Source organism: Lissotriton vulgaris, chromosome 4_1 (assembly GCF_964263255.1).
Source record: "Lissotriton vulgaris chromosome 4_1, aLisVul1.2, whole genome shotgun sequence".
NCBI classification, from domain to species: domain Eukaryota; kingdom Metazoa; phylum Chordata; class Amphibia; order Caudata; family Salamandridae; genus Lissotriton; species Lissotriton vulgaris.
The window spans coordinates 2,069,737,510-2,070,025,867 of NC_141691.1; the positions used below are offsets into that span (position 1 = coordinate 2,069,737,510).

The 288,358-nt window shown below is 46.3% G+C and overlaps 1 protein-coding gene across 1 annotated transcript; it reads left to right on the top strand.

Annotated features, from left to right (window-relative positions):
- The first annotated feature begins 93,687 nt into the window (after window positions 1-93,687).
- On the top strand, window positions 93,688-241,841 carry LOC147725028 (uncharacterized). The gene is made up of 4 exons (XM_086966494.1): window positions 93,688-94,853; window positions 153,131-153,139; window positions 234,862-234,960; window positions 235,020-241,841. The coding sequence occupies exons 1-4, from the start codon at window positions 93,776-93,778 to the stop codon at window positions 236,537-236,539; spliced, it is 2,706 nt and encodes a 901-aa protein (XP_086822620.1). The 5' UTR covers window positions 93,688-93,775; the 3' UTR covers window positions 236,540-241,841.
- The last annotated feature ends 46,517 nt before the right edge of the window (window positions 241,842-288,358 follow it).

Consider the following 288,358-nt stretch of genomic DNA (forward strand, 5'->3'; position numbering starts at 1 on the left):
TTAGCTTTACATCTCGGACATATCGTCACTCAATATTACATTGTTGACATTTGGTTATCATTACTAAATACAAAGAATGGCTAAAAAGAATCTAGCGGCGGGGGGTAACTCTATAGAAAATTATATGATTCAAGTCGTCTCAAAGATTAACAATAAGAGGCGCGAATCTCTAGGTCTTAGCCTGTCCCCTAACTTATCTCCCCTAAGTCCATCACTTGACTCACCCTGGATTGATATACCCTCCCAGGCTGAGGGAAGTGCAGTTCTAGACTCTGATACCATAGAAAATGGTATCTCAAACCAGAGTACTCATACTATACAGGAGCAAGATATAGCTCGGGTCAATGACTCGGAACCCCAGTTAGTTGACACTGAACAAGATGAAATTGTGCAGGAAAGTGAGCAGTCAAATCATGAAAATGACCCCCCAGTTCAAGACCAAGCGCCACGCGCTATTAGAAAATGCAGAAAAACTCAATCACATCGTGGTGGAGCTCATTTAGGGAGGAAGAAGGCTGCGTCACCCGTGAGAAGTAGGGATAAAAGCAGGGGGAAAGTTGAAGAATCTGAGAAGCATAATATGGACGAGGAGCTATTATCTAGGTTAGCTGATTTAATTGACACTAAACTGAAAATCTTAATCAAACCAGTAGTGACCAAACTGGACAAGCTAACAGCAGATATAAAGAAATTAGGCGTAGATCAAAAAAAGTTAGTTGATGCTGTGTCTCATATATCAGACACAGTCACTAGCCTGGTTTTACCCGTAAAAGAGGTTTTTGGTCCTCCATCTGACGGAGGTACTACCTCAAATATCACCCACACAAATTTACAGGATCAAACCTCAACTACTGTGTCACATCATCCACTGCCAGGAGATACACTACCCCCAAATCCGCCTATAATACCTGCTCCTAGTACAGAAGAAGTTTCTGTTCAGTTTCTGGAAGATGCGGCTCCATTAGTGCTGGTCTTGGCTAACGTTCCCCCATTAGCCCCAGATCAATCAGAATCCCCCCCGGCAATAACAAGTAAGGCCCTGCACTGGTTATCAGGCAACATGCAGCTGGCCCCGTGGGGGAAACAACAGCTAGCTGGAGATATTAAGTCGGCTAGAAGGGTCCCATGGATAGGCCAAAACCCCCAAAAATTCAGAGGTGATTGCATTATCATAAATTTTGCCAATTCTGCAGTTCTTCCAAACATCCTGCCTAACATTTTGCCACCGCAGCGCAGAAGAGGTACTATTATCCCTCTCACCTTGGAATTTTTTGGTAAGAAACAGCGGAGCATGACTTACCCTAAGCCTTCTCATACCTTCACCAGGCCTATATGGCCAGAATCAACAAATGGCTGGGGATTTACTGTACCAAATAATAACTGGGGCTATAGTCAGGATAGAAGGGATTGCCCAACACGGCCACCCCCTCCAGTTCAACATTACCCTACTCACTTTAACAATCACTTTAACATCCCCACCTCCAATAGGTATGGTATCTTCTCAGATGAGGGGGGGCTGGATGGGGTGGAATGACTACCTGTCACACATCCTAACCCCCCCACAAATGACCGAATCTCCGAAGATACAGACTTAGGCGACATTCCTCAAGTGTTAGAACCACAAGGTGGTAAGGTTGGGGGTCCAGGTGTTGTGAACCAAACTGTCATACCAGGTTTACCTATTGTTATAAACCCAGCCTCTCGTTTAGATTGTACTTCGGCTAACCCTGGGGTAGACCGGGTGCGCTGTTGTGCAGGCTTAACATCTATCACTCAAATTGTACGTGAAAATGTGGCCACAATACAACATAAACCAATCAAATACAAGGAGGGTTTACTATCTTGGAATATAGCAGGATTGCAGGATAAACTGTCTAATAAAGACTGGTTATCCTTTGTCAAAGATTATCCCGTTATATGCCTCCAAGAAACCTGGGTAGTGGGGAAAAATATACATATTGACGGTTATCAGAGTTTTATAATCTCAGCAGTTCCCTCATCTAGTGGTAGAGCCAAAGGGGGCTTGGTAATTTTTGTTAACCTGTTGCTTATATGTATTAAAACTGAACTTTACTCTGGCAATAACAATATTCAGGTTGTCAAACTTAAGAGGGGTAGTACTAGCGTTGTTTTGTTCAACTTCTATAATGCAGTGAGTCAGACCGGAGATTGCAACATTGAGTCGTTGCTTGAATTCCTAAGGGCCAAAGACGATTCCCTACCCCGCCTTAAGATAATAGCGGGTGATTTCAACACACATTTATGTGGGAACCCTAGCCTGAGCCCTGTTGGTCAATTGGGCTGTAACAATCTGGAAGGAATTCACTTTGATCACTCACGGAGGGGTTCACGCTCAAATACATTTACATACATTTACAAATGACTTAATGAATGAATGTAACCTCTTTACTGCTATGTCATTAGCCGAGGAACAAACTGTATTTTCCACCCCTACCTTTAAAGGTCATGCAACAGGTTCATTTATAGATCATATTTTATTATCAGCAGAACTTGTTAATATTGTTGGGGATTTTTCGATCATTTTAAGCATTTACAGTGACCATAATCCTATATGTATTACTATGGGTGTGAATTTATTTGAAAAACTTAACCCCCGAGAGGATTGTGGAGTTACTAAATGTATTAATGGTAAGCGACGCTTAAAATGGTCAATGGTGGACTGTAAACAATTTTATTCCTCTATTAACAATGTATGCCAATATGATTTGACAATATGCACATCTTCTGCCTCGGCACCATTACAAATTTTGAAGTCCTTCAATGAGATAGCTAAAAAGGTGGAGTCATTTTTAACGTTACCTGCTAAGAGGTCAGTTAACCCACCCAATAATCCGAAATGGTTTGACAATACCTGTTCGAAGGCCAGTCGTGAGCTTAAGAAAGCCCTAAAAATAAAACCAAGAGATCCATCGACCATCAGGGTCTTGCGGGCTGAGTATAAGAAGTCTCTTACCATTCGTAAACGTGCTGTAAAGAATAGCGTATGGGAGTCCCTGCTAGATCCAGAGACATTAAAAAACAGCTCAAAGTTCTGGGAGATCATTAATAAGCCCTTATTTGATCACCCCAGTATTTCTAGTATGGGCACCAATATTCCAGAAGAAGAGTGGATTAACCACTTCAGCTCCATTTTCAAAGGCAACGGTCCGCAGGTACAATGCAGCTTAAAAGATAGTAAAGAAAAATCCTTGTTCTTTACAATTGATGAGGTTATAAAGGGCATAGAAGGCCTTTCGAACAACAAGGCCCCAGGACCTGATGGTCTTCCCCCCGATCTTTTCAAATCATGTATAACACTCTGGGCACCAGTCCTCACAGCTGTACTTAATGCTGCTGTGTTACGTGGATGCCCAAAATCTTGGGGGGTATCTACGATTGTGCCTATTTTTAAGAAAGGAGACCGTAGTAGCCCTGCTTGCTATCGACCAATATCTCTAATAAACTCCGTGGTGAAAGTGGTGGGAGGAGTAATATTGAACAGATTGGTCAGATGGTCAGAAGATAACAACATAATATCTTCAATCCAGTATGGATTCAGGCCCGGACACTCCACAATTTCACAATGTTTAAACCTATACCTCATTATTGCAAAGTATACTAAGGCTCGAAGTGGAACGATCCATATGGCGTTCATGGATCTTTCCTCGGCTTTCGATTGCGTGAGTCGGGGGAAGCTCTGGGACGCCATGCGAAAAATGGGTGTGGATCCGAACCTAGTCGATTTGCTAGATGACATGCACTCTGACACCAATGCAAATGTTAGATACACCCAAGATTTAAATGTGACCAAAGACTTTGGGGTGCATCGTGGTGTCCGTCAAGGCTGCATTCTGGCACCGTTCCTTTTTAATTTATACATCAATGATTTGGAAGAGCACTGTTAGACCTGGCACCTTGGCGTGAGTCTCCCTTCCACTTTTTGCTGATGTGCCTCCGATGTTTTGCTGGTTTTCCGATACTCAGGGCACTGCGCCACGGCTGATCCGTGCCGCAGTGCAAGTGCTCCCTACTGTAAACTGTACATATGATTGGTATCCCTAATTGGTGCATTGGATCTACTGTTAGACCTTAGTAAAGCGCACAAGAGAGTGCCGGGGCGGGTAGATGCCAATACTGCTGGTGGGCTTGCAGCGCTGGTTGCGCCACCCACCGAAGCAGCCGTAAAAGATGTGTCTGGGAACTGCGACCGCAGAACCCGCGTGCGGTCTCGTACCGTCACGTTAGCTGGGCAAGTGTCCCCACTTGCCAGCACCGACCCTTCCCTTGACTACATATTAGTCACCCCTATGGTAGGCCTGCGGGCAGGGTGCATTGTAGGTGTAAGGTAGGACAGGCCCTGATGTGCGTGGCATGTCCTAGTAGTGACTTACAACGAAGACCGTAGTTCACTACTGAAGGCTACCTGCTCCATTAGGCCAGACTGGGCTGCGAGGATTATTATATCCTATAATCCCCGCAGGCTCAAGGAGCATGGTAGTGAGTCATGTTTAGTATGCCTGGACTCAGGATGAGGAGATATTTCTTGTAGTCAAGTTTATTTCAGTATCCTGGGTTTGCAAATGCTACTTTTAGAAAGTTAGCATTTGCTGGCCTAACCATTTCAGTTGCCTCTGCCAGTATGTGTATCCGACTGTCTGGGATGTGTGAGTGACAGGGCTGGAGGGATGACCGGTGGTGAATGCGCAGATTACACCTTAGTGGGAGGTAGGAGTGCCTCTTGACTCGAACTGTCACTGTGCTCGGCCACCACAATGCTGGCTCCACCCTCCTGGGGAGCGGCGGATGACTCTGCCGGCACCTGGCCCAGGAAGGGCGAAGCCCCATCAACAAGGTACTCTGGCCACCCCTGTCCAGACAATGCTGGCTCCACCTCCTGTGGGGCGTCTGATGCGCCTGCCCCTCACACTGAAGGCAGAAGCCGGAGTACACCCGCCGGGGTACTCCAGAACTGGGAATGGATATGCCAAGGCCCCCCTGGCCTGCGAGAACAAAAGAATTGGCCTATAAAAGATGGAGCCCTGCTCCTTGCAAATTAGATCCAGTTTGGGCCACAGAACGACTCTGCCCTACGAGAAGGACCGCGAGAAGACAAGGAAGGGTGCTGACTCTTGCCTGTGTCTGGTGCCTTGCTGCTGAAGGAGAGGACGACAAACAGACTACGAAAAGACTTTTGTGCTACTTGTGCCAAACTCTGCGAAAAGATCTCCAAGGGCGTGGAACTGAACTCGCCCCCTGACCAGCGTCCCAGGACCAGTGGACGCTCACCCCCCCCTTGGAAGAAAGCGACTGCGGGTGCTGATCATCGCCGCAGCACCGACAACGAGGAAGCTCCTCTAAGGCAACTAACCCCCTCCCGACCACCGTGACTGGGGCCCGAAGCAACAACGGAAGCACAGTAAGGACCAGCCGCCGCTGGCCCGAACATCGTGACCACAGCTGCACTGGGAGCCCAAGAACAAAGCAACGGAGGACCCGTCTGGTCCGAGCTAACGAGGCGACTGCCTAGCGAGCCGTCCCTCACTTGCAAGGACAGACCAGTGCCCTACGAGAATCCACAAGGTCGGTAGCCTGCCCGACAGCCCAGCTGTGAGCCCACAGCTGCATCGACATTTGGCTGGGTACGTCCTGCACTTGGGGACCGTACTGCCACTTGTCACCGCCACACAGCCGCCGTCTCCAAGGTCGGAGCCGGCAACAAAGAAAGGACCGTGCCGCCACAGAGCACCGCTGCCCCGGACGACCAGTGACCTGCTCGGCCGAAGAGCCGCAACGATCAGCGACACCGGGAAGGCAACGCGACGTGGGACAGATCCCCTGGAAGCCGCTGGCTCCACAAAGAACTTTGTTTAACACCGGCCTACGGGCCTCCCAAGAACTACGATAAGAACTGTGGTTACTTCAAGCTAATAATCTGCAACCGTATCCGTAAAGTTATTGACTGTACTTCCTAAGCCTGCGTAAAACTTTATATAAAGAGATATATTTTTTACAAGAATACAGTCTGGTCTCGTTGTGTGGTGGGTTGGTTGTAAAGGTGTACTGTTGCAAGTGTTTAACCCTATGTGCCCCAAAGATTAGCCTAAGACTGCTTAAGCCACACTACCTAGAGGGTAAGCAGAGGTTGTCTGGAAGGTAACCCTCAGCCCTGACGAGGAAGAGAGAGTCCCTGCTTGTCGCTAGTGCCTGCACTGCGCCGACTAGAGCCTCCCCCTTCCTACATTGGACGCAGCGGTGAGGATTTTCGAATTTACACTTGCGATAGTTATACCTGAGCTTCTGACCGCTACACAAGGATTACGGTACAGTTACTAAACCACCGACTTTGCTTTGTGAAAAAAGATTCCGAGTGCAGAAACCATGCCGGGCACGAAGAGCCTGGATGGAGCGGAGTCCACGACCTCCGAGGTGTTGGAGGTAGAGTGGGACCCCACCAAAGTGGATAAATATTCCAGGGACGAGCTGAAATTCTTTTGCAAGAAACTCAAAGTTCCGCACGCTGGCTGCAAAAACAAAACGCAGCTCTCCAAGGCCCTGAAAGCCTGGATAGAGTCCCGAAAGACCCCGGAAGAGCAAGACGTCCTCGCCGAGCAGAACGCAACGGAGGAGCAGAATGCGCTTGGGGATCTGATCGATCTCGAGCGACAACACAGCGAGCACAGCTTTGGAAAAGGCCTGTCGCCAGAGGAGCTGGCGGACAGGATGGAAACCCGGAATCACGAAAGAAAGTTGGCAGAAATGAAAATCCAGCTGTAGCTGGAAACAAAACGAATGGCGCTGGAAGAACGAAAGCACCAGATGAATTATGAGATCAAAATGAGGGAGATGAGTCTCAAAGAGAAAGGCTTGGATCATCCTCCCTCTGGTGGCAGCACATCGCCAGTGCAGGTAGAGTCAAGAGTGCATATCCCGAAGGACGTAGTCAAGGAGTTCTTTAAGGGGGATGACATAGGACAATGGTTTAGGGCATATGAGGTAGCCATGTCCTCCCACCGGGTCCCTGAGAAGGATTGGGGAGCGGGGTTGTGGGGAAGGTTCCTTAGCGAAGGGAGAGATACCTTGCTAGATTTGCCCGTTGAGAATCAGAGGTCTTATGCCCACATGAAAGAAGCTTTATTGAACAGGTACGGGCTTACCCCTGAAATGTATAGACAGAAGTTTAGGGGATGTACTAAGCGGCCTGGGAATACGTATGTGGAGTATGTGACTTACTTTTACAGAGCACTGGATGGTTGGGTGAAAGGTAACAAAGTGAATGATTTTCAAGGTCTCTTTGATTTAATTGCATGGGAGCACTTGTCTGATCACTGTTTTCCTGAGTTACGCCAACATCTGATCGATAGCAAGCTGTCCAACCCGAGGAAGCTTGCCAAGAGTGGGCAGGGTCCCCAGCAGAAGAGTGGGGGGGACAAGGGGGGAAAACAGAAAGGGTTCCAAAAAGGCCCCCAAAGTAGTTCCCAAGGGAATCCGCAGCAGGGTTCTCAGCCTCCCCCACCCCCGAAGCAGAATGGGGCCCCGACAGGTAAACCTGTTCCAAAGGGGCCCTTCAATTGTTTCAAATGTGGCGAGCCTGGGCACATAGCGAGTGACCCCAAGTGTCGCCTATTTGGAAAACCCGCACCCACTGGTGCTCCGCCCCGACAAGTGACTAGCGTTCACCTGGGAGAAGAAATGATGGTCCCGGGGGGTGGAGATCCCGTTCACATGACCCTGGTCTCGTTAGGAGACAGCGAGATGATCCCTACGAACTACCTGCCCTCTAACACTAAGAAATATGGGCAGGTGGTGATCATCAATGGTAAGGAAGCCGAGGCTCTTAGAGACACAGGAGCCAGTGTGACTGCAGTGAGGCAGCACCTGGTGTCTCAAGAGCAGGTTGTACCCCATGCCTACTGTAGGGTTATCAATGCTGATAATTCCGAGAGCCAGTGTCCGATGGCTCAAGTTCCCTTCGAGTGGGGGGGGGTCTCTGGTACTCTGCAGGTCTGTGTAAGAAAAACCATGCCTGTTGACTGTTTGCTAGGGAACGACTTGGAACACTCCCCTTGGGAAAAGGTGGAGAAAACGACTCACCTGCGGATGGTGGGTCTGCCTGACTGGGCGTGCGTGACCACCCGGTCGATGGCAGCCAGTAAGGGTGATCGAGAGGTCCTGGGGCCTGAGGGAGAGGCCCAGGAACCGGCCTTAGGGAGAAGGCGCAGGGGGCGCGGGAAACCGGCCCCGGAAGTTCCTACGGTCCAGGAGGAAGCAGACCTTGAGGGGGATGCCCTGGAGCCTACGGGGGAACAGATCGCCGAACTGGGGGACCTGCCTGAGCTGACCCATTGGCAGCAAGAAGGAGGACCCTCCAGGGAGGAATTCTGCAGGGAGCAGAAAGAATGCCCTTCTCTCGCTGGTATGCGGCAGCAGGCTGCAGACCAGGCCAACGGTGTTCAGGCCAAAACACATTACGTGTACTGGGAGAACGACCTCCTGTATTCGGAGCCTAAGGCTGCTGAACCTGGGTCAGCCCGTGTGCTGGTGGTACCCCAGAAGTTCAGAGCCTTCCTACTGGGTCTGGCTCATGATGTGCCTTTAGCGGGACATTTGGGGATGGACAAGACCTATGACAGGCTTGTCACCCACTTTTTCTGGCCCCAAATGCATAAGAGTTCCGATACTCATTGCAGAACCTGTCCGACTTGCCAGGCAAGTGGGAAGACGGGAGGGAAGAACAAGGCTCCCCTCCAACCCTTCCCTGTGGTCGGTACGCCATTCCAGCGAGTGGGTATTGACATTGTTGGGCCTCTGGACCCCAAGACAGCCATGGGCAACAGGTTCATCCTGGTCTTGGTGGATCATGCCACCCGGTACCCTGAAGCCATACCTCTGAGGACAGTGACGGCTCCCGTGGTGGGGCGTGCACTGATGGGAATTTTCTCACGAGTAGGATTCCCTCTAGAGGTAGTGAGCGACAGGGGGACCAACTTCATATCGAAATATATGAAGTCCCTTTGGCAAGAGTGTGGCGTAACGTACAAGTTCACCACGCCTTACCACCCCCAAGGTAACGGGTTGGTTGAAAGATTCAACCGAACCCTCAAGGGCATGATCATGGGCCTGGAAGGTCCGATGAGGCGTAAGTGGGACGTCCTCTTACCATGCCTACTGGTTGCATATCGCGAGGTGCCACAGAAGTCCCTAGGGTTCAGTCCCTTTGAACTGCTGTACGGCCACCCCGTGAGAGGACCACTGAGTTTGGTAAAGGAAGGCTGGGAGCAATCTCCCAGGAAACCTCCCCAGAATGTATATAGCTACATGCTGGCCTTCAGAAACCAAACCAGGCGCTTCAGACAACTTGCCGAGGCAAATCTGGAAGCGAGCCAGGAGGAAATGAAGCGGTGGTACGATCAGAATGCCACTCTGGTCGAGCTTCAGCCTGGACAGGAGGTGTATGTCTTAGCCCCGGTGGAGCCCTGTGCCCTTCAAGATAAGTGGACAGGACCATTCGAGGTTGTGGAGCGGAAGAGCCCCGTGACATACTTGGTGGACATGAAGACGCCCAGGAACCCTTTGCGGGTCCTACATGTCAACCGCCTCAAGCCCCACTTACGAAGGTCCGAAGTGGGCATGTTGTTGGCAACCGATGACGGGATGGAGGAGGAGTCAGAGCCTCTACCGGACCTCTTGGTGGCCTGTGAGAAGGATGGGTCAGTGGATGGAGTTAACCTCTCACCCTCCCTGACCGCCGAACAACAGGAGGATTGCCGCCAGTTGCTGGGGCAGTTTCCAGACCTGTTTTCCCTGGTTCCGAGTGTCACAGATTGGTGCGTCCATGATGTGGACACTGGAGACAGCTTGCCGGTGAAGCATAAGGCTTACCGGGTGACTGACAGGGTACGGGCCTGCATCAAGGAGGAGGTCTCCAAGATGCTTGCCCTCGGGGTGGTTGAGTCTTCCAGCAGTCCTTGGTCCAGCCCCGTGGTCTTGGTTCCGAAGGCTGCTGCGCCGGGAGCCACACCCGAACTCCGGTTCTGTGTGGACTACAGAGGACTCAATTCAGTCACGAAGACTGACGCGCACCCCATCCCCAGAGCTGACGAGCTCATTGATCGGCTAGGGGCTGCCCGGTTTCTCAGCACGTTTGATTTAACGTCTGGGTACTGGCAGATCGCCTTGACCGATGGGGCAAAGGAGAGGTCGGCATTCTCTACACCAGATGGGCATTTCCAGTTCCGGGTTATGCCATTTGGAATGAAGAATGCCCCTGCCACCTTTCAGAGATTGGTCAACCAGGTGTTGGCTGGACTGGACGAGTTCAGTGCCGCCTACCTGGATGACATCGCGGTGTTCAGCGGCACCTGGCCCGAACACCTGCGACACCTCTGGGAAGTGTTGATGGCCCTGCGCAGAGCAGGCCTCACAATCAAGGCAAGCAAGTGCCAGATTGGGCAGGGTTCAGTGGTGTACTTGGGACACCAAGTTGGGAGTGGCAAGGTAGCCCCCTTGCAGCCCAAAATCGAAACCATCCTGGCTTGGGAACCCCCCAAGACCCAGACTGCAGTGAGAGCCTTCCTGGGGCTCACTGGGTATTACAGGAGGTTTGTCAAGGGCTATGGCACGATCGTGACCCCCTTGACAGAGCTGACTTCGAAAAAGCAGCCCAGGAATGTGATTTGGACTGACACCTGTCAGAAAGCTTTCGACACCCTGAAGACTGCCATGTGCACGGCGCCCGTGCTCCTGGCCCCTGATTTCTCCAAAGAGTTCATTGTGCAAACAGACGCTTCAGAGCATGGTGTAGGGGCTGTTCTTTCACAGATGACTGAGGAGGGCTTTGACCAACCCGTAGCCTTCATAAGTCGGAGGTTACTTCCACGGGAAAGTAGGTGGAGTGCAATAGAGCGTGAAGCATTTGCTGTGGTCTGGGCGCTGAAGAAGCTAAGACCCTACTTGTTTGGGTCTCACTTCCGAGTTCAGACGGACCACAGGCCCCTCAGATGGTTGATGCAAATGAGGGGTGAGAACCCGAAACTGTTGAGGTGGTCCATTTCTCTACAGAGTATGGACTTTACGGTGGAACACCGCCCTGGCACCGATCACGCCAACGCTGACGGTCTGTCCAGATTTTTCCGCCTTAGTGATGTGGAACTCCCTGGGGAAGGGTAGTTCCCCCCACATTTCAGCTGGAGGGGACACATGTTAGACCTGGCACCTTGGCGTGAGTCTCCCTTCCACTTTTTGCTGATGTGCCTCCGATGTTTTGCTGGTTTTCCGATACTCAGGGCACTGCGCCACGGCTGATCCGTGCCGCAGTGCAAGTGCTCCCTACTGTAAACTGTACATATGATTGGTATCCCTAATTGGTGCATTGGATCTACTGTTAGACCTTAGTAAAGCGCACAAGAGAGTGCCGGGGCGGGTAGATGCCAATACTGCTGGTGGGCTTGCAGCGCTGGTTGCGCCACCCACCGAAGCAGCCGTAAAAGATGTGTCTGGGAACTGCGACCGCAGAACCCGCGTGCGGTCTCGTACCGTCACGTTAGCTGGGCAAGTGTCCCCACTTGCCAGCACCGACCCTTCCCTTGACTACATATTAGTCACCCCTATGGTAGGCCTGCGGGCAGGGTGCATTGTAGGTGTAAGGTAGGACAGGCCCTGATGTGCGTGGCATGTCCTAGTAGTGACTTACAACGAAGACCGTAGTTCACTACTGAAGGCTACCTGCTCCATTAGGCCAGACTGGGCTGCGAGGATTATTATATCCTATAATCCCCGCAGGCTCAAGGAGCATGGTAGTGAGTCATGTTTAGTATGCCTGGACTCAGGATGAGGAGATATTTCTTGTAGTCAAGTTTATTTCAGTATCCTGGGTTTGCAAATGCTACTTTTAGAAAGTTAGCATTTGCTGGCCTAACCATTTCAGTTGCCTCTGCCAGTATGTGTATCCGACTGTCTGGGATGTGTGAGTGACAGGGCTGGAGGGATGACCGGTGGTGAATGCGCAGATTACACCTTAGTGGGAGGTAGGAGTGCCTCTTGACTCGAACTGTCACTGTGCTCGGCCACCACAATGCTGGCTCCACCCTCCTGGGGAGCGGCGGATGACTCTGCCGGCACCTGGCCCAGGAAGGGCGAAGCCCCATCAACAAGGTACTCTGGCCACCCCTGTCCAGACAATGCTGGCTCCACCTCCTGTGGGGCGTCTGATGCGCCTGCCCCTCACACTGAAGGCAGAAGCCGGAGTACACCCGCCGGGGTACTCCAGAACTGGGAATGGATATGCCAAGGCCCCCCTGGCCTGCGAGAACAAAAGAATTGGCCTATAAAAGATGGAGCCCTGCTCCTTGCAAATTAGATCCAGTTTGGGCCACAGAACGACTCTGCCCTACGAGAAGGACCGCGAGAAGACAAGGAAGGGTGCTGACTCTTGCCTGTGTCTGGTGCCTTGCTGCTGAAGGAGAGGACGACAAACAGACTACGAAAAGACTTTTGTGCTACTTGTGCCAAACTCTGCGAAAAGATCTCCAAGGGCGTGGAACTGAACTCGCCCCCTGACCAGCGTCCCAGGACCAGTGGACGCTCACCCCCCCCTTGGAAGAAAGCGACTGCGGGTGCTGATCATCGCCGCAGCACCGACAACGAGGAAGCTCCTCTAAGGCAACTAACCCCCTCCCGACCACCGTGACTGGGGCCCGAAGCAACAACGGAAGCACAGTAAGGACCAGCCGCCGCTGGCCCGAACATCGTGACCACAGCTGCACTGGGAGCCCAAGAACAAAGCAACGGAGGACCCGTCTGGTCCGAGCTAACGAGGCGACTGCCTAGCGAGCCGTCCCTCACTTGCAAGGACAGACCAGTGCCCTACGAGAATCCACAAGGTCGGTAGCCTGCCCGACAGCCCAGCTGTGAGCCCACAGCTGCATCGACATTTGGCTGGGTACGTCCTGCACTTGGGGACCGTACTGCCACTTGTCACCGCCACACAGCCGCCGTCTCCAAGGTCGGAGCCGGCAACAAAGAAAGGACCGTGCCGCCACAGAGCACCGCTGCCCCGGACGACCAGTGACCTGCTCGGCCGAAGAGCCGCAACGATCAGCGACACCGGGAAGGCAACGCGACGTGGGACAGATCCCCTGGAAGCCGCTGGCTCCACAAAGAACTTTGTTTAACACCGGCCTACGGGCCTCCCAAGAACTACGATAAGAACTGTGGTTACTTCAAGCTAATAATCTGCAACCGTATCCGTAAAGTTATTGACTGTACTTCCTAAGCCTGCGTAAAACTTTATATAAAGAGATATATTTTTTACAAGAATACAGTCTGGTCTCGTTGTGTGGTGGGTTGGTTGTAAAGGTGTACTGTTGCAAGTGTTTAACCCTATGTGCCCCAAAGATTAGCCTAAGACTGCTTAAGCCACACTACCTAGAGGGTAAGCAGAGGTTGTCTGGAAGGTAACCCTCAGCCCTGACGAGGAAGAGAGAGTCCCTGCTTGTCGCTAGTGCCTGCACTGCGCCGACTAGAGCCTCCCCCTTCCTACAAGCACCTTTTAAGCACTAACACGGACTACCCGTATATTGGCCGTAGGGGGCTGCCAGTCCTCTTATATGCGGACGACACAGTTCTCCTATCAAGAACAGCAAATGGACTTCAAACCTTACTAGATTCCTTCCATTCTTTTATGACCTCAAGAGAGTTAAGTATTAATAACTCTAAATCTTACATAATGAAGGTCGGACAGGGAAATAAAAAAGTAAATCGCTTAAATGTAAATGGAGTATGTATCCCCACTACACATACATTTTCCTATCTCGGGGTCCTTTTTGACAGTCAATTAAACTGGGGACCCGTGATTGTAAAAAAGAAGGGTGAGGTCACTAGGGTAAACGCGGCAATAATGGACTTTTCTAGGAAAGTGGGCAATAGCCCGGTTGCCGCCCTACTCCAACTTTACAATGCCAAAAGTGTTTCCACAGCGTGTTATGGCAGCGAAATTTGGGGTTATGTCCCTTTGGAACCCCTACAGACTGTCGAAAATAATTTTTTGAAACAAGTACTAAGGCTCCCTAGGGGTACGGCTAATTTCTCTGTGCATGAGGAATTGGGGGTCTCCTTCGTAAGTGACAAGATTGCTGTTAATCCCATGTTATGCTGGATGAACTGTTGGTTAAACGATAACATCCCACTCACCCAGCTTATTTTAAGAGAAACTCTCACATGGGATAACAGGATGAAGGTTCCCTGGTTAAAGTACCTCTATAAGTGTTTTGCCGATCTAGGTCGCCCTGAACTTTTTTTATCCCCTGATTCGATCATTAAACAGGACGTTTTAAAGGTCAAGAAAGCTTTTATTGATTTTAGAATCCAAGATAGGGAATCACGTGAACTAAAAAAAGAAAGTGTTCGTGCTCATGTATTAGTAAAAAGCACTTTGCTCATGGAACCCTATCTATCCTGGCAACTGTCCAGTTATGACCGTTTTTTATTGATCAGGTTCAGGTTTAACTTGTTTCATTTTTTGTTGGCTGTACCAAGGGGAGCTCATCGTGGACAAGTGTTGCCGGCTTGCGGCTGCGACGATAAGTCTCCGCAAGACTTGGCACACTTTCTTTTTTTCTGTCCCTTTTATGCTGTTCCAAGGAATCTTTATTTAAAACCCTGTCTGAAAAAACTAAATTTTGTTCAATTTCGCCCTGCACTGCACTTTCTTCAGCTGCTAAACTGTGAACATACTCTGTATATATGCAGCTTTTTAAAATTGGCAGTAAAATTTAGAAATAGTATGGAAGGTTAATAATATTAATATATGAATTGTTATTACCTCTTTTTTATAATGGACTCCGCAATATTCTTTGAAGGCTTGTTGTATATTTGCTGTCTTTTCGCTTATATTATAACTGTATTTTACTTCTATTGTATAAATATGTTCTTTTTTAACTGTAGTGTAAATGCTTTTATGGTTGTCAATTCGTACAACCGAATAAAGTTTATTGAACTTGAACTTGAACTACTCAACAAACCGGGAAAGTATAACGTTCTTAGATCTGGACATACAGGCACAACATGGACGCCTGTCTACAAAAACTCACTTCAAGCCCATTGCAAGAAATTCATTGTTAAGGTATGAAAGTTTTCATCCCAGACCTTTACGTGCAAATCTTCCGTATGGTCAGTATTTAAGACTACGACGAAATTGTAGTGAAATCAATGAATACAAAATACAATCCGAAGCCCTCACACAAAAACTGTCAGATAGAGGTTACCCTAAGAGAATCACCCAGAGGGCACAAAAACGCGCTAGAAATCAAAATCGAGAAGCTCTACTGGAACCGACAGCTAATCATGACACGGCCATTCCGTTAACCTGTGTAACAACTTATAACTCCATCTCGACAAAAGTTGCCAAAATCATCCAGACCAACTGGAGGATATTGACATCAGGAAAGCTACAGTGGGAAAAACCCTTATTCTCTTACAAGAGATCGCAAAATCTACGTGACAGTCTGGTAAATACACGCCCCAGGCAAAATATCTCCAGAGATAATACAGTTCTGAACTCCTGGGGTTTGCCGAACGTCACTGGTCATTTCGCTTGTGGAAACTGGAGCGTGTGCCATTTGACAAAGACAACGAAGAACTTGACTCTTGAACCGGGAAAAACTTGGCAGATCCGGAAACACACAAATTGCAACTCAATTAATGTTATCTATATCATCAAATGTCCATGTGGTTTAAGATACATTGGCATGACCACCAGGAAGGTGAAGACCAGGATCTGCGTGCATAGAAGCAATATCCGGTGCAAGCGCAGTACCACAAAATTAACTGACCATTTCCTTACATTAGGTCACACCCCTAACGATATGACATGGGTAGTCATAGAACAGCTAGAGAACAATAGACATAACCTATCTAATGCTCTCTTTGAGAAAGAACAACGTTGGGTATACAGACTCAAGACCCACATCACTGGCCTTAATGATAATGTCCCGTGGAGCTCCTTACAAAGATCATAACCTGGCTCCATATACATTCACCTACATATACCGCATAACTGTCCCTGTGAACCTTATTTTGGTATTTTTCTGCATTTCCTATTTAATTATTTTTCTGGCAACCTAAAAAACTTCCAATACCCCCAGATTAAATAACTGATCTTGATCGTCCTTTACATGCTTATTGGAGCGTGTTTGCCTATATGGACCCAGTTTTCCCCACAGTTTAATAGTCTGCATTTAATACGCTTTTTTGAGCGTCTACTTTCAGTGTTTGACAAGCACTTTTGTTGGCCCCAAGCGTGTTGACTAATGTACTCAACACAGTTTTACAGCGCTCTACGCATGCGCAGTCTATACCACTCCTTTTGAGCCACCACGTTCTCAACTTAGCAGTCTAGTTGTCCAAAACACGTGGTACACGCAAACCCGATGACACGCCTATGCGTCCTCGCGGTGGTTTCATTATTAACACACACCCGAGACCCATCGGTGTCCGGATCCCGTGCCATGAGTCAGGTTTTTTTTCCTTGCTAGAGGTGACAAACGTGAGTAACCCTTTGCCCTCCACGGTTTATAAAAACCTCGGTACCCCCGCATACCGCCCAAACGATCAAACAATTGTCTGATTTATTTATTTACAGGGTCCTCTAGCGTTTTCTTATGTGCCAGGATCCATGTAATGAGACACTCGTAACCAGACAGTGAGCGTCTCTTTTCTTTGTTAAGTGTTGTATGTCCCGTCCGTCTTTGCACATGAGTTATGGATTCTCGTATATATTTCACATACTTTTAACATTTGATTAAACCCCTTTACTTCACAGAATGTGCCATAGAAATAGTCCTAGGCACTACATGAACGAGGAATGTTTACCACTAATTTTAAAAATCACACCATGGCACATTGTAGCCACGCACGGTTATTTGCAGCTTTACCATGCATGCCCCATCCCCTATAGACATGCATGTTGTATGACAAAAGCAGGTATCACCATCTGGATTCTGTTCGCTTAAGACAAGCACTGTAATGTGACACTCGTAACCAGACAGTGAGCGTCTCGTTTCTTTGTTAAGTGTTGTATGTTGTATGTAACACAAGCACTATATAAGCACTTCTGATTGTAATGATATGATATACTTGGTACAATATTGTTTCCTTTTCAGATGCGTTACGTGCAGGATCTGTGAGTATGCTGATCCACCACATACACAGCACGCTTTAGGGTGCGCGCTGATATAACCACACATCACAGTGGCCAGCCTAACATTTTTTGGCTACACGCACTATTGGTCCTGAAGAAAGCCTCACGAGTAGCGTAGAAGGCTGAAACTAGTAGACCTACACACAATTTTTAGAGAGATATAGAGGTGAATAGCTACCTCCACTATATCCAATTGTTGTTTTTACCCGTGCCATGGGACCCTTCTATTAAAACGTTTTTAAAAAGGGTATTTCCTATAGGTACTTTTAACATATATTTCACTACACATAACACTGTCACTATTCACAAGAAATCCCGCTCCGCTGTAGTCAGGCGTTGCAGCACAGCTGGATCGCACTTGGTGATCCAGCTGGGCCCCGATGATGAAGCATGCCACCTAAAAGGTAGGTGGGTGAGGAGTTTCTTAACATAAACACTCTGTTGTTATCAACGTCCAGGTGACAGGGGACCATCCCTGACCTGTACCTGCTTGAGGCCTTGTCCTTGTTGTTTTATTATATATGTCCTGGGAAAAGGACAAGTACTTCGGTCTATTCCTCGCTCTCCTATTGTTGCTTTGAAACATCAGAGAATCCATACTGGTGAGAAACCCTATCAGTGTACAGAATTCAGGAAAAGCTCTACTGTGCAAAGAAATTTGCTGTCGCATCAGCGAATCCATACTGGTGAGAAACCCCATCATTGCATAGAATGCGGGAAAAGATTTACTGTGCAAAGCCATTTGATGAGGCATCAGAGATTCCACACCGGTGAGAAACCCTATCAGTGTACAGAATGTAGGAAAAGCTTTACTTTGAAGGACAAACTGTAGAAACATCAGAGAATCCACACTGGTGAGAAACCCCATGAGGGTACAGAACATGAAAAAAGCTTTTCTGAGAAAAGCCATTTGTTGATACATCAAAGAATACTGGTCAGAAACCCTATCATTGCACAGAATGTGGGAAAAGCTTTACTGTGCAAAGCCTATTGATGAAGCAGCAGAGAATCCGCACTGGTGAGAAACCCTATCAGTCCACAGAATATGGGAAAACTTTACTTTGAGGAGTACACTGTTGAATTTTCAGATAATCCATACTGGTGACAAACCCTGTCAGTGTACAGGATGCGGGAAAAGCTTTACTGTGCAATGCAATTTTCTGAAGCATCAGAGAATCCACTCTGGTGAGAAATCCTATCAGTCTACAGAATGCAGGAAAAACTTTACTGTCAAGGGTACGCTGTTGATTCATCAGGGAATCCTCATTGGTGAGAAACCCGCATTGGTGTACTGAATGTGGGAGAGGCTTCACTAGGAAGAAAGCTATCTTAAGACACCCAAGGGTCTTGTTCGCGCTATAGAAAACTGTTTATAAATAAATAAATAAATAACACTGGTGAAAATCTGTATCCATGCTCAGAATGTGGGGAAAACTTCACTGATAAAAAATAACTATCAGGGAATCCACACCGATGAGAAACCTTTTCATTGTTCGGAAGCTCGGAAAAGCTTCACTCAGAAGCCTGTCATTAAGCAAATTTATGGTGGCAAACACAAGAAAAGCTTCACAAAAATGCAGATATTGTAAAATAATCAGAGACTCCGTTCATTGTAGAAAACTCATAGCCTAGAGTGTGGAAGACTGGTGAAACAAGGGAACTTGAAATATATCAGCGTCGGGGAGATAGAACGGATACAAAAGTGAATCCAGAAGACAAATTCAAAATACAATAAGAGTCCTCTCTTTCACCTTATTTTGTTCTAATATTTGACAATTTCTTCATTGACGACTTGCCCTGCACAGGGGTACGTGATTGGTAAATATAATTGTGTACGTAATTGTTGAAAGTATAAAGGTAAAGATCCTCATCGCATTAGTGTCAGACAAAGAACATTTTTTTAAGTCGGTATTACCCCCATTCACTCACTTTCTAACATTCCTTCGCCATGACAACTGTTTGCCCTTTTAAAAAAATGCTACTTGTATCATGAATTTATATGCACACATGTAGACACACCAGTGAAAATAAATGTGTAATAATATGTCATTTGGAACTACAAAGCAAGATTCAAACATTTCTTACTGTGACAAAATTCCATGTTATAAACTCAATGCAAAGTTACTGACTTGAGAATAATTTATAACTAATCACGGCATATGAAGATCCGTAACATGTGATATACTGCTTATTATCCTTGATGTTTTTTTAAGGACTTATTTTTATTTCATAAGTTGGTAAAATGCTATACTGTTTGGTTATCTGTAGTAAAACAACAAATGCAATAATTAATTATGTAGATAAGTGTGAGACAGACTCTTTTTGTAGGCTCCCCAGTTTACTTATTGCCCTACTATTTTATTTATTTTTATTTTTAAAGTTTTCTACAGCCCGAACCAGACCCAAGGTAGGGTAACAGCGCTTTACAAAGTGAGCATGGAACGAAAAGCACATTTGTTACCAACAAAACAGATAAAAAACAACGCAAATAAGTAACAACAAGGACATATTAAAGTTTGGGGGATACAGGCAGAGTAGAGAACAGCTCTGCGATAGGGAGTCAAATCAAGCTTGAGCAAGTCTTATCTCCGAGATATCAAAGGAAGAAGAGTATAGATGAGTTAGAAGTTGAAGCTGGCGTGGTGCTTGTGCGGATTTTAAGGGAGGAATTTGCTCATCAGGAATTATTTTGCATCCTTTTTGAAGAGGGGCGTTGAGGCAATTTTTCTGATGAATGGCAGAAGCCAGTTCCAAATTCTTGGCGCCGCTCCCGAAAATGCTCTGTTGTAGGTTTTAGTCTTGTTGAACCTTGCGGGTTTCAGGAGTAGGTTATCTGTGCTCCTGGAATATCTGTTTCCTCCAGATAGAGTACGTTTTTGGGCTAGGAACTGCGGGGTATTGTGGTGTAACCCCTTGTGAGTAATGCAAGCAATATTTAAGTGAATAAGAGCTTCATAGGGTAGCCAGTTCAGTGTCTTCAGGTGTGGCGATATGTGGTCGAATTTCCTTGATCCTGTAATGAGTCTAGTTGTGGTGTTGAGACAAGCTTGTAGAGGTGCGGTAGAGATTTTGGGAAGCCCAGAGAGGGTGGAGCATCCGTACTCCAGCCTTGAGATGACTAAGGCCTATTAGTCATCATTTATTTTATAAATGACCATTTTTAGAAAGTGCTACCTTTGTTGCCCAAAACGTTCAAGTAACCGCCTTTGGTTGCACACAATTGCTGTCCTTGAGACAGCTTGCTGTCCTCCTGGAGAGAGTCAAGAACAACTCTCAGGAAGAGGAACAGCCTAGTGGAAGAGGTGTGATCTTCTGGCAGGACGGCCAGCGGGGATGTGAGCGTAGCAGGCGAGCTTTAACCGGGAAGCCACTGTTGCGTGTTTCTTGCATGGCCCATTGTCGCTTTCCCTATGTTAGCCTAAATGTGCACGTGTAGGCCGCTTTTATTTTGCACGTTACTACATAACACACTTGCCTTTTTGCCACATTGTATTTTCACACAGAACCTGCACATGTTTTCGTATTTTATTTTTTTCCTGGGATTTAGTCTGTGCACACTAGACAAGGTCAAACAACAATGTCCCTTGTTATTCTCTCCGGTCAGTCAGTAGCACTTAGACATAACAAGAGAATGCAGGTGCTGTTTGTGAGCACACATATCTTGTCATATAAAAACAAACTCTGAGTGAAGGTCCTGAAGCAAGAGTGCTGCGTCAGATGAGATGCAGAACATCCACCTATGTATGCTACGATACAGGGTCCGCCACTAATCACAGAGAGCTATAATATATAATTAAGCTACAGTAGAAAGGGGTGAGGGGTTAGGCTAAGCTGTCTTTTAACATTACGGGTTTTTATTGTATACGGTTTGTTAAAATGCTAATTATATTTTTGGTATGCATTTGTTGTTTAATTGTTGCACACATACTTCATCTTAGAGCACAATAACGTAAATAAATATTATAATCTTCCTTTGTGTCTCTTATTTATCTTATTGTTGACAAGTACGAGTGAGCGAGTGAAAGGGTGTGTTCTGTTAATGCGATCCTGAGTAGGTCGAGAGTGTTGTGTTCTGGAATGCCAACTCACGTGTTTCTCTGTTTCTTCCACAGTTGAAGGGCAATTGGTAGTCACATTAGGAAGGGGTTGCTCTTTTGTCCAGACTTGCAAGCTGGTTTCTCGGGCACAGAGAGAAAAGGTGTTATCAAACAGTTTTTTCAAGGGGAGTGTAGCCCCCAGGTAGCCACACGTCTGGGATGGGCTAAAGATCTCCACACACAGAGAGACCAGTCCAGCCATGTTGAGAGTCATCAGAATTGTGTACTATGGGATATCTAAATGCCACATGTAAGAAATAGTTTTTTTATGTTGAGTCGGGTGTTAACTGTTCTCAAGCAACAACCGCAATCTGTGTCAGATGAACCCACAAAAGGCCACCAGATTTATCTGAGCTTAATCCTCTGGTAACGTTGAACAAAAAATGTCAGGCTTAACTTAGATGCACTGTGTTGGGTATTTATGCAGCACACAACCAGTTCTCAAGTGGCAACACAACGCAAGAAAAATCCCACACAATAAATAGAATAGCATTTGAGGGCGCTAGAGGGGGCGCAACCAAGATGGCTGCACCAGAGTGAGGCTCTGACAGCCCGTGATATTATATCCGACATAATCCTGCTCCCACATAGCCGAGAATCGTATGAATTCCCAGAAAAGTGCACCGGAATGTGACGGACTGACTTGCGATGGCTGAAAGCTGTGGAGCCCCAATAGTCACCAAATACCCAACGCTTCTTATGTAGCCGCTGTGACGGTGCGGCTGCCCGACCTTTGGTCCGACCTGCTCATCTTGTTGGATTGGGTGGCAGAGGTGCTGCGAGAAGCCCAAACTGTGCGGTGCCGGCAGAAAGGCACGGCACATGCGGTGCGCAGGCAGCGGCCCAGCACTCTCTTTGGGACACGAGGCCTTGCCCATCGCTGGAAGACAGGCCTAGTTGCGGCCTAGCTGAGGAGGCGGTGGGGGACCTGCGCAGCCCCAGGAAGCAGACTCTCTGAAAAGCGGTGTAGTCGGCGCTGGGGTCTATTTACCACTTACAGGATTGCACTGGGCTCTCCCCAGTAGTGATGGTGGGATTCTGATCGGAACCCACTGCCATTTCGAGGACTGCTGAGGAAATTTATAGACAGCAGCCCAAATTGATAGCGCAGGCCCAAAGCCTCGGAGAGGACAGCACTCGAGCACCGCCTCACATTCCAGGTTTGGCGGGCCTTGCGGAAGCTTGCAGTTCTCCTGTTTTTGGTGCACTGACTCGACCTGCTCACTGCTGCATCTGTGGGCAGAGCACTCATGATGCTGTGGGGTGGACTGCCGCGCCGGGGGCCTCGCACTGAAACGTCCGCGACACCTCTGACCACTGGCAGACAGCTCGGGGAGAGGAGAATAGCTCGAATCCCTCTATTCCCCCTTGAGCACCTTACGTCCGGAATAACCCTGCGACAGGGCCACCTGGGCCCCATCAAGGCATACTGAGGATCTCACTGCAGACAGCGGGTGTGCTGTGGTTGCATGCAATGGGGAAAACAAACCCCAGGCAGCAGAAATTGACCTGCGAGGCTCGCAGAATGCCCAGGCACCAAAGTGATCCTGAACATTCCCTTCCAGAACAACACACCCACGGCATGCCTTCAGCGGAGGATCATATGAAAGCACTACTAGTACTATGAAGCACAGCCTGGTCTCTGTAGCGGCCAAAATGGACACTATGTGTAACAGGTTAGACAAGATGTCGCAAAAGCTTGAAAAACATGACGCACGGATAGAAGAAATATAGCACAGAATCTTGGATCTAGAAGATGTAATGACCACTTCCGGGAAGCAGGTAGTGCAAATGGACAAACTACGTAAGATCATAGCGGCGAAGAACGAAGACCTCGAAGCACGCTCTCGACGCTACAACATCTGTGTCTTGGCTGTCCCCGAGAGTACCAAAACGGGCAAGACGAAAGAGTATATGGAGAAAATCTACATGCCCTTTTTGGTCCAGATGCCTTCTCGAACTTACTGGTGGTTGAGAGGGCGCATTGCTCACTGGGCCCCAGACCCTCCACCCCAGGGCACCCGCTAGGCCTATTATCGCAAGACTCTTGAACTACAGAGACCGAGACGTAGCTCTGAGGCTAGCGAGAGCGCAATCACCTATGATGGATACTCGGTGGCCTTCTACCCGGACTTTACTGTTGCCGTACAGGAGGCCAGGAAGAAGTTTCCACTGGTAAAGCAGAAGCTTATGCAAGCACAGATAGACTAGCCCATGCTACACTCTGTACGTTTTGAGAATCACTCACCAAGGGAAACAGTACTTCTGTACCAACCCGCAGCAAGTGGAGGACTACCTGCGGAAACTGAAGAAACAACAATCTACTCCCGCTGCTGGCGATCAGGTGACTGGCGCGTCCTCACAGATGTCGGACAAGACTGACTGCTTCTGATGTGAAGTGTATTTTGAGCAGCGAATCCAGGAGACAAGGAACTGGGATGCAGTTTTCACTGAACTGTTCAAGAACACCAGTTAAACTATAACACATGGCCCGGTATTCATGCCTGTATCGGATGAGTACTACGTCCCTGAGAACGAACTGGTGAGTATGTTATGCCAAATCTCGGGCACCCCTCCCTCTCATGGACTACACGCCACGGGGAGGGACAGCGGGGGGGTCGCGTACTATAGCATCATCCCCACAGGGTGAGCCCCGAATCTACATTGTTCTTATTAATGGACATTAATTTCACAAATGTTTTGTTGGGTGGGATGGGAGGGATCACTTGTTCATGACAGGTCTGGGATGACAATGTGGGGGGTGGGCACAGGAAAGGTGCAACTTTGGTTTTTTGACGGCGCAACACACAGCTGAGATAGCACTCAGGAGCCTTTCACAAGACACATTTATTGATACGACGCATGACGCACCCACACCGATATGCTACGTAAACGCCAGGGGTCGAGGCCCGCTCCCTGGCCAAAGCAGCAGAAACATGACTGCCCCATCGGATGAAAATGGGTTTGCGAATACAACGACACACTACTAGATTTTCCCACCCCAGACAACTGCACTCATGATGACACAATACTAAGTCTTAATAGACCGACTCAATATGCCTTGACGTCCTGGACAGATGACCGACCCTGAAGCTGCCTCCACAATCCGCCTCCTGACTTGAAATGTCCGTGGGCTCTGGGACCCGCGCAAACGAAGACAAATCCTGGCATATCTTGACAGACATAAGATCCAGGTCGCAATGCTCCAGGAGACCCATCTCGACCCCCAACGACCGCAGAAGTTTGTGACTAGATGGGCGGGACATAGCTGCTTTGCATCCTACTCGATTTACTCATGGGGTGCGGCCATATTGGTTCACAGAGCTGCTCCATACATACCGGCTGGAAGTCTTACAGACCCACAGGGCCGGCATGCACTTATTCAGATCACTCCCCAGTGCTCCTAAATATATTACCACCGCTGACACACACTCCTTACATAAATTGGTGCATCAACCCTGCTGTGCTGCTAGATACAGCATTCTGAGCTGAACTGGATCAAGAGATACAAGAATTTTTCGAGCGAAATTTTGACTCAATGGACCCTGTGGGGACGGTGTGGGAGGCATTTAAGGCTACTGTCAGGGGGCTCTGCATTGCTAAAGGGGGGGGAAGTGCTCAATGCCTTGCGGCAAACGCTCACTCACTTAGAAAAAGAACTTAAACACATAGAGGAAGACATAGCTCAGTCGCTTTCCCCTCAGGCATATATCACACTCAGGGAAAAAACATCAGAATATCATGAAAAGGCAGATAGAAAATGCCAATTCCAAGGGAAATATTTCAAAGCTCGACGATATGGAGAGGGGGATTGACAGGGTAAGGCACTGGCTAAGCAAATCCGTGCCCCTAGATTATTGACATATGCACTGGATCTCCAGACTGTGAGAAAGTTAGAAACACCACAGAGACACTAAGCACATTTTACTCCTTTTATACTACCCTGTATTCCTCGAAGCTATAGCAGGAATTGTCTCTATTGCAATATCTCGAACCAGTGGCCCTCTGGTGGCTGGGTGACTCACAGAGGAAATTCTTGGCGGCAGGTTTCGAATTGGATGAAATTTGGGCAGCTATAATGCAGCTCTGCTTTGGGAAGGCCCCTGGACTGGATGGTCTGCCCCCTGATTTCTACAAAGCATATATAGAGCATCTGGCCCCTTCCTTAAAGTATACGGAGAGGCCTTCGAAATAGGAGAGCTACCGCCCACAATGAGAAAAGCTACCATTATTTCTTTACTTAAGCCTGGTAACTCGGCTGACTGGTGCGATACCTATAGTCCTCTCTCCATGAGTTACTGTAATGCAAAAATACTAGCTAAAATTATAGCCAACTGGCTGATCCTGCTCATGACGGCGCTGGTACCGCTGGATCAGACAGGATATGTCCTGGGACGTGCCACTTCCCACAATTGCGAACTTTGTTTGTGGCCAGGTCAGATATGGACCCAGACCTCAATTGCCATGTGTTTAGACGCCACCAAGGCATTTGGCTCCGTGGAATGGGACTATCTGTTTGGAATACTGCAGCAGATGGGAATTCCGAAGGACTTTATAGCTTGGATAAGCTTGCTTTACACACACCCGCGATCAAAGGCCATAGCGAAAGGAGCCAGCTCACCCTGGTTTGACATCATGAGAGGCACACGCCAGGGGGGTCCGCTGTCACCCCTCTTGTTTGCTCTTGCGGTGGAGCCTTTGGCGGCCAGGCTTAGACAGTTACATAGAGAATGGGCCCTAGAGTCTCCTACATGGCATGTGTTACTCTCGCTTTACGTGGACGACATCACCCTGTATGTTCGGAAACCCCAGATCAGTCTCAATCCAATTCTGTGGGTGTTTGTCGTGTCTGGAGATTTGTCAGGTATTAAAATAAATTGCTGAAAATCTCAACTGTTTCCGCTAACGGACGCTGTGCGCCCTTACCCCCTCGACTATCCCATTGAATGGTGCTCTAGTGAAGTATAACCGCTGTCAGAGATAGCTCAGAGCTCCTGCAAGCTAAATATGGTAGGGTAATCGCCCACCTTACTGAGTCAATGGGGAGATGGATAGCATTGCCCTTGTCAATGGCAGTAAGGATCTCTTTAATGAAGATGGTGATCCTACCAAAACTGCTGTACCTTTTTTTTAATCTCCCCTATTCACCGGGGCCAGCCTTTTTTAAGACCCTCAAAACTCAGATGATACGTCTTGCTTGTGGTGGAATGCAGCCCAGATTGAAATGGGACATATTGACAATTCCTTATACGCAGGGGGCTTCATGGGCCCCAACATTGAGCTATACTATTTAAGTGCACAGGCACACCATGCAACGTATTGGTTTCATCCGCCCCTCTTTATGCCACACTTAGCGATAGAACAATACTGCACACAGCCCACACTGATGTCTGGATTCATTGCTAAGCTGCCACGAAAGAGTGATGTGTACTCCACCACTGTGAAGTGCACGGTGGAGGCGTGGGAGAAAATTGTGCGCCGACTGAACATGGAACTGCTTTACTCCCCACTGCTCCCAGTGGCTGGACATCCGGCTCTATTTATAGACAGGGGGACCCGAATAACCCAAAGGCATCTGGGAATAAAGCAACTTAAACGAAAGCAATGCCTATTGTAAAAGTTTTTTTTTAAATATAACTTAATTATAGAAAAGACACCACTAATTGTCCTTTCCTAACCTAAAATCATGGTCATAAAGAAATAAATCTCAATTGAATCAAAAGCACTATTCCTATATCAGCTAGTGCTACATTAATCACTCTTAGAAGAAATATTAAAGCTGTTTATTATTTCTTTAAGCTTATTTCTTTTTAGTAACACTTATTTTTGCCAAAACATATATACACAAACACAAATATACACAATTTATACAATACAAACAAACGACATTTCAAAAGTAACCAATTTGCTGGTCTGAATAGCCCACAACTATTTCAATAGAAGGACGTTGACTTATAATTAGGTAACAACATTCCCTATATCCGGTCATCAACAAAAAATATATAAGAGCTTCAAAAGGTCAATTCCTTTCTCCCTCCAAATTATATCGAGCTCCTTATTCATATAATGTCATATATTGTATCTCAATTTTCTTATGTTGATGCTTTTATATATGCAGTCGACGCGTTTCAGCCTTTTTCTTAGTTCAGGCCTCTTCAGGACTTTGGGGCAATTCAACCAATTAATTCCTTAGGTCAACATCTCTTGTAAAGAAATCCAAACATTGAGGACTCTTTACAGCTCACGAAGCGTTTGTGGGGGAAATCTACTTCGGCCCACCATGTATCCACCTCCCGCTTCTAAGGGGTCACTGTTTCCCGTTTCATAAAGGGCAGATACAGCGTTGCCTTAAATAAAACACTCTTTCAATGTAGAGAGGGACCAAATCACCAACTGCTCCTGCAACCACGGAAATGCCGGCTCTGGCGGTCACCCGGTAGCCACGGTGTCACCAGCTCCTTAACAGGCTGAACATAGTGATCTGGGGCGATCTGTATCTCACCTCACAATTCGTACCAAAGACAAGTTTATCCACAACAAAGAACCTGGCCTGATGGACTTTTATTTATATGTCCGACTAAGGCAGACTGTTAAAGCTGTGATCCCCAACTACCCGGCTGAACCCTCTACATTGAAACCACTTCGCAACCTACTCCAGACTTATAGCCCCACCTACATTGTTTCTCTTATATACTATAATACACTGACAGAGAAGCATGAGTACACATGGACAGCCAAGGCGCAATGGGAGCAGGAGATAGGAAAATCCCTGTATGATAAAACATGGCACTACTGCTGTGAGCAGACAAGCAAGATATCAGTGAGTAGCCTGCTACAAATTATTCACTATAAATATCTCCAGTGGCTCCACTACACCCGGTAAAACCTTTTAAATTCAAGCTGCAAGACAGTGGTGCCTGTGAACAGTGTGGGAAAAAGGGGAAAGGCTGGGTCCTGTCCCTGACCGGCTGGACCACTCTTAGTGAACAAACAAAACAGGTGCCGGACTGTATCAATTGGAAAAGACAAATACACACCTAGTATAATGAATTGCTAGGCTGACAAACCATTTGTGTTTAGTCACTTGTATTTTTATAAAAAAAAAAAAAAAAAAAAAGTTATGGAAAAATGCTTTGGCATCAAAGAATTCACACCGCATTTACAGAGGTTCACAAATACATTGAAGAAACCATAAACAATACATTACATCAAAACATAAACATATGACAATTATGATGAGTCAAGACAACAGTATAATGCCTCAAAAAATTCTCTTTGTTGAGGCACCAATCCTAAATGCAAAATAAACAAGTGGACCGCTGTGATGACAAACTAGCCTACTTGTTTTTACCACCACTAGATACACATAAATTGGTTTGTCAAATGGTGCAGAAATAGGAAATCACAAAACTCTGTAACAATGTAGAATTGTGTGTTAATTTTATTCCTATTATGCCCTGATGATTCAGTATCCAATTTATGTGTATCTAGTGGTGGTAAAAACAAGTAGGCTAGTTTTTTGAGGCATTATACTGTTGTCTTGACTCATCATAATTGTCATATGTTTATGTTTTGATGTAATGTATTGTTTATGGTTTCTTCAATGTATTTGTGAACCTCTGTAAATGCGGTGTGAATTCTTTGATGCCAAAGCATTTTTCCATAACTTTTTTTTTTTTTTTTTTTTTTTATAAAAATACAAGTGACTAAACACAAATGGTTTGTCAGCCTAGCAATTCATTATACTAGGTGTGTATTTGTCTTTTCCAATTGTGAACAGTGTGGGCAGGAGAAGGCAGGATTCCTACATCTGGCGTGGGAGTGCAGTGCAATATGAATGTTCTGGGTGGAGGTACTAGGGGCACTGGGGCAAATGGATGACACAACGATTGCACATTCATCACTGGTGGCCCTTTTAGGGTACACAGCAGATATGCTTCCGACCTGCTGTAGACTCATTGCATTAGGGCTCCTACTAGCCAAGAGATGGGTGGCGTGCAGGTGGGGTAGAGGACACGCTCTTAAATTTAAAGATTGGTTTAAAGATCTCCTCATGTGGCAGGAACATACACCAATCTATGCAGACCCACTGCCCATTACCTCTAGGCAGAGGGACATCTGGGACCCATTGCGCGCATATTAACTCGCACACCCCGAGGCGACTGGTGACTGGTGACTGGTCCACCCTCCCCGCCCCCCACCCCCCCACTGACCAGGTGAGCTGAACTGGCCGATCCTGCGCCCGCACTCCTGTCTACAGATTTGCGCAACTCCCCCTTTGAGTACAGAACACCTCCACAAAGTTTGCATCTGGGCTACGGGGGACTGCGGATATGGCAATGGCAATGTTTGACTAATGCGTGACTACCACGTTTTATCTATCCCGATCTACGAGACTGACAATGTACTGGAGTAATTAATGTGAGTAATGGGGGGAAATGTCATGGTCGCTTTCCTTTTTTTTTTCTTGCATATTACTATCACTGACAATCCTGGGAACTGAGCTCGCTGTGTGTACTTAAGAAATGTTAATAAAAATAATAAAATAGAATAACATTTAATAAATAAAATTACTCAAACCCAAATTAAATTCAAGCAATAGAACCTGAGTTATACATTGTTAAAGTTTAAGGTGCAAAATAGCGCCAAAAAGAATTAAGTGCCACAACTGGTGTCTAGCTGCACCAGACCAGAGCGATGGAGCACGCTTTGGCTACATGGAGTGGATTGGGCCGGTCTCGGCTTACCTTCAGATTTGGAAGAAATTTAAAGAAAAAGTGTCTGAGACAGTAAAGTTCAGCGGGGCAAAGCAGCTGGTGTACTCCGAGGTTCCTTTCCCCACATTGTCGCCTGGGAGCAGCTTGACGAAGTCGTGGTGAAGATTTCTATGTTCTGACTTTGTCTATTTTTCAGAAGTCAAAAATCTCTAGATTGGTGGAAAATGCTGAAAGTCCCATGTTTAAGGGTGAGGCTGGTACAGCACCTTTAGCACCACTTCCTAGGATCCAGGACTGGGTGGAGACCACTTATGGGTCAGGTCTCACTTCACACAGGGTTCAGGTGCAGGTTGAAGGTTGTTGTTGGTTGTTGTGTCCCTGTAGCTCAGAACAGGAGGCCAACCAACTAGTTCTTGAAGTCTTTCTGGTCGTCTCATGTTCAAAAAGAAATGCAGTGAACTGAATAGTGGTTCTGAGACTCCTATATTTATACCTGGTTCCAGTATTTGAAGTGGGACAAGCTAGTAGGTCTTTCTGAAAATTGTCTCGCATTCACCTGCTCAGGCTCCAAGAGGTCTAGGGGGACAAAAGGCTGGCGTCAAGTTCTTTGCGAGTGTACTGGAGAAGCCCTTCGAAATGTAAGTGGGACAGGGAACAGCTCCACTCATCTTATCCTGCCTACACCTAGACCCCCTTTGTTTCACTGTGAGAGGAATACCAAAATGCTGCTTTATTGACAGTCACGTGACCCAGAACACAGGCTGCAGGCACCAAATGGCTATGACATGAAAATGCCAACTTTCTAAAAGTTGTATTTTCAGAATTGTGACTTTAAATCTGACTTTACTATTAACTGCATGAGTGCTGCAGCTTTTCCCGCTGTGCGCTGAAAATTTAAAAAAACCACTTTACATGACAAAGCCAGCTCATCATAAGCACAGCGCAGGTTACACCCATGACGAGCTGGCTTTGTCATGAGCACTGAAGAGGTTAAAGAGGATTTTAAATTACAATTCTTTAGGAACAAAACATGCCATGTCTACCTATTCCCAAATACAAGTTATCACTTATTTGATGTAGTAAGGTAGCCCAACAATGGGAGAGGTAGGCCTCGCAGTATTGAAGAAATAATTTAAAACATTTTCACTACCAGGGCATGTAAAGCGCTTAAGTACATGTTCCACATTTTAAATACAATGCACCCTGCCCTATGGTCTCTTTAGTACTTGCCTTAGGGATGAGATATATTTTCAAATGGAATGTTTAGGCTTAGCAAAAGCTTTATTTTGGCAAGCGAGTGCTGCAATGGTAGGCCTGAGACATGTTTTAGAGGGTTATGTAAGTGAGTGGCACAATAAGTGGCAGCATTTAATTTATAGGTCCTGGGTACATGTACCACTTTACTAGGGACGTATGAGTAAATTATTTGTGCCAATTGGTGCAAACCAGTTTTACCATGTTTTAATGTACAAGCACTTTAGCATTGGTTAGCAGCAAAAAAAGTGTACAGTGTCCTAAGTCCAACAAAAACTAATTTCAGGAAATTGAGCAGCCATAACATTTGGTGGAAGAGCACACCAAAGACTGTTCTAACATGTTTTCCGTGGCAGAAGCTGAGATAGCTACCGACCCTCCTGGTAGTTATCATCATTAAGGCAGAAGTACCTGAATAAACCATCAGCATTGAGGGGTCAGAACCAGGGCAGTGAAACACTGTAAAATCCATTCACTTTAAGTAGATGGACAACCTCAGTAGTTTCTGATTCTCACTCCTCATCTGCATGGGCCATCTAAGGGGCCTGTGGTCTGTCTGAACTCGGAAGCGAGTCCTAAACAGGTATGATCTCAGCTTCTTCAGTGCCCAGACCACAGCAAAGACTTCCCTCTCAGCAGCACTTTGCTTTCTAGAGAACAACTACCTACTTAGGAAGGCTTCAGGTTGGCCTAATCCCTCCTCATTTAGCTATGTGACCACAGCTCCTATGCCTTGTTCTGCAGCATCTGTCTGCACAGTGAATTCTTTGGAGAAGTCAGGAACATTGATTACAGGTGATGTACACATAGCCTCCTTGAGGACATCAAAGGCTTTGTGGCGGGCCTCAGTCCAGATCACCTTCTTGGGCTTCTTCCTAGAAGTCAGCTCAGTCTAGGGAGCAAGAGTGGTGCCAAAGCCCGTAATAAACCTCCTACAGTATCCAGTGAGACTGGGGAAGCCCGCACTTCAGTCTGAGTCTTAGGTTCCCGGGACAGTCTTAGTATTGTGTTTGGTGGGCTGCATTTTGCCACCGCTCCCCGGTGACCACAGATCCCTGCCCTATCTCGCACTTGCTGGCCTTGATAGTTAGGCCAGTCTGTTGCAGAGTCTGTTATTTACGGGCATGCTCTCCACAGTATCTATATCTGAGTGAACACCTGTGTAAGCCTAGGGGCGAGGGAGAACAGGTAGGCAAATTGCACCTGCCATTAAAGGGTTTCTGAGGGTCTTGAGGTCCACCATGTACCTCTTTTTTTCCTTCACCTCATATGGCCCTGATCAGCGGTCTTGGAGGGCCCTGGGATCAACTGGCTCCTTAACCCAAACATGTTTTCCAGGCGCTGAAACACCACCAGGGTGGCCTTCTGGTCTTTCCAGTGCTCCATTACCTCCTGTCTGGCTTCGGATTCTCAGAGGTTTTTTGTTTGCAGAAGCACCGCATCTGGTTTCTAAGAGCCAGCATGTAGCTAACTACAACTAAGTTGGGCTTCATATGAGCTTGCTTCCCCCCCATCTTCACTAGACTGAGGGGTCTCCTAGAAGGGTGGCCAAACAGGAGTTTAAAGGGACTGAACCCTGATCTTTTCTACTGCTCCTACCTCTAGGCGAAAAGAAGGCATGGCAGGAGGACATCCCACTTCCACCTCATTTGCTCTGGTAGGATCATAATCATGCCTTTAAGGGTCTTGTTGAACATCTTAACAAGCCCATTGTTCTGAGGGTGATAGGATGTGGAGGCTTATAATTCACTCCACAATCATCCCACATTGACTTCCTGTCTCAGAGGAAGCTGGGAGAAGTGTGTGATTGTTTGTGAGAGGTGGATAAAAGGGAATGGAGTTTAAATTTTTGCTGGTGCTGGGGAAGCTGTTTGTACACTTGTTTCCGCTGATCATTAAAGAGAATTTCCAGCTGATTGGTGTTGTGGACTCATTCTTAGTATATTTTTTTGCTACAGTTGACCTACTCAAAAGGAGTCCCCATTATTTATACCCATGCTTCTTGGCCTTCATCGATAACCTCTGAATACCTGAATTGGGTAGAAAAGCATACCCTTCCGAAACCTGAGTACTACAGAAAAGCATCTACTGCTTTTATACTTTGATCTGGCCTCCAGCTGAAGTATATTAGAAGCTGGGTGTTCAACCTGGACGCAAATAGGTCTACCTTCAGAGGACCCCAAACTTTCTGAATTATCCTAAATGCCAATTGATTCAATTTCCAGTGACTATAATGCTGGAAATCTTGTGAATTCCACAGCTGTCACTTTACCCTGACCTGATAAAAACTGTGCAAAAAGTCACCCATGTATCAGGGTGCAAAAAGTCACCCGTGCAATAAAACATGAAAATGAAAAATAAAGAGGAGAGGTCGGAGAAAAAGTACACAATAGTCTATTTTTAGGCTACCACCTTTAGATTTTGTATTTTTCAGCCCCTTCATATGGTCTATGTAACTATAATGGGTCAATGGAGGGTTTTGCGATTAGGCACCAATAACACAGATTTATGTTACTTACAGTACGAGGTGTGGTCCAGGAATGATATTAGGACTATTTCCACAGGTGGATCTATCTTGAATGTGAAGGGTATTACATGCGAGCAAGTTACATTATCTTTGCCAGCTTCCTTTGAGCATTATTGGCAACAATACCTTTCCTTTTCATTAAGCCGGTGGGCAGGAGCAAGGGAGTAGTGTGCCCTACGTATGCACATGCGCATTTGCTTCCTGCACCCGCACATGCGCATTAAGATGTAATCCTTGAGGATTTCCCGGAAATGGATACCGCCTTTCTCCTGACCCGACCCTTCGATTTAAATCTGCGTCTTGCCGCCATTAACTCTCTTTTGGCAGACGGTTGGACAGGGGTAGGTGTAGAAGAGGCAGCACCCGCATTCAATTGTAAGTACACTAACGATGCAGGTACAGGATGACTGTTAGCATTTTGCCCAGCATTATCGGTGCTTTGGTAATGTGCTTTTATATTCCTGCTTTGTGTCTATTGTTTCCACAGCACGACTATACGCGGGCGTCTATACTCTGACCATTAGAGGATCGCTATAAACTAGCTTTTGGTAAGCATGTTGATTTCAAACTACCAGTCCTGCATGTTGGCAACCTTACCAAATTAACTACGGCAGGATGTTTTTTCATGTGTTATACATTAGGCCACAGCTTTTACGTTAGGTCAAGGTTCTGCTTTATACTAATTTAGATGCCATTTTAGACTGGGGCCCTTGTGACCAGCTGTCCCTGACCTGTTTCTGACCTGTCTTGTGTGCTTGTTCATTCTTTTTGTGTAAACGATGTGCACACAGAAGTGGCACACTGTAAAGCATCAAGTTGTTACTGATGCTTACTTGTGGTTTACCATGTTTGTTCTCTTCCTAGGTATCACTCAGGAGCGGCTTCCATGTAGCAGCTGTAACCACAATGAGGGTATACAGCTTTCTGCCCCGCCCTGGCTGAGATAAGAGGGTTATATTTTTTATTTATACTCCTTGTATCACGTGCACCTCACTTTTTATTATGTTGGTCCTGAAGAAGCGCCAATGACCTACGGGCGACAGAGGCGCAAAACATGTTGGCCTTGATTATTGACACCCAGGTGAAGTAGGCCCATTGGGGTCAAACATTTTTAGCAGTCCTTCGGACTGCCAAGGGTTTACCATTAAATCTTGTCGCTGCTTGTTTACCCGTGAATTTTAAAACACTATCACATTTGCACGCACGTTTTTACCCTCCCCACACACCCTCATGCACCATCCGGCAATCCTTTAAAAAGATCTCCGATAAAGTGACCCTTCAGGGGACCCGTAGAGAATTGCAGCGCCGGCCCTACGTGGAGCAAACGCCTGATGATGAAGCATGACACCACTTGGGGAGTGTGAGGGCAGCAGAGGATGTAGAATGACTTTCCCTCTCATATTTGGGTCTCTTCTACCTAGGATTACTTTTTCTCCTACCTCTCCTCTTTATTTTTCATTTTCATGTTTTATTGCACAGGTGAATTTTTGCACCCTGATACATGGGTGACTTTTTGCACCCTAGTATAGGAACTTTGTCCTCCTGTTGATTATTATACTAGTATAAGGAGCATGGATACTGGACCTAAATTAGCTCCTTGTCCCCTCCCCCCTCCCCCTTATTTTTTGTTTAACTGATGAAAACTGTACCATCGCCAGGATTTTGTGCTTTCGACAATAATTCCGGAACTTTTTTGCCAATTCCGTCAGCTTCTTCGAACTGCTTCCCCCTCAGGCAAAATTTTAGCTGTTCATTATACAATTTATTTATCATTAAAGAATCACAAATTTGTCTACATAATCTGAAAAACACCAAAATGCAAACAGACCTACTTTCAAGTCCAAATAATTCATATGAGACAATTTCTCTCTTCATCCATTTACCCCCAGGTGTAAACTGTCTAATCTCGCACCACAACCAAGTTGAATCTCATCCAATTCTACAACTTACTCTGAGGACACAAAAAAATACAGCTCCCCCAGTCTATGCTTCGAAGTTGTGTAAGCACCAGCAAATTCCTCTCTTGCTTCTTTTGCCAAAGACAAATAATCGCTGTGCCAATCTCCCTTCCAAAGATGATTCCCTTTTAACCTTCGAAGACACCAGTAATGATGGGGACTGCCTGAATAGAAAGAGTTAGGAGACCCAAAACCTGAGCCAGCATTCTACAAAGAAATTGATCCAGATTTAACAATGATTTAATTTCTCTTTCTTGAAAGGAGGACTCAACAGTGCTGAAAACCCAGAATCTCCAACATTCTGCTTGGGACTATGATTGATTAGAACAGATTTATTAGAAATCCCAAACCCTGCAGCATATCTGCATATCCTCAAAAGATCTACCAATTCTCTCAAATCCGTAATTAAAAAGTCGTTCAGATACATAATCAAACACACACCTCTCTTGCTCAACCATGCTGCTAATGGTCTCATTACTTTTTTGGGAAACAGCAGGGGGCTGATGTCATGACAAAAGGTAAACAAAAGAATTAGTAAAGATGACATCCTGTCATGTTTCAAGACGAGTTAAGGAGCAGCAAGCGGTAGGAGAACAACCGTACCGCAACAAAGGACGAAACGGAACTACAACTCCCAATATCGGGCCCGGGAAGAACTGCAAATCCCGAGAGGCCGTGCGCGGCGCATGCGCAAACCCCTGAGGCGTATAAAGCTATGGCAGTGCCAAGAACAAACGTCTGAATATTATCGAGCTGTGCCGAAGGTTGGGGAGACGCCGTGAAGTAAGGAACAGCATTACTTTCTGCTTTTCCGAAGTAGCGTGCCGAGATTCAGGTTTACTATTGGGTCGAGCGGCAGCTTCTATTTGACCTGCCAGGTGCGTGCGCTCTCTGGGGACTTTGTTTGTTTGCTCTACCTGGGGTCATTCATTGCCTTGCCGGAGTCCCCGTGAAACCAGGCACGAGTCGAGCGGCTGCTCCTGCGCGTCTCATTGTCATGCTAAACATCTATGGGCGTGCATAATCAACTAAACATTAAAGGGGCCCAGTGAGGAGTAACAGCTCACAGTGTGGGTCCTTGGCTGTGTTCACCGAACCAGCACTGGTCAAAGGATAAAGGCAATATTGGGAGTCACCGTTATTAGTTCCACTCCACGAGTTGGAACAAGGTGCTATTGATGAATCTCTAACCAAGGCATAACTGTACCCCTCGTTGGTGAGTGCCGGGACCGTCATTCTTGTGGGGGACGGTAAGACGGCATAATTGTCGTTACTATTGTTTACGGATTATAAGGCTCGAGTGGCATTGTCGGCCACTACTTAGCACAGTGCCCTCCGTTGGGGAGTGTCAGGAACGGCACTCATGCGGAGGACGGTGTGAATGTACATGTGGGATATTGGGTGGTGAAAACCCGTTCTCATTATTGCTGGACGTTACAGCGTGATTCATGGACCGTGCTTGTTTATTCCATAAATCAGTATACATACATATGGTCTGTTGGTGCCTTATTTCTGTGGTATAGTTCTGTGGTCTTAGAGTTACGATCAGAATCCAATCCCGAGGGCAGCCAGAGATTACACATCCCATCTGAATTGGAGATAAATCTGACTTGCGTAATCCATATGAATCATAAAATACACATTCCTCAAATCCAGTTTCACTGATCTGTCTAATCCAGTTTCACTGATCTGTCTCTCTCCTGAAGGATATCTTTAAGTAGATGATTCTATCCATCTTCAAATGTTGATTCCACTAGCCAATTCAGATCTTTTAAATTCATCACTGGAGTCAATCCTTTGTCCTTCTATTCTAAGAGGAAAAGGAACCCTGAACTTTTTTTTACTCTTCCGGCATGTGTACAGCAGCAACTTTGTCCCAAATGTAAGCCACTTCTAACTCCACCGGAAATCTCTGACCTATCATGTATAGTGTACTGTCATGTCACTGATTTCCGACAAATTGAATAACCTAACTATTCACAGTTTGTAGCAGCTATGGGTCACCTATAATCAATCACCTATAATCAATTTCCAGTTGCCTGGAAACAGATTCAATCTTTCACCTGCCTTTTCTTGGGAAGATAAAGTGAGAATCATCTAATTCTTGCCCTTGGACATAGAATTGCTCTGCCTCTTCCTGATCGTCCTGTATTCGAGCTCAGTCATTGTGGGAAGAATCATGTATTCGAATGGAATTCATGAAACACCCTTCTTCCTCCAGAATTATACTGTAACCACTGGAAACCACAGTCGGAAGAATGTTTCCTTCCTTAGGCATTTCCAAAAACTCCACTTCCCCCAAAAACTCTCCTTAAGGAACTTGGAGCCTTTTCCAAAGCAGTGGGAGATCACACTCCGCAGCTCTTACAGATCACCTTGAGAAGAGCATATTTTTATCTTCCTGCAGTCGTGTAGAGCAGAGAGCGGAGCTGAGAACGGACAGCATGTCCCCTCTCATTGCACTAGTGGACTCTGTAATAGCTCTCTTTAAACATACTACTGAAAGCCTTTCTTGTTATCTCAGCCCCCCCCCTAAGACTTCTGTGTATGTTGCTCAATGTATTCACAAGTTTGGACTTCGCTGTCTTGTTTGCACATTGGACCTTGCTTTTACCAAGGCTTATTTAGAAAACATTGGACCTTGCTTTTACCAAGGCTTATTTAGAACACTCCTCCCTAGGCCATGTGTTACTTCAACTCATTAGCATAATAACTAAAGCTCTGCACACCTGCTTGTGAGAACCACACCCAGTTCTTCGAACCACACCCAGCTCTTCAAACCACACCCACACCTGTCTATAAAAGGCAGCCCCTGAGCCTCACCCAGTGCTTGTGTTCGTCTACCTCCCACTTACCTGAGAACAGATCCTTGGGCGCTGGTACTCCCGCTCTCTCGAGACCTTCATTGACTTCAACGGGCGCGGCTTCTGGCTCTTCCTTCTTCTGGTTTCCGGCTCCTTCTTGCCTCAGCCCCTCTTCTGTCCACTGCAATCGACCTGCAAAAGAGAAAGAGGTCAAGGTTAGACTGATCAGTATCCCTTTTCAGCTACAAGTAAGTGCAAAACCTTTTATTACCTGAAAGGACTTTATCGGCGATTTCTGGATTCATGTAAAGACAATTTGAAACAAGATATCTCCCACGAACTTTGTGGTTCAAAGCCTTTGTTACAAGAATACTTTGTGGAACTTTGTGAAATAAACATTGTTTTACATGGAACTTTTTTAAGAACCGAACAGAGGAAACCATTAACAGCAAGGCAAACAGTAAATCAAGGACTTGCACAAATTACCTGCTGTATTTTGATGTAAAAGTACAGTATTTGTTTTATAAAAAGTCTGGAAATGTGTGAAAAGTGAGTTTGCTATTAATAATTTAGGCTTTAGTTATATTAAGGTGAATGTTAGATGTTGGTAATTCTTATAATGATATTCGTTTGATTTTACAGAAGTTTTACAGTAATAGAAAGCACATCCCAGAACAGTAACACATTCCAAACTTGGAAGCTTGAGACCAGGATCCAAGAGGTACTTTTAGAAGAGAATTTCTAATAGGATTAAAGTTTAGTCAGGAACACATTTAGGGATAGGTTGCACTTATCTGTTCTATGTTGATGTTTCATTAGGCACCAGTTTCTACAGAAGTCAGAGAGGGCCGCAGATTTTAGAAGCTCTTTTACAGTGGAAACGCAAGAACGGTGTTGTCTCTCCTTTTTTATTTTATCCACTTCCCCCCTTCCCTTGAGCTTCTGGTTCTTAGTGCACTGTTTTAAAACTAGTGTGCTGGAACAAGCAGTTTCAGGGTGGGGTCGGACTGTCTTCAACCTCCATCAGAACTGAACAGAAACTCAGGTGAGGTGGGCTTTGACAGAAGCACAAGCCTTTAAAATATTCAGTTCTGTTGGACGATGAATGCCGGGGAAGAACCAGAGGGCATTGATACCACGGATATGGCGCAGGCCCTAAACGAGGACTTGGCCCATAATGAATCAGTGTCTGGCATCTTGCAACATATGCAAGAAGAAATAGAGAAATTAAAGTTGGAAAACACCTTTTTAAAACAGGATTTAAGCAGGTATAAACCTAGGGAATCTCAGTGTAACACAGCTTTTACGCCTTTGTTTAAAACCTCCTCAGAAACAGGGGCGCGAGCAAAACATGCAACTCCCCTCCCACCCCCCCCCCCCCCCCCCCCAGTTGAGGTTACTGTTAATGTTCCTAATGCTGTGCCTTTAGCAGCACCTGAACGTTTTCATGGAGATAGTAACAAATTCCATGTTTTTATCAATCAATGTCAATTACACTTCGTTTGTAAACCACAACAGTTCCCTACTGATGCTAGGAAAGTGGCATTCGTCTTGTCTTATTTGGGCGGGAACAGACTAATTTGCATACAGCCAGGTTCTGAAACTGGGATGGTGCAGTGAGCTAAAAAACGGTGTTGGATCTAGCCCTGATCTCTTGACTGGGTGAGAGCTTTCTGCTTAATTCAGAGACTCTGTCCCTCACCACCCCTTGTTGTAAATATTTTTGTCCACCCTAAGCGTGGAAGGGTATTCTCAGATGTGAGACCCTTGCTCATTGCACCATCAGGATTCAAGCAAACCGGGCCGAAGACGGCTGTAATGCCAGAAACCGGTCCCCGGGAGCTTGTTTCCTTCCCAGTGTAAGAATTGGCTTTTGTAGTTTGGTTTGCCCTGTTCCCATCATGCACTGGGACAGGAACAGACTAATTTGCATACAGCCAGGTTCTGAAACTGGGATGGTGCAGTGAGCTAAAAAACGGTGTTGGATCTAGCCCTGATCTCTTGACTGGGTGAGAGCTTTCTGCTTAATTCAGAGACTCTGTCCCTCACCACCCCTTGTTGTAAATATTTTTGTCCACCCTAAGCGTGGAAGGGTATTCTCAGATGTGAGACCCTTGCTCATTGCACCATCAGGATTCAAGCAAACCGGGCCGAAGACGGCTGTAATGCCAGAAACCGGTCCCCGGGAGCTTGTTTCCTTCCCAGTGTAAGAATTGGCTTTTGTAGTTTGGTTTGCCCTGTTCCCATCATGCACTGGGACAGGAACAGACTAATTTGCATACAGCCAGGTTCTGAAACTGGGATGGTGCAGTGAGCTAAAAAACGGTGTTGGATCTAGCCCTGATCTCTTGACTGGGTGAGAGCTTTCTGCTTAATTCAGAGACTCTGTCCCTCACCACCCCTTGTTGTAAATATTTTTGTCCACCCTAAGCGTGGAAGGGTATTCTCAGATGTGAGACCCTTGCTCATTGCACCATCAGGATTCAAGCAAACCGGGCCGAAGACGGCTGTAATGCCAGAAACCGGTCCCCGGGAGCTTGTTTCCTTCCCAGTGTAAGAATTGGCTTTTGTAGTTTGGTTTGCCCTGTTCCCATCATGCACTGGGACAGGAACAGACTAATTTGCATACAGCCAGGTTCTGAAACTGGGATGGTGCAGTGAGCTAAAAAACGGTGTTGGATCTAGCCCTGATCTCTTGACTGGGTGAGAGCTTTCTGCTTAATTCAGAGACTCTGTCCCTCACCACCCCTTGTTGTAAATATTTTTGTCCACCCTAAGCGTGGAAGGGTATTCTCAGATGTGAGACCCTTGCTCATTGCACCATCAGGATTCAAGCAAACCGGGCCGAAGACGGCTGTAATGCCAGAAACCGGTCCCCGGGAGCTTGTTTCCTTCCCAGTGTAAGAATTGGCTTTTGTAGTTTGGTTTGCCCTGTTCCCATCATGCACTGGGACAGGAACAGACTAATTTGCATACAGCCAGGTTCTGAAACTGGGATGGTGCAGTGAGCTAAAAAACGGTGTTGGATCTAGCCCTGATCTCTTGACTGGGTGAGAGCTTTCTGCTTAATTCAGAGACTCTGTCCCTCACCACCCCTTGTTGTAAATATTTTTGTCCACCCTAAGCGTGGAAGGGTATTCTCAGATGTGAGACCCTTGCTCATTGCACCATCAGGATTCAAGCAAACCGGGCCGAAGACGGCTGTAATGCCAGAAACCGGTCCCCGGGAGCTTGTTTCCTTCCCAGTGTAAGAATTGGCTTTTGTAGTTTGGTTTGCCCTGTTCCCATCATGCACTGGGACAGGAACAGACTAATTTGCATACAGCCAGGTTCTGAAACTGGGATGGTGCAGTGAGCTAAAAAACGGTGTTGGATCTAGCCCTGATCTCTTGACTGGGTGAGAGCTTTCTGCTTAATTCAGAGACTCTGTCCCTCACCACCCCTTGTTGTAAATATTTTTGTCCACCCTAAGCGTGGAAGGGTATTCTCAGATGTGAGACCCTTGCTCATTGCACCATCAGGATTCAAGCAAACCGGGCCGAAGACGGCTGTAATGCCAGAAACCGGTCCCCGGGAGCTTGTTTCCTTCCCAGTGTAAGAATTGGCTTTTGTAGTTTGGTTTGCCCTGTTCCCATCATGCACTGGGACAGGAACAGACTAATTTGCATACAGCCAGGTTCTGAAACTGGGATGGTGCAGTGAGCTAAAAAACGGTGTTGGATCTAGCCCTGATCTCTTGACTGGGTGAGAGCTTTCTGCTTAATTCAGAGACTCTGTCCCTCACCACCCCTTGTTGAAAATATTTTTGTCCACCCTAAGCGTGGAAGGGTATTCTCAGATGTGAGACCCTTGCTCATTGCACCATCAGGATTCAAGCAAACCGGGCCGAAGACGGCTGTAATGCCAGAAACCGGTCCCCGGGAGCTTGTTTCCTTCCCAGTGTAAGAATTGGCTTTTGTAGTTTGGTTTGCCCTGTTCCCATCATGCACTGGGACAGGAACAGACTAATTTGCATACAGCCAGGTTCTGAAACTGGGATGGTGCAGTGAGCTAAAAAACGGTGTTGGATCTAGCCCTGATCTCTTGACTGGGTGAGAGCTTTCTGCTTAATTCAGAGACTCTGTCCCTCACCACCCCTTGTTGTAAATATTTTTGTCCACCCTAAGCATGGAAGGGTATTCTCAGATGTGAGACCCTTGCTCATTGCACCATCAGGATTCAAGCAAACCGGGCCGAAGACGGCTGTAATGCCAGAAACCGGTCCCCGGGAGCTTGTTTCCTTCCCAGTGTAAGAATTGGCTTTTGTAGTTTGGTTTGCCCTGTTCCCATCATGCACTGGGACAGGAACAGACTAATTTGCATACAGCCAGGTTCTGAAACTGGGATGGTGCAGTGAGCTAAAAAACGGTGTTGGATCTAGCCCTGATCTCTTGACTGGGTGAGAGCTTTCTGCTTAATTCAGAGACTCTGTCCCTCACCACCCCTTGTTGTAAATATTATTTGGGCGGTACAGCAGCCAATTGGTCAATTCCTTTCGTGGATAGAGATGATCCCATCCTCCATAATTGGAATCAATTTAAACGTACTATGACCAGCCTTTTTGCAAAACACACTTTTATGCAGGCAAGCGATAATGAGCTTTTAAATCTTAAACAAGGTAACAATGATTTATTGACCTATCTCACTAGTTTTAATCGTTTACTCACCAAGACACCTTGGCCAGAAGAAAAAAGGTCTGAGAGACGAGTTAAAAGACGCGCTGGCTCATATCGGTATTTGCCAGAAGACTATTCTGACTTTGTAGATTTAATCGTGAAATTGGAACACAGACTAGGAAAAAGAAAGGGAGATAAATCCAAACTGGAATCGCGGTTAACTTTTATTAGACATGAGAAGAAAGACACAGATAATAAACTCCCTGAACCTGAGCATATGCAAATAGGGACACTCAAAGGTCCACTCACGTCAGAGGAAAAAGAAAGAAGGTGAAAACTTCAATTATGTTTATAGTGTGGCAAGGCAGGACAGTTTGCCAGAGAATGTCCAGTAAAACCTAAAACTTCACAAAAGGGTACTGTTTCCTCTATCTCGTCAACTGAGCCGGGAAACGTTAAGCTCGACAAGGGGGGAGGTTACTTGTTCGAGGAAACATCTTAATCAAACCTCTAATTCTGCAGCCTTCATGGTACCGCACATACCTAGACATTTCATAATTCAGATCTTTTTAATTGTTACTACCCAAGTTAGACACTCTCTCCCTGTCCTACTGGACTCAGGAGCAACAGGAAATTTTGTGGATAATAAGTTAGCTAACACATTAGGTCTTCCTATTTGCCTACAGCCTTGTCCAGAAGCAGTATGTGCAGTGGATGGGTCAGAATTGACCTCTGGATTAATCACAAAACAAACAAGTCCCCTTGTCATAGTCTGTCAAAACGGGCACACAGAGATGATTAGCTTTGATCTGATAAATACCCCTAATTTTGGCTTGATTCTCGGGGTACACTGGTTAACAACTCATAACCCAAAAATTGATAGGGTGAACAGAACAGTTACATTGGATTCCTCAATCTGTAGAACCAATTGCTATCAAGAGCAGGTACAGAACAGCTCAGTAATACACTGTTCTAGTGTTACACAAGACGAACCAAGTCTCCCTCCTGAATATTCTGACTTTAAAGACGTTTTTGATCCAGTGAAGGCTAGTGTGTTACCCCCACATCGGTCATATGACTGCCTTATAGATCTCATCCCAGGGGCCTCTTTACCTAATAATAGAGTATATGCTTTGACTGACGAAGAGACCAAATATTTAAGAACCTACCTAAACGACCTACTACAGTCTGGGTTCATCAGACATTCCACATCTCCGGTGTCATCTCCACTTTTTTTTATCCTGAAGCCGGATAAATCTCTGCCTGCGTGTATCGACTATAGAGGACTAAATAAGGCTACAATAAAAAATAAATATCCTCTTCCTCTAATACCTGTGTTGTTGGATCAATTAAGACATTCTACTGTATACACTAAACTAGATCTGCGGGGAGCTTACCACTTGGTCCGAATAAAAGAGGGGGATGAGTGGAAGACAGCTTTCAAGACAAAGTTTGGTCTATTTGAGTACACAGTAATGCCCTTTGGGTTGTGTAATGCCCCTGCGGCCTTTCAATTCTTTGTAAACGAGGTCCTACACGAATTCCTGTACGTTTGTGCCATAGTATACATAGACGACATCCTCATTTACTCTAAGAACCCGGAAGAACATACCCAACATGTCCGTACAGTATTATCAAAGTTAAAAGAAAATCATCTCTTTGCTAAATTAGAAAAATGTACTTTTAATGTCAGCAAAGTGGACTTTTTAGGATACTGCCTGTCACCTCAAGGAATAATTATGGATGAAAAGAAAATTAGTGCTATTACTGATTGGCCAGAACCATCATCTGTGAAGGATGTTCAGAAATTTCTGGGTTTTGCCAACTTTTATAGGCGGTTTATTTCTCATTTTGCAGACATTGCGGCCCCAATAACCGCCTTGTTGCGGAAAGGGCAACGATTTCTTTGGTCTGATGAGGTGGCTCACGCCTTTCAACTCCTGAAACAAAAGTTCACTTCAGCCCCAATTCTGAAACATCCTGATCCTGACTTGCCATTATTTGTGGAAGCGGATGCTTCACAAGTAGCTTTAGGAGGAGTTCTCTCTCAACGAGATGCAGTAGATAGCCAATTACATCCTATAGCCTTCTATTCCAAAAAGTTATTACCAGCTGAACAAAATTACACTGTGGCTGAAAGAGAACTATTAGCTATCAAAGTAGCCTTTTCTGAATGAAGGCACCATTTAATGGGAGCTAAGTACCCTGTTACCATCTTTTCTGACCATAAGAACCTACAGTTCCTTGGATCACTAAAAGCATTAACACCACATCAGATGCGCGGGTTAAATTATTTTAGTACATTTGACTTCGTTATAACCTATAGACCAGGTGCACAACAAATTCAATCTGATGTGTTATCTAGATACGGACATACCTCAGACATGAAACAAGACAAAATAGGAGAACCCATTATTCCTCCCCAAAAACGTTTGGCACCAGTATAACAAAAGGATTTCATCACAGATCTATATAATGCACACATGCAAATGGCACCTCAAGATTGGTTAAAGGATTCCCATAACTCAATACGAGGTATATTGTATCACGATAACATGCTGTTAGTGCCCACCACAGAATTACAAACACAGGTGATAATTTGGCATCACGCCTCACCGTTAGCAGGTCATCCTGGCTGGGTAAAAACCCTGGAAAATGTACAAAAACACTTTTGGTGGGACAATATGAGTAAGGACATTAAGCAATTTGTCACTACCTGTCCAGTTTGTGCAAGACATAAATCTTCTCATAAGGCCCCTGACGGTTTGTTAATAACAATACTATCACCCAAACAACCTTGGCACACTGTGAGTGTAGACTTTATTGTAGGTTTACCACCAGTAAAATCCTTCACAACAGTATTAGTGATAGTGGATTTTTTGGCTAAAATGGCACATTTTGTACCATTACGGAAATTGCCAACTGCGGCAGAATTTTCCGATATTTTTATAAGAGAAATTGTGCGTTTACAAGGTTTGCTAAGTAAAGTGCTGTCAGACCGTGGTAGCCAGTTTAACTCTAGATTTTGGAAAGAATTATGCGAAAAAACTGAAAATAGATGTGGCGTTATCCACTGCTTTCCATCCAGAAACAGATGGACAAACTGAACGACTGAACCAAACCTTACTTCAAACGCTACATTGTTTATTGGCTGATTATTCTAGTGAATGGTTGGAAGCTCTCCCTGTAGCGGAGTTTGTTTATAATAATACTGAGCATGCAGCTCTACTTTGCTCACCATTCTATTTAATGCAGGGGTATCATCCGAGAGCTATACCCATTTTATTAGAAGATTCCCTGTTGCCTACAGTAACAGATATACTAACGGAATTAAGTGACATACAAGACAAGGCCAGGAAACATTTATTAAAGTAAAAAGAAAGCATGAAAAGACAAGCAGACAAACACAGATCTGAGGCCCCAATGTATAAAATCAGTGACAAAGTATGGCTCTCCACAAAGAACCTAAATATAGAGGGATCCCGAAAGCTGCAACCACGTTTCATTGGACCTTTAGTATAACTGCCATAGTAAACCCGATAACAGTCAAATTGGACTTACCAAAAGAATACCTAGTACATGCTACATTCCATGTGTCCTTGCTTAAGCCGTACACCCCAAATACCCGACCCGAACCACCACCTCCACCCATACCAATTAAGGGAACTCTAGATTATGAAGTGAAAAGCATAAAAGACGCAAAAAGAATTCATGGACGTCTGTTTTATTTAGTAGAATTGAAAGGATATGACGAAACTGAGAATTCATGGAAACCAGCGTCCTATGTACATGCCCCACAGTTGATTAGACAGATTTATCTAAAAAAATCCAGGGAAGCCCCGTCCAGTAGGAGGGCCTTTGAGGGGGGCGACTGTTAGGGTTTGTGCACAGCAAAGAACATGTCCCCTCTCATTGCACTAGTGGTCTCTGTAATAGCTCTCTTTAAACATACTACTGAAAGCCTTTCTTGTTATCTCAGCCCCTCCCTAAGACTTCTGTGTATGTTGCTCAATGTATTCACAAGTTTGGATATTGCTGTCTTGTTTGCACATTGGACCTTGCTTTTACCCAGGCTTATTTAGAAAACATTGGACCTTGCTTTTACCAAGGCTTATTTAGAACACTCCTCCCTAGGCCATGTGTTACTTCAACTCATTAGCATAATAACTGAAGCTCTGCACACCTGCTTGTGAGAACCACACCCAGTTCTTCGAACCACACCCAGCCCTGTCTATAAAAGGCAGCCTCAAGCCTCACCCAGTGCTTGTGCTCGTCTACCTCCCACTTACCTGAGAACAGATCCTTCGGCGCTGGCACTCCTGCTCTCTCCAGACCTTCATTGACATCAACAGGCGCGGCTTCTGGCTCTTCCTTCTTCTGGTTTCCGGCTACTTCTTGCCTCAGCCCCTCTTCTGTCCACTGCAATCGACCTGCAAAAGAGAAAGAGGTCAAGGTTAGACTGATCAGTATCCCTTTTCAACTACCAGTAAGTGCAAAACCTTTTATTACCTGAAAGAACTTTATCGGCGATTTCTGGATTCATGTAAAGACAATTTGGAACAAGATATCTCCCAAGAACTTTGTGGTTCAAACCCTTTTTTACAAGAATACTTTGTGGAACTTTGTAATAAACATTGTTTTACATGGAACTTTTTAAAGAATCGAACAGAGGAAACCATTGACAGCAAGGAAAACAGTAAATCAAGGACTTGCACAAATTACCTGCTGCATTTTGATGTAAAAGTACAGTATTTGTTTTATAAAAAGCCTGGAAATGTGTGAAAAGTGAGTTTGCTATTAAGAATTTAGGCTTTAGTTATATTAAGGTGAATGTTAGACGTTGATAATTCTTATAATGATATTCGTTTGATTTTACAGAAGTTTTACAGTAATAGAAAGCACATCCCAGAACAGTAACACATTCCAAATCTGGAAGCTTGAGACCAGGATCCAAGAGGTACTTTTAGAAGAGAATTTCTAATAAGATTAAGGTTTAATCAGGAACAAATTTAGGAATAGGTTGCACTCATCTGTTGTTTGTTTATGTTTAATTAGGAACCAGTTTCTACAGAAGTCAGAGAGGCCCGCAGATTTTAGCAGCTCTTCTACAGTGGAAATGCAAGAACGATGTTGTCTCTCTTTTTTTTATTTTATCCACTTCCCCCCTTCCCTTGAGCTTCTGGTTCTTAGTGCACTGTTGTAATACTAGTGTGCTGGAACAAGCAGTTTCAGGGTGGGGTCGGACTGTCTGCAACCTCCATCAGAACTGAACAGAAACTCAGGTGAGCTGGGCTTTGACATCAGAGCCCTGAAAACAGCATAGTGCTGTGTGATCTATCAGCCGCCCGACTGACTGACCGACCGACTAGATCAGTAGCAGGGCAGCAGGGTAGGGCAACGGGGTTGGAGCGGAGCAGGAATAGGAACAACAGTGAGGATATCGGTGAGGTTATTGGCGATGGCAGTGGTAGCAGGCTGGTTGCAGGCTAGCTTTTGAGCCCGGGCTTGGGTGGGCCGGTTTTCAAACTTTATGGCCTCAAGCACCTCGGGGAGCCGGCTACTTCCTAGTCCCCCAGCCTCCTCTGCCTCCTCTTCTTCGCCTCTCACCCCCTCAGCCACCCCCTCTCCTGGCTCCCAGCTCCTATTAATCAGCAATCACCCAACCTACCATAGCGGTCCCGGGTAACACGGGCTCTGGGTGCATTTCTGGACACGCCACGATCTATCGGGAGGGCAAGCGTGGCTGCCTTTTAGCAGGCGGCCGCACCAAGTGAGAGCCCCTGGCTACCTGCAGAGTCAGCCTGTTAGACCAGGTCTGATCAGAGTCTGCAGTAGCCTTGAGAGCCCTGCTTGCCAAAAAACTGCTGGCCAAAACTCTATACAAGCACCTGCACTTGAAGCTGTTTCAATTACTCTCAACTATCTAAGTTACCCAAAAGTCTATGCTACCTGAAAGTCCCCAGCCTTCAGCTTTTAGCCTACAGCTTACAGTTTTTCGCAACGGTTCTTAAAAACTGACGAGAACTAAGAATCAAGTACTAAGAATCACTATTTAGAATTGTTCCACAACCTTGAGTCACTTCAGCTCACCATTACACCTAGGTTTGCCGCGTGCCGATGTTCCCTTTGAGCTCCAGCCTAGCTCCGGAGCACCTACTTTATTGGATGATTAGCGGCCAACAAGGGGTTAACAAGGGAAATTCGAGAGCACTGAGTGCACTCAGCCTACAATAATCTCAGTCACTTCAGTATCTGAGTTGCATCAACCAACCTGCACCAAACAAGGCCTTAGACAACATTCTCTGTATCACACTACAGAAGCCGCTAGTTTTTTTTGTTTGTTCTGTATCTAGGCAGGCCCCGTGGGCTTATCAGTGAGAACTCCCGGAACATCCAGTGCGGAGTATCATTTCATCAATCAAATAAAAAAACTTCTTAAGAAATTGTCTGTCGACGGCACTCCCACCCACAGTAAGAGTTTCTCAAGCTTTTCAAACATGAAATCGGGCGGGAGAGGAAAACACCATCAAAGTCCATAAAAAAGACTGCAAAGGTAAGTCATCTCCAATAGTCCGGAAACATCGACGACCTACTGATCGACCAGGGCTTAATAGCTCCCATAAACCTACCGATAAATCAACCCTCAATAAGGGACTACTTTAGGAACATAGGGCCACTGACTGCTCTGAAGAAAAACTTTAGTCCAAGGGCACTGACCCAGGCTTTTCCTTTAACAAAGCAGTGGCAACCCCGCCCAAAATTTGAATCCAGACTTCGATCCACACGGCAGTCAATGAAGGCGAAACCTGCCCGCAGCCATTCTCCACATCAACTATGGAACTGAGCAACTTGCACACTTCAGCAATCCCAGAAAGCAGTCGACCACCTCAAGTACTAGGACAGTCTTGTCCGGATCAACAGTTAGTTCAAACTGAGCATGCTTTAACCCAAGATCTTACCCTCAAAGATACTACCTTCTCAACAGTCCAGCCTGCACAGTTTCCAAGCTAGTCTTCTCCATCACCATCAAAACTCTCCATAGTATCTGACAAGCAAAAAATAAATACCAGTGTAATGACTCCCCAAGTTGTGTCTCATTACCATCCCCAACTTAAAAATCCAGAACCAAAAAGCCAATCAGAAATGGCCAATCCAGGTGTTAAGATGGGTAATCGAGAGGGGCCAGGAGACAATGTCATCCTTACTCCCCTAGATCTGTTGTTTTTTTCTAACGATCAACTAAAATCAGATGCCCATGAAACCTCACCAGCTGTTGATTAAAACGCTCTCTCGATTCAGACCCTTCAAACCTCGGCAGCCGCTTTAACTTACCACTCTGACAAAATGGACATGCAGGTGAACCTCTTGAACACGCTAGCGGTGTATACCGCCGGTATAGATCAGAAACTAGAGGCACTAAATCTGCTCATCACAAAAGCTCAATCTCAAGCCAAACTGGTTCAATCGTTATGCTGCTGCTCCCCCATCATCGATTCATTATCAACCATTCCACAATTCCTTTCCTCCGTGATAACAGAAATCAAGATCTACCACTGGCAGGGTCATCAGTCACACTAATTCCGTCCTGCAACAGAGAATCGAGGGCCCAACTGCCACGGAAGACCAGTCCCTACCATTCCCCCCGCATTTCACGGAGTTAGAAGACAGCAAAGCAACCCCCATTACTCCAGTCAAAGAACACAATAAACACAGGTTGTCCTAAAGGGAAAACAAAAGATTACAGAAGAGTCGGAATAAACATACACTAGAAACTAAAACACAAAACTCCAGAGGCTCGGCTGATAATATTCTAGATCAAGCACAAGAGCAGCAGCTTACTTCAGGCGCAACCTTGTACCTGAACCCTGCATCACAAGCCCTGATCCCCCAAAAAGATCCCTGGCAACAAAATACCTACCAAGAGGGAGGACCTCATGGATGTGTGTCGTTTTTAGAGCATCCAACGCAAGCAGAACTTGAACCTGGGATATTACCAACACCTCCCCTTGCACCAGTTATATCGCGATTGGGAATTGAAAATCCCTTGACGCAGCTCTTAGACACCATCCCCAATAGCCCATCAGTAGAGGAGTACAACCCTCACGCCTTGCAATGCATAGTCACCCAGCCTGTTCATCAAAACCTCTTAAAAAGTTCTAGTAGCCATCCGCAAGCATCTTCGAGCAGAAGATTTCCTGCCCAGTCACCAACCAACAACCAACACGAGCAGTCTTCATTATGCGCTGCCATATGCAAAATCACACAGGTTTCCATCGAAAACTCAACGAAAATAAAGTCTCCAACGGATGACCAAGCTCTAAAGCAGCCAAACACCAACGTAGGCACCACACTACTGCTAACTCAGGAGTACGTCTCAGGAGGTCCCCACGATATCTTAAATTGTGGAAACATATCAAGACTCTTCCCGGACTTGAGCACCGTGCAGTCTAACAACAAAATCGCCATCCAATGTATTCCATTATTAGGCACCCATGCGGGCGAAACAACCCAATTAATATTGACTACCTCAGCAATCTGAGAATTGGTTCAGTCAAAAGCAGGCCATTTTAAAAATTGGGACATAATAATATCATCATTTAGTGCCCCTTGTTATCCATGAACTTTGGAGACTAATCAGGACCAGGCCTGCAAGCCAGGCCCCATTTTCAGTATTAAAAACAGCAAGAAGCCGTTCTGCGAAAGCAATACAGAAGTACAAACTATGTCAGCAAAACTCGGCAACAGGAGATTCGTCCTGGCTCCCAGGGGCCCTAGCTAGAAGCCAGAATGATTGAAATATTTCCAATCTAGGCATATCAATATGTTCGTGGAATATCAACGGCCTAGGACACAAATTTCAATCAGCAGCTACTAGTGGCTTCCTAAAGGAGCACAACATCATTCTACTGCAGGAAACCTGGGCAATTGACAATATACCAATAGAAGGCTACCTAGAATGTGCATAGTTCGTAACACGACAGCCAAGTTCGGTAGGCCTAGCGGTGGTCTAGTTATTTACGTGTCAGCCAAACTACTCAGCATATTAAGCAGCTGAAATTTAAGGAAGATTGGCTCAGTGGAATATTAATGGGGAGCGGACAGACCGAAAGCCAGCTACTTCTTCTTAACGTTTACATATCCCCGCATACCTAAGAGAAAAATTTCAAATTGAATAGCCTGACCAATAACGTATGTAATTTGCTTAGCGAGTATGGCAGCATACCAAGCATAACCACAGGCGATTTCAACACAAAACTTTATAGTAATCTCATAGAGGATCCTGAGCCCACTCTGCAAATGGTTCCATCATACCTAGTCTCACAGTCAATTCCCATTGACAACAGACCATCTAAATTGGGGGAGTACACAGTTACCCAGCTCAGCAACATTGGTTATACCGTCCTGAATGGTCGTTTCCCCATGGATAAACCCCCAGCTTGGACACGATCTGATGGCCGAACCTTCTGCTTGGATTCTTCTCTAGGGAGCATAGAAATTCTCCCACTGATTGAGAATTACTACATTGCACCACAAGGTGATAGCGACCATCGGCCTCAAATAATAACAATACTTAAGAAAACTCTGCTCCACCAGGAGTTAGCCTACACCCATGGAGGCACCTACACAGAGAATTTAAAACTATTGAAATAGTCAGCCAACATGGCCCCATCTCTGATGGAAAAAAGCAGAGCACTGTTAAATCAACAATTAGACATTGATTCCACAGCTATTAGTAGCTGGGCAAATTTTACCAACCAATTGTTACATGCAGTCCCCGCAAAGAGGAAAACTGGGCAGCGGATATTTCAATCACACATTTCACCAGCAACAAAAAAACTAAAGTTTCACAGAAATCGAGCCGTTCGGCAATGAAGGAAGAGCCCAGTGAACAAAACAAAGTTCCTCAATTATAAGCACGCTCAAGCAGCCTTCAAGTTCGCCATACGCAGGGAAAAACGAGAAGCCTCCGATCAATTTTGGTTGAAGCTCTTCCATGAAAGCAGGAAATCAAATTCAAAGCAATTCTGGTCCCTGGTGAACAGGAGCCAGCGAGGCAGAAATGGCCATGGCAATGCAAACATCGGTGCAGACAAATGTATTTACTTCTTATCCTCTCACTTTAAGATCATCCATTACAAAGACAACTGCCCTACTTCGCCAAGCATAAATAATTCAATGACATTTTCACCGGAGGCCGCGAATCAAATATGGCCGCGGCCAAGCCCTTTATCCATAAGCACACTTGAAGAGCCCGTTCACATAAGTAGGAACAACACCAATTCTCTCACTGAATAGCTAACAGTGACACCTGAAGGAATAAAACAAAGGATCCTGCGCTCTATAAAGAAAGCAAGGGCTGATGGCGTGCCATGTCCAAACGATCTTCCCCAGGCACTGTTCAAAACAGAAGCCTAATTCTGGTAAGAGCATTTGACGCCCCTGTTTTTGGAATGTTGATCACACTAGGAAGTTCCCGACTCCTGGAGAGATGCAATCACCCATCCCATTTACATGAGTGGGAAGAGAAACAACCCCATTAACTACCAAATGATAGCACTCCTTGATGTGGAGTCCAAATACTATGCCAGTATTCTATTGGAAGATCTCTTCACCTGGGCCAACGAAACAAAACACCTCCCATTCAATCAAACAGGTTTCGTGGCTAAATCCGGAAAACAACCAACCTACTGACTTTATCTGTCCTAATAGAGAAAGCTACTGTCCAACAAACACAACGGCACTGTTGCTTTGTGGACATCAAAGCAGCCTTCGACCACGTTCCACGGGACATATTGTGGCAAATACTAAAAGGCTGGGGAGTTCCTCAATCCTTGCTACTAGCTATAGTTCAACTCCACTCCAAAACGTGGATAAAAATCAAGCTGTGTTTTAAGGCTCTCACGTTTCCAGGAAGATTGAGACCAGCAGTGGAGTAAAACAAGGTTGCGTGCTGGCCCCACTCCTTTTTAACCTGTTCATATCGGACCTTTCACCAATACTTGAAGCCGTCAATTGTCATCCCCCTCAACTAGATGGAGTACGAATCAGTAACCTCCTATATACCGACGACTTGATGCTGCTCAGCCACACGAAGGTGGGCTTACAGAGGTTACTTGATGAACTGCTCCCCTACACCGAAAACAACTTTTTAAAGCTAAATTTATCAAAAACAAAAACAATCACCTTTGGGAAACCCAAGAAGTTGCGTGGAGGGTGGCACTTCAACAACATAAAAATTGACTCAACACCTCACTATAAGTATCTGGAAATATTTTTAGACTCCAGAAGCTCATTTGCTAGGCAAAAAGAAGCATGTAGGACCAAAGCTCTGGCTTTTGAGGCTGCAGCAACAAAACTGTCAAAAAAACGATTAGGTCCCAGCTTTATCCCACTGCTAAAAGTGATAAAGGCAAAAACATCTAATTCCCTGACGTACAGCCAAGAGATCATGAAGGGAACCACAAACATTCTTCTAAATAAACTGACAACTAAAATCTTTAAACGTGCATTAAATCTTCTGAATTCAGCATCACCGGAACAGTCCGCCTGGAATATGTCCTCTGCTTAAAAAGCCCGGACTGGACTCGGAGGTTTTGGCTAATTATAGGCCTATTTCGCTTCTACCTGCCTTTGCCAAAATCCTTGAGAAGAACGTGCATAAGGTACTTGCCGACTATCTGGAGTCACATGATCTTCTGCACCCCACTCAATCTGGTTTCCGCACCAATCTAAGCACCGAAACAGCACTTTTGGAAGTTTCAGAGGTGATTAAGGAGGTGTTGGATTCGGGTGGCAAGGCGATGCTGTTGATGCTTGATCTGTCGGCGGCCTTCGACACCGTCCCCCATTTGGGTCTCCTCGCCAGACTTTATGAGATCGGTCTGAGGGGGGCGGTGCTCAGATGGTTTCGTTCTTTTCTGGCGGGCCGTCGACAAACGGTCTGGGCCTCTGCTAGCTCCGCTGAGATGTCGCCATTGGGAGTCGGAGTCCCGCAGGGCTCAGTGTTGAGCCTGACTCTATTTAACATCTTTATGACCCCTTTGGCGGCCCTGGCGGAGTCTTTCGGGGCCCAGATCGTTTCATACGCCGATGACACCCAGCTCCTCTTCACGTGCGAGAAAGGTGCGGATTTCGATGGAGAGAGTATCCAGGGTTGCCTTGGGGCTGTTTTTAATTGGTTTCAACGCAACAGCCTCAAGTGCAACTCGGATAAATCGGAGGTACTCTTCTTCGGTTGCAGTTCGGATCCAGATTGGCAGGAGTGGTGGCCAGAGAACATGTTTCCTCCTGCAGGCTCCTCTCAGGTGGCCAAGAACCTGGGGATTAAGATTGATAACGGCCTGACACTGCGCTCCCAGATAATCTGGCTCACTGGCACCTGCTTTGGTTTGCTCCGGATGCTGCGCAAGTTTCTTCCTTTACTATCGGAGGAGCACAGGAAGATAACGGTGCAGGCTATAATTGGCTCAAGAATTGATTACTCTAACATTCTTTATCTCAGCCTGCCAGAGTATCTGCTGCAACGGCTGCAGGTGGTCCAGAACTCGGCAGCACGGGCCATTTTTGGACTATCTGGCCGTGCTAGAGCCTCGGGCCTCCTGCAGTCACTTCATTGGCTTCCCGTCTGGAAGCGGATAATTTTCAAAGCTCTGACCTTGGCTCATTAAGCTCTTTATGCCTCAGGAGCAAAATATCTACAAAAAAGGCTAGCTTTTTACCATCCGGCTAGGTCCCTGAGGTCTGGGTCCCTGTTCCTGGCCACGGTCCCTCGCATAAAAAGGGCTCGCATTGGAGGCCGATCTTTTAGATTGCTCGCTCCGCAGCTCTGGAACACGCTGCCTGTGACTTTGCGCAGCACTCCAAATTTATTGGCGTTTTGGAAGGGTCTGAAAACCTGGCTGTTCTCTTCTTAGATGGCAGTCCTGTGGTTAGCCTGGTTTCTTTTTTCTCTTTCTGTTTTTTCTTGTTGTTATATTGTGATACAGGTGTGCATTCAAAGCGCCGGGACACTCATTGAGTAGCCGTGCGCTATACAAAAATAAATATAACAAATAACAAAATATGGCTTACTTGACCGCCATAGCGTAGAGGCTGGGGCGTTTATAAAGTTTTGCAATAGACTGCGTCAAGCCCGGGAAGACTCACTGGAGGCCAGACTCTGGCAAGAAATCCAGAAAAGTCATGCTAGCCATCAATATCGGCTCCACCTGGAGCATAGCTTACAATTACTTGGTACCCCCCCCCCCCCCGTCTGCATTAAAGCTAGCTATCAAGAAGAATGCCAGGTTGTGGTCCTTTCACTCAGACAGGGCAACACTGTCAAAAAGGAAACACGCCTGGGCAGTAATCACTAACTTTAACCCAGGAGTAGAATCGCTTCATCTATCAAGCACCACAGCACTTTACCTGAAACGAAAATTCCTGGCACTGAGGTTGGGTGAATGGCCTTTTTTGAAAAATCTTCCAGAATGGCGCCGGAAAGACAGCCACACCCAATGCAGGCTGTGTGGTTACCACACCGAGGGGTTGGAACACATAGTCTGCTCATGCCCAACAATGCTTACTTCTAGACACTTATTATTACGAGAATAATGGATAAGACTTGGAATTCGATCTTGCCGCCAAGCCATAAAAGCAGCCTTCAACACGGATAATGTAAAGCTGAATATCGGGTTAACAAAATTTGTAACTTAGGCATTAAGCCAGTTGGAAGTTATCAGGGCTGCCAACCCTGTCCCATTAGAGCCGAGGGAAACTTCATTATTGGACACACCAATGCCTTGGTGGCTACTAACAAATTGTTGATTCGTACCTGGTCCGCAACACTTATAACAGCAGTTAAGAAGCCAAGTGAGTTTTAACCAAAACATTACCCAACAATTTAAATGTTTTTATCAATTTTATGAATATGATGCACACTTTTATATCATAAGGTTTTTAATTTACCAACAATAAAGTTTTTTACACTGTGAACAATATGAAATATCTGCCAATTGTCTTCACCATACTGCCACCAAACAGAATGCTCCAGTAGTTCCCGCTTAGCAAGCTTGCCCAGTTCTGGGCTAATACGCATCGTAATGGCTTTACCCCTCTCAAAAATGAAATCCACATTAGCAGCTCTCGCTAAACATATAATTTGTTGGCTCCTTGTTGGCTCCTTCCGGGCAGATAATCTACCTGTACATCTTTACAATTCACCTCTTCAGTGTTATCCAAGATCTTAGCAAAAGGTCCTACCACTTCAGGAGCAGGGTCCTTGCACTGCTTTAGTGCTTTTATCATCTTTTCCTTGGATAGCTACTCAGTGTAAAGAAAACAATATTAAATCTGGATCTAGGCCTGAAATTACACAGACTTTATTTTCTCTAACTATCCTCGGACACTCTTCCTTCATAACATTCCTAACTTCTCTCTCCATGGGTTTCTCATCTAGAAGTCTATAAAATCACTAACTTGTGCCAAAGACCACCAGTCTGTGCTTCATGGATGACAAATATCAACACGAGTAAACATCAACTCAAACAAAGGGTTTTTAATTTCACATTATTCTCTTTATTTATAGTGGGATTTCACTCCAAGCTGTCTTACCAACCCTCTCCTTAAGAGAGATCCAAAACCTATTAATCTGCCTAGTTACAATTACCTTTATTCTCACTGTAACAAGAACTAGTGACAGCTCTGCCAAGGACCACGCATCAGGGGTTAGACCAATGCATTTTAGTGCCAGTACCCGCATCATGGCACTAAAATGCATTAGCCACGCATACTACAGCTCCCTGTTGCCTTCTGTATACTTAGTGTAAGTGTGTATTTACTTATTGTAATTACTTTAGCTGTTATTATATGTTTTAACAATTTTTTTATGGTATATCATCAGTTGTACTTACCTGTTAGCAGTGGCGTAACAATACTTGAGGGGGGCTCCCTGCAAAGTACATGCAGGGGACCCCTGACGCTCCTGATACAGTTTGGGGCTCTCAGTCCAGGGACCTGCCATTGCATGAGAAGGCCCCCAGAACATGGGGCAACCCCACACCGTTATGCCACTGCCTGTTAGTAGAATTTTGTTGTGGTGCATCTTCTAGTGTCCTCCTGTGTTCCGATTCTGGAATGAAAGCTGTCGGTGACAGCAGCTGCAAGTGCATTGCAGGACAGAGAAGATGCTGGTTGATGGTCTCTTTTTTCAGGCGTATTTGCTTAAATAAAACCCACATATGTCAACTTACCAACGGCACAGGAACTATTCATTTGATGGGGTGCTACCATTACTGCCTGTTCCATTCAATTATGTGCTCAGCCAGGCCAGTGTTTGTTGCTATGGTCACAGTGTCTAGGAGGCTAGCTCTCTGACAGTGCACTAAAATTAAGTATGCTATGTAAAGAGTCCAAGAATCTACACGAAGTGATCAGAGGTAAAGTTGATAATATTAATGCTCTATTTCGTGGTAGTGTGGGCGAGCTGTTTGGCTTATCCAGGGGTTATGCTTAGCATTTGTTGTCACACTCAATCAGCGAGTCACACACTCAAGAATACATCTCAATTGTGCTTAAAAGATAACCAATATCTGTATATAATATTTAAGAAGCAAAACTTCAAATTGAAAATATACTTTGTACACTTTTTTTGAATCGCATAAAGAGATGCAGTGCAGTTAAAAAATACAATATGGGGGCAGGGCAAAGAAGCGAATTCAGTGAGATGTGTTTAGCTGGGTCTACGTTCCATAGCGTCCTGCTAAAGCTGAAAATCCCGGCCACCGGTTCCGCTGACTAGCGCCGTGTGACCTGCTCGGCGACGGACAGACTGGAGGTGCCCCTGTGACCGGAGAGGCGACCCCGCTGATACCGGGGACTTCAGATCTTGTGAGGGCCACAGTTGCTGTGTTGGGGATCTCAGTGTTTGGACCGGAGGGGCCCGCATGGGGAGATCAACTTGCTGGGGAGCCCCCGATTCCTCTGTAATCAGAGTTGAGGTCTACAGACTCTGGAAGCCCCTGCGATGATGCATCCTGAGTTGGTGGTGCTGCGGTGCTGGACTTGATGACTGACTCCCGGAGCTCTGGCGCAGTAAGTAACTGCACAAGCCTGGGCCTGCCGGTGCTACCGCAGGGGGGAAAGGTGTGAGCGGAATATCCCCCCTCCCACACTTCAGTATCGGTGGCCAAAACACTGACTCTATTCTCCTTGGAGCCTCTCCCCTCTAAACCTTGGTTTGAGCGGGATACCCTATCTGCTGTCTGGCTGCAGGGTCATAGCTCAGTGATATGGCAGACTCTGAGGGCCTCACTTGGAAGGGGGTAGACCGGAGGGGGCTCTGCTGTCAGAGAGGGTTCCCCGCTGCTATCTGGGGCCCTGAGGCACATCGTGTGAGGTGGTGGAAGCGGGATCTCTCGATGTTGTTGGTCTCACAACAGTACGGGTACGGGTGATGAAACTTTGACCACGGTCATCAGCTCTAGTTGGGGACTGGGCCCCCTGCAGATCGGATATCTGATTGAGATCTCCCGGCGCACAGACACGTGAGCCCAACGGTGCGTGTTGGTGGTGAAGTACAGTTGCTAGGCCGACTCGCCGAGAGCCGCATCTTGAGACTGCCCCCAATAGAACTTATCTAGGGTGAACTTCGGGAGCTATGTGAAGCGATTGGCGGACTTCTGGTAGGTCCTGCCTGGTATCTACGGCCCTTCTAGATAAGATGGGAGCACTGTGGGAAGACGGCTGGAGCTGGGACTACTGCTGCACTCCCTTGTAATTGACCAGATTAACGGAAAAAAGACTCAAGGCAATACAGAGCGCCTAACATCACTGGGGATAGTGTGATTCCCCCTAAAGCAGGGCCTGTTCGTGGGCAGCTGGTCTAATGGTCGCATCCATACCCCTCCCCGTCATTCTTTTTGACCCCGCTTGGGTCTGAACCTAGTCACTTGATCTATACTTGTTCTTGTTACGTCACCCACCGTGATATCTTCAAATCCTGGAGGGCACAATATTTTGACTGCCTGGGACGCTGTCATAGAACACTAATTAGCCATGCCCCCTAAAAATAAAGCCAGCAAAGACTCAGACTCTACCTCGTCCCGAGACAACATGGTAACGTCCTTATGGTCCAAAACCAATCTACAACCGCAGGCTGCCGCTGTTTCTTTAGGTGCTGCACAAGAAAAGGCCTTATATAATACGCCGATCATGCGGGCCTTCATGACGTCATTCCTCCAGGAGATTAAAGATGAAATAGGATCTCTTAAGCAAGATTTCAAAGCTGGGCTACAGGATATCCAGCGGGAGGTCACCATGGACACCAGATTAGAGGACCATGAGAGCCTGTGGCGACGGATGGCGCAACTGGAGGACCAAAACATTAGCCTACAGCTTAAGCAGTAGGACCTCGAAAATTGAAGTACGCGGAACAATCTCCATATCAGAGGAGTCCCCCAGGGGCGGAAGGTAAGGATATCATGGCCTTCACAGCAGATCTTCTTCGGGTCATTAGAGAAAATGAAGAAGCATCCCCTCTGGTGCTTGATGGAGCCCATCGAGTCCCGGGCCCTACTTCATCCCGGAAATAGTTACACAGGTCCACTTTTTTGCCTAAAAAGAAGCCATCTTGAAAAAGATCCAGGGGATCAAAACCTTTTTTTACAGTGATCTTTCGGTCCAGATCTTTCAGGCCCTAGCTACGGAGGAGAAAAGACTTCAAACCAGTCACAGACATATTCTGTGACTGCAACATTAAGTATCAGTGGGGTCACCCCTTTGCCTTGATGTTCAACTGGGAAAGCAAGCAAGGCACTCTTCGTTCATTGAGAGAAGCAAAACAGCTCCTACAGCTCCCGCTGGACTCTGAGGGTGATGATACCCCTTCCTGCAGGGGCGCCCAGGAGGACCCTTGGGACCAGAATGGGCTACTCTCATGCCACCTAAGTACAAGCGATGCCGCCAGGAGCGGGAATCCTCACTGGCCAAACTGGGGATAATCAGTCACATCCGGTCATTAAGTGACTCCTTCCTGCAGTCTCAATCACCGGATCATAAAAAGTAACTCAGCCTTTGTGTATCCAATTTCTTATGCTTTTCACATCTAATTCTGCGATTGGGCATTAGGACAAACCAGTGTAAACTCTCTATACAAACGTCCTTGCTTCTCCTTTGTCCTGACAAGGGCTGATCCTCCTATGAGAAAACATATCTAGTCCCAAGTTCTCAATTGTTATGGGGGCAAGCTTTTGGAAACCGCTATTGCAAATTGTGGATCTGGCTTCTCTAGAGGCGGCCCGGTGGAGTATGATTTCTTCGTTCTTCTTGTATTACCACAGGCCGCTGGATGCGGGGACCCACAAACCTTCTCACGGCTGCCCCCCCCCCCTCTTTCAGGGCCCCTTTGGAGAGTGACTTCTTCAGAATGGCCTTTCCCATGGACTTTGGGCTGTTCTTGGTAGACTCTGACCTTGTTTGGCCCCGTTAGCCACCTACTGTTGAGTGATTTACCTTCCTTCCTTCTTTATCCCCATGTCCCTCTCGCCTAGATGCGCTGCTGCTGGGGGATGGGGCTTGGGTAGGTACAGCCTTGGATCTCTGGGTATCGCTGGGGGGTACTTTGCTTTCTCAACAGTTTCTGATGGGCTTACAGTCATTATGCTGTTATGAGGTCTTGGGGTGGGAGGATGTGCCCCCAAAATATTTGTTTAATGGTCTTGGCATGCAAATCATCTCCTTAGACTCACTATGACCACACTTTTAAATTTCTCTAAATCAATGTCAAGGGTCTCAACTCTCCCAATAAGAGACATCAAGTTTGGTGATACCTCCGGCAGGACCCTGATGTCATCTTTCTTCAAGAGACTCACTTGTGTTCCTCCAACACTCGCCTTATGTCCCACCCCAAGTATCCTACTCAATACTGGGCCTGCTCCTCTTCTAAAACTGGAGGGCTGGCCATATTACTTAAGGCTGGTCGAACTGGGATGTCTCCTAAAGCTACAAAAGATAAAGACAGGAGGTTTTTAGACATACAAATAGCTTTGAGTAGGCTACCCCTGAATCAAAATCAAGATGCATTCCTATGCACACACTTAAGCGATATCTTACATTCAGTCACATCGGCCATTATTCTTGGGTGGGACTTTAATCTGTAATGGAACCCGGACTGGGATCGCACTGCATAAGCGTATCAAAGCTCTGGTGCCATGTCCGCAGCTCTAAAAAATTTTATTACAGATTTAGGATTAGTTGACGCATGGAGACTTTTGCACCCTGACTTCAAAGATTTTTCATTCTTTTCCCACACACATCGATAATACTCTCGCATTGACTACTATTTTCTTTCTCCACCCCTACTGCACTCACTAGTTGTCGCTGAGATATCCGACATTTCTCTATCGGACCATGCCCACATCTCGATATCTTTACAACCTCCCAACCCTCAATCAGCTACTCAATCTAGATGGAGGTTACCTCTCTAGGTCCTCAGCGATCCTGTTGATGTGGCAGATATTCAAAAAGGGATTGAGGCTTTTTTTGCTACAAATGACCTCCCTCTCAGCTGACATCAAAACCTTAGAACGGCAGAATCATCAACAACCATCTCTCCACAATAAACGACTACTCGCTGAGCTGCAGGGTCAATTAAGCTTACACTGCACTAATAAGGCGGAACAACTTCTGCTCGCCCTTAACCTCATGCACGCTAGCAGTTTTCCCGCTGTGCGCTGAGTTTTTTAAAAACCTGCGTTACATGACGAGCTCAGCTCGTCATCAGCGTACGACAGGCGTACCTCATGACGAGCTTAGATCGTCATGAGCGTCTAAGGGGTTAAACATAAATTTTGCACAGGGGGACAAGGTTGGGGCATGCCTAGCATGACGCATCCGGACTCGAACTACGAGAGCACACATTGCCAAACTTAGACGCCCAGATAGTACATGGGCTATATTGAACACTGACAAGAGCTTAACCCTCTCAAATCTTTACAGGGAACTCTATGCGAATGCTACCCTTGTCTTTTGAGGCAATTAAGGACATTCTCAATTCTTGTCTTTGGAACTCAATCGGTTCCCAACACAGGAAGCTGAAGGAAAATGAAGAAATAGTAAAAGCCCTGAAACAGCTCCCAACAGGGAAGACGCCGGGTCTCAATGGACTTCCGGTAGCCTTCTATCGGGTTTTTTATCCGCAGCTTCAAGAACACCTGCTGCAGTTTTTTAATAGATTCACAGATATCTTGGGCCTTACTCCAACCATGTCTGAAGCAGAAATAGTTCTCGTTCCAAAGCCGGGAAAAGACCTTTCCCTGCCTACCTCGTATCGTTTCATCGCCCTTTTTTAATACAGATGCAAAGATCTTTACTAAGATCCTTGCCAACTGCCTGGAGCGTCACCTCTCTGGCCTTATAGATCCAGATCAGGTTGGGTTCATCTGCCACCGCCAAGGGGTGGACAACATCCGTCTGATCGCCCATCTTGTCGAGAAGGCACAGTATAAAGGTATACCTGCCTGCCTGGTGTGCCTTGATGCTGAGAAAGCCTTTGATCGGGTCAGTTGGCACTTTCTCAGGGCGGTCCTACGGAGGGTGTGGTTGGGCCCCATTATGGTTTCCAGGCTAATGGCTTCTTATACACAACCTACTACATGCATTCGCCTTAACGTCTCACTGCTCCCATCCCGATTTATCACGGCACAAGGCAAGAATGCCTGCTATTCCCTCTCTTGTTTACCTTACTAGTAGGACCTATGGGTATTGCAATCCATCACGAACCTGCAATCCTGGGCATTCCTTTAGCCCCTTCCATGCTCATGACGAGCTCAGCTCGTCATGGCATATACCTCTCAGGTGCTCATGACGAGCTGAGCTCGTCATGACCACACCCTTTTTCGTTGCTGTCCAGCCTAGATATAGAGGCGCTATTCGGGAAGAGTTGCACAGGTGGCGAGGCCTTCCTCTTGCATGATTAGGACGTATTCATACAATTAAAATGTCGCTTCTCCCAAATATATTATACTTATTCCAATCCCTTCTCACCCCTATACCGCAAACTGACATTTTGTTTCTTCAACAGGACTTTACCAATTTTATCTGGGGAAAATCCCATCCACGCGTCCCCAATAAGATTCCGATGCTACCATGGGACCGGAGCAGGCTTGCGTGTCCTAATCTCCTGGAGTTATTGGGCCTGTTACCTCCGCTATATATGTGAATGAGTAGTTCGTAAGATCGAAAGAAAATTTGCTTCCACATGGACCGGGTGGTTTCCTGCAGACCCTTGTGGGACCTAGCATGGCTCCCTCGCATTGCCCGTCCCTGTAGTGCATACATGGCCACCCCCACAAAAACAGTCCTAGAAATATGGGCTCAATTGGCGGTCTCTTGCTGTCTGACCTCATTCCCTTTCCCTAACACACCCATAGCCTGCAACCCCATGTTACCTCCTGCTCTGCAACTTCAAGCATTTAGTGTGTGGAATGACGGTGAATGTCATATAATTAATGACCTATTCCAGAACGATACATTTCTTACAAAGCATTTCACCTTACTGAAGGGGCTCCGATGCAAAATTATCAAATTCGCCATTGGCTACTCTCCCATGCCTCTAGCCAAGGCACAACTAGACAACTCACTGCCTTTGAGACCTTAGTTTGCAAATTTGAAGATTTCAAGGGCCTGATATCTCGCACTCACACCTTTTTACAGCATTTGCAACAGCCCTCACCCCACACATATCAAACACAATGGAATTTGGACTTAGGCGAAGAAATCTCCCCAGAGAGCTGGGATCGGCTATGGCATGACATTCAGAAAATATACCATAGCACTCCGCAACGGGAATCGACATATAAGCTCATGACACAATGGTACTTGATCCCGACCCGTATACATCAGATGGTACCAAATTTCCCCTCAACACGCTGGAGATGTCAGGGTGACAGAGGTAATTTTATCCATATTTGGTAATCTTGCCCTAGTCTAACAGTAATTTGGAAAGATATTCTCAGCCACATCAAGGATACGGTGGGATTCCCTATTCCTTCCTCTCCGCTTGTTACTCTATTAGGCATTAGACCCTTGACATTGACTGCTATGACATACATGGACTGGTGTTTGATATTAGAAATGTCAGGAGCTGCCCAGCAGTCCATAGCCTTATTTTGGAAGAACCTCCCCCCCCATGGCCACATGGTTTCTTCGTCTATGGCATATTTTAGCCCTTGAACTACTTTCCGCCCGTATCAATCACACTCGCACCTGGCAGTCACTAATACACTATTTTTCCAGGATAAAACATTCTCACTTGGTTCCCCCTTGACTACGAGCTTTACAACTATTTGACCATTCTCTTGAACCCTATTTTAGGGGTCGACATCCAGGATCTCCAGAGATGTCGGACTAGTAGAAGAAGCCTGTCCTCTCCCTCCCTTAAGAGCCCGCCCCAGCTTCAAGGCATATTCAACGCATCATCCCTTCCCTGATCTTCCATTCGGGAGCTTGTTTATCTCCTTATTTGTTAGGAGTTGGAGATATACCCCTGTTATTCTCCAGACCTGATTATAAGAACATTTATAGGAAACTACATGTGTACATTATTACATAAACCTAGCCAGACTTTAACCATCCAATGAACTCAAAGCTCTCATAACCACAGAAGAACTCAACTCAACTTTGGAAGAGATCAACAAACAAATAGACCGTCACACGAGTGAGATCAACGAACGCAAGTTACGCAAATTTCGGCGTGACACCTTAGATTATAAATTAGGGGAAGTGTACACCTGGGCGGAGGTTTACGCCCAACGCCGCAGGAATAAGCCATACACCCAAAACACCGACACTTCATCTTCAGACAGCGACTCCACCAACCGTCGCCCCAAAGGTCCACCAACCACACGGACGACCTCAACAGATCGGGCTGAACAACCTTCAATCCCTTCTACATCTCACACCGACACCACCATCAGCGTGCCTTTTTTAGACCCACGCCCAGACGGAATCGACGACCCAGACGGGGCAAAAGGACAAACAAAAGACAACGAAAAAACGCAGCAACCACCTCAGACCAAGCCAAAAACCAAGAGGAATCGTTAGTCATCAACATTTCTGATACCGCTCTTACCACACATGAAATCAAAACACTTCAGAAAGGCATGTCGTTCATACCCACCAATCACACCAACTTACTCGAACTTGAAGTCAGCACTTTCAAATTTACCAGGAAGTTACGTTTGAAATACTTCTTTGAAAAAGTCTTAGAACCTCCAGTGGAACCCAAACCTGACTTGTTGCGCGGACTACGCCCACCCAGCAGTTATTTACCTCCGAGCAGTCATAAAAGCATTGACACTTTTGAAACTCTAGTACGCCAAGACACCGCCAAGATCAACTTCAAAAAGAGATCCCAAAAAAACCTCACCAATAAAGATCAGGATATTTTAAAAAATCTTGCGAACAATAAAGCAATCAAATGCCTCAAAGCCGACAAAGGAGGCGCCCTCGTCATCCTAAACACTGATCTCTACAACCTGAGAGCCAGGGAACACGTTTTGGACACCAACACCTACATGCCACTTGAAGGCAACCCCACCAACGAATACAAAATGATCTTAAGCAACATTCTCAATAAAGCTATTGACAACGACATCATCGATGAGCGTACTAAACGTTACCTCACCACTGAACACCCCAGGAGCCCCTCCATCACAATGCTCCCAAAAATTCACAAAGATCTTATGAATCCGCCCTTCCGCCCTATAGTCTCCACCAGAGGATCTATCCACGAACCGATTGGTAAATTCATTGACCGTTACCTTCAACCCTCAGTCATCAACCTTGAGAGCTACATTAAAGACACCACTGACTTCATTAACAAGCTGAACACCGTCCAAATCAGCAGGGACGAACAAATCTTCTTGTGCACTGCTGACGTGAAGAGTTTGTACACCTCGATCCCACATGCCGGTGGTATTGAGGCTATTGAATCAGCATTATTGAAAACTGACTTGACTGAACCCATGAAACGCTTCATTCTGGAGCTCATGATTTTCACGCTATACCACAGCTATTTTTCCTTTGAAGAACGGTGGTATTTGCAACTGTCTGGGATGGCAATGGGCAATTGCGCCGCGCCGACGTACGCCAACATTTACATGGGCAACTTCGAGTTCAACCACATCCTAACCAACAGAAATTGGACAGACAACCTCAAACTTTACACTCGATACATTGATGACTTATTTTTCATTTGGAAAGACTCACGTGAACACCTGGAAACCGCATTAACTACCCTCAATTCCAAAGACGATCGCATTGAACTCACATGGAACATCTCCGATAAAGCCATAACATTCTTGGATGTACTCGTGAACATCACCCCCGATGGCATTGAAACCGACCTGTACCGAAAACCAACCGATCGCAACAACACGCTACTGTACAGTAGCTTTCATCAAGATTCACTCAAAAGACATCTTCCCTTCAGCCAAATGCTGAGAGTTACAAGAATAGTTTCCAACAACGACACAAGAAACTCCCAATTGCAATGTATGGAAAAACGATTCTCCAGTAGAGGGTACCCTCAAACTGTAATCAAGGAAGCAGTAGAAAGAGTTAACACCATTCCTCGCACTGAAGCTTTAACAAGCAAACAAAAAGATCCCAACCAAAGAATGGCACTGGTTTCCAGATATTCCACCTCCAGCAAAATCTACAAGAAAATTGTTCTAAAACACTGGCGAATTTTATCATTAGAACCAGACTTTGAAGATTTGTTCAGAGAACCTCCCATCTTCGCTTACAATAGACCGATGAACATAAGGGAAATATTGTCTAACCCCACCCCTACACCAAGAATACATACAGGAACCCGCCCATGTCATCATTGTGGCAATTGTAACAACGTCATCATTGGTAACACGATCAATCATCCCATGAGAGGATTCACCATTAACCTCCAAGTGGACGCTACATGCGACTCAACCAATTTGATTTATCTTCTAAAATGTCCATGCGGGAAAATATACGTGGGCAAAACCAGTCGAAAAATAAAAACTCGCTTGAATGAGCACAAATCGAACATCCGTACAAAAAACCCCAAATCGAATGTGGCAACACACTTCAATGAAGAACATCATAGTGTGGCTCAACTCAAATACCTTGTGCTTGAAGTTGTACATCGCAAAGAAGGTATAGACAATAACAAAATTCTCCTGCAAAGGGAAACGTCATGGATCTATAGACTTCAATCTTTGAAGCCCTTCGGGCTCAATGATCGCACCGAATTAAGCTGTTTTTTGTAAATATTCTGTTTTGACACTATGTTCCGTTGTCCTGCTGCTTTAACTCCTGTGTCATTTCAGTCATCTGAATAGTAAACACCCATTACAATATGGCTGCCCCACTCTAGTCACTGACCTCGTGTCCTTCACTTATTTCCACTACCCTCTCACTCCCCTCGGAACTCCGCAGTCCATCTTCTTTTTTAACCTTCACCTCACTCCCTCGGAACTCCGCAGTAACTCCGCGGAGTTCGCTAAGCTTGGTTCTACCCTTACACTACTTCCAGTAAGTACGCTTATTGCATGCTCCTTTTTCCTCACAGACGTCTTTCCGTTTAAAGACACCCTACAACTTCGTTTCTTTTTTACTTTGCAGCACCGATGCGAGCACCTTGTTAAGTCCTCGAAATGTAAGAATACTTTTGATTGTTTTGCATGTAGCGTCTCTTGACACTACCGCGTTAACTTTCCATAAATCTATCAGCACGCTCGCTCACCTCCGTAGGAACACATTATAATCACCCGTTTACCCCGCATGCTTCGTTCACTCCAACCCCCGATGCAACCCATATTCACCCGCTGGTATTTAAACATTCACCCTACCCTTCACCAAAACTCACATCCACTCCCAGCATGATTCTAAAATGCACGTTTTTATTCCTCATCACCAGCATGACCTTGACACACCGCTTTTCCGTTACCGTTGATTTGATTGCATTGTTTGTATCCTTTCACAGCGCTCCTTGACAAAGGACTATGCCAGTCCGAAATGCATCGGAGCTAACGTTAAATCATTGTTAACTTCATGATGAACACAGCGTGATGCAACGCTTGATCACAGAATCAATGAAAATATTCAAATATAAACTACGATGAAATCTCGAATCAATTTGTTTTGAACTTTTTTCATTTGAACTTCACATCAGAGTCAGGTTATCCTGAACGCTAACAAGTGTGCCTACAAGACAGGGATGCGCCCACGTACCCACGTAGCGCACTCAATTCGACTCGTAGCTTAACGCACCTGGACAGTTGCGTTACCTGTCAGAGCACCTTCAACCTTCTTCAACCTCAACTATTTTTCCAACTTTGTTCTCAAACCTTGGCTGTGCGCCTGTGCCTATCCTTTCAACTACATTCATTAAGGATGGACCCACATGTGTCTGTTGTATTGTTGTGCATCTCACTTTGGCCTTCTTAATGGGAGTAGGGTATCAAGATATCCTCTGCTAGGGACGCAACACATTACTCCCCTTCTCTTTCCAGTTTTTTCCCTCACTTTTAGATTTGGGTTTGTGTTCAAATGTATTGGATGTGTTATACAAGACTTTATAGATGTATTTCGCTATTTGTGATGGATCCTGGTCTTAACTTTTTGTTTTGTGACATGGCTGTATATCTCCTACCTGTTTGATTTTCCTTGTTTTCAATATATTCAATAAACAGATTTGAAAATAAATTAAAAAAATACAATATGTTTAATATCTTGGCACTTAGTAGTCTATACCGTTGAATAATTACCACTGCAGTCTGGACAGAAGACATTGTATCAATTGGAGTTCGGAAGACCGCCAACACAGTTACCACCGCAGTCGCTCGAAGGAGGCCAATGGAGTTCAAGGAAACCGGAGTACTGCCACATAAGGACTGTTGCGGTCAGAGGCAGGAGGTGCAGAGTTGAATAGTGGAGAACTGCCATGCGGGTGCCGGTGTGGTCATGAGGCGCAGGACTCCGCCAAGGAGTTTCAGGTGACAACGGTCACTTGGAGGTTGAAGCTTGAATTGATTGCAAGGGTGCAGGTTCCTTGGAGGCTCACTACTAAGGCACAGCAGGCAGTGGATACTTCACCTGGTTTGGATGTACCGGATATCGTGGGTTGGTCGTGGTCGACACCTGCAACAGTCAGGCCACAGGTGCGGTGCGGTGCAGTACAGTGCAGTACATCACTGAAGAGGTGGTCGTATCACCGATGCTGCTTAACGCCATCGAAGCCACTGGCAGGAGGGTACGTGCTCACAGGAGTGGGGCTGATTCCAGCATCAGTCACTTTGCTATGAGGATCCCTTACAAAATGCCTTTCACTTTCTCTGTTGACACCTTTCTGACTCCTTCCATAATGATGTGGCCCAGATATTGAACTTGTTTTTAACAGTACTGTAGTTTACCTAGAGACACTTTGTGTCCATTTTCTGCAAGGTGATTTAATAACGTAATGGTGTCATATCGACAGGCATCACATGATTCTAAAGCTAGCAATAAATAATCTAAAAAGACTCATAAGGGATCTGCAGGGACTCCAAATATTTCTTTAGAATTTGGTTGAGTAATTGTATACCATTGAGGAACACAACACCACATGATTATCTTCTGTTGGAAAACAAAGGCGAACAAGCATTTGCAATGCAATGGTCTCGGCATCATTAAAGGTAGAGCTATTGGCATTGCTCATGACATTTCTTTTTTTTCTTTAAATCATAAATAAATGGCATTGTCATTTACATTGCCAATACACAGCACTCTGCACTCAACAGCACACTTCACTCTGCACCTGCACTCACTGCTCTGCACACTCACTCTGCACTCACTACTCTGCACTCACTATTCTGCATTCTGCACACTCACTCTGCACTCACTACTCTGCACTCACTACTCTGTACTCACTATTCTGCATTCTGCACACTCACTCTGCACTCACTACTCTACACTCTGCACTCACTACTCTGCACTTTGCACTCACTACTCTGCACTCTACACTCACTACTCTGCACTCACTACTCTGCACTTTGCACACTCACTCTGCACTCACTACTCTGCACTCTGCACTCACTACTCTGCACTCACTACTCTGCACTCACTACTCTGCACTCACTACTCACTACTCTGCACTCACTACTCTGCACTCACTACTCTGCACTCACTACTCTGCACTCACTACTCACTACTCTGCACTCACTACTCTGCACTCACTACTCACTACTCTGCACTCACTACTCTGCACTCACTACTCACTACTCTGCACTCACTACTCTGCACTCACTACTCTGCACTCACTACTCTGCACTCACTACTCTGCTCTCACTACTCTGCACTCACTACTCTGCACTCACTACTCTGCACTCACTACTCACTACTCTGCACTCACTACTCTGCACTCACTACTCTGCACTCACTACTCTGCACTCACTACCCACTACTCTGCACTCACTACTCTGCACTCACTACTCTGCACTCACTACTCTGCACTCGCTACTTTGCACTCGCTACTTTGCACTCACTACTCTGCACTCACTACTCACTACTCTGCACTCACTACTCTGCACTCACTACTCTGCACTCACTACTCTGCACTCACTACTCACTACTCTGCACTCACTACTCACTACTCTGCACTCACTACTCTGCACTCACTACTCTGCACTCACTACTCTGCACTCACTACTCACTACTCTGCACTCACTACTCACTACTCTGCACTCACTACTCTGCACTCACTACTCACTACTCTGCACTCACTACTCTGCACTCACTACTCACTACTCTGCACTCACTACTCTGCACTCACTACTCACTACTCTGCACTCACTACTCTGCACTCACTACTCTGCACTCACTACTCTGCACTCACTACTCTCCACTCACTACTCACTACTCTGCACTCACTACTCACCACTCTGCACTTACTGCTTTTCACTCACTACTCTGCACTCACTACTCTGTACTCACTACTCACTACTCTGCACTCACTACTCTGCACTCACTACTCTGCACTCACTACTCACTACTGTGCACTCACTACTCTGCACTCACTACTCACTACTCTGCACTCACTACTCTGCACTCACTACTCTGCACTCACTACTCTGTACTCACTACTCTGCACTCACTACTCTGCACTCACTACTCACTACTCTGCACTCACTACTCTGCACTCACTACTCTGCACTCACTACTCTGCACTCACTACTCACTACTCTGCACTCACTACTCAGCACTCACTACTCTGCACTCACTACTCTGCACTCACTACTCTGCACTCACTACTCACTACTCTGCACTCACTACTCTGCACTCACTACTCACTACTCTGCACTCACTACTCACTACTCTGCACTCACTACTCACTACTCTGCACTCACTACTCTGCACTCACTACTCACTACTCTGCACTCACTACTCACTACTCTGCACTCACTACTCTGCACTCACTACTCTGCACTCACTACTCACTACTCTGCACTCACTACTCACTACTATGCACTCACTACTCACTACTCTGCACTCACTACTCACTACTCTGCACTCACTACTCTGCACTCACTACTCACTACTCTGCATTCACTACTCACTACTCTGCACTCACTACTCACTACTCACTACTCTGCACTCACTACTCTGCACTCACTACTCTGCACTCACTACTCACTACTCTGCACTCACTACTCTGCACTCACTACTCACTACTCTGCACTCACTACTCACTACTCTGCACTCACTACTCTGCACTCACTACTCTGCACTCACTACTCACTACTCTGCACTCACTACTCACTACTCTGCACTCACTACTTACTACTCTGCACTCACTACTCTGCACTCACTACTCTGCACTCACTACTCACTACTCTGCACTCACTACTCTGCACTCACTACTCTGCACTCTGCACTCACTACTCTGCACTCACTACTCTGCACTCACTACTCTGCACTTACTACTCTGCACTCACTACTCTACACTCACTACTCTGCACTCACTACTCTGCACTCACTACTCACTACTCTGCACTCACTACTCACTACTCTGCACTCACTACTCTGCACTCACTACTCTGCACTCACTACTCTTCACTCACTACTCACTACTCTGCACTCACTACTGAGAACTCACTACTCACTACTCTGCACTCACTACTCACTACTCTGCACTCACTACTCACCACTCACTACTCTGCACTCACTACTCTGCATTCTCCCTTCCGTAGTAGGATGACGAGACGGCGTTGACTTGTCTGGTCATCGAGAGGGATGAGTCCAGGATGAAGCCCAGGTTACGTGCGTGGTCCGTTGGCTTGGGGCTGGTGCCCAGGGCAGTGGGCCACCAGGAGTCGTCCCAGGCGGAGGGGGTTGATCCCAGGATGAGGACTTCCGTCTTGTCTGAGTTCAGTTTCAGGCGGCTGATTTTCCTCCATTTGGCAACATCTTTCATTCCTTCGTGTAGGGTGGTTCTGGCGGTGGCGGGGTCATTAGTGAGGGAGAGGATCAACTGGGTGTCGTCGGCGTAGGAGATGACATTAAGGTTGTGTTGGCGTGCGATGGTTGCGAGGGGGCTCCAGTATGTGATGTAAAGTGCTCTGACATCCTACAATGGTATGAAAGATGCTATAAAACAAAGGAAATACATGTGACAGAGGGGGTATTCCTTCAATATAAAATACAAAGGGCTACATGTGCGACCCATTTGTACATGTGCAAACGGGTTCGTGAACCCGTTTGCGCATGCAAAAACTTATTGGGCCATGTACATAGCCTATTACACGAGTCACAATATTTTTGCGACTTGCTAAATAGGTTCTGCAACTTGCTATTTGGAAGGGGCATTCCCTTCTAAATAGCGAGTCTCAAAACCATGTACAAATGTTTTGCGACTGCAATTGCGGTCGCAAAACACTCGCAATTATCACCTACTTCAAGTAGATAGTAATGCATTCGCAAATAGGAAGGGGTGCCCAGGCGACACATTCCCCTTTGCAAATGCATGCAAAAAATGTTTTTAAGGCCAGGCAGTGGTCTCAGGGACCACTGCCTGCCCTTAAAAAATGAAATGAAAACGTTCCATTTTTAATTTTTTAAAATGCATGGAAAACAGGCTGCGTTTTTTTAAACTGCTTTATTTAAAAGCAGTCACAGACATGGTGGTCTGCTGAGTCCAGCAGGCCACCATCCCTGGGAGGGCTGGCATTCCCAAACAGTGTAAAACACACTGTTGTACATTTCATTTAGCGACTCGCAATTTGCCACTCGCAATGGGTCGCCAATTGCGAGGCGCTAAAAATAAAATGGTCGTACATCTTGCCCCAAAATCCTTAGTACTTTGAGTATTTGATTTGTGTGCACGTGTGTTTTTTTTAAAATTGCTGCTTTAATATTTGAAATTTAACTCATACAAATTGCTTGAGGGTCCCCGGCTTCCAGTGGTGACTCAATGGGGGTCCTCAGGAGTCAGAAGTTTGGGAAACACTGGACTAGACTATAGAGTGTAGACGTGTGCACAGGTTTGTTTCTCAGTTGCAGCAGGCTTTCAGTCTGTATATTTGGGGGTTCTGGGTTAACCCCTTCCTGTTTGGCACCGTCAGCGATAAGAGAGAAGGTGATCAGCATTCACAAGAGGGAGGAGCCATGTGTAAACTACCCACATAAACCCTGCTTTTGTTTCATATCTACTTGTCAAAGGGAGGGGGTGCTTCAGAAGTCTACTTGCCATATAAAATTATCCATGTATTTCTTTTGGTGACATGCATTGATATGCCTAGTTATGGCATTATTCTTATTATAGCAGAACTTTGGTGATCGTCTCTCAGATTATGTTATGGTTTATATTATGTCTGGTTCAATTTCTAGCATGGTTGTCATTTTGCCTCCTTTTCACAAATAGAATACAACCGCAGGGGCGGAAAGTGGGCAGAAAGGGGTAGTTCCAGGTTTGACATGCCCTATGAGGCACCCACAAACCAACTTTTTTGAGGGTATTAGCCAGCTCCCACAGTAGAAAATACAGTAAACTTACCCATGGCAAGTGCATGAGTAAAACATTTTTTAGGGTGGGGAAAAAAAGAAAGTGAATTTGCAATTGCTCAGCAGTTGTTCACATGAAAAGTATACACTCAGGACCAGCCTTTGCTCAGAGCCCTGTGCAGGACCAAGTTTAAGGGCCCTTAATCGCCCATGTTTCATCCTAGTTGTAGGAGAGGATGTGGTGTTAATACCACGGCTGCTGACTTTGGAACTGGAGAACCAGGTATAAGCCCTGACGTATGCTCAACATCCTGTGATTCTGGGCAAAGCACTTATTCTACCCACTATTTATGAAGTGTGGGGCCACACTCCTTCCTACATGTACACCTGGGAGGCAGTTTACCAATCCATTTGTGTAAAAGCCTTACAATATCATAACTGTTGGTACACGCATGTGGTTGCATGTGCTGAGAAGTTGGTGTCTTTTTGAAGTATACTCGTATTGCTTCTCAAGGTGGTGCTTCACCACCATTTTTCTTTTCTCACTGTTTAGTTCAAACCCTCTTGGGCCCAGTTAAGCGTGCCTTGTAATGTTCCGATAAAGCCACTGTTTGGTGCAGTGTTGGAATTCTAAGTTTTTACATTTTGTTTTTCATGCAAGCACTAGAATCCTCTTGTTGTGCCCCATTTTCCGGTCCAAACCATAATCGCTGTTATTTATTTCTTCTGATAAATCACAAACCCTACGGTATTGTAATTTATTGCATGCAATAAATAACAGTATAATTATGACAAACTTTAACTGGGGTCATTGCCTTGAAGCAAGGATTTATTGTTTCATTATAGGCTCACTCTGGCTGAATTGTGCCATAGACAGAATAAAGATCTGGCTAAACTGATTCAGCTGTATGTTCAACTATGTTCCCTGATCCACCTAGCGATAACTTTCCACCTTACTATATCTTCTTTTTGTAGGATGTGTGTTTAAAACGTTTTTGGCAGATTTTCAGCTCGGCTGCATTGGCACAAACTCACTACATCTCCTTCATTGATCACAATTTGGAAACTAGCTGAAATCGCTGTTAGCATCAGCTGAAGCCATTTTGTTTGTGGCAGCAATTTTAGTTAGCCATGTGCTTCTCCCTCTTCACTTTTGCTTGCCTTTGTATTCTGCTTGAGTCGTCAGTTACAGTTAACTCCTTCAGCATTGAGCCAGAGCACTGCACATGCTCAGAAAGGCCTGTAGCTGCCAGAATGCACCTACTCTTAAGGCTATCTTAACTAAATGTCAGCAATATTGTGACTCCTCCCACTCTGTTGACTAAGCGATTCTTATGTATCCTTATATGCAACTGGCTATTTGTGTGCACACCTGTACTGCCTCTTTTTGAGTATCCATGCTTACTCAGCGGTAAATAGGGTATAAAAGGCCCTTAGTTTCTGTGCTCCTTGGACTGCCTCACACAGTGGCCTGAGGGTACCATATTGATGCAGTCTCCCTCATGTGAGGTTAATAAATATATTCTCTTTAATATTACAGCTTCCCTGCCAGTCTCTTCTTTGTTGGTTTAAGGACTGGTGCATCAGTGAGCCCGTAAAACGGCATTTTATTTTACAACAGGACTGTTGAGAAACTAGGACAGTGGGCTAATATATCATAAAAACATTTAGTACATGTGTAACATTCTGTTTTGTGCCCTGTTTTGCATCTTTTTCACATTTGATGGAACCTTTGTGGCTGCCATTGTTTGACGGACTCCCTTGTTCTTTCTTAGTGCCGTATCAATTATGAGCCTTAAAACTGGGGTTATATATCTGGCTCAGAAGATATTAGAATGCTCTGTTTTGTAGTGTTCAGTATTTTAACTGATCCACTTTACCTGCCTGTAAAATAAATAACCGTTGTTTTAGCAGGTTCAGCTCTGACAGGATTGAGTTCAAATGTGGTTACTATGCCAACCCGTAAAGGAGTATTAAACCTACTACAGCCGGCTGGAGTAAACCTTGATTGCATAAACCTATTATTCTTTGAGAGTTTAGTTAAAACAGATGTTGACTTGGATATTCAGTTGGAGGAAAATAGTATCCGAAGCCTGGGGGCTCCTGTGGTAAATGACAACTACCTACCCTAGTTCCAAAGAAAAGGTCTCTCAGTAATTGGCTCTTTTCCTGATTTCCCTGTTCCCTCTTTAGGTGCTTCCTGTCCCTTGAGAGATCTTTTGTTAACTTAAACATAGAGGGGGTTTAGAGCCCGCCCATTACTTACTGTTGGTTGACTTCGTTGTCACTCATTTCCTCACTTCTCATTGGTCAGCGCGTGCCAGTTTGACATTCTGACTTCGTCTGTTTCTCTTCCATGAAGCATTGAACACGTACTGATTAATTTCTTTATTGAGTGCCCATCCGCAGCTCGTTCTGTGATTGAGACACTTTGGCACTGTAGGCATGGACCTATTAGGGCCATACTGAAACACTCTGTTATTTTTCATATTCAATCTTTTCTTCACCGTTGCTTTTCTGACGTCCAGGGTGATATACTGCAGCCACTGACTTATTTAATGTTTAAAATAATTTTCTCTTCAACGTGCAATTTTACTTTTTTCAGGTCAAGCTTTCAAGACCTTTTGTATATACTTTAGTATAAACTTATAGGTGTATGTACTTTGTGGGCTCTGGAGAGCAGCCCTAGGACTTGTCTGCTTCCACTTAGGGACTTTTTTTCCTGTTCAACTGCCTCTATTTAACTGTTTTGATAGAAAACGACCAGTAGAGGTCAGTAAAATACCAGAATTGTGTTCTATTTGTTCAACTGCCTCTATTTAAGTGTCTTGATAGGAAACGGCCAGCAGAGGTCAGTAAAATATCAGAATTGCTTTCTGCTCTGGGACTTAAAAAAAAAAAATTCTGACAACTGCCAAGATTTAACTTTCTTGATAGAAAACGACCAGCAGAGGTCAATAAAATACCAGAATCACTTTAGCATTCTCTAGATTCCAGTCCATAAAAATTGTCTTCCATGAGCACCCGTATTTTCAGTGATATGACCACCGAAGGCCCTGATTTTGTATTAAAAACAGAGTTTTGGACAATACCATTTCCTGTTGAAAGTCAATATTTCTCTCCATGTGTTCCCATACCTGGCTTGTCACGCAGTTAGGTGCTTACTTTCCCTCCATGTTAAAGAACAGTAGATGTAGCTAAATACATATAAGGTTCAAAGGCTAGACCGATTGCATTGCAAATTATTATTAGTTGATCTTTTTTTCTTTCTGAAGCTCATGTTCTCTCTCTGTTTTTTTTCTTACTTTCAATGCAGAGAGACCAGCCGAAACCGCATTAGCTCAAGGCCCTGCACAGAGAGAGTGGCTCTTCAATGAACACACATTAAAGCACTTATGAGAGGTAAAATGTTTTTTTCTCATTAATTAAAATGTTAGTGTGTGCATGTGTCTGTGTTCGAGCATGAGTGACCATGCAAATATGTGCACGCGTGGGCCTTCCAAAGTGGGTGCGCGAGCTGGCCTTCTTTCAAGTGCAAAATCCTTTCCCTGACCTTTATAATGAGCTATTTGGAATTGGAGCAAATAAAATGAGAACAGGAATGGAATTGTATCTGTGGTTACGTAGCTTATTGTGCAAATAGCGCTGCTGACGTCACCTAATTCACAACGTACCTCAGCTCCAAAGGTCTTTATCAATGACGGTGTGGTGATTGGGGACCCAGGCGCATCGCAGGGAGAGTCACTGTGCGAGGCGATAACGGTCATTCATTTGAAATAAAGTGAACCCACTCCCCCCGGAGTCGTCCGGTTACTGCATCTACTCCATTCTTTTGAACCAAGAACACGTAGTCCCGTCCCAGGGGGAAGGTAAGGGACGGGGCTCTCACCACAACCGAAGATTTCCATGGTCTGGGTAAAATTAGTTGAACTTCTCCACAAAGGGAGGTCTACCGCAGAAGCCTGTGCGCTCTGAGTCTGCTGTCTGGCCACTCTAACTCAAACCTAACCAATCCTGCACACTACCCAATCCTGTTTTCAGCATGAGAGAAGTGCCAGGATTGGCTGGAGAAGGCCGACCTAGAGTTCCTTTTGTGACTGGTGGCCTGTGGCTGCAATACCATGGCTGTTATTCAGTTGCTGGATTGTTGTGGGCAGAAGAGTGTATGTCGGACTGGCCATTGCAAGACAGCCGACCAATCTGACTTGCGGACTCCGCACTTTTCTTGTCATCCCGCTGCTGTCAAGCAGGAATCACCCAGGCTCCGCAACTCAAACTAGACGGTAGCAAGCACATCCTAGAAATGGTAACAAGAGTGATACCATTTTAATAATGCATTTGTTGTTCATTCACTGCTATACACCCATCAGATGGGGAGATGCTCCTCCGCCCTATAGGAGGAGCCTCTGCTGAGTGACAATGGTGTGTAGTTTAAGTCTGACATGGCTGAGGACTACTTGCAAAGGAATGGGTTACACCAGTGTGTCATTCAGCAAGTAACAGTACTGTTGAGAGGTTCAACAGAGTTGGCAAAGTTACAAATCAATTTCCAGAAATGAAGAGTAACGACTGGGTAGTTGAATATAAAGAAAATTATTTGAGATTATTGGTCCCCTTCTTCTGTTACTGGATATAGTCCTTTTCAATTAATGAGGAAACCGTATACTAAGGACAGCATGGGTTAGGTGAGTGAGTCTGTAATGGTGGAATGGTCTGCAGAGGAAGTAAGGAATAGCATGAGTGAGTCTAGAGAGGTGGAAAGGTCTGCAGAGGAAGGGAGGAATAGCATAATGAAGGCATTACAAGTGTATAAGGATTATTACAATGGCAAACATGCTTGTACTGATGCGGCTTTGTCTGAAGGGGAATGGTCTCTGTTAAGACAGGCCGCGTTCCAAACGGTCAGAGTTCTTTCTCTGAACCATTAAAGGTGGTAGAGTGTTTGAGAAATTCAGTACACATAAGTGACAGTAGGGTATGTCATATTCAGTACGTTTAACTGATGATAGGGTGTGGCATATTCCGTAAGCTGGAGTGATAGTAGGGTGTAGCATATTTAGTACACTTAAGTGATGATAGGGTGTGGCATATTCAGTATGCTGAAGTGATGGTACGGTGTGGCATATTCAGTACGCTTAAGTGATGGTAGGGTGTGGCATATTCAGTACGCTTAAGTGATGTGGCATGTTCAGTACGCTTAAGTGATGGTAGGGTGTGGCATATTCAGTACGCTTAAGTGATGTGGCATGTTCAGTATGCTTAAGTGATGGTAGGGTGTGGCATATTCATATCACTTTGGGAAACACTGATATAGATGATCCCCATCTCTAATAGTGTAGACAATGTACAATGCAGTAGACTGGTGTGCTTCCAAAAGGAAGGTGTCATGGCTGTCTTGATTCAATCATCTAAGTCTATCATATTTTGAGTTGTTAAATTTGTGTCTCTCTAACTACTAGCAGAGAGAATCCTTCAGGAAAATATCTTACATAAGGATCATTGCTGTCTTTAGTGACCTCCCTGAGCCTCCCAAAGGAACGCTGCTCCTCAGACGCACGCTCGCCAGACTTATCCAAACAAACTACCCACTCGAGTGGCACAAGTGCCAGCCACCACCCTCTAGAGCCTGTCCTGACACACACAAACCTTGTTACCAGAGTCATCTTTCTGAATGTGTCCAGGCCAATAGATGCAGGAACTCTGTACTTCTCAACACTTCTCAGACCTAAAGTTGAATCTCCTATTTATGTTATGTTATGTTATGTTATGTTATGTTATATTTAATTTCTATAGCGCACGGCTACTCCAACGGAGTGTCCCGGCGCTTTATATTGGCAGCTCATAAAAAGAAAACATAACAGATGAAGACATTCAGAAACAGCAAGATAACATAACTAGAGGGTAAAAAGCCAAGTTTTTAGGCCTTTCCTAAAAGACAGCAGATTAGAGGTGCTGCGTAAGGCCAGTGGCAGAGTGTTCCACAGCTGGGGCGCCCTCAGTCTAAAGGAGCGTCCCCAATACGTACCTTCCTAACTCGGGGGACCACCGCAAGAGACAGAGATTCAGAACGCAGAGCTCTGGTAGGGCGATAAAAAACAAGCCTGCGTTGGAGATATTTTGCTCCCGAACCGAAGAGCGCTTTATGGGCCAGGGTCAGCGCCTTAAAAACTATCCGCTTCCGGATAGGCAGCCAATGGAGCGACTGTAGAAGGCTGGACACTCTGGCTCGCCTGCGGAGGCCAAAAATGGCACGCGCCGCAGAATTCTGCACGACCTGTAAACGCTGCACAAGATAATCTGGGAGACCCAGATAGAGAACGTTGGCATAGTCCAGTCTGGAGCCAATCAGAGCTTGCACCGTGATCTTCCTATGCTCTTCAGTGAGCAGAGGGAGAAACTTCCGGAGCATCTTAAGAATGCCGAAACATGTGCCCATGAGGCTGAGGATCTGCGATCTCATCGTCAGACTGTTATCGATCTTGACTCCCAGGTTTTTTGCCACCTGGGATGCCTGAGCTGGAGAAAACATATCAGTCGGCCACCATGCCTGCCAATCAGGGTCCATGGTACAGCCAAAGAACAGCACCTCCGACTTGTCAGTTACATTTAAGGCTGTTCTGCTGAAACCAGTTGAAAACCGCCCGAGACAATCCCGAATGCTCTCTCCATCGAAGTGCTCACCTTTCCTACACGTGAAGAGAAGCTGGGTGTCATCGGCGTAGGAAACGATCTGGGCCCCAAAAGACTCCGCCAGTGCCGCCAGAGGGGTCATAAAGATGTTAAAAAGAGTCGGGCTCAACACAGAACCCTGCGGAACTCCGACTCCCAGTGGCGGCATCTCAGCGGAGCTAGGGGGGACCCAGACTGTTTGTCGACGGCCGGCTAAGAAAGATGTAAACCGGCTGAACACCGCCCCCCTCAGACCGATGTTATAAAGTCTGGCGAGGAGCTCCTCATGGGGGACGGTGTCAAAGGCCGCCGACAGATCAAGCATGACAAGCATGGCTTTACCTCCAGAGTCCAGAACCTCCTTGATGGCCTCAGACACTTCTAAAATCGCCGTCTCTGTACTTAAATAGGGCCAGAAGCCGGATTGAGAGGAGTGCAGCAGATCGTTAGTCTCCAGAAAAACAGAGAGCACGCTGTGTACGTGCTTTTCCGTAATTTTTGCCAACGCTGGAAGGAGCGATATAGGCCTATAATTGGCCAACACCTCAGTGTCTAAGCCCGGCTTTTTGAGGAGGGGGATCACCATGGCCCGCTTCCAAGCCAGTGGGACCATCCCCTCTCTCAAAGAGCGGTTCAAAAGTGGATTTACCAGTGGGTTTACCATATCCGCCATCCTCACCAAAAATTTGGCCAGGCAGGGGTCTAGCGGTGACCCTGATTTAATGTTGGCCAGAAGTGCCAATGATGTGGAAGAAGAGATAGGCGGAAAGATAGACAGGGCAGAATCCGGGGTGGGCGATGGATCTGACCCAACCCCACTGCTGGGATGAACTTCAGCTGACCTCCCAGGAAAGGAGTCCTGGATCAGTTTAATCTTGTCTGTAAAAAACTGTGCAAGATCACAGGCCAATGACCCAGAGGGAGCGGTTTGAGGGAGATTAGTCCAGAGAGATGCGACCAGTCTTCGCTGTGCCTTCTGAAGCCTAATTAAAAGTACGTACTCTTTAAACGTTCACCTCTATCGACCCCTTTTTCTTTCTTCCACGTAAGAATAAGTGATCTGCTCCAGGAGGTGGTGGCAGAGATGTGCTGAAAGACTTGCAATGTTGAACTTCTGTTGCCAAACATCAATAGCAAATTATTGTGAGACTGGTAAAAGCCATTTCAGTGGTCAAGGCTTGCTCATTATAGGCAACAAGAATATACCAGATTTCATGTTGCCCTCTATTGTTTTTGCTTTCGGAAATTAGTGTCTTTAGTAGCATCAAAATGTCATCACTTATTGGTATCTTGATCAGACTGTTGCCACAAGAAGTGTATGTCACTATAAATCATGGGTAAGAGTATTAAAGGTGACATGAATGCATAGGGAATTTTTACAGAAAAATGCATGTGCGGTTCCTCTTTGGGGAATACAGCTGGACCACTAGAGTTGAGCCCAGTCTTGTTTATTGTAAATCTGCTTTAAATGTTCATGCAGGCCATAAACAAATGTTTTTCTTAAAAAGCATTTCCCACTTCAATCCAATTAAATATGTGACTTTTATGAAGTGGGAATGTAGCAACAGGCAGCGTATAAGAGAGAGCTTTACAAAGAGGGTGCAAAACGGGCAGTGGCATGACACACTGGGCATGGGATATGTAAGAGGATTAACAGGGGCCAATTAGAGGATCAAGAGAATGGGATACCAGCAAAGTAAGAGGTCCTATTTAATGCTGTGGACTCAACTAGGGTAGCAGAACAGGCATAGCAGAACAGGAAATGTGATTAGGGTTGTGTTTCCAAATGAGGTCGCACACTGCTCGTCCCATCAGTGTGTGACCCCGGAGCATGTAGTCGGTATCAGCGGGTGCGCTTCTACCCGAGTCTTGAGTTTTCAAGGTGTTCACTGGTGTGCTTGCCATCCCTGGACACGTGTTTCGAGGTCATTACCTCTCATCAGCAGGGATTAGGCGGGTGCAAGGGGTTGCTGCTTGCGCTGCCGTAAATGTTCATAGGTCCAGATACCTCTTGTGGCGCGCAGGTGCGTTGTCTCGAGGTCGTCACCTCCACCGGCTCAAGGGAGCCTGTATAAATAGTCTTTCCAAATGAGGTCGCACACTGCTTGTCCTATTAGCGTGTGACCTCATTTGGAAAGACTATTTATACAGGCTCCCTTGAGCCCGTGGAGGTGACGACCTCGAGACAAAGCACCTGCGCGCCACAAGAGGTATACCACAACCAAAATCCTAGCTAGAATTTAAATACTCTTTAGCAGAGCCCTCAATAGTAAAAAAAGAGAGTACGCTCCTGAAAAATCACTCTTGAGTTTTACAGGATTCATGAAAAATGCTTGAGCCCCTTTGGCTTGAAACAACGGAATAAGCTAGCATAACTGCCAGCGGTTCTCTACGATATAATGGCAGGAATCTGGCCTTACAAAAAACTCAAAGTCCTTCCCCGCTCTTTTCTTATCTGGTCGGGCTAGGTGAAAAACATCTTCCCTAGCCAAAGAGCTATTGAAAGAGATTAAAAAAGCTCTTGGGTTGTCAGCCATTTGGCCTACTTTCATACGAATATTAAATGGAAATCAATGTGCTCGTTCAATCTCTCTGTCCCAGTCCCATCTAGTAAGTCGGGAAACACATTTGTAAACAAATCAACTATACATTTGCGAGGATCCTGTCCTTCGGAATCCGTAATACTCTGAGATTTGTTCTTCGCTCACGATTTTCCATATCTGCCAGTTTCCATTGCATCTGCTCTTTAATAGTACGTAAAGATTCAGTCAAAGCTATCTGAGCCACAAATTCATCTTCTAAATTAGAAATATACACTTCTGCTTCGTTAAATCTTGAAGTAAAGTCCGCACAGGGTTTGGCGACACGTCGAACCGAATTTTGTAGCTTCCGGCACAAATTCGGGACTCTCTGGCTTTCAACACTTGTTTCCTCCCAGTGAGACATAATTGCTTGATTGATAGATTAAAGACAAAGAGATATCTTCAAGAGGGTGAGTTTTTTGCGATTGTAGAGCACTTTATTGGTCCTTTTCAGCCTCAACATTACCAGCCTTATGATCTAGTCTCTTAAGAACAATATGGGGGCTGCCTTCCATGAACTCACCGGAGTCTTCCAGACAGATGCTAGTCTGATCGCTGTCATCAACCCCATTCACCTATGTAGAAAAATTTGCCGACAGGTCTTCACATGATGAAATGTACTGTTCAGATAAAGAAAAGGAACTCAAGATTCCGCATCTTGTGCTTGTATTTGTATATCTCCATCTGCATTCACAATCCCCCCCATTGCCCAATTCTCTACTCTCCATTACCATACTAGAGTTTGGAGTGACAGCAGCAGTAGCAGTGCATTCAGAAGCATCCAGCATCTGGGTTCCACCAGAAACACAAGAAGGGACATTTAAGCCCACATCATCTCGTCTAATATTTTTTTTTTTAATTTGTTTTTATTGCAGAATTAGAAACCACAGAATACAATGGCTCAACCAGTCCACTCATAATGTCCCCCCGTTCAATCAATAAGACGTATACCATACACAGGCATTCAGCCCGCATCCCGGAGTCCGGGCGGCATAGTACCTTAAATAACAGGAAGGCATCACGGTGTGTGTCCCTTAGGGACCATGGTCGAAAGAGCGTTTTTCGTATCTGCATTTTACCCCCCCACCCACAACAAATAACAGCGTCAGCCATCCCACATGTGCAGGTCAATGCTATAAGCCGCTTCCAGTCCCGCCCCGCGCTCTGTGGGGCCTACCACACCTGACCCGCTCCCCTCTGTCACCTCCCGCTCATCGCCTACGCCCCACTGGCCCTTCTCGGTTCAGATACACCATCGCGGTCAACCAACCCCCTGGCTTCCGGCCCCCCCCGTCAACTCTCACTAAACAACCCCCCAATGTCCCCTCCCCGGCAACTGCTAATGGTGTGTGTCCTGTACATAAGTGTAGTATGGATCCCCGCTACAGTGTCAATGACATCTCCGAGTTAGAATGCCTCGCGGTGTCCACAGGTCCCATCCACTCAATTCTCGTCTTCCACTAACGAGTCACGCAAGGCTTGCACCACCAATTCCCACGCACGCGCTGCATCCAAGGCCTTCTCATCACCAAGCTTGACAGCCTGCTTCATCCTGAGCACACTCTCACAATCAGACCACCGCAACAATTCATTCTTCCACCTCCTCACTGACGGCCCGCCCCTGGACTTCCAATGCCATGAGATCTCTCTTTGTGCCAGTATCAAACCCAGGTCAATAAATTTGCTTGTCACCTTAGTGTGTTTGGTGTGCGGGAACCAGAGCAACAGACAAGACGCCATGTCGAAGTCTACTTCCCTGTCGGTCACATCGTTTAGGAGGTCCCCCGCCTCTGCCCAATAGGCCTCCAAATGTGAACAACCCCAAAACAAATGATCCATGTCCGCCTCCGGAGACGAACATCTCGGGCACCGTGCGTCCTGCACCTGGAAGTACCGCCGTATTTTTTCCGGGGTCAGATAGGCCCTATGTAGCACAAAGAAATGCACTTGTTGGAAACGCGCATTCCTTGTGCCTTTCCATGTGCGCCGTAAAATATGGCTCCAGACCGTGTCCGGAATAGGCCTGCCCACACTCTCTTCCCATTTAACTTTGAGCCCCTCGAGCGATTCCAGTCCCTCGTGCAACATCCTGTTATGGAGGCAGGTCACAGCCTTAAAGGTGCCCGCTGCCATCACCACGTATTGGCACGCCATTGTGGTGTCTGGTTAATTAATTAATTAATTATGTGCTTATATAGCGATGGAATCACTCCCGAAGGGGTACCTCCGCGCTTCGACCGCTGCAAAACCCTTCCTGGCTTCCCTGAGAGATGGTCCCTTAATAGGTATCTCCAGGGTGAGACCAGGCATCCCCGGCGGTCTGGTGGGGCCGTTAGTGAAGATGAGGCAAGCTAGTGCCCAGAGTTGCCGAGTGTGATCGCTGATCAGAGTGGGCACCGAGGCGAGAGAATTATCGAGTCCGCTGACCCTGGCCCAGAAACCTGCCGCGTCGGGAATCGAACCCTGGTCCCGGGCCGTCCTCTGCTCTCGGGTCTGCCGCCTCTAACCAGTGAGCCACACTACTAGATGCGGTTCAATGAGCCCACCCTTCCAGTGCTTCTGTATAGCCGCTACCACCGCCGCATGCAGGAGAAAGCCCCCATCAGACAGCCCGAACTGTTCCTGAAGGACTCCGAAGGGCACCAAAGTCCCACCGACATATAGGTCTCCCACCACCTGAAGTCCCGCCTCCTCCAATTCCAACAAAGGGGACCAATCGCCCCCGTGTGGAAGGGCCGTCAGCATGCCAATCGGTATTTCCGGCGCGTAAGGCCGAGTCGCCCTCGCCCTCCTAAGACTCCTCTGCCAGCACAGCCTGAGCGTCCGTTCCTCCATCGTGAGGCCCCGCAGCTCCATCCTCTGCTGCATAACGATATAGGACAGCACATGGCGCTGTATCCCCAACTCCCGGTCACACTCCGGTCCCCATAACACCCGGGCCACATGTTGCGTGAGAACCTGGAGTTGCGCCGCCAAGTAATACAGTTCAAAATCAGGAACAGCCATCCCCCCCTCAGTCTTGGGGCGTAGCAACTTGCTCAGAGCCACTCTACGGCGGCCATGCCCCCACAGAAAACCAATTATCATCGTCCTCAGGTCCTTAAAGATCCTCTGAGGAATCCAAATGGGAAGCGTCCGGAAGTAGTACAGGAGTCGGGGGAGCGCCACCATTTTCAAAAGAGCAATTCTTCCCAGAACCGTCAGCGGGAGGGTCGACCAAAAGGACATGCTGCCCCTCAGCGCCCGCACGCACCGACCAATATTGCCTTCTAATAGGTCCGTGGACACATGGTAGATGCGGACTCCTAGATAAGTGAGACAAGATGGCTCCCAGACCACCCCCAAGTCACGAGCAGGGCAGGGCGACTCCGCTCTCAGCGGGAACACACAGGTCTTCGCCCAGTTAACCTTAAGGCCCGACAACCGGCCAAACTCCGACAACAGGTCCATCCTTCCTTCCAGGGCCCGCTCCGTATCGTCTAAATACAGCAGCAGGTCATCCGCATATAGCGAGATGTGATGTAGCCGCCCACCACTATGTATCCCCGCGTATCTATCACCCGACCTAGCATGGACCGCCAAGGGTTCCATCGCCAGAGCGAACAGGAGGGGGGAAAGGGAGCACCCCTGTCTCGTGCCCCTACCCACCGGGTACGCCGCAGACACCAAACCACCCAAACGCACCCGCGCCGTCGCTGAGGAGTACAAGACCTTCGTCCACCGGCGGAACCCATCGCCTATGCCAAACCTCTCCAGCACTCCATCCAGAAAGACCCACTCCAAACTATCGAACGCCTTCTCTATGTCCACTGATAAGACCGCTTGGGTCCCATCCTCGTCCAGAACGGCGTCCAATATCCCAACCAGGCGACGGATATTCAATGCCGTGCTCCTCGTGGGGATAAACCCTGCCTGATCCCTGTGTACCAGGCCCGTCATGTGTGGAGCCAGCCTGGCGGCCAGAATCTGGCTCAGGATTTTGTAGTCCACCGTCAGCATGGACAACGGGCGATAGGACCTCACATCCGTGGCGTCCCTGCCAGGCTTTAGGAGCGGCACAATCAAGGCCTCCCTCATGGACCCAGGCAAACCCCCTAACTCATAAGCCTCCGTGTACACCACCAGCAGTCTGGGCGCCAGGCAGTCCACAAACTGCTGGTAGAATTCGATCGGTAGCCCATCCACCCCGGGCGTTTTATTCCGAGCCATATTTTTTATGGCCGCCCGTATTTCAGTGAGCGTAATCGGACCGCCCAACTCTTTTGCGTCCTCCTCATCAAGGACCGGAAGCTGCCTCGCCTCTAGGTACTCCGTAACTTCCTGGGCCTCCACTCCCAACTGGCTCTGGTATAATTCCTCGTAATACACACGAAAGCACTCCAACACCGCTGCCTGAGAGTATACCGTCACCCCCAGTGCGTTGTTAATGCTAAGGACCGGGCAGCCCCTAAGTTCAGGGTTAGCGAGTCTGGCCAAGAGCGTGCCCACCTTATCCCGTTCAGCATGCGCCCTGATGGCGTATTGCCTGTAGTCGTAACATCGCAATCGCTCCGTTTCGGTGGCGACCACCTCCTTCGCCTCCAACAACCGAGCCTGCAAGTCCGGCCTGGACGGCCTGCGCCGTTCCAAGTCCCTCAGAGTGTCCTCCGCTTTCGCAAGTGCATTCAACACAGTCGTACGAGCATTTGAAAACCGACCCAGGCATACCCCTCTCACCACCACTTTCATCGCATCCCATTCAGTGGACCTACACGTGGCCGTACCCTCGTTCTCGCTAAAGTAATTATCGATGCCCTGCTGGACAGCCTCTCTAAACACTGAGTCCTCCAACGTGTCAGGTCGGAGCCGCCATGTTGGAATCGCCGAGCGCTCCCGTTGCCACTGGATATGTACCAATAGGGGATTATGGTCCGAAATGGTTCTAGCCAAGTATTCCGTGTGTGAGATCAATGGGGCCAGGGATCCGCCACAGAGCACTGAATCTATCCTCACATGTAGCGCATGGAGAGCCGAGTAAAAGGAATAGTCCCTGGTGTCCCTGTGTTCCCCCCACACATCCAGCAACCCCCACCTGTCCTGCCAATCCTTCCTATGCATGGCCAACTTACGTACCGGGGAATCAACAAGGGGGGGGTGAGACCTATCCAAGACCATATCCGTAATCGAGTTAAAATCCCCCCCAAGTACCACTGGGCCCGCTAGAAAAGAGGCCAAGGACCCAGAAAGGCTATCGAAGAATCGGGCCTGATCAGTATTTGGCACATACACACAACAGAGAACCACATCCCTACCATACAACCGCCCCTCTACCGCCACAAACCTGCCATCAGGGTCCACCACTTGGTTCAGCACCTGGAACGGTATCCCCGCCCTTACCCAGATCAACACCCCCCTGGCATAAGCTGAATAAGTGGTGCCGAACACCTGGCCCCGCCATCTTTTCTGCAACGCAGCACATTCCTTTTTTGTCAGATGGGTCTCTTGTAGCATAGCAATTTGGACCCCCCTGTGCACCAGATATGCGTGCAACTTGTGGCGCTTGACCATGGTTCGTAGGCCCCGGACATTCCACGTTAGGCATTATCATCTCGTCTCATATGCTGTTCCTTATCTTTCTGTTTTTCCAGTATATAGTCACTCGGAGAAGGGTTTAATGAGGGGGTAACAGCCTGCGAAAGTTCCATATTCTGCTCCCCTACTCCGTCTGTACCATCCAATCCCTCTGACTGAGTATGGCCGAGCTTTTTACCTTTTTTTTTGTCTTTACCAGCTGAGAAAATTGCCGTAATAGTTTTAGTCATTCTAACGTCCGTTTTAGCCCCCACAACGTTTGTGTCAATTTTTGTACCTTTAACAGAGTTACCTGGCGTCTTGCTGCCCGCACCAGTGTTTCCTTCAGCTTGTGACTCTTCCAGCACCTGCCGTCTCCCTCGCGCTCCTTTCGGCGGCATCACCATCAACCGCCCGAGTTTCCCTCAAGTATCACCAAGCCGTCTCTAAGTAAAGTCAATCACCCTGCAGCGGAGTCCGCACACAGTACACACCCAGCGGCTTCGGCAGAGCCTACCCAACCCAGCCGCAAGCGCTGCAGAAGCAATCAGCTTTCAACACCACATGAGGGAAACTATCTGTGAATTTCCCGGCGTTATGCCGAATCAGTATGAGTATGCTCCTCAAATATTGACAGCTTCACAAGTACTCTAGGGCAGTGGTTCCCCAAACTTTTGACTCCTGAGGACCCCCATTGAGTCACCACTGGAAGCCGGGGACCCCCAAGCAATTTGTATGAGTTAAATTTCAAATATTAAAACAGTAATTTGAAAAAAACAGGTGCACAAAACAAATACTCAAAGTACTAAGGATTTTGGGGCCAGATGTACGACCATTTCATTTAGCGCCTCGCAATTGGCGACCTATTGCGAGTGGCAAATTGCGAGTTGCTTAATGAAATGTGTTTACCACTGTTTGGGATTCCCAATGGGGTCGCAAATTGCGAGGCTCATTAATCATAATGAGCCTCTCGCAATTTGCGGGTCCATTGGAAATGCCAGCCCTCCCAGGGATGATAGCCTGCTGGGCTCAGCAGACCACCATGTCTGGGGCTGCTTTTAAACAAAGCAGTTTTTTTTTTTTAAATGCAGCCCGTTTTCCACGCATTAAAAAAAATTGAAAATGAAACGTTTTCATTTCATTTTTTAAGTGCAGGCAGTGGTCAATGTTTTGCGACTGCAATTGCGGTCGCAAAACATTTGTACATGGTTTTGAGACTTGCTATTTGGAAGGGAATGCCCCTTCAAAATAGCAAGTTGCAAAACCTATTTAGCGAGTCACAAACAAATTGCGACTCGCGAAATAGGCTATGTACATGGCCCAATAGGTTTTTGCATTCGCAAACGGGTTCGCGAACCTGTTTGCGCATATAAACACGGGTCGTACATCTGGCCATTAGTATTTTATATTGAAGGAATAGCCCCTTTGTCACATGTATTTAATTTGTTTTATAGAATCTCTCATACCATTGTAGGATGTCAGAGCACTTTACATCACACACATATAGAGACAATGAATCATACATGTAAATCAGTGTATAAAAAATGTTACATAAGGTAAAGGGGACTACAAGGTGCAGTATTCATATGTCATTCATACTGGTAAGTATTTTTAAAGAGTGCTTGGTCTGGGAAAGCACAAACTCCAGATTCAGAACATAACACAATGGCTAGCACTGACTTTAACATTACAAATATATTTCCACCCAAATAAATCTCTTTAGCAGCATCAGGATAATGAATGACTGGGAAAAACCATAAGTTACTAACTGGTACCATGCAGTTTGCAAGCAGCTCTTTCATGACAGTTTATAGATCCCTCTGCTAGATTACGATTGTCACTTATGAAGTGCACAGTAACATAAGAATCTCTGTGACAAAAGCAGTAACGACGGGCCTACACACATAAAATACCGCTTTTTAAAATGCATGTCACACGTTCTTTGCAGTAGGCACATTAACCGTCTCTGCTACATTAGTTAAGTCCAAGCAGCCACTGAACAAAACTCTCTTCTCTCCCCAGCAGGTACATTAATCACTGGCATTATCTTGACACTTTTGTTGTTGCTCGAAAGCTGCTAATTATACAATAAAGTTTTTGCTGTGCTTTTAAAACTGCTGCCTACGGACCCCCTGGGAATGTGTCACGGACCCATGGGGGTCCGCGGACCCCAGTTTGGAAAACACTGCTATAGGGTATTAGTTCAGCTGCATATTTAACTCCTATTTCCCCCACAATAGCGTTTTACGAGCTCCGGCGTCAGGAGCGGCCGGCTTACACGTCCACCCTCGCGGTCGCCATCTTGCCTCTACAGAATCCAGCCCAGAAAGTGTTCTTTACGTTTATGCTCTAACTGTGACATTAAACCTTAACAGCTCGAGTGAAGATCCCTTGCTTTTCTCCTCCCTCCTTCTATGCCTTTCTCTTCAAAATCACATCCTCCTCATCCAGTTTCTCTGTCTTTTATAGTCCCTTTGATGTCATTCCCATCCTCACAGATTTGTTTCTCATTCACAGAATTGAACAACCTGATGGAGACGTGAGGAACGCCAGCACCAGATGATCAACCGTATCAGTGTATAGAGTCTGAGAAAACCCTTGGCTGGAGGTTGTAGGTTGGACCTCGATACACACCCTATGATATATATATATGTTCAGGGAAGAAACACAGATCTGGTGTGTGAAAAAGCTCATGCAGAGCACATCTTTATGGACAGTTTTAAAGGATGCACACCAGAGATCATCTCTTTGAGTATACTGAGTGAGAAAACCTTGGGTTCACTCAGCACTTCCAAAATTGTAATTCTAATGCGAAATTAGAGCAGTTAATCTGAATATCCTGAGGATAGGTCACACCAGTGCAAGGAGTGTGAGAAAAGCGTGACCCCAGAACATTTCTGTTGAAGAATGCTTTTTGGGGAAAAAATCACACTGTAAATGGAATGTGGGTAAACCTGCACTGAAGGTTCTTCGCTGCGCAGGCATCAAATAGTTCCTTCTAAGGATAGGTCATTCCAGTGTACGGAATGTGGGAAGAGCTCCAAAGAAGCTGTTGAGAGACCAGAGAGTCCATACAGGTGGTTAGCGCTTTAATTGTCTAGAATGTGGGATTAGCTACACCTAGAATGACACACTTGTAAAGCAACACAATATCTGTGCTTACGAGAAACCTTTTCAGTATAACGAATGTGAGAAAAACTTTGCAGAGAAAAAAATCACTGTTGTCATGTAGCTCATACTGATTAGAAACCATGTTACTGTACAGAAAGTGGGAAAAGATTCACTGATAAGGGCACACTGGTGAAGCATAAGATAATAAATACTGGTGAGGAACCCTATCAGTGTACCAAATGTGAGAAAATCTTCACTTGGATTAGCATACAGTACATTCATCAGAGTACCATACTGGTTAGAAACCATTAGCACTGTACAAAATTTAGGAAATGCTTCAGTGAGAACAGCACACTGATGATGAAGCATCAGACTTTCCATTCCGCTGATAAACCCTATCAGTGTACAGAATGAGAAAAATGCTTTGCTGCAAAGAATAAACTGTTGGTACATCAGATACTTCATTATGGGGAGAAACCCTATCAGTGTACAGAATGTCAGAAAAGCTTCATTAAGACTTACAGTTTGCTGAAACGCCAAATATTCCATTCTGCAGAGAACCACCTCCACTGCACAGAATTTGGAATAAGGTTCACTCTAAAGGTTACGCTGTTAAGGCATCCGAGAATCCATACTGGTAAGGAACACTTTCATTGCACAGAATGCAGGAAAACCTTTGCTATGAAAAGCAATTTGTTGAAACATCACAGAATCTACACTGGGGAGAAACCCTATCAGTGTACAGAATGCGGAAAAAGCTTTATGCAGAAGGATGCGCTGTTGAGGCATCAGAGAATCCATATCAGTGTAAAGAATGTGGGAAAAACTTTACTGAGACGAGAACATTGTTGAGGCATGAGAGAATCCATTCTGGTGAGACGCCCTATCACTGTACTGAATGCGGGAAAAGCTTTACTCAGAAGGGTACGCTGTTGAGGCATCAAAGAATCCATACTGGTGAGAAACCCTATCAGTGTACAGAATGCGAGAAAGGCTTTAGTGTGAAAAGCAATTTGTTGACTCATCAGAGAATCCATACTGGTGAAAAACCCTATCAGTGTACAGATTGCGAGAAAAGCTTTACTGAGAAAAGCACATTGTTGACGCATTGGCGAATCCACAATGGGGAGAAACCCTATCAGTGTACAGAATGCGAGAAAAGCTTTACTCATAATAGTACGCTGTTCACCCATCAGAGAGTTCATACTGGTGAGAAACCCTATCTTTGCACAGAATGCGGGAAAAGCTTTTCTATGAAAAGCACTTTGTTAAAACATCAGATAATCCACACTGGTGAAAAACCCTATCCGTGTACAGAATGCTGGAAAAGCTTTACTGAGAAGAGCACATTGTTGACGCATCAGAGAATCCACAATGGGGAGAAACCCTATCAGTGTACAGAATGCTATAAAAGCTTTACTCATAATAGTACGCTGTTCACCCATCAGAGAATCCATACTGGTGAGAAACCCTATCATTGCACAGAATGCGAGAAAAGCTTTTCTGTGAAAAGCACTTTGTTGAAACATCAGAGAACCCACACTGGTGAAAAACCCTATCTGTGTACAGAATGCGGGAAAAACTTTACTGTGAAAGCTACACTGTTGAAGCATCAGAGAATCCATACTGGTGAGAAACCGCATTGGTGTGCTGAATGTGGGAGGGGCTTCACTAGGAAGAAAGCTCTCTTAAGACATCAAATAACCCACACTAGTGAGACACTGTATCCATGTACAGAATGTAGGGAAATCGTTACTGATAAGAAATCACTGTCAGAGAATCCATACTAATGAGAGAAACCTTTTCTTTGTTCTGAATCTAGAAAAAACTTCACTCAGATATCCTCAATAAAGGCAATTCATTGTGGCATACATGAGAAAAGCTTTACAAGAATGCAGATATTGTAAAATAATCTTAGAATCATTTCATTGTAGAAAACTCATAGCTGAGAATGTGGAATACTAGTGAAGCAAGGTGACTTGAAATATATTAGCATTTGGGAGATAGAATGGATACAAGAGCGAATCCAGAAGTCAGACCCAATATACAATAAGAGTCCTCTCTTTTATTTTCGTATTCTATTATTTGACAATTTCTTCATATTATAAATATTGTCTTTCCCTGCACTGGTGTACGAGACTGGTAAATATAAATGTGTGCGGAATTGTCGAAAGTATAATGGTAAAGATAATCATTGCCATGGTGTCAGATCAAGAGCTTTTTTAAAGTCTGTTTTACCTCCTTCACTCACTTTCAAAGATTCCCTCGCAATGTCAATTGTTTGTCCCATCGCAATGACAGCTGTTCTTTTAAAAAAATACTACTTGTATCATAAATTTATATGCACACATGTAGACACTCACCTGTGAAAATAAATGTGCAATAAAACCTTATTTGCAACAACAAAGCAAGATTTAAAAATGTCTTATTGTAACTAAATTGCATGTTATATCCTCAATGCAATGTGACTGACTTGTGACAAATTCTCATGAAGAAACATCATGGCGTATGGAGATCCGTAACATGTAATAAGCTGTTTATTAGCATTGTTTTTTTAAAGATTTATTTTTATTTTATGAGTACGTGAAATGCTCTAATGAAAACCCCAAGAGCAATGCTTAATTATGTAGTTAAGTGTGAGAGAGACTCTTTTTACAGGCTCCCTGTATACTTTTTGCCCTACTGTTGCTGTGCTGTGTAATGGCTCTGTAGTGCCTGTAGACCCTGAATTCTAGGCCTCAGTGCATGTACTCTGTCCCTTAAAAGTGTATGTTTGATTGGCTTATCTCCAATTGGTAAAAGTTTACTAATAAATTGGTCCCTAATGTGTGTAAGGTGTAACATCTCTCCCACACATGCCAATTCAGACTGGCAGAGCAGCTTTAAATCTGCTAACTCGACTGTGCCATTTCCATTTGTGACAAAGCCTAAACCTTAATACTTGTAAGCCACACCTAAGGTAGGTCTAACAAGCCTCAAAGAAAGGGAGCATTATAGTAAAGAGAAGGATATCCGTTATGTTTTACATCTCTTGACAGCAAAATCCCTACATTGTTGTTTTCACTGTATTAAGACTAGTAGCCCCATTGGTTAGTGTGGAGTTACACACTCGCAACTCAGTATTGGTTACTTCCAAATGGAGCTACTAAAGATGAAGCTTTAAAGTTTCAAAAGAATCATTGCATTAAATCAAGCTAGATTCCCACGTTGAGTTTAATGTAACTATATTTTATAAATGGCAATTTTTAGAAAGTTGTCACGTAGTTGCCCAAAAACATTTCAGTAACCGTCTTTGGTTACACACAACTGTTGTCCTTGAGACAGCCTGCTCCCCCCTGGGAAGATGTCAGAACAACTCTCAGGAAGAGGAGAAAATAACCTGCCCAGGGTTAGAGGTGTTATCTTCTGGCAGGATGGCCAGTAGGGGTTTGAGCCGAGAAGACGAGCTTGAAAGGGAAAACCACTGTTGTGTGTTTCCTGCAGTGCCCATTGTCGTTGTAACTATGTTAGCCTAACTGTAAACATTAAGTGGCCATTTAATTTTGCACACGTTGCTTCATACCCTGTTTGCCTTTGTGCCACATTGCCTTTTCGCACAGAAACTGTACGTTTTCGTATTTTATTATTTTCCTGTGATTTAGTCTGAACACACAAAAAATGGTCAAACAACAATGCCCCTTGTTATTTTCTCTCGTTAGTCAATAACATTTAGGCATAACAAGAGAATGCAGCTTCTCTTTGTGAGTACACATATCTTGTCATATAACTGTGGTCAGCGGTTCTGAAAAAACACACACTGAATCAAGGTCCCAAAGCAAGAGTGCTGCCTCAGCGGAGATGTAAAACATCCACCTATGTATGCTAAGGTACGGGATCTGCCACAAATCCCAGCGATCTACAATATATAATCATATAGCTTCAGTAGAAAGGGGGGTTATTCGGCTAAGCTGTCTTATAACATGACAGGGCCTTTTATGGTATATGGTTTGTTAACCATGCTAAGGATATTTTTGGTATGCATTTGTTGTCTGATTGTGGTGCACGTACTACATCTTAGAGCACAATAGTTTTAATTATATATTTTACAAACTTTCTTTGTGTCTCTGGTTTATCTGATTGTTGACAAGTATGAGTGACAGAGCAAAAGGGTGGGTCCTGTCATGGCAATCCCTGAGAGGGTCGAGAGTGTTGTTCTTGGGTGCCAACTCACTTATTTCTCTGGAAAGGGTAGGGGAGCAAGTAAGGCACTGTAGATAGTCGGACTCCGGCTCATAGATACTGAGGTACTTGGGCTCAGGTTCACAGATACTGAGGTGGTATGGTTTCTCAGTACCTAAATGCTGATGTTCTGTGGTTCGAAGCATAGTTCTGTTCCTCAGCGGAATCCATGCAACATGGCGCTGCCAAAGTTTTGGTCCGGTACTTATTTGCTGGAACTTTGAGTCGTGCTTATCCACAATACTCACACACCTTTTACCGGAGCAATCCGTGGTGTTAGGGATTAATCCTCCGGTTTTTAGGGATCAACTAGTTATGTTGGTTTTTCAAGCTTGACTATTAAAAGGTTACAACCCAGTTTGTGTTACATTTGGAATCTATTTTAACTAATGGCGTACCTACTGCTATTACAAACAAGTGCTGACCAGCAGTCTATGCACATTTAACACTACATGGAATCCCTAATGTGGGAGTTCCTATAATCTTTTTAGAATTGTAATATTTTTTATTTTTATCTAATGTTAGGTACATAAATGAAATATGAAGAAGAAAAACTTGATTAACTGTACCCCTCGCCCACCCACCCCCTTTTGAAGAGTCCACCCCAACAACCCCCTTCCCTACTCCCTTTCCCCCTCCCTCTTCCAACCCCCTCCCTCCCAGCTCTGGCCCTTTCTCATGAAAATCACCCTTGCAATCTATTAATGTTCCACCTGCATTGGTGTCCTAAGTCTTAGTATTCGAAAATACTCGGGGCATGTGAGGTCCTTAAATTCAGTTGAGAGCATCTCTATGAATGGCTTCCAAAGTTCAGAAAAAGAAGTCCCCATGTTAGCCAAAGAGTAGGATATCCGCTCCATGCCCATGATATGCCATATGCGATGCAGCCAGCCCATATGGGTTGGAAGTCTATCTCTACCCCACAATGCAAACATATTGTGTAGAGCTGCACCTAGTTCAAGGCCTATCTGTCTGCCTTTCCGAGATTTTAGCAGAAACCTAAGATCATTAGGTAGGCCCAACACAACATAGCTCGGTAAGCGGGGAAGTTGTATGTCAAAGCACTTATCTATATCATTCATGACCTGCATCCAATATTCAGATAATTTTGGGCAGTCCCACAGGATATGTGTCAAGATTTCCTGAGCCCCACACCCGCCAACATAAGGGTTCTGTGCAGGGTTTCCACAATGTAATCTGCTTGGTGTGAGGTGCCAATAGGTAGTTATTTTTGTGGCTGTTTCGACACCTGCTACATTTCTAGCTGTGTGACTAGTTCTATAGTATATGTTTTCTCACTCGCGCAATGTGAGTTCTTCACCTACTTCAGTTTCCTATCGCCTCTGGCTAGGAAATTTGATAGATGAGGGAGGGGGCATTAAGTGGTTATATCGTTCTGTGATAGCGCGAGAAATGGATGACTTGGACTCTAATGCTTATTGTAAGGTAAGTATGATACCAGGAGGGGGCTCTAACGGTAAGGTCTGGAAAATAAATTGAATTTGGAGTAAGATTGTCATCTTGATCGTCGTTATTCGGCCCAGCCAGAATAGGGTATATGATTTCTAATGGCAAAAAAAGGTTCCTATTTTCTTGAGCAGGGTTTTGTAATTCAGTGATACCATTTGTTGCTGGGAAGTGCCCTATTGTATCTCCAGGTAGGAAATTGTGTCTGGTGCCCTTTGGATAGGGTTTGCTGCTTGTAGGTATGCTAGGTTGGATGCTCTAAGGCATAGCCTAAGAGCCTGGGATTTCTGGATATTAATTTTAAACCATGCAGCTTGAGAAAATTCCTCCAACTCAGCCAAAAAGGCCGGGAGTGATACCTCCGGGACTTCCCGAGACCTCCACAGACGCTATGACATCATCTGCCTGTCTCCCCCAAACATACCCCAGTAATCTGAGCATTATCACGTACAAATTGAGCCTTATGCTAAACATAGCGGGTGAAAAGGATAGGGGAATGAGGACACCCTGTCTAGTACCTCTTTGTATTGGGAAGGGAGAGGAGGTATATCCATTCACTCTAACTGAAGCTATAGGGTTGGTATAGCCACTAAAGACCCATCAAATGAATCTGTTGGGGATCCCAAAATGTCCCGGGGTTGCTTTTAGATAGGGCCAATGGACCCTATCGAACACTTTCTCAGCTTCGATCGATAGTAGCATACGCTCTGTCTCAAAACTCTGTGCTTTATCCGTTATATGGAGTAATCTCTTAGTGTTACCAGCGCATTGGCAGCCGGGGATGAATCCCACCTGTTCTTGATCTATTAGGCCAGGAAGGAGGGGGGGCAGTCTGGCGGCCAGCACACTTGTTAATAATTTAAGATTTACATTAAGCTGGGAGATCGGCCTATAAGAGGCACAGTGTCTCTTATGCTTAGCAGGCTTGGGAATCAACACCACTGATAGCATGGTTTGGGGAATCTGCGATGCAGACCTGACAGCATTGTACACCCTGGGGAGATTTGGGGCCAGTATATGGCAAAAGGATTTATGAAAAAGGGCTGTAAACCCATCTGGCCCTTGGGATTTTAGCGTTTTCTGTTTGGAGATTGTGGCAATTACCTCTGCTAATTGTAAGGGGGATTCAATATTATCCGCTTGGTCTGGTGTTAGTTTCGCCGCTGCTTTCCCTTGCAAATACTTAGCTGGTGCCACTGTAGGGAGATCCTGTGCCTCATAAAGCCCTTTGTAATATTGGCAAAATTTCTCTGCAATCTGATGATCGGACTCCTGTACCTCCCCAGTCGATGCATATATTGCAGCTACTCCCACAGCTTGTCTCTGCATCCGGAGTCTATTAGCTAGCAGTCTCTCACAAATTGTTGTTACCTTGCCAGGCATAGCGCTGACTCCCCGGTCCACCGCAGCTACTGATTGAGTGGAGGGAGGAAGAGCGCTCCTACTTCCTGCTTGTCCCTCGGCGGGCGGCCATCTTTTGAGGGTGACGCTCTAGTCTTCCCTCCCTCCCTGACTATTTAGGGCTCTAAACACTTGCGCTCATGCAGATTGATTACTAGCACGTCAGCACTTGGGTGTGGATCGTTTTGCACTGTGTTAAGGGCATTTTTAAAACTGTGTGTTTTTAACCTGTGTGCTTTTAAAACTGTAAAGTGTGTCATATAAATTGTTGTTACCTTGCCAGGCATAGCGCTGACTCCCCGGTCCACCGCAGCTACTTTATGCTGATTGAGTGGAGGGAGGAAGAGCGCTCCTACTTCCTGCTTGTCCCTCGGCGGGCGGCCATCTTTTGAGGGTGACGCTCTAGTCTTCCCTCACCTCCCAATCTACATATACCCTGCCTCCTCGTGCAGCGGTGACGCGCAGCGGGAGCGCCATCGATGCGCCTAAGAGGCGCCAAAGAGAAGCCAGTCTGCACCAGTCCGCGTCCAGATGCCTCCAGCATAGCAATAGGCTATCTCGGATACCATGGTAGGAATACGTCTTACCTATAGCTCTGCCAGTCTTCAAAGGTTAAGTCCCCCCATAAACCCTCTGTGCCTCCATTCGTTTTTTCCCACGAACACAGTGTCTCACTGTAAATCATGTGCCTGGAGCCCATCTCCTACCTATACTGTAAAGCCTCAATCTTCTCACAAATGGAAAACGTTTCTCCTTAATTGTCGTTCACTTTCGAAACATCACACCGAACTTTCCATGTTGATTGAAGAGCTGAATCCAGAGGTTCTCTTCTTGACAGAGACCTGGCTTCAGTTGGAAAGCGATCCAACCATAATATGGGCGGCTCCCCAGGGCTACACTTTCAAACGACTGGACCGCCAGTCAGGGAGAGGTGGTGGTCTGGCCATAGTCTATAGAGACACGTACAAATGCCACACCTCCTCTTCCACTATACCAGGCTGTGAGATTCTACATTTTATTCTAGAATTTTCCCCCACCATTACGTTTGTTGGCATGTTAGCCTATCGCCCTCCTGGTGCCCTTAATAATTTCATCCTTAATCTGATAGATTCTGTCGCCAATGTTTTACTTGCGTCGGCAAATTTGACCCTATTGGGGGATTTTAATATACATTTGGATGATCCCTGTGATATTCAAGCTATGAACCTTCGATCTAACCTTCAGGCCATCGATTTGCACCAAAAGGGCTTTCTTGCAACACACAACAAGGGTCACCTTTTATAACAAATTTACAGCAATTTGGATAAATTAACAACCGAGACCCCCATCCCTTTATCTTGGACCGACCATTTCTTAATACCTTTTTCCTGGTCCAAAAGTCCCCCTCTCATTTTCGACAATTCTAGCAAACATAAAGGGAGGAAATGGTCTTCACTCTCGCTCCCTGAGTGGGAAAGGGCCCTAACGTACCACCTACCTAAAAAATCTACTAATCCCAACATTGCCTCGATGAATTTTGATAACTGGATCTGCAACACTCTTGATCAAGTCCTTCCTACAATTCCCCTGAAATCTATAGCAAGATCTAAAGTAGCTCCATGGTACACCCCTGCCCTTAGAACCATGAAAATAACCTGCCGTAAATTAGAAAGAGCGTGGAGGCAGAATCGCTCTCAGCAGAGGAAGGCTGAATATAGAGCTGCTTTGAAGCTCTATAAAAATGAAATAAAAATTGCTCAGTCTCTTTTCTATGAATCAAAAATCAATTTGGCCGCAAATGTTCCCAAGGAAGTTTTTAAAATAGCCAAGTCCTTAATTTCTCCCCCTCCCGAGCGTCCATCATTAGACGGTGCTCAGACCCGCTGCAATGATCTAGCTATGTTCTTTTTCCAGAAAATTCAGGCCATCTACTCTGCATTCAGCATTGGTAGCAATATTCTAGAGTCCACCTTCCCTACCGTTGCCAATCATTCTTGTCAGCTTGACAAACTTCCACTCCTTGACCTCTCCACATTAGATAGGTTGATCCCGAAAATCACCTCGGGATCCCCTAGTGATCAAGCTCCTCCTCGGATTCTTACTAAGGTCATGAATATCATCCGTCCAGTGATCCTGGATGTTCTTAATGCTTCTATCACTTCCAATACAGTCCCTCCTCCCTGGAAATATGCGAGGGTCAGAGCCCTATTGAAAAAGCCCACACTTGATCAGAATAACTGGGCCAACTATCGTCCCATCTCCCTGCTCCCCTGGATGAGCAAACTGATGGAGAGGCACGTTAATAACATCTTAGTGGACTACCTAGAAACCAATAGTCTGCTTCGTGCCTCTCAGACAGGGTTCCGTCCCCAGCACGGAACTGAAACCGCACTTCTGGCGGTGACTGAAGAGGCCAGAGCCGTGCTGGACCGGGGAGGGAAGGCTGCCATTATACTACTCGACCTCAGCGCCGCATTCGACACGGTTAACCATGCCATATTATTACATCGTTTGAGTGGCTTGGGCATGTCGGGTGCGGCCCTGGAATGGCTCGCTTCCTTCCGGGATGGCAGGTTCTTTCAGGTGTTCGAGGGTGAGATAGTTTCTCCTAAGCACTCACTTAGTTGTGGGGTGCCTCAGGGTTCTTCCCTGAGTCCCACCCTTTTTAACGCCTACATGGAACCCCTAGAAGGGATAGTTCGTCCCTTTGGTGTGCGTATTGTGACCTACGCAGACGATACCCAACTGGTGGTCTCTCTTGACCAACCCGAGGGGTCGTCTTCCACCTTAGGTCCCTGCCTAGAGGCTATTGCCGGATGGATGCAATCTTCCTGTCTTAAATTAAACGGGGAGAAAACATACATTATGCTGTTGGGCAATTCCTCTCCATCTGCCCTTGCATCCATCTGGCCTCCATGTTTAGGCCTGCCCCCCCCTCCCAAATCGCAGATTAAGAGCCTGGGGATCTGGCTAGACAAGGCGCTTGATCTCTCAGCCCAAGCTACAAAAACTGCTTCCACTTGCATTGGACTGATGAAAATGCTCCGTAAGGTGCTCCCTCTACTCCCATTCCAGGCCAGGAGAATCATGGTCCAGGCCCTGGTTCTCTCTCGCCTGGATTATGGGAACGCACTTTATTTAGGAGCCCCGGTAGCAGTTATCCGTAGGCTCCAGGTTATACAAAACTGTGCTGCACGGCTCTTATATAACATCCCCCGCCGGCAGTCAGCGAGGAAAGCTCTGAATGAGCTTCACTGGCTCCCGGTAGCGGCTAGAGAGCAGTTTAAGGCCATGTGCATAGTTCACAAATCATTTCATCGCACTGGCCCGGCAATTCTGTATCCTGTGGTTATGCCGTATGCACCGCCCAGAGCTTTACGCTCTGGCTCCCTTCAGCTTGTAACCACAACAAAAATCATTAAGGCTCGCTGGGGTGGTCGCTCTTTTTCCCACACTGCTGCCAAATTTTGGAACTCCTTGCCCTCCGAGAAAACAATAATCTCATGTCCTTTAGAAAGGCCTTAAAAACGCACTTGTTTGCACAAACGTGCTGACCTACCCGGTGCCCGCTGTAAAATAATCAGTCTAAAGCGCTGCGAGGCCCCCGGGTAGTTACGCGCTATATAAGTGCAATTTTCATTTCATTTCCTGTCTCCCCGAGTGTAGAAGTCTGGCGCAGCCTCAGCGAGGCATACTTCGCTTGATCTAAGTCTAGTGCTGCCAACTAGACAGGTGCGGCCTTCAGCTGGCGCCAAACCCTCGGGCCCCTGTCCGTTGGTGGATGCACTCTTATTCTTGTACCTGCACTGTCAGGCGGTCTCTCCTATCCCTCTGCTTTTTTTTGTCTTGGGCTGCAATTGCTATAAATTCTCCCCTGACCATCCCCTGTAGGGCATTCCATAGGGTTGCGATTGAGGTTTTGGAGGTGTCATTCACTGTTAGGTAATCCCTTATTAATATTTGTGCGATCACCTCGGGTGCTGTAAAAATGTGTCTCTCCGGCACCAAGTGCGTGAAGGAGGCTAGTGGTTGGCAAGAGGATGTCCACCGATACTGCTGAGTGATCGATCAGTCAGAGTGTGAGGATGAATATCCACCTGCGTGACTTGTGCTCTGATAGAGTGAGTGCCCAGCAAGTAATGTATTCTGGCGTATGTTTTATGGGAGTGCGAGTAGAATGTATACTCCCGGACTGTGGGGTGAGCATCCTACCAGATATCCAGCAAGCCTGCACTTTGTAACCATTGGTGTCCTTCTTTAGAAAGCGATCTGGATTGTCCCTGTCTTTGAGCCGACCTGTCCTAGGGTGTTGTTGAATGTCAAGTTCAAGTCTCCCTATAACTAAGAGTTTATCAGTAGATATGCACACCTCTGCTACTGCTGAATGAATTAAGTGTTCCTGTTTATCATTGGGGGCATAATTTGAATCAATGGTTATGGAGTGAGGTCCCACTTGGAAGGAGTATGCCACTGAACGACCCTTGAATTTGGGTATCTTGGAAACCCGGTTTTCCCTTAAGTGAGGCTGAGAAGAAGATGGCCACTCCCGCAGATTTGGTGAAGAGAGAGGAGAATATTTGCTGGGGAATGCTCTTGAGCACAGTCTATGTGTGTCCCCTGAGAGGAAATGAGTCTCCTGCAGGAGACGGATATGAGCACCAGAATTTTCTCGATAGCAAAGTATGGCCTGACTTTTTACCGGGTTGTTGATCCCTTTAATATTTACGGTGAGAAAAGTGTGCTAAATCTATATCCGTTTTAAATGTTGCCTAGAAAGTGCGCTAAGTGTGATGAACTGAGTGACTGTGCTAATGGAGTAGATCTTAAGTTGCGTGAATGTGGAAACCCCATACATCGGTGCAGATGGCTGGGAGTCGGGCACGGGAGAGAAAAACTCCCAAAAAACACAAACAAAAACCTCAAACATATAACAGTGTACTTAAAAATGTATTATAGTCCTGGGAGGTCAAACCCAGGGGAAAGGGGTGGAAGCAGCTCGGACCGCCCGTCTCTCCCGGACCCACTCTCCGATTAAATCCAGTATCATGGGAACACGGGAGCCAGTCTCATCATGGGTGCATTGTGTTACAGCATGTTTATCCACTCAAGCTGGATCAGAGGAGTCCTCCCCCAGTGACGCCAATACCACCTGTCTTTTTTTTTTGCAGTAGTCTCCAGGTCCGGCCTGAGTGGGCCCGACCAGGCCCCACTATCCTCCATTTGTTCCTTTCACGCCCTTTATTCTGATATGTCAGCCTCAGTGAACTCGCTGTTGGATCTTCTGATATGCTGAGGACTTGGTATGCCTCCTTAAGTGAGCGAATCTGGTGAACCTTCCCTTCCCCTCCCATAGGAAAATAAGGTGGAAAGGGTGACCCCATGAATATGGGATCCTGTTAGCTCGGAGGTGCACCGTGACAGGCCGAAAGGCTTTCCTCTTTACCAATGGGGAGGTCATTAAAAATCCTGAAAGAGGTTGATCTGAAACCCCTGGAACTGAATCGGATTGGAGTCTCTAGATTTCAGTAGTATCCACTCCTTCAGTGTAAAGTCATGAACATATGCTAAGATGTTTGCGTGGAAAGGTGGGGGTTGTCTCCTGGCCCCGACCTGATGCACCCGGTCCAGCTTGATCGCCGTTTCTTCCAGACCCTCCAGTACCGGTCTAAAGAGATTCTCCACATATGCACTGATGGACTGCCCTTCTGCTCCGTGCGACACCTTCTCAAGCGAATGTTGTTCCGTCATGAACGATTTTCAAGATCTTCGGTATGTGTCTGGAGGTCAAGGTGTTGTTCTCGTAAACGGATGACTTCTTGTAGTTGTTCCAGCTCTACTTGTGCCTTGCGATTCCAGCTTATCAACTCTGTCTCCCAGCGCATCAACGTCTTTCCTGACCCCTCCTAGTTCGTCAACCAAGTCTGCTTTCATTTACTTCAGGTCCTCCCAAAGTTTAGCGAAAAGAGTTTCTATGAAAGTCTGTGTGAGGGGCGCTTCTGCATCTCCCGATTCTGCTACCCTTTGTGTCTCTGCCGTACCCCCACTAGCCATCTTGAGAAGGAGATCTTTTACACAATGGTCCTTTTTCCCCTTAACCGTGGCCATCTTGTGGGTCATGCTCTGGCTCTGATTCCTCTCTGGAGAGAGGTCTGCTCCCCAGCGATTCAGACACTTTGCTTGGCCAATCTGTTATCTTCCGGCCCCGTCACGTGGACCCCAGCAGACTCAGGAGGGGGACCGCTAGAAAGGCGGTTTGGTCCCAACCCCCCATTCGATTGATACTCCTGTCATGCCCAAGGCCCTCCAGCACGAGCTGTGACCAACATAATGACCCCCCCTTCTTGATCAGGCCGATTTCTCCTGGCTCGGGTCCCACGTGACCTACTGATAATGCTATCCAGTCCTGTATGTCTCAGCCACCGATAGATGGTACCAGTCCTCCTTTGTCACCCCCGCTAGCCATGCCTGAGAATTAAGCCCCCAAAGTTGTTTCCAGGGGACCCTTTCATGTGCCTCCTCCTACCCTTCTCTGTGCCCAAACTATATGCAAATATTCGCAGCCCCCTCACCTTCAGGCAATTCTCTAGCTGTACTGACTGTTATGGGGGCTAGCACTATTGTAGGCCAGGCAGACACTCTCTGTAGTACTCTCTTCTGGACGTCTCTTTTTCTTGCTCAATTCATCATCCTATATTGGAATCTGACTCATGGGAGTGTGACCCCCAGGCCCTAGTTCGATTCTCCACACCCCTTCTGGTGCCGGCCCTTTATGAGCATCTGTGCTGTGCTTATGGGCCCTTTGCCCACCACCGCCTCGTTGTCTCCGTCTTCCGGCCGACCCAGATGCAATATGACCGGCGAGAGGCCTCTCTTTGGCCACAGGGGTGGGACGGGCCAGGGCAGGGACACAGCTTCAGCTGTAGACTTAAGCTGCACAGATCCACTGTCCCACTGTCCCTGCAGGTCCTGGGACCCGCTCTTCTACTACTCCCCCACAGCTCTCTACACTACGCCTCCTCTCTGTGGTAGACCTAGTTCAACAATCAGGTCTGCTCTCCGGCTGTGCACTCCTCGCTACGTTGCACCGATTCCGTGCCTTCGCTTCCAGTCCGTCCACTGGGAGCCCCAAGCCTCAGACCAGCTGGTAAGCTTATTTTCTGGCACCGGCTGCTCCGCGGCTTAAGTATAGAACAGTGGGCCCGGCTGGATGAACTGATGAGCAGGCACATCCGACTCAGTCGCCATCTAGGCCACGCCCCCCTTTTTTAGTAGAAGTGGACACTGCCTTCCGCTTTGAAGTTTGTTATTCTTGGGTCACATTTCTATGTGTGGATGCTAACTCAAGCGTTTTCTTGAATGCACTGTTCCACAGCCACCTCCTACGTAGAGACCTTATGCACTTGAAGTTCCTCTTCTGGTCTGGTCTTCTGACATGGTTTAATGGCTCCATTCACCATGTGCCTGGGTCAGTTTGAATGGGTTCTTTCAGCAATGAGGGGGGCTACTTGCCCAGCATTAACTGGGTATACACCATATGTTATGTTATGTTATGTTATGTTAACTCCATTTTTAAGCGCACAGCTGCCCCAGCTAAGGGGCATCACTATTTAGGTAGCCTAAATCTTGTGTAAACACATGGCTTGTAGAATGTTCTGGTCATCTTATATAGATGTCTAATCAATTTATTTTTTGTACATTATTAGCTGGTCCAGCTAGACTTGCCCTGCAAGCACAAGCTCAGTTTCCTGCAGTGCCTATTATTAGTCCTACAATTGTTATTTCAGTTATGGGCAAACGCGCGACTAATGGGGGACTATTTTGCCACAATTTATACTCTGTCACGACACTCCCTTAATGGCTGTTCTACCAACCTTTCTCAAAAAGATACTGAATGAACAAGGGCAGTGCCTGCCCTAGATTTGGGGATTAAACTAATGCGTAATATTTTCATGTAGATTCTGATATGATTCTAATGTTAAAGGTACAGCAGCAGCTCTGGCTATATGCCATTGACTCGTTCCTTTCAGGAATCCTCTGACCAGTAGTACTAGAGAGGAGGGAGATCTGACTACAAACACGAACAGTACGTGAAACTGAAAAATGATACACAACGCTGATCTGATGACAAGAAAAAGGAGGAGGACAGACTTCTCGATATAAAGCCATAATTCAGGAAAAGAAAGTACCAGATATCCCACAGACCGCTAGAACCCTCCTTCTGAACAGAAGTTAAGCAGTGACTCCATAGTAAGTCGGATCCTCCAGTAGTTTCTGGTAGCGAAAGCAACAGATAGATTTGTTACAGCTAAAACCGCTGATACACGTGTAACCCCTGCAGTCAGATTATATCACTTAGATGTTCAAATTGAAGGTGACATTAAAACCACCATTATAGCAATATTCTGTACCATTTGTACTCACATCTCCCCCAACGGAAGGTTGTAATTCTTCCTATTCTCACCTGGTCCCTGACCAAGTCAAACAAGCTCACAGATCCGAAATGGCCCATGCATTGGCAACCGCACTTTACCGTAATCATGTGGGTTGGGATCCGGGTTCTCCTTATGTTATTCCTATAAGGCCCACCGAACAGGTTGACCAGAATATCCTATTAAACAGGATGCTAAGGCACCCGTTAACCGCATGCGCGCTAGCGGAATTCCGCTAGCGCGCTGGGTTTTTCAAAATCGCACTTTGCGTGACGAGCTGGGCTCGTCATCAGTGTGCGAGCGGGCTACACCATGACGAGCCCAGCTCGTCATGAGTGTCGAAGGGGTTAAAGACATTCTCTCCCAATTAGAGTATTAGGGGTAATTGAACCCTGTGTTTCTCAGATGAATAATACTAATTTTCCTCTTTTAAAACAGGATCATTCCGATCGCGTTGTCTTAGATTATCGACATTTGAATAGCCATACATGCACATTCGCAGTGCAAAACACACACTGTAATGCACTCATTATTAATGTAGTCCGTAAAAATACAAAAGCACCTTAGAGATTTCCAATGTTTTTTTCAGTCACAATTTGGGTCCTGAAAGCAGAGACTGGTCCAGTTTTAGCACCCTGGGTTTTCAGATGTGCTATGCAGAACTTCTTATGGGCTATAAGAACAGCATGGGGGGTTTGCAGCACAAATTGTGTCCATCCTTCATGACATTGATGCTTACACTCTGTCTTATGTAGATGATATCTAATTGACAGATGATAAATTAAATCTCCACTTGGCAAGAGTAGATCTCATAATATTGCATCGCGTCTGGGGTCCCGCATCGCGTCTTTGGGCATTCGACGCCGGAGTTGTTGCTGCCCCAGGAGGGGCTGTATCCACAAGTGCCGTGCTGCCAAGACCTTCAGAGGGGGAAAATCATCTATGCCGCACGCCACACGGGACTCCAGCGCCCAGGAGTCCGTGCGCCCCACCAGCTGTGCTGCTGCCCGTCCACTCACCCTCGAGCTCCACATTACGGCTCGCGGAACCCGCTGGCGCGTGTCCCGCATCTCGTCTTTGGGCATTCGATGCCGGAGTTGTTGCTGCCCAAGGAGGGGTTGTATCCACAAGTGCCGTGCTGCCAAGACCTTCCGAGGGGGAAAATCATCTACGCCGCACAGGACTCAAGCGCCCAGGAGTCTGTGCGCCCCACCAGCTGTGCTGTGGCCCGCCCACTCACCCTCGAGCTCCACATTATGGCTCGCGGAACCCGCTGGCGCGGGTCCCGCATCGCGTCTTTGGGCATTCGACACCGGAGTTATTGCTGCCCCAGGAGGGACTGTATCCACAAGTGCTGTGCTGCCAAGACCTTCAGAGGGGGAAAATCATCCACGCCGCACGCCGCATGGGACTCCAGCGCCCAGGAGTCCGTGCGCCCCACCAGCTGTGCTGCGGCCCGCCCATTCACCCTCGAGCTCACGCCCTATAAACCATTATCACTCTCCGGTGCGCGGGACGCACGCGGGACGCGCCGGACGAAGCCCGGACAAAGGGCGGACAGTCTGGGACAGGCAGGGGCTGGGCTGGGCCACCCCTTCAAGCCGTTGTGGACCAGCAGAGGTTAAGTGAGGAAAGGTACTGTTATAAGTGGAAAGATCACCGGTTGTTGTAGAGCGGATCGATAAATTATCCTAGTAAGCTTGGTGTGGTATTAAGGGTGATGGGGAAGAGGAAGTCAACCGAAGGGGGTGCGGATCACCAGGCTAATGGGAAAAAAGGGAAAAAGGCCTAAATGCTGCACCCAATTGTGTACTGAGTAGTATTGAACTATTGGTTGAAGAATGTTCGGAAATTTTATCAGAGGCACCGAATGTAGCAAGTGAGAGCCCAATTGCCCCCGCAAGATAATGTAGTTCAGAAGCGGGGTAAAGTAGTAATTCTGGCAATCTTTCAAAAAAAAGCACAAAATGTGGTTGACATCCATGTATCTCCAAAAATATCGCAGGTGCCCAAGCCTATAGAATCCCCAGGTGGAGGAAATACGACCAAGGAGGGAGATGGCATGGTACATACAATAGAGGCTGATGACGGGGATGGGCAGGAGGTGGGAGATGGAGCGGGGATAATTTGTTCTAATAGATATGCTGCATTGGAAGGTGAATCAAGGGAGATAGGTGATGTCTTGGCACAGGGCCTAAGAAAGGATGACCAGAGATTAGAGAGCATACGAAGTTGTCAAAATTGCCCGAACTTTAAAGATATTTTTCTAGAGAAAATGGGCGGTCTGGAGGAGGAAATGGTTCAGATAAGAAAACTACTGAAGGACCTAATTAAGCAGAGGGGAAAACATGATCCAGGTAACTCCCAACTAGTGGCATCGTCCTTATTGACAAGTGGTCACAGTAATCATGCAGCTCCAAAAGGAGGCACCAAAACGATATTCCAAACAGGTCGGGCTCCTCAAAGGTCCCGAAAAGGGGTACGGCCCCTAATATAGGGGCCAAACAACTTAGCGCTGTGAAAGCAGCAGAGGGGAGGGTAGATAAAACATTAAATCCAACACAGAGTGATGGAGGGTTAGGGGAACGGGAAAGGGGTTGCCTTAGCTCTTATGCAGGCGCAGTAAAACAGATGGGACCACTGGCAAATTCCCAGCGGGGGAAAGAAAAGCTGCCCTGTGTCCCATTGGTGCTAAATACACCTACTAGTAACAGAGCACTGTACAAATGTCAAAATAAATAAATAAAGTCCAAAATGTGAGGGCAAACGTGTGGCCAAATAGGTCCTTTGTTCAACCAATATCTTATAGACCTGCTAACACCATTGTCTACTTGACGGGGGTTCCTCAGTTGAATCGCAATGTGTATGAGAGCAGGGACTCTATCTGTAATAAAGCGATTCACTGGTTACGCCATGAAAGAGGATGTAGGTCGATTATTAGGGAAGACCTGATGAAAGTGCAAAGACTATCTTTGGCTAACTCAATTACTGACTGTATCGAAATACATCTTAGGGATAAGACATTAGCAGAGAACTTGGTCACCCTGGAGTATAGATCAACCCCGCCTACACACTCGAACATACAAATTAGACAGCCGCCTTGGTGGTCAAAAGATAATGGTCAAAATGAGTCAGTTCTAAATATGGTGGATTGACTATGGAAAGACAACCAAATCCTTGAGCCGCTTGATACTATTCCAGCCCAAGGGTCAAAGAATACGAGTCCGCATATTGTAAGTCCTGGCCAGAGGGAGGGGGTAACCACAAGGGTAATATGCATCCCTGGAGGATTGAAGCACCAGCTAGCAACATGCATAACATCAAAAACAGTGTAGATAGGGGATCACTCCCTAATCCCAGTGCTAAAGGTTTAGCTCCAGCTCCCAATAATATTAATCTCCTCTCATGGAACATAGCAGGGCTACAAAAAAAGTTGGCCATCCCCGAATGGAATGACTTTATAGACAAATTTAATATCTGTATGTTCCAAGAGACGTGGAGCGTGACCCCAATTTATAAAAATGGGTATGCTACATACTTCATTCCGGCAACTACGGAGGGGAGAGGACGCCTTTCGGGTGGCCTACATGTATGGATCAGCGTGTCACTAAATTGGGCTGTTACCGTCCATAACCTACTCTCAGAGGATATATTATATTTATCGCTTAAAGCTTTGAGTGGAGGTAAAACATTAGAATTGTTTTGCGTATACGCAAGGGGTATCCAGGGTGGCAAATCTTCACCGACAATAGCGCTATTGGACTCAACATTAGCTGATATTTCGCCTAGGTCACAAGTGATAGTTGGGGGCGATTTTAATTGTACATATGAACCCCTAGCCGATGACGAGATATTAGGTCTTAGCGCAGATGATTGGAACCAGGCTATTCCTCCCTTAACCCTGGAACCTATTAAGAAATGGACGGTTAGAGCAATTCAAATGAACGCTCTAACGTTGGAACGCAATTTACGGGCACTGAATGGGAGGACTGCTTCTGACCCTAATGGGGCTATGACATTCAATAGAATAGGTAGACAATCCCGAATAGATTACATATTATTGAACACCCAATCATGGAATAATTTAGTTGATATGGAGGTCGTACAATCACAGGATAGTGATCACAACCCACTTTGTATGGAAATTAATTGGGGGCCCGAGAAGGGAATTAGGAGCGGACCACTGATGATCACTAAGGAAGTGACCCCTACAAATTGTAACCGGAAGCTGAAATGGAGTAGGGTAAAATGTGAAGAGGGTAAATTAAATAACGTTAAGGAGCTTTTTGTAGCAGGAACTACAGCCCTTTCACTCTGTGGGTTAGTCCAGCCTAATGCTTTAGATCTTACATTGACTGATTCGTATAAGACCATGATGGATACAATTAGCATGCTTTTCATCGTAGGGGATAGTAGGGGACAGATTAGATTTAAAAAAAAACCCCGAATGGCAATCCTTGGTATACGGTTGAGTGTAGGGAAAAAAGGAAACTAATCACAAAATCTATAAAAAGTAAAGACACTGCTGCAGTAAGATTAGCCAGGAAAGAGTACGGCAGAGCTATTAAAGTAGCTAACAGGGAATGGGAGGAGGAACATTGGCAGCAACTTAAGTTAGCTGCCAATGGAAAAGACTCAACTCTATTCTGGAATTTGATCAAGGAATTAGACAGGAGAGGGACAGCGCCAATAACTAATCACATCACTGAATTACAGTGGCACTCCCATTTTGTAAAATTGTATTGTGGAGAAGAAGATCTAGGACCAACAAAGAGGTTAGATAATGAACTGAATTTGGAGGCTATAAAGCAGATGGAAGTCTTCACCCTTCGGGAAGTGCAGGATGTAATCGCAAATTTAACACCAGGCAAGGCTGCCAGGCCGGATGGGTTGCCGGGCGATTTGCTTCTGCATGACCCGGATTTATGGACCAATTTCATAGTCCTTGTAATGAACCTAATTCTGTATGGAAACCCCGTCCCGGAATCATGGAGGGGTGCGGAGGTTGTTACCATATATAAGAAAGGGGATCGGGAGGATCCTGCCAACTACAGACCTATAAGACTGATCGATACAATCCAGAAGGTAGTTGGCAGGGTCATCGTGACAAGAATGGGGACATGGATCAATGACAATAATATCTTAACACACTTTCAGGCGGGATTTAGGCAGAATGTGGGCACGATGGACCAGGTTTTCAGGTTTTGTGCGGTGTACTGGAAGACTGTGTCCATCGCGAAGGGCAGTCTATACTTAGCCTTTATAGATCTAAAAACCGCATTTGATGTCATTCCCCGTGACAAGCTTTGGAAGGTTTTGTCGGATATAGCGCTTCCGTGTCACCTCTTGCAGATGGTTGTTAGACTCCATGAGGACAATTATGCCAGAATCCGTTGGGGGAGCCAGGGCCAGTTAACAGAGAGGGTGCCAGTTAGCAGAGGGGTTCGCCAGGGCTGTGTGATGGCCCAGACATTGTTCTCCCTCTTTATTAATGGGGTGGTAGACCATTTGAGGGAGGACCCTGCCGATGCCCCAGTCCTGGCCGGGGAAAAAACACCTACCTTACTCTTTGCTGACGACACCCTACGATGTCCAAAACCCCATCGGGTTTGCAGAAACTCCTTGACTGCTTTAGTTCATTTTGCAATGAACGAGGGCTAACTGTAAATACTGCAAAGACAAAACTGATGGTGTTATCCTCTTAAAAAAAGCCAGGAAGATTAACCTTACCCTAAACGGGGCAGTACTAGAGGTGGTGGAAGAGTTTGACTACCTGGGAGTCAGGTTGAGTAATAATATGAAATGGGACTCCCACGTAGCAAAAGTGCTTTTAAACCTAAAAAGGGTCTCAGGAATTATCCTGAGGAACCAACGGTTGTCCATCAGTAGGCCAATAGCTGCAACTCTTGCGGTCTATGAAGGAAAGGCACTGGCCCCTGCGGTCTATGGCTCAGAACTGTGGGGGTGCGGGAATGTAAGGGATTTGATAATGGCCGAGAATACGTTTGTGAGAGATTTGGTCTCACTTCCTCTATCAACCCCATTCAAACCCCTGTTTATCGACATGGGCAAGCGATCAATTGCAGACAAAGTACGCCACCGCCCTTTACTGTTTTGGGTGCGACTTAAGAAGGACACCTGAATTATCAAAATATGCCTTGGTACTGGATGAGCTGATTGCCCTGAATGTCTCAAATAAGATAAAATGGCTAAACAATCTGAGACAGTTGGGTGTGAGCTTAGGAATGGTTGAATTCTGGAACTCCCAGTCCCCGCCCAATAAACATATTCTTAAGAAAATATATTGCGAGTGGGTTGACACAGAGGAATTAAAAAGCACAAAGTGGGGGCAGTTGACGAACCAATTCCTTGAACATAAGCCAATGAGGAGGTTAGAGCCCTTTTTGGACTACATACAAATTCCAAGAGACAGATCCCTCTTCTTGAAGATGAGATATGGTATACTCCCCCTTAAAAAGTTCACAGAGGGTTTGAAAGGAGTGAGGGACTATGATCTCACTTGCCCTGGCTGCCCATGTAAGAAAGAATCCCTGCCACATTTCCTGTTTGCTTGTAAGGCTTATAAGCTTCCTAGAGCAAGATGGTTGATACCTGTGTGCAGGGAAATAGGCGTCAGAGAGTTTAGGGTTTTGCTGTGTATTTTTTATCTGATACTACATCACTGTATATTGTTTGAGGGATTGCAAAGTACTTGGCCAGTGCTTGGTTCATTCGGTCTAAATTGTTATGTAATATCCAAAACGAAATGCCTACCCTTAGAGATGATTGAATTTTATAGGAATGCACCTTCTCTGTAATAATTTTTAATTGTAAATAGTTTTTTAAAGTCTTTTTAAGAGATGATGTATGTAATACTTGTAAATTGGTTTTATGTATATAGATGTTCGTACTTTTATGATATGAAACATATCGAATAAAGTATTACAACAACAACAGCAATTTGCTGAACTTGGTTTCAAGTTCAAAATTAAGAAATCTAATGTAGCTTTTCTAAGTATCCATTTACTAGTCTATAAACTTACAAATGAGGGCAAGAGTCTTGACCCTCATTTATGGGAGAAATGTGCACAATTACAAAGTCCAAATACAATAAAAAAAATTGCAGTCTCTGCTAGGATTTCAAAATGTTTACAGAACAAATATTCTTGATTATGCACAACACATAAAAGCTCTTTATCAAAACCCCCTGATTTTTCTACTGCATTCTGGACATCATAACACATACATACACTCAGATCTTTACAATCTGATTTGCTTGAAACACGTCACCTGCATACATGTCAATAACATGAACCTGGTCGTCCCTATTTTTCTGGGTGCAATTGAATTTACTTACGTCACCTTCAACGAAGATGAAACAATGCCCATAGCATATAAATTTCATGTATATCCCACAGCGGAAATGCGTTTTGCTTCACTGAAAAAATACTGACTGCTGTACAGATATCCTTAAAGATCGGTCACTTGGTCAAGGGAATCACATTATTATAGTCACTCCCTTGCTAGCTGTAGAGGCTGTCACCAAAGCTAGCATTCCTAACACTAAGGTCCTCCACCCTAGATGGATATAATGGGCTACATCCCTAACACCTGTTGATGTCAACTTTGTTTGAACATACTTTATGAAAGTAAGAATTTCTACAGTACCAGCAGGTATATCCTTAGCCATCTACGGTATAAATATATTCATTATACTGACTGTTCAGCTCAACCTGCCTTAGGTTCTAAGCATCAATATTCGTCTGCATGAGCTATCGTTATTGGTATTCTGTTAGATGGCATTTTCCACCCTCAAACAACTCAGACAGTCTCTAGGAGACTGCATTGTGCAGTTAGCTAAACTGAAGGCTTTGCTTCTTTCACTTGAACATAAAGATCCTCAATTCCCCAAGCTTATGGTGTGTGATTCGTATTACTGTGTACTGTCCTTTAATTATAATTTACCTTATTGGCAACCAAATGAATTCAAGTATTCAAACGGTAGCACAATCAAGCATAAACTGCTTTGGGTTAAGGTGGCAGATCTTAAAGCGAGGTTGCAACAAATTTATGTAATACATACACAGAGCCATCAACGTGTGGGAGCACACACTGTAGGGAATTCTCTGGTTGATGAATCTGCCAAATCTGCAGTAGCCACAGCTGAAGTAGCAGCAGTTACACGCTCTAAAACCCTTTTAGATAACAACATCTTGGTTGCCGTTAATGCACTAAAAGAATTGCAACCCTTTAATAAAGGTTTTCCTACTATATACTTTTACCATTTAAATAACCAGAATGTTCCTTTTATAGCTATTTCTAGGGTTGGAGATCTATTCATTTCTAACCAAGACAGCAGACACACTTTAGTTGTGACTGCACTTGAGTGCGTTGCTTCTGCCCACGCTGGAGTGTCAGCCACAATTTTGCTGCTACAGCATTGGTATTTGGGGCAGGGCTTATATCAGCAGGCCCAAAAATATGTCCTGTGTTGTGGCATAAGTCAACAGATTGAAATCTCAACAGTGGCTCATCCTCCGCAGAGACCCCTCTGTATTTCCAGCAAGCCTTTTGGCTGTATTTACTTGGATCATTGTGGTCCACTGATATCAGATACTGTGTTTAAATTTATTTTAGTTGCAGTTGATTCTTGCTTTAGATTCCTTTAGGTTTGGCCACAGTAATTGGCTGAGGCTCGAACTGATATTAAAGAGTTGCAAGTCTTTGTCGATTCTTAATGCATGCTGTGCTTTCCATTCGGACCAGGGTCCACATTTCACTTCTAAAGGGTACTGTGACTCAATGACTTTCCTGGAGGGACATGTGCATTATTCTACTTCATGTAGGCCCGAGGGCAATTCTGTTGTGGGAAGAATGAATTATTATTATTATTATTAATGGAGTTTTGTTAAGCGCATACTACCCGGAGGCCTCGTAGCGCTACATTGTTTGAGTCATGAGAAGTCAAAGAGCCAAATTTAGGTGAAAAGAATCGTTTTCAGTTCCTTACGGAACTTCAACAGGTTAGGCTCGCCACGGAGGGTGTCAGGCAGGGAGTTCCAAGCTCTCGCGGCATTCCAGGAGAAGGATCGTCCACCCCATCTTGCCCGTTTAGTTCTGTTAACGGTAGCCAGGAAAGCTGAGCTGGATCTCAGGCTTCGTTTAGGAAGATAAGGGTTTGCAAGTGAGCAAACCATGGCTGGTCCAGTTTTCCACATGGCTTTGTGCATAATGCACATGGATTTAAACACAATTCTGGCCTTGATGGGCAACCAGTGCAGTTTCTTTAATGCAGCTGTGCCTGAATCTCGTCGGCCCAGGTTTAGGAGAAGGCGAGCCGCTGCATTCTGTGTAATCTGCAGTTTTCTGGTGGTAGAGATAGGGGCTCCTAAGTATAATGAGTTTCCGTAGTCCAGACGGGACAGGATAATGGCTTGCACCATGATTCTACGTGCCTGGAAGGGAAGAAGAGGCAGCACCTTCCTGAGCATCCGCATCAGGCCAAAGCAGGTGGCGGATAGGGTAGTAGCTTGTTGCTTGAAGTCCAACTTAGAATCCAACCACATGCCCAGACTCTTTATATGGGTCTTAGGTTGGGGTGGGGTCCGTGACATAAAGCAGTCCTTAACAGCCAGAGTTTTCAGTACTGGGCGTGGGTGGTTGAACCATCTCTGTGCCGTTCAACAAGGTTTTAATAATCTCCCTAAATGATCTCTGGGTGGGCGGACCCCCTACAATGTACATTTTGGTATTAAGATGTGGCGGCTGCCGCAACCTTTGAAGTAGATCACCATTGTGCGGTCCTACAGGACCTATAGAAGTTTTGTGATGCTAAATCCAGCAAATACTTGCCTAGGTCTCCCTCTCTGCGTGCAGACATACAGACTACAATTTGCGGCTGACTTCCTAAAGTTGGAGATCTAGTTTGAGAGAAGTTGGCAATGTCGAAGGAATTTGGTCCAACCTTCCATGCTCTTATCCTGGTCCTTGGCTTACAGGTTACAAGAACTGTGATCGTGCCACCGCTTCATGGTTCTAAAGACAAACATTTTATCTCCATTGAACATGTCAAATTATACCATGTGGCCGATTCTACATAGTATGCCATTAAGTGTTTGTGCTCCTACACAAGACATTTCTTTGCAGCCTGTGAGCACCAACAATGCTGCTCCTCCCCGTTTGGGGGGGAGGCGGAATCCTCCGACGACATGACCAAAATAATTAATGTTTATACTACTGCGTCTTCTGCAGCTGATGTCATTTATACTGATCCCTGAGTTAGTATCCATCTCCGTTGGGTTTTCTGAGTCCTACTATGGAATCCCAGGCTCCGGTTTTTCAGGTATGTACCTCCAGATACTATATGGATCAAGAAATTAGTCTATCAGATGTTCTTATGGATACCAAATCTCCACGTTCTAAAAGATTTATTTATGCTACGTGTAATGAAATTTGGAAAATTTCCCAGATCGAAGCTGCTGCACGTTTAAGACAAATTGACCACGATTATTTGGATAAAGTGCTTGCTGTTGTTGATAATAGTATTAATACTTTGTCTTCTCGTATTTACAATTGATATAACATTGTTTTGTCTGTTATTGATATTGTGCAAAGTGTCATGTCAACACTGTATCATGGGCAAAGTCAGTTTAGATACTCCAAAACGTAAAGTGTGGTCCCTCTCACCAAAGGGACAGGACACAATGACACTACGTCAAAGAAAACCTCCGTTTAGGAAACCACAGTAGCATACTCCATCGATCACATCTCACTCAACCCTATCCACATTCAAATTGTAACAATAGCCAAAGAATCAATTATATGAATGCTTTATTCACCAGGTGAATGCAAACGTTAAAACAACATATATTAAAAATATTTCATAAATACAAAAAAGTTAGTAAACTTTATTAGATGAAAATGATGTAACTTGAAATACATCAAAATGATCTTTGAACAAAATACATCACAATTTTATAAATAAGCATCAATAATTCATTCACAATTAAAAGTTATATTTCACAAAACATATATATATATATATTAATTAATTTATTTGATGTGTTGCAGTAGGCACTTGACCTTTTTAAGTTGTATTGAAGGTTTTGTTCAGACTTGGATTAACCCATGTAGTCTGTTCTCTAGGTCTATTATTGCCTGTACTAAAGGGGAGGGCTATATATAATTTGGATTTTATGGCGCCAACTGAGATTGAAAAAGCCTGCTGCGCAGGCGAAACGCGTCTCTCTATCATTGCGGGGTCATGGGAGACCTGAACAAAATAAATTAGCCTTATACTCACCGATCATGAGTACGTGCCACTTTCTCCTTGGAGTTGGATGGATGACTGGATATATATATATATATATATATATATATATATATATATATATATATATATATATATATATATATATATATATATATATATATATATATATATATATATATATATATATATATATATATATATATATATATATATATATATATATATATATATATATATATATATATACACACACACACACAAAGCATCAATAATTGTACATAAATCTAAAATAAACGAAGACCAAGAAGCGACTCGTTTCGTTGGCAATGACAGCTCCAAACCACCTTCTGGGATAGCTGCCCACCCTCCTGGGAGTTATCATTGTTAAGGCAAAAGAACCAGAAAAAACCATCAACATTGGAGTGATCAGCCCCAGGGCGGTGTTCCAGTATAAAGTCCATTCCCTGTAGGGACCACCTCTGCAGTCTCACCCCTTATGTGCATGAGCCATCTAAGGGGCCTTGAAAGTGAGTCCCAAACAGGTCTGATCTCAGCTTCTTCAGTGCCCAGAATACACCAAAGACTTTTCTCTCAGTAGCTTCTCCCTTCTGGAGAATAACCTGCTACATATGAAGGCTACAGGTTTGTCTAGTCTCTCCTCATTTAGCTGTGTGATCACAACCCCTATGCATTGTTCTGAAACATCTGTCTGCATGATGAATTGTTTGTTGAAGTCAGTGGCCTTGAGTACAGGTGCTGTACACATAGAGGCTTTGTGGTGGGCCTCAGTTCAGATCTCCGCCTTCTCTCTCCATGGGCTTTCTCATCAAGAAGGCTATGAACTTACTAACATGTGCCAAAGACCGCCCGCCACTGTGCTTTGTGGATGACGAGTATCAACAGGATTAAACATCAACTCAACAAAAGTGTTTCTAATTTCACATTCATTCTCATTATTTATAGTGAAATTTCGCTAAAAGCAGTCATTCCAACCGTCTTCTTACGGAAGATCGAAAACATATTCATCTGCCTCATAAAAAATAACCTTCACATTTACTGTAACAAGTAGTATTGGCAGCCCTGCCAAGTACCACGCTGATTGTCATACTTATTCACAGCGAGCGAGCCAGAACAACCTAAGGGGGGCGGGGCGGGGGCGGTGCAGGGGCGGGATCTCCCCCGAGAAAATTTTGAAAAAAGAGTGGACCGATGTTGCATTTTCAAGCACATTTGAGAAAGCAGGTTAATAAAGCTCTGGGGTTGTCACTTGTGATCATTTATGGGAAGGTGTAATCTTATTTGATTTTGGCCACTTTAACAGTGAAAATATTTATAAGGAGCTGATGATGACTTTCATTGTTCAGAAAAGAAATAGCTCTCATGCACCAGATCAATCAGATTTCATCGCTCTATCAAAAAGGGCTGATCATAGGGTATATAAGTATCCGGGCAGATCACTCATTTAATGCTCATGTCCGTTGGAATTAGGGTGACTCACTCAGGTAGTGAAGCACAAACCCCCCGCGTGTAGACACACTCTTGGTCTGCTTTTCTCTTGATCCCTAAAATCACAGCCTCAATTTACATACATCTATCCTGGCCTTATCTCATTCTTCTCAATTTTGTTACTAAGGATTAATTATACAACAATCCCAAGCAGGAAAACAATTGGGAGCAAGACACATATGCAAAAACCCCAACAATGCACTTACATCAGCATCACACCCCTCCAATCACTCTTCACCTGACTACCAGCTTTGAATCCTCGCCGATATCAAGTGGCGGGTCAGATCCTCTAGATACCGGGGCCAACTCCAAAGCCTTCAATCAGCAACAAATATGGCTGTGAAACATTGGGGTACATGGAAGCTAACTGCAACAAGCGTACACAAGATATCACAGGTTCACTACCACAAAAGAAATGAAAAGGCCAATGGCAGCTGGTCTCTCTGCTATGAACCGCAAAGTGTGTGGGTCGAGGGCGGCTCTCACAGTGGGTGTGGTCTTGTAAGAACAATCAATCTGCCTATGTTGTGAGCATTTGTGTGACTCTCCCTTGTTTTTGTTTTTGGGGGCAGAAGCACATAAACTGCACAAAGCATGTGAAATGGCCAAATCCACCAGTTTCTTGGTTTGACCCATAACACGAATGTGGATGGTTCTTGTAGCACAATTTGCTCATTAGGTGAATTGTAAAAATGGGAAAATACCAACCCTTTCACAATTTGCTAAATAATTTTACCCACCTCTGCTAGCTAACTATTAGTTCACAGAGGGATTCCATCAAAGTAAACAGAAAGAAAGGGTCCTCCAATTGAAATGGGCACAATGCAAACTCTCAGCAGCTCACAGAGTCTGGATACCACTGCTAGTTCTGTGAGCTGGTCCACCCACAAAAGCCTACTTCTAAGCTCGCATTTTCGAAACAGAAAATCCCACAAAGCAGTCTGCAGGATCTATGATGAATTGGTAGTTACTCTGCACCTCCACTTCACCCAAGCACACCTTACAGCCGCTCTGTGATAGCCTGCCATCTTTCTTCTCGAATACATTTGGCATGATGTTGGCGAACGAGCAATCTTCCAGCTTCACCAAGGACTTAATCAAAGTCTTGGATCATGTGGGTACCAATTTATATCTAAAGTTCCCAGTTTTACTGGAATCCAATTCTTCAAAGATCATTTAATTATTCAGGAAGACTGTTCAACATGGTGATGTAAATAAATAATTTACTCTCTTAATTTCTATGCAGGTAAGTACTTAATCAATAATAACTCAGATCGGATGAAAAAAGACAGAGTCCGTGGTGTTAGAGTTCTAAGGGGTTTTATTCCTTAAAAAGGAATGGTCGTGGCCAAGATATCATGTTCTGACCACCACAGGGGTGTCAGAAGGGATAGAGCGCGCTACATTTTATTAACAGTACATAGCTTATATACTTATTGTACACCATTGAAAACAGTATAGAAGGCGTAACAGCTGAGAGAAGACAAGATAACAGTATACACGTGGTACAAGTGCGTAATCAAGAGGCGTGAACTAGAGGTGTGTGCTAGAAACGTCACGGGTAGGTGTCACGAATGGGTGGCACTAACAGAAAATGTTGCAATGTCAGCAGAAATCGGAAGCTTGGATGCGCGCGCAGCTGCATGACGTGTAATTGGAGGGGTGCAGGGGACTTGACATTTACACTGACGGAAAGAGACAGAAGTCTGGCATGTCAGATCAACTTGTGCTTCTATCATATCTGATATCTGATGTTTAGGAACTAAGCTATCTGGGCAGAAAGGTCTCTAGAGCAGAAGCTATTCTATACTTGCTGTGAGTGCGTGTATAAGCGCCTGAGTGTCTGTATGAGAAGCGTGGGGGCATGGGGCCTTCCATGGAAGCATGGCAACAGAAGCTATGAATTACTTGCACAGAGACAGGTCGGCCCTTTAGCCCTGCAGCTGAGGAAGGATGTTTACTGAAGCTAGCAGGCAGGAATGTATTTTCGGGGAGGGAAACAGATAACTCGAAGGTTATAGTCAATCTTGGCAGGCAGCGGGCTGAGCTGAGCACGGAGGGCCGCGCTAGAAGTAAGTCAGAGTTCACGGGTACGGGGGCAGCCTGGGCAGAGGCCCTCGCAGTCAGAAGCCAGAAAAGAGGCTCGGTGGCAGAGATTCAGGGCCTACTTCAGCCATGGCTGGAAAACATAGGAGTACACTACAAAAAGACGTTGGCATAGCATACTTAGGAACGGACCATTCAACCCATTCATGGTGGGTCTGAAAGAGGACATGTTAACGGTGGACGCAAATGTATTTGCGTCTTCATAGCTGGTACAGGAGGGAAGTTACATGCACTTTAACTCGTACATGGAGTCGGTGGAGTACGCGCTAGGGAACATAACTTGACCAAAAATCTATATTACCTCATTCCCTCTTTGTTCCCTACGGACCCTTCATGATATATCGATCCTCATGAATCGATCAGTCTGTTCTTGTAACATTATATGTTCATCTTTCTTTCTTTGACTGTTTGAGAGGAAACTGGAATGTTCAATGCACGATGTGGCACACAGTCCACATATCGCTGGCCCACACTGTAGGCACAGGCAGCAGCTGAATACTATAACAAGGCCAATGCCTAGGAATGATAAGATCTTCCATCCCCAAGCGGATAACGTTGTCCAGAACCAACCAGACCAAGTCCAGGTGCCTGGATTCTGATGTATCTGATTTGCAATTTTATGCAGACGGGTAATAGCTTGATAGACAGATGGTGCGTTTTGTGGAATGAAAACACAGCAACTTGACCCGATGACCTTACAGGCTCCACCTCTATCTGCCAAGATGACGTCAATTACAAGACGATTTTGAAGGACAACAACCCGCATAGCAGATTGCTCCTCTGTTAAGTTACCTAAGGCGGAGGCAGTTTCATGTACTACAGCTTCAAGTGTTCTGGTTAATCTGCGTATTAATTTACTGTTTTGGACAGGTCCTAGAAAGAAAAAGAACCCTTTATTGAAATCAGTGTACTGTTCCCATGCCGTTTCTGTGTAGTCGACAAGTGGAATATCTCTTTTGGGTCTATTCTGTACTAGATTCGTATTTCTATGGTAATCAGGGGGAGCTAGAAAAACAGGTGGCAGAAGGAATGCAATATAACAGGTACCATCCCAATCTGGAGGCAAACGTATGTATGCGGTATGACCGCAAACAAAATAGGAGTGACTGATAGCTTTGAAGGACGATTTACCATGGTCACTGAATTCGACCACAGTAGTGCATTTACTATGACCTACGTGTACTGAACCTTTCTTGCTAACACATAGTTCACCTGTGACTGGTAATACTAACATATGGGGCAGAACTGGAACAGTCTCGGATTCAACAGTGAGGATCATAAGGCTAATTGTGTAATTACCTAATCCATATACTTCATTTTCTAGATCAGTTCCTATTCGAGTAGGAAGTCCCTCTTTATCAGGGTAACAGACGTCGAGCAGGACTAAGTTCAAGTTTCCCCAAACCCAGCCCCCATCGAAAACAGCAATATCGGGATCTAAGGAATTAATTATTTTAAACCATGCTCCACAGGAGCCATTGTGAGTGAACGGGTACGGAAAGAGGGGCAGAGCTCCCTTGTAATTCTGGTAGGGAGGGAGTCGGCCACATATCCAGCAGTCGGTAGCATTGTTTGTCTGATGGGAGTGGTGTAACATACTAATGAATGTATTGTTGCGCAGCGCACGTCTGTAAGAGAGTTCGTGTGCAGGAAGTTCACTAAAAGTGTGTTCAGCAGAGACATTGTAGACAGATTGTTCACGCCTGAAAATAGGCCAATAGATAGGTAGCAGAATACTGGCGATAATAATTAGAATACTTAGGAAAAACATTATTAACAGCGTCACTATACAGTGACTACGCAGTGATTTACAGTATGTAATTCTTTTGACTTGTCTCTCTCTCTCTCTATCTCGATCTAGGGGATACATGTCAGAAACTATTTAACCGATTCACCTAGGGGAGGACTTAAACAATTAAACTGTCTGACTTGCTAGATCGGAGTTTCATACGATATTGTTCTTGGGGAGTCTTTTCTCGTTCGGATACTGTAAAGTCTTTTTCCTCAACACAGTCTTTGGTGGGGGTGGACGAGTCTCGATCAGGTTTCAGTCCACAAAATTTCTTCACATGACTCGTGTGGACCCACCCCTTTCTCCCCTCTATCTTCACGGCGGTCCTCGTGGTGAGAAGGACGGTCTTCGGTGCTTTCCAGCGGGGCTCCAACGGATTTTTCCGGTCGAAATTCCGGACGAGTACCAGGTCCCCAGGACGGACCTCGTGCGGCTTTACATCAGTATTGTCAGGAAAGGCTGCGGCAACCTGTGAACGACATGATTGGAGTGCAGACATCAAGGAGGCAAGGTAATCTGTCAACATATTGCAATCAACATCAGTGATTTTCTTCGGAATGGGCGTCCCCCACATATTCGGTGGTCTGCCAAAGACCACTTCGTACGGAGATAGCCCTGATCTTGAGTGGGCGACCATTCTCTTGTAGAATAGTGCCACGGGCAGGGCGACTATCCAGTCGACCCCTTTTTCCTGACAGATCTTTGCAAGGCGGATCTTTAGTGTCTGATTATGCCTTTCTACAAGGCCTGCTGCTTCAGGGTGTCGGACACAGTGGAACCTCCACTGATATCCTAGCAAAAGGGAAACCTGTTTCATCAACTCGGACGAGAATGGCTGTCCGTTATCTGAATACACGACACGGGGCAAACCGTACCGTGGGAAGAATTCACGAACCAACTGTCTGACAGTGGTCGGAGCAGTGTAGTCTGGAACTGGGTATGCTTCGGTCCAACGGGACAGAGCACAAACAATTACAAGGACATATTTGAATCCTCGACAACTGTTCATCTGGATATAATCCATCTGGAGGACTTCAAAAGGGTGATCGGGAGGATGAAATCCACCTTGCTCTACAGGGACGCTTTTACCTGGATTGAACTGACAACAGATCATGCAAGTACGCACTTCCTGTTTTGCTGCTGCTCGTAAGTGTTTGTTGTACCAGAGATTTTGTAAACTGTCTAACATCGCTTTCTCTCCTAGATGTGCCGGGCTATGTGCTGTATTTATCATGACTTGAACCATTGAGTCGGGGAGAAACCATATAGATTTTCCCTTCGTCATCCAACCTTGATCTGTCTGAATCCCTCCTAGTTCAGTCCATTTCTTTATTTCATCTGGAGTAGCATGTGTCTGGATATCGATTACGTCTAGGGTGGGATCTCTAACTGTCATACACTTTGTCGGTACTATCGTCTTTGTCACATCATTAATCTGGGTGTGAGTCAGTGCTGTATGTTTTGCTGTCTGGTCTGCCAGGTCGTTACCCTGGGAAACGGAATCTGTAACTTTAGTATGTGCTTTACACTTCATGACTGATATGCCCGAGGGCAAATGTATTGCTTCTAACAGTGCTTGAATGAGGGGACCATGCTGAATCTTGTCCCCATGAGAGGTCAGGAAACCTCGTTCTTGCCAGAGGACTCCGAAGTCGTGTACAACTCCGAAGGCATAACGGGAATCAGTGTATATGTTAACATTTCTGTTCTTGGCTAGAATACAAGCTCGGGTCAGAGCGATGAGCTCTGCTGCTTGAGCAGACAGTGTGTCAATACGATGTGTTTCTTTAATTTCAGTTTCAGTGGTCACGGCATACGCGGCCACTAAGTCTCCTGTACTTGTTCTCATGCATGAACCGTCCACATAAAGTGTCAGGTCTGGATTTGTCAGTGGGACATCTGTTAAGTCTCGTCGTGGCTTGGTTACTGCATTAATTATTTCTACACAATCATGCGGGGCTGGATCTGTCATACTTGTGGGTAACAGTGTTGCTGGGTTCAGGATGCCACAGCGTCTGATTTCTATGTGTGGCTGGAATAGTGTTAATTCATAACCTGTCAGTCGTGCTATAGTTAAGTGTTGAGTCTGAGTTCTGTTTAACAAAACCTCTACAGAGTGTGGTACTTGAACTGTCAACTGGTGACCTAAAACAATTGAATCACTTTGTCTTATTGCTAACGCTGTTGCTGCTACTGACTTTAAGCACGCAGGGAGTGCCTGGGCTACTGAATCCAATGTACTAGAGAAATAAGCACAAGGCTTATGTGAACCTGCTTGATCTTGAGTGAGGACAGACAACGCTGTACCATCACGCTCTGTAACAAAAAGTGTAAACGGTTTGCTGTAACATGGTGTTGCTAAAACTGGTGCTTGGCATAATACTTTCTTTAATTCTTCAAAAGCTTGTGTATGTTCCTGAGTCCAAGGGAGGGCAGTCGAAGTCGCTGCCTCCTGTGTCGTTAACTGGATGAGTGGCTTGGCTAGAAATGCATACTGGGGAATCCATTGTCTGCAGTACGAGGTGAGGCCTATGAAGGCCCGCACTTCCTTTTGTGTCTGGGGTTGCGGCATATTTGCAATTAACTGAATGCGATCGGGAGTGAGCTGTCTCCCCACTTTGGACAGCAAGTGACCCAAGTACACAACTTGCTGAACACAGAATTGTAGCTTCGAAGGGGACACCTTGTGTCCCTTGTCGGCCAGGAAGTGTAAAACTGTCAGTGATGCTTTTTCACATTCGGGCTCACTTTGTGCGGTGATCAGTAGATCATCGACGTATTGCAGTAAAGCGGTGTTAACTGGCATTTGAATACAATCTAGTTGTCTTTTCAGTGCTTGACTATAGATGCTGGGGCTTTCTGTGAATCCTTGAGGTGCGCGTGAAAATTTGAAGCTGCGTCCATTTAAACTGAATCCGAAGAGATATTGGCTCTCTGGATCAATAGGCACGCTGAAGAAGGCGTTCTTGAGATCAATTACAGTAAAGAACGTTGCTTCTGAATCAATGGCAGTCAATAAGGATGAGATATCCGGGACCACAGGGTACTGTGGAATAATGCACTTATTTAATTCTCGAAGATCAATCACCAGCCGATATACTGGCGGTGCATTGGGATCAGTACGTTTAAGAATCGGAATGATGGGTGAATTACAGATATTGGAGTCAGTCTCGACGACCACTCCTTGGGCAATGAGCTCTTCAATGATTTTCAGCAAAGCCACTACAGCATCGGGTGGTAACTTGTATTGTCTGATTCTGGGTAATACAACACCTGCCTTGAGTGTAACGCGGTATGGTGTAATGTGCATACAGCCTACATCAGTTGGGCCTTTTGCCCACAAGTAATCTGGTACATTTTTCAACCTGACATCAAATTCACGCAGAAGATAATGACCCTTGAAATCCCGCAGAAAGAGTCTAACTCCCTCCGGGGAACAGCATATTATAGCTCCTAGAGCCTTCAATGTTTTAATTCCTAACAGATTTTCTGGACATGATTTTGTAAGTAACAAGTCTGTAACACGTGATAATGGACCCACAGCCAGGGGGACTGGTTCGGATACTTCATTTACAATAGGCTGTCCTGAAAAACCAAGGGAAACATTTTGTGAGCCTGAGAGGGGTGCCCCTGGAACTTCATCATGGCTGATTGTAGTGCGACTTGCCCCTGTGTCAATTAAAAACTTTCTGTCTTTTCCCAATACTTGACTGTGTACATAAGGACCTTCTTGATCTACAGGAATCTCAATGAGAGGCAAGCCACCTTCCCTCTCTAGGCTGTTTCATGTATATCGGGAATATTCGGGATAAGCGGACTGGGCATACTGATACATCTGTTGTGAGACTTGCTGAGACGCGGCAATAGGCTGTGGCTGTGGTATCGCTACTGTCTGTGCTGGAGTCGAAGAAGCATGCATAGGCTGTGTATTCTGTGAAGTCTGTGAAGTCTGATGCTGGTTATGGTCTTGTCTAGGCGGATGCGGTCTTTCTTTAGTTTTACCTGTCGCTATGTTATGTTTCAGAACTGGGCATTCGTGTACGTAGTGACCTGGCTGCTTGCAGTAATTACATGTCCCTTTAACGGGAGCTGTAGTGTGACTTGTCTGGGTCGCACCCTTTCTGTGACTGTCGGCTGGGACCGTTTGTGCTACTAACATTTTCATCTTCGTGTCTTTCATACGTTTCTGTTCCTGATCTTGTTCTTCTCTAATTCTGTTCTGATGATATTGTAACATCTGTAACATCTGTGATGGCGTGTTTGCTTGCCATGTACTCTCGACCTTGTACACTCTATTTTTAACTAACGGTAGGGAATTCTCGACTAACTTTGATACAAAAAGATGCGGGTACGACTCGCTACTTGGCTTGAGGCCACTATTGATAATAAAACACTTCTCGAATCTTGAATAGAAGTCACTAGTATCTTCATCATGTTTCTGTTTACAGGACGAGATGGCGTCCCAATCTTCCTTTCTAGTTGTCAATAATCTTGGTAGAACCTGTACTATCAAACCTGGTAATGCTTTAGTTCTGTCCCCAAGGCCTAACCCCGGGATCCGTTTCTTTTCTTCGTCCTCTATTTCTGCCCATGCAATCTTTGTGTCTCCCACCTCCCATTCCTTTTCCTTCAATTTCTCGAATATGCCCGTGGGCAATAATACTTTCAACATTTTCATGATGTCATCATATGTGTAGTCTCCCATCAGTAACATGTCTTTGAGCTCTCTGTGGAAACCTGCAGGGTCTTTATCATGGCACGGGACTAGTTTCTTCATTTCTAACAGTTCTAATTTAGTCAGAGGCGTATGTACATACACGCGTTTCAAGACCTTATCCTCACCCATAACTGGGTGTACTTCTCGTAAGGGGTTCTGACTTTCAATACTACCCCCGCATTGCATGTGGTACATTTTCCTTTCTGGAGGTGGGGCGGGAACGTATTCAGAGCTTACAAAGGTATTATATCTGTGTCGCTGTTCTAGAATTATTTGAATTAATTTGGTGCTTAAACCTCTCCATCTATCCATGAGTAGTGCTTCTAGTGTTTCGTGTAAGGGACCTGGATCAGAATAGTGTTTTCTGTATTTGATGAGGAGGTGCTGAATCATGTATACACCTGCTAATTTCTGTTCGTCGGGGGAGAGGTTCAGAAATGTCTGGGCTACGGTATCATCATTATATATGTCTGCATTTTCGGCCCATGATACAGCTGATCGGGCTAGTTCTTGTTCATCCATAGAATTGAGTACGTGGTACCCAACTCGGTCTCGAAGTCGTTTATCAGTTTCTTGGAACTGATGCTCAGCAGAATTCGGGTTTGTTAAGGCAGAGAAGAAAACTCTCTTGCTTTCGGGACGGATGCCCTTCCTAAGGTAAGTTCCCTTACCTACATATGCTATAGTACCTGCAGCTTTTTCTGGTTCTTCAGATTCTCCTTCCTCCTCGGAGGAAGCTTTGTCTTTCTCTTTTTCGTGTATCTCTATTACTGTTTTTCTTATTTTCTTGTACATACTGGCTATGCACTTCTGTCTATCATGTTTACCTTCCGATATATTTTGACCCCACTTGTGGAGTGCCTCTATTTCATCCTGGTCTGTCTCAGGCCTGTCTCGTTCTCTTATTAGGCAGTTTATAAAGAAACGTAATATATATGCTTGAGTGTCAACTTTCTGATGCTCCAAGGCATCTTTAATGCTTTCGGGATCCTTTCCAGTCTGTATAAACCGGTAGATTCTGTCTAGGTGTTCTTTCATACCGGAAAACATTAACAGAAAATCAGTAGCGGCACGTAACCGCAATGATGCCATCATCATTCTATCCTCTTTTCCGGGTACTGGATCATATCTGCAGACTGTAAGTTGTCCTTTGAGTGCACCAAGACGGGGTGATTTGTACACGGTGGGACTCCGCAAGTCCCCTAGGGATAACCTGTGCGTTACGGGCGGGGTCTGAGGACCCGCGGTCGCACCTCCTGAAGCGGAAGCTTGGGCATCCTCCCTGTGTGGAGTCTGTAATTGAATTTGTCTTTTAGTAGGATCTGGTAGACGTGGTTTCGGTAGGTCGGTTTTGAGCGCAGGAAGCGGCGGGGCTGGCAGAACAGGGGAGGTATGTTGTGGTACCGGCGGAACATGACCTGGGGGTGGAGTGCCACCTCCGTCCCTGTCAGTAGGCAGGGCACGAACAGGCAGATTGGTGTAAGCTGGTGCTACATCCTCTAAGTACGAATTTAGGAATATGTCTTGTGCATTACTTTAATTGGAACTAATGGTGACGGCAAATTTTTCGGTATTTCTGAAATGGCGTCAGGTGTACCCTCGGCCAAAAGATACATGCTGTTCACTTGGCTATTTCGGATGCGATCTATTTGTTCTGATTTTACTCGGATTCCTTCAATAACTAATTCGTTTTCTTGGGCCTTTTCTGATTCTTTAAGTCTGTCTTCTCTACGAAGTGCTCTTTCAGCACGTTTATGTGATTCCTTACGCCAAAATTCTATGGCGTCTTTCTGGGATTGTCTGGCTTTCTTTTTCCGTAATGCCTCTTCTACCTTTATGATGCACTCGGCATCCCATGTTCCGTTAACTGGCCATCGGTATCTTTCCTCTAGGTGCTTTGTATAATCGGTCCATAATTCTAGATACAATATGGCGTCTATGCCATGTTTATGATACATGAAGTTACCTGGAGTGTCCCGAGGGGGGATAGGGATTTCTTCCTCTAACATCCCTTTCCTAGTTCCTATCTGCTTTAACTTGTTGAAAAACGGCATTGTGCCTGCTTGATACTGAAATGCTCGATCCTTGATACTTAATTCCTAAATTTAACTAGTTATACAAGAAAACACAATAATGCACAAAAAAACAGTCACATTCATACCACGACATTAATTACATGAAAAGACATTTGAGACATAGATGGCTACCCCCTATATCGGATGTACTGCTAAACAGCACAGATACACCGTTGTAACGGTGCAGAAATTCAGAAATTCGGAATACTAGATATACTGCTAAACAGTACAGATACACTGCCTAAAAACAGTGCAGACCGGACTTGTGTACCCAAACCCGTCTAGATACGTCCCAGCAATGGTACTCACCGGGAAGCACGGAAAACAGAAGGCCTCGGAAAACTCGACTGGACTCGACTCGAAACTTCGGAAAACTTCGGGAAACTTCAGAAAACTTCGGAAACCTGGTGGGCCTCTTGACACCTCGGACCTTGCTTCTTTCGGCTAGGCTCTGGTCGGGATCCTCCGCACTCCTCACCGCCTCGTCTGGGCACTGATCGCAGTCTTCGTCACCTCCGTGGGTCAGAGGGAGATGCAGGAAATCCTGCCGGTACGCGTATGGTCCTTCTAAATGATGGCAGGGGACAGAGCTTGCAATGCGCCAACCGGCGCGTGAGGTGGGGGAGGGGTCCCTATTCGGGCGCCAAAATGATGTAAATAAATAATTTACTCTCTTAATTTCTATGCAGGTAAGTACTTAATCAATAATAACTCAGATCGGATGAAAAAAGACAGAGTCCGTGGTGTTAGAGTTCTAAGGGGTTTTATTCCTTAAAAAGGAATGGTCGTGGCCAAGATATCATGTTCTGACCACCACAGGGGTGTCAGAAGGGATAGAGCGCGCTACATTTTATTAACAGTACATAGCTTATATACTTATTGTACACCATTGAAAACAGTATAGAAGGCGTAACAGCTGAGAGAAGACAAGATAACAGTATACACGTGGTACAAGTGCGTGGTACAAGTGCGTAATCAAGAGGCGTGAACTAGAGCCTTCAATCAGCAACAAATATGGCTGTGAAACATTGGGGTACATGGAAGCTAACTGCAACACGCGCACACAAGATATCACAGGTTCACTACCACAAAAGAAATGAAAAGGCCAATGGCAGCTGGTCTCTCTGCTATGAACCGCAAAGTGTGTGGGTCGAGGGCGGCTCTCACAGTGGGTGTGGTCTTGTAAGAACAATCAATCTGCCTATGTTGTGAGCATTTATGTGACTTTCCCTGGCTTTTGTTTTTCGGGGCAGAAGCACATAAACTGCACAAAGCATGTGAAATGGCAAAATCCACCAGTTTCTTGGTTTGACCCATAAAACGAATGTGGATGGTTCTTGTAGCACAATTTGCTCATTAGGTGAATTGTAAAAATGGGAAAATACCAACCCTTTCACAATTTGCAAAATAATTTTACCCACCTCTGCTAGCTAACTATTAGTTCACAGAGGGATTCCATCAAAGTAAACAGAAAGAAAGGGTCCTCCAATTGAAATGGGCACAATGCAAACTCTCAGCAGCTCACAGAGTCTGGATACCACTGCTAGTTCTGTGAGCTGGTCCACCCACAAAAGCCTACTTCTAAGCTCGCATTTTCGAAACAGAAAATCCCACAAAGCAGTCTACAGGATCTATGATGAATTGGTAGTTACTCTGCACCTCCACTTCACCCAAGCACACCTTACAGCCGCTCTGTGATAGCCTGCCATCTTTCTTCTCGAATACATTTGGCATGATGTTGGCGAACGAGCAATCTTCCAGCTTCACCAAGGACTTAATCAAAGTCTTGGATCATGTGGGTACCAATTTATATCTAAAGTTCCCAGTTTTACTGGAATCCAATTCTTCAAAGATCATTTAATTATTCAGGAAGACTGTTCAACATGGACAAATAAAAGGGTGTCAGCCGTGGACTCCCTTTTGTTGACCTTATTGTATACAAATACACAAAACGCTCTCAACTGGTTAAGTTCTACAAAACTCATAATATTCTCTCATCATCCCTCTCCTAAACATAGAGGAAGAGTCATAGCTCTTGTTAAACTGCAGGCTGACATATGGCCTTCCCTTTTCTCAGGAAGGTCTCGCAATAATAGTAATTTCACAACTTCCCCAATTCCTAGCGAGCAATAATCTATTCCATGATTAAAAATTGTGCTTCTGGCACCGCGTAAGGACTGAAAATACTCTGATAAACTTCAGCTGCAGAAGATGCTGGTGATGCATGAGCTTTTGACACCATCTGCTGGACTGGTTAGTAGTGACTCTCGGAAGAGGTGGGGCAGCCCTTGCCCTGTTCCCGTCCTCCCTAGAACACAACATTCATCAAGTTAAACTTGATACATAGCATTGCCAAACGATTATCGTAACTTGGGTTGTTGACCCGCAATAACATGTACATGGCTTTGCAACCCTTGCTATTTGAGACTACGACATCGACTCCCGCATGTGTAAAGACAACAGTCAGCGGAACCACAACCTTCACAGTATGTTCTTAGGGTCAAAAAGGGCCTTGGCAATGAGTTTACCTTTTAGAAGTGGACTGGTTGTATCCTGCAGAGGCCCACTGAGCCTGTTCTTCAAATATGCACTCTGTCAGTGGCCCCAGTAAATACCCAGCTGAACAATCCACTCATGATAAGGGGCAACCAATTTTTGCAGGGCCGAAGCAAGCTTTAGGAAACACGGCTTGAACCCAGTATCCTAGCCACTCACTCTGGAAATGTCTGACAGACAATGCAAAGGCTCACATTCCCTCTGTCACCAGCGATGAACTCCACCTCCACCAGCATCCATCCATTCATTTTGTCACAGGGGACTTAGGCCACACTCTAGAGAGTCCTCCAAATAAAAGAAGCGCTAAAATAACAATAGAAAAAGAAAAAAAGAGGTAATAACTTCTGTATTAAGCATCCAAGGAGCTCCAATTCAAAGATGGCAAGGCATCAATTTGGCTAAAAAGAATCACTATGCAGAGCTTATAGCTAATGGACAATTCACCCTGCATCCAAAGCTATCTTCTCTGTTGGATGAAGGGTATGTTGAACTTCCAGTTGCCTACTGCTCTGTAAACTATCTCTAGTGATACTACTACCAAGGGGTATTCCTAGTGGCAGCCTTAACTTTATACTCTCTTATTTGGTCTGGCTTGAAATAACAGGAGCAAGTCTCTTTCTCTTCTTCTGACTGTTTGGTGTATCGTTTCACCTCTCTGAAGTGCATGTTTTTCATTACATGAGGCTGTGTTTCACATCATATTAAATTCTTTATATCATTATAAATGCATTCTCTACAGAAATCAGTCATTCTTTTTTTAAATTGAATCTGGCTTTAAAAAAAATCTCTTGAACATGGCTGGTTTAGGCTGCGTCAGCTGGGTAAGATTCTCTACTTCCTTACCCTGGACTAACACAAAGTAGTTGAAAGTTTTAAATAATTCAAAACAGGATTACGGCACAGGATTCAAACATGTAATCATAGGGTAAAACACAAATAATTTCAGTGGATGCATTTGTCTACTGAGTAGTCAGCTGGCTGATTTTTTTCGGTCCATGGCTTAGCTCGTGACCACCTCTCTGACTTACTGACCCATTATGTTTTCATTCCAAAACTACGATCAGAGTCTTCAAGTCTCACCCAAACCACCTTGTGCTGTTGTGTGGATCAGTATTTTTCTCCTATAAGACCCCTTCTCTAAAATTATCCCTCTGGGTGGTTTACCCCTCTCTGCAGAACTTTAAAGTAACCCTCAAATCGAGTCTCCTAAAATATGAAGGCCAAAAGTTCAAGCTCTCAAGTTTCCCAGGTCAGTAGCATATCCAGTCCTGGATTTGTTTTAATCTGCATTCTGGTACTTGAAGTCCTGTTTGTATAGTAAATAAACAGGACTAAAAGGAGAAGAAGGCATATAAAAATCTGGACTCGATGAGCTATTCACGCATGTTTGTAGAAAAATTGAGAGCCCTGGAATGAAACAAATAACTCTCACTGTCTTAATATCGTAAAATTGATACATAATGGCATGTCGTTGTTTATTTTAAAAATGTGATAAAAGTGTTAACACTGAATCCAGAGGAAGGAGTCTCCTTCCAAGCACAATGAATCTGAAAGCTAGCGGAGCAGTTGGAGCACATTGAAGAAAATACATCCTGCCTACGGTTCCAGATTGGGCTGGCTGCTTCAATGTGTGATCTGGGTCCTATGTGTGTAATGTGTTTAAAAGTACCTAAGAGTGTGAACGTCTTATGAGTTAGAAAGAGGTGCCTGCCGCACGCGCCTTGACTGTTTGGTTGGTCAGACGGCCGCATGTGAGGTGTACAGCTGGTGGTATTTTAATAGACACAGCGGGTTTGAGACGGTGACCGAGTGCAGTACACCCCCAGTCAGCCGAAAGCATTACAATACACTATGCAAAGAAATACCAATAACATAAGATAAAATAACATGATGTTATACACAAATTTGATATATTTGGAGTTTAGGAAGGCCTGGAGTGAGACACATTGTCCATGAGCCCATTAAAACTAGCCACATGTGAAACTCCGAAGTAGCAAGGAGCCATAAAGATTGGCTAAGTGTGAGACTCCATTCTAGAGTGGGACCTTTAAAAAAAGCTGATGTCGCGGCTAGCGCAGGGGTGGGAGTATTAATATTAATGTTAAAAATCCTACCTGAGCAGGTCTGCGCCGCCTCGGTTCCATTCACGGCGCCTACAGGAACTGCTGACAAGTGGCAACCCCTCTCAGCCAATCCTGGCGCAAGCAACGCCAGGATTGACTTAGGGCAGGGTTACCGCTTGCCAATTAGGACACTGAGGTGTCCTAATGGGCATGCGCCAGCAGAGCAGACACTAGTGCGCATGATTGGGCACGGCAGAAAAATTTGTTGACCTTCCCCAGTCATGTGCACTTGTGGTGCTGCCTGCCCCTGGTCTGACAATGCCTGTCAGTCAACATGACGCTGGACCGCCCACCTCCTTCAGCCTATGAAGGGGGGGGGGGAGGGCGGTCCGACGTCATGCTATCTGACATGATTGTCAGTTCTCCCTCGGCGTCTCTGAACTTAGGTAAACTGAGAGTTTACTTAAGTTCAGAGACGCCGAGAGAGGTGCTTGCGCAGGCGGCTTGTGGGGCAAAGCCCCAGCGTCCTAATGGACGCACCGCCACTGCATCAGTGGTTAGGCTAAAGCATTTTAATGCCGGTATCCGCATCATAACACTAAAATACATTAGTCACGCACGTTACAGCGCTAGTGCTTTGGCTTCCTATGCACTGCTATCTGTGTTGTATTCTATATATTTACTGGTTGTAATTACTTAAGCTGTTATTATGATGTGTTATACACATTATTTTTTAATGCTATATTACTAGTTGTACTTACCTGTTAGTAGAATCTTGTTTGGGTGCCTCTTCTTGTGTCCGTGCTGGTCCTGTGTTCTGATTCTGGACCGAAGGCTGCCAGTGGCGGCAGTTGGAAGTGGATTGCAGGACAAACAGGACACTGGATGATGGGCTCGCTTTTCTGGCTAATTACACATGCCACTTATCAACAGCGGGGGAACTATTCATTTGATGGGGCTCCATCACTACTGCCTGCTCAAGGCAATTATGTGCTCAGCCAGACTTGTATTTGTTGGTATGGTCACAGGGGCTAGGTGTCAGTCACTTGGTTCGTAATTATTCATTTCCACAGCATTGATTTTCTTTTAAAAACACATTGAGCAGTTGCCAGTCCAGAGTTCTCCAGGCCGCATGGGTCCAGTGTCACTATAACATAAACAAACAGTAAACATCGGGTCCAGACGATGAGGATCTCTTTCACCATCTATTGTTTTCCAGAGTCGAATGGCTAAGTTGGAGCTATCTAGTTTTTCTTGCTCTCTGCTGTGCCCCCACACAAACAGGCTGGAGGCCAGCCATCCATGCAGTAAACTTGGTGGTGGTTAAACGCGCCTGAGGCAGGATGCTTTCTTTGCCAGGGATAGCTCAGGGTTTCACTACTCCTCCTTTTCCCAAACCCTAGGTCGTTTCTGCCGGATAATTGTTGATGTTCACTCTACTTGAGATAATTTGTAGAACACTCACCTGCCCTCAGGTCATGTATGTTGGGAGAATTCCATGTCCAGTCCGGTGGGTAGTCAAATGTACACCTAAACATGTGAGTGTCGGTCACCAGCTCTGAATCTCTCATTTGAGGGCTCCGAATACTAGGACAGACCAGAGCCAAGTAGAGCAACATCTGTAGCAACCATACAAGCTGTTGGCCTCTCTATGAGTCAGTTCTATGCTAAGAACCAGAGGTGCATGTGTAGCAGATCTCCCCCGCAGAGTAGCAATCGGGTCTACAGGTGAGAAGTAGAGTGGTACAGCCTGGGGGCATCTGAAGTGCAGAAACAACAATCGAGATAATGGGGGCACACAGAGATGAAGGAAGTGAGGCTAGTTTAACAACTGCCAAGTTATGGAGCGAAACCTCAAGGGGAAGGGGCCATCGTGGGGGAAAGAAGAACAGTGCAAAAGGAAGTTGCGTGTTGAAATAGAAAGCCACCACTATGGAGGTATAGCGGGTGGCAGGAGTCCTTTCTACAGATGGGAAGCGAGGCCTGCTGATTTGGCCACAAACTGAAATCGGATAGTAATCCGAGGGTTTTAGGGGGAGAGGAGCTTAAGGTAAAACCGCAGCTCTGTGATAGGCAGTAACCACATTGAAACTGTAGGATAATTGTGAGCCTAACAACCTACTGCGAAGCGGCAGGACATAGCTACACTGGAGTTTAACAGCAATGATTCAGGTGTTATGGCTACCAAGCTAAATGAAGAATTTGTGGGGAGAGGAAGCAGGATGGTTGCAGGAGATGAACGGTTAAATTGGTTGTGGGCTTCAATCAATCAATCAATCAATCAATCAGGGAATTGTGAAGCGTGCTACTCACCTGTGAGGGTCTCAAGGCACTGGAGGGGGGAGGGGTGTGCAGCTCTGAGTCAGCCGAAGAGCCAAGTCTTGAGGCTCTTCCAGAAGGTGTGCCGAGTGGGGGGGCATCTGATGTTGATTGGGAGCTCCTTCTAGGTCTTTGCCGCATGTAGGAGAAGGCTCTTCCACCTGCTCTGTGGATGCAACGGTTTTCAGGGTGGGTAAGGTCGACAGATCGGAGGTTTCTGTTGGGTATGTGGAAGGAGACTCTTTCGTTGAGGTATTGGGGTCCAGTTTTCTGGAGGGATTTGTATACGTGGGTGAGTAGCTTGAAGGTTAGTCTCTTCTCGACGGGCAGCCGGTGGAGTTCTCGCAGGTATTGGGTGATGTGTTCATGTCGTGGGATGCCACGGCCGAGTCTGGCCTCTACGTTCTGTATGGTCTGGAGCTTGCGGAGCAGGGATTTGTTGATTCCAGTCCAGCCTGCTTGTTATGAGTGAGTGGGTGACGGTCTTTCTGGATTTGGGGGAATCCATTTGAAGGGCTTGCGAAGGATGCAGAGGGTGTTGAAGCAGGTGGAGGTGATGGCGGTGATCTGTTGGATCATATTGAGGGAGGAGTTGTTGGACTTGGCCCTTAGGGCGGGTTCCCCCCTAATCTTTTTGCTTTTATTTGTGACCCTGTGTTAGTGATTTTTGGGTCTCTGCGCACTTTTCCCTGGGTCCCAGAGGGAAAGTGCGTGCGTGTAGTATGGCTGGCCTGCCCTCCCATAGGAATGCATGGGGAATGTGTGTGTCCCTGGTAGTTCCTGATGTGTGAGGAGTGCAGGCTCGAATTTAATATGTGCGAACTCGTGAGAGTGAAAGCTTCGCAATGATATATGTGGCATGAGTGTGTCTTGTGTACAAATGCCACTTCTAGGACTTGGCATATTAATGTAAAATATGCCTGGAGCGTGATTGGCTAGAGCTGGCTGGCATGCCAGGCTCCAGGAAGTCTGGATGGGTCTGCCCGGTGGTGAGTGTGAGATTAGCATGAGTGATGTGTGGGAGGAGTGTACCTGTGTTCTGGATGGGCTGGGTTTTCCCCACACAATGCTGGCTCCGCCCCCCTGTGGTGTGTCTAACGACCCTAGCCTCCCCAGTGAAAGAAAGGGGTGGTTGGGCCATCAAGGGTACTCCCAAACCAGCTGCGACTGGTTTCTCCCCCACCCTGCACCTCCAAACAAAGGATTTAGCTGTATAAAAATGGGGCTGTGTCCCCATGAATGTGTTCTTGTTCCAGGATCCTGAGGGGGCTGCTGTTGCTGCTGCTGGGCCAGAGGACCGCCACTTGGGGTGTCTCCCTGCCTGGAGACCCAGTGTGCTGGCTCTGGGCCCAGCCTTGCCCCCTGCCCCTTGAAAGCACTTTTGCTTTACTTATTTGGCCGGTAGCGCTGGGAGCGCTTTACTTTCATGGCCTAGCGCAGGGAGCGCTTGATTTCACTCGTGGCGCTTGAGAGCGCTGTGTTTTCCTGGCAGCGCTAGGTAGCGCTGTATTTTGCCCCCCTAGCGCTGAGAGCGCTTGATGTCCTGTTAGCGCCTCGGGGCGCTTTATGCTTGCAAGCCGGTGCCCACCCGGCATTTGCTCTAGTGCTGAGCCCCTCGAGTACCCACCTCGAGTTATTGTTGATTTCTTCATTTAAGCGGCTGCTCACGCCGCATTTGCCCGTGGAATCACCGCCGCAGCCCGGAGTGCTCTGAAAACGTTTCCGGGCCGCTGCCAAGTGCGCCCGGAAGTCCCGCCTCCAACCCCCAGGGCCGCGCTGCCATTGGCGGCCCCAGAGGAAGTCAGGCGGATTGCAGTGTGACGAGGCCAGGCAGGAGAAGCAGGAAGCAGCCTGCGCGTCCTGCCGAGGCTCCCAAATGAAGGGGGAGCCCCGGTCGTCTGGCCAGTCCTGTGGGAGAAGCAGGAGTCTTCCAGCCCCAGCCGCCACCTGCAGAGTCTCCGCAGCCTGTGAAGAGAGCCCCGGACCTCCGCAGCCAAGCTGGTGAGTGGGGCCCCGGGGGCATTCCTTCTTTGAGCCCGGAGAGGCTCTGGCCGCATATTTGTTGTATAGCCCTGAGAGGGCTCCGGGGGCAGTTCCTGATTTCGAGTCCCAGAGAGGGGGACTCCAACGGCTGGGCACAAGCTTAAACCGAGCCCTGAGAGGCTCCCCGCCCCCATTTTGTGTTCGGAGCCTAGTGAGAGGCTCTTGAGGGCACCTCGAGTCATTTACGAGCCAGAGCGGCTCAAGGCGCCCCAGTGTTCCCGGTGAGGGACCCCGACAGCCCAGTGAGGCTGCAACTTTGCTCATAGAGAGCCACGAGGCTCTGGGGGCATGTCCTTGGATGCAGAGTCCCCCGTGAGGGGCTCCCACGAGGCTCCCAGGGGCCAGTTCATTTGTTATAGAGCCTGGAGAGGCTCTTTGGCTGCCAATTTGTGTTTAAAGCCTGAGAGAGGCTCCCTGCGCCCCTTGATGTTTTAGAGCCCTGAGAGGCTCCCTCCTTGCTCACATTGTTTGGCCCGGGCCTGCGAGGCTCCAGCGGTGGCCCAACTTTGCTACACAGCTGCCCAGCACTTTGTGGGCAGCTGCCACGTTTAGGCCCCTGACATTTGGACACAGGGACTGCCACAGGTGGTGGCTAATGGGGATTTTGCGCTATTGTGTTTGCTGTTCTTGCACCTCTGAATGTGTTGGTAATGCGTCATGTGCTTTGTCCTGTACACCTCTGAATGTAGGTTCTGCATCATGTGTCTTCCTTCCTTGCACCTCTGAATGTATGTTATGCATCATGTGCTTTGCTTTTACACCGCTGAATGTTGATAAGGCATCATGTGTTTCCTTCCTTAGACCCCTACAGGTATAGCGATACTTAGGTGGTTTCCTTCTTGCTAGTACAGGTGGTACTAGCGAGGCCCAGGTTCCTTGTGTGACCTCCTAAGATAGTGAGGATTGCATAGGTGGTGCTCACCTGGTACCAGTAGTGGCTGGTTGTGTGTTACAAGTTCTATTTTTGTACGACAGTGATTTTACATTCTATGTGCTATGTTCTAAAAGTGTTACTTCTAAAAGTGCTGATTCCTGACAGTGGTCCAGGTGGCCCTGTCTTGTAAATATCCCCTGTAAATTCTGCCCATGCCCCTGGCACATTGTAAAGTGTGTGTTTTATCTAATGTGTTTTGGTGTAATACAAAGGCTATTTTTATATATAACCTTGTGTGGAGTTTCCTTTGTGGTGGGCCTTGGGTGTTGTTGCTGGGGTGCGTGCGCCAATACTTAACTCATATCGCCTCCAAGTTTAGCCTTGCTGCTCGCGCCACGTTACCTAGAGGGTGAGCAGGGGTTATCTTGGCGTGTAACTCCCTTGCCCTGACTTAGGAGTGGTGGTCTCTGACTGACTTTGGCGCAAGCACTGGCCAGCCAGGGATCCCATATATAACAGGAGTCTAATATGATGCCGAGGTTTCTGGCATGGTCTGTGGGAGAGGGAGGTTGCTGAGTATGGTGGGCCACCAGGTGTTGTCCCATGCTGAGGGGAGGGCCCGAGGATAAGGACTTCTGTCTTCTCTGAGTTAAGCTTCAGGCAGCTAAAAAAAGAGTCTTCAGTTTACTTCTGTCTGGGACTTTTGGATTTCCTAAAGTAGAGAGGAGTGCCTCAACCCCACAGGAATCCATGTGTTAATCAATGGAAGCATGTTTGGAAGAAGAAAGACATAATATTAGTGTACATGTAATTAGGAACTCTGCAGCTTGCTCCAAGATAAAAAGAGCAGATGTGGCTCTTCGTAAGAATATAATATCTAATGTATGTTTCCCAACAGCTCCAAGTTAAGTATTTTGGGCTGTGTTTCACAGTGGCGGTTAACAGTGCCTCCATGTCAGTGACATTAGGCTCACACACGTGCCACTGCACGTTATTGGGGCAGTTACTTGGGTATCAGTGATGTTCAGGTTAACTGTACCACCTGCAGTAAACATCTAGACCACTGATTGTGCATAGTGGGGAATGTAGCGGAGAACGCAAGGAGCACGTTGCATACAATACTTGCTGTCATCTTTGGTCCATCTATGTTATGGATAAATGGACTGCTATCATTTAAGACCGGGTGGCCAAATTCAATGCTATATGGTGCCCCTTTACTACTCACACGGGCAGGAGGGCTTCATATGAATGACAATGTCTAAAACAAAAGGCACATCTGACATCCACATTATGTCTTCTTACAACCCTGAGGAAGGATCTGTTGGAATATAATTTTCATGTGAAGGACCAAGGGGGGTAGTATGTTGAACTGATTTCCTTATTACATCTAGGCGTAGGTGAACCCCACCCTCACAGCAGCAACTCCCCCCCCGCCACCCCCCCAGCTACAGGTTCCTCAGGTTGGACCACCTGGTCAGCAAAGGAGGGGGTGTTGCTATTATTTTAAAGTATTATATGTATGCAATCCTATTTCCCTGGATGAGCTGTTGGGTGCAGAATGCCTTGGAGTTCACTGCTCCCTTTCTGCACAGCAGTCTCTTGTAGGAGTCCTGGTGTATAGGCCTCCGGGCCCTGCAGGCTCCTTTCTCAACTCCTTAAATGAAGGGATTGCTACCCAAGCCCTTAGATACAGCCATGTTATGGTTCTGTGTGATCCTAATATCCATATGAATATATCCACAGAACCAGAAGTCATTTATTTGACTGAATCACTCTCAGTCGTCAATCTTGCTCCTTTTGTCACTCATCCTACTCACAATAGGGGTCACACCCTCGACCAGCTCTTTGCTAACATAGAGCTTGGGGTAGATAAGCCTCTGCCTTTGATGTGGTCTGACTACTATCTTATTAGCTGTACGGTGCCTAAGCTGGGAAAATCCTGCTTTGGCTTCTTGGGGATGCTGAGGAAATTACTCCCACTTCTACCATTGAACTGTAGAAAGACTGCACTTCAGGCATTGGTCACAACTAGAATAGATAATGCCAATGTTCTGTTTCTGGGCCTGCCTAATTACCTGCTTAGGCACCTGCAGGTGGCTGTTAGAAGGGGCGATCCCAAAGGTCGGGTTATGTCTACCCAGCTCCTCCATTACCCACTTCTCCCACCAATAATGCCGAGCCTTGTGAGGGATCTCCACCGGGGAAGACCTCAAGTAGCGAATCGTACACACGAGGAACGCACCACACTTATGAACAGACACAACACCGAAGGATAAGTTATCAATTTCTTTATAATCACGAAGAAAAGTAATATCACACTTATGTACAACGATCGAGGGATCACAGAGAGTCTCAAGTCTTTAGGGAAGAGGTAGCGGGATAGTCTTAGTCTCATAGGCCAGTACGTAGCGTACCCTGCGCACAGCTCTCAATCCTCGAGCCGGGGGGACACGGGAGGTGGTAGCCGCACTGGTGATCCTACTCACTTGAGGATGGTTATCTCGAGTTGGTAACTTCGATAGTCCAGCTGGACTAGAATGTTCCTCGAGCCGCGACAGCGTCAGCAGGGCTCGCTCTGGAGGAAGTTCGGGAGGAGCCGCGACCACGTCAGCAGGGCTCAGAGAGTTCCATAGATGTCTTCAAGGTTCAAGCTCGAGCTGCGACGAGGTCAGCAGGGCCCCGATGGTTCAGTTCCAAGAACGAGCCGCGACAGCGTCAGCAGGGCTCAAGAGTTCACGAAGTTCAGTCAGCCGCGATCAGATCAGCAGGGCTTCCTTGTCCAAGATACAGCTGCCCGCTAGTTCAGGGGCGACCCTTGATATAGTTCAGTGACCCTTTGATGTCCGGACCCTTGCAGGCGGGGGTCCGAGGCTGTGGGGGCGGGTCCGTGGGTGAGGTCCGGCGGTTGGTTCTTGGATCCTTTTTTAGGATGCGTCCGGCAATTCCCAGATGCCCAGCAGGTCTGGAGCCAGCACTCGGGGAGGCCAGAGGTGACATCGAAACTGGCCCTCAGGGGGGAGACCAGAGGTGTGATCAAGACCAGTCTCTCAGGGGAGGCCGGAGGTGCCGTCGAAACTCCTCGCCTTCTCTCACTAGGGTAGCCCTCACCCTCCCAACGGGGGCTGGCGCGTCTGGAGCTTACGCTGAGCTGGGGCTGGGGTCATGCTAGGCCCACGGCATCGGGGATCTCGGGAAGGGAAAATAGCTGTCGATGGGCCTATGGGGCCTTGCGGGTTTGGGCGTGCGAGCTGGAAGGGTGGCCGGGGACAGGCCGATGCGGGCAATGGGCGTTTGGTCGGACATGGGCAGGGCAGCTAGGGGTTTCTAGGTATGGAGCTGGGCTAACGGAGAACTGAGTCGCGGGGGGGGAACCACGCCACGAGGCCAGATCCAACAGTGGCCCAAAACGCAGCCGCCAGAGCAGTTCTTATGTTGAAACCATATTTGTCCTCATCGGAAAACTCTGCACTGGCTCCCTGTGGAAAGGAGGATCAGGTTTAAGGCTCTGGTGTTATTCTTCAGGGCCTTTCATGGGAGCGGCGCGCTCTACCTCAGCAGGAGAGTAGCCCAATACACACTATCTAGAATCCTGAGGTCCTCCTCCCGGAACCTAGCTTCTGTTCCCATAATATTTCACGCTCGATCAGGAGGCACCTCCTTTCAGATTTTTGGGTGCACAGGCAAGGAACTCTCTCCCGATGTCATCAAGAGCTGTAAATGACCTAGCCATGTTCAGGAAATTGCTTAAGACCTGCTTATTTTGTAAATAAATTGTCCTTCTTCAAGCAGCGTTTCCCAGCATTAGCGACAGGGTGTCAGATGGGTGTCAGGAAGGCTGGTCTGAGCACCGGGACACTCTAGTTGAGTAGCTTGTGCTATACAAAGTGTCTTCATTCATTCATCTGATTTTCCCATCAGTTTTTAACAAGAATTGTGTTCCCTAGCCGAATTGTATGATGTGTCCTGTTTACTTATTTTCTTTTGAAAAATGCAAACTAAAATTGTAAAAAAAAAAAAAAAAAGATCTACTTAGCCAAATCCCATGCCTTGAATCTCACCCTACCGACCTCGCAGGTACGAGAATTACAAATCCTGATCCCTCTGAAATGGTCTGAGAATAAGATACGATATCTAGGTCTGGACCTGACTCCTTCATTTCTTCCTCGACCAACGCCAACTGGCCGAGTTACAGACGTACCATACGGGAAGATATTCACAGATGACGAAACCTCCCTCTCTCCTGGTTAGGACGCATTTACACAGTTAAAATGTCCCACCTCCCAAAGATAATATATTGAATCCAAACCCTCCCTACCCCAATCCCACAAATAGATATTCAGTCTCTCCAACAGGATTTAACCAATTGTATTTGGGGCAAGGCTCGCCCGCACTTTTCTAGCCCGCTGTTAATGCTACCATGAGATCGGGGGCTAGCATGCCCTAACCCCCTTGAATATTATTGGTCCTGTTATCTCCACTATATCTCGGAATGGGTGGTCTGGGAGAGTGAAAAGCATTGGTTCCCCATAGATTGTGCGGTCACATGTAGACCCCTGTGGGACCTAGCTTGGCTTCTCCATGGTTCCCGTAGCGCATACTTAGCTACTCCCACTAGAACGGTCTTAGACATTTGGGACAAACTGGCTGTATCTCAGGGCCTGATCTCCTTGCCTTCACCCAACACCCACATAGTTCGCAATCCCATCTTACCCCTGCAATGCAACCTCAAGCCTTTAGCTCCTGGACAGAAGGCGAATGTTGGATAGTTCCGGATTTATTCCAAAGTGACAAATTCATTACTTTTGATCAGTGAAAAAAATCTTTTCACCTTACTGACAGGGCACGGATGTAATACTATCAACTTAGACATTGGCTACTCTCCCCCACCTACACACAAGGAGCGATCTGGTCGCTTACCGCCTTCGGGACTCTAGTCCAAAACTTCGATGGCTCGAGGGGTTTGATCTCTCACACCAATAAAGTGTTGCAACATTCGCAGCAATCCAACCCCACACGTACCAAAAACAATGGAATATTGATGTTGGTGAGGAGATTTCCCCAGAGAGCTGGGAATGACTATGGCATGATATCCCAAAAATGTATTTAAGCATTTTCCAACGCAATACGGCCTAGCAGCTTATGAAACAATGGTATTTTACCCCTCCCCATATACAGCAGATAATACCAGGCTTCCCCCAACTTGTTGGCGATGCCAAGGGGACAGATGCAACCTCATTCACATTTGGTGGTCTTGCCCCAATCTGAGGCTATTCTGGAAGGAGATACTTAGCTCTCCGATAGTGACCCTGTTCCTAGCTCTCCAATAGTGACCCTATTGGGCATTACGCCCTCAACATTAGTAGCCATGAAAACTTCTGACTGGCGCTTAATAACACAAAATTGGGGGCTGCATGACAGTCCATAGCTCTTTATTGGAAGAAACCTACCCCCCACCTATTGCCACATGGTTTCTTAATCTATGGCAGGTTCTAGACCTTTAGTTAATCACCGCCTGCATCAACCACACAGACACTAAATTTAACCACACCTGACAGCCATTAATCCTGCATTTCTCCCAGATAGAGCATTCCCACTTAGACCCCCCTCGTCTTAGAGCAGAACAGCTTTTTGAAGATCCCCTCGTACCTTACTCAAAGGTTGGGCACCAAACCGCTCCTACCTCACCGGATCGAGATGGGGCTGCTTCCCCCTCCTAAAAGGTTCTAATCATCCACCCCAATGACAACCTGAGAGCATCTTTCTCTTCCCGTCCCTCTTAACTGGGTTCCGTTCCCTCGCCCCCTGTTCGTTAGTTGAGTTGAACATCCACTACTCGCAAATTGCACCAACAACAACCCGTGTCTCTTAATATATAAGCAAAGTATAACACTGACATGCATAAACCCTATTCACATCGCATCTGCACTGGGGTTGGGCCCTTATGACCCCCACATAATGGGACTCTAACTCATAGAGATCTTTCTTTAATAATGATGTTTGCCAGTGTATCAAGCTAAGGAAGAATTCTATTGTCCCATCTTTATTTATTTATTATTTATTTATTTATAGTCTTGTTTCGCGCATGAATCAGCCCCGAAGGGGTATCTCCGCGCGTGGCTTCTGAGTGAGTTAAGCAGAACTATAGATCAAAAGGCAGAAGGGTGGTTAGGTTAGTCCTGTGTAAATAAGTGAGTTTTTAATTGCTTCCTGAAATTAAAAAGGTGATGAGTATGTCTTAGCTGGAGGGGGAGAGAATTCCACAGCATTGGACCTTTAAGGGAGGGGGCTCGGCCACCCTGTCTTGCTCTGTTTACTTTAGGTACATATAGCAACATAGTGTTGCTGGAGCGTAAAATACGTCCAGGAGAATAAGGAAGAAAAATCTCCTTCAGGTATTTGGGGCCAGAGCCATAAATACATTTGTGCATGATACAGCAAAGTTTAAATTGAATCCGCTGTTGCACTGGGAGCCAATGAAGGTGGGAGAGGAGGGGACGGGAAGGGGTGCGGGGGGGGCATTCAGGATAAGTCTTGCCGCGGTGTTCTGTACCACCTGCAGTCTGCGAAGTGGTTCCTGGTTGGCGGATATGAGTAAGCTGTTGCAATAGTCCACCCGTCCAAGGACTAGTGCCTGAACCAGCGTCTTCCTATGGGTGTTAGGTAGGAGAGGGAAGATACGCCGTAGAAGGCCAATTGTGCGGAAACACATTCCCGCAACCTGACTGACGTGATCTTTCATGATCAGAGTTTGGTCCAGGCGTACCCCCAAGTTCTTGATGGTTTGCTTGGGCGCTGGGACAGGTCCGAGCTCAGGTGGCCACCATTCCGGGGACCAGAGCAGGGTGGCCCCTCCAAACAACATGACCTCAGTTTTGGTCACGTTGCATTGGAGGAAGTTCTGGGCCATCCAACCTGCCACCGCTCTCATGCCGTCTTGGAAAGATTGCATGACTGCGGGTGTAATGGTTTGAAAGGGGAAAAGCAGCTGAGTGTCGTCAGCGTAAGAGATTGGTGAGAACCCGTGAGATCTAGTGATCTCTGCCAGGGGGGCCACATATACGTTGAATAACGTGGGGCTTAGACATGAGCCTTGTGGCACCCCCTTGGTAAGCTTCCTGCAGACAGATTTATAGGAGCCTAATTTGACCCCTTGTTGTCTGTCCTCAAGGAAGCTTTCCAGCCACGCAAGGGCGGTCCCTTCTACTCCAGCTCCCTTCAGACGGCCGAGAAGAACTTCATGCGACACCGTGTCGAAGGCAGCGAACAAATCCAATAGCACCAGAATCACTGAGCTTCCTCTGTCAAGTGACATTCTGATGTTATCTGTCACTGACAGAAGGGCTGATTCGGTGCTATGGTTGGGCCTAAAACCAGATTGTGAATGGTCTAGGCCGCCCGCTGCCTCGATGTAGTTAGACAGGTGTGCATTGACATGCTTCTCGGCTATCTTGCTGTAATAAGGTAGGAGGGAGATAGGACGGAGGTTGGAAAGCTCCGTCCAAGGAAGGGCCGCATTCTTGCGGATTGGGTTCACTACTGCTCTTTTCCACTCAGTTGGTACTTTTCCCTTTTTAAAAGACTGGTTGATGATATCCTGAATGTATGGGGCTAGCAGGGTACGAAGGGGGGTTAAGATTTTAACAGGAATAAGATCATCCGGAGATCCAGATTTGACTTGAGTCATTATTGTGTCAAGCTCTTCAGTATTTATAGGAGGGAATGTAGTTAAGGTAAGGTTTGTATTCTCATTGAGGGAGGAGGCATTTTGGGAATCGCTATTAGGTTGGGATCCTAGGATTTTTCCATAAATCGTTTCTATTTTATTTTCAAAGTAAGATGACACTTCTTCACATAAGCTTTGTGAGAAGTCGTCTGGGCATATACATGCCGTAGGTTTTACAAAAGTATCCAGAATCTTATACAGTTCTCTAGGAGAATTGTCGGCTTCCATGAGCTGTTGAGCGATTTTATTTTTGCGGGCAGCCTTGATGTGTTTATAATAATTAGCTTGGGCTGCACGATGTGCCTTTTTATTATCCTCAGAGTGTGATTTCCTCCATCTCTTCTCTATCCTTCTACATTCTTGCTTCTCTTTTCTTAAGGCCTCGGTGTACCATTTTTCCTGTTTAGCCACAGGAAACTGTCTGAATGTTTTCAAAGGGGCAATTTTATCGATGGCTACCGTCAGAGTTTGCTGAAGCGCGATTAACTTTTGTTCAACTTCGTCAATGTCTCTGATCTCTGGTTTTTTCCACACATTTTCTAGCGCATCCAGTGTAAGTTTGTGCCACTGTCTGCGTGTGGTAGATGGGAGGGATTTCTTTAGGGGACCCTTATTAGCTTTAAAAATGCTAAACTGCAATAAAAAGTGATCTGACCAGTGAACTTGAATAGGTTTGTGGCACAGAATATTATCGAAGTTGGTATATATCAAATCGATACAGTGACCCCCTTCGTGGGTGGGATCCTGATTCTTTTGTATAAGACCGATAGTTGTCATATCAGTCAACAGAGTTTTTGTCCCTGTGGATTCACACTGGTCAGTGTGGATGTTAAAATCTCCAAGGAGAAGAAAATCCTCATTGGCCCGCATATAAGGGCCAAGTATCTCTAAAAGAGAAGTGGAGAAACTGGGGCATGGAAGAGGTGGGCGGTAAACAAGTGCTCCTTTAATGGTCTTTGTGTTGGGGAGCATAATTCTAAAAACCATTATTTCCATATCTCTGCAACATTGTCTATATAAGACGTCCAATTTAATGGACTCTTTGTAAATTATGGCAATGCCACCGCCAGTTTTATCAGGGCGGTCAGAGTGGTGCAATTTGTACCCTATAGGTACTCCCAGAGCAATGGCAGACACTGTGTGTGGTTTTAGCCAAGTTTCAGTAATGAAACATAGGTCTGGGGACAAGGAGTGTAATAAGTCCCAGATCTCAGTTTGATGTTTAGGCATTGAACGAACATTCCCCCTCCCTTCCTTGGTTCATATCATAAAGACTAATCCTTGCAGGGCGTCACCTGTGTATTATGCTATTTGGAATGTATTTTGCTTTATGTCTTCTATTGACTTTCCCCGTTCAACTTATATAAAAAAAATAGATTTGAAAAGAAGAAAAAACAGAGGTCTTTCAGTGGAATTTCATAAATGCAAGTTTGCTACACATACAGTTAATTTCTTGGGTCATGAGCTTTGTAACCAAGTAATTAAACCCAAGCTTGAATTGATTGAAGCTTTGAACATTTTTATGTTATGGTATTGAGTTTGTATAGTGCTGAATACCCTAGGGTGTCTTGGCGCTGCCTTGAGCAGAAGAACCAGATGAACATTTACAGAGCTGAGCTAAAGCATAAACAGCCATGTTTTCAAGGCCTTTCTAAAATGCAAGAAGTTTTCAGAATATTTGATGCCCAGGGAAAGAGAGTTCCACAGTTTGCCGTTACCCACGACAACGTTTTTGGCACCACAGGAAGATTTTCTAAATTTATGGATCATCGCGTTTTTAAAGTTAGCGAACGAAGAGCTCTCGGGGGAATATACCAGTGAAATTTTTTTATAAAGTTTTCAGGTCCAATGCTGCATAATGCCTTAAAGGCAATAGTCAAGTCAAAAACTTAGTCAAGTCAAAAACTTATATAGCGCACTACATACCCATAGGGTCTCAAGGCGCTTGAGGAAGGGGGGGAGGTTTACTTATCGAATATCCAGGTTTTAAGCTGTTTTCTGAAGGCTAGGTGGTTTTGAGTAAGGCGTAGGTGTATGGGGAGGGAGTTCCATGTTTTGGCCGCTAAGTAGGAGAAGGATCTTCCTCCCATGGTGGCTTTGTGGATGCGCGGAACAGCGGCGAGGGCTTGGTTGGACGAGTGTAGCTGGCGGTTGGGGGTGTAGAAGGAAAGGCGCGTGTTGAGGCAATCGGGTCCAAGTTCGTAGAGGGCTTTGTGTGCGAGGGTGAGGAGACGGAACGTTATCCTCTTGTTGATGGGGAGCCAGTGAAGGTCTTTCAGGTGACCGGAAATGTGGTCTGTGCGGGGGATGTCTAGTATGAGTCTGGCTGAAGCGTTTTGGATGCGTTGGAGTTTTTTCTGAAGTTTTGCGGTAGTACCGGCGTACAGGGTGTTTCCGTAGTCCAGTCGGCTTGTGACCAGTGCGTGGGTGACAGTTTTTCTTGTTTCGGTGGGGATCCAGTGAAATGTTTTTTTGAGCATGCGTAGGATGTTGAAGCATGATGATGAGACGGCGTTGACTTGTCTGGTCATCGAGAGAGAGGAGTCCAGGATGATACCCAGGTTCCGTGCGTGGTCCGTCGGTATGGGTGCTTTTCCTAGGGCCGTAGGCCACCAAGAGTCGTCCCAGGCGGAGGGGGATGTACCTAAGATGAGGACTTCCGTTTTGTCCGAGTTCAGTTTAAGACGGCTTTGTTTCATCCACTCGGCTACTTCTTTCATCCCTTCGTGTAGGTTGGTTTTGGCGGTGATTGGGTCTTTGGTGAGTGAGAGGATCAGTTGAGTGTCATCTGCATAGGAGATGATGTTGAGGTTGTGTTGACGTGTGATGGTAGTGAGGGGGCTCATGTATACGTTGAAGAGGGTAGGGCTGGGAGAAGATCCTTGTGGGACGCCGCAGATGACTTCGGTGGCCTCTGACTTAAAGGGGGGAGGCGGACTCTCTGAGTTCTTCCAGCGAGGAACGAGATGATCCAGTCCAATGCTTTTCCTTGAATTCCGATGTTGTTGAGGTGTTGTATAAGGGTGCTATGACAGACTGTGTCGAAGGCTGCAGAGAGGTCAAGGAGGATGAGGGCGACTGTGTCTCCGTTGTCCAGAAGTGTTCTAATGTCGTCTGTTGCTGTGATGAGTGCGGTCTCAGTGCTGTGTTTGGCTCGGAAGCCAGATTGTGAGGAGTCGAGGGATTTATTGGTTTCGAGGAAGGCGGCGAGCTGATTGTTGACGGCTTTTTCAATGACTTTGGCAGGGAATGGGAGGAGCGAGATGGGCGGTAGTTTTTGAGTTTGGTGGGGTCTGCTGTGGGTTTCTTCAGAAGGGCGCTGAGTTCGGCGTGTTTCCAGCTTTCTGGGAATGTGGCGGAGTTGAGAGAGCAGTTGATGACGTCTCGGAGATGGGGTGCGATAATGGAGTTTGCTTTGTTGAAGATGTGGTGGGGGCATGGGTCTGTTGGGGATCCTGAGTGGATGGAGTTCATTAGGCGAATGGTGTCATCAGTAGTGATTGGGTCCCAGTCGTGAAGGTTATTCAGAGGGGGTATAGGTTTGGAGGTGAGTGGGGTGGACTGGTCTACGGGTTGGTTGTCAAAGCTGTTATGAATGTCGGCGATTTTGTCATGGAAGAATGATGCGAGGGAGTCGCAGAGGACTTGAGAGGGGGTGATGTCGTTGGAGCTGGCGGCGGGGTTGGTGAATTCTTTGACGATGTTGAATAGTTCTTTGCTGTTGTGGGCGTTGTTGTCTAGTCGGTCTTTGAGTGCTGATTTCTTGGTTGTCCAGATAAGTTGGTGGTGTTTGCGGGTGGCATTTTTGAAGGCGGCATGGGTGGAAGTGTTTGGGTCTTTTTTCCAGGTTTTCTCAAGGGAACGACAGAGCTTCTTGGATTTCTTGAGGTCATCGTTGAACCAGGGGGCGTTCTTGCTGCCTTGCTTGATTTGATGTTTTTTCAAGGGTGCTAGTTTGTCGCGCTGTGAGTTAACCATTGTGTGAGGTTGATGGCGGCTTGGTTAGGGTTCGACAAATAGGTAGGAGGGTTTTGAAGCAGCGATGTGGAGACCTGGTCGATGGTGATTTTGTTCAAGTTTCTTCGCAAGGTTGGTTGAGGGTGGTTGTGGATCGTGGTCTTATTGTATTTGAAGTGGATGCAACTGTGGTCCGACCAATGGAGAGCTGTGGTTTGATCGAAGGAGATATGCTTGCTGGAGGTGAAGATAGGGTTGAGTGTGTGTCCTGCGTAGTGGGTGGGGGTGTTTACGAGTTGTTTGAGTCCGAGATTGGCGAGATTGTCCAGAAGGGTGGTGGTGTTACTGTCATTGCTCTTTTCCAGGTGGCAATTGAGGTCTCCCAGTAGAATGTATTCATCGGAGGGGAGGGCGTGTGGGCTGATAAAGTCAGCAATGTCTTCGCTGAATTGTGTGCGGGGTCCTGGTGGTCTGTAGATAACGGTGCCTCTGAGTGTGGTCTTGGGGTCGGTGTGGATCTGGAAGTGAAGGTGTTTGGCGATAGCGAGGTTGTCGTCTGAGCTGGTTGAGACGCGGATGGAGTTCTTATGGACGATGGCGATGCCTCCTCCTGTTTGGTTGGTGCAGTCCTTTCGGATGATCTTGATGAGGCATTCATCCAGGTTTCTGTTAGGAAGGGGATGTCCGGAGAAATGGTGTCGAGTAGATTCCAAAGGTCGATGGCGTGTTTGTGAACCGAGCGGGTGTTAAGAAGGATGCATTTAAGGTGGTTAGTGTCGGATCTCTGTTTGGTGTTTGTGGATTTGTTGTGGGTCTTGATGCAGTCGAATTTGCAGGAGTGGCATGTGAAGGGTCCATGGGTGTGTCCTGGTGCGGCTTGGAAGCAGTTAGGGGGTCGGCCGGGGTTAAGTGCTAAGAGGGTAGAGGCGTCGTATGAAATGCGGGAGGAGTGGGTGATGCGAGGACCAGGGGGTCTGGCGCTGGGCGCGGTAAAGGCGCGGACGGGCGTAGACGGGCTTACCTTTGGCGCACCTTCGGCGCGCATCCGCTGCGCGTGGACGCTGCGCGTCAATTGTTCTGCCATATGTAGATATTGGGGGGGCGGGGTGAGGGAGGGTCAGCTGGGAGGCGGGAGCGGGGTGGAGCTGCAGGCTGGGACGGCACAACAACAACAAGATGGCAGCAAAATCGAAACTAAGGCAACAAGGTTGGGGTGGGCTGAGGCGCCGGCACAGATTGGCAGATAACAGCTGATGAATTATAACGACCAGCAAGTTATGCAGATAGCGTAACGCTGAGGTTAGGCTAAATTAAAATTACAAGTGGACGATTATACAATTCAAGCGCAGGCACAATTAAATATCTTAACGTTAAGGTTTGGCTGCTAAATAAAGATCACAAGTGAAACGAAAGCAATCCCTTTCTTATGGGAAGCCAATGAAGTTCATGTAGTGCTATGGAGTCAGACTGATATTTGGGAAGAGTGAAGGCTAGCCAAGCTGCTTTACTTTCTAAACCGTGGAGCTTGGCAAGGAGAATTTACTGCATATTAAGGTATAACCCACTGCAGTAATCTAGTTTAGATCAAATCGGAGCTGTTACAACTGATTTTTGGACAATAGGATGAATAAAAGGAAAGATTTTCTTAATGATCTTTAAAAGATAAAAAACTGCATGATTAGCAAAAGTGAGTCTTCTACCAAAAATTACACCAAGGTTTCTAACCTTGTCCACTGATGTGGGTAGGGTGTCTAGCGCTAGTGGCCACCAGTCAGAGCCTCAGAAGCAGGTGTTGTTGCCAAAACAAAGAATCTCGTTTTATCCAGAATTAAGACAGAGGCAGTTCTCAATCATTCAATTGTTTATGCTTATCATGCAGGACTTGAATCCTGATGCCATGTGTGAAGGAATTGCCAGATCTAGAGATACTGGGTGTCGTCTGCAAATGATACAATGGAAAAACCAAAGGGTTTTATACGTTTAGCTAGTGGACTGATGTATAAACTAAATAAGGTGGGACTGAAAGAGGGCCCCCTGTGGCACTCCACCAGGAAGAGTGAATGAGTAAAGGGGATCTAAGGCAACCCATTGTTCCCTATTGAAAGAAAAGAAGCAAGAGTGCAAGGGTTGAATCCCTAATGCCCAGCTCAAGTATGCAAGCAATGAGAATGTTGTGATTGATAGTGTCGAAAGCCGCTGAGAGATCTAATAAAATAAGATCAGAGCTGTCACCTTTGTCAATAATAGTTTTTAGTTTTTCAGTTGCTGCTATAAGGGCTGTCTCGGAGCTGTGTTGATTACAGACCCAAATTCAGAGGAATCTAGCATGTTGTTCTGATTAATAAAAGTGGATAGTTCTGGTTAAAAGCTTTATCAATGATTTTTGCTGGGAGAGGAAGCCGGGATATGGGAAGATAATTCTTGGGGTCTAAAGATGAGACCGTACTTTTTTCTATGAAAGGAAGAATAGATGCTTTTTTCCACACATTATGAAAAGTACCTATCTGGACAATTTCATTAAAGATAAGTGTCAGCTGTGTAGTAATGATCTCTGCAAATTGGTGATGGATTTTAAGAGGGCAAGTGTTAGAACTGGGGGTCTCTAGTTGGCAATGGTATACACCTGTGACCAAATAGGGACCCCTGCTTCTAAGTCGGGGAAAGGGAATTTCACTACTGGATAACCCCTGCTCACCCACTTGGTAGCTTGGCACGAACAGGCAGGCTTATCTCAGAGGCATTGTGTTAAGCATTTGTGAATATACACAGCAATACATTAAAAACACTACAGATGGACACCACACAGGTTTTATAAAAATAAGTATTCTTTATATAGCCTTAACACAAGACCACAAACGACAAAACTCCACAATACTGTACATAAAATAGACTTAAAGATGGTAGAAGTTACTTAATTCAAGTTGATGATGAATGCGACAAAGTTCTCACAAATGTACCTGGATGCATAACGCAAAACAAACAAAACAAACAAAAGGTTTGCAGGAATAGAGATGCGTTGGTTCCTTGCGTTCGATGCGTCGCGCCTCACTGCTTGCGCAGAGTAAGGGATGAGTCTTGGCCCTTACCTGAGAGGTGGTGATGCATATGTTTTCAAAGGCACATTTATCAAAACAATCAAGTAAACATTCAGACAATAATGTGCGCAATGTATACAAGTGTTGGAACTTTTCAGAAATGGATTCACCCAGTCCACGTCCTGAGGAGAACCCATAACTCATCGGTGGTTCGAAACGCGTTGATCCCCAACCTGTGACAAGGAAGAAGGGTGCAGCTAGGGAACAAATAATACCACTCTCTCTCTCCTTAGTTGTCCAATCCTCAAAACACCTAATCACAGGCCTATTGAGACAGGCAGGCAGTATCATTGAATCCCTGTGTCCGCCTGTCTTTTGGTTTATAATTTGAAGGACTGGTTCTTTATGTTAAATGTTTCTCATGTCTCAATTGATTTGTATATAGTTTTGTTTTTTGGTGTTCCAGAATTTTGAGTATTTATTGTGTACAGTTCCAACACTTGTATACATTGCGCACACTGAATGTTTACTTGATTGTTTTGATAAATGTGCCTTTGAAAACATACTGACAAGTTAATCAAATTTGAACAAAATAAAATAAAAATCTTTTCTAAACAACTCTGTGGATCACTCAGTACAAACAGGCTGGGTGCCTCCTAAATCACTAGAAAAGTAAACCTGACTGGCTAGTTTGTTCTGTTTCGTAAGATAGTTGAGGTCCAAGCCGGTCAGAGACAGGACCCAAACCTTTTTTGTTGCCCTTTCTGCCAAACTTGTCGCAGGCTCAATATGCACGGACATGGATCTGTGTGCAGGTGTATGACTCCTGACAAGTGAAGGTGTGTGTGGTGAGACGAGGGAAGGGTTAGGACCCACACCACCTTGACTGGAGCTTAAAGGTAAGGGATTTCCTTTGGCTGTTCAGACTCAATTAGTGCAGCTGGCATGGCAGTTTTTTGTTATTCTTTTTTAGGTGTCACCTGGGCTTGTGTTGCTTTTAATATAAACTTAAGAGGGACTCACATTCCGCCTCCTCTCTTTCCTGGCTTCTCATTGGTTCCTGTGCGGGGCACTTACTTTTCCTCCATTTCTATTGGCTATAGCCTATTTCCTGCATTTACCAATGCTTGTTTCTCGTCTGCTTCTCTTATCAGTTTCCAGCAGCTGAAATACTGTGATCATCCACTTTGTTGGAACTATTTTTCATTAAGTTTTGCCTCTTTTTACTTTTTACTCTTGCAGAATATATACCAATTTATCACCCGGCGAGATTTAGCCATTGTATAGAATCACAGAATGTTGCACTGCCAAGACTCGAACGGGGATCGCAGCTCTCGAGTCAGCAGCTCTGGACGCCGCACCACATCCTCTCCACTTCGGTCTTATCTGTAAGGGAACTCTTTCCTTCTCCCAGACGAAGATTGATAAAACAGCTCTTTATTCATCACATAGGTGAAACCGATGCATTACCAATGCTTGTTTCTTTCTGAAGCTCATGTCCACTTGGAATGCAGAGAGACCAGCCAAAATTGCATTGACGCCAGGCCCCTCCCAGAGAGCGTGGTTCGGCAATAAACACTTGAGGGGTAAATAATTTTTTGTCATTAACCGATACGCCGTGGAAAAAAATGACACGTGCGCAGTTCAGACACCCCCAGGCAATCAGACGCACACGCCCACCATGACTTCGGACTTGCGACGCATCGAAAAGGCTAATTAAAATGTTAGTGTGCGCGTGTGTCTGTGTTTGAGTATATGTGAACCATGCAAATATGTACATGCATGGGCCTTCTAAAATGGGCAGGCGAACAGGCCTTCTTTCAAGCATAATATCCTTTCTCTGACATTTATAAGGAGCTATTTAGAATAGAACATAGAACATGAGGACAGGATTGGAATTGTATCTGTAGTTACATAGCTCATCGTACAAATAGCGCTACTAATGTAATTTAAATCACAACATACCTCAGCTCCGATGCTCTTCATCAATGAGGGCGTGATGATCATGGAGCCAGTGGCGGCGGTCATTCATTTGAAATAGAGTGCAACCCTCCTCAGTTTTAGAGTTGTCCGGTTACTGCATCTGCTGCATTCTTATGAGGTGAGAATATGTAGTCCTGTCCCAGTAGAAGGTGAGGCATGGGGCTCTCCCCACAACCTGATTTTCCAGGGTGCAGGTAAAAATAGTTGAACTTACCCACAAAGGGAGGCAAAAGCGTGTGCGCTCTGAGTCTCCTGTCACGCTGACTCAAACGTAACCAATCCTGCACCCGCGCTCATGCTGTTTTCAGCATGAGAGAAGCACCGGGATTTGATGGAGCAGACCAACCCAGCATTCCTTTTGCCACTCGAGGCCTGTGGTGCAATCCCCTGGCTGGTATGCAGCTGCTGGATTGCTGTGGGAAGAAGTGAATATGTCAGGCTGGCCGTCGCAAGACTGTCGGCCAATACGGCATGCGCACTCCGCACTTTTCTTGTTATCTCGCTGGTGCCAATAAGCAGAAATCACCGGGGCCCTGGTCCCCACACTCGCCAGAGCACCGTCCTGAGTGCTCCACAGCCACGTGACTCAACCATCTCTACATGTTGTTTTTTCTCATGCTACACAGGATGTTCTTTACCTGTCACCTTGCACAATCTTCTTTGCTCCAAGAGTAATGCTCTTTATGCTTAATATCTCTGAGCTCACTCCGAGGAGCCTTGTGCTATTGTTGCATGTCTCTGTGTAGCATTGGTGTGTTACATTTTTCTCCTTACCTGAGAGTTGTATACACACCTTTGTACCGACACGGTACACCGACGAGGACCAACCAGGCCAGAGAAAGGTTTTGGGTTGTTTGTGTTCCCATTCAGAGGGGTAGTGATGTGTGAGTAGGGGCTGGCTGCCCCTCTGGGGTTAAAGAAAGACTGACTTGCATTGAGATCACTACTTCCCAGACTTTTAAGAACCATGACTCACTTCTTAGATTGACAAACCTTCACGATCCACCGTGCTTGAATGGACACGAGGGGGGCGATTTTTTCAATGTTACTAAAGCATCGTCTGGTAGGGCACTCTCATTTACAAACCGCACATTTTCTGTTGAAATTACCAGTAAATTTGCACGGACCTACAATTTATATATATTGCACAACAATGATAATGTGTGGCCATTACGTTTCAGTGACTATCATTTGTACATCACAAGGTAAACACTTTGTTTCCATCACACTTCAGAATTACACAAAATGTGCTTCATTTTTACTTTCCTAACTGCTGAATGTGTACAATTCATTTATAGAGAATTTCATTTTATTGTGTGTTACAAAAAATAACATTCTGCAGCCTTTCCTTTCAGTCTCGGGACCCCAGTAAGTTTGCCGTATGATTCACTTTACTTTTCTTTCTCTAACTGCCCTTCTCCAAGTGAGAGGAGTTTGTAAACACCAATACTCAAGTTAAAAAATAAGCTGCAATTTATCAGATGACATAGACTGACATTTGACACCCCTGATTTTGAAGCACAATGAATGCAACAAGATAAATACAGAATTTGAAGGCATCTTCATTGCTTGGACTTTTGCAACCCACCAGGTCATGAGCGACCACAGGGTTGCGACGCTCAGTTTGGGAAACATTCCCTATCTCCAAAAGTGGAGACAAAATACAATGCAGTGAACTGGTGTGCTGCCAAGAGGAAGGCCTCATGGTTGTCTTGATTTCAATCATCTAAGTCTATCCCATTTTTACTTGTTAAATGTGAGTCTGTAACTGCCAGCGGAGAGACTCTTGTCAGAAAACTCTCTTAAATAAAGATTGTTGTTGTGTTTAGTGGCATCCCTGAACCTTCCCAAAAGAACACTCTGCTTCAGACGCACGCTCTCCAGACTTATCCAAAGAAACCACCCACTCTAGTGGCACAAGCTTGCCAGCCACCACCCACTAGAGCCTATCCTGACACACACAAACCTTGTTACCAGAGTCATCTTCCTGAATGTGCCAGGCCAATAGATGAAGGAACTCTGTACGACTCAACACCTATAGCCCCTGAAGAGGAATCTCCTATCTATGTGAACAGCCTTTGCTGTCACTCCTGAAGCCTACTTAGAAATACTTGCTCTCTAAACTTCCAACTACTCCTTTTTCTTTCTTCAACGTAAGGATAAGTGCTCTGCTCCAGGAGGTCGTGGCAGGGATGTGCTGAAAGACTTGCAATGTTGAACTTCTCTTACCAAACATCAACAGCAAATTATTCTGAGACTGGTAAAAGCCATTTCTGGTGGTCAAGGCTTGCCTATTATAGGCCTCAAGAATATACCAGATTTCATGCAGCCCTCTATTGTCTTTGCTTTTGGAAATGTGTGTCTTGAATTGCATCAAAATGACATCACTTATTGGCTTAATGATCAGACAGTTGCCACAAGAAGCGTATGCCACTATAAATCATGGGTAAGAGTACTAAACGAGGCAAAAATGCATGGGGGTATTACAGAAAAAGCCATTAGTGATGCCCCTTTGGGGGATACAGCTGGACAACTAGAGTTCACCACAGTCTTGTTTATTATAAATCTGCTCTAAATGTTCATGCAGGCCATAAAACAATGTTTTTCTTAAAGAGTATTTCCTAATTCAATCCAATTAAATATATGTGAGAATTGTATAAAGTGGGGATGTAGCAACAGGCAGGGTACAGGAAAGAGGTTTACAAAGTGTGTGCAAAAGGGGCACTGTTATGGCAGACCAGGATGGGATATGTAAGAGGGTTAACAGTGGCCAATGAGAGGCTTGAGAGAATGGGGTGCCAGCGAAGGAAGAGTTCCTATTTAAAGCTGTGGACTCGAATAAAGTTGCAGAACAGGTATAGCAGAAGAGGAAATGTGATTAGGATAGTGAGCTAAGACTCAGACTGCTGATCTGGAACTCTGCCTTCTAAAACCAAACACTACTGAGGCGCTGAAGGCTACAGTCAGCACTGTTTGCAGCCCGATGGGCGCCAGCCTAGCCGAGCCTAAATACGGTATCTGGTTCTGCATTCCAGTCACTGAGAAGGCACTTATAATCAAGGCCACTGGAATTATGCGGCAGGAGAGCACCAAATTATGCAGCAGTGTTGACCAAATTATGCAACAAGAAAAGGCAAATTGTGTGGTATAATGCAGCACAGTTTTTGATAGTATTACTTCAATATTTTGTAATCTTTACACATGGTAATACTGACGGGGCAAAGATTTCACTTGATTAGTACTAGTTTGACAACTAAAAACATAATTGGCAACTGAAAGATGACCAGTTAACCTTTGCTGTGGGTGCTCCAATGCGCACAAACACATACACACTACTGTGAGCTGTTTAAACTGTGTTTAATCTATTTACTGTGTCGAACATTTCGCAGTGGTGCGGGCATTATGAAGGTTGGGTGGGGCTGCGTCGGCCATCGGTCGTGCGCAGCACCAGGTAAGGAGTGCTCCCGTCAGCCGTTGTCCGAAGGGAGCACGGAATGGGTTAAGAGGGAATGTGCACTTCGTTTTTTGGCCAGGAGAGGGAGTACAGTCTTAATCAAACAGTATTGTTAGATTTCAAGTTTGTGAGGCCTTTACCTGCAGAAGTCCAGAGTGTGGATTGAGCCTGTCTGTCTCCTAGGAGATTCTGAACAGGAGAAGCAGCTCCCCAGCCCCCACCCCCAGACCAGCAGACCCAGGACTGGGGATTGGCTATTTAGCTACCATGCAACTCTGAGCCCTCCCCTCACACCTGCCCGGCCCCTTAAAGCTGTGCTGGGTGCACCACAAATCATTCTCCTCCATATTGTGAGTTGCAGCCTAACTGTGCCCCAGATTGCAGTGAGCAGAGTACAGGAAGTGTTAAGGAGTCATACTAGTGCTGTCCCCCCCACCCCCCCACACCAAAGTAAGTTTTAAAACAAAACGATTTTCCCTTTCTGTGATTACTGTCTTTGCCTGTGGTTGTTACAGTTTAAAACTGTAGTTTTAACCTACCTGTGATTGCATATTTTAACAGCTGTTTTGTGTTTTAAACTTGTGGTTTTTCCTGTCCATGATTGCTTCCATTTAACGTGTTGAATTGTGGGATTTTCAGTCCAAACTCTGTAGTTTGTCCCTCCCATCCCTGGTGACTATTCATTTTTTCCTCCAAATTTCTCCTTTGCTCTGTGCTAAGCCCTGTATGTTAAGCAGTGCACCCCCAGCCACCATTTTGTCTTAAGAAGCCAGTGAAACCAGCCCGCCTACCTCCCCCCCAGCAACAGGGATATTCTACATCAGAGGGTGCTTCTGTGAGCCGTTTAAACTGGGTTTAATAAGGACTTTGCACTTCGTTTTTTGTCCAGGAGAGGGAGTAAAGTTTTATTCAAACAATATTGTTAGATTTCAAGTTTGTGAGGCCTTTACCTGCAGAAGTTCAAAGTGTGACTGAGCCTGTCTGTCTCCCAGGAGATTCTGAACAGGAGAAGCAGCTTCCAACTCCCTGTCCAGCAAACCTTGTATGCGGTCGCTGGGACCTTATATGGTCTGCTAGTGGTTGGTACATGTATACACTGATTGGTGGTTGTATCTGATGTTTCTATTGGATTAGGGTTAGTGTCCTCATTGGTTGGGTGTTTGGGTGTTCTGATTAGTATATGGGTCTGTGATTCAATCAATGTAGGGTTGGGACTAGGGCTAGGATTTCTATTGCAAGTAGGGACTAGGGCTTCCTGTGTTATTGGTTGTTGGGACTAGGGCTAGGGTTAGGCCTTTAATTGGAAGTAGAGATTTGGGCTTCTGGTGTGATTGGTTATAGGACTAGGTATGGGACTAAGAGTAGGGTTAGGCTTTCAATTGGAAATATGGACTTGGGCTTCCTGTGCCAGTGGTTGCTTGGACTTGGGTTGGGACTACTGGTAGGGCTAGGGCCTCTATTGTATTCTATATGTTTTTTTATATAGCGCATGCTGTCACCCTGCGGGTATCCTGGCGCTTTTAGATTTTAGACCGTCAGCCTCAGATGAAAAAGAGGGGAGCACCAAGATTCACTAACATGTCGGGAAGAGCCAGGTTTTCAGGCTGCCTCTGAATCTCATGAGGGACTCACTCAGTCTGATAGTCAAAGGAAGTTCATTCCACAGGCGCGCCACGACCACCCGGAAGGCCCTGCCCCCCATCCTGGACCGCTTGAATCTTGGGACTTCCAACAGACCGGCTCCCGCCGAGCGGAGCTGTCTCTGTGGCCGGTACCAGGAGTAACACTCTTGCAATGGGACTGGGCCTAGGTCGTGTGTCGCTTTGAATACCAAGCACAAGGACTTAAACAATACCCTCTCTTTGTCCGGCAACCAATGCAGGTCCCGTAAAGCTTGGGTTGATGAAGCACTGCGATTCCTCTTTAGAGCCAGCTTGGCCGCTGCAGACTGGACTCTCTGCCGCCTCTCAATAACAAACTGAGGAGCCCCCAGAAATAGAGAGTTGCAATAGTACAGCCTGCTCAGCACAATGCTCCTCACCACCAGTGAGTGCTTGTCGTCTGGTAGGATCGGGAGGAGTCGACGCAGCATCCGTAGGAGACCCAAGCACACACTGGCTGTCCTGTTGGCCTGTGACTCCATTTGTAGGTTTTTGTCGGGCAAAACCCCCAGGTTTCTTAATGTGTCAGACGGGGGCACTGACTCCTCCTCCGGAGTGAGCCTGAACTCCCTCGGTAGGTGCTTGGTTAACCCTGCTGGGGCGCAGTACAGCACCTCTGTTTTATCCCCGTTGAACTGCAGGAAGTTCTTCCGGAGCCAGCTGGCTGTGTGGCGCTTACATTCTTGGAATGTGCCCATTGATACTGCATTTTTCCCTTCTAAGGAGAAAGCCAGCTGCGTATTATCTGCGTAATTGACCACCTCTACCCAAATGATTTAATGAGGGGGAGGAGAGGCTGCAGATATACGTTGAATAGAATTGGGCTAATGGCCGGCCCCTGTGGGACCCCGTGGACTATTGGCGTCTTGTGGGCAGAGAAGGGTGCCAGTGTGACCACCTGCTGTCAGCCTGTAAAGTAGGACCACAGCCACTGTAGTGCGCATCCCCGCACCCCCATTCTCTCCAGTCTTCCTAGCAGGGTAGTGTGGTTTACTGTGTCGAATGCGGCCGACATATCGAGAAGCACTAGCACCGTGACATTCCCGTTGTCGGCCCGCATTCTCAGTTTGTCCAGCATCAAAGTCAGTGCAGACTCCGTCCCATGTGCCAGACATAGATATCAGTGTTTTTTAACTGAGTGGGGGCTTGGACTAGGGCTAAGATTGGCTGTAAGGTCCTGGTCTCCTACTGGTTCTAGATTTTAGGGCTAGTATTGTGATTGGATAGTGTTAGGGCTCGGGTTCTCATTGCCTGAAGTGGTCACCTGATTACTAAGGCTATAAAAGGCCAGGGTATGGGCGACTCAGCCCGGGCGTCGAGGCTAATGGCAGAAAGGACAAGAGTGAGTGCCTGTGTGAGCCTGGTCAGGGTCAGGAATGCTGCCCGTTTTTCTCATACATTAATTGTGTATTTGACTATCTGCATATAAGCATTTATTTTCACTATAGATATGTGCTTATCTTTGTGTATTGCTTGGTATAAACATGTACAATATTTATGTTGTTATAAAAACAAAAAAATCATCTTTGGTCTACAAGTACTCCATTGTGCATCTATGTACCTCCATGTACTTGGGTCTGTGTGTCTGTTACTTTTCTCTTGAAAAAGCATTTCCAATGCACTACCCTATTTCTAAGCCTATATTTTTCTCAATATATCTTCTAGCCCAACTTTCTGACTCATCTCAAACTTCCTTCTACTACTCTTTCCAATTCACTTCCCTATCTCTCACCCCATACATCTATCATTATATCCTCTACACCCACGCTCTCGTTTATCCCAAACCCCATACCACTACTATGTTCTCCAAAATAACCCTTTCTTGACTCTCTCCTACTCTGCCCCTCCTTGCATCATCTGACACCTCTTTTACTATACAGATCCCCCAAAACAAACCTTTCTAAATTCTTCCCTCTTCCTCTTCCTACTGCTATGACCTAAAAAAAGAAATCCTTCATTCTTCTATCCATCCACAATTCTTTTCAATCAAAATAACAGACTAGCATGTTCACTTCTCTAATTCCATATTCAACTATACTAATTCACCACTAATCTTTTATGTGTTCCAGAGTAGCGTGCTCCTCACCCGCAAAGCATTTCAACACCTCATCAGGGACGTTGCACGTTAATGGCGCTATATAAATGCAAACCTCTTTTTTCCCTTCTATCCCTCCACTCGCCAAAAAAAGCGCTTTAACACCCCATCAGGGGTTAGAAGCGCTATATAAATACAAACCTTCTTTCCTCTTCTATCCTTCTGCTATCCTTCCGAATCCAAATAACTGACTAACATATCCACCACTTAAAATGTACTTGCATGTTTCACTACACTAATTCAACACTAATCCTCTATGGGTCCCGGAGTAGCGTGCTACTTGCCGAAAAAGCGATTTGATGCCTCGTCAGGGGTAGTAAGGGCTATACATATGCAATTACAATACACTATCACCCCGTTTTTGTAATGTTTGAGCTAGATACAATTTGCTTTTTGTTAAAATCTGTACAATATGCAGCAGATAATAGATAATGTGGCAAATACGGCAAATCCTTAATAATGCCGAAAAAACGGGGGCTGCAGAATCGCATAATTCCAGTGGCCCTGCTTACAACGGCAAGAGTGAGTGTAGCAGAGCACAGAACTACTGAGTGCAATTATCCAGGCGGTGTCATTGCTTGCTGTAACTTGGGTGAAAGTGTCATCTTAAGTGTTACACATTTGGCAGTTCAAAGTCACTCATGTACACTGAAACAATGGACATTTCACACATAAGCAACTTGAAAACTTGACACCTATGACGTAGCAGTACTGGTCATACTTGTCATTAAAGAGCCCAGAGGCAACACCAGTTGCTCCATAGCGAAGTCTGCAAATTATAACAAGTTTTTTCCTCATTTGTATGAATAGAAAATATCAAATTATTTTCTCCCTCTTTGCACGTTAATGGACCTATTAATTATCCAGGTGAAATGATATATTGCTCTAATTTATGAAAAGCAAATTCAAAATGTTAATTAAAAAAAGCTCCTTCACAAAGTACCTCCTCTAATTAAACTGGATGTTTGCGTGCCCAAATTAAGTCAAAATGTCTCCCCTTAAAATATAGGTTATTCGCAGTTATAATATTAAAATGGTCAATTGGAGCACCAACACATCAATCTGTAGTAAATGCAGATGAAAGGAACCTGGACCGTTCAATCTCTCCGATTGCAGTATAAATCGGGTACAATCGGCTATGTTCTAAGGTCGCATACCAGGAATATGTAGTGCTTCACGAGCAGATAAAACCTGGAACAAGATTGTGATGGAGACGTTCCAAGACAGCTATCTCAAACAGCTCAGCACCATAATAAGCACTGAAGCAAGGAGCACATGGGAATCTGCTCTCCATCCTGTGTTTGGAGGACCGCTTGTAACCAATTTATACTTCATTCGGAGGGATTGAAAAGTCCGGGTTCCGGTCCCCTGCATTTACTACAGATTAAATGTGGCCCCTTACTTTGAGACTAATTCGATTTTGCCCTGAAGAAGTCCACTGAATTGGACGAAACGTGTTGGCTGGTCTACCCTACATGTTACTTGATATGTCTTTCCAATAAAAAAAGAGAATTTGAAGAACAAACTTCGGATACAGATTTCGTAATTGTTATAACATTGATGTGTTGGCGCACAAGTTGAACATAGTTAGGTCCAGTCGGACTGCACCTTGACAGTGTGTGCTAGACTGTGTGCACACATTTTAGGATATCGTCCCTCTTCTTGATAATCTTGGGGATAATAGGTTAGGTGCTACCTGCTAAGAGTTCCACTGTCAATATTCGTATGTTTATAATGTCAAAATGGGTATATTGAAATGATTTATTTCTGGCTGCTCGAGTCTCCAGAGCTCCTTGATGCATCTGTTCCTGTCCCCATAAAACTGTCTCTGCCCATTGTCCATGTGCAGTGAGGGGTGCAGCAAGCACCCAGCAACAGCCCCCAGGTGCAGGGGACACTGGGGCCCGTGGGAGAACGAGGCAGGGCCCGAGGGAGGCGGTGCTGCTGGATATGGAAGGTGAGCACTGAGCAGGCAGCAGAGAGACGCTGTGTTTATCTGCAGGGCTCAGTATCTTTCACTGTAAGGGTGACCTACCTATCCCGTTTCAAGATGGCGCCGGAAGAAGCTTTCATGCGCTGCATTCGACCCCTGGAGTCCCGTGCGCAGCCATATTTAAACGGGATACTGCGTCTAGTGTCACTATCTCGTTCAGTCCGCTCTTCAACTCTATCTGTTATATGCTCCACGTGACAGTATCTTCCAACGAACAGTTCTGGGTCTGCTTCAGCCGTGGCTGAGTCCTCCCGCAGGCAGCGCCCACCTGCTTCATGTGCCCTGCTTCTAAGCGCCTGGGTATCCTCAGTGCTACTCCTCTGGCCAGTCTGTGTGGCTTCTGAGCCCCCCCCCCTTGCTGCTCTGGGCCAATCAAAGGAGAGCCGGACCAGAATGGAGACCCTCCTCTCCTGCTTTCATTGATGAGATCTCCCGCTGGAGATCCGCTCAGACTGAGGCTACGAGGACTGTCTCATGAAGGTAATGGGGTTTTGTTCAAACTGATTTTTCGAACAGACATTCGGCGTCCGTTGTAGTATTAGATTATTAGAAATTGAAGCCAGAGCTCTGTGACGGTTTCCATTCTGGTCCGGTCCTCGTGATAGGTTGGAAATGCGAACAGCGGCGGAAAACGCGGTTACAGGCAGCGCAGAACAGTCTCCTTTCTGGTCCGCCACTCCCGTGATTAGTCTGGATGAAGGAGAATTAATTTTAGTCGGAACTGGTGACCCCATTAAAATAAGTATCGGGCATTTCTGAAGAAATCTGATGCCCTGACGGAGGTGTGGATAAGATTGCAAATTGTAGAATAGCGCTTCTCAAAAGGGTAGTGGTACCCAAATGTGTGTATTTCTTTCAGACTATCCCTTTCTTGTGTCAGGGCGAATATTTTCATGTACAAGAACTAGATTGATAAGGCTTGGAGAGGAGTTAAAGCCAGTTTAGGATACCATTCTGAAACCTTATTCCATGAGTAGACTAACAGTGCCCGACTTTCCAGATATATTTTCGAGTGTGACAGACACATTATGCATCCTGCTGGTTTGAGAAAGCAGAGATTCATTCATGTGCCCTGATGGAAAGAGCACTGGCTTCTCTGTTGGAGTCACTGGAAGTACAATAGGTAAAGTTTTGTTTGCGAGGAGATAAATAATTTCCCAATGGTTAGTTGAGTTGTGTGTCGACGGTCTTGAAGTGTCTGTCATGTTTGAACAAAGACACCCCCTATACTTCGGAAACTTGAAATAACTCATTATTGGAGATTTTGACATTGAGGACAGGTTTTTATTGCTAGATCAGCTTAACAACAGAGGGGGATGAGAGATCCTGGATATTTTTCTAATCTGCCCTTGTTTTGCCAGCTTTCCCCATACAACCTGCAATGTATGAGGCTTTGGATAAGGCCATTATGAAAAAGCCAGACAAAATTGTTTCTGTACCTTATCATCCACTTTGTTTCATCTTACAAATGTAAGACATACCATATAAAATGCATGACACAGGTCTTTTAAAAGTACAAGAATATCAGAAACATATTATAAAAGTTATATCAACACCAATTACGAAAAGGAATTCTTTTGGCGGTGGAGCTTGCTTGGCTCGAAGATGGTTGCCTTTTAGGTGTGCTCCTTTCACCGTTCACCTGTCCTTAATATTCCTTGTGCCTAATCCCAGCAATTCCCACCTGAATCATCCTACCAAACTCTGTGCTTTCACATTCCTGGTCAAGAATGAAGTTTCAGGTGCCTGGGAGCTGCTAAGGAGTGACCTGTGGCCTGCATCGAGGCTAGGTCTCCACATCTGGAGGTGGCTGCCATGGACTCTGCTGCTGCCTGTTTCCCATGGCCTTTCTGTGGCCGGGGATTGACTGGAGGAATCTTTTGGCATGGTCCAGAGAGGCCATGCTGCCGGGGGGACACTTGTGGGCTGAAGGACTGCAGCCGATGACCGGTGTGCAGTGAGGCGGGGATGCCGGGGGATTGGCAGCACGAGGGACGCGGTTGCGGCCTAGTAACTGGACTCAGATTGGCAAAACAGGGGCTTTGCATCATAGTGTGGAGCGTGGTGGACAGCTTCTGTATACTGCTAGTCCCTGCTGCGCTCATTGGCCCTGTGAACCACCTGGCCACCAACTATGGTCCCACCGACCCTAACTACTACTGTGACTGGCCATGCACTGTTGTCTCTGGATGTGGTGGTGACAGGTTCCCCTGAGCCTCATGGTGAGTATGGGCGTTTGATTGTCTGAGCGATGGCAGGGCACTGATGGGTGTTCCCCAGGCCTGACTGATCTTATGCGACGTCTCTTCCCCTAGTGGTGCAGTGGCAGTGCGGCACTCAGCTACATCATTATTCAGTTGCCGGCTCACATACAGTCGCATATCCTGCAAAGGGGCCCCACTGGACCAAGGTGAGCGAGTGTCCGATAGCCACAATTTCTAATGAGGCCCCATATGACATCTGTGTTTCATGACTGGATGTGCGGGCCGAAGAGGTACCTATCATGGGGCCATATTTATGCAATCAAAATAGTTGCCTTACCACAGTTTCTATATCTTTTTCAGGTACTCCCAATTGAAATAGACCGTGAGGGTTTTTTGACGCTCTGCTTTCTGGTGACCAGCTTTATCTGGCATGATCGCAGAACCTGACTCCCTTATAAAATATTGCACTTTCCCTCGTTCTATAGGGTCGCACAGCTAAGAGTGATATCCAAATGGTGTCTGAGACAATCGGATAAACACTGGCTACACATGGATCGGGCAGTGGTAGGCCACTATGTCTCAGACATTTTATGGAAACCGAAAGCAGACAACGCCCTTATGCATACCTACAAAAACAACTCTTAAAGGATGGGATGGCGTGAATCGCTCAGGTGCATGGGCTACATTCCACTCTCTATTCACTCATATTTATTTTAACTCTGCTTTTCCTCCAGCACTTCACCGGGTTCTTTTGATATCTGGAGGGTGGGGGGGGGGAGAGAGAGAGAGAGAGGGTGACTTACCATTTCAACTTGTTCCATGGATGAGATATACTCACCTTTGAAAATTGCCAACAAAACTTTGGCTTACCAAGTTCTGAGAAATACAAGGAGATACCATTACACTCCATGAAACATTAGGTACACCATCCAGACTGAAGAGCAGCCCCATTAGCGATCTTTCTCCAATCGAGAAATTCTTAAGACAAGCGAGGGGGGCTAAAGGTATTATCTCCTTCCTCTTCTCGCTTTTAATTAATACCTCCCTCAAAATATGGCCACGGCATATAGATTTTTGGACCAATATGTTAGGGGATACGATCTCCGACGAGCAATGGCAGAATCTATGGTGCGATATACCTAGGTTTAACCACTCTATGCGGATGAGAGATGCCCATTATTAAATGCTGTATGGTTGGATCTTTATCCCACTAAATTCAAAATAATTTTCCCCAACACCTCTGACTATGTCTTTTAATAAAATAGGCTTTTCTGAGACAAACAGAAAGTTGCACATTGATGGCACCGGAGACCGATTCCTGTGTGTAGGAAAGTGGGTTTCTGTTGGAGTAACCCCCTTGCTTTTTTGCCAGATTTCTTATGCACTTTGACTGAGTGGGGACCCTTTGCTGGATTGGACTTCGTGCTACTGGGACCTTTGCTCTTGGACTCCAGGTTCTGGGCTGCTGACCTGCTTCTACACAACTGCTCGCCGGACCCGCTTTGCGGGTCCCGCTTCGCAGGGGAAGCCGCCGGGGAATCTGTGGAGCTGCTGTGTTGACAGAGGAGTGTTGGAGCATCTGCTCAGGGCTGCAAGCGTTCTGCAGGGACTACATCTCCCAGGAGTCCCTGCCTGGCCAATTTAGATCACCTGGCCCGCTCTCCCTGTTAGCCCCGCCCCCTGTGCGTCACACCTAACCTATAATAGTGGTGTCTACTTCCGCTGCGCGGGAGCTCGCAGGCGCGTCCCGGGAGAAGCCCGGGACAAGGGCGCGACCGTCAGTGGCCGGGCGAGGTTGGGTTGGGCCATTCCCCCTGGTTAATTTTGTATACATTATTGTTGGTGTTAGTATAATTTTGCTATTGTTATAGTACTAATTAAAACTGCAATGCCTTTACGCTCCGGCAAGGAACGTACAGTACAATTGCAGACTGCTAAGGGGGTGGTCTCCGGTCCATTAGACGCATTCATTACTCGAGCTGCGGGGATCTTAGAAAAAGAGATAGCGATGGCCGAGAAAAGGCTCTCTATTGACCTAGTTAGTGGGAAGCGTTCCTCTCTGGGTAGGTTGGCAATAATACCCAGCCCCATTGCACAAGCCTCGAGTAGCAGTCTACATTTGGTTACAGCAGAGGTGGTTGTGCACCGCGAGGGGGAAGGGAAGGGCATCCCACCCTCCGTGGGGGAAACTGATTCGTATCTGGATGGTACCCAAGATAGCAGGGGAAATGAAAACGAAAGTGTGCTCTTGGCCAGCAATTCTGAGTCGGACTCACCAGGTGACGAGGACCCGTTGAGAATTGCACCTCGCAAAAGGAAAAGGCGCTTGGGCCTCCAGGGGGGGGGAGCTTACAAGATACCAAAGACTATGGATCTGGCCCACACTAGTGCCCCAAACCCCGAGGCCCTTCCTACCCTTTGTCCTGCCCTGGTACCAATAGATCCATTACGCCCCTCCCATATCCCCTTTGGTTCCTCTGACCCATGCCCAACCTGTTTTAGTAGCGATGAAAGCTTATTGGTAAAAATGGAGGCCTTGATTAAAACTCTTTTACTTCCTGTACTTGAGAGAACAAGGCTGATGACCTCTAAATTGGATGTACTTGAGTCTATTGTAAATACTAATACTGGTTTACTACATAAGTTTACTAGCCCCAAAAATGTCGTGGGGAATCCATGTTCCTCTACGATCAACACAAAGGGCCAGAAAATTGCATTAACTGGTAAAACAGTAACCTCCGTGACCACTGGTTTAGCATTAAATTATCCTGACCCTAAAACAAATAAAGATTCAGTGGCGGGGGGATCCTCTAGGGTTATGGATTGTACTCCGGTTGTAGGCTCTTTGTTGCAGGTGCCAAAGAAGGCCACCTCCAAATCTAATCCACAACGAAAACCGGCGTTACGGCCGCAAGACCGTGCAAAGGGTGCTCCTAGTACATCGTCTCAGTCTACCCCAGGGCAGGCAGCTAAAGGGAGCATGAACTCTACCACCCCCTTAAGGAAACCTAACAAGCGGGCTCACCCTCGCACAGACCTACCCCCTGAAGCAACCCGGCACACAATAGTTTTAACTGGTGTAGCACAACTTAGGGAGGGTGCCAACGAATCTTATGGGGACCTTCGTAACAAAGTGGTATTCTGGTTAAACAAAAATCGCCCCCTTCCCCCATCATCCTCGACTGAAATTCTGTTTGTGAGGAGAGTTGAATGGGTGGGTCACGGCAGTAAGGACTTAGAGGGGGATTGTATTATTATATCTTTTAAAGATCCCTGGGTGGTAGATTTTTTACGTAGGGAAGCAAGGTTTGCAAGATTGGGGGATGTGCAGACCTTAGGTCTTGGCTATTTTTATCCAAGACGATTCTGTGAGTTTCCCCCGAGACATCTACCCTTTTATTATTTCAAGAAACCTGGGCACCGGATCCAATTCATAGGGCCGGGTTTTTAAATTTTTACAAACCAGCCATAAGGGGCAGAAAGGGCCGGGCATCAGGAGGGCTAGTGACATGGGTTAAGCAGGCAATAGGATACCATCCAACTGAAATACTTGCGGATCACCCAGACCTCTTGGGTATTAAATTAAGCAAGGACGGCTACCAGGATCTCATAGTCATTAATATCTATGCACGAGGCCAACCGGGTGGCCACTGCCCTAGCATTGTAGACTTTGTGGACACATATCTTGAAGGGATAGGGAGAGACAAGATACTTGTTCTAGCTGGGGATCTTAACTGTACCTTTGAGCCCCTTTATGCTGTAGGGGATAATTGGGGGTTAGCAGAGGATGTGGTTTGGAAGATCCCAGAACTGTCCGTTGATCAAATCACAAAAGGGACAGAGGCAGCTCTACATTGTATGGGCTTGTGCCTGAATTGGGGGCTAAGAGCTACAAATGGCTGTACTGCCTCTGATCAGGGAGGCAATTCCACCTTTGATAATGGGCTAAGGAAAAGCCGTATAGATTATATCTTGTTGAAGATGGAATATTGGCCACTTCTGATAGACATGGAGGTAGTACCCCGCCCTGAAAGCGATCATAATCCTCTGTCACTTAGCCTGAGACTTCCGGGTGCATGTGGAAGGATTCCACCAGTTGTTTACTCGACAGGGGACACTATCCTGACCAACGATAGAAGAAGGCTTAAATGGACAAGGATTGTGGGGGATGAGACTATTCTGGATAGCATTACGAATGTAGTTTCCAAGACTGCTAACGACATTTCGACCCTTGTCACCACTAGGGGTGATATTGATAATATTTGTGAACTTCATGAACAATGCTTCGCCCAGCTCAAGGTCCTTCTAACGCTGCCGCCAACCAAAGGCACCCCAAAGGTGCATGCCTCCCGGAATAAATGGTATAAAAAGCAATGTAGGGAGGCCCACAGCAGATTAGTGAAAGCAGTTAAGTCCAGGATTTTGAGTGACATAAAGGAAACCAGGGCACAGTATAAAAAAATCCAGTGGGAAGCAAAAAGAGAGTGGGAAGATAATTATTGGTCTGACCTTCTTGACGCCTGCACATCCAATAACCAGATTAAGTTCTGGGAAATTGTAAAGTGGGGCAGAAACCCCGACTCCCAAACACCTACTAACCATGTATCCGCAGAAGCCTGGGTGGAGTTCTACTCCGGTCAATTCAAGGATTTGAATTTAGAATCCACTACAGGCCTACCCAGGTTACAAACTATGTTTGTCCATACAGAAGAGCTGACTTTTACAGAACAGGAGACCGAGATTGCACTTGGCCTGACTCAGCGGGGGAAAGCACAGGGGATGGATCTAATCCCAGCTGATCTATATAAAAACAATCCCCAACTTTGGGTTCCCTACATAACCAGGATCGCAAATACTATTGCTAAGGGGGCCAGGATCCCCATGTCATGGAAAGGGGCTGAGATTCTCCCAATTTCTAAAAAAATGTGATCGCTCGAACCCAGGGAATTACCGTCCAATTAGCCTTATAGACTCATTCCGAAAGGTCATAGCAAGGATGGTCCTTGCAAGAGTTCAGGGCTGGCTGGAGCTAGAGGGTATTTTGTCCCCAATGCAGGCCGGCTTCAGATCTGGTACAAGTACCATCGATCAGGTTTTTAGATTTTGTCTGATCTACTGGAAGGTGGTGCTGCTGGGCGGTGGAACTATCTATGCCGCGTTTATCGATCTGAAGTCGGCCTTCGACTTGGTGCCAAGGGCTAAACTTTGGTCCGTTCTTAGAGACCTGGGATTGCCAATAGAATTATTAGATCTGATTGTCAGATTACACGAGGGCAATTTTGCACGGGTTAGGTGGGAAGGCCTAGGACAGGTGACGGACTGCTTCCCCGTAACACGGGGCGTCCGTCAGGGGTGCGTATTGGCGCCCACGCTTTTTCTATTGTTCATCGATCAAGTGGTTAAGTTTTTTGCTAGTACCCCCACTGATGCACCCACTCTGGGGGGGGCCAGGTTTCCTATGCTCATCTTCGCTGATGACACATTACTCCTCTCTAAGACCCGTAGCGGTTTACAGTCAGCACTGGACCGCTTTGAGGAGTTCTGTCGCATCAATGATCTTAAGATTAATGTGAGCAAAACGAAATTTATGGTGCTCACTAAGAGTCATCCCCGAAGGAGTGCAGTGACTATGAATGGAGAGAGTTTGGAACAAGTTGAGGTTATGCCTACCACCGTACAAGTCAGAGGCCTCCGAAGTCATCTGCGGCGTCCCCCAAGGATCATCCCTGAGCCCCACCCTCTTCAACGTCTACATGAGCCCCCTCGCGGCCATCGTACGCAAACACCACCTCAGCATAATCTCCTACGCCGACGACACCCAGCTGATCCTCTCCCTGACCAACGACCCCGCCGCCGCCAGAGCCAACCTGCACGAAGGGATGAAAGAGGTAGCCGAGTGGATGACGACCAGCCGCCTGAAACTAAACTCGGACAAGACGGAGGTCCTCATCCTGGGCTCCTCACCCTCCGCCTGGGACGACTCCTGGTGGCCTCCTGCCCTGGGCACCGCACCCAAACCGACAGACCATGCACGAAACCTGGGCTTCATCCTGGACTCCTCCCTCTCCATGACCAGGCAAGTCAACAGCGTCTCCTCGGCGTGCTTCAACATCCTACGCATGCTACGGAAGATCTTCTGGTGGATCCCCACAGAGACCAGGAAGACCGTCACCCAGGCCCTCGTCACCAGCCGACTGGACTACGGCAACGCCCTCTACGCCGGGACCACCGCCAAGCTCCAGAAGAGACTCCAGCGGATCCAAAACGCCTCAGCCAGACTCATCCTCGACATCCCACGATCCAGCCACATCTCCCGACATCTGAGAGACCTTCACTGGCTCCCCGTCAACAAGAGAATCACCTTCCGCCTCCTCACCCACGCACACAAAGCCCTACACGACCAAGGCCCGAGCTACCTCAACAGCCGAGTCAACTTCTACGCTCCCAAACGCCACCTCCGATCAGCCAACCACGCCCTCGCCGCCGTCCCCCGCATCCGAAGAGCGACTACAGGAGGAAGGTCCTTCTCCTACCTGGCCGCCAAGACCTGGAACTCCCTCCCGTCCGACCTGCGCCTGACCCAAGACCACCTCTCCTTCAGGAAGAAGCTGAAGACCTGGCTGTTCGAGCAGTAGCGGCACCCCTCCCCCCCCCCCCCAGCGCCTTGAGACCCTACGGGTATGTAGCGCGCTTTATAAGTGTCACTGATTGATTGATTGATTGATTGATTATGACCTATTTGGGAGTAACCTTGGTCTATCGTCTCCGTTGGAAAGCACAGGTGGATACATTACATTTAAAATTTGCGCGTCTCACGGGCTGTCTCCTACAAGAGCAAAAAAGGTCCCTTACTAAACGAGTTAAACCTGCACTTCGGATCTATACCACCAAGGTTAACGCTGCAATTTTGTATGGGGCAGATCTTTGGGGACATATGGACCTCTCTACCCTGGTGAAAACGCAGCGCAAGTTCATGCGGAAACTTGTAGGCCTACCCTAATCCTCTCCATCTAAACCACTTTGTCTGGATGTGGGTTGTAACCCAATAAACAAAATGGCAAGGTACAGTCTGGTGGCTTTTTGGAGACGTATTTGGACCTCTCCTGACCTTAGCCTTTTTGCTAATGAGCTTGCAGAAGTATGATCAATTTGGGGGTCCGGTGGTATTCCATGGCTGCGTACAGTAAAATCGATCCTGGTTGAAATGGGCCTTGAACAGTTGTGGGTTTCCCCGGGATCTAATATTTTTCCATCAAAACAGGAGTACAAGGCACTTTATTTGGCCTCTGTTCGTCAAGCTTTGGTCACTGCTTCTGGCTCCGCTAGTTTAACAGGAAGGTTCCTGACTCACAAGTTGGATCCCTTCCTAGAGAACTATTGGGACATTATCACTAGGCCACTTGACAAGAAGCTTTACCACCAGTTTCGTGTGGGATCCTTGCCCTTGAATTCGTTCACTAAAAACTGGTCTAATGGAGTGAGTGAATATTGCCCTTGGTGCCCGGGACACAAGGAGAGTGTGGGTCATCTTCTATTTGCCTGTTCGATTTATCAAGCCCCTCGAAGTAAATGGATAAAACCCCTTTGCCAGTGACTTAAATACAAAGGGTGTGCTGAGGCTATTTGGGCACTTAGAACTAACACCTCTGACGTGATTGTTGTGAGCGTAGCCAAATTCTTGGGGTGGGTATGGGTGATCAGAACGAGAAGTAAGCAGAAATGATTAAGATCCTGTCTCTTTTTTAATTCCAACTTTTTTTAATTCCAACCTTTTTAATCTTCTTTAATTTTTAGGTCAGGTCTGTCTTTGTATTGTCAGGCTGTTTAATTGTAATTAAAAAAAAATTGTTATATTCTATATGTATGAATTTCATGAAATTCGAATTTGTATACAGTAATTGAAACTATAATTGTGTTTGCTGTAATACCAACTCTTTATAATAATCTGTATGTCCAAAACTTCACGTTTAAAAAAAATGTCTTTTATGATTTTATTATCGAAATAAAGACTTTAAAACCTGAAAACCTGAGTGTGTCCTGGATCCCTGCCAATCAGATTCCCAGGGCCGGTGTTCTTAACTTAACATACCATTGTGTCCACAATTGGTACAACTCAGGCCTACCTGTAAGGGGTTACCATTGGTACAAGCGCCTGGTAGCCAGGCAAAGGCCCCTGAGGGCTGCAGAATTTATTATGCCGCCCTCAGGGACCTCTCAGCACAAACATGCACCACTGACATTACAGCTTGCGTGTTGTGGTACAGCTAAAAGTGAAGAGTCGACCTGGCACACATCCCTGTGGGCCATGCGTGCCCAGCACCTCACGAGGCCTAGGTAACTCACCCTTAAGACAGGGTACATTATACCTCATTTGAGGACCTATCTGCATGAGCAGACAGGTCCCTCTAATATCTTAGACCATTCTTAGCTATTATAAGTGCCCAGTAAAGCCATCCTGAGTATATGCTCTAGAAAATTGTCAATACGAGTTTCCTAGCAACATAATGGCTTTGGATCCTTGGATGTTTGGCATCAAACATCTCAGAATAATGAACATGACTGATTCCCTTAGCAGATTTATTATTCCATGCACTCAGGGGTTACTTCTAGAGGAGACCCCTGAACCAAATCGACCACTGGTGGGTTTCTGACTGGTAAACACCAGCTTGCCACCCCAAGATAGTTTGCGGGACGCCTGGAGAGGGAGCCTTCACTCGCATTGCCCAGATACAAACACACCTCCCCCAGGTCAGTTAGAGTCATCTTTTGCAGGGGAGCTTCAAAGTCCTTGCCACCTTAGCATTGCGCCCCCCAGCCTCTCCTGCTATCAGGAACAGCTGCCCCCTCCCCCATCTCACCACCTTTTTAGTCAGGAAGACAGGGGGGGAAACTTTACCAAGCTCAGGAGGTGTGGCCGCTTCTGCCAGTTCCAATCCCAGGTGGGGGAGGCGTGCCGAAGCCCACTTCTCAGTGCCCAGCATCTTGCTGATGGTGGTCTTACCCCAATCAGGATCAGGGATTGTGCCCATGAGGTGAGCACACTAAGGGTGTAATCACCCTAAGGAAAGTACCCCATTGGCTACTTCCTCGAGACCCCTAAAACGCCGCCTAATTACAGTTTTTAGGGGCAGTCCTAAACCCAGAATTTTGTTCTTTGACAACTTAAGAAGATTGGAATCTTGAAGATGTTGCAGTAGTGAAGACATAACATAAAGCGTTCTCTTTAGTTTAGGAACGACCCTCTGGGTGTTGCTGTTTCGGATCGACGCTGCGATCTGTATGGTTCTTAGATCATGTATGACCAATAAATAATCAATCCGTTGTTATTGGGTCATCTTCCAATTTATTTTCGTTTCTCAAATGTTGAAATTCACATATTGAAGTATGTCATGATTATACATCCATAAATTCATAAATCCATTTGAATAGATAAGGCATTTCCCAATGCATTTCGTACCTCTGATAGGTACTTCATCAGGGGAATCTGTAAAAATAATATATACTAATGAGGATCCATCACTCTTTTCTATAGCAAACATATGTTCAAATCGCATACACATATACAATACATCGTTCCACATGATTGATGCTAAATTATAATCATGATCCTACTCAAAATTGACAGTTCTCACAAAAATTCAAAAACACGCTATTGTTACTAACGTGAGCATGGTGCGTTCTCGAAAACACAAAGCAACTTAATCGTGCTCAAACAAAATACAAAATTACTTCTAAATAATACCTTCGAGTTCCTGTGTTAAAAATTTACATTCTACACTATGTCGTAAGTGTGCATCTAGCCTGGTGTTGCTCCCCATTATCCTCTCCGTGTGCTCAACTTACCGATGTTAAACAGGTACATGCATAGTACTCGCCAGGTGAATAACCGCGGGATCAACCCGTCGCCATTAATATAACACAGTGATTTCCAAAAGAGAAGACGGTCTGACTCTCTGGTGTTTTTAGAAAGTGAAAACGGACTGTGATGACAAATAGGTTCAGCCATATTGGAACGATGTGTTAAACCTAGTTGCATCTCTTCTCTAATGACTCAACAATTCTTATCAAGAACTGATCTTCGCAAATAAAATATATAATGTGAAATTTTCAAAATATATGTAAAAAGGGGCATCAAATTCATAAACCATAACTCCTATTATGATAATGCAATCAATGTGGTTATAAAGGTTCACAGTTATCGTGTGTTATAAATAACACAAGAGATCCAAGCATTCATTGAGCCCATGTGGTTTCAAAGAATCCAACCTGAAAATCCATTGGTTATCTTTTTGTAGGAGTACTCTGTTCATGTCTTGTTTTCCAACAGTCGTGATCATTTCAAGCACCAAAAATTTCAATTGTGAGATATTATGTCTTTTATCATTGAAATGAATAGCAATGGGTGATTTTTCATTTTTAGTTCTAATATTGCTTTTATGCTCTGTCACACGTGTCTTAATCTTCCTTGTAGTTTTGCCCACATATACCAGGCCACATGGGCATTTAAGGAGATATATCAAGTTCATACTGTCACAAGTTGCCGTTACTTTAAGATGTATGGGGTTTCCTTGTCGAGGATGAATGATAGAGTTACCCTTGATAATTGCGTGGCAATTGTTGCAATTCAAACATGGTACTGTGCCTTTGTATGTTTCTTTTATAGAGTTTGGACTCCTTTTCTTGAGCATGTCTTGAATGTTTCCACTTCGAGTGTAAGCAAATCTTGGCTGATTTTGAAAGATCCCTTTAAAATCTGGTTCATTGGATAAGATTTGCCAATGTCTAAGGATGGATTGTTTATATGCGTAACTCTTGGTAGAAAATGTTGAAACCACTACAGCACGTTTCTCAGATGTTTTAGGAGAACTTTTCAATAAATCTGTACGTGATTTTGTATCACATTTGGTAGTTGCAGTCTCTAGTATTTTTACAGGATATCCTCTCTCTTGGAACCGCTCAATCATATTTTGTATTTGCACTTTAGATTCCTCGGGTTCTGAGACTATTCTCTTAACTCTATATAGTTGAGATAGTGGCAAGTTATTTTTCAGTGAATTCTGGTGGAAGCTGGCATAGTGTAGCAAATTGTTGCGATCAGTGGATTTCTTGTGCAATGTTGTTTTAATCCTGTTTTCTTCAAATTGTACCAGTACGTCTAGGTATGCTATACTTTTTTGGTCAATCGTGTAAGTGAACTGTGTCCGGTCGTTGATTTTATTCAAATCTTCCAACTGTTTTAATAGTGTAAGTTTGGGACCTATCCATAAGACAAAAATGTCGTCGATGTATCTGTAAAATACACTTGCATGTTTTTTCCATTGTTCACCATTCAGAATGTGGTTGTTTTCAAAAATCATCATGAAGATATTCGCATAGCACGGCGCAGCGCAATTGCCCATGCTGGTACCTGTGAGCTGCAAAAAATGGTCTTCTTGCCATCCAAAATAGCTTAGATATAGTGTGTAATGTAACAATTCCAATAGAAAGACTTGAAACTTCTGATCAAGAGTTGAATTCAGTAAAACGGTTTCTGTTGCTTCAATGCCCAAGTTGTGAGGAATCGACGTATATAATGCCTGTACATCTATGGTGCAAAGCCAGATTTCTTGATCAGCTGGAATGTTGATTTTTGTTAGTTTTACTAAAAAGTCTGTTGTATCCTTGATATAGGTGACAGCCTTTGTTACAAAGTCTTTGAAATGTGCATCTAGAAATTGTCCAACAGGCTCATGTATGCTTCCTCTGGTGTTCACAATGGGACGGAATGGAGGCCTTTAGGGATCTTTATGTATTTTGGGCAACATTTGTATCGATGGAGTTTTTGGGAATTGTTTGCTCAAAGAATTCTTGGTTTTCAATGATATAGTTCGTTCTTCATGAGCTTTTTGTAAGAGAGCCATTAAATGTGCTTGAAATTTTGCTGTGGGATCACTTTCCAAATGGGCATATGTTTCCATATCATTCACATGGTTGTTAACTTGAGATATATAGAAGTCGGTGTTCATTACTACCAAAGCCCCTCCTTTGTCGGCTTTTTGGATTGTGATAGCTGGATTGTTGGAAAGGTTTCTTAGAATGTTAGATTCCTTCTTGGACAAATTCTGAAATCTTGTCTGTTGTTTGAAATTCATCTTGTTGATGTCATTTAGGACGAGTGTCTCAAAAGTATCTAGAGATTTATGACTCAATGGAGCTTGAAAATTACTTTTGGGTCTTAGATGTTTGAGTTGTTCATCAGATTCTTTGATTTCCTCAGAATTAACTACCACCTCAAAGACATGTCTAAGTCTTAAATTGCGCATAAACTTGTATAAGCTAACATTCAGTTCCAATTTGTCAGTATTGTGAGTGGGGACAAAAGACGTCCCTTTTTGTAGTACTTTGATCTCACTATTCGACAATTGATGTGAAGAAATGTTAATGACTAGCTGTTTGCCTATTTCCTCCTCCTGTTGGTTCTACTCTGTTGTATTTGAACCTTTGTGACAGTTGGAGGTTGTCCTCTTTCTTTTGCCCTTCCGGGGTCTGCGGGGTCTGTTGGGCCTTCTTCTAAAAAAGGCACCCGAGTGTTAGATTGTACATTATCTTGTGTTTGTGGTAGATTTCGTTGCATAGGTCTATTTTCCCCTTCTGATGATGATGTTTCAGTTTCCGTGGCATTAGTGTGTGGTCTGTTTTGGCGTCTCCTGGCATACACCTCAGCCCAGGAGTATACTTCCCCCAACTTATAATCTAAAGTATCTCTCTTGTACTTTCTGACTTTGCGTTCATTAATTTCTTCTGTATATTTTTCCAATTGTTCGTTGATGTCCTTGATCGTCTGTGACCAATCTTCTTCATCCAGCATTTTTTGTAGTTCTTCTTTCGCTGTTGAAATCTCTGTTTAAATCTTCAATCACTTTGGAAAGTTCCTCTATTATGAGCAAAATTAAATCAAGCGAACATTTGTTTAGTATAGCATACCAGCGTTCTACAAACTTTTGATTATTTTTGCATAAAAGCGGTTTTAGTGGTACTCGTAGACCTCTTGGAATCCTCTGTGCCCAGTGGTACCGGATCAATGTACTGGTGTGAAGCCGTTGATTCACCTCACGTTTGGTGAGGTAAAGTAGCTGTTTTATGTTGCTTTCTTTGCTTTTCTTGTTTGTGATGGAGGTGGATTCCTCATTTATCAGTGCATATATTTTGGATTCATCATCTGCAACGTAAGCAAATGTCTCCGCTCTAGCTTCTGTTAATTTGGTGATGTCTTCATAAGTCGACATTTCTGGTTAGTTGAAGTGCCGTGCTCCAATCCTTTGTGTTACGACTCAAATCTCAACTGACAACAAGGGGGGGGGGCACAGGCTAAAAGTCTGAACAATAGTGCGGATAACGCGTGCCACGGAGGTATCACCTAGTCGAACATCAGGTGTGTTTGTACAAATAACATAAAGTGTTCCCTTTAGTTTAGGAACGACCCTCTGGGCGCTGCTGTTTCGGATCGACGCTGCGATCTGTTTGGTTCCTAGATCATGTATGACCAATAAATAATCAATCCGTTGTTATTGGGTCATCTTCCAATTTATTTTCGTTTCTAAAATGTTGAAATTCACATATTGAAGTATGTCATGATTATACATCCATAAATTCATAAATCCATTTGAATAGATAAGGCATTTCCCAATGCATTCCGTACCTCTGATAGGTACTTCATCAGGGGAATCTGTAAAAATAATATATACTAATGAGGATCCATCACTCTTTTCTATAGCAAACATATGTTCAAATCGCAGGTCTTGGCCGCTAAGTAGGAGAAGGATCTTCCCCCCCCCATGGTGGATCTTTGGATGTGTGGAATTGCAGCGAGGGCTTGATTGGACGATCGTAGTTGGCGGGTGGAGGTGTAAAAGGACAGGCGCGTGTTGAGGTAGTCGGGTCCTAGGTCGTAGAGGGCTTTGTGTGCGTGGGTGAGGAGACGGAATGTTATTCTCTTGTTGACGGGGAGCCAGTGGAGGTCTTTCAGGTGACCGGAAATGTGAGCTTGGCGGGGGATGTCTAGGATGAGTCTGCGTTGACAACACCATGGGCAAGGACAAGGCGGCCTGTGCTCACGCTTCAAACACCATTACCCACCATTACTATGCTGCATCAGCTCACCCTATGGATAATTCGACAAATAGGTGCCTTGGATGCTGGAGATCACCTAGAGGGGAACGCTGAGCCTTTTAGGGCTGAACTGTTGGTTGCAATACAGGTCTCGTTCTGCTCTTGAGAACGAAATCGAAACACTATCCATAGATGTGAATATGCTTCTTTCCGGCCTCTGGAAAAGTGGTGGAAAAGGTCACAACTGCAGAAACTTACACCACAGAGTTTCAGGGGGAGGTATCGGTATTCAAGAGGCAGACGGTCCAGATGGCGACTGCATTAGCGGAGCTTGTGGGACAGGCAGATGATGCTGAGGGTCTCTCTGTCGGACCAACATCCTAGTCCTGGGATTCCCTGTGAGAGTGGAAGGGATGTCCAACAAGCAATTCCTGGAAGACTAGGTACGGACTGCTGAAACCCAAGGCCTACTAGAATTGTTTGTCCTGGAGAGTGTGCAAAGAGCTCAGGTGCCTTCCCCCTGGGTCATCATTGCCAAAATTCTTAATTATCGTGACCGGGTCTGCATCCTCTATGTAGTGCGGGAGCAGACAGGTCCCCTCTGCAGTAGCAGCACAAATGCCATATACCCGGATACGTCCCGGAGAAGCGCTAATCATTCCTTGGAGTCAAGCAAGGGTTATGCTCCCTGCAGCTGCTGTATAGCTTATGTATCTGAAGATTACTTTGAAGTATGTCTATGAAGTTAATTCATACAACCGAAAACAATTAATACAGAGGGGCATTCAACAAGAGTGAGCTCACAGTTTTAAAGAGGCGACCCAGAATGTTATTTGGCCATCACTTTGTTCAATCATGATTTCAATTCATAGAATGAACAATATATATATATATATATATATATATATATATATATATATATATATATATATATATATATATATATTTAAAGACATAATATATATAAAGGCATAATATGCAACATACACTATTATTTTTATGGGTATTTTCTGGGAAAGAGAAAGAAGTGAAAGTAAGTGCTCATGTGTAAGATAGAAAAATGAAAGAAAAGATCATCAACCATGCATTTGGAAAAATAATTCAAAACATTAAGACAGATGGGATCCGGTGTAAATTCACCACAAGGCCGGTACCCCTACAGTATGGGCCTACCCCTGATCTCAGTTGCAAAAGAATGTCATTTGTTTGGAGGCAGAGTGAGGCTTCATCTGTGGCCGAGATGGGAGGGGGATGTTGGGTGTAGGCCCACAGGGGGATTTGTTGACGTTTCGACCCTAGCCCAAAAAGGGCAAGTGGACTCCTCTGCTGTGGGTCTTCCTCAGGACAGGGGGCCTGGAAAATAACCATATAATCAATGGGGGCCACCATCAGTATGGGGGACACTTAGTCGTCAATGCTGAACCGTTAGAAAACATAGAATGCGCCAGCATGAATGCCAATAGGTCATGATCATGCTTCAAAAATGATAAACAGTGCTTACCCATAGTAAGAAGCACACAGTTCCAGAGTGTACTCAGTTAGACTCCTGTGAGAACTACAGGTTTTTGTCGAAATCTCCCAGCGTAACTAAAAATTAAATGAATAGAACAAAAAATGGTCTTTTAGACAAAACCCAAGTGTTTGCACAGAAAGGAGTTTAAAAATGCCTGCAGTCTACTCACCCGCTGTAGCTGCGTGAGTACTTTAATCAATTGCTGTGCTTTATTTAAGTGCTGCCATCATGGGGTTCAAATAATCTGTAAGCAATACAGAAGGAGTCAGGTGGATGCATTAACATCCGCTACTAGCGTAGTGCTCAGGGGCCGGGGATGTCAATTTACCTTGGCAATCCATGTTAAGAGACGTGCACGTCTGTCGGTGTCTCATCAGAGTGCGAGGCTGATGCATGATCAGCAGGGGTTATGTAAACGAGCTTGCACGTTGCAGACATGCTGCACCGTATGCGTCCCAGTTAGAATGGTTCTTTGAAAAGAAGACAGACTGGGCACCGGGTCCATGCTGGGGAAAGACAGACTGGCAATGCTTAAATGTCAAATTCATACGGGAGCCTCAGAAGTTATAACCTAAAGTTTGCCCTACTACCGGATGGCATTATTAAAAACAACCTATATAAACACAAATATGTGAAATGATACAAAAGCATACAGTGAATACATATTGTATTACATAATGTGGAATCCATAAAAAGACACACTGTGTAAAAATTCACAGTATAAACAGATACAGTATAAAAACTAGAGAGCATCTAGCCATTGTTCATAATAGAGATTTGCCTAATCGTCTCTTCATATTCATTTAACCCCTTGTTTACTGTGTCGAAGATGTGCATCCATTTGCACTCCCGAGTACTCAAGATGTTGGCAAAGTTGCCACCATATGGATTGATCTGGACCTTTTCAATCACCCACCACCTCAATCTCTCAGCCGAGTGTCCGAAGGTATTAAAGTGTGCCACAAGGGGTGCGCCAGGTACATTACAACTTATCCTGCTGCAATGCTGCAGGATACGTGATTTGACTTTCTGCACAGTTTGGCCAATGTATAAAAAATCACATGGACAGGCTATGGCATAGATAACGCTAACAGAGTTGCAATTGGTATGTTGTCGCATGGTATGGGTGTAATTATTGTATGTACATTGTTTGAGTTCCCTAGCAAGGGGGCAGGCTTTGCATACACCACATTTATTGTGCCCCTGAACAGGTGGGATGTTCCACAGTGTTGTTTGAGTGTCTCTGGATTTAGGCGGAATCAGTGATTTTACCACATAGTCCCTCACATTTCTTCCTTTTTTGAAGGTGTGCATAGGTGGTTCTACAATTACTATTTCTTCAGCTACCAAATGCCTGTACTGATTGATAATCTTCCTAACTTCATTGCTCTTTGCGCAGAACATTGTGACACATACCAGCCTGTCATTTTCTCATGATTTCTTGGGTTTAGGTTCTAATAAGAATTCCCTGTGGCAAAACCACACCCTCTTGCGTGCTTTTTTGAGGAGGCTCCTGGGATAGCCCCGATCAATAAGACATTAAAAAATGTCAGCAGATGCAGTGAGGGAGGGCAGGGTATAGTGGACAATCTTATGTGACATGCTTGTTACGTTTTTATGGTTTAAAAATGCAAATAAAAATAATAAAAATAAAAAATAAAAAATGTCAGCAGATTCCTCAAAGAAGTCTTCCTTGTGATTATAATTCCTACATAACCTCAGGAATTACCCAAAAGGTAGGTTATCCCTGAGGTTACGTGGGTGATGACCCGTGTAGCTCAGAAGCGTATTCCTTTCACTGGGCTTTCTGTACAGTGTAGTTTGTAGTTTCCATCTCTCTTCCTTAATTGAAATGTCAAGAAAATGAATCATTCTATTTCTGAAGTCAAGAGAGTGCTGTATGTCCTGTGATTGGGCATTTAGCAATTCATGAAAGTCAGAGAGCTGCTGCTCCATTCCCTTTCCAAATTATTAAAACATCATCGATGTATCAACTCCATAGTAATGTACAGTCTGTGTGGGGATTGGTCTTGCTCAGAACATTCGCATCCATAAAAATTATGGCTAAGTCCGGGGCGAAACTGGCCCCCATAGCCACGCTTTTCGTTTGTATATAGAAATTGCCTTCAAAGTCAAAGAAATTTTCATTCATGGCAATCTCCAAGAGCTGAATTATAAACTCAGTAGGAACCTGCCAGGGCCTGGGTCTCTTCTCTAAGGCAGTGCTGATCGTGTCCAGGGCTGCTAGTTGGGGAATGTTGGTATACAAGGACGTTATGTCCATTTTGACCAGAATCAATCAATCAATCAAACAGCCATTTGTAGAGCACACTACATACCTGTGAGGGTCTCAAGGCACTGGGGAGGGGGAGCCCGCTACTTATCAAACAGCCAGGTCTTGAGTAGCCTCCTGAAGGTCAGCAGGTCTTGGGTCTGGCGTAGGCTCAGTGGGAGGGTGTTTCAGGTCTTGGCGGCGAGATGGGAGAAGGATCTCCTGCCGGTGGTTGTTCTTTGGGTACGTGGGACGGTGACGAGTGCGAGGTCGGCGGAGCGGAGCTGGAGGCTGGAGGTATAAGGAAAGTTGTCTTTTGAGGTAGGCTGAGCCGGTCGTGTGGAGTGCCTTGTGTGTGTGGATGAGGAGCTTGAAGGATATCCTCTAGTTGACGGGCAGCCAGTGCAGGTTTCTCAGGTGGGGGGTGATGTGGCCCTGGCGTGGTACATCAAGGATCAGTCGGGCCGAGGCATTTTGGATGCATTGCAGTCGTTTGATGAGCTTGGTCGGGGCTCCCGTGTAGAGGGCGTTTCCGTAGTCGAGTCTGCTGCTGACGAGGGCCTGGGTGACTGTTCTTCTTGTATCTGTCGGGATTCACCTGTAGATCTTGCAGAGCATGCAGAGGGTGTTTGAAGCAGGAGGAGGAGACAGCGTTGACTTGCTTGGTCATGGAGAGCGTTGAGTCGAGGATTATTCCCAGGTTGCGTGCATGGTCGGTGGGTGTTGGGGCTGCCCCCAGTGCCGTCGGCCTCCAGGAGTCATCCCAGGCTGAAGGGTTAGAACCGAGGATAAGGACCTCCGTTTTGTCCGTGTTCAGCTTCAGTCAGCTGATCTTCATCCAGTCGTTGACGGCCTTCATTCCTTTGTGGAGGTTGGCTTTGGCGGTGATGGGGTCCTTGGTGAGGGAGAGGATCAGTTGAGGATCAGTTGAGTGTCGTGGGCATAGGGATTATGTTGAGGTTGTGTTGTCTGGCGACGTGTGCGAGTGGGGCCATGTAAATGTTAAACAGTGTCTGGCTGAGGGAGGATCCCTTGGGTACGCCGCTGATGATCTTGGAGGCTTCGGATTGGAATGGGGGGTAGGCAGACACTCTGGTTCTTCCAGAGAGGAAGGAGGTGGTCCATTCCAGGGCTTTGTCATGGATCCCTACGGCGTGGAGGCGTGCGCGTAGTGTGCAGTGGCAGACCGCGTTGAAAGCGGCTGAGAGGTCCAGGAGGATGAGGGCTGCAGTCTCACCGTTGTCCATTATACAAGACAGAGGACCCTAGTTATTTAGGATCATGTAAATGATAGACATATACTGGATAGTATATAACCTCTGTCCAGCCGGACAGGAATTTATTGGTTAAATATTTTTTAGTAGTTCAGGTATTTCAACACTTATACAAAAGTGGGCACAACCTGTGACCCACAGTAGACAAGACAAAACAGGTGACGGGAATTTATGTAAAAGCGCACAAGGCGGTCTGTACTATTATTCAGTATGACAGACTAAGATTCATTTAAGCAAACCATTGTTAAAGGCATTTCTTTGATTTCATAACAGCATATGGTGCCTCTAAGGTCACCGTTGTCCAGCAGGGTCCTGATGTCGTTGGTGGAAGTTCTTGAGGTCTCTAGCGTCTGCCTTGGGGGTTTTGAGTAGTGCATTGATCTCGGCGTGTTTCCAGCTCTCTGGGAAGGTTGCGGACTTGAGTGAGAGATTGATGTCGTTGCGCAGGTGGGGCGCAATGGAGCTGCTGGCTTTGTTGAAGATGTGGTGCGGGAATGGGTCTGACGGGTAGACGAAGTGGACTGTGCTCATGGTCTTGATGGTGTCATCAATGCTCTCGCTAGTCCAGGCTAGCAGGGGGTCGTGGTCGATGGTGTGCGTTGGGGCTGTCTGGGTGATGAAGCTGTTGTGGATGTCTGCTATCTTGCGGTGGAAAAAAGTGACGAGGGCGTCGCACAGGGTTTGCAACGGCAGGATGTCGTTGGTGTTGGAGAGTTCTTTCACAATGTTGAAGAGCTCCTTGCTGTTGTGTGCGTTGTTATCCAGGCGGTCTTTGAAGGAGGTCCTCTTGGCAGTCCTGATGAGGTGATGGTGGTTGCGGGTGGCATCCTTGTGGGCTGCGTGGTTGTCCGGAGTCTGTTCACTGTGCCGTTTCTTCTCTAGTTTCCGGCAGGCTCGCTTGGAGGCTAGGAGTTCTGGTGTGAACCAGCTGGCCCTCTTGCTTGTGTCTCTGTGGGGAGGTTTCTTCAGCGGAGCGAGGGTGTTGGCGCAGTCGTTGATCCAGCGTCTGAGGCTGTGGGCAGCGTCGTTGGTGTTGGAGGGTTCAGTGGGTGGGCTGAGAGCGAGGTTTGCGTGTAGTTGGTCTTCTGTGATTTTTCTCCAGCAGCGGCAAGGGATCTGTTTGGTGCGGTGGTGTGTGGTGGGTTTCTGGAAGGAGAAGTGGATGCAGCGGTGGTCGGTCCAGAGGAGTTCGGACGTGTGGCTGAAGGAGACGTGGGGGCTAGCGGAGAAGATAGGGTCAAGCGTGTGGCCGGCGGAGTGGGTAGGTGTTGTGACGAGTTGCCTCAGTCTGAGGTTGGTGAGGTTATCGATCAGGGTTGTTGAGTTGCTGTCGTTGTTGTTTTCAAGGTGAAAGTTCAGGTCTCCGAGGAGGATGTAGTCTGTGGAGGTCAGGGCGTGCGCGCTGATGAAGTCGGCCATGGAGTTGCTGAAGTGGGGTCGGGGTACGGGGGGTCTGTAGACGAGGGTGCCTCTGAGGGTGGGGTTGGGGTCTGTGTGGATCTGGAAATGCATGTGTTCGGCGGTGCTGAGGGTGTCGTTGGTGCTGGTCGAGACCCTGATGCTGTTCTTGTGGACGATAGCTATTCCTCCTCCGACTCCGTTGGTGCGGTCTCTGCGGGTGACCTTGTAGCCGTCTGGGATGGCTATGGCGATGTGCGGAGGAGTTGTTCATCCATGTCTCTGTCAGGAAGGCGACATCTAGGGATGTGTCGAGCAGGTCCCGGGGCTCAATGGCATGTTTGCGTGCAGAGCGGGTGTTCAGTAGGATGCATCGGAGGTGGTTGAGGTCTTTCTTAGTGGGTTGTTCTGCAGCTCTGAGACTGGTGTAGCTGTAGTACCGGGAGGTGAAGGGACCGTGTGTGCATTTCGGGACGGCCGAGAAGCAGGTGTGGGTCCTTCCGGGGTTGAGAGCATGGAGTGTGCTGGCATCGTAGCGGTGGAGGTCATCGTGGCAGGTGCGGGGACCAGGGGTTCTGGCGCTGGGCACGTCCGGGCACGGACAGGCGCAGACTGGCTTGCCTTAGGTGCGACTTTGGCGTGCCAGTGGCACGCCCGCTGTGTGTGGTCGAACAGCAGCTGCCATATTTGGGAATGTGGGAGGGAGGAGCAGCTGGGAGGAGGGAGCCAGGGGCATCGAATGGGCAGTGAGTTGGCGGGGCCGCAGGGGGTGCAGCAGGGGGAACGGGAGCGACGATGGCACCGAAGGCAACCGGGCACAATCAGCGGAAGCAAGGGGGCAGCGAGTGGGAACAGAAGGCAAGAAAACTGGCACAAATCAGGGGAACAGAAGGCAAGAAAACGGGCACAAATCAGAGAAGCAGAAGGCAAGAAAACGAGCATAAATCAGGGGAACAGAAGGCAAGAGAACGGGCACAAATCAGGGGAACAGAAGGCAAGAAAAACTGGCACAGATAAGAATACAGGCACAGGGGGGAGACAGGCAACAGCGGTCACAGATACCAGAAGACAGTATGGGCAGTAGAGGGAAAGACAGACAGACAGTGACAGTGACAGTGACAGTGACAGTGATACAAACCTAAGGCCTACCACTGGCCACTGGGGATGAGGCGCAAGTGGTAGGCTGGGGGTGGAGGAGGGCCTCAACTTCTACAGCAGCGGCAGGGTCAGGACACACAGGCAGAGCTGTGTGGTGGGGGAGCGACCTACCAACAAGGTCAGGGGTCGCTTTGGTTAAAGTAGCATTCATCAACTAGCTGTATAACCTGCATAGTATCTATTAGGTATGCAGACGTGTTCTGGGCAATTGGTTTGAGGAACACGTCAATATACTTACAAAGGGGCTCAAGGACTGACCCACACCCTGAAATAATAGGTCTCCCTGTTGGATTATTCAGTCGTTTGTGCACTTTAGGGAGAGTATAAATAGTGGTCATTCTTGGTTGGCCATTGTTAAGATAGTCATATTCGTGTTTAGAGAGGAAACCATCATCTAAACCCTTGTCTGTGACCCGCCTTATCAAGACGGCTATCTCTTTTGTGGGGTCCATCCTCAACTTAGTGTATTTACCCTCTACCCCTAGTTGTGAGAGGATCTTTGTCTTGTAGTCCTTGCTGTCTTGTATAACAATGTCCCCACCCTTATCGGCCGGTTTGATCACTGTATCAGTGTTGTTTTTAAGGGATTCCAATGCCTGCCGTTCTAGTGGTGTTGTACTTAGTGTTGTGTCTTTCAGTGAGGAGTTTACTAGTGTTTTAACAGTTTATTTCTAAAAGCGCATTGTACCTTTAACTGGTCTTCGCCTCGGTCCACCACGGCTGGTGCCGGTTGTGTGGAGGGCGTTTTCGACCTTTGTGCCCGACCCCTGTGGGCGTAGCACTTTCATCAGAGGCGGGACCGGTGCCTTCTTAGGCACACCACCTCCCCACGTGCAGCGGACGCACGAGGCGGACCGCCGGCGGGTCGCCGAAGGCTTGCCAAAGGCGAGTCCGTCTGCGCCCGTCCGCGCTGGTCCGTCGCCAGTGGCCATAAACTCTGGCCAGATAGACTTTCTGAATGGCCCCGTTCTCCCGTGAGGAGCTGCTCGCTCTTCACTGTCAGCCAGACTGTGCAGCTCATCTCTGGAGCCCAGGCTCACAATATTTGCGATGTGACTAGTGTGGCTTTGAGGCCACGGAGGCCGTCCTTACTCCTCCGGCTACGGCCTTAGTGGAAAAATGACTGCAAACCTACAGATATTGAGCCTCAACTGTAGGTCTTTAGCGAAACACCACGAGGATGTCTGTGAGCTCCTCACAGACTGTTCTCCTGATCTGTTAGTTCTTACGGAAACGTGGTTAACTGATGACTCACTGGCTATTTTGGCTTTTGCTCTCCCCTCTGGCTATTCTATTCTAACCCAGAACAAATCCAAAGGGAGGGGCGGGGGACTGGCGGTGATTTTTAAAACCATCTATTCCTGCACTTTCTCCCCCTCAAACATAACCAACTGTGAAAGCACTCCGTTCAAGTTAAGGGTCTCAGATACCTTTACCCTTACCGGGCTCTTGATATATCGCCCTCCCGGGCCTGCGAGCGCTTTCCAGGAGTCACTAGTCACAACTGTCTCAGCACTGATCTTGCAGTCAGCCAACTTCAGTATACTGGGAGATCTCAACCTCCATCTTGAGTCCCGTGATTCCCCGGCTATACTGAAGTTCCTGGGCGACCTAGAAGCCTGCCAGCTATGTCAGCTGGTTGTAGGGCCTTCGCATTTGGCAGGCCATCTGCTAGACCCGGTGTTCTCGAATATCCAGCGAATCAGTGCTTCTACTCCCTGCCCCCTTAGCTGGACGGATCATTTCTTGGTACAGATTTATATTAAGATCCCAGCCAGAACTAGGGAAAAGCTTCCTCCCCCTCTGGAGGCGCCCATGGCATAAACTTGATGGTGCCTTGTTTGAGGACAGGCTAATAAATTCCCGTCCAGATTGGTGTGATAATGTGGAGGAGGCTGATTTAGCCTATAGAGAGTGGATCAACAAGTCTTTGGATCACTTTATCCCTAAGAAACTTTCGAGGCCCAAGCGTGAACAGTGCCATCCCTGGTACTGCGAGGCACTTACAATAAAAAAAAAGCAATGTAAAGTACTTGAGCGTATTTGGAGGCAATCCTATGACCCTTGTGCTAAGATCAACTTTAGAACCGCCACCAAAGCCTATCATAGACTTATAAAAAAGACCAAAGCCAGCTACTACACTGAGCTGATCAACACTAGCACTAATCGCGCTAAAACTATCTTCGCGTTAGTGAAAGAGATGACTAAGTCACCTGAGGGGAATAACAACACAATAGTGTCTGATTTGCAGAGCGAGGAGCTCGCCTGCTTCTTTGTTAATAAAGTTTAAGGGATCTATAACTCATTAAACTCTGGTGGTTTCTCTATGATTCCTAGATCTAACATAGACCCCCCGGACGTCCCCTATTCACTCATTACCCTTCCATCCATCTCACAGACAGATATGGAAATCCTGGCACAAAAAATCAAGTCTGGGTCCCCGGAAGACCCGGTTAAACCAGAGACATTTAGACTTTTCCAGGATTCCATTATGACTGAAGGACGGGAGTTGATTAATAGATCTCTCCAGTCAGCTACTATTCCCAAAACCTGGAAACATGCTGCGGTTGTCCCCCTGTTAAAGAAACCCACCCTGGACCCTTCCAAGCCAGAAAGTTTCCGACCCATTTCCCTGCTTCCGTACTTGGCTAAAGTGGCGGAAGCACATGTGAATTCCATCTTGACAGAGTTTTTGGAGACTAATGGGATTTTGGAAAAATCTCAGAACGGATTCGGTGCTAAGCATAGCACGGAATCGGCCCTATTGGCCGTCACGGAACAGCTGAGGGCGACACAGGACATGGGCAATACCTCTGCTGTGGTCCTGCTGGACTTGAGTGCGGCGTTCGACACGGTCTCCCATGGGATCCTTCTTAGGAGACTGTGGGAGATAGGGGTCGGAGACAGAGCTCTGGACTGGTTCGTGTCTTTTATATCGGACCGTTCCTTCCAGGTTCATGCCCCGCCGTACTCATCCAGTAGCTTCCCTCTAGGTTGCAGGGTCCCCCAGGGCTCTGCCCTCAGCCCAACGTTGTTTAACGTGTACGTACGCCCCTTGGCCATGTTGGCCAGGGAACGCAACATCAAATTAATTTCTTATGCAGACGACACGCAACTACTCTTTACCTTCTCTAATGACACCGTGGGGGACCGAGCCAAATTTCAAGAAAACATCTTGGCTATTTCCAGCTGGCTTACAGAGAACTGCCTACAGTTGAACTCAACTAAAACAGAGGTTCTCCTTATTGGCAGTGACACTCAGAAGTGGGATGAGCAGTGGTGGCCCTCCACATTGGGCCCGCCTCCTACCCCCAAGAAAGAAGTCAAAAATTTGGGTGTGATTATAGACAACTCACTTACCCTTGAATCCCATGCTAAAAGAGTGGCTGGCACTTGTTATGGCCGCCTACGCTCTCTTGAACCTATTCTTGGCTTCTTTGAACCTCCCATTCGGCAAACAATCGTCCAAGCTATGGTCTTATTCCATCTAGACTATTGTAATGCCCTCATGCTTGGTTCCAACTTGACAGTCACAACAGACTGCAGAGGGCTCAGAATGCTGCTGCCCGCACTCTGTTCGGACTGCCAAAACATTGTCATACCTCCCAGGTTTTGCGTAGGCTGCATTGGCTGCCTGTCAAACAACGCATACAATTTAAAACCCTTTGCCTTTCACAAAATGCTCTATCGCCTTGGCCCTCAAATCTTGCAGGGACTTTGTTCCTTTTATGTTCCGTCCCGCGCTCTCCGCTCTGCGGACCTCTCTCTTGCCTGTACCATAAAGATTCGGAGGTGCAGAGCTGGGGGCCGGTCATTTAGGTTTCTTGCCCCAAAACTCTGGAACTCTATTCCCTTAAGTCCTCCTATTGGCCCGTCTCTAAAAAACTGGTGGAATAGTCTGGGTGAGAGTGTGTGGAGGAGCTAGGTCCTGTTCTGTCCGGTTCTCTGTCAGATCCACTAGTGGCGGAGGAGTCCGAGAAGGTATTATACCTCCTGTAGCCTCCCCGGCCTCTAGTGGAGTACCTCCCCTGTGTCTCCTGTTTGTAGTAATCTTCCGCTTATCGGGGTAGGAGACCTTATCGTAGAACTTGATATCTTTTGCAAGCTTATCAAGTTTGTTCGATTGAGCTTAGGTGTCAAAGTCTTTGATGGTTCTTTCCAAACGCTCTAATGTTTCTTTAGCATTTGACAGTGCCATGTCATCAATTATCTTTTTTGAGGTCCGCAATTTCTTTCAATTCCTCTAGCGCTGTCTCTACTCCAAGCACCATCCAGTGCCTAGAGCAATTATTAGTGATTAAACTAAAGTTACCATTGAATTTAAGGTTGTCTACGAAGATAGCTGGTTCGTTGCAAGCCTGCAAGCCTACAGGGATCACGTTTGCCAGTAGGTACTTCATAAGCACATGTCCTGATACGTTTTTTCTCCAATCTCTCTAGTTTTGAGTGAAAGGTCGATGCTGGTTGCAGTAAGCCCCAGGAAGCTGCCACCTCCCTGGGTTTGCAAACGTTAATCAATATAGATCTCACTATAAGATAAAGTCTCTTTATCAGATATGGCCTAAGTGTACAACCTAACATGTGATAGTGTAATATTGTTATAAATAGTGGTAACTGAATATTTCTAAAAACAATTCTATACATACAATTAACCAGAGAAATAAGAGATGCAAAAAGGAAGATTTTTACACTTAACATGTATTAATCACAAAACAAAAAACCCTTGCAGGAATCTGTGCTCAGGAAGATCATTATGAGAGAGAGAGCTCACAGGTTTAAAGAGGCCACCCAGAATATTATTTAGCCATCAATTTATTCAATCACTTCTTTCGATCACCCATAACAGTGTATGTTGCATATTATGCCTTTATATACATTATTCATTCTATGAATTGAAATCATGATTGAATAAGCTGATGGCTAAATAATGTTCTGGGTGGCCTCTTTAAAACTGTTAGCTCTCTCTTGTTGAATGTGCCTCTGTATTAATTGTTCTCGGTTGTATGAATTACCTTCATAGACATACTTCAAAGTAATACTGAGTATGGCTAGGAACGTCTAGGACCACTGTTTCCCTTACCGATCGTTGCCCAGGTCCTTTGACATTGTACTGGGTTACCCCATTTATCATAATGGTATGTATCTGAATAGGCTGAAAGTAATTTTTCAGGACCAAGCTACTTTTTTGATAGCCCCGAAGAAGTGTGGAAGTGTCTGGAACTTAGGGATGATGCCACAGGACCTTGCTCTGGAGGCAGCCAACAGTTATCCTGGGGGACTGCCCCACTGAAATTCCTGCCAACACCGAACTGGTAGAGAGAATCCAAACTAATTTTCCAGGGGTCCTGGAGAGTAACCATCTGAGAAGATAGAACCATGCATCTGAATACTTGTATTGCTGTAGGTGGGGGGCTGCTGGCTCTAGAGCCCTGAGCCCTACGACTGAAATTGGGCCTGACACTTTGGCAACCTTGGAGCTGAAAGTAGCTGAATACCAGTGATTATGCCTGAATCTATGGAGGGTTTGATTGTTGACTAGTTGGATTTCTGCCGAGTGGGCACCCGTTTTTAGTTGCGCACTAGTGGGCGGGTCTGACTATTTCTGTTATTGCTGCATGTATAGAGTGGATGGGGTACCTGAGAAACCCGGGCCTTTGGGCCCTTTTGAGGTTGTCATTAGTGCCATGTAGCCAGAGTACTTGACCTTGCCTGGCATTGATGTAGCATTTGGAAGACATGCATGAGAGGCTATTGATGGCAGCCGGCTGGTTGGGAAACTTGCTGGTTGAGGAAGTTAGCTGATCCCTGTTGGATAGGCAGGGTAGCTCTGCTCCTGCTGGCACATGCATTTGGTGGGCATTTGAGGTGAAATGTTTTTTTTTCTGGTGAGAGGGGGATTTAGTTTGTTTCTTTCTTTTTATTGTTCAACAGCAGCTTGAGAAGACAGGGGCTCAGCAGCAGAGGGGGGGATACACATATGCATTTCTAGAGATTGATGCGGGGTAATTTCTGAGTTCTAATCTGGAAAGTCAGGGGATTGGGCATGTATGTTAAAATATATAGAGTACTCACCTTCCTCAAACACCACAAAATCAATATAGCATGCCTACAGGAAACACATCTGGATGATGCAAGTTTCGTGCGACTGGCAAAGAAATGGCAGAGACGGGTTTTTCACTCCTACTCGACTTACATTAGGGTCACACTGATATGGGTGGCTACTCGGGCCCCGTTCTCCCACACCTACTTGGAGGCTGGTGTGAGGAACCGGATGACTTGGCCCTGACCATACTCACTACATATGCCCCTAAAACAGATAGCCCAGGGTTCTTTCACACCATGCAAGAAATGCTGACACAGGACCTTGATGCGCCCTGGTTATGGATGGATAATTTCAAAAGTGTATTAGATCCCAATCTTGACAGGATGCCCCTGAGAGTGAGCACACAGCCTAATATGATGACTGCACTCTAAGGGGGAATACAACACATTAGATTGCAAGATGTATGGTGGGTGAAATACCCCACACAACATGTTTACGCGTGTCACTCATTAACATGCAATCAATCAGGGATTTGTGAAGTGCGCTACTCACCTGTGAGGGCGTCAAGGCGCGGGGGAAGAATGTTGTGCAGCTTGAATTCAGCCAAATAGCCAGGTCTTTAGGCTCTTCCTGAAGGTGTGCAGAGTTGGGGAATGTCTGATGTTGAGCGGGAGCCCATTCAAGGTCTTTGCAGCGATGTAGCAGTAGGCTCTTCACCTGCTCTTGCTCTGCGGATGCGCAGGGTTTAGGCGATGTCAGTGGAATGGAGGTTTATCCTGGGTATGTGAAAGGGGACTTTTTCTTTGAGGTATTGGGGTCCGGTGTTGTAGAGGGATTTGTAGTCGTGAGTGAGTAGATTGAAGGTTATTCTCTTCTCAACGGGGAGCCAGAGGAGGTCTCGTAGGTGCTGGGTGATTTGGTTGTGTCTTGGGATCCCAAAGACAAGTCTGGCTGCGGTATTCTGGATGGTCTGGAGTTTTCAGAGCAGGGATTTGTTGATTCCGGCATAGAGGGTGTTTCCGTAGTCCAGTCTGCTGGTTATGAGTGCACTGGTAATGGTCTTTTTAGCTTCGGGGGGATCCATATGAAAGTCTTGTGGAGGGTGCTGTAGCATGTGTAGGAGATGGCGTTCATATGTCGCGTCATAGTGACAGAGGAGTCAATGATGATGCTGAGGGTGCGTGCATGGTCCGTGGGTGTGGTGGGTTTGCCAAGGGCAGTGGGCCACCAGGTGTTATCCCATGCAGAGAGGGTTGGTCCGAGGACTTCTGTCTTCTCCGAGTTGAGCTTCAGACAGCTGCTGCTCATCCAGGATGCAACATCTTTCATTCCTTCCTGGAAGCTGAGCCTGTTGGTGTCAGTTTCCTTCATGAGGGAGAGGATGGACTGGGTGTCGTCGGCATAGGATACTATGCTCAGTCCATGCTGTCTGGCAATGGCGGCGAGGGGGGCCATGTAGATGTTGAATAGCATGGGGCTGAGCGATGATCCTTGTGGTACTCCGCACCTGATCTCGGTGGGGTCAGAGAGGAAAGGCAGGAGTCTGATTCTTTGGGTTCGAACGGTGAGGAAGGAGCGGATCCAGTCGATGGAGGTTCACCGAATATCGGCATCATGGAGCCTGGCAGCGAGAGTGTGTGGGAGGCATTGTTGAAGGCTGCAGAGAGGTCGAGTAAGATGATGGCAGCTGCATGGCCCTGGTCGAGGAGAGTGCGGATGTCATCTGTGGCAGGGTGGAGGGCGGTCTTGGTGCTGTGGTTGCTACGGAAGCCGGATTGAGAAGCGACCAGGATGGAGTTGGCGATGATGAAGTTCATGAGCTGGATGTTGACGATCTTCTTATTGACTTTAGCTGTGAAGGGGAGGAAAGATATGAGTCTGTAGTTGTTGAGGTCCGCCGGGTCTGCAGTGGGCTTCTTGAGGAGGGTCATGACTTCTGTGCATTTCCAGTCATTGGGGACTGTGCGAGATTCAAAGGTAGTGTTGATGGTGTGTTGTAGCTTGGTGCTATGGCTGCGGTGGCTCTGAGGAAGATGTGCGGCCAGCAGGGGTCCATGTGGGCTCCATAGTCAATGCTCTTCATGGTCGTGGCAACACAGAGTACGCTGGACAGCCTACTGGTTGCTGAGTTCCCACATCTGGAGCATCTTTAGGTTACACACCTATCTCATTTTCTATCTGATCACTCTCCTGTCGCTTGTAGGGTAGCCTGGGCTTTGCAGTTCAGGGTGCTAGATCTTGGAGGATGCAGGTAGACATCTGTGTGGACGCAGAGGGACAAGAGGCCTTGTCTCATTTACTCACCGGTTACATGGAGTCGAACTGGGGCTCCACAACACTTGGATCCACGGAATGGGAGGCCCTTAAAGCAGTATTGAGGGGCACCTGTTGGGGTCTCAGATATGGGGTGCGCCTGCAAGAACAGGTAGAGCTTCCTGAACTGGCATGGGCACAGGCAAATGCACCGAGCTGCTGTCAATCACATAAGGGGGAAACATGGTCTGCCTACGAATAGAAGACTTATGGGACAGGTTAGAGAAACATATATTAAAACAGTGCTGACAGAGACTACACTGGGGGTCGGGATTGACACGTCAGGTATGATCTTGTCCCAGATCCTGCACAGGGAGAATGTCCCTGAACTTGTGAAACACTTGACGAAACCTGAGGTTGCTAGAGTCCCATCGAGGGCGGATAGAATTCAGTCCTTCATACAGCATCTACAGTATGAAAACACTGCAAGACCCGGGCATCTACACACAACTATACACTGCATTTTTGGAGGGTCTGGAGATCCTAAAACTCAGACCATTGAGGGGCAGTAGCCCTAGATTCTTCCCTAAACTTGGAGGCGCTCAGGACTGCATTACACACTCTCCCACGGTCAAAATATCATCAGGCATTGTCAGTGACATTAACTCAGAGGTATACCTGGAGGCACGTGACGGTGGGGGTGATCTGCATGCTCCTCAAACCGTACAATCCATACAAGCCCCTCACAATAATCAATTTTTGATGTGAAGATACTCTTTGGTACTCAACTGACAGCTCACATGACCCATCTGGTGCATAAAGCCAAGCGTGGATTCCTACTGGGATGTAACACGGAGATGAATCTGACACGATTCACCCCTGTGCTCCATGAGGTACAGGGTCATGACGACGAGATGGCGCTTGTTGCTATTGATTGGGAGAAGGCCTTCAACACAGTGTACTGGGCTACCTACTTGAGATATTGAGAGTCATGGGATGCAGGCCCCAGTTTCGAGGATGGGTTCGCTTGCTCTACACTGAGCCGAGACCTAGAGTGCATGTGGGGTGAGGTCGCTTGGAGGCATGGACATTGGGATGGCAGGTTTTAACATTGAGGATGGATGTGGGGGAGGTGATCTCGTTCCATGAACACTCAGAAAGTTTCATAGTTTGTTATATAGATAGGTGTTCTGTCTGGTCATTATCATGGGGTTTAAAGCATAAGGGTCAGTTACGGACACAGCTTGCATTTTTGATTTTATTTAGTGAATTTACTTATTTATTAAATGTATTGTGAAAAAAGGACGTAGAGTCCTAAATATGTAAAACTAACAGAGGCTTTTTTAAATCTACACAGCTATCCCTGACGAAGGGCTAACAAACAGACAGAAATGTATTGGGACTCATTAAGAACTTAAAGCTGGTTTAACATGAATTGACATAACCCACGTGACGTGCTAAAAGGCCTGGATTGGCATAACCGCCTCATTTGAAAAAATTGGGTGTATGGACAGCCCGGTTGCGAAAAGTAAATGAAAGAATGATTAATGATGACAAACATGGAATAAACATGAACTTTGGAATAGAAAAAAGCTCGTAAGAATTTTTCATTGAAGCTGTGCGATTGGAAAAGCATCACAATATTATTAATAATAATAATGGTGTTGTTCACTTTTCAACGTTAATGTCGTGTGCTGGGAGGCAAGGCATAGATCCAATCTGTACGCAAGTAAAGTTAACAAGCATTTACAATGCAATGGTCTCGGCAGTATTAAAGGTAGAGCTATTGGCATTGCTCATGGAATGTTTTTTTTTTTAAATCGTAAATAAATGGCATTGTCATTTACATTGCCAATAGCTGAATCGTTAAATAAATTGCATTGTCATTTACAATGCCAAGAGTGACCCATGCTCTGAGACTGCACTGCAGAGAGCTCCCCCACACGCACAGAGAGCCCCTCACAGACACACAGAGCTCCCCCACACACACACAGCCCTACACACACACACACACAGAGTGCCCTCCCCAAAAACACACACACGCAGAGACCCCCCTGCACACAGAGCGAGCCTCCCCCACACACACAGGGCCACACACACACACAGGGCCCCACACACACAGCCCTACACACACAGCCCTATACACACACACTGAGTGCCCTCCCCACACACCCACACACAGAGCGAGCCACACACACACACACACACACACACAGAGCGAGCCTCCCACACACACACAGGGCCCCACACACACAGCCCTACACACCCACACACAGAGTGCCCTCCCCGCACACCCACACACAGAGTGCCCTCCCCATACACACACACACACACACACAGAGCGAGCCACACACACACACACACACACAGAGCGAGCCTCACACACACACACACAGGGCCCCACACACACACACACACTCACGTGAATGGTGAAATGAAGACGTTTGCGTAGTGGTCGGAATTATGATTTGAGTGTTATTTACTCATCCTAGTAATCACTGGGTGTGTTAAATATCCCCCCTTCTTTAAATTTTGTGAGGTTAAACCTGCCGGAGTGTAACAGGGTAAAAGTATAAAGTATTGAGCTCACATTACGATTTTGGCGCAGTAAGCACTAAAATCAGCTTGTTATACCCCATAAACTTGTCATAAGTGTTATTAATCGCATAACGGACCCTGCGGTATACTTATTTATCAAGTGCGATCCTGAGCACCTTCATTCTCGCTAACTCTGAATCAGGGTCCTTTTCTTGACTTTCTGTGTGATTGTTCGTTGCTGCTAGCTGTGCTGCTTTTACCCCTCAAATCGTCTCCGTGCTGTGCTTTGTCTGCTTCCGCTTTAAAGATCAGTGATTGCATTTCTGGAGTTTTTGCACCAAATGCTGGCAATGTACTTTTTATCAGACGCTCTATGCACCACCGAGAAGTTGTTCCACTAACTCCTTCCCGTTATCTCGTTTTCTGGACATGTTTCTCCGTGTTGTTTTACATGTGTTATTACTAAATCTTGTACAACGGTGTGAAACTTGAAAGGGTGAAGCCTGTGCTATAATAGGGCGAGTTGGTTCATTAAAATAAAATATGCCGATAATGAGCCGGCTGAACGGCTACTAAAACAAGCATTCACCAAAGAACAGAACAGCTCAATGTATATAATCTAAAACTGATAAGACATGTTACCTCTTCATTCGCAAATAGAAGCACGCCTTGTGTAATAAGATTCTTCTACAAACGAAATCACCAAAGTTGCTAATTTATGGTACTAAATTGCGACACATTTCGGGGAAGTATGGGGGGGGACGAGGGCATCTCGGGGTAGTATGGGGGGGCGAGGGCATCTCGGGGTAGTATGGGGGGGCCGAGGGGGGCAGTAGAAAAGGTTCATTGTGCCATTTGTTTGGATTGACTGCTAGGAGCTGCTCCTTGAATAACACGAACAAAGGTACATTTGGGGCTTTTGTCACCTCTGGTGGAGCGCGAGCTGCTTGGCAATTAAGCACTGTTTTATGGAAGCGGAAACGCTCCTTTAATTAAGCAGTCCGGGATTCCATTACACCCTTCGAGAAGATGGCGTTTCTTGTTTGCCATTTCAAGGGAGGCCCATTGGGATGAACAAGTAACAGGGCAAAGAGTAGCGCCTCCACCTCTAGGGATACTTGTGCGTACTAGGCGCAGGACACCACCACCCATAGAAGCACACCGGGACTCGGAAGTCCTCTGAGGTGCATGCCACGACCTGGACCTTTTCTCCCCATTTAGTGTCCACAACTGAAGCTGCCTATTGTCTTTCAGGAACGTACTACTGTGTTTTTAATATGTACAGACTCCTCTCGCATAGCACCTTGTTTTTTTCCAGCAGCTGGTACGTGCGTCGGAGCAGCGATTGAAAATAATAATAGAAGGTGCCAACATATTTCTTAAACCCAAACATTGAGGAAATGCGCTCATGACGAGAAGCATTTTACTTGTAGGCAAAATATAAAACACCTTGATACACTGAAACCCAAGAGTAAACCAGCTAACCAGCTCACCGCCTGCGGAGTATCAACCTAAGACTGTAAACTCAGCCAGCCTACTACACAATACCTGTGACACTCCACCTTACACTCACCCAGCCTACACCGCCTCCCCTGCCCCTTAGCTGGAGGCAGAGTGGGACGAAGGAGAGCTGCGGACGGAGGGAAGGGGGGGCCAGAGCAGGACGAAGAAGCTGCAGGCGTAGGGAAGGGGGGGCCAGAGCAGGACGAAGGAGCTTCGGGCGGAGGGAAGGGGGGGGGGCAAAGCAGGACGAAGGAGCTGCAGGCGGAGGGAAGGGGGGGCAGTGTGATCTTCCATCCTAATCGCTGCATACATTTCTCCGAAACGTGGAGCATTTCAAGAAGAGCTTGGGCTATTTCATTTATTTTAGAGACATATGGAGCCAATTATCCGGGTCACCGGGATCCAGAGAACGCAACCTGCCTTCAGAAGCACATGTCTGCACCGCGCTGAGACGTCACTTGCAATTTAGTTGAAAAACTGCATTTGACACCACACTTACTTTCCGAAATTAAATCCGTCCCAAAGGAGCCGATGCACCACTGGGCCCGTGTGCGCGTGCAACAACCCCCCTTTTGAAAAAACAGAGTGGAATGGCCGAGGGTGACGAAACCATAGTGAGAATACACAGGTGTCTGAGCTCAGAACCGAGACCTGGTTTGAGTTAAGAGTCGGGGAACAGGTCAATCCATGAGCGGGTTTAAGACAGAGCTTACATTCCCCCAGATGATGCAAGGAACCTCCGTCTGGACAAGATTTCTCCCCAACATGACCGCACAACCACAGACCGAAGCACGGCTATCCAACATCTTATTGAAGACCTAAAAATCTACGACCACTACACTTTCCATTAAAGGCACATGTGATAAGACATTTCCTGACTCTGCGTCCCAAACTTGGACATAAATTATATAACTTATTATTATTGTAACTTTTCATGGGAAATCAACTGCTACACAGTAGGTAATTACAGAGGTTTGGCATTGGCTTTAGGGGACCACTGCCACCCTTGAGCTCTTTTCACCACTGTCTTCTTGCTTAGCTGCCTTTTCTTATTGCCATCTCCTCATATCCTACCCCCCCTCTGCCTTAACCCTTGCCCGATAACTCACATTCTCACAGCACTCCGGTCTTGCTCTTCCGGGCTCAGTCTCCCAATCTCCTCCATTGGAGAGCGGGTGAACCTCAAAGTATCTTTCCAAGACTGCTGGGTGCTGACCACTGTATTAACGTCTTCAGTTTGCTAGGGGGGGCCAGAGCAGGACAAAGGAGCTGCGGGTGGAGGGAAGGGGGGGCCAGAGCAGGACGAAGGAGCTGCGGGCGGAGGGAGGGGGGGGCAGAGCAGGACGAAGGAGCTGCGGGTGGAGGGAAGGGGGGGCAGAGCAGGATGAAGGAGCTGCGGGCGTAGGGAAGGGGGGGCAGAGCTGGACAAAGGAGCTGCGGGCGGAGGGAGGGGGGCAGAGCAGGACGAAGGAGTTGCGGGCGGAGGGAAGGGGGCAGAGCTGGACGAAGGAGCTGCGGGCGGAGGGAAGTGGGGGGGCAGAGCTGGACGAAGGAGCTGCGGGCGGAGGGAAGTGGGGGGCAGAGCTGGACGAAGGAGCTGCGGGCGGAGGGAAGGGGGGGCAGATCCGGACGAAGGAAAGCTGAGGGCGGAGGGAAGGGGGATGAGCAGAGCAGCTCTTTAAACCTCCACCGTCTTTCTCCGAGGCAAAGCAGAAATGCCTCGGAGAAAGCATGGTAATTTTCGCATTCGGGGGCGTGTTTTGCTGTTTTGAGTGACAGACAACGTCACTGTCTAAAGAACAGCAAAACTTACACCCCCAAATCCGAAAAAGACGGAGCTTCTTTGGAGGGACGGCTCTCTCCTCCAATGGCTGGCGTCCGTTTAGGAAGCCAGCCAATGGAGGAGAGACTAGGACAGAGGCGGGTTTAAGCTGCCACACTAAACAACAATAATTCTCCGGACTTCCGGTCTTGGCCTACGGCCAAGCCCTACGGTCCCTCAACGCAAAAAGTAGAGAACAGATTGACAAATTTGTGTGCATGCTGCAACCTTACCGCAATGTTACATACTGGGACACTGTCACTTAGTCTTAATGCCGACAGGGTTGTGATGGGACTGAAGTCGTCCGTTGTCTTTTGTATCACATTGCCCCTTACATTTTACACCTCAACCCCAGCCTTGGTGGCCTCCACAACCTTGAGGATTCCAACTACAACCCTTTCAGCCGTTGTTCTTTGGTGAACACCCGAATCAGCCTTCTTTTTTGGGGCAGGGCTGAGGAGGAAGAACAAGAAGGAAGAACAACCGTCCCTTCCCGGGCACACAGCAGGATCCACAGAGACCTCATGTACAATGGGATCCAACAATCGAGCGGCGAGTGACACACAGCACGGCCAAAGATCCAGTGCCCCCGACCAGCACTGTCTCAACATCATTGTGAACCTCAACAGCAGACCTCTAACTCCTTTGAAATCACAGGTGGTGAACAAACCACTTGGCTTTGTACCCATGCATTCGAATGATAGCTTTACCACCCACAACCCAATTTTCCACAAGATCAGATCGAACTTCTTCTTTAGAAAACAGGAAGAAAATGAAGGACTAGACGTAGAGTAAAACACAGGACTACGCAACAGATCTACCTTCAATCCACCGCTACACTTGCTTCCAACAGAAGTAGCCACCTTTGGGAAGACAGTCTTGAAGGATTTTGAGAATCAGAAAACCAATGCCTTATTTTCCTTCATGAACATCACGAAAGAAGAACTTCGATGCCTACATGGACTATGGAGAGATGACCAAGTTACTGTGAAGCCAGCGGACAAAGATGGTGCCATTGTTGTCTTGGAGCGCACACGATACCATGCAGAATGCATCCACCATCTCTCAGAAAATAGACATTACTCCAAACTCTGGGCAGACACGACCCTCAAGCTACAGAAAAGAATTAAACGCCTAGCAGAACAGGGCGAACAAGAAGGATGGATCACCAAAAATGATTGTGACTGTCTACAAATGAAGAATCCAAAAACACCATACTTTTATGTGCTTTCAAAATCCACAAGCCGTCAAGCCCACAAGACCACCACTGGGAAGACCCAGAGTCCCAGATATTGAGTCTGTCTTTGAGCCTCTTGAGCCTCTCTCACAATTTCTGGATAGTTTTCTTCGACTGTATATAGCGAAGATGCCATCTTACCTGCATTACACTAAGCACGTGCTAAACGTCATCAAAGAGATGGTCTTGATCCTCATGTTCATTATCTTGCTTCCTTTGATAGAGTCTCTCTCTACATGAATATATGACTATACCTCAGGATGACACCTTAACCACGATTAGGACGCTCCTCGATGAGAGACCGGAAGATGAGATGACACCGACGGCATTCATTATGGAACGGGCGACACTAGCCATGAAAGAAAATTTATTTCAATACCAGGAGTCCCTCTTTGGCAAACGTCCGGCACTTCCATGGGCAGTACGTTTGTGCCAAGCATGGCGAATCTCTATATGCACCAGTTTGAAACCTCGCACATCTACCCTCTGGAGAACCCATACAAACATAAAATCGGAGTATGGAAGAGGTACACATAGACTATATTCTGGTCATATGGAAGGGTGACATCCTCTCCCTTGGGAGTTTTGCAGAATGGCTCAGTACTAGAAATAACAACCTATATTTCACGTACGAGTACTGAAAAACCAAACTACACATCCTGGATTTACTATTATATCCTAAAGACGGGGTTCTGTGCTCAGAACTGTATTGCAAACCTACGAAGAAAAACTCCCTGCTCGGTTATAACAGTTACCATCCACGTACTTGCGACTGCATTAAGAACCAACTTACTGTAAAGGTCATATCCATCACACCTTGTCAGGCAAGCTGAGAAAAGAGCTCCCAATAATAACATGGAATTCATACTAGAAACATATTCCAAACCACCTTCAGATCGCTTGGTATGTGTGTCGACATACATACACTTATCAGACACAATCAAGAAGGTGATTGGAAAAAAATGGGACATTTTGAATGTAGGCAACGGGCCACTACCAAAACCACTTTTTGCCTTCAAGAGAAGCTGGAATATAGGAAAATGGTTGTACACACCAGACCACTGTCGAACACTAAGAAACCAACACCAGAACTTCTCTGGTCTCTCCCCTCCATCATCGGCCACTTTCCTTGTGGTTCCTGTGCAGATCCCTCATACACGCGCCCTATATAAGCCATAGATATAGGGCTACATACACCATGTAAGATTAAGAAACCCACTAACTGTAACACTGAGGGAGTGTTCTATCTCCTGAGATGCTCCTGTGACCCTATTTATGTGGGCCTGACCACCCGCAAGGTTAAAAATAGGATCGCAGAACATCGCAGCTCCATTCGATGTTAAAAAATGAAACCCAAACTCACGAAACACTTTTTAGACAAAGGACACTCAGCCAACGACATTTTCTCTCTGGTCCTTGACAAACCCAACATAACCACTTCTATAGAGAGCAGAGATGGGTTTTTCATCTAAAAGTGATAGCAAGGGACTCAATTATGATATCCCTTGAACGTCCCTTTCCAAATATGGAAGATTCTCTCTGTTGGGCCAGTGACACGATACCTGCTTCCTGCATGGACTGACACTAACTGATACCATTATGGGGCCCCTTTTGGCATCTTCCTCCTTGAGCTCCTTCTGATTATGAGACATATCGAGAGGTTTGCCCTTACTTCCCCCTGATCGTGGTGAGGTCTCGTATTGTCTAAACTGTTCCTGGCTCTATATATTTTCTTGGGGTTAGGGCATATTGGAGTTCCTCTGATGACTCCAGTTGATGATTGCTATCCCTTGAGCATACCCAGATCCTGTTTATGTTCCAGAATCGCAGTGGGATGTTCTTCCCATACCCCCTGGATAGTGACACTACCACACTCTTTGAACCAAGGCCCTAAAGCTAGTCACACTCGTTCCTGGTCTTTATATGCTTTTTCATTTTAACAGAAGGCCCATTTCTAGCCGCAAACCTTGAGTTACGGGGCATCATTACTGAGTGGATCGCACAGTTGTGTGTGACACTAACACCTATGCTGTCTTAAATCACAATCCTACCCAAGAATATGCAAACAAACTGGCAGAAATTGTTGGGAGAGCAAAAGAAAACGGAGTAATAACAGAGAAAACCAAACATTTTCTAATCAAAACTAACCCTAAAAGTCCAACATTCTATATGATGCCAAAAGTGCATAAGGATCTGTTTAACCCACCATTACGGCCTATTTTCTCGACAAAAAACAGTATACATGAACCTACAGGACAACTGATCGACAAATACATGCAACCCACAGTGCAGAAAATGGTAACCCATATTAAAGATTCCACAGATTTCTTGATCAGATTGGACAGGTTAAAGATGGCAACCAATGAACAATTGTTACTGTGTACGGCCGATGTTAAATCTTTGTATACTGCTATACCTCATGGAGAAGGTATTGAAGCTATGGAAGTAGCCATTCTATCTACGGATTATGATCAACCCATGCAAGTGTTCCTTATGGAACTCATAGTCTTTACACTTTACCATAGCTATTTTAAAATGGATGACGCATGGTAACAACAATTGGTAGGTACTTCGATGGGCAACTGTGCCGCCCCAGTGTATGCCAACATATATATGAACAAAAAACAACTAGGGGTTGGCTCTAATCAGCAAGGCTGAGCCTAAATCATTAAAGAACAAAAGTGAAGTGCCAGTACTGATGTGAATGATTTAAATAAACAAATAACCATCCAGAACTCGAAAAGACATTCAAGAACGGGGATCGCTAGTTAATAGCTTTTTATTTTAGCATTTTTTGAAAAAAACACTTACATTTTTAGTTCATCGTTCAAAGAAAAACATATTCAAAAAGGACACATAATACATGAAAAAGAAACTAACTGTGCATCAGACATTCATTCCTTATTACATACATATCACAAGCATACGGTACCATTCAACCACTCAAAGAGAAAAACTACAAGAACATACAATGCAATATATATACAATATAATACAAAAGGAGAAAAACAGAGCCACAGTCTGCAGGACAATTTAACAATAGTATTAGAAAAAATGATTTATGCTGAGTACATTCCTTTATTTTGAACCGGATGGTCAAAGAAATCTTTTAGAACTAATAGTTCTAGGTAATGTACAACAAAGGGCGGCAGGGAAGGTTAATTCGATAACCTGCAGCTCTCGCAGACAAGATGTGGCAAAAGCTTGACCATCCGGTTCAATATAAAGGAATGTACTCAGCATAAATAGTAGTTTTTCTCTTTGAGTGGTTGAATGGTACCGTATGCTTGTGATATGTATGTAATAAGGAATGAATGGCTGATGCACAGTTAGTAATAATAAAAAGTTCCTAATAAAAAGCTATTAACTAGCGATCCCCGTTCTTGAATGTCTTTTCGAGTTCTGGATGGTTATTTGTTTATTTAAATCATTCACATCAGTACTAGCACTTCACTTTTGTTCTTTAACATATATATGAAAGCATATGAAGAACAACTAATTTTGAGCAACCCAATATGGACAGACAACTTGAAAATGATAGTACGCTACATTGACAACATTTTTATCTTATGGAACAACACAGAAGAAACTTTACAGAAGGCACTGTTGGAATTAAATGCCAAAAACAAGAGAATACAATTGACCTGGGAGATATCAAAAACCACTATCACTTTTCTGGATGTTCGAGTCAATTTATATCAAGGAAAAATAGAAACAGAAATGTATCGGAAAGAAACAGACAGGAACAATACTCTCCACTTCCATAGCTTTCACCAGGAACCATTAAAAGCACATCTGCCCATATCACAGATGATGAGAGCCAAAAGAATTATCTCAAACGAAGACAAGGTAAAGAACGCATTGGAGACCATGGGCGAAAGATTTCGCAACAGAGGATAACCAAACAATTTAATAAAACAATCCATAGAGAAAGTGAGTCGCATACCTAGGAAGGATCTACTGAAAACAAAACCTAAGGCGAAAGAAGAAAGGATGACAATTGTGTCTAAATACTCTACTATGAGTTATAAATTCAAAAAGATCATCAGAAACCATTGGAACATTCTACGAGCGGAACCTGATTTTGAACAAGCCTTTGAACAACAACCAATTTTTGCCTTTACTAGGGGCAAAAATCTAGGGGAAATATTGAAACAAAAAAGTCCAAAAGAAACGTGTTTCCAAGGAACGAGACCTTGCCTACAATGTGGGCACTGCAATAACATCATCAGGGGGAACACAGTGACGCATCCGATGAAAGGACACACCATCAAGCTGCATGTAAACGCTACCTGTGATACAGCAAATGCAATATATATGGTAAAATGTCCCTGTGGCAAAGTGTACGTGGGGAAGACCACGCCAAAAATAAAAATAAGACTTAATGAGCATAAGTCGAACATTAGAACTGGCAACGTGAAATCACAGTGGCCACACATTTCAAAGAAGAGAAACACAATGTGTCCCAACTGAAATTGTTGATTTTGGAAACAATCGATAAAACAGAAGGACCGGATAACAATCGTTTTCTCCTCCAAAGGGAAAACAATTGGATGTATCTTCTGAACTCCCATAAGCCATTTGGGCTCAATGATCGTACTGAATTCACATGTTACCTTTAAACTTAGGACATTGCAAATGGGTTACCCTTTTTAGTTGTAACGAAATCTAGGCACTCTGGTGCTTCAGCCTTGCCTATGCACATGGACGTCTGTACATTTACCCAGTACCTCATGAAACATGTTCTCATTACGTTTTGTTAAATCTTTTTTTTTTTGTTTTGCTAAAGCTTCATTATTATTTCTAATGACTTGGATACACCTAAACTTTATAGTTCACAAAGCGTAGTGTCAGATTAAACAGTGGATATGTTAACCTTCTCATTGGCCGGTTTTCCGATCACGTGATCGGAGTTCGGGCCAATTAGAACTCATCATTCTATTTGAGGCCAATTCGTTATTATTAAATAGGTCAGATGCCCCCGCTAATGCCGGCATCACTTGGATCAAGCTAAGGAAGACAGCTATAGACGTTTCTTCGTCAGAGATGTAAGTTTAGAAACATTGCGATTAAGTGTTTTTTTCAAACAGCAAACAGTTTTTTTTAAGAGCTTCAGATAAAGCGAGTTGCTCGATGTTATTTTACTTTACAGTTATGTCGTACTTTCAGTTGATGCGTTATTGAAGAATCGAGGAACATGAACACAAGTGAGTGCCAAGTTGGCTTCATTTTTGATATGCACGTCACCCAGCACCGATGCACTGGGTTTATCACGTTTGAACACAATTTTGATCACAATGTTTGTTTGATTAGATGCTTGTATACGTTAATTTATCTATGCATTGATTGGTATTTTTATACCTCGTTTCAGCTGATTGTCCCTGATGAAGGTCATTTATGACCGAAATGCATTGGACGAATGTATTGAAAGTGATTATAATCCAAAAAGACAATGATTCATGAATGAAAAATGAACTTTTGAAAAGCTTAAGAATGAAATAAATTCGAAAAGTAGCAAAACATATTTTTTGGTTTAATATTTGGAGGAACTCTGGGACAGCCAGAAGGATTTACAAGCTGTGCAACAGGGGATGCTCTCACAGTTGGATGGGGAGCACAACATTGAGTCTTCCGGGGTAGACCACATATTTTCCCACCCCAGTCTGAAGCATACTTTCCCAACATAGGACAGCCAAGGTAAATTGGCTGCACCTAATATGGACATAACATCCTTCAGTTCCTCCCTGTAGGTGGCTAACTCAGGCGTGCTCCAAATGCGATGCCAAAAAAGCAGGGGACAGCAGGCTATTAGATCCGCAATAGGGCGGATACCCAAGTTCTTATTAAGTGGAATAAGGGGCGTGCTTCTTGGGAGACTCAATCATTGCCTGATAAAAGTATTCTCTGTGACGGAGTATGAAATGCCCAGTGACCCCAAAGTTCAGCTCCATATAAGCAGGCTCCCCTCGCTTGGGTTTTGTAAATTTCTGCTGGGAGGCCGAAAACTTTTTGTGTGTGCAGTTTTTATAGACTTTCAAAATAGCACCCACTGATTGCGTTAATTTCAGGTTGACCTTCTTGGTTTGTGTCCCCCAATCCATCTGATCATTAAGGGTGATGCCTAAGTAGTAAAAAATAGGCACTCTTTCAAGGGACCTACCCTCCAGTTGAGGATGCGGACAGTTAGTAGTTTTAACGTGGAAGACCATATATTTCGTTTTCTGAAAATGTATCTCCAGATTCCTATTCCTGCACAATGTACTGGACTCATCCAGTACACGCTGCATTCCCATTGATGTTTTAGACAGGAGCAGCGTGTCATCAGCCAACATTAGGGCCGGTATTTTGCTATTCGCTAACCGTGTGGAATCCAAGTCCTTGGCTGCCAGGAGGGTTTCGATAAGGCCATTTAGAAATAGGGAAAAGAGGGTTGGCACTAGCACACAGCCCTGCCTCACCTCTTTCTCCACAGGAAAAGGAGCAGTCAATTCTCCTTTTTTGCCATATCTTACCCTAGCATAAGTACCTTCATGTAGGCGCTTCATTAATTGGCAGAGGTAAACCGGTTCTTCCATGTCACGAAGAAGACCCCATAACTCGTCGCGCCGGACCAGGTCAAAGGCGGACTTAAGGTCCACAAAGGTTAGGTAAAGGCTACCCGCCCTCTAAAGTAACTATTTTCCAGTGGATTAATTGCAATCTAAAAATCTGATCGATGGTCGAGATCTTAGACCTAAAACCTGCTTGTAGGGGGGTTAAAACATTCATCTTGGCCATCCAGGATTGTAATCGCCCCAGCAAAACACTTGCCAATATCTTTTGAGAGACATCGATGAGGCTTATAGGCCGATAATTTGCCGAATTGAGGGGGGAGCCTTTTGTAAATATTGGAATAATTTCTGCACCAGCCCAAGTCGATGGAAGGGGCATGCCTTGTATAATGGCATTGAATGGAATCTGTGGATAAGGGACCCACACTACCTGTTCTTCTCTGAACAGGTCACCAGGAATTCTTTCCAGTCCTGGTGCCTTATTGGGAAGAAGTTCTCTCACCGCCAACATAAATTCCACCATTGTGCATAGTGGTGGGACCATATTTAAGGGGATTTGGTCTATGTCTGTTGACCCATGTGCTGCAACTTCATCCTTGGATCTAGAATATAAACCTTTAAAATATGCTCGCCAAACTTCTTCCCCCAAATTGGGTTCTATAGTCGAGTTGCCTTCGGAATTTCCAGTTTTAACCAATTTCCAAAAGCTTCTCATATCTCTAGTGTCCAAAGCTTGCATTGTTGCTTTCCATTTTTCAATCTCGCTAGCTGCTTTGGCTTCAGCTATAGTATTTTTATAATGAGATCTGGCAGTTCGGATGCACGAGGGGTCCTTGTTTTTGACTCCAAGGATCAATGCGTTTTTGGCAACCCTACACGCTTTGTTAAACCAGGGGGGTTTAGGTTTTGAGGGGAATTTATTAGTGTTTCCATAGCTATAAAAGAACTCTGCCAGCTTTGAAGTCATATCCTGGTAGTTCATACTTATCAACAATAAAAACTCATGGCCTTGGTGATTTTCAGACACGCTAAAGGCAGTTTCTGAAAAAGGATTAGATTGCGTGTACAACTAGGCCATTTTTTCATTAGATGCAACCAGTGTCCCCATCGTAATCTTCTACCCCCTTGTGTTGCAATTAAATTTGGGGGGGGGGATAAGTTGTCAAGCACTGGGCACCCCAGAGCTGAGGATAAGCTATTGCTTGTACCAGTGGATTGTGGTCACTTTCGCATCGAGATTGGACCACAAAATCCTTGATTCTAAACCAGTTCTCAACATCTACCAGAATGTAGTCCATTGTAGAGGCCTGCCCCAGTTTATTAAATGTTAGATTTCCCGGGGTATCTGAAGGGAATCGGCCGTTGCAGGAACTTAGTGAATAAGTGAGGGTGAGTGAGGTCACTTGCAGAACAAGGGGTGTCCACCCCCTGGTTTGATAAATATTACAGTCCGGAATAGACCATACAGAATCTGCTTCCCTAGCAATGGCAAGAGTTATGCCATTAAGTGGTTCGAAGGGGCAGTTAAAGCCCCCCTAACAATTTTGTGGACAGACTCTGGTAGAGTAAGAAGAAAAGAGTCCAGAGAATCTACAGTGTGTAAACGTTGCCCCATTCTCACTGGGCGAGAGTATACATTAATAACAGCCAACTTAAGTGTGTCGATAAAGGAGAGAAGAATGCACTGGATGTCCAATGAATCTGTGTCCAACACTTTGATTGCACAACCCTAGTGAGTAGCTACCCAAATGCAGAGGCCCCCGAGGGTCTCCCTCTAGGCCCCTGCAAGGCTGGGATAGAGTATGTCAAGTAACCTGCCCTGTGTAGTGGTACAGTAGACCACGTCTCTTGAAAGAGACAAAGCTTGTGTATGTCAATGTATTCACCCCAGTCGGGAAGGTCCAGCTTGGCAATAAGACCTGCTATGTTCCAGGATAGGACCCTTGTATGGTGTGTATCTTTTATTTTGTCAATCTGTAAGTGCTCGGGTTCCAATTCCTACTGTAACACTTGAGATGGTATTCCTTCCCTGTCCAGTATGTTTCCTGGGACTTCCCCTGGTGTTTTTGGTAGAGGTCCCAAGTTTCCAATGGCCTCTGAGCTTTCCTTAGGGGGTTGAGCCTCAACCTCAGATCTAACACAAGTTTGGAGCACACCCGGTTGGGTAGCTATAGCTTCAAATGAAGTCTAGACTGCTGTATCTATTGGTAACTGGGACATTAAAGGGCAGGATTGTTTAAGGGCCCCGGTACAAATTTGGAAGATTCTCAATCTGGGCTCTCATTTCCCATTTTTTTGTGCACACCTCCCACTCTTTCTATCAGGGGACTGGGAGGATAGCAATAACCCAGAGGATGTGTCTGAATATCACTGTCCTCCCTAGTGTGGAACCAGTTTAAAATGTGTTGTACCACCCTGGTGTCCCTAAAGTTAATCAAGCAAGTGTGAGGATATCGCGTGCACACCTTCACTTCATCCGTCAGTTGTATACAGGAACGAAATGTTTAGTGTTCTGGTACCACTATTGATGCAGCTCCTTTTAATTCATTTACAGTACCCCTGAAGAAGAATTATTGTTCGAAATGCATTGGGTTTATTGACTGTACCGACTTAAGGATGGTTGAAAGCCCGTGTCAATTTTTAAGCTTTTGGCAGCATTTGGCATTTGAAAATGCGGAATAAATGATTCCACTTCGACCTGGCTGTCTCTGAAGTGATTCCTTAAAAATGAAGAATGGAGTATCAGTTTCAAAAAAATGTCATTGGATTAAAATGGAATACTCTGGTTTACTTAACGGAAATTTTGGTTTACTCTCAGAGGAAAGTTTCCTCCTCATCGCAGTGCAGCAGCAAGGGATACAAATGTTACCCCTATGTTCCAATTCCTAAAGTTAATCAAGACACAATTCCCCGGGATATCGTTTTGCCTCTGTTCCAGCCAGCTAATACACCTGGCAAATAGAATTTCACACCGTATTAAGGGTGGGAGTTGTATATGTTTATTTAGCCAGAAAGTTACTTTATTTTTTTTATTCAGGGTAAGTCTCCCCTCTCCCTGTTGCCAACTCTGAAACACCAGTTAAAACAAAGGTGTAGGGAGACAAGGCAATCTAAGGTAAATCTATGCATGGCAGGCCAGGTTTAATTTGACTTCTATTCAATTGGCCATTATTGCCATAGTCCCTCCGAAAATTACTTGAGGAGTTTTGTTCCACTTGCTGGCCTATAGTTGTTCCCGAGGTCATAGGGCCATAACCAATGTCCCCCTCCTTAGGTGCCCCTTGTTATTCCACATCTGGGGCTGCGTTTTTTTTTATTTTGGGGGTTGGGCCCCTTTGAAGTTTTAGGGGCAGGTGGGGCGATAGTGACATTTGGAGTCTGACGATTAATTTGATTACTAAGAGCGTGATCAGAAGTTTTGGAGTTTTCCAGGGTGTTGGAGATGCTATCTATTTTACTTCCCCATGAATCAACCTGAGAAGTAAGTGTTGGAATTCCTGATGAATGACAGGACTCATGATAAGTTTAGATGCTTGTTTATTTACCATCCACTCTCCTCACTGGAGAGCACTCCAACATTCCACTGGGAGCTTCAGGATGGGAGAACCCAACCAGGGCAGAGGGGTAGGGGTGGACAGAATGTACCAACGGGACTAATTGTAACACATCTCCCTTCCTTTAAATGAGGACCAAAAGGAGACGAAGGAATGGGGCATCAAGGGTGGCTAAAGGTCGGCTGGAAACCTCGCCAGCAGGAAACAGCAGAAGTAGTCAGCAAACTACATTATGGTTGTACATTTACAATGTTGTCAAAACTCTACCATTGACCATTTTCTAACTGGACCACATTCTTAAGCACTTTAACAATCTTGCTAGGAGAGTGAAATTTGCTGAGAGTGGTCCCCATCTTAGTGTTCCTTCTAACTTGCGCCACGTCACCCTCCTCCCACTTTCGAACTTTCACACCATGCTTTTAGTCGTACCACTGTTTGTATTTGGTTTGATGTTGTCTGACCTTCTCTCCTGCCTCCTCCAGATCTACTTCCCTGACACATCCGCCATTTAACCAACTGTGATTAAACTTGGTACATGGTTCCCTCCCACGTAAGGACACGAAAGGAGAGACCCCAGTTACTCTATTGGGTGACGTATGATATGCCCACAGACATTCCCTCAAGGAGTTTTCTACGTCATGTCCATTGATGGCAGCTAACTGTATATTTTCTTTAATGACCCTGTTTGCCCTCTCCACCAGACCATTTGCCTTCGGGCAATACAGGGCTGTGGTTTCATGCTTGATGTCCAAATTTGTCAGGAATTTCTGCATTTCCTCAGAGGTGAACTGTACCCCATTGTCAGTGATTATGGTGGAAGGTATACCTTCCTCATAGAACATCTCTTTTAAGAACTGGATCACCGAATTAGTGGTGATGCTATGCACAAACTTTTGCTTGATTCAGTGTGAAGTATAATCAATCAGAACCAACATGAATCTCTTTTGCACACCCAGATCCTGCATCGGTCCAATGATGTCCATTACCAACTTGTTCCAAGACTTGTTCGGGACACTTACTGGAGACAATGGAGACTTGTGTATCACCTTAGCCTTATCGCTTTTTGCACATGCACCACACTCCTTTACAATTTCTTCGGCCATGGCATCCATTTTTGGGAACCAGAAGTTTGTTCTTACTCTTGCCTTGGTGGCACTAGGCCCAAGGTGGCCTTCATGCGCCAAGTCAATAACTCTCTTCCTGAGTTCCCTGGGGGGTATCACCCTATTATTGCGATATACCCTCCCTCCAATGACACTTAGTTCATTTCTGATTTCCCAAAATTCTTCAATTCCTGCTTCAACTTCGTTCTTCCTGTTAGGCCATCCTTGTCTAACGTGCTCTTTTAAAGTACTCAGTTCCTTATCCTCCTTCATGCCATCTTCCCACTCCTTTTCCGTGATGGCGGGAACGTCCATCATCATTACAGACTGTCAAGAGATTCCTCAGGGACTCCTACCTCTGGAAAAGATGATCTTGAAAGGAAGTCTGCAATTTTATTTTCCTTGCCCGGCACATGCTCAATCTTGAAATTGAAATGTTCAACTCCTAGAATCCATCTGCTGATGCACGGGGTGCAATTCTCATGGCCTTTCACAGAGAATATAAACGTGAGTGGCTTGTGATCAGTCCGTATCGTGAACTTCAAACCCCATAGGAAAAACTTGAAATGCCTGACCGCCCAAAAGCAGGCCAATGCTTCCCGTTCGATTACGGAATAGTTCTTCTCAGGTGGAGAAAGACTCCTGGACGTGTAGGCAATGATCTTCTCCTCACTCCCATTTTTCTGGAAAAGGGTGGCACCCAACCCATAGTTTGAGGCGTCCGTTGCAAGAATGGTTTTCTTTGACGGGTCAAATGTACCCAGGGCTGGGGAGTTGATTAATTCCTCCTTTAAGGCATTTGCCACTACCTCCTGCTCTTCATTCCACACGAACTCTTTGTTTTTCTTTAAGATTTCTCTCATTGGTTCACACTTAGCAGCAAAGTTGTCAACATACTTGGACATATATTCCATAAGTCCTAAGAAAGAATTGAGCTCCTCTTTGTTTCTCGGATTGGGAGCTTCCTTTACAGGTCGGATCAAGCTGCTCTTTGGTCTAAATCCTTCCTCGGTGATCGAATGACCCAGGTATTCGACCTGTCGTACTTTTATCTTGCACTTTTCTTTCTTTACTGTAAGGCCAGCATCCATGAGTCTTTTAAAAACGTGTCTCAATACACCATCGTGTTCTTCAGAATTGTGGCCATAGACCAGGATATCGTCTTGGAAGCACGTGGTCCGTTCCACACCTTCCAAGATCTTCTGCATTGCTTTTTGAAAAACAGCCGCAGGTGACGCAAGGCCAAAAGACATCCTCTTGAACATAAATGCTCCGAAAGGCGTAATGAACGCTGTGAGTGGTCTTGAATCCGGATGAAGCTCAATCTGGTGGTATGCCATGGATAGATCTATCACAAGGAAATACCTTGCTGGGCCCATGGTGCTAAGCATTTCATTGATTATTGGCAAAGAATGCCTTTCCACCCAAATACCGTCATTAAGACTGCGTAAGTCAACACAGAGGCAGATCCCTTCACCATTTGACTTTGCCGCGATAACTATCGGAGCCAACCACTCTGAACAGTCTATGGGTTGGATTATATCCAAGTCACATAACGTGCGCAGCTCATTTTCAAGAGGGTCTTTTAGTTTAAGAGGCACTGTGCGCAAACTGTGCTCTACAGGTTTTGCATTTTGTTTTAGCTTGATTTTATGATGGAAATTGTGCAAGCATCCTAGATTATCTTTGAAAAGCTGTTTGAATTATTCACAAATCTTCTCCCCCTCATTGAACTTCTCTGTGAGCAAGACTTGTTCAGCACTATTGGGGTCCAAGATGATTCCCAGCTCCTTCTGGTGTACCCATCCTAAAAGATTAGAACCCGACTTTACTACATATATTGTTCCATAGGTCTTCCTATCCTTGAACTGTAAATGCACATTCTTCATACCCAAAAGGGGAATGGTTCCCTTATTGTATCCTGTGGGAGAAATATCTGTAGTTTTTAACTCGCTAATCTTATTTTTGCCCAGGGAAACATAATCATCCTTATTGAGTAGTGTGAACGGGGAACAAGAATCCGCAAACATTTCTACACATTCATCATCAATTAATACTTCACATTTAGGGTAAATAGAATTCACTGTGTCACTGACATCTTTTACTTGCAAAATAAACGTATCAATTTTTTTGCTCAATACATTTCACTTCTTTACTTGTGGCCTTTTCTGTGTTCCTATCCTGATCTCTTGTGTGTAGTTCCCCATCCTGACACACCCTAGCAAAATGCCCCCTCCTATTGCATTTTTTACAAGTGACATACCTGGCAGGGCATTGGAAAAAAGTAGCAAAATGGTTGTTGCTACCACACCAGTAACACTTGGGACCTTCTCCCTCTAATCTATCCTGGTGTTGGCATACTCCTTAAACTTCATCTTATACACCTCACTCCTTTCCTCTGCATCATTAATGGTTGCCACAACCTCCCCGTCAGGTTTCATTTCCTTCACGCACCTTGCTGTGTGTTCCACTGACTTGGCTATTTCAATAGCTTCTCTTAGCCCTGGATTCTTAGCCAATAGTTTCTCTTGGATGCACAGATTATTCGTGCACCTCACAAGTTGGTCTCTTATTAATGAATCTGTGAGGTTACAAAACTCACATAGCTGTGTAAGGCCCCACAAAGCTGCAATATAATTCTGTACTGACTCCTGTTTGCCCTGACTCCTTTTAAAAAACTTGTGGCGCTCTAGACCCACATTGACTCTATCCCCAAAGTGTTTTTCCAGTTTCCCCATGGTCTGCTCGTACACATCTACTTCTCCAACAGCATTCCCTTCCTGCTCTGGCATAGGTAATGAATCATTTACCTTACACCCTTGTACACCCAGATTATGGAGTAAAATATGTTGTTTCCTTATTGAATTAAACCTCTGTCTCCCTATGGCTATGAGATAAGATTCAAACATTTTCACCCATTCCTTACAGCTTATTTCTGGTTCCCCAATGTCATTCAGGAAAGGCGGGGGTTGATTCATGCTGGCTGCTGCCATTATATGGGAGGGTGTGGATGAACCAGATGGTCTAGCAGGGGTTAAAAGGCTAGAGTACTTACACGTCAAATTACTACACAACTTAGAATCTTAATAACTTTTCTAGATTAGGCATATACCCCAGTTGGGCCCAAAACACAATCGATTTATTGTAATCTGTTGGGTACGCCAAGGAGTCAGAGTTCAAGTAGAGATGAATGGTGCTTAAATACTATAGCCCACGGACCGTGGAGCCAACTGATTGTCAATAAGCTTTCTGTCTTCCCAACAGGCTGTCATGCATAAATATCTACTTCCTCCTCACTTCACCTTGTATGTCCTTGAATCGCCGTTTACTTTACTGATGCACCAATTCCGTCTGACAAAGGCGCACCTTAGCCCCTGGTGCGCTGGCCAGTTCACACTTTGCCGGATACAGCTGATTATCCATGGGCTGTATTTCGGGAATTGGCGGCCCTTAACTCCGATGCGCCGTCAAGATTCTCCTGGTACAGGAAACAGCTCGTCAAGAGGGCAGTCCGGCCTCCCACCAGCTGACTCTAGGAACTAGGGCGCAGGCGCCTCAGCGCGGAACACTGTGTCAGGACCTGACTGGATTCCTGACACGCAGCGCCGGGTGATCGCCTTCCGTGACTTAGCACCGGTGCAGATCCCGCTACAGCAACAGTCGTCGACCTCAGCAAGCTTCTCAATTATCCACACCTCAGGCGAACGAAGGCTCTCCACTAACCGCAAAAGGTACGTGAACAATTGGCAAATTCCTCCGGCCTCGAGTTTATTCACACGTCATGTAAACTCCTTCTCTGATGCAGATCCACGCTACGCACCCACCAAGCGAGGGTTAGGCTTCCTCCACTTGATAACCCAATGCACGCATTTACTGATCTTCTGCGGTTATGCTGCAGAATAAATTTGTCATCCGGATATACCCTTTACTGTTCTCCTTATGATTCACCCGCAATCATGGTCTTACCCCACGCTGCGGCACATGACTCGGATTGGCCTCAAAATGACCTAGTAATGCTCTGTCACCTCCTCGTAGGGCTGGTCAGTATCCGGCAGCGGTGTAATACTTCTTCTTTTTCTATTCCTTCCTTACGTGTGGAGAGAGCACACAAAGGGGAGATGGTCTCTACTGCCCCCTGCGCAGGTCCGTCGCCAGTGTTGGAATTCCTGATGAATGACAGGACTCATGATAAGTTTAGTTGCTTGTTTATTGACCATCCACTCTCCTCACTGGAGAGCACTCCAACATTCCACAGGGAGCTTCAGGGTGGGAGAACCCAACTAGGGCAGAGGGGTAGGGGTGGACAGAATGTACCAACGGGACTAATTGTAACAGTAAGCTTCTCAATATGTCTCTTAAGAACTTCAAACTCATCTTGTACAAGGGATTCAAAGTGCTTTTTAAGTTCTTTAGACATGTTTAAAGCCCAAATTGGCGGTTCTGCCTCTGCTAGATTATTTCCACTGGTGGTGTGTTCCTCTGCCTGCGCCTTTCATACTGTACTTGTGGAGGAGAGCACTTGTTTCCCCCCTTATGGACTTTTTGTTTCGTCTGGCCACCTTTCCTAATCGTCCCCCCTCTGTCAGATTTATTTATGTTTTCAGGAATTACTTTTTCGAAGGTTGGCCTTGGATCAGGAGTGATTGAAAGATTTGCTGGTTGGGGGGAATGAAGGACTCCAGTTTCCAAAGCAAGCTTGAGTTCCTGGGCTTTAGAGAAAGCCGTTTTTCAGTGCGTTCTATCTCATTAGAGACAGCCCTGATTGCCTGCCATAGCATTTTATCATAGGCGGTCGGGTTCATAAAGGCGTACACACGTGGGCTTTCTGGCGGGTATTAGGCCTTGAGGGGGAAGATGTGCTATCCCCCTTACTGTACTTTAGCTAGGCTTCTGCAATTGAAGGACAAAACAAAGGTAACTAGTAGAGTAGGTCAAAGGAACGCACTCCCTGCAGAGCTTTAAGTTCTTTTGAGCACCCCACTCTCTTTCCAACTCCCACAAAGAGAACTCTAGATTTTAACAGCAATGTCCCAATGTGGAGAAGTGTGGCTCAGTGGTTAGAGGCGGCAGACCCAGAAGCTGAGATCGGCCGTGGACCAGGGTTCGATTCCCCGCCTTGGCGGGTCTCGGGCTCAAAAATTCCACGGAGTCGACAATTCTCGCTCTGGTGCCTACTCGACTCACGGGGTCACACTCTGCGACTCTGGGCAATAGCTTGCTTAATCTCCACTACGGCCCCTCGCGGCGGGATGCCTGGCTTTCACCTTGTGGATACCTGGCCGTGGTATCTCACAGGGCAATACCAGGACGGGTTCCCTAAGCAAGCGCCTTGAGGCCCCTGGGTTAAAGCGCGCTATATAAATCGAAGCACATTTACATTTACATTTACAATGGCAAAAGCATTAAACATGAGAATTCACAAGGGGAGTGGCCCAGCCCAGCCCCATTCAGGCTCGGATGGGCTCAGACGGGCCCGCCCTTGCCCGGGCTTTGCCCGGCATGCCCGTGCGCGTCCCGCGCCGTGGGGGTTGAGGCAGCGCTTTATTTATTTATTTATTTATTTATTTTATATAGCGCGTAATCACCCCGGGGTCTCTATGCGCTTTTCCAGGTAAATACCAACCAAATTCAACAGCTGATCATCAAATTTACAGCACACCCCATGCTTGCTGAAAAAGCACTGTTTTTAATTTCTTCTGAAAACGCAACAAGTTGGATTCTTTGCGCAGTTCAGTGGGTAAGTTATTCCAGACAGCTGGGAAGATGTTAGAAAAAGCACGACCACCCAGGGTGGATAATTTAAAACGCGGTTGGGCTAGCAAAAAAGCATCTGAGGAGCGCAGCCGTCTGCCAGGTTTGTAAGGGGCAGACGGGCTTTGATGTAACTTGGCGCCTTTCCATACAGGACTTTATGCGTAATGCAGAGACCTTTGAACAAAACCCTTTGTTTGACTGGTAGCCAGTAGAGTTCACGCAATAGAGGGGAAGCATGCGTTCTCCGAGGTTTCTTGAAAATCAATCTGGCCGCATCATTCATAACAATTTGCAGACGGTTCAGCTGTTTTTGAGGGAGCCCTGCATAGAGTGAATTACCATAATCCATCCTGCCTAGGATCATGGCAGAAACGGCGCGTCTTAAGGTGGCAAAGGACAAGAGTGAGGAGATTTTCCTGAGTAGTCGAAGGAGGCCTACACACGTGCCCACCACCCCAGAGACTTGCCTTTGCATCGACAGACTCCCATCCAGGGAGATGCCCAGGCTTTTCACCACTACTGCAGGTTCTGGAGGTGTTCTTAGTTCTGCTGGCCAGAACAGATCATTTCAGGGGTTGCCAGTGATTGTAATTGGCAACACCTATGTCTTGTCTGGATTGATTTTCAACGAATTCAGAGACATCCAATTGGTAGTGTATCTTAGGATATTCTGCATTCTTGCGTGTGCATCCGAGCAATCCTCCATTTGGATGACAATTTGGGTATCATCGGCATAGTTATAAATTTGGCAGTCCATCTGGTTAAGGGCCGAGATCAGGGGTTGTAAATAAACATTAAATAAAAGAGGGGAAAGGGCAGAGCCTTGTGGAACACCACATGTGATTGGCACTGTGGTAGAAGATAGATCTGCCAGTTGGACTCTCTGAGTTCTCCCTTGGAGAAAAGAGGAGAGCCAGACACGTGCTGTGCCCTGGATGCCTAAGTCCCTCAACCGCAGCAGCAATTGACTATGACAAACGGTGTCAAAAGCTGCGGAGAGGTCTAATAGCACCAGGGCCCCAGGAAGTTTCTTGTCGGCTCTATTCCTTAACTCTTCTAGGATGGATAACATCACTAGCTCCGTGCTATGGTGCGCACGGAACACAGCCTGGTTTTGCTCGAGTAGGCCATTTTTCTCCAGATGGTCAGCGAGATACGTAAGGACGTGCTGCTCCATAACTTTGGCCAAGAATGGTAACTGAGAGATCGGCCTAAAGTTCTTTAAGTTCTTTACGTCTGCCCCCGTTTTTTTCAGCAGGGGGATCAACCGTGCTCCCTTATAGGAGGAAGGGACCAGTCTAATTGTAGGGAATTGTTTAGGAGAGTCAAAACATCTTCCTCGATACCTGGCATGGCTAATTTAAAGACCTCAGGGGACAAGGGTCGGCCCGAGAGCCTGATTTAACCAGCCCCATAAGTTTTGCCAATCTGTGCTTTGTAATCAAGGGTATGGTGACCAAGGGGTTATCAACTGGGCGGATAACTGGGACAGTCTGTAGAGGACAGTCCAGAATTGGGGTAGTAGCAATTTCCGATAAGAGGTCTTTAATCTCGGTGGAGAAGTAGTCCTGGAATTTTTGGCAGTCTTCTTGCTTAAACTCGGGACTCTGCTCCTTATTTTTCCTGAGTTCGGTAAGGACCTTAAAAATTTCTTTCTGTAGATCCGGGGCTCTGGAGATCCTGTCCTCATAGAACTCAGCTTTCCTTGTCAAGATGGCATGTTTATAGGAAGCGAGCTCCTGCAAGTACAGACTCCGTGCGTTGAGGCTATAGCCCTTCCGCCATGCTCTCTCAGATTTGCGTAGCACCCTCTTTTTTTCCCTAAGGGATTCATTATACCACGGGGCGCCCGCTCCTCTATCTACCAGCTTCATCCGTCGAGCTGGTGCCACGAGATCCACGACCCTATTTAATTTGTCTGTTAGATCTTTACAAATAATTTCTGGATTCTGTTCCATCTTGTTGCTCTGAGGACAAGCTAGGAGATGAGCTACCATATATCCCCGTCTATGTGTTTCCATTTCCTCATGACCTTCCATCCTGCTCGAGGCTTCCCCCTCTGTTCGTCAACCAATATCGTACCTTTCACCAGATAATCGTCTGACCATGCACAAGGCTGCGCCTCTACTGGGCCATGATCCCGGCCATGTTCTGGGGTTGTGATCCAAACGAGATCCAGGGTATGGCCCTTCTCGTGTGTAGGGCCCATTACCCTCTGAACTAACCCAAAGGACCTAAGCACCTCATCTATCTGGTTGGCTTGGCCTTCTTTTGGGGACTTATCCCAGTGGAAATTTAAGTCACCCATAATGATTAAGTTGTTGTATCAAGATCGAACATCCTGAAACAATTCCGGGAATAGATCCGGGAAGACCGGCAACGCCCAGGGGGGTCGGTAGACTAGCAAAATAATCCAACAATCCATCCCTATCCCGAGCTTGACGCCCAGGACCTCGGCCCCTCCCAGGCTTTCAGCAAAAAATCTTTCGCCCCTCAGGCGCGTACTATATAGAAGGGCCACTCCCCCCCCCCTCTCATGGTACCCACTCTATTGAGGCAGAATGATGTAAAGTTAGCCGGGATAGAGGCTACCAAGTCTGGCAGCGAGGAGTCCTCTAGCCATGTTTCCGTGATACCCAGGAAGTCCAGCTCTCCGTGTGTAATAAGGAGAACACTTCCAGGTTGTGCTTCTGTAAGGAACGCGTGTTTAGGAGACCATAGCACAGACCTCGTGCCGGATGTTCAATATTAAGACCAGAATTGATGCCATGGCGTTTCAGCAGCCCCTCCTGACTGAGTGTAGCTACACATGTCTGGCTAAGGTGTAAATACCCCCTATTTACCTCCAACAGCTCTCTTCTGGTATACAGCTGACGGGGGCCAGGGGTCATGGCCCCAGGCCCCGTTTGGTCGCGGATGGGCGCAGATGGGCTCGCCTCTGGCGAGCCTCCGGCACGCCTATGGCGCGCCCGCTTCGCGTTAGCATTTGGCAGCTTTAAATAGCGGCAGATCGGCAGGCGCGTCCCGCTGCAACTAGAGTGCCGACCAAAATGGCGGCCAAACACGACCCTTCCTCCCCCAAGATGTCACCCACCCAGAGTCATCACCCGGGACCCGCCAAACAGCGGTGGAAAATGACTATTATGGTGCAATATTAGATCACATTCTATCACAGCAACTGCACTCTGCCCCTCACTTCACCAATATGTGGAGAAGTGTGCCCTAAAGTAGCTGCACCATGTTTCACCATTTTAAAATGGCTCAAGAAAATTTTATGGATGTTGCCTGTTTCCACACAAAAGACCGTAGTCAATGCTCTTATTACATCAAGACTGGACTACGGCAACATTCTTTATCTTGGGTCAAATAAAGCTATGGTACGTAGACTACAGCTAATCCAGAACTCTTCTGCCAGGCTGCTTTGTAGGATTCCAAAGACCTCCAGCATTTCTGGTTACCTACGTGACCTACATTGGCTCAGGGTGGAGAATCGCATTAAATTCAAAGCCCTGAGCTATATGTTTAGGATAAAAGCTGGTACTGCTCCCAAATATCTTCAAGCACTAGTGCGTCTCTATGTACCTGCTCGTCATTTGCGATCTCAAACCGCGGCAAACTTCTGTGTGCCCAGGTTTAAACTCTCAAGAATGGGTGGGAGGTCATTCTCCTATTTAGGCACCTCCATCTGGAATACTCTTCCTACCTCCAACCGTAAAGAAACTAACTATACGCATTTCCGAAAAAAACTCAAAACCTGGTTGTTTGATCAGTAACATCTACGGTAGGTCCTGCTCTACTGAATGCTCCGTCTTGGTGCCGGATAACCCTTCTTGGGTAGCTGTGCGCCCTATAATCTTAACAAATAAATAAATAAGTGTGGCTAAATGGTTAGAACGTTACATATAAAGGGGTCCCAGTAACAAAATTTAGTGACAACAAAGAACATTTTCAAGATTTGTACAAAATAGAACTCTTGTTTTAGAGAGATGTTATTTATTTACATCCTCAGTCATAAATTGATTGTGAATACATTTGTTCAAAAAACATTGGTGACCTAACTTGGTTCCTCCACCCCCTTGTTCACCACCACTCCAGTCCTGATGAAGACCCCGCAGTAAAATGCAAGTGAACCTACACCAACAGGGATCGAAACGTCGGCTTACTCCTTTTTACATGTCCTACCCAAACTCAACAGAACATTTTTGACTGTGTGTTAACTATTGGGATAGGATTATATATATGTACAGAAGGGTGTAATGGCAATACCAACATGCCCGTGTGCTGTCAACTTGCTTAATGTACCGATGTGACCACATGTGACTTCAGTCTAACTAACATTTTACACTATCCTGATCCTCACCAAGCACTTACCTCCCCCTCCCCACTCCTTTCACCTTTGCCCCACTTTGGGCATTTAAAAATGTGTTACTTTTTTTTTTTAACAAATGTATTCATAATCAATTTATGACTGAGGACGTGAACAAATAACATCTCTCTAAAACAAGAGTTCTAATTTGTACAAATCTTGAAAATTTTCTTTGTTGTCACTAAATTTTGTTACTGGGACCCCTTTAAATTTAACACTGAACTACCCAGGTCCCAGTACCATTGGGTTAACCCTTTCTCTGTAACAATGGTTAGAGCGGCAGCCCTGATGCAGAGGTCTGGCCCGGGACCAGGGTTCAATTCCCGCCTCGGTGGGTTTTGGGCTCAATTTCCTCGGACCTGTTAATTCTCGCCTCGGTGCCTTTTCTAATCATGGGTCCCACTCTGCAACTCTGGGCAATAGCTTATTTAATCTCCACATTGGCACCACCAACGCTGGGATGCCTGGCTTCACCTTGGGGGTGCACAGGAGTGGACATTTCACAGGGAAAAGCCAGGAAGGGTTCCACAGCTGTATGCGTACAGCGCCAGGAAACCCCTGTTGGGGTATAAGTGCGCTTTAGAAGTACAAATTCATTTAATTTCATTTCATATATTTCCACTCATCTTGTTAACAGAACACCCCCGCTCCTTCCTCTTTGGGGGAGTTGTAACCCACACCTTGGTGTGAGGATGGAACCCAAATGATGAAGCATGTCACCTAGGGGTGAATGAGGGTTCTCGTCCTGAGGGAAGTTTCCACTCCCTTCTCTTTATAAATAACTCACGTTGTGCTTCTTTTTCTTTTCTCGTCTTTTTCGTCATGTCCTTTGACATTTAGCCGGAGGTCCTTCTGTGTGAAAGTACTGCTTCTGAGATGCCTATATGTGTTACATAACACACTTTGACACCTTCCATCGAGGGTCTTTAGGCAACTGGACTCATTACTCATATTTTCAGTGGGTGGCTAGATGTAGCAGAGTGGCCCTATTGACTCTTACAAAGACGTATGAGGAAGGGGGTCTGGAAGATCTATACCACTATGCTTTTCAATTGCAACACGCAGCCCTTAGGCTGAATGAAGCTGACCATTAGAGATAAACGACTGCAGGATGGAAAGTTTCAGTGGAGCACCTACCTGAGCTCCTGATGGACTCCTCACAACATCCCACATATAGGTAGGCTTACAGACAAATAACATCTCTCTAAAACAAGAGTTCTATTTTGTACAAATCTTGAAAATTTTCTTTGTTGTCACTAAATTTTGTTACTGGGACCCCTTTAAATTTAACACTGAACTACCCAGGTCCCAGTACCATTGGGTTAACCCTTTCTCTGTAACAATGGTTAGAGCGGCAGCCCTGATGCAGAGGTCTGGCCCGGGACCAGGGTTCAATTCCCGCCTCGGCGGGTTTTGGGCTCAATTTCCTCGGACCTGTTAATTCTCGCCTCGGTGCCTTTTCTAATCATGGGTCCCACTCTGCAACTCTGGGCAATAGCTTATTTAATCTCCACATTGGCACCACCAACGCTGGGATGCCTGGCTTCACCTTGGGGGTGCCCAGGAGTGGACATTTCACAGGGAAAAGCCAGGAAGGGTTCCACAGCTGTATGCGTACAGCGCCAGGAAACCCCTGTTGGGGTATAAGTGCGCTTTAGAAGTACAAATTCATTTAATTTCATTTCATATATTTCCGCTCATCTTGTTAACAGAACACCCCCGCTCCTTCCTCTTTGGGGGAGTTGTAACCCACACCTTGGTGTGAGGATGGAACCCAAATGATGAAGCATGTCACCTAGGGGTGAATGAGGGTTCTCGTCCTGAGGGAAGTTTCCCCTCCCTTCTCTTTATAAGTAACTCACGTTGTGCTTCTTTTTCTTTTCTCGTCTTTTTCGTCATGTCCTTTGACATTTAGCCGGAGGTCCTTCTGTGTGAAAGTACTGCTTCTGAGATGCCTATATGTGTTACATAACACACTTTGACACCTTCCATCGAGGGTCTTTAGGCAACTGGACTCACTACTCATATTTTCAGTGGGTTACTAGATGTAGCAGAGTGGCCCTATTGACTCTTACAAAGACGTATGAGGAAGGGGGTCTGGAAGATCTATACCACTATGCTGTTCAATTGCAACACGCAGCCCTTAGGCTGAATGAAGCTGACCATTAGAGATAAACGACTGCAGGATGGAAAGTTTCAGTGGAGCACCTACCTGAGCTCCTGATGGACTCCTCACAACATCCCACATATAGGTAGGCTTACAGACACAATCTGGCAATGATTTGCCCATACAGTGCTAAAGCGGGTCCCATTCGTCTGAGAACTCCCGATTTGGATATTAAAACCCGTCCGGCAGATGATGGATAATTTATTCTTCCATGCATGGTGTATGGGCAGGTGTGCTCATCTTAGGGATTTGTACCCCAGAAGTCCTTCATATAATTTGAGGAAGCCTGTCTTACATTTAACCTTGGACCTGGGCATTTTCTACATCAGTCCGAAGAGGCAGACATAGTTTGAAAGACTGTACAAGAGAAAAAGGCAGCCAGGGAGCTTAGTGGCGCACCACCTGTAGTAGTCATGAGTTCAGGTGAAGACCGTTGCCCACCTCAGTGATCAGCTGCACATTGACCACATATTAGATTCATTTTGTATGCAAAATAGAGAGGCAACAGAATTTTTTTTAAATAGTCACACTAAATTTAGAACAGATTGTAGATCTTGTTTATTAGTGTAGTATTTTCTTTTTATTTTGTGTTTCCAAAAACGCCATCACGTTCACCTTTTAAAGGCTTTATCAGGGCTGCAAACATGATAAACATACATAAATCACATATCATAGAACAAATATATAGATCTGTTGACAAAAGGACAAACGATAATACATAAACTTATACATACTTTCAGCATACTCTTGTCCTGCACTTCAGGCCACCACTTGATCATGCTATTTTGTAAAGCTATGCGAATGGACGCTGTGGGCCACTCCCTCCCCCACCTTCCGAAGTCATGAGCAGCATGGGGCGCTGACCTGGATGTACCGCTGGATGGTAGGGACTAGACTCAAGTCAATTTCCTTACACACACAGTTTCCTGTAATGCACTCTGTAACTGGTTCACTATAATTACCTATACAGGGCCTAACTTATCCCAAAAGAGCTACACCGTAGGACCTCCATCTGACCAGACAGTTGTCCTCAATGTGGTGATGGTGGGGTAGGCTTTTTGCATTTAGCATGGCAGTGCTGGGGTGCAATGCTTTTGGGACCTGGTGGTTACAGATTTAAAGAGGGCTGTTCATCTGCAACTTGTACTTGCACCACAGAGCTGCTTCTTGAGCAACATTAAAAGTCCAAAGGCCAGGAAGATGGTGTACAAATTTCTGCTACTGGCGCTAGTTCTGACCAGATACAGAATAGCCAACACCTGGATTGGACAAGGGCACCTGAATTTGACCATTGGCATCGTGATGTACAGGAATGAGCATTAGCTGAGGAATCTCACATAAAGATCAGAATGCGAGACAATAAGGGAGGTGAGGACCTCGCAGTCTGGAGGGATCTCTGTGGCACACTCTGAGATCCAGAGGCCACTATGATCTCCTCAGATAGCTATATAATCTCTGAAGATGGGAATGATGGACCCAGGTGGATGGTGAAGTGGACTCTCGGTGTGCCTATGTGTGAAGAGATGCTATTTCCTGATTGGGCTCTCAGAAATCATATTTTTGATGCGTTGATATCTTTTTTCCTGTAATATGCCTGCTATGCTATGCGTCTTGTATTCCAACTACTGTGGCTGTATGTTTTTTTTAAAGTAGTTGAAACTCTCAATCACTGTTCCATCTACCTTTATTTTGCCTTTGAATGAACAGTGGGGATTAATGGCTATAACTTTTGTTTTACCTGCGTTTATTTCAAGGCAGTTGTAGTTACAAAACTTTTGGAACTCCTCCAGCAGAGTTTGGAGACACATAGGAGTGCATGAGAAAAGTAAAGTATCATCAGCACAGGAGCACTGATATTAGCGAATTTAGAGTTGTCACATGTACAATTCTTCATCCACCCCACCAATACATTAGTTTATGGGGCTAAAACACACCACTGTCTTAACCCCAACTAATCAGGATCCTGTCAGTAATGTCCCTACCGTAGTCCATCTGACTTGGGCATATGTGTCAGCATGTATTTTAGTTAATATAGATAAAAGATCCTCAGGGATAGTGATCTTTCGCAGAACTTCCCCTCATTTCGTGCCTAGGAATGAGGTCAAATGCAGCCACATAAAGATGGTCTTTTCTCAGAATCATACATTTTGTTCAGATTACAGAAAATCTTGGCTTCTGGGCCCGGTTACTGATTTTATATTTAAAACCAGTCTAGAGGGCTGTAGAATCTGGTGGGCCTTCATCCAGGTCTTAAGCTTGGCTAGAACTGGTCTGGCAAAGATTTTCTGAGAAGTATCTAGAAGGTTTATGGGCATATAATTTGCTGGGCTATCTTTTGGGCCTTTTCTTGAATATACGGACTATAATAGCCCCCTTGCATAACTCTGAGAGTTTATCCCTGGCAACAGCGTTTGCTAGAGTATTTATATAGGGGATCCAGACTTCAGGCTCTGTGATCAACGAATCTACAGGGTTGGCATATGGCCCTGACCTTATTCCCTTATTCATAGAGAATAATGCTATCTCAGTCTCTTTAATTGAGAAGGTACCAACACAATGCTGACACTCAGTGCCCTGAGGTTTCATACGTTTGGCATTAAACTCAATGCATACCATATCACGACTCTTAAAAAGATTGGCAAAATGGGCAATCCACTGGTCTACAGTCAGAAATGTGTCCGGTTGGGAGGCACTGCTTTTACTGCCAGAAGCCATAATTTTTCAGAAAGCTTAGGTATCTATCTTTTTGAAGGCAACATTGAGTTCAACCCATTATGCTTCTTCTTACTCACTCCTGCACGCCCTTAGAGTGGACATTTAGACCCTTCTGACATTAGCTAAATCAGGTTTGGAATCCTTTCTTGCAGCATCGATCAGCCCCTGCTTGGGCATTCTACCCTCCCTATTAAACCAAGGGGGAAGGTAGTTTAGAGAGATGGTGTGTTAGCATGAGTGGTAAAAAAACTCTCTCAGTAAAGCAGAAAAATCAGTAGAGCACAAAGCAAAATTGCACCACTGGAGGTCAGCTTCATTGAAGGAGTTAAAGAAATCCGACCAGAGCCAGGCCTCCTTCAAACTGCGTTTCCAGTTATCTACTGTCTGAGAGGATAGAGGGGCCCTTCACGGGGTCAATTTGTCCTTACAGTCAGTTGTCAAGTTAAGGGAGATTACTAGTGCTGGAGTTGATCTGTAAACCAATTAACTGCCCTGCCCTGCTCAAGGGGCACTAGACTTCAAGAAGCTGTATCTCAAAACTAGGCTGTTGTGATCAGGATTTAGGATTGGTGGCAGCGCCCACCTAAACAGCTAATTCACAAATTACTCAAGGACACTGTATTTTACTGTTAGGGTGCAAGTGTGACTTCAGATCACAGTATATGTTGTGCAGTTTTCATCTTTCAGTTCCTCTTCCCTATTCACAGTAGCTCCCTCCTCATCTTACTTTTCTGTCTTGTAGCCACCTGGCTGTGACAAACTCACTGATATTTGTTTCTCTTTCACAGAATCATAGGTGTTACTGAAGAGACCTACAGTTCCCCAGCGCCAAAAAAGTCCTGGCAGCATTACCAAAAGAAAAAACTGTATCAGTGTGACGAGTCTGGGAAAACATCCACTTGGAAGCTTAATCTGTATACACACTCTACATCACGTTCTGAGGGGAAAACAGTGAATTGGCTTAAGCAAGACCTTCGTACAGAGCTCATCTTTATGGACAGTTTGAAGCTTCATAATATGAACAATATTTATCAGTCTACGGAGTGGGAAGTATTTTGTTTAGAGTTTGCATCTATGGCAATAAACAATATTCATGTAGTGAGTCGTGGAAAAGCCTCACTCAGAGCTCATATCTGTACATGCATCAGATGATTCATATGAGACTGAAGCATAGAGGTGCTCAGAGTGTCTCATCATTTACATGCTAATGTCTAATTAGGGCATGCATCAGAATACCAATAATCTGGAAAAACTATACTATTGTAAGGACAATTGGAAGAGCTTGATTCACCAATGAAAGCGGGTGAAAAACCTTAAAATGCGTATATGGGAGAAAGCAGTTTACATAGCGTGAGAAAAGGTGCACAACGGGTTCTTTTCTGCACAGGCATCAAAATGTTTTTTCTGAGGATATGTCATACTAGTTTATGGAATGTGGGAAAAGTTTAACTGAGTCAAAGGGAGCATCAGAATCCATACTGTTGAGAAACCCTCTCTGTCCTGAATGATGTGGATAGGCTTCACTCGCAGGACAAATATGTTAAGTCACCAAAAATTCTTAACTTGTGAGAAACCCTGTTGGTGCACAAAATGTGGCAAACACTTCACTCTGTCGAGCACATCAGCAAATCCATACTGGTGAGTACCCCTACAGCTTCTCTGAATGTGGAAAAAGCTTCCGTGAACAGCATAGGTTTGGTGATGTATCAGAAAAGCAATACTGGGAAGAAACCCTTTCAATGTACTGAATGTAGGAAAAGCTTCACCCAGAAAAGCACATGGATTGTACATCAGAGAATCCATACCGGTGAGAAACCATTTCAGTGTACAGAATGTGGAGAATGCTTCAGTGCAAAGAGCACACTGATGTCACATCATAGAATTCATACTGGGGAGAAACCATTTCAATGTACAGAATGTGGAGAACGCTTCAGTGTAAAGAGCACATTGATGTCACATCAGAGAATCCACACTGGTGAGAAACCCTATTGGTGTACAGAATGTGGAAAAAGATTCAGTGCAAAGTGCACCCTGGTGCAGCATCAGAGAGGCCATTCTGGTGAGAAACCATTTCAATGTACAGAATGTGGAAAACGCTTCAGTGTAAAGCGCGTACTGTTGTCACATCAGAGAATCCATACTGGTGAGAAACCATTTCAGTGTGCAGAATGTGGAGAAAGCTTTAGTGTAAAGACCACACTGATGTCACACCAACGAATGCATACTGGCGAGAAACCATTTCAGTGTGCAGAATGTGGAGAACGCTTCAGTGTAAAGAGCACACTGTTGTCACACCAGAGAATGCATACTGGTGAGAAACCATTTCAGTGTACAGAATGTGGGCAATGTTGTGTTACAAGATCCCATTTTTTGATCCATCACAGAATCCATACTGGGGAGAAACCCTTTCAATGTACTGAATGTAGGAAAAGCTTCACCCAGAAAAGCGCGCTGATTGTACATCAGAGAGTCCATTCTGGTGAGAAGCCCTATCAGTGTACAGAATGTGGGCAAAGCTTTACTATGACAAGCAATTTGTTGAAGCATCAGAGAATCCACACCGGTGAGAAACCCTTTCCGTGTACAGAATGTGGGAAAAGATTCAGTGAAAAATACAACCTGGTGCGGCATCAGAGAGGCCATTCTGGTGAGAAACCATTTCAATGTACAGAATGTGGAAAAGGCTTCAGTGTAAAGTGCACATTGTTGTCACACCAGAGAATCCATACTGGCGAGAATACCGATCAATGTACAGAATGCGGAAAAAGCTTTGTTCATAGATCACGTTTGTTGGTACATCAGAGAATCCATACTGGTGAGAAACCATTTCAGTGTACAGAATGTGGGAAAAGATTCACTCGTCAAAGCACACTGCTTGCACATCAGAGAGTCCATACTGGTGAGGAGCCCTTTCAGTGTACAGAATGTGGAAAAAGCTTCAATTATACAAGCACACTGCTTGCACATCAGAGAGTCCATACTGGTGAGAAGCCCTTTCAGTGTGCAGAATGTGGGAGAAGATTCAGTGTGAAGTACAACTTGGTGCAGCATCAGAGAATCCATACTGGTGAGAAGCCTTATCATTGTACAAAGTGTGAGAAAAGCTTCTCTCTTAAGAAAACTATGTTAAGTCATAAAAGAATCCACACTAAAACCCCTGTGAGGCAACAGAATGTGAAAAATGCTTCAATCTGAACAGCACACTGCGAAGATATCCACATTCCATACTGTGGAGAAACTGTATAAGGTTACAAAATGTGGGAAAAGCTTTACTCAAAGCAATGTGTATTCCAGCGTTAGAGGATACGTATTTAGTCCAGGCATATTTATTGTGAGAAAAATACACTGTTGAGAAACCCTGTTTGGGCACAGAATTTCGATAAAGCTTCACTCAAACAAACAAACTGTTCAAATGTCAGATGATCCATACTAGTGAGAATTACCACTGCGCAGAATGTGGAAATGGCTGCAGTATGAAGTGCAACCTGGTGACTTGAAAGAAAAAATCTTTCCAAACTGAATTTAACATCAAGGAGATTTTGCGATGACAGTCTCTGGTATTCCCTGACTGAAGTATTGCAAAATAATGAGCCAAGAAAAATTTGGAACATAATCTCTCCAAGCATTGATGCAGTTAGGACATTTGTTTCAAGTCCAATCTCACATTATGATTGTTAATCTTACAAACAGGAGTTTACACAAAAATTGTTATGTGTAAGAAAGTGATGAAACTTTAAATGCTTGGACGTTTTGAGAGTTGCCAGTTATTACAACAGTTATTACAACTAAGAGACTGAAAGTTGTCATGGGCAGGAAGCTAAGACATCATGAAATGAAATGCAAATATGTATTCTTAAAATGATCCAGTTAAAGTTTATTGTTGGGCCACTGCACTACACTGCCTCAATTGCTCTCCCGTAGAGCTTACAGTCACATGACAGCAGCAGGAGGCACTGTGCTTGTGGCTGAAGGTCAGGCTAATGCTGTGTTGGGCCCTGGAGACCTGTGGGGGCAAATACCCTAGATGTGGTGATCTCCGAGGAGGAAAACCCCATTCTCTCCCATCCACCTGTACTGTTCTCACCCCGTGTCTGCTGCAGGGGTGGCATTGGTCCAGCCAGAAGGTGGCAGGAAATAAACAGTGACCAACCTTGGACCAGACCGGTGGAGAGGTAGTGTGTTTTTTGGGATCTCCAGGGGTGTCCTTATACAAGTGCAAGTACATTGCCCGTTATCATTAACCTCGTCTGTGTCTTTTTAGAGGTGGTCCTTGACAGAGTCCCTACATGCTTACTATGCTGCTTGAAGTGATCTGCTAGTTTCTCAGCCCTTTGCTTGCCAGTGGCCTGAACAATGTGACACCACTGTGGGGCATGAGGAGGATTTTGGGTCCTCTCTATTTTTATATAGGCTGCCTCACCATGGCATATGGAGAAAAGCGATTGGAGATAGAGTTTTGGTGATTGTCGTTTTGGCACACAATGCTGCACTTCACTTTAGGGAATATGGTTACATGAATATTTAGTGTGGCAAGAAGTGTGGTCGTGCATCCATCTGTCATGCGATAGAGGAGAGGGGCCTGCACCCTCCATAGGAGCGCTGGTTGTTAGTTAAAGTTGATATGAGACAATAGGGCTACTGAAGAGATTGGTGTGCTTGTGCCCGTGGTCTGTAGACTTCCTCGTCCCCGACTTTGCAGTTAGCCAAACCATGCATTGGCTTTTAAGCTTTAGTAGCCAATCTTACTGGATTCAAAACAGTAAGTGGTCAGTCATGGTGGTCAGAGTGTAGTGGGCAAATTTGAAGTGAAGGTGGCTCCGATGCGGCTTGTGACCCTGTGAATGCTGTGGCATAATTCTTCCACTGTCAAGTGATTGACATCACTGTTATCAGGGTAGATTATTATTGACCTTTAAATAGGCGTTTGTCAAATGAAGAAACTGCAAATGACCACACAAATATTTAAGGTTTAATGAGGTTTTATATAGTGTTTTTTGGAAAAGGAAAAATTCCGAAGCAATGTATATGAGATTTGCAAGTCTCTCAGGTGAATAGGGAAGATAAATCTGAAAAAAGCGTCTCACTCCTAAAGAAAGAAATTTGATCTCCTCTATCAGAATCCATAGGAAACTTTGTGTCCAAGCATTTCCTCCCAGCCAATAGATGGAAAGACAATCCGCAAAGTAGCGCCATAAATAATCCAGAAAAAACAAGGGTTGATTTAGGGGGCCAAAACAGTATGGATATTACTGACTCAATAGGCGCAGGCTTCAGAACAGAAGTAGTAAATGATGTTTGAAGCACATGGAAGCACATGGAATTTTTGAAGATTAAACACTAAGCTGTGATGAGTGGAGTCTTTGGTGAATAATTTGTTGTGTCCTTATTTTCAACAGGTGAAAATATAAATCCAACAATGTCCTCTGCCTCACTGAGGTTAATATTGCTTATGCAATGTACTCTAAGAGGTATTTTAGAAGTGCTGGTTGTATTTGGTAAAAATCAACAGTACTAAATGAAAATCAACCGACCCACAGCTTTCTACTGCAAACTCTAACTGGGGAATTACAAAAGACGAACATTTGCTTACTTATTTTAAGAACAGTAAACAAGACTCGAGACATTTTACAAAATGTTTTATCAGGAACTTTGGTAGAAGACCATACGCCAGATGTCAATATGGCCTCAGGTGATTTATCTAATAAATATTTAGGAGTAAATGGGACAGAACATATCTCTTATCAGCCAATGGTGGTTAACTTACATTTTATAATAGTGGGTAAATGAACCTCTCTTCAAACTGTAATCTGTCCTATTGATGAAATCAAAGGAAATTACATCAGAAGGGTCAAACAACATTGAAAAAAGATCCTCTATTAAAAAACGGGAAGGGAAGAATAAAGAATGGTTATGCCAAGAGTTCTCAGTGCCATTTTTTAAGAGAAACTAATATTGATAATTGCAAAATAATATTTGAACTTGACTGGCTCATTTGACCGTTTTATAGAGCTCAATTTCTTTATTTTACTGCACTGAATAATGAAATATGGTTTTGACCATTGCTAAGATTTTTTGGAACTTCCACTGTGCTATAGAGCTCTAAAACTCACCAAAGACTTATTTTTTAAACTGTTTTCATACTGAATGAACATATTTATTTATGTTTGAGGTATTTGTCAATGAAAGTGAATTGGTTACATAAGAAGCACTTTTGAAATATTATGTTAAGTTTGCTGAAACCTCACATAATTCAGTAATTTTGGACAGGTGTTATTAATTCCCAAATTGAATACATACCCTTAAGAAATGTGATGTGTATCTCTATTCTCAATAACTGATTCTCATGTAGATGATTAAATTGTCATTTTCTAGGATGATTTAAAATGTAGGTGTTGATATTATACTGTTATGGATGAAGTGATGTTTACCACAAGTTACTGTCACTATAATACATTTTTTCTAATTTAACACTCAAGAAGAAGCCATTTTGTTTTTAAATACGTGTTGGCTGTGGCAGTATTAAAGTGAACATTACATTGACATGTGTGAATATTATGAAAAAGAAGAATTGAAATAGTGGGACTGTCTTCAAACCTTTAACATGAAGAGACAATTGGCTTCATAGATGATAAGTCTGCCTTCGACTGGGTCGATAGGGTGTAGCTTTGACAGGAACTTGCGCTCCTCAACATCCCGGATCCTTGCTCAGGGCCCTGCAGTTGTTGCACCACAACACATGGCTCAGAATAAATAATTGGGGATGGATCGTTTTTGCGCCCACACTAGTCAACTTGTTTCTATCTGATTTATCTCCAGTCCTTAACTCAGTAAATTGTCACCCGCCCAAATTGGTTGGCTTTTGCCTCTCAAACCTACTTTATGCAGACGACCTTGTTCTCATCAGTAAAACTAAGATTGGTTTGCAATGCCTCCTAGACGCAACTGCCACATTCTCCACTAGGACTGGTCTGCTGATCAACAAAAAGAAATCCAAGTTTTAATATCTAATATCATGCTAAATTGTTCCTTGGTCCAATTCATTCACCTTTTTTTTACGAAGATTGAGGCCCAGGATGATGCAGGCAAAGGGCTGAGAAATGAATAGGCCACTACCAGGCCCTGGAATCCCAGGTCTTTGATTACACCCCCTAATGACATCCCCCCGTCCTACCAGACACTATCAGACATGTCCTAGCTTACACTATCAGGTTAGGAATTGCAGGTGTTTAGCTAAGTTCACAAATCTTTTTACTTAATCAGTGTAACAATGTAAACTCCCCTGCTTCTTTTGACTTTTCACATGCATGCACTTTACATTATAGCACCACTGTGTTAGTAATATGTAAAACCAGCCAGTTTTATCTAATCATGCAATAACGTCTTTAATAAAAAAATAGACAATTGGAACAATAAAGGGATTAAGACATGGACAACAGACAACGTGCTCTGTTACACGCTAATTTACTCTCATTTTCTCAGCGAATCTTTTAAATGTATACCAAGTTATCCTGCTGCAGGAAATTTACCTCCAAGAGAACCCGAATATTGGAGAAATTGTATCAATATGTAAACCCAGCCATGTTAGGGGACAGGGTTGATTTAGTGGTGGACTTATAACATTGATATACACAAGAATAATAAGAAAGGTAAGAAGGATAGAAAGTGTAAGTATGTTGGCATACATGTCAGTGGTTAAAATTCCGTTAAAACAAAATCAAACTGAAATGTTTATCTTAGCTAATGTATATCTCCATAAGGATATAAAGTCATTTCTATAATATCCCTCTCACTGACTTTTCATCTGTTGCATCCTAACTTGGGTCTTGCATTATTTGGTATTGGTTGAGCAGCATTGGCTTAATAAGTTTAAATGGTTACTCTGCCCATGACAATCCAGCTAGTTTGACATTTAGGTTTGGCACTCAGTACTATTCAGTTCAAGTCTGTTTTTGTCCCCTGTGATACATTTAACCTCTTTTGTTATTTTAATATAATGAATTGTAAAGAAAGTGGTTTTGTGTTTTACAAGGAACCCATATTAAAGGAAGCATTTTTAACCGAAAAAGTTTAAATTTTATTTATGGATTTTGAGCACCCGTCTAGGTCCAAATCAAAAACAGGTGCTCAAGGAATTTCAATTATCACATGCTCTGGGTAATAATTAAATTTATTTTCCAAATAAATTATACTGATTTGCCTCATTAATAGAGAACATACTCGCATGTTTTCAGAATTTCTGTTGTAAGCAGAACAAGCATTGGCCATGCCAATTGGTTTCGCATATTGTAGTGTTCTTACAAATACAAGTACAATGAATATTTTGATTTGTATCATTTCTGTAATAAGTGACAGATATCGATATTGTATAAAACAAAACAAAAATATTTTCACAGCAATTTTATTTTTGGGTAAAGTATGTGATGCACTAACTCGTGTGAAAACTTAAACCTTCCTAGTTAGCACTATGGTGGCCAATTATGATATTTTCATAAAAATAAAATAGAGCAAGTAGCCATGAGGTGCTGTATGCAGATTTACTGTGAATAAAATGATATTGGTCCAAGTGCATATCAACTAGACTAAGTGATTTAGAAAGGATGATGAGACAGAGCAGCCCTGCCTGCGCATATACATTTTTTAATAACAATGAACAGATAGCCTCTAAGGAATGACAGTACCCCCTTGTTCCGCAGTTTTCTTACTCCGACCTTGCCCAAATGCTGAGAGCAGAGAGAGCTTGCCTAGTAAAAAAAGCATTGGCATAGCCAATAGGTCTCGCTTTTGAGGCCTTATAAGTGTTTAGTTATCAGCACAATATCCTTGGTGCAACAACATCAAGTGTTGCATATCTAAACACTTCTAAGGTCAAAAGGCGAGACCTATTGGCTATACCAAAGCTTTTTTTTTACCTGATGGCCCGTAGCTGTGATCTTTTTATTGGTTAAAAGAGTGTTACCTGGCTTTAAAACTTTTGATTAAAGCTCATTGCCATGTGGAGTGACGTCATGTCTCTAGAACTGACCTGGTCAAGCTGCCCAAGAGCAAGCTGCATTATGGGATGTTTGAGCATCTGTTTACTGCCATAAAGTACCAGCTCCACATTCAGCGAGGCTCCGGAGACAGGCCTGTCTAAGAGTGCCACACATCTGCCTGCCTGCCAGACGTCAAGGAATTCTTCAGAGAGACCACAGGATATGGCTTGTCTGGACTAAATAAATTACGATAAATTAAGGCAGGGAAGTGAAAGTGTCAGTTTTCGTTGCAGACCTAAATAAATGATTATTTTGCTGATGGATGGGATGCCTTACCTGCTGAGGATGTTTTCACTAAATGGCTCTGCCCTTCCCCTGCAGCGTTTCCAGGCTGCCATCTCCCCCAAGGCCCCTGCCCTGAGCCACCTTCCTGAAACACTAGCCGCCTCTGGAAACACTAGCGCCTGCCTCTAAGCACTGGTCACTTGGTGCAGATGCTGTGCGGAAGGTCACATGGAGCAGATGCTGTGCAGCTCCGAGCCCTGCCGGTATGGGGAGCTCCCAGAATGCAGCTGGGCTGTGCCTAAACACAGCAGTGATGAAATCACCCCGCGTGGAATCTATAATGACTCCCAATCGAAATTGTGCTCCGCCCTCTCACTGGGCAGGCCGTATTCTTGGCGTGACAGTCCAGATGCGTGCTCTGTGCCGACCCTGGGGCTGGTACTGATGCAATAGAGGGGCGTCGGTTTATACTGTCAGACTGACAGTCGCTGACACTCGGATGTCAGTCAATGAGTGTGTGAGCAAGGAATGAACAGGCGTGGCGTTTTTAGGTGCAGGAGACAAAACCTTTGCTTTTTATACCTTTTTTATTCAGACAAAACTTGCAACAAAGAGTGAGCACACAGTGCTGTTTTCAGGTCTGGCGCATCCCTCCCTGATACTGATTTGCGAATAGCAAAGACCGAGCAACCACCTTCACGACCTTACAGCTCAATGTGAGACACAGGACATCGAAGCGCTTTTGAGCGCTTCCCGCGAGGAGCCCTGAGGCGCCCGGGCGCGCGGGAAGCGAGCAACAGGATTTGGGGGTAAGGGAACGCCTGCACCAAGCGGCACCAAACAAGTGGTGGATTGGGAAAACGGCACTGTTTTGTTGCGCATGCGCATGATGTAAGGCATCATATGCTTGCGAGACAAAGAGTGCGACCTCATCAACCAATCACACGAACAAAAAGCATTGAAAATGCAATAGGACTCGGATTTACCGGAGACCTATTGCATTTTAAATGCAAGTGCCAGCATGAAAAAAGGCATGAACAGGAAGGGGTGGGGGGGGGGGGGGGGGTGGCTATGGTACAAAGATTTACTGACTGCGAGAGAGAACAGGAAGAGATAGGGAAACAAAACTGTTTCCCAAGTAATGGGGCTCATAGCCTCAGAGCAGGAAAAATGACGTCATGGTAGTCAGGAGGCGGGACCAAGCCAGCAACAACTAATGGAAATGCAGGATGTTTCATTTTAACCAATCAGATGTGTGGCCTGAAAGTGGGCGGAGCTTCCCCACTATAGTGTATACAGCATCTTTCCCCAAGACAGCACATGCGCCATGGCCACGTTTATGTTTACAAATGATCATCTTATTCTTAAGTATTTTCATAAACATTGAGATTTCTAAGGATTCCTTACCTAAAAAATCTGTGAAGGAATTGGGCTTTCGCTTCACTTCAATTGAATTTTTGAAAAGTTTATTTCGGTTTATAACAGTCAAAACCACTTACCCATCAATCTGTAATTTGAATCAAGACAGTACATTTCGTACAGGTTAAAAGTACATTATTGTCCCAAGTGTAAACTATTTTTTTTTACCTGAATCAGGTGCTCTGCTAGGAATACTTTGCTTCCGATTTACAGAGGAGTGAATGTTTGTGCTAGTTTTAACCATGTTACTTTCTAATTTTTGTGCATTTACAGTTGCGCTTAAACCCAGACAAAAGTAGTTGTTTGCGCTCGGCTCAAAATAGAGTGCAAAAACGAGTTTTTATGCTGTTCAGCACGCCAACTATTGCACTACCACGAAGGTCTGAATGACGCTACAAATCTCTTATTTTTTTAATTTTCTTTTTACAAGGAAGCACAAAAAGCTTTTCATTTTCACGCCATGGCCTCTTGCTTGGAATGATGAATCTGGCGCCATGGTTTAGCCATATGATGCCACTGTAGCCTTCTGGCATCCATGTCACCAAACTTTAAATGACGTCCTTAAACAGGTGTATATGTACAACAGCTGATATGATGGGACAGTGGACTCCCAGCACACGTTCAAAGAAATCATTAAAAGAAGCCTTTGCGTACAATTGTTTTCCAAATTAATTCTTAGAAGCAAACATGTAAATAAACCAACATTTTTCTCTTTCAAAAACACAAGTGTTGGTGCAAGCATGATTCATATACATGTACGATATTTGCTGGAAGACGGTGTTTGGAGTCCGTTATCTGTATGAAATCTGAAGGCCGGATCGACTTCCGGCCCCAGAATCTTAATCTTGCTAAAGATGGGAAAGGTGGCTGTAGGAGAGTAGGGTCTGCAATCCTATGATCACCCAGATTTTTTGCTTTTGTTTCACTGGTTTACGACTTTCTCTGGCTGTGGGCCTGCCAATCAGACCCACAGCCTGGCTGTTCTCTTTCTAAATTACGATATGTACCCTAGGTGCATTTACCAATTGGTACTGGGCCACCTTATCAGACCCCGTAACGCAGGGCATAGGTGTACCCAGGGCCGCCAGGGGCTGCAGCATGTATTATGCCACCCCTGGCTGGCCTCCTAAATTTGACACAACTGGCTGCATGACAGCTGGGGCGAAGTCGTGTAATCACACTTTGCTATAGATGTAGTAGCCCTATATCTAACCATACAATGGACACCCGAGTTCCTATCAGTCACTCCTATGGCAGGCCTTGACAATCCTGAAGGCAGAGTGCATGGGCTCGTGTGAACTGTGTTCTGGCCCGAGCCGAGCCCGGTTGCAGCTTGCGGAACCAAGACCCAATGGCTGTTCCATGATAACGCGTACCATATTGGTAACTCCGGTGTCGCGTTATCAAGGCATGTCGAGTAAGGTGTCATACGAATCGGGATGCTGCCCCCTCACCAATTCTGGCGACGAGGTTAGCATTCCGCCCTTCTAGAGGGACACGACATGTACGTAACTGTGAACCCCGGTTAAAGTTAACTAAAGCCTCAGCTCCACAAAATGGATGCTGCCACCACAGACACGAGTCTGACCTCCTGCTGCTGGGAGTCCTTCCAGTGAGGGGAGCTTGGACAAAGGGTTTCCCGTCGAGGGCGGTGTTCGCACCGTCCCAGACAGGGTTTGTGTATTCTGGGTAGGTAGGGCTTTTGCGAGAAGGTGACTGCGGAGTGGCACCCCAGTGCTCACTACGCATCTGCCGGTCAGAACCAGTTCCAGGGGCGCCAGCCCTGGCCTGGGGAAAGTCCGGCAGGGGAGAGGGGTGTAACTACCCCCCTTCCTGGTCCCACCCTTAGGGCCGGACCTAGTCATGTACCCACCCCTTTCTTTAGAATAAAGGCCGGAGCGGGGACCCTTCCAAATCAGATCATCTTTGAATCAAGAACTACTTTCTACGAAAGGACACTCAAGACTCTTCTCAAGATTTCTCCCTTGTGACTAAGGAGTAGTCACCCTGCATCAGCGGGCACCATCTAAGAACTCTGCGGTTTGCTGCAAGTCCTTCCTCAAGGATCCGACGGCCCAGCTCGACGAGAACCGGCTTCCCTGGCACCTCTGACCTCTACCCACGTCATCAGCTCAGCTGTGATCTGTGGGTGCGACGAGACCTCGAGGGACCGGCCATCATCAGAACCTGCACGCTCTTAAACCAGCACGACCATCGAAGCGATTCCCTGGTGAGTGCTCTGGGGTCCGAGAAGCCCCGACCCTGAGCCGCTCTAGCACCGAAGTGCAGTCTCCCAGCATCTCCACGATCTGCGTGGGGCCCTTCTGCTCGCTGCTCAGCACGTTGTCTGGTCACTCGCCGCTGGCTTGTGCCCTTCTGTGACGACATCCGACGATCAACACTGCTGGTCTGGTTGCTCCAGACTGGCCCTTGCTTCCATCCTTGCGAGAAGCACCCCGGACCCTCCTGGTCCACTCAAGACGCCATCTTGGGCCCACCACGTGGCCCTGAGATCTGCCAAGGCTTGTTGCCCCATCCTGGGCCCAGCGACGCCGACAGCATCATCCTTCGTGGGACAGCTCGCACCTCCGCCGTGGTCGCCGACAACGCCTCCTGGTCCGTGAGACTGCAGAGCCTAGCGTCGCCCACTCACCTGGTCGAGGTGACGGCCAACCGGTGCCATCCTGGTACCCTCTGACTACTGGCTAGTAGTACGAACTTGGTCCCCTCTGCTTTCAGGTATCAACAATCTCTGATCCAGGCTTGGATCTCTACGAACTATTCATCACTGGTCGCCGGCCAGCAACTCCTTTTCTTCCGGCTCCTGGCTCGTCAGCGAAGACCCCGACGCCTGTAAGACTTGTGCAGCCGCAGCCCTCGTGGCTAGGTAACTCGGCATTTCGGTGCCTGCATAGCCTCTTTACTCTAGGGTCCCGAGTCCCTCGCTTCCGACTTGCCTTATCGGGTCCGCCCGAGACCTTAAACTTTCCGTGTCCTCGGACACTTGTTTTAATTGTGCACTTGAAGTATTTTCCTAAGAGATTTGGTTTGTGCTTAGTACCCTGTCCTCATAAAGAGTCCAGGGCTGTTGTGAATCTTAATAAATATCCTGTTTATTTTCATAACACTTGTGTGGTGTCCTTTCACTGGGTGTTCAAGGGGTACATGTGTGGTAAACAGCTGGCTTAACGCGCCCTCTCGAGTCTTTAGCCTTAGACTGCTCGTATCCACGCTACTAGGATAGCTGGTCTATAGGTTGACTTACAACCAAACACCATAAGGGTCGTTGGAACGATACATAGCGGTCGCTAGAATAGCGAACGTTGCATATCGGGCCAACTTCTCACATTGGTGAGCAGCGGTTGGGATTTGAGCTTGCTGTTGTTTTACCACACGTATCCTAAGAATATCTTGTTGAAAGATCGCATAAGTACTGTTAGTACATATAACTAAAGCTTAGAATACTCTGAGTTCTACTGAACCAGCTGTTGCAGCTCCTCAAGGCCTAGCACACCTTGGCTGCAACTCTTAGCAAGGGAACAGTAGGTAAACACATAGTGTAGGTAGGTGCATCACTTACACCACACTAGAAGCAGTATGTCGGACAAAGGAGGAAACTCTGAGTCTCCCCTTGTGTCAGTTGACCCTCCACAGGTCATCCCTTCAAGATATACTGCGCTTAACTTCCATGAGTTACGACAAGTATGTACCTCTAGGAAGATTAAGCAAGGGGCTAACCCCACCACCTCCTTTCTGATTGGTCTCCTCGAGACTTATGATGCCAGAAAGGCTGAGAAGCTTCTTAGCCATTCTAATCCAGAAGGAGACATGCCTCCCCTCGAGGGAACCAGAGGTGACCCTGACCTAATCCTCCTCGCAACCGAGAATGAGAATGAGGAGGAGGATGAGGATGAGGATCCCTCTGGGGATGAGGCAGATAAGGGACAGGTAGAAGTCGTCAGACTAAGCAGGTCCAACTTAAGCAAACATGATAGCGGTACTGGGGGACCCCTGGGGCCACTATCAGGTCAGCTTAACATTGGGAATGGACGAGCCCGATCTCTGTCAAGAGACTCTGGCAGATCCCTTCAAACCAATGGCTCTCGCAACTCTTCTCAGAGAGGGATGACGTCCCCTCAGCGGAGAGTGTACGAAGCTAAGGAAAGGGCAGCTAATCTGAGGATCGAAAGGGAAGAACTTGCCCTGGCCAAAGAAAGGCTTGCCTTTGCGAGAGAGCAACAGTTAAGTGGGGTAGTCCCCACTGGTGGCAGCAATGTACCTAGCAATAGGGAAAAGAGTTTCGATACGAAACACCTTGGTAAGATAGTGCCCCCCTTTAAACAAGGGGACGACATCCACAAATGGATTACTGCTTTGGAGAGGGCCTGCACTGTGCAAGGTGTTCCCCAGAGTCAGTGGGCAGCTATCTTGTGGCTCTCCTTTGAAGGTAAAGGAAGAGACAAGCTCCTCACCACAAGGGTGGAGGATGCGAACGATTACCAAGTCTTGAAAAATACACTCGTTGAAGGGTTCGGCCTAACCACTGAGCAGTACAGGGTGCTGGTCAGGGATACCCAGAAAACGCAGTCTCAAGACTGGTCTGACTTTGTCGATTGTGCCACTAAGGCTTTTGAGGGCTGGTTGCTGGGCAGTAAGGTTACTGATTACAAGGGATTGTATAATTTGATGATGAGAGAACAAATTTTAAACAATTGTCAGAACCAGTTGTTGCATCAGCATCTTGTCGACTCGGATCTGACCTCTCCCCAAGAATTGGGAAAGAAGGCAGACAGATGGGTTCGCACGAGAGTCAAACAGAACCAGGGCCAGAATCAAGGTGGTCAGAAGAAAGCAGACCAAAAGGGTAAAGATTCTAAGGGGGAACAAAATGACCAGAAGTCTTCGACAGGTCCCCAACAACCCAAAGAGGGGGGGGGTCAGGCTCCCCAAAAGAAGAAAGAAGGCCAATCCAAAAGATGGTGCCAGTACTGTAAAAGTAAATCTCACTGGTTTAGTGAGTGCACCAAGAAAGGAGGAGGGCAGACTCCTGCCACTGCAGCCCCTAAGGCACCTGTGCCCCCTAGTACAGTCAGCAGTGGTAGTGCGCCTCCCAAGGGTTTAGTAGGGTTAACCCTGGGTTCTGAGGGGCGTGACAACTTAGTTGGCACACTCACTCAGGCTGTCCTTGTCAGTACAGGGGACGCGGACGTGTCCCCTGACATAAGTCCCAATACCTTGGGCAAATACAGACAGACGCCTTTCATAAATGGAAAGATGGCTCAGGCCTATAGGGACACTTGTGCCAGCGTCACCATGGTGACGCCTAACTTTGTGGACCCTGGACAGATCATGCCAGGTACAGAATTCCTGGTGACCAATGCAAGCAATGTCACTACCAATCACAGTATGGCAATTGTAGCTTTCTCCTGGGGAGGGGTAACTGGCCAAAAGAAGGTTGTAGTTAGTCCAGACCTCCCAGTGGATTGTTTGTTGGGCAATGATTTGGAGTCATCACAATGGTCAGAAGTGGAGCACCGGACTCACATGGAAATGTTAGGTTTGCCAGCACATGTGTTCGCTGTGACCAGGTCACAGGTCAGGAAATGCCCCACTGAACAGGTGCTGGATCCTGGAACAATGGACCAGACACCTCCCAAGAAAAAGAGCAGTAGGGTTAAGGCTGCGCCTTCCCCCTTGCCCCAGGTCGTGGATCAAGTCTCAGAGGAGGCTGACCTACAAGAATTGAGGGAAACTGAGCCTAGGGAGTTCGAACTTGATCAAGTTGAATTCTTGGGTTCAGGGGGACCCTCAAGGGAAGACCTGGGGAAGGACCAGTTAGACTGCCCTTCTCTTGAACCCCTCAGACAGCAGGCTGCTGCTGAGGCTGCTGGGAACGCCACAGGTACCCACAAGGTATACTGGGAAGACGGACTCCTGTACACTGAGTCAAGAGACCCCAAGCCTGGCATGACCAGGAGGCTGGTTGTACCCTTGTCTCAGCGTGGTTTCCTACTTACCTTGGCCCACGAGATTCCCTTAGCAGGTCACTTAGGCCAGACGAAAACGTGGGACAGGCTTGTCTCACACTTTCACTGGCCTCATATGAACGAAGATACCAAGGAGTTTTGCCGCTCCTGTGTCACTTGCCAAGCCAGTGGTAAGTCAGGTGGCACGACAAAGGCCCCCCTTATACCAATGCCTGTGGTGGGGGTGCCCTTTGAACGGGTGGGGATCGACATCGTCGGTCCCATGGAACCACCAACAGCCTCAGGGCACAAGTTTATACTGGTGGTAGTGGATCATGCCACCAGGTATCCTGAAGCTATTCCCCTTAGGACCACTACAGCACCTGTTGTGGCAAGAGCCCTAGTTGGAGTATTCTCCAGAGTGGGCTTCCCTAAGGAGGTCGTCTCCGACAGAGGTGCAAACTTTATGTCGAGCTACTTAACTGCTATGTGGAAGGAATGTGGTGTCAACTACAAGTTCACTACACCCTATCATCCACAATGCAATGGGCTTGTTGAGAGATTCAACAGGACCCTTAAAGGGATGATTCATGGACTACCTGAAAAGCTTCGGCGTAGATGGGACGTCCTGATCCCCTGCCTCTTGTTCGCCTACAGAGAAGTCCCACAGAAGGGGGTTGGCTACAGCCCTTTTGAACTTTTGTACGGGCATCCTGTAAGAGGACCCCTGTGTTTGGTGAAGGAAGGATGGGAGAGACCTCTCAAAAAGCCTGCAGCCAACATAGTGGACTATGTGCTTGGCCTCCGCTCGCGGATGGCTGAATACATGGAGAAGGCATCTGAAAACCTTAAGGCCAGCCAAGAACTCCAGAAAGCTTGGCATGACCAAAAGGCTGTCTTGACTGTTTACCAGCCCGGACAGAAGGTGTGGGTGTTGGAGCCAGTGGCCCCAGCAGCACTCAAGGACAAATGGTCCGGGCCCTACACCATCCTGGAGAAAAAGGGAGAGGTCACCTACCTGGTCGACCTGGGAACTCCCCGGAGCCCCCACAGGGTGCTTCATGTTAACAGGCTCAAGGCATATGTCGACAGGAAGGACATGAGTTTGCTCATGGCCCTAGATGAGGGACAGGAGGAGGAGAGTGACCCTCTCCCCGACCTGCTCACTCAGAATCCTGACGATGGATTGGTAGATGGTGTTGTCTTTTGTGGCAGCCTCTCCGAACATCAACAGAGAGACTGTAAACAGGTTCTTCAGTCTTTCAGACATATGTTTTCTCTAACACCCAGCCAGACCGATTGGTGCACCCATGAGGTTGACACTGGTGACAGCTTGCCCGTTAAGAGTAAAATCTACCGGCAGCCTGATCACGTTAGAGACTGCATCAAGAGTGAAGTGCAGAAAATGTTGGAGCTGGGAGTCATTGAACCCTCGGATAGCCCTTGGGCTAGTCCCGTAGTTCTAGTGCCGAAACCTCACACCCCGGGTGGTAAGAGAGAGATGAGGTTTTGCGTAGACTACAGGGGTCTCAATGCAGTCACTAAGACTGACGCCCACCCAATACCAAGGGCAGACGAGCTTATCGATAGATTGGCTTCGGCCAACTACTTAAGTACGTTTGACCTGACAGCTGGGTATTGGCAAATCAGGTTAGCTGAGGACGCCAAGCCTAAAACCGCATTTTCAACCCCTGGTGGGCATTATCAGTTCGTGGTAATGCCCTTTGGTCTGAAAAATGCACCTGCCACCTTCCAAAGGTTGGTGAATCAAGTCCTTACTGGGCTGGATGACTTCTGTGCGGCGTATCTTGACGATATCGCTGTCTTTAGCTCCACCTGGGAGGATCACCTGGTCCACCTGCGGAAAGCGTTAGAGGCTCTGCAAGCAGCAGGCCTCACTATCAAGGCCACCAAGTGCCAGATAGGGCAGACACAGGTTGTATACCTGGGCCACCTTGTAGGTGGAGGCCAGGTTCAGCCACTGGAGAGCAAAATACAGTCAATCAGGGACTGGGCTCCTCCAACCACCCAGACTCAGGTTCGAGCTTTCTTGGGCCTGACTGGATACTACCGGAAGGTTGTCAGGAACTATGGTTCCATCGTGACACCATTAAACGAACTGACAAGCAAGAAAATGCCAAAAAAGGTTCAGTGGACAGCGAGCTGTCAAAAAGCATTCGATGACCTAAAGCAGGCCATGTGCACGGCGCCTATCCTCAAGAGTCCGGACTACTCCAAGCCATTCATTGTCCAAACAGATGCTTCTGAGTTGGGTGTGGGAGCTGTTCTTTCTCAACTGAATTTCGATGGTCAAGACCAGCCCATTGCTTTTATAAGCAGAAGGCTGACCCCTAGAGAGAAGAATTGGTCAGCTATTGAGAGGGAGGCCTTTGCTGTGGTTTGGGCCCTGAAGAAGCTGAGGCCATACTTGTTTGGCACTCACTTCAAGATTCAGACCGACCATAAGCCCCTCTTGTGGCTAAATCAGATGAAGGGTGAAAACCCCAAACTGCTTAGGTGGTCCATTTCCCTACAGGGGATGGACTTTACAGTGGAACATAGACCTGGTACTGATCATGGCAATGCCGATGGGCTCTCTAGATATTTCCACTTAGAACAAGAAGACTCACCTGGTCAAGGTTAGCCTATTGTTCCGACGTTTGGGGGGGGGTCATGTAGGAGAGTAGGGTCTGCAATCCTATGATCACCCAGATTTTTTGCTTTTGTTTCACTGGATTACGACTTTCTCTGGCTGTGGGCCTGCCAATCAGACCCACAGCCTGGCTGTTCTCTTTCTAAATTACGATATGTACCCTAGGTGCATTTACCAATTGGTACTGGGCCACCTTATCAGACCCCGTAACGCAGGGCATAGGTGTACCCAGGGCCGCCAGGGGCTGCAGCATGTATTATGCCACCCCTGGCTGGCCTCCTAAATTTGACACAACTGGCTGCATGACAGCTGGGGCGAAGTCATGTAATCACACTTTGCTATAGATGTAGTAGCCCTATATCTAACCATACAATGGACACCCGAGTTCCTATCAGTCACTCCTATGGCAGACCTTGACAATCCTGAAGGCAGAGTGCATGGGCTCGTGTGAACTGTGTTCTGGCCCGAGCCGAGCCCGGTTGCAGCTTGCGGAACCAAGACCCAATGGCTGTTCCATGATAACGCGTACCATATCGGTAACTCCGGTGTCGCGTTATCAAGGCATGTCGAGTAAGGTGTCATACGAATCGGGATGCTGCCCCCTCACCAATTCTGGCGACGAGGTTAGCATTCCGCCCTTCTAGAGGGACACGACATGTACGTAACTGTGAACCCCGGTTAAAGTTAACTAAAGCCTCAGCTCCACAAAATGGATGCTGCCACCACAGACACGAGTCTGACCTCCTGCTGCTGGGAGTCCTTCCAGTGAGGGGAGCTTGGACAAAGGGTTTCCCGTCGAGGGCGGTGTTCGCACCGTCCCAGACAGGGTTTGTGTATTCTGGGTAGGTAGGGCTTTTGCGAGAAGGTGACTGCGGAGTGGCACCCCGGTGCTCACTACGCATCTGCCGGTCAGAACCAGTTCCAGGGGCGCCAGCCCTGGCCTGGGGAAAGTCCGGCAGGGGAGAGGGGTGTAACTACCCCCCTTCCTGGTCCCACCCTTAGGGCCGGACCTAGTCATGTACCCACCCCTTTCTTTAGAATAAAGGCCGGAGCGGGGACCCTTCCAAATCAGATCATCTTTGAATCAAGAACTACTTTCTACGAAAGGACACTCAAGACTCTTCTCAAGATTTCTCCCTTGTGACTAAGGAGTAGTCACCCTGCATCAGCGGGCACCATCTAAGAACTCTGCGGTTTGCTGCAAGTCCTTCCTCAAGGATCCGACGGCCCAGCTCGACGAGAACCGGCTTCCCTGGCACCTCTGACCTCTACCCACGTCATCAGCTCAGCTGTGATCTGTGGGTGCGACGAGACCTCGAGGGACCGGCCATCATCAGAACCTGCACGCTCTTAAACCAGCACGACCATCGAAGCGATTCCCTGGTGAGTGCTCTGGGGTCCGAGAAGCCCCGACCCTGAGCCACTCTAGCACCGAAGTGCAGTCTCCCAGCATCTCCACGATCTGCGTGGGGCCCTTCTGCTCGCTGCTCAGCACGTTGTCTGGTCACTCGCCGCTGGCTTGTGCCCTTCTGTGACGACATCCGACGATCAACACTGCTGGTCTGGTTGCTCCAGACTGGCCCTTGCTTCCATCCTTGCGAGAAGCACCCCGGACCCTCCTGGTCCACTCAAGACGCCATCTTGGGCCCACCACGTGGCCCTGAGATTTGCCAAGGCTTGTTGCCCCATCCTGGGCCCAGCGACGCCGACAGCATCATCCTTCGTGGGACAGCTCGCACCTCCGCCGTGGTCGCCGACAACGCCTCCTGGTCCGTGAGACTGCAGAGCCTAGCGTCGCCCACTCACCTGGTCGAGGTGACGGCCAACCGGTGCCATCCTGGTACCCTCTGACTACTGGCTAGTAGTACGAACTTGGTCCCCTCTGCTTTCAGGTATCAACAATCTCTGATCCAGGCTTGGATCTCTACGAACTATTCATCACTGGTCGCCGGCCAGCAACTCCTTTTCTTCCGGCTCCTGGCTCGTCAGCGAAGACCCCGACGCCTGTAAGACTTGTGCAGCCGCAGCCCTCGTGGCTAGGTAACTCGGCATTTCGGTGCCTGCATAGCCTCTTTACTCTAGGGTCCCGAGTCCCTCGCTTCCGACTTGCCTTATCGGGTCCATCCGAGACCTTAAACTTTCCGTGTCCTCGGACACTTGTTTTAATTGTGCACTTGAAGTATTTTCCTAAGAGATTTGGTTTGTGCTTAGTACCCTGTCCTCATAAAGAGTCCAGGGCTGTTGTGAATCTTAATAAATATCCTGTTTATTTTCATAACACTTGTGTGGTGTCCTTTCACTGGGTGTTCAAGGGGTACATGTGTGGTAAACAGCTGGCTTAACGCGCCCTCTCGAGTCTTTAGCCTTAGACTGCTCGTATCCACGCTACTAGGATAGCTGGTCTATAGGTTGACTTACAACCAAACACCATAAGGGTCGTTGGAACGATACATAGCGGTCGCTAGAATAGCGAACGTTGCATATCGGGCCAACTTCTCACAGTGGCCGCCTAGGTCAAGTAGGCAAAAGCTGAGATCTGCAGGTTCGAGGCTGGCTCTGACTTTCCAAACGGATTGCAGGGAAAGGTCAGGATTGAAAGGGGCTCTCGGTGCAGCTCTTGTAGTTCCTTTCTGTGTGCTGACATTTACTAGCCACGTTTACAACCAGAGCGTCCTGGAGGCAAAGAACGGGGTTAATAACTCTAGGGAAGCACATAACCGTACACTATCCTGGGTGCTGTGCAGTGAACAACTTACACAGCTAAACTCATTGCAAATTCGTTTGGTGCCCGTGCTATAAAAATAAAATAAAAAAAGCATTGGGAGAGAGTGTGTCCCGCCTGAAACAGCAAGCTGAAGTAAGCTATTTTAGAAAATAGTGCTCGGAGGCTGTAATTAAAGCCTACCAAACACTAACAGGAGGTGTCCCCATGGGTGGTTACCAAATGAGAAACAACTGTACTAAGGAGGGACTACTAAGGCTATTGACCAATGAAAATCCACAGTTTACAGTGGACAATGACACAAGCCAATGGAAAATATAGGCGGAGAGAGGCAGAGCTTCAAGTCCTTACTTGAACACAGCATGCCTCTCAGAGCAGCACAATGCGCTGCCCAGGCTCGACATCAAAATGAGTGTGTCCACCTGTAATGTACCTGGAATGAAATGAAATGAAATGAAAGGAGTCTTGTCGTACGCAAACTTAGCCCAGTGGGCGTCAAGGCGCCTAATTCAAAAAAACCAGCTCATAACAAAAACCCAGCAGTTCAACCTGAGTAGGCTCTTGAAAAGCACCACGTTTTTAAGGCCTTTTTAAACAAGTCTAGAGAAGGTAGAGTTTTAATCTCCATAGGCACGGTGTTCCAGAGCTGGGGGGCAGCGACGGAAAAGGCCCTGGCTCCCCATCTGGTAAGCCTGAAGCGAGGGACAGCCAGCTGGAGTAGTCCCGCAGAGCGAAGGCACCTTGTGGGATGGTAGCGGGTAAGTAAGGAGCAGACAGCGCTTTTAGATCCATCCTCGAGAGCTCTGTACGTCAAGCACAAAATTTTAAAATAGATTCTGTGCTGGACAGGCAACCAGTGAAGGTCTCTCCTAGCGGTGGTAGCAGATGATGTCTTAGGAAGGTCTAGGATAAAACGTCCACCCTAAGCGTGGAAGGGTATTCTCAGATGTGAGACCCTTGCTCATTGCACCATCAGGATTCCAACAAACCGGGCCGAAGACGGCTGTAATGCCAGAAACCGGTCCCCGGGAGCTTGTTTCCTTCCCAGTGTAAGAATTGGCTTTTGTAGTTTGGTTTGCCCTGTTCCCATCATGCACTGGGACAGGAACAGACTAATTTGCATACAGCCAGGTTCTGAAACTGGGATGGTGCAGTGAGCTAAAAAACAGTGTTGGATCTAGCCCTGATCTCTTGACTGGGTGAGAGCTTTCTGCTTAATTCAGAGACTCTGTCCCTCACCACCCCTTGTTGTAAATATTTTTGTCCACCCTAAGCGTGGAAGGGTATTCTCAGATGTGAGACCCTTGCTCATTGCACCATCAGGATTCAAGCAAACCGGGCCGAAGACGGCTGTAATGCCAGAAAACGGTCCCCGGGAGCTTGTTTCCTTCCCAGTGTAAGAATTGGCTTTTGTAGTTTGGTTTGCCCTGTTCCCATCATGCACTGGGACAGGAACAGACTAATTTGCATACAGCCAGGTTCTGAAACTGGGATGGTGCAGTGAGCTAAAAAACGGTGTTGGATCTAGCCCTGATCTCTTGACTGGGTGAGAGCTTTCTGCTTAATTCAGAGACTCTGTCCCTCACCACCCCTTGTTGTAAATATTTTTGTCCACCCTAAGCGTGGAAGGGTATTCTCAGATGTGAGACCCTTGCTCATTGCACCATCAGGATTCAAGCAAACCGGGCCGAAGACGGCTGTAATGCCAGAAACCGGTCCCCGGGAGCTTGTTTCCTTCCCAGTGTAAGAATTGGCTTTTGTAGTTTGGTTTGCCCTGTTCCCATCATGCGCTGGGACAGGAACAGACTAATTTGCATACAGCCAGGTTCTGAAACTGGGATGGTGCAGTGAGCTAAAAAACGGTGTTGGATCTAGCCCTGATCTCTTGACTGGGTGAGAGCTTTCTGCTTAATTCAGAGACTCTGTCCCTCACCACCCCTTGTTGTAAATATTTTTGTCCACCCTAAGCGTGGAAGGGTATTCTCAGATGTGAGACCCTTGCTCATTGCACCATCAGGATTCAAGCAAACCGGGCCGAAGACGGCTGTAATGCCAGAAACCGGTCCCCGGGAGCTTGTTTCCTTCCCAGTGTAAGAATTGGCTTTTGTAGTTTGGTTTGCCCTGTTCCCATCATGCACTGGGACAGGAACAGACTAATTTGCATACAGCCAGGTTCTGAAACTGGGATGGTGCAGTGAGCTAAAAAACGGTGTTGGATCTAGCCCTGATCTCTTGACTGGGTGAGAGCTTTCTGCTTAATTCAGAGACTCTGTCCCTCACCACCCCTTGTTGTAAATATTTTTGTCCACCCTAAGCGTGGAAGGGTATTCTCAGATGTGAGACCCTTGCTCATTGCACCATCAGGATTCAAGCAAACCGGGCCGAAGACGGCTGTAATGCCAGAAACCGGTCCCCGGGAGCTTGTTTCCTTCCCAGTGTAAGAATTGGCTTTTGTAGTTTGGTTTGCCCTGTTCCCATCATGCACTGGGACAGGAACAGACTAATTTGCATACAGCCAGGTTCTGAAACTGGGATGGTGCAGTGAGCTAAAAAACGGTGTTGGATCTAGCCCTGATCTCTTGACTGGGTGAGAGCTTTCTGCTTAATTCAGAGACTCTGTCCCTCACCACCCCTTGTTGTAAATATTTTTGTCCACCCTAAGCGTGGAAGGGTATTCTCAGATGTGAGACCCTTGCTCATTGCACCATCAGGATTCAAGCAAACCGGGCCGAAGACGGCTGTAATGCCAGAAACCGGTCCCCGGGAGCTTGTTTCCTTCCCAGTGTAAGAATTGGCTTTTGTAGTTTGGTTTGCCCTGTTCCCATCATGCACTGGGACAGGAACAGACTAATTTGCATACAGCCAGGTTCTGAAACTGGGATGGTGCAGTGAGCTAAAAAACGGTGTTGGATCTAGCCCTGATCTCTTGACTGGGTGAGAGCTTTCTGCTTAATTCAGAGACTCTGTCCCTCACCACCCCTTGTTGTAAATATTTTTGTCCACCCTAAGCGTGGAAGGGTATTCTCAGATGTGAGACCCTTGCTCATTGCACCATCAGGATTCAAGCAAACCGGGCCGAAGACGGCTGTAATGCCAGAAACCGGTCCCCGGGAGCTTGTTTCCTTCCCAGTGTAAGAATTGGCTTTTGTAGTTTGGTTTGCCCAGTTCCCATCATGCACTGGGACAGGAACAGACTAATTTGCATACAGCCAGGTTCTGAAACTGGGATGGTGCAGTGAGCTAAAAAACCGTGTTGGATCTAGCCCTGATCTCTTGACTGGGTGAGAGCTTTCTGCTTAATTCAGAGACTCTGTCCCTCACCACCCCTTGTTGTAAATATAGGACAAAACGTGCAGCAGCATTCTGCACGGTTTGCAGCCGATGTATGAGGCCCTTGTTGGACTCCATGTATAAAGAGTTACAGTAATCTAACCTGGAGCCAACCAGGGCGACTGCAATCTGCTTACGTGCTTGAAAGGACAAATAGCTGCAAATTCTGTTAAGTATCCTGATCATGCCCCAACAGGTTGCCACAGTCCGATTCACCTGAAGGGACATCGAGAGTGAAGTATCAAACACCACACCGAGATTTCTGGCAGATTGAGAGGGAGTGGGGCAGGTGCCAAGAGAGGAAGGCCACCACTCACTCGACCAGACATCTTGGTCCTTCCCAAAGACCAACACCTCTGTCTTGTCGCCATTCAGCTTCAGGGAGTTGATGACCATCCAGTCTGCAACATGTTGCATACATGACCTGAAGCTGGAGGCAGATGTAGTGACAGAGGAATGAGTGAATGACACCATGATCTGGGTGTCATCGGCGTATGATACCACCTCCATCCCCTGCGATCTTACAAGCCTAGCAAGGGGGGCCACGTAGATGTTGAACAGGGTCGGACTTAGTGCCGACCCCTGTGGCACCCCACATTGCAAAGACTTGGCTGGGGAGAGGTGGTTTCCAAGCATCACTCTCTGTTCCCTATCAAGGAGAAAGGAATTGAGGAGGCTCAGGGCCGACCCAGTAACACCTGCCTCCCTAAGCCGAGATGTTTAGATGGCGGGAGACAGGGTATCGAATGCGGCCGTGAGGTCCAGTAGCACTAGAACAGTAGTTTGACCAACGTCAACTTTGCGTTGGATGTTGTCGACTACAAAAGTGAGAGCAGATTCTGTGCTGTGATGTTTCCGAAATCCATGTTGGGTGATGTCAAGATACTCAGAGGCATCCAGAAAGGAAGATAAATGGAGATTCAGATGTGCCTCTAGTATTTTTGCAGGTGCAGGAAGTAGGGAAATGGGCCTAAAATGTTTAAGGAGGCCGGGGTCAAGTGAAGGTTTCTTGAGGAGCGGCTTCACAATAGCCTTCTTCCATACCGATGGAAAAGAACCTTGGGCAATCGCCTTATTCATCACCTCCAACAAGGAGGGAAGAAGACTGCTTCTACACTCTGGTGCTCATGATACCTTAGGGTCGAGTTTGTGCTATAGAAAATGACAAAAAATGATGTTTATCAGAATGAATGATGACTTTATTATTTGGCTGGCTGGGTCAACTGGAGAGGTATTTTGCTTTCAATGCAGGTGGTCAGGCCATCTCCACACTCAGCCACATTTATTGCCAGTTATTTCTATTTCACTGTGGTGAACCTGTGACTAGATTCACTGAGCAAAAGTGGGTGCAAAGACATGCCAAACTGCAGTAAGCTGTGTGGCCCAATAAAGTGGTGAGCAACAAAAAAAATAAGGTAGTCATAAACATTTTTAGCCCGATATTTATCTGCGGGAATATGAGTAGGTGAAGTGCTCCCACATGAAAAGGTCACTTGTAGTCCCTGTACCATGTATTCATTCTCAAGGGAATGAGGCGTGCGCCAGGAAGAGGCATGCACAAGTTTAATCTTACTCAGATTGCAACCAATATATTGCATGCATTGCAGGCTAGTTGGTTTGGGATATAAAACAGCCAAAAGTGTTTGCACTTCTACTGTCGTTGTGGAGATAGGACGCCAGCTGACTATGCCCTGTCCTTGAGTACCCTCAAGCAAAGTATCCACAGTCCGACCCTAGTGAAGCTCCCTTCGGAAGTCACACCTGAGTTAATCGAGGTTCCTAATGGCTTGCCACTGATTGCACATTCACAGTTTGCAGACAACAGCATGCTCCTAATTGACAGGCTGCACAAGAGGAATTCATTAATTAAAAGGTTCTGGGATCTCTTTTTCCGTGATGTATTTAGAAAGGGTTCTCGATAGTTTTCGAGGACAAGCTCTGAAATGTTAAAAGCGAGTGCCTGTTTTCGGATATTTTGTTAACTTGTAAATGTGTGAAGCCTGACAGAGTGCAAGTGTTCAGGACTGTAGGAAGGAAAGAAAACAAGCAGGATTTTACTGGGGAGAATTGTGATAACCAGATGAAACACGGTTTGCTCCATTCATACTCCCATAATCTGCAAACATGCTTAAAACGTTGTAAAAATAGCTACCGGTGATGTTAGCACCGGAAACGCCATTTCTGCAATGTTTTCGGATGTATTCATTATTGTCAGCTAAGCACTGTTTTGCCACATTGCCACATACCAAAAGACCCGTACAGTGCCTCACAACGTTTTTTTTTAAACAGTTTTGAGCTTTGTTCTTGCCAGTCGCGTTCCATCACTGCCATGTCCACTACTCCAGCGGGATACATTGAGGCGCTACAAGATGGGGGATTAAAGTAGGCCCCTGAGACGCAGGGGGTGGTGGGGGGCTTCAAGGAGCACACAACTCGGGGGCGGGGAGGGGGCGGGAGCGTCTACGTTCAGTCTAAAAACACTGCATATCTACGAAACATGACAAACTATGGGGTTCCTCATCACATTCTTGGGGGGGGGGGGGGTTGTTGGGGGGTACTGTGCAAGACTTTATTCTACTCGAGGCGTTGCGCTGCTGACCTGACCTGACCTGGGAAGCATGTGCAGGATTACTAACAACAGCCTGGTGCTTGTATAGTTATTTCACGTAAAGCCTTGCGTGTTATATTAATTTATTACCCAATCAGAATCGACTACTGATGCACAAACTCTCAAGGCTATGTTAGTACCATGCTGGGCCCTTCTGCTCAATATACTGCTTTCAGTCCTTTATTTGGAGTATTGGGCGACTTCCAATGTTGGCCCGGTCCTTTTTAAACTCCGGTAGTATGTGCCTCCAGGCCCCGCGGTCAGGCGGCTGTGCACCTGCAGGACATGGCACGCATGCATCAATAAAAAACCTGCAGTGCTGGTTAATTTATGAAAGTGGCGACATACGTCTTGTTCTGAGCAAAACATGGCATGACTCTAAAGGGGCGTACGTTTTATTGTATATCCACATAAACAAGCAGTTTGTGTGTATGCCTCCCCTTGAGCGTGGACTTCAATAACAAAGAATTTGTGGCTATGCACATCTGTGTACATATAAAGACCCTCCCAGGAATCTTAGCTAAGATCACCCCGTCCGTGAGTGTGCAGTCATTGGAGTGAGTGGGACCGGACAGCAGCCTAAGGCTTTCAAAAAGGGGCCATGCACCATCTAGGGGAAGGAAGGACTGGTGCCCTAGGAGGTATCTCCCGTAAATAACAGACGCCTCACAGGTGACCTACACAGCGCTTCACTTTGTCCTGTTTCGTTTAGCTGCTTGTGCTGTCTCTGCCTTCTGCCCTTAATTGGCCTGTGTATGACATGTAAAGACGTTTTATGCGCATGCTTACTGGACAGGATAGGACATTTCAGGAAAAATATAGTGCAAACCCACGCAGCCAATCCCAGCAGAAAACAAGCATTTACAAATGCAATATGACTCGTATTTATGCGAGCCCGATTGCATTGCAAACAAAAGTGCAGGCATGAAAGAAGGCTCGAATGGGAGGGCGTGGGGTGGGTGGTGCTTTGCAGAGTAGTCACAAACTGCTGGAGGAAATGGGGGGAGGCAGTGGAACAAAAGAGTATTCAAAGTAATTGGGTAGATAGGCATTGAAGGAGAAAAATGACGACATGGCTGTCAGGAGGAGGGACTAACAAGCTGAAAACAAATGAGAAACCAGCATTTACAATTTAGGCCAATGATAAAGATGCTCAGAAAGTGGGTGGAGCTTCACCCCACTACACTGTATACTGCATGCCTCGCAAAGCAGGGCAACGCTATGCGAAACCTAAAAATTGTGGAATAACCACAACGGGGTGGTTCAGCAAAAAGTGTAGATAAGATAAGAAAGTGCTGAGGTAATTTCAGCATTCTTTCAGGAGACTGTTAAGAGGTAAACTGTGCACAGATCATGGGGTTGTAAATTCAATATAAGTATCTCATCAGAAGAGAGTGAGTTTTTATAATAAACAATGGAATGAAATGTTTATGAAGAATTTCAAGTAGGGAATCAAAAAACATTCTGATGACTATTAAACGATATAGATGATGCACATGAAGTAGTTCCTTCCTTTGTATCTGAAGAGGACCAGGTCTCAGATGTACATAATGTATCTTCTTAAACCTTTATTAAGGAAAAGCAATATAAGTATGGTTTTGACACCAACATGCTTGAATTATTTACCAAGGAGCAAATTTAAAATACAATAGCTGAGTGTAAGCTAAGTAAGGTTGCTGGCCCTCACAGCATTACAGCAAATGTCCTAAAAATGTATGTGAGTGGTGGGCAGAAAACTTTGATTTGCTACACAGATGGATAGTAGAATCGGATATTATCTAATGTCATGGAAGGTCTAAGTAATAAAACCATTACTGAAAAAAGGTAGAGCCACTGCAAATTACAAGTTAATTAGTCTTTTGGATGTGTCCACTAAACTCTTTCACAAAATACTAATAGGGTTGAAGTTTCGGTTACAGAAAAAAATCTACTACTTTATTGAACAGGGTGGCTTTTGGGCAAGCCCTTGTACTACTGATCATTGTTTTGCCCTTTAGGCTACAATAAAAAAAGGTCTCTTAAATCATGGACTGTGCACTTGCTGCACAGACTTCTGTATTGACTTTGACATATTGATAGAGGGGATCTATGGGGTACACTACTCACCTGGAATTTCCATAGGAACTTATTGTCCTAGAATCAAGTATTGCATAGTTTATGTTGAACCCAAGTGGAGATGGATCTGTTAGTCTGCTTAAACAAAAAGATAGAAATAATCAATGGCCTCTGTCAAAGATATGTGTTAGCCCTGATTCTTTTTAGCTTATATGTGGCAGATCTTCTTACAATTTTGAATAATTCAGATTCCTTTTCCCAAAAAATATCAGGGACCCGCATTCCTTGTTTAATGTGTGCTGATGATCTTGGCACACTAACAGCATATTGTATTTCAACTCACTTAAAAATTCATTTAAATTTGCCTTAGGGGCATGGCCTGGTAAGATGGCCAACTGGAAGTAGAGCTTACTGCTCCTGACTAGTCCATCCTTTATCCTTACGAATCCTTATGCCCTGGAGCTTCCAATTTCCCAGCAGAGACACTTGGAGTGAGCAGTGCGGCGGGCCGATTGCCTGGGTCTGTTTTGGGCTGTCTGTGGGAAGGGAAGAAGCACTGCCCGCAAAGGGATCCTTTTGGTTGCTGCTGCTGTTGTGGCCACATTGTGTGTGGCTGGGCCCTCTCTGGGGCTATACTATGATCAGGTGTTCTGGACTGTGAGGACGGCAAGCGAGGCCCGGTGGGGCAGGTGAGCCCACTGGATTTGCGGGCGCTAGCCCTGTGTTATTAGGTGACCATGGGGTGTTGCCGGTCACCTGCCGAAACTGAGCTGTGAAGTGGTGATTGCACCCTGTGCCGCCATCTTTAGTGCAGTTGGGATGCATTGGAAACCCTTGTGGCTGCCGTGAGGGATTGTGGTGGTCTACCCTGGAGCTGAAGAGGACCGCAGTGACATTGCAGTGTTGCCTGCTTCCGCTGTTGTAGGAAGCGGTGACTAGGCTGGATGTCTGAGGGTGCCTGGGCCCCAGAAGATTCTGTTGCTCGTGTGCGCTGCCTCCCCTTGGGACAGAGGGGGGCTGTTTTGTCTAGCAGTGGCTCTGCGCGTCCCTGCCCTGGATATTATAACTGCTGGAGTGTGCAGATGCTATTGAAGTGAGGCTGTACTTGCTTCAAGGGCTGGGAGTGCCATTTTGCATTGTGCTGCTGCCTTGGGAGCCTGCTTCTTTATCGCTGGAGTGGTCTGTGGTCTGACACCTGAATATTAAGATTAAGTTATGTCCCTCATTGGTGGCAAGCGCGCGGTCGACAAGTAGAACCTGCCCTTGCTCACTAAATATTCCTGGAATTTGTGCCGGGGGGGTCAAGAAGTCTGAGATAGCATTTGTGACTTACTTTGTGCCTGTGGGGTGGTGCTCCCCTTGGGTTATTGTGTGCTGGAATTGATGTGTGGTGGCCGAGAGGGGGTCCCGTTGGGCACTGTGATGTTTCCAAAGACTCCTGCCCCATGTACTATATCTCAGTATGCCAATGCAATATGGGCTGGAATGAGATCGGAACTGCCGAGGTATCCAAGATGGCGCCCGGCTGGGCGTCCTCCGAGGTGAGAGTAAGCAGTCTAGAATCCCAGCACAGAGAGGGCGTGACATTGCAGGAAGGAAAGGAAGGCCATTGTTGGCCCAGCTGCGGGGAGGCAAGTGATTGCGGTGTGGAGGGCGAGGAGCGGTGGGAAAGAACAAGGACGGAGGAGGTGGAAGACTCAACTACGGTGGGAGTCCGAGGATCAGAGGAGACCAGCGGGAGAGCGGACGACGTCGGAGCGAAGAGGGAGAGGTCCCCACCAAACACTGCGCTAGTGTCCGGTAGTCCCCCGAGGAAACAGGACACCGAGATACCCAATGCTACGGTCCAGGGGGACCGTAGCTCCAGGCAAGTGTCTTGGATGGAAGGGTGGAGGAGGAGGTTGGCGGGAAAGGGTTTCTTGGGACTGTAAATTCAAGAAAGTGCCAGCAAGGGAATTTATTCAAAGAAATATTTAACAGAAATCAGACCAGAATGTTAATTGAATTAATTGGTCTGAACCAACCTCATTGGTATCTGTGCACAGCTATTCTATATGTCTCACCTAAAGACAAAAGAGAGCAATAAAGCATAAAACAGCAACACAGGAAATCTTTTTTTATCAAAAGATATTTCTTTTATATATGTTATTATTCAAAAGTAGAAAGGGTACATATCAACCATTAAAATTGATCAAAATGCATTCAAATGAAAAAGGGATTAACACATGTTTCCTACAATACATCTGAATAAAAAGTCCAATCCAAGGAAAATAACAAATGACTCCTGTTTTTCTCAAAGTGATGGTCACCTGTGAAATCAATAACTAATGTAGAAATGGATATAGTCGATGTTTCTGTCTTTCGTCATTTACTCCTTAAGACCTTCAGGACAACAGATATTTGCATATAGCGGTGACCCCTGAACAATTTTACGCCACGTAAACTGGTCTGTATATAGAGATATTTTCTCTCACAGCCAAGATTTTATTTGATTCTTTTAAACTTTGTTTCTCTCTTATCACATTAGAAAATTTGTAAAAAGTACTCTGCGTCGGAAACTGTCCTTCCGGATCGAGATGCTATAATCTTCTGAAGTCACACGAGAACAGCAAGCCTCTTGGGACTGTGGCACAGGTAGAACTCTTACATGTGAATGAGTGGTAAACCCTGCACTGAACCCTTCACTTTACCAGCCCTGCAACCGTTCTCTTTTATTCCTCACTAATTTCGGTGACCTAAGAATGATGGTGACGGGGAGCACACTATAGAAACGTATACAGGATCGACAGAGACGGTAGTGTCCTTTTCTGTTTTCCTTTTTGGGAGCGCTGGCCCTGGTTGCAGTACTGGAGGAATAAAGCTTGAAGAAGAAGGCCTTCCACTAAATTACTGTATTTCTGGACTGCGTAGGTCCTCCCTTGTGTTATGGTGCACTTAAACTGTTGGACTGTTGTTATTGAATAAAAATTGAATAAAAATCCTACATTGCGGTACTCTGAAGGGCCACATGTTTTCTGCTAATTGAAAGACTTTTAACTCAGGGTCCACCCTAAATGAGAGAGGGGTAAAACCATCACAGCCACCCTCCGGATGCGGCTGATTGATCGCTGGAGTGCGGAGTCCTGGAGCGGCTCCCCTGAGCTTGGGAGTGAGACATCGAGGGCCAAATTCTTGGCTGCTATACAGAGATTGTGTTCTGCACTGGAACACAAGAGTGAAACAATGTCTGTTGCTGTGAAATTGCTTATGGCGGATTTGTGGAAGGTCGCAGAGAAAGAGACACCTTCTAAGACTAATATTGAGGCTCTATGGGGTGAGTTCTCAACAATAAAGCTGCAGATGGCTTAAATGGTGACGGCCACTAGCGAGTTGGAGGTCTGGATGGAGGATGCGGAGAGGCCTTCCCACCGTTTCTGGGCTTTCCGGAAAAAGTGAAGGCATGTAAAATTTGGGATGGCTAGATGGTTGGAGGGTTCGTAACCTAGCTCAGAGAGTATTTACCTGTCAGTCACTTACCCACCATACTTACAGTCAGCTATTTAGGATGCTGGTGACTGGGTTTCCATTAAAGGAAGCCTGGGCGATACAACACTTGGCTTGTTTTCTGTCAGAACATACATAGGTGCTTGGGGTATTGGATTGGGGGGTAGTGTTACCAAAACTTAGACTTGCCGCTTTTCAGTGGATGTGCTGATTGACGCCATGGTAGAGACTCATTATCACAGTCCATGGCTAATTATTTTCAGTCTAACAGGGAATATGCCAGTTCCAGAGCGGTTGCGTGGGATGCCATGAAGTGAGTTATTCGTGGGCATTGCTTGGGGTAGGGATAATATTCAGATCCTCCATGAGTAGCGCATCGAGGACGGGAAGCTGGTGGACTTGCAGAATACCAACTTGACTGATCCCGAGATCCATGGGAAGGAGTTGCGGACGCGCTGCAGTATACCAGATAAATGGGATAGGATGGATGCGTATACCCTTACAAGAACAGGCAGCTGCTGCATAGGTAGGGGAATAAATCAGGCAGTATGCTTGCTTAGTTGCTCAGGAGGGAGGGAACCCCTCCCCGGTGCTTCATTTGGTGTAGCCGGGTAGAGGTACTGGGTCCTCAGGAGTGAGGGTGGTGGTGGCCTTTCAGAGGCAAATTGTTGTGGCGTACAGAGGAGGTGCCCGTAGCTCATTGGTGCGGGTTTGTACCTTTTTGGACCGCAGGCACTGCCCCTGTTGGGGGAAGTAGCCGTTGAGGAACTAGACATGGAAGTTAATTTGAAAGAGGTCTTTCAAAAGAGGCTTTGCAGCCCCTCCCTGGAGGATAGCTTCCCTGTGGAATTTTATCAAGGATTTACAGTGGAGTTGACCCAACTATTGTTGGAAGTGTACCTGGAGACTAAGAACAAGGGGGTACTTTGAACTAGTGTGAGGGCCATTAACTGCATCCTTTTGAAGCCAAGGGCGACTCATCTGAATCTGCATCATACCAGCCTCTCACGATGATAAACACTAATATTAAGATACTTTGTAAGCTGCTGGCCTGTCAACTGAGCCAAGTGGTGTCACGCTTGGTGTCTGTTGATCAGCGTGGATTCATCACTGGACATAGTACAATGATGAATTTAGAGCACCTAGCATGTCATGCAAGAGGTCAAGAGCAAGGGTTTGTTGTTGGCTTCCAGTGATATTGAGAAGGCGTTTGACATGGTGGATTGGAGGTAACTGTTGGAGGTTAAGAGATCTATGAGGTTTGCGCCGCAGTTTAGAGCATGAGCTTGGGAGTGAGATCTCTTGGGCCAAATTATTGGTTGCTATGCAGAGAGCATGTGCTGCACTGGAATACAGGATTGAAACGATGTCTGTTGATGTGAAATTTCTGGTGGCAGATTTGTGGAAGGTCGAAGAGAAAGACACCGGCTGAAACTCATATTGAGGCTCTATATGGTGAGGTCTCAACACTATAGCTGCAGATGGCTTAAATGGGGATTACCGCTAGGGAGTTGGAGGCTCAGATGGACGAAGCGGAGGGACGTTCCTGGCGTTTCTTGCCGTTCTGGAAAAAGTTAAATGCTCGTCTTCTGTTATCTTTCTGGAGAACTGAATCAGACAGCAATTGTGCCAGAGTGGGGTGTCCGATCTGTTTGTGCTTGAAAGGGTTGTCGGGTGCCGGCTCCACCACCTAGCGCCTCCCCTGACAGCTGTTATAGGCAGCATACTCAACAATAGGGACAGAGACTGTATCCTACAGGCTGCCCGGGAACGGGATATCCAGAGTGTTGATAATCATGTCATTGCTATTTTCCCTGATTACACGAGGAAAGTTCACTATCAGCGCAACTCATTCTTAGTTGTCATACAGAAGCTGCAGGATATGAGCTTGAAGTACATGTTGCTTTATCCCTTCAAGTTGAAGGTCATAGCTAGCGGGATATCACACTTTTTTGAGAGGCCCCTAGATATATGAGTTTGTCTGGAAGTCTGGGATCATGCTTTGATCAGGGGCCTGTGGGATTGCAGCAGTTTTTTGGGGGCAGAGGGGCCATGGTGCTTGGAGAGACCGGACTGGTGGGGCCACTTTAACTGAATCCCAGCCGCAGTTGACTGATGTTGTGCCATAAACTGATCTTTCTACTGTGTGACATTGTTTTAAATTTTCATTGCAGGTGACCGGATCCAGTGTTTTATGGTGTGTATAGGTGGGAGCATGCTTGGTAGTTGTGATTATCCTTTCTCTTCAGGTCTGATTGCTTTTGGGATTGGGTACTTTTCAGTTTGCTCGTGGAGACTTGTTGGAAGGGTAGTGATGAGGTGCACTTTTTTAATATACTAAGATATTGTGTTTATAACTCTTTGTCTGCTTAACTACTTGGACTCAGAGTCAAACTAGCAGGTTTCACTGTGACCCTGGGGCGTGGGGGGTAACTTTTTATGGGAGGTGGGAGGGGGGTGGCGTTCTCATCCCTGTTGGATGAGTAGGGTCTATTGTGTTGTGCTGGCACAAGAGGTATAGGGGCATGTTATCAAAAATGTGATTTGCGATTCTCAAATATCGATTTTTAGCGAATTACTAATTGAGAATCGCAAAACGCGGTGTAAATAATTTTTTGCAAATAAAATCAAATAGCGATTTCCAAAATAGCGATTCCTTATTAGCAAATTCGCTATTAAGAAATCACAAATCTAGTGAATCTGCAATTCAGGTGCAGCTTGATGACATCACACCCAGGAAGTGTGACTGCCCATGCTGTTCCTGATTGCCTGAGGCTATGTCAGAGGCTGGGAGGGGAAGCACACCACTCTGAACTGCAACACCACCAAGTCACAATGGATCCACAGGAGAAGGAGAAGGAGGCAGCTGGCAGGAAAAGAGAACACAAATTCAGTGAGAAGGAGCAGGAGGTACTCATGGAGGAGATGGTTAAGAGCCATGAATTGCTTTTTGGCAAGAAATCCCTGCATGTCCCGGAGTACCAAACACGCAAAATTTGGATGGACATACAGGATTAGATGAATTTCATAGGTGGCACACAGCGCTCATTGGTGACCTACGTAAGCGCTGGTAGGACATGCGCTCAAGGTCTCAGGGGAAGGTTGCCACCAGGCTTGCAGAGGCAAAGAAAACTGGTGGGGGTACATCCACAAAGCCTGAATCCACACCCCTTGAGGAGTTGGTGGAGTTCACCCTACAGCCTGAAAGCATCAGCAGGGTTGCAGATATCGATAGCTCCGACACGCCCAACACCAAACAAGGTAAGAAGCATGCTAAATCAGCCCTGACATATTACCAACTTAATAACATAGGAATGCCCCACTTACGAAGTAACAATGCAACTCCATTCCATGTTTTCCACCCCACCCGGCAATGCATCATGGGAGATGTAGTCACACACATAACACAGTTGAGCAATGACACACAGCAATGTATCAGCAGTTGACACAAAATAGTGCAGCCAAAAATGTTAGACAGCACTTAGGTAACCAAAATGCAAAAAAAAGTATTCAGTGAACAATGGAAAGCAGGACACACAATAAGTAGTGTTTTTGTATTTACAGTTGAACCTGAAACACAGGGTGACAACACCGAAGCCCGAGGAGGCAGCACAGACACAGGACCATGCAGGGAGAGAGGACATAGATAAGACAACACTGTCAACGCCTGTCTTACGAAGACACTGTCACACTGTTCCTTCACTCCCGGTGTTGGAGGGAGAACCCGACGGTATAGAGGATGAGGCACATCCAGAGCAAAAAAAACATGCACAGCAGGAACATGATCAGCCCCCTATGCACCGTAGGGACGACAGTTGCCAGAGACACGGCACAGACGTAGGAGATGATCCTTCCGTATTTTCCGGCCTGGAAGGCACAATGGTAAAGGTCCAGCGCCTGCAAGCCAAAAGCATGAGATCAATACACAAGCAGCTGGTGTCTGTTAATCATAATCTTACAGACATGAAGGAGGGCATCAGAGAACTCAAAAACAAAGTTGAAGAGGGAAATAATGCAATTGTAGACAGCATTAGGGAAATGACTGGAGCAATCAAAGAACTCTGTGCCACAACGCAAAGGGACCATGCATCCAGATTCAGGGGAAAACAACGTCGATTCACTCATCTGGATCTATATAGCAAGGCGGTCAACCATTTGTCAAATGCCACATCGGTACTATCACGGCGCACAGTGAGGATGCTGATAGAAATGGCACACTGCAGCCAGGATGTTGCCAAAGGTTTGGTGCAGGTCACAAATGCAGTTAACCAGCTGCAGGCAGCTAACATAGGTGGCACAGGTCTCCTGGGGGCAGGGGACAGTGAGGAGATCTCCAGCTGAAGCAGCACACCCCACCGTTTGCAGAACCTAGACAGCATAGTGTGAGGCAGGGAACACCATCAGATGCCTCAAGGGAGAGCAGTCAGCACACTGAATGTGCAACTGCAGGACGTGCACGGAAGAAATCAACTCAGTTGCCACAGCTGAATGATAATGGGTGGAGTAACTCATGGCATATGGACATTTGTAAATCCATTACTCATGCCCTGTGCACATGACATGTGCAACAGCAATTGCCACACAAAGTGTGTTTGTAGGCTGTGTGAATGCAATTTACCTGACGCTAACGTACATTAAAACACAGTCCTTCTCAAATCATTATTTGCTTTGTGTCCTCAATACTCACCTAGAAATAGTTGTGTGGTATTTCGTTACCTCTCTGTCGGCCCTCAGCTGCCCCTACACCACCTGCTGGTCTGAAAAGTGGACCTGGTACCTCATCCTTGTCAAATTCTGTATTTGTGAGTTCCACTGGTATGCCTTTTCTAGTTGCAATGTTGTGCAGCATGGTACAAGTCGCCATGATCTTGCGGGAAACAGCTTTTACAACGTAACCATTACATAACACTACACTTTCAACGCAAGCATTACATCGCAACATCCTTTACAACGCATGACACTACAACGCAGGCATTACAACGCATACCATTACAACCCATACCATTCGAGTTAGAATAGTAATTTTTAACCCCTACACTATCCAACATTGTTCAACACTAACCCTGGAGTTTGAATAGTAATTTTTACCCCTATACTATCCAATACTTACCTTAAATTCAATGTAATGGTATACGTTGTAAAGGTAGTATGCGATGTAATGGAATCCGTTGTAAAGGTAGTTTTATAAAATGCAATGTAGTGTCATGCGATGTAATGGAATGTGTTGTAGTTGATGTTGCGATGTAAAAACAGCTTTGTAAGTGCATTCGTTTTAAATGTATGCGTTGTAGCGTCATACACACGATCTTGCAGCAGATCTCTGGGCCATACTGTAGTGCTCGTCCACTTTTGAGGAGGCAGCAAAACCTGCTCGTCAGTATACCAAATGTCTGCTCGATTATACAGCGCATTGACTTGTGTGCGCGATTGTATCTTCGCTCTCTTGGATTCGCCGGATTGCGGTATGGTGTGAGGATGAATTTTCGCACTTCTTATGCACTGTCACCTACAGGATGAAAGTCATATGGTTAAACACTGTCCTCTCACTTCAGCTCTTAACTGTGTATAAGAGTGCTTAATATGCATTTACCTAGCAGGTATCCCTCTCCAAATTCGCCCCCAGTGAGACGAGTGTATATCCCACAGTGTCAAAAAATGAAGGAATGGTGTGTACTGCCAGGGTATTTTGCCACTATATTGTTTTGATATATTTTACATTGAAGATGACCTGTATGTTAATTGACTGGACTGGTTTCCGGTTTCTGAATACGTACTCATTGGCTGAGGGGGGTGAGAGGGCTACATGGGTTCCATCAATGTAACCAATGACATGGGGAAATTGTGCAATCTGGTAAGAGTCCAGTTTGGTTTGCTGCAATACCTGTTGTGTGATGTAGAATATGATGTGATGATGTATCCTCTGTACCATAGCATCCAGGAATGCATGGAAGAAGCGCATCAGGCAACTCGGGGAGACCCCTCCTGCTGTCGCTATCACCCCCTGGAAGCACCCTGAGGCCAGTAAGTGCAGTGAACAGAGGACCTGCACATGCAGTGGAATTGTTTGGGTCCTGCGGGTTGGGTGTTTTAGCATAGGTTTTAGCTCAGCAATTAAGTCTAATATAGTAGCTGAGTCCAGCCTATACTTCTCATGTATCTCTTCTCTGTCTGCTAGAACAGGGTGATGTGTACTATGAAGACCCATTCCTGTCTCCTCCTTCTCTGTGCTGCAGCTTGAATCCACATCCTCCTGGCTATCACATACAGCACTGCCATTGTAGAAGTCTCAGTTGCTTTGTGGGCCTGTTTAAATATGTTGCATCTGGTTAACACCTGGTTTAAGTTGGTGGTAAAAATCAGGCGCAAATTTGCTAATTTTAAAGATTCACAATTTTCAATTTTTTTAATACATTGGTTTGCGAGTTTACTATTTGCAAAAATCGCAAATTGCGTGACAGTATTTGCTATTTCGCAAATGATTCATCGCAGAATAGGTATTCGCTATTTTAGCGAATACCTATTTTACAATGCGAAAAACTGTCATACATGGGAGAAGGCTATTTTGCAATCGCAAACACTGCTGTTTTGCAATTTGAAGCTTCTGCGACCTCAAAATACCTTGATACATCTGGCCCATAGAGTCCGCTCTTTCTTGAAACAACATAGTCAACATAGCCTGTCTGCAGAAGAGACATCTCATGGATGGGCAGGTTGATAGGATTGCCAAATAGCTGAAGGGCCAGTTGTTTCATTCCTCTCATGCCCTTAGCGGGTGCTGTTGAGGGGGGCCCTGGGGATTTCTTTTATGGCCGATTATGTGGAGGGTGATGTACAGGGAGGTATGTACTGCTGCAGGGCAAGCTGGACAGGAGGGCTGTTTCAGTCCTTAACATTTTTGTTCCTAATGTTATCTGTCAGTTACTTATCAACTGTACAAAAGTAGGATCTGCTTCTTATGGTTACCCCCACTTTTTGCTGATGTCTCACTGTTTTTGAACTAGTCTGGCTGGGATCCTGCTAATCAGGACCCCAGCCTCTCTGCTTTATCCCTTAAATTGCATGGTACACTCCAGATTGGATACTAGGGTACCCTTATAAGTCCCTAATATATGGTACACAGGTTCCAAGGGCCTAAGTACCACAGCGACCTCCCATAGGCTGAAGTATGTATTGTGCCACCCAAAAGAGGCCATTCAAACTGACACAGCTGGTCTGCTACAGCAGCATGTGTAAGCTGGTGCTTGCACCACTTACTTAGATATAGTATCCCTATATCTATACATATATCACTACACTTAAAACCTATCAGTCACCCCTATGGCAGGCCTTATCAATCCTGAAGGCAGGGTACTGGGTTTTACATGCGAGGGGGGGCCCCTGCTTGAGTAGGGCCCCTCTGCAGCTGACGGAGACCATTCTTCAGGGTTGTATGTGATGCAGCCAGACATATAGTTTAAGGTGCATTATAACCTCGCGGTGAATGCTATCTTTAAAACGGCTGCTTAGAAACATGTCATGTTTGGTGTCAAGCACCTTGGAATCATACCTCCACACCAGTACCGGTGAGAGGCATCTTTAGGGGGTATACAGAGGAGGCGCCCGTAGCTAAGTGGCACAGGTTTGTACCCTTTTGGATCTGCTGTCGCTGCCCCTGTTGGGTGCAGTGGACGTTGAGGAACTAGATGCAGAAGTTACATTGAAAGAGGTCAGAACTGCTTTGCAGCTCCTCCCTGGAGGGTGGCTTCCCTACAGTGTTTTATAAAGGTTTCACAGCGGAGTTGACCCAAACGTTGCTGGAAGTGTTGCTGGAGGCTAAGGAGAAGGGGGTATTAACGCCAAGTATTTGTGAGGGCTTTAACTGCATGCTTCTGCAGCTAGGGGGATTCTTCTGAGCCTGCATCATACCAGCCTATCCCAATGATACAGAGTAATTATAGGATACTTTGTAACCTGCTGGTCCATTGCCTGAGCATAGTGGTGTCAGGCTTGGTGTCTGTTGATAAGTGTGGATTCATCCCTGAACGCAGTACAACGAAGAATTTTGAGGCACCTAGAAAATGTCATGCATGACGTCGAGAGCAAGGGTTTGGTGTTGGCTTCCATTGATATTGAGAAGGCATTTGATATGGTGGACTGTGGGTATCTGTTGGAGACTTTAGAAAACCGTGGGGTAACTGGCTTTGCGGCGCAGGTGAGGATAGGCCAGCAGAGCTCTGAGCGCTGGGATGTTGAACATGACATGCAACAGGGGTGCCCCTTGTCACCCTTGCTTTTTAGGTCTCACCTGAGCCGACAGGCCTTGACAGACACAGCAGCTGTGCAGAGAGCTGTTGGACCGACCAGACTCTGTGCTGGAGGCCATCCGTCCAGGTGTCTAGGGCCGCAGGGCCACTGCTCACTGGAAGAGCAGGCGGTCACCACACACTCTTACTGAAGAGGACTGCATTCTTGGGCCATGCGCATGCCTGCCTCCAACAACACCACGCGCTGTAACTGTCTGTGCAAGCACGGTCGACTTCAGGCCGCGCCGGGTACCTAGAGGCAGTACCCCAGGACAGCAACACCTACCTGCAATCTTCTGCAAATGCACCCTAAGAGTGTGCTTGAACAAGAACATAGAGGACATACACTACACACTTCCGAAATCCTTAACTGTGTCACTGAAAAAGTGTTTACAACTCTACAGACGGATTGTGCCATCTCATGAGTAGCAGGAGTGACACCAGGAGTGACACCAGGCCCAGCTCCGGGCTTCGGTATCTGGGAGCGCCACGAGGAAGCAATAGGGTTGCCTGGTGTCTCCCAGGCGTCTGAGAGCTGGGTCTGGGTGCTGGATGGTATAAATTTACTCTATATTTTCTCTGGGTTTGTCCCTATATGCTTTATCTCTTCCGCTCTTTCCGCATCTGCATCCTTACTCTCGGCCACACCCTTCGCTTTGCCCTGCTCTCCTGCGGATATCGCTCTCTTCTCGGCACCTCACCCTTCTCACTCTTTGCCTCACCCTCCTTTCTCTCCGCCCCATCCGCCTCTGTCAGAACTGCGTTATAGAAAACAGGGTTATACCCAATGCAGTCGATAGGGACCTGGGTAGCAAGCGGAAAGAAAGGAAGGGGTCCCGAGACCAAAAGAAAGAAATTACAAATTCATACCATTTGTGTTCATAAATTCAAAAACAACGCTTTTAGATGCAAAAAAGATTTTACTTCAAGATTGCATACATCCTAATCAATGGATATAGTATTCATTATACATTTGTTTTGTATACAGTGTACGTGCCCACATTCACAACAGGGAGGGGGTGACGTGAGGGAAGGTGTAGGGGGTAGGATATATGTGATCTGATTCATTCAGTGACAAGTCTTATTCAGGTTTCTAAGACAATGTACATGTGGTCCCTTAAAATCAGGGCCACAGTTAGAGGCTTCTATAGAGTCCAAAATTATGAATGACAAAAAAGGCCTAACTCCGTTATAGCCGTAAGTGTCTGAATGGGGACCGGAGCTGGTCGTTGGTTATGTAGTCGTCTACGTTTTGACCCGATACCAGTAGGAATCTTTTCCTTACGAAAGGGTCTTCATCAGGACGAGCACAGTTGTGGGTGGGCAACCTCCTTTCGCAAGGGGCGATAGGAGTAGACTCGAGGGATGGATTTTCTTAGTCCAGGCTGATGGTTGATACCTCTGTTGACCTCTACAGGGTAGTGTCTTGGTTGGTAAATATAGTATTTCTTGGTGGTGGGTCAAGGTTTTCAACCACTATCGACAGATTTTTAAATTAGATTAGATGGATCCTGTGTACATTGCGCAGGAGATATCACTCAGGCATACTATTCCATTCAGGGCACCCACGATTATTGGTGGGAAACCAGCAAAGGCAGCAGGAGATTTTCTATAAAGCACCAGACTTGTTTGGATCACCACTTCTTGGGAGGACGTATATGGAAAATTCACCTATTTAAAAAAACGGCATGAAAGTCTGCCGGGATAAATGTATTGTGGTACAGTCCTTAACACTTCTCGAGGGAGGGTGCCGTTCTACCTCCACCGCAAGGTGGTCTTGGAAGAATTATGGACCGATTCTCCAAATATGTTCACCGTCTCCTTTTTGCCGTACAAAGTCAGGAAATATCCGCGTTCGTGTACACTTGCATGGAGTGTGTTGTAACCGCTACCGTGCTCCGTATTCTGTCTCTGTCTCTGACCCACCCTCATTTTTCCCTCATCACCCTCCTGAAAGTGCATCATGCATTAACCTCCTACAGAGCTGCACTCCTTCTCTCTGCGTCACCTTCTCCTCTCCACCTCACCTCAAAAAAGAGCACAAATGTAGCTATAAAACAGAAATGCGCAGAACGCTTAAGTTAAACGTGCAACCCATAATCAAGTGATTAATTGGATCAAAACATAAAAATAGCAACTAGTTTAATAGCCCATTGTCCTTCGTTTAGTTTCTAGAGCACTAATCATTTCATTGAGGAAAAGGAACCCCTTCCTTTGTTTCTTTCTGAAGGAAATGCTCTAGGGTTTACAGTTTTGATTCCATCAGGATTACTTCGGGTGTTTATACCTGTGTGCCATTTTTCTTTCTTTCTCCTTTGTTCTTGCTTGTTATATTCTGATTTACATTCCACACTCCAGCAGAGTTACCTTCATGGAATCCATGTCGACCGCTATAGCAGTCGACTCTGGACAGCGATGAGGAAGGATTCCTGCTGATCGTGGTGCACTATCTCCATGGTACGTTTATAGGCAAGGTCAAACCTGGATGCTCTCATTGTTCACAACTGTGTGTTGTTCTGGTGCCTGAATGAAATGGTTACTGTTTGGACAGGTTGGGGCTATGTACATGCTGCATTTGGATTAAACAATCAATGTTTGGGTGGATTTGGGCTATGCTCACACTACTAATTTGGACATCCACATGCAAGTTTACTGTCAGCCATCTTGCATTTGCCTGAGTTCAAAATATTAGACATCATGCTGTGTCAACCATCTTGGATTGAGCTAACTTTCAATACACAGGCTATCTTCAACAAGCCATTTTGGATTGGGCTGCTTACTACAGATATCATTGTTTTGGATATCCATATGTATCTGGGAACATTTACAGCTTTTGCTCTGTCTGCTTTGTTTAATGCATCATTGGCTATTACTGCTATTACTCCCCTTTAAAGATGGCTTTCAATCATTACTTAGTCTAAATCACACCATTCTTACAGCATCCTGGAAACTACCCATGAAGTGAAAGTCATGGATATGTACCTTTGAAAATGTTCACATTGCCATAGATGGTGAAGATTTGAACCTAAATGCAAAGCAGCATTACTTTTCAGCTACCTTGGTGAATAGGGACATCACATTTTTGACAACCTCTCCATTGTGAATACCCAAACTGGATTATCTGGCGATTGGGGCAGGTATGCTAAACAACAACTATTTTATTAGGGTCAATGGGGATTTTAAAGACCAAGCTCCAATACGTCCCCTAAATACATTAAACAACAAGGATATCGGAGGGTCTACCAGAGTTGAATGATGAACGCAAACTATGAACTGACAAGAAGAACTAGATCACCATGTCATGTGTATATCTATCTGAGGTCATCCCTACAATAGACCCATATAGTGGTCAGATGAGGATGCCCATCAGTCACCTCATGGAACCGCCCTTCATCATTTGGGTTTCCTTCTAAGACCACAACCATGGGTGCCACTTAGCTTTCACGGAGAGGGCCCAGATTTGGAGAGAGCCTTCACCCGATCAGACAGATCTTATTGTGGTCTTACTACTCGATTACGAGGATGTTAAACCAAGGGGGGACTGATATCGCAAAAAGTGGTGTGTACAAAATAAGAAAAAAGGTGTACTAAAATTGGATGAGGGGGTACTGAAAGCTTTATTCTGGTGCTACCCACTCTTCCAACATTAAAAAGTAGTCAGAGACAGTCACAAGAAAAGTTTTTAGACCGCCTAGATGTAATATAAGGTCAACATGTTTCAGCAACTAACGACATTATGTCATTGCTTTCTTCAGGACCGAAAATATACTGATAGCTACTGCAATAAAGTGATAATGAAACAAACTAGTGCTCAAAAACATAAATAAATAGATAAACTGATACAGAGATCACCTGAATCCACTAGGTGTCCGCATCGTTTTCTCCGCTCTTCCAAGTTAGTAGAATATTCTAGGAACAGTGAAAACATGGGGGTCAGAGATGGATGCCCTACCAATACATAGTGCGTCCACACACTCGGTTCATAATAATATACCAGTTATGAATTTTGCAATCTTGGTAATAGGTGTCAGAATCACATACACCCATAGCACCGTGTAACCATGTGCAAATGTCGCAACAGTGAATCAAATTTTAAATGCCACAGTAAAGAAACAAAAACCATCTTACCAGACTCGGAAGATGCACAGACCTCACCCCACCTTGCCACGGCTCAGGAGAAAGGGGGAAGCACCGCTTTAGAGGAGGAAGGAGGCAACAACATAGTTTCCTTAGAAAGCAGCTCCCTCGTTATTGTTAAACAAATCTATCCAGCGTTACTCACAGCAAGTGGCTACTCAACTCAAAACCAACATGGCTGCGTTCATAATGTTAGTACTAGGACCTTGATATTTTGGGTCGGGACTACCGACAGTTTCCTAAGGGTCGGCGCAGATATAGCAAAAAAGAGAGGGGGCTCTAACTTCTCACTCATTACAGCTTTCAAACCCATAGAACCCCCGGGATAGTCGTGCTACCGTAATAGCGCCCTACCTGTCCGTCGGTACTCCGAAACTCGGTGTCCGAGCCGATCGGGGAGGTACCTGGATCTGCAAAAATTCCAGTATATGACGCAGCGCGTCATTCGTTGACTCGCGATCACGTGTCTCCTGAGCTTAGAAAGGAAGTAGGTGATAGGCCAAAGAGCCACCCACTCAGGAGGCACAAAAATGGATTCCAGCCAATGAAATTAATCCAAAATATAATCACAGCACAGTGTTCTTCGTGAGGTTCTGAGGGGAACTTAAACACTACGATTTCAAAGGCATAACGTGCACCTCGTGAAATGATTGTTTTGAAGAGAAATGCAATCAATTCAATTCAATTCAAAAATACTTTTTTCGGATTTCAACAAATCCATAAAAGCAACACATTTAAAAGTACATTAAAAGAGGTACAGAATTTTCACAAGTAGTTGAAGACTACAAAAAAGCATACAAACATGGGGGCCGCTAGAGGGCGCACTGCGGAATGGCCGCACTGTCGTGAGGCTCCCGCTGCCCGGAGCTATTATCCGCCTAGGTATCCTGATTACCATCGCTGCGCCCTGAACTGACCCCACGGTTCGGTTGGGATATCGGCTGTCCACCCACGGTCCAACTCCTGAGCCATTCGAAGGTTGCTGGCCGAAGTTACGAGGGTCCCAAGTTTCTCCGACTCGCGCTCTGGAAGTCTGATGCCCTCTTGCCCAGCGTCACTGTTCATGCCAGTCCGGGGCTCTGCACGTGGGGTGTAGGCCTAGCTCCGCCCTTCTCCGCTAGGCCTGATCGCTGGCCGGGCGAGACGCTTGGCTCTTCCTTTTTGTCGGACTTATCTCTCGGCTCTCCCATCTGCCTGTCCAGATACCATCGCCCACGGAGGCGCAACGGATTTTCTACTTGGATTCTGAGGGTTTGCCCCCTTGAGCTGGGAGCGAAGACGGCCATTGCTCGTCGTTGGGAGTGGCGGGGCGTGCTGGCCTGCTCGTGCCCCCACGATTCGAGCTGCTTTCTGCTTGGCCGGGTCCCTTGTCCGGCCTGTGTCCTGACTCCCATTTGCCTCGTTCCCCTACTGTACCACCGTTATGGGGAAGCCGGACACTAAACAGTCCAAATTGTCCTTTGACTCTGGAGGGGCCAGGCGTGGGGCGCGCTTGCTCCAGGAAGCTGGGCCTTCGCGGTCCCCCCCCCCGAATGTCGCTGAGAATGTCCCGCACCCACCTCCACCGGACTTCGCCCAAATGATGCAGGAGATGAGGCAGGGGTTCGCCACTATAGTGGACAAAGTGGACAAGATATTGTCGCGCATGGATGCGGTCGTTCAGAAATTGGACGTGCATGAGGAGCGCTTGACGGCGGCAGAACAGCGCATTTCGGACCACGATGACACGGCGGCCACCCATACCACCCAACTGGTGAGAATGGACAATATCTTGCGTGTCATTGCCGCCAAGAACGAAGAGTTGGAAGCGAGGAGTCGGCGCAACAACGTGCGCATTGTAGGTGTACCGGAGTCCACGAATGTGGGCAAAATGGAGACTTATGTGGAGAGGCTACTGGTGGGCGCCATTGGGACGGAAGTTTTCTCGTCCCAGTTCATCGTCGAGAGAGCGCATCGGACATTGGGACCTCGTTCGGCCCCTGGGGCTGCGCCGCGTCCCATCATTGCGCGCCTCTTGAATTATCGTGATCGAGACGCTGCTCTTCAGGCTGCCCGCACCAACAGGGCTCTCTCCTTCGAAGGGGTGTCTTTCACCATGTACCCCGACTTCACACCGATGGTGCAGGACCAGCGTCGGAAGTTCTTGGGGGTGAAAAGGAAGCTTCGGGACCTTCAAGTGGACTACGCCTTGCTTTATCCGGCTAAACTTAGAGTGACGCATCAGGCTAAACAACATTTTTTCACCAACCCACAGCATGCTGAGGATTTTGCGAAGCGCCTCCAGCGCGAGCGCGCTGCTGCGGATCGTGGTGACAATCGAGATCCGGAGGGTGACCATTAGGCGGCTGAGGAGGAGGTCGCCTGATTCTGGTGACTTTGGACTTTGTCTATTTTCTTCCCGTTGTTTGGAGTATTGTGGACGTGTATCTTTTGCATTGAGACCTGCTGGCCTCCTTCCCAGTCTTTGCGGCCTAGATGTTGTCCGTTTTTGATTTTTTTGCTGATGCGTGGGTCGTGACTGTATTGTGATGAGTGAGTGCGTTTTGCTGTTTTTGTGGGGTTGGGGTGGCACCGCGGGATGGTGTTATGGGATGTCGCGCTCTGGGCACCCACCCCCCCGCGCTGCGCCTGAGGCCGCCTGATACTCGTTGGCGCGGGCACTGGCGTGGCGTGAGGGAGTGGCGTCGTGCACCTCTGGAAGGTTCCCCGGAGGGTGTGCCCCATGTTTACCTTTTGTTTGGATTCTAGTCCTATGTTGGTCGACTGGATGTGTGCTGAGGGATGGGGGGGGGGGGTGTACGTGGCCTGATAGTTGGGGTGGTGTCAGGTGGGTGGATGGGGGGGGGTGAAGCTCTCCATGTCTGTTTGCCTGGGACTTCTGGTTCGCTTTGATGGCTGCTACTGTTGTTTGAATGCACGGCAATGTCGTGGCGCCCGCTGTCCAGGCTGTTCCACTTTCCTATCTTGCCGGACTGGTTCTGGGATCCGTGCTCCCGTCCTTTATGGGCCCGAGTGCGACGGCCGCCATTTTAGGCTGCCACGTGTCGGGGCGCACTCTGCGAGCGTAGCACGTGTGCTAGTTGTGGGCCGTGTGGGATGGTTTGGCGGCGCGTGGCGCGTAGTCTGTCCTGAGTGCTTGCTGCATGGATGGGTCGGTTGGGGGGGAGTTGTTGTGTTTTTGTTTGGTTGTTTCGGAGATGACTGGGAACTGTGTGGAGTGTATGTGGGGGTCTGTCCGTGCCCTGGGGCGTGGACCTATCGTTGGCTGTTGCTGGTGGTTGGATGCCCTGTATTTGGTTATAGGGTCCCGTGGGGCCCTTATACTATGTGATGTCGACTGCTGTTGTAGATCAGATCTCGATTTTGTCCTGGAATGTACGGGGCCTTAATGATGCCAGGAAGTGTCGCAGTGTGATCCAGTATTTGGACAGGCATGCTATTCATGTTGCTTTTCTCCAGGAGACGCATCTGCGCCCCGCTCCCTCCCCCACTTTCGGCGGAAGGTGGGCTGCGGCCAGGGGGTTTGCTTCATATTCTTCTTATGCCCGTGGGGTTGTCATCCTTGTTAAGAGGTCGCTTGCATTTCAGGAACTTGGATCTATGGGGGACCCAGAGGGGCGCTATGTGCTGCTGTGGGGACGGCTTGGGCAGAACACTATACTGTTTGTTAATTGCTATGCTCCCAATGTTGATACGCCTATCTTTTTTGTCACTCTGTTGGGGCATGTCCTTGCAGTGGATGCTACTCACATTGTGTGGGGGGGTGATTTTAATTTGGCATTTCAGGCCCAGTTGGACAGATCAGAGGGTAGCCCTCAGTACAATGTACAGGCTAGGGATGTGCTGCGGGGGATAGTGGAGGAGGCTGGGATGGTTGACAGCTGGAGGTACACCCACCCTGCCACTAAGGAGGGCACCCATTACACCACACATGCTCGCTCGTGGGCAAGACTGGACTATGTATTTCTCTCTAGAGGGTTGATGGCTGGCCTAAGGGGGGCTACACATTTGGCTCGGACGTATTCAGATCACTGTCCGGTGAAGGTTGATTTGTCCGTCCCCGGGTTACACAGGCCACGCCCGCCTTGGCGTTTGTTCCCGACTGCTTTGCTTGATCCGGTGTTCAAGGAGGAACTCGGTGCGGAGGTGGAGGCGTTCTTCCCTAGAAACAAGGGCTCTGTGGAAAGCATTGAGGTCATTTGGGAGGCATTCAAGGTCACGATCCGGGGTGTCACTATTTCTAAAAGTTGTGGAGTACTCCGTCTGATTGTTCGGACCCTCGAGAGGTTGGAGGCCGATCTGCGAGACTTGGAGCGCCGGATGCAGGTGAATTCGGACCCCGCTCTTTTGGCACAGTTCCGCACTAAGCTCTCAGAGTACGAGGAGAAGGCTGCTCGAGAGGCTAAGCATAGGGGGAAATACTGGACGTCGAGGCATTACTGCGAGGGGGAGCGACCCGGTAAGGTCCTCGCTGCCCTTACTAGACATCCTAGGCATGGGTCGGACATATTGGAATTGGTGTCTCCGGATGGCACTCGCTGTCGAGACACTTCGGAGATTCAGCGCACTTTTATTGATCACTATGCACACCTTTACACGACACAGCAGACGGGTGAGACTCGATACGGTGGCTTCCTCGATGAGTTGGCGCTTTGCTGGCTATCGGATGGTCATCGGGAGTTCCTAGGCAGGCCCCTAGAGGAGGAGGAGGTCAGGAATGCCATCATGTCTCTTTCTAATGGGAAGGCCGCCGGGTTGGATGGCCTTCCTGCTGAATTTTATAAGTGTTATGTTGACATCATGGCCCCTGTGCTCCGTGAGGTGTTTGAGGAGTCTCTGGAGGAGGGACGCCTACCGGGCTCCATGCGGGAGGTCGCCATCACGTCGCTGCTCAAGCCGGGTAAGGATCCACTGGATGTGGGCTCCTACAGGCCCCTCTCATTACTCAACTGCGATGTTAAAATTCTCGCGAAGGTCTTGGCGGTGAGATTAGCCGAACTCATGCCCGTTATCGTGTTGCCTGATCAGTCGGGATTTGTGCCCGGCCGCGCTACCTCTCACAATCTTCGCACTTTGTTTTCGCTTGTGTCGACCATTGATCCCACTGTCCCGGTTGCCGCTATCTTTCTTGATGCCACTAAGGCGTTTGACTCTGTCGAGTGGGGCTACCTTATTGATGTTCTTTGTCGGATGGGTTTCCCCAGGATTTTCATCTCTTGGGTTAAGCTTTTATATACTGATCCGATGGCGAGGGTAGTAGTGAATGGGGTGCTGTCCCCCTCGTTCCCTCTAACGAGAGGGACCCGACAGGGTTGCCCCCTCTCACCCCTCTTGTTTGCTATCGCCATTGAGCCACTAGCCTGTAGGATACGTCAGTTCCATCAGCAGAGTGCCTTTAATTGTCTTCAGAGGCAGGTCGGCATTTCTTTATACGCCGATGATGTCACACTCTATGTCAAGGACCCTGAGAACAACCTTAATTCGCTCCTGCGGGAGCTGGTCGCCTTTGGAGGTGTCTCCGGGGTTCATATCAACTGGCGGAAATCTCAATTTTTCCCCCTCACAGCTGCGGTGGCCAGGTTTCCCCTTGACTACCCTCTGGAATGGTGTGACTCGGAATTGCGATATCTCGGTATTGTCATATCCTTGGACAGGGGAGACGCGGTTCGGCTCAACTATGGTGTGGCCATTACTAAACTGGCGGATGATGTTACCAGGTGGATGTCTTTGCCTCTCTCCATGGCCGGTAGGGCGTCTCTTATCAAGATGGTAGTTCTGCCCCGCTTTCTTTATCTCTTTCAAAACCTCCCATACCATCCTGGTGCTTATTTCTTTCGTCGACTTCGCTCCGAGCTTCTGCGATTGTTCTGGGGGGGTAAGCAGCCACGGGTGGCCTGGGCTACCCTTACGTTGCCTTATGCTGATGGCGGTTTCGACGTCCCTGACTTTGAACTTTATTATCTCAGCGCTCAGGCGCATTATGCCTATCACTGGATGCGCCCCACGCCGTTCATGCCCCAGATTGCTGCCGAGCACTGGGTCGCCCACCCGCTCCCACTGGAGGGGATGGTTTTGGGCAAGGTGTCAGATGTGGAAACGCCCCGCACGACGGTGACGTGCACGGTGGATGCTTGGAAGCGGATGGCTCATTTGCTAGGTGTTTCCTTTCTCTACTCGCCGGCCTTGCCTCTGTCTTATCATCCGGATCTGTCGCTGTTGTTGGAGACGGGGTTTCAGCGAATGTGCAAGCGGCTAGGTATCCTCACGTGGGGCGACTTGTTTCATGACGGTGCCTTCCGTACGCAGGCTCATTTCTTCGGTTCGGCTGCCTGCTCCCCTCTAGACCTGTTTTACTTTGTCCGCCTGCGGCAGGGCATGCGTGCTCTGCTACCGGACTACCCTTCGGAGCCTGGGGTTACCCTCCCCCTCCACGTGCTGCTGGTTTCAGATGGGCGACACCTGGTGTCGAAGTTATATGGGGCTATTCGCCGACAGCGATCGGTCCCGGCCAATCGGGTGCGCGAGCAGTGGGTTGCCGAATTGGGTGCTCCTATTACAGACGAGCAATGGAAATATTGTTGCGGGCTCACGGCTAATGTCTCTTCTAGTTGTCGCCTTAAAATTATCCACTACAAGTTTGTACAGAGGTACTACTATACTCCGGCGAGGAAACTGCGGTTTCATTTGGCGGAGGATGACAGGTGTGCTAGGTGCCGGGCGGAAGGCGCTGACTTTTTGCATTTGGCCTGGAGCTGTGCGGGGGTTTTGGAATATTGGACTCAGGTTCATGACGCCCTGCAGGTTATGACGGAGGACGGGGTGGCGTTTGACCCCTTAGTGATGTTGCTTGGCTTCTCTAAGGATGTACCTGCCTCCCACCGTAGGTTTGTTGACGTGGCCCTGTTGCTGGCTAAGCGTAGGGTTGCTTGTTGCTGGGGTCGTGGTAGGGTACCGCGCTTTCGAGACTGGGTGACTGACCTCATTTACTGTCAGGATCAGTATAATATCTATTCTGACTTGATGCCTGTTCGATGCAGACCAAAGGACTTTTGGAGTCCGCTCCAGGTGTACCTCCTGACCAGGGCTGCGCGGGACTCTGATTCTGAACCTGAGGACCGTGAGGGGATAGGTTGATGGCAACGTGATGGGCTGGGATTTTACATGACACCTGCTGTTCTTCCGATATTGGGGGGGGGGGCTGAATGTCTCCTTTACCTGCGAGCTATTGGGGGGTGGGAGTCTCCCTTCGGACTGGCATTTTATCGGGAATCCAGATTGTATCCCTATGCGGCACCCTTATTTCCTGTGTTCCTCATACTTGTGTCCCCTCTGGCTCACGTGCTCTCCGTTACTGTACTGTATTCATATTGCGTTGTCTTATTGGCTCGCCTGCCCATGCTGGATCATTGTCTTTTAATGGCTGTTGCACATTTCGTTGTTGCTCCTTGTATTGACCGATGCCCTGCCCGGTACTTCCTCGTGTATCCTTGTTTATTTTTTCTTTTTCTTTTTTTCTTTTTATATGCTTTCTGGGCACTGACGTACCACTGTAATGGCCGAATGTGATTGTATGTTTTGTATGTACACTTCCCTTGTACCTGCTTGTCTCCAAATAAAGGTTTAAAAAAAAAAAAAAAGCATACAAACATAGATGTAGACAGTCAGTGTAATCCAATTACTAAAGTGCAAAGGCATTGGGAGCTATAAAACGCATAAACGGTTTATGGGGATTCCATCGTTTTGCGTGTGTGAGAGATAACTTTCAGAAAAGAACTTACACGGAAAATCAGTTCATCATTTTCTAGTTTTAAAAGCATAGAGTAGGATTGAATCAGGGAAACTGGTCTGTTTTTTAAAATATGGGGCTAAAAACCATTTGATATATTTCATATAAAATTTACAATTAAAAAAGAAATGTAAGTCGTTTTGCCTACTAAGTCCATCGCAGGGGCAAGGCATATTTCCAGAATTCATCGTACTGTGGCCCATAGGAAAACAAAGTGAGAATTTTATAGTCCCAGCTCTCAGGCGAAATAGTAACGATCTCTCCCAATTTGTCATTGGAAGTCTTAAATATAAAGGAATTTGTTGTGGAGATGGGTCATTGTTTACGTTGTTCACGTATGACTTAACAGTTTGTTTTTGCAATTCTTTCTCCAACCTCTTTTCCCTGAAGAGGACATAGAGTTCAGATTGTACATCCTTTTTATCCGTACTCTTAATCTGGGAGGGATCGTTAAAAAGGTGGATTTTGCCTATGCTGTTCAAGCTTTCCTGTATCGCCCGAAGCCACGGAATGCTCATTCCTTTATCGCAGTCTAAACACTCCTTCAAGATTTCCTGTGTTAAGGTGGCACAGTCATTGGCCCAAATAGCCAACCAGAATAGAGCAGGCCTTGTAGCGATGAAGTCAATTATGTAAGGCAAGTTGAGTTCTGCATGGCAGATGTACCCGGATGAGGAAATTGGGGCTCCCAGTAGTTTCCTGCATAGCCGGTTCTCTTCTGTCTGCAGGCTGGGTGTTTTCACTATCCCCCATATCTCAGCGCCATAGGTTGCTACCGGGGCACACTGCAGTCTGTATATCTTGAAAATTGCATTGGTTGCTTCAGTCCTCTTTGGCCGTGGGAGGGAAAGTATTGAGTTTATGGCCTTTGAGAACTTGCCTGTGGCGTGGGCGAGATGCCCACTCCACAGGCCGTTCGCAGCAAAGACCATACCTAGGTAAGGGAATGTTTTTGTAGAGTACAACTTGTCTTGTCCTATAGAAATAGAATTAAGTTGTTTGGCCCCTGGCCCGCAGGACATAATAAAAGATTTTTTAAAATTCACTTTAAGATCCAGATTCCCCATATAGTGTGCAAAGTTCTTAACCAGGGCACGTAGGGCGTTTGGTGTTAAGCCCATAATCACCGCATCGTCGGCGTACAGAAGTGCAGGTAGCAATCTCCCTTGGATTCTCGGGGCATCAGTGGTCGCCTTTTTCAGAGAGTCGCTCAGTCCGTTTATATAAATGATGAACAGCAGGGGTGCTAAAACGCACCCCTGCCGTACACCTCTTTCAACCTTGATTGCCCCTGATATCTCACCCTCCATACCAAT

Coding starts and splice junctions, on each gene's coding strand:
- LOC147725028 (XM_086966494.1), top strand. CDS start 93,776: ATGCAGGAAAACCTTTGCTATGAAAAGCAATTTGTTGAAACATCACAG. Junction 234,961..235,019: donor CAAACACTTCACTCTGTCGA/GCACATCAGCAA, acceptor ATGTGGAAAAAG/CTTCCGTGAACAGCATAGGT.